The sequence below is a fragment of the Natator depressus genome, chromosome 7 (assembly GCF_965152275.1).
Source record: "Natator depressus isolate rNatDep1 chromosome 7, rNatDep2.hap1, whole genome shotgun sequence".
NCBI classification, from domain to species: domain Eukaryota; kingdom Metazoa; phylum Chordata; order Testudines; family Cheloniidae; genus Natator; species Natator depressus.
Window position 1 is genome coordinate 34,985,105 of NC_134240.1, and position 288,358 is coordinate 35,273,462.

General features: G+C 42.9%; 1 protein-coding gene across 2 annotated transcripts; it reads right to left on the reverse strand.

The window, feature by feature from the left end:
• Positions 1 to 4,888: 4,888 nt before the first annotated feature.
• On the reverse strand, positions 4,889 to 197,033 carry FBLN2 (fibulin 2). 2 transcript variants are annotated; one of them, XM_074958111.1, is made up of 17 exons: positions 196,966 to 197,033; positions 148,670 to 150,125; positions 74,414 to 74,525; positions 66,358 to 66,487; positions 55,539 to 55,725; positions 46,057 to 46,263; positions 41,178 to 41,306; positions 40,659 to 40,760; positions 29,012 to 29,146; positions 25,293 to 25,430; positions 24,812 to 24,955; positions 18,283 to 18,411; positions 17,656 to 17,781; positions 14,640 to 14,756; positions 12,305 to 12,433; positions 8,436 to 8,559; positions 4,889 to 7,045 (listed from the first exon to the last, which is right to left on the reverse strand). In XM_074958111.1, the coding sequence occupies exons 2-17, from the start codon at positions 150,054 to 150,056 to the stop codon at positions 6,688 to 6,690; spliced, it is 3,654 nt and encodes a 1,217-aa protein (XP_074814212.1). In that variant the 5' UTR covers positions 150,057 to 150,125; positions 196,966 to 197,033; the 3' UTR covers positions 4,889 to 6,687. The 2 variants fall into 2 exon arrangements, with proteins under 2 accessions (XP_074814212.1, XP_074814211.1); XM_074958110.1 differs by lacking the exon at positions 196,966 to 197,033 and adding an exon at positions 179,829 to 179,943.
• Positions 197,034 to 288,358: the final 91,325 nt, after the last annotated feature.

Below are 288,358 nucleotides of genomic sequence, written 5' to 3' on the forward strand. Positions count from 1 at the left end.
AAAGCTATCAATGTAATACATCACTTCATATATTAGTCATGAAGGATGATCCAAAACAAACAAACAAAAAGATCCATGGGTTTCATATCAGCTTTTGTCCTGTGGTACTGGGACAGTATATAGCAGGGAGCATTGTTTTACGTCAAAGCCATTTAAATCTCAGATTTTTAATGATGATTTAAATTAGCAATTTAATTTTAGTTGTGGTTTGCATTTGTTCTTTTTATTTATTTTCCTCAAAAAAGATTAAGTCTCATTGGTTGGTAACCATTAAAACATGTTGATTTGCAACTAAATATATTCTTTACACTACATTCAGTAGTTCTTTCTGCTAATAAGAAGGATAAACTATATATATATGCATTTATTTAAGGAAGTGTATAGATTAATTTACATTTATTCTGATTCTTAATTTTAATCTACTACTATTTTAGAAAATGGTGAATTATACATTTCATATTTACCAGACAATTAATTTTTTTACTTATGATTTGTATCAAGCTCTATTTGGATGGAAATTCAAATGTAATTGAAAATGCACAAAAACAGCATTTTTAAAATTTAGTAAATAAATACTTTCAGTGTGATAGAAACAAGGAAAAATGGATCAAGCAGTCTAGAAGAACATGTTTTGCATTTAAATCTAACTTATTCAACAACGGAAGTATTAGTTATACTTAGTGAATTGAACTGATTGTTTCTGATCGCTATGTCTTTCAAGATTTTAGAACTAATAGATCTCATCCTCTCACGCCACCTTTTCACTCATACATTCACAGAGGAAGACAATCTCTCATGCTTTTAAAACTTCCAGCTGGTTTCTTGACATTGAATGAATTATTCATTGAACTCAACTAGTTGAATAAACTGAAATGAATAAAATACTCTCTCTGCACCTGCAGAAGAGCCTATTGCTGTCAAAAGCTGGTTTTGTACTTCAGCAAACTCTTGTTCCTGTTGCTTAGCTTGTAATTTCTACCAGTTCAGTTGTCTGACTTTCTTTAAAACTTGCCACCAAACATATACTGCTTACTATTTTTTGTATTTAATTTAAATGATTTTAATATAAGTTTAGGCCTTAATATAGGTTGTCAATTTCAATTTTAAATGTTTTTTTTAAAAATAAAACTATTTAAATAAAAAAATCAACTAAAAAAATCATTGAGCCTTTTCCACCTTGGTATAGATACAGGGCAAAAAGCAAACAAAACCCCTAGGGGAGAGGGGTTTGTGTGATGGTTGTCATTGTTGTATAACCCTGGGTCTTGAGCCTGAGAAATCTAGAGTTAAAAGGAGAAGGGGCACATTTTGTTACAGTTAAGTCAATAACAAAACTCTCATTGACTTCAATGAGGCCAGGATTTCACCCTGAATCTCTACAACTTGAGATAAAGACACAGGATTTAGCTGGGGACTGGAACTCACTTCCTCTAAGGACCAGGAACAAGGAGGGATGCAAAAATACTAACAATAAGTTAGGTTTGCGAGCGGACAGGGGGAAGCCTATTTCTATCTAATACATTAAATAATTTCATCCACTAGTTAAGCCTAGTAAATCTATTACAATCTATTGTACAATCTACAATCTATTGTAATGTTGGATGGTTGAGAGGTTGGATGCTTTGTCATGTAAATTCCAATCAGACAAAAGACCAAAGAGTTGCCTTCTATCTAACATACTTGAGTTTCCAGAAAACATTAAGATTTTCATTTACAAGTCCGTGTTCTACACACATTCCTGCCAGTTCCAGACCTTTATTTTCCTCATTCTTGGGGCTTATTTTCTCTCTCAACTACGTATTAGATAAATATAATACAGCTAGAAAGTGATGGTCCAATTTCATATATGTAGGGAGAAGTGTTTCACACCAATTTTTAAATGAACAACATGCAGTATATGACTTGCAAGATTGTGTAGGGTATAGCAGTGGTTTTCAACCAGGAGTCCGGGGCCTCCTAAGGGCGGGACCATGAGCAGGTTTCAGGGGGTCCACCAAGCATGGCCAGCATTAGACTCACTGGGGCCCAAGGCAGAAAGCCAAAGCCCCACGATGCATGACTGCAGCCCACCACTGGGGGCTGAAGCCAAAGCCTGAGCAGCTTCGCTTTGCGGTGCCCCCTGTGCAATTGCCCTGCTTGCTACCCCTTAACACCGGCCCTGGCTTTTATATTCAGAAAAACAGTTGTGGCTAGGGTTGCCAACTTTCTATTGGCACAAAACCGAACACCCTAGCCCTGCCCCCTTCCCCAAGACCCCACCCCCTGCCCTGCCCATTCCCAAAGACTCTGCCCCCCACCAACTACATTCACCCTCCCTCCGTGGCTCGCTCTCCCCCACCCTCACTCACTTTCACTGGGAGGGAGTAGGGGGTGGCTCTAAATTGGGGTGTGGTCTATGGGGTGGGGCTAGAAATGAGGGGCTCAGGGTGCAGAAGGGAACTCCAGGCTCAGGATGCGGGATTTGGGGTGCAGGAGGGGGCTCCAGGCTGGGGCTGACGGATTCAGAATGTGGGAGGGGGCTGCAGGTTGAGGCAGGAAGTTAGGGTCTGGGAGGGGTGAGGGCTCTGGGCTGGGGGTGCTGGCCCTGGGGTGGGGCTGGGGATGCAGGAGGGGGCTCCAGGCTGGGGGGTGGGGCCAAGGGATTCAGAATGCGGGAGGGGACTGTGGGTTGAGGCAGGGGGTTGGGGTGCAGGAGGGGTCAGGGCACTAGGGGTTCAGGGTATGGGAGGGGGCTCTGGGCTGGGGCAGGGAGGGTGATGGCTCTGGGCTGGGGGTGTGGGCTCTGAAGTGCAGGAGGGGGCTCCAAGTTTGGGGATGCTCCGGGCTGGGGTGCAGGGCTGGGTATGGGCTCTGGGCTGGAAGCACAGGCTCTGGGGTGGGACCAGGGATGAGGGTGCAGGAAGGAGCTCAGGGCTTGGGCAGGGGACTGGGGCATGGGCTTACCTTGGGCAGCTCCCGGTCAGTGATGCAAAGACAGGATTCCTGCCTGTCCTCAGGCATTGCGCTGTGCCCCAGAAGCGGCCAGCATGTCCAGCTCCTAGGCGGAGCGGGGCCAGGAGGCTACGCAATGCATGCTGCTCGTCTGCAGGCACCGCCCCCCAGCTCCCTTGGCCGTTCCTCGCCAATGGGAGTGCGGAGCCAGTGGTCGGGGCAGGGGCAGCTCACGCCGTGGAGCCTCCTGCCCCAGGACAGGTAGGGATTAGCCTGACTTGGCTCCAAAGCACCGCCAACCAGACTTTTAATGGCCCGGTCGGCAGTGCTGACTGGAGCCGCCAGGGTCCCTTTTCGACCGAGTGTTCTGCCTGAAAACCAGACACCTGGTCAGTGGCACAGCGGGGCCATGGCATTTTTTTTATAGCATGTTGGGAGAGCCTCAGAAAGAGAAAGGTTGTCTGGGATATAGGATGTTCAGAGACGTGTCACATGCAGCCCCTCTCCTTTCTATGGAGGCCTAAGGATATTAGTTAGCTGAGTGGTTTAAATATTTACTTACACATTTGTCCCAAGTCCACTAAGCCAGTTTGATCATTAGGATTGTAACTGCTGTCATCTTCTCCTAATTTAATCAATTTAAATAAAGTTTTGTTACAAATTTTCAATATGCCATAGCCAGGAAAAATGAACACACCTCAATTACCTGCACTCGTTAAAAAAAATTAAAATAGAAAGCTCAGTATTTCAGCAGTGGCTTGATTTGTTCAGAAATAGCTGACACAAGAAGGAAAGTATTGACATCTTGTTTTAAGACCACAAAACTATTTAAGGCCTAGCCCACCCAATGGTTGAATAATGCACAGTTGTAATCACTATGGCCCAGCTCCTCAAAGGTATTTAGGTACTTAACTTCCAATGAAATCAATGGGATTTAAGTGCTGAAATACCTTTGAGGATCTGGCCCTGTGGGCCTGAATCTCATTTACCCTAAGGCCCCTTTACACTTAGCATAAATGAGAATCAGACTCTGTGTCCACTATGTTAACAAACAAGAGAATAAGGACCCAATCCAAAACCCATTAAACTCAATGGGAATATATCCATTGACCTCAACGTGCTTTAGGCCAAACCCTGAGATCATGAGCCTACAACTGAAAATGAAATGAATGGGGCTGTGTGTACGTACAGACATCCATTTGTGCGGAGTCAATTACACCACTGGGGACTGAATGCGAAAGGAGCAAGTGACTCACAATGTGTGTAGTACTAACCCTAACAACACTGTGCCTATTGCTGAGAACTAACAGGGACCATATCCCCCCCCCTCTTCCCCCAAGTCCAGGTAAGTGGCTGTTTAGGTTGCTTGAGAAAAATTAAAATGTGAAGTTATCCAGCAGAGGCCTGTCCTTTTCTCTGATAGGTAGAGTATAATAGCCATTCTCTTTTATCTGGGTGCCCACAGGTTGCAGTGCTGATGAAGACAGTGTTAAACACTATAACATTTTTTTTTATATAAGAGCATGGAAAGTCTTTTCCAGAACTTTGTTCATCAATTACCTGTCCTAGAAAATGAAAAGCCAGTGTTTCAAACTGCCAGAGGCTTAACATAATGATTGACTGTTGTTGCTTTTAGTCAGCAGAAGTAACAAATCGCTTGTCCATTAATTCTCTGACAGGACAGACTGCTGGAGCTTGAATGGCATTTACACTCAATCAAATACTAATGCTGATGGAGAACGTTGGGTTTCAGTGATTCTTGATGTGCCCTACTGGGGCACGGAGAACTCTATCACCTCTTAATGTGCAAGCTGCATAATGAATCTGAAAGACTTTGGTACTCATTGCAGCACTGCCTCTTCATCTTGCCAATCCTAGCACTGCAGATATGCATTTACTTGAAATGATAAATTGCGAAAACACATTGTTTCTGATTGGTACTTTACTGGTAAGTTCTTAAGACCATTAACTATAGAAAACAGAACTCGTGTGGAGAAAAGATCACTTTTACAGAAAGGATTCTGACAGAAGAACAAGAATAAGTTTGATGTATGCAACCTACAGATATTCCAAGAATTTACAACTAAAGAATAAAAATTAATTTTCTATAGTCAAGGTTAGGTACAAAAAGGTTTATATTTTATTATCTGGAAAAAGTCCAAATTTAAAAAATGACTTATTTGAAATGGTAGAATTGGCCATGGGATATAATGAATACAGTACATCTCCCCCTTTACCCATAGATAGTGTTTACATATTCTTAATCCACAGTACAAACAAGTTAATATTTTACAAAAAGAGGATAATCAAATGGTTGATTATTACTGTATAAAAAGACATAAGACTTGGTTTCTCTCTTGTTTTATATACAATGCACACTGGTCAATATATGATCTACTGTAGGATAGAATGGATTATTAAGCTACAGTGCAGTAAATATTTATATATTGTAGTTATGATTTTCATTAAGAACATTTTGCAGAATAATTATAACTAGGTCAAAGAAGGCTCAGAAGATTACAGCACTGGAGCTTTTTAAAAAGATCATCTACAAAAAGAATTCTGACATTCACCTCTAAATTCTAACAAATACTTGGATTACACTACACATACCACACCTGGCCCTCAGCTTTGGGACCTCATCCAGTTTCCTATGAGACAAGAGGAAATCCACTTTGAAACTGAAGTTGTGCATGATAGAATGACAAATGGCGTAATACAAAACCTGCCAATTTAACTAGCAGTTTCCTCTGCATCTTGAAGGTAGCATAACTGAGATACTTTTCTTGAAAAATAAAAGTCACTCCCCTTTTGTTTGGTTTATTTAAACTTTCAGTATATTAATCTAATTGCACATCCAAGCTTTTGAATGAGGTGTGGAAACTGGTTACATGTTTCCTCTTTGGCATTTCTTTTAAGAATTATAACACATCTAATCTATAAGCAGAGCTACTTGAATAGAATGGATTTGTACAGAGATGAGTTCAAATGGTACAAGACAAATGCTACTAACTGCAGTGGGAGTTTGTAATTGGCAGTGCAAGACATTACACTAAGGCCTCAGTCCTGTAAATGCTTGGACACGTACTTAAATTTAAGTACGTGAGTAGTCCCTTTAAAATCAAGCCTATGATTACAGTTTATGTTTGTTTGTTGTTGGGGCGGGTTTGTTTGTATATTTTCTGTATTTATTGTTATAGACAATATACTATGAAAGTTTGGGGAAAAATAAACCTTTTACATGAGGTGCACTGTCTGTCTGTCTGTACTTATATGGCCTTCATCACCATAGCATCTGGGTGCAGACACACCTCAGTGAAATTTTTGGCTAAGCAAAACTTTAGGTTTGTGCAATGTGTGCTAAAGAGAAATTGCTGTTATTTTCCCCCCTAATCAGTGGCACAAACCAAAGCCCCCAAGTGAACTGTTTTTCTTTCTAGTGCAGTGTCTTATAGATGTGATTAAACCAAAGGAATTCACTGGAGCGATTGTAAAAAAAAGTTCCAGTACACAACATATGTACTGCCTTTAAAATCTTTCCTTCACTTACGTACAGTCCAATTAACATCTAAAGAATTACACAAAAGACGAGTCAGTAAAAATTAAGTTAATTTACACAACCAATAAAATAGTTGGAAGCAATGATAGAAAAGTATTATAAAGGCTAGATACAGTAAATACCAGTTCCACCATAATAAGCTTTGGTAGAATATTAAAAGAGCATAGCACCAATAAATTCCAATGTCAATACATGCCTCAGTAGGCATGAGCTGTGATGAATATGTAAATTTTGGCAAGAAAAGTTGTGTATGTTCCTTGACGCCATAATTTCATTTCAACATCTAACAAAAAGTCTTTAGGCTCCTTCACTTGTCGCTGAAGATAGACAATGCCCGTATAGGAGTTAAGCTTTCTAGTGCTGAAGTAGTTTTCTTCATTTCCTTTGTTGATGGTAAGTATTATGTTGTCTCCAGCATAGGCCGGTGAAGGTCCAATACGGAAAATATGAGCTGGGACTACAATGTTGGTTTGGAAGTTGAGCTGATAGTAAGTAATTCGCACAGGGGTGTTTTGGCAATCCACATAATTAAAGCAATTGTTGCGTTCACACCTCCTGAGAGAGTAAAAACAAGAAATGGTTAGTATTACAGTAACCGTGAGTTAGAAGATGTACATTTCAGGCATTTGTAAAGACACAAGAAGCCTTTGGCATGTGTTAGACGGAAATGCAGCAGAGCCCAAAGCTTCAACTGTGTAATTAACAGCTGCTTGTTCTGCTTTTACAGCCCCCATAAAACATTTGTAAATGATGTAATTGTCAGAGTACAACAGCATATCAGAAACATCTTCCACCCAGAGAATCCTGTTTGGAAGCTCCACAATGGCATACAGAGAAAGCTAGACAAAAGTCATACTGTGTGCAGCCTAATGCTTGGAAGAGGAATCTGTGAATCATCAAAGTGCAAGACTGGGATTCTGTTTTATGAAATCCAAAACAGTCGCACTTACAGAGGCAATTGTAGTCTAACTCTTACCAAGTGCCTGTACTAGCCAAAGTGCCCAACCCTAGCTGTTAAAGAAAACAATAAACTATGTTTAAGGCATAAGTGATAGGGATTTTCATTTTGGAAAGGAGAAGAGCATCCTCTGTGATTCCTCCATAGCTCTTGTATTTCCTTCCTGCCTATTCTCCAAGGCCACCCAACACAGCCATCCTCTTTGATTGTGAATGTTTGGACATGGCTGCTTTCTGGGCACAGAGGCACCATTCTGCATGCAGTGCAAACTAATGCAGGGACTGCTGGGGCACTGCCCCACTAAGGTGAATGAGACAGCACAATCAGAACAAAACAGGTGTTCCTTCATTCTAGTTCTGTGTGTGATTCACAGCTTCCACTCTCATGGGATAGTTCCTCCATGTGATCGATCCTTGGGGGGCAGTTGCTCCAGTGCCCCAGACTGTACAGTGAACATATGCATTAGAGCGGAAACTGCAATTCCCGTTCCATAGTAAACTCCAAAATACATATATATATATATACATATATAAAAATATATACAAGAAGGTTCTGAAGTGGAGCAAAACCCAATTTTGAAATGTTCCCAAGGCTCCTTGAGTTGCCTAAGGCCCTGACAGCCCACCAGGTGAAGTGCTGGGCAGTCTGGGGACCCAGGGGTCTCATAACTTCCAGACTGTTGATGAACTGGGAGTCCTGACTCCAAGCCGGGAACCCTGGAAGCCGTCTGCTAGGCTGCTTATGCCAGTTCTGTGGGAGAAAGCAGCATTTTCCAACAGAAAAAGGTCCTGTTCGACAATCTCCAACCAGCCCTAATGTGAATATGGAAGCACAGAGCTCTAAAACAGCAGCAGCAGGAGTTCACTGGACAGCCCAGAAGCCACAGCAGGGTAGCAAGGAGCACTTTACAAATACCATAAGATTAAAACGGTCTGAAAACAATGAGCAGCCAAAGGGAGTTTGTTACGATAATCAGTGAGGACTTACATGTCAGATACTTTTCTGTAGTTCTGAGGGCACTCAAACAACAGGCATCGGTAGCTGCCCTGGATGTTGTAGCAAGACTCTGCAGCTGAGCAATTGTGGGTTCCTATTGCGCATTCATCAATATCTGACAATGGAAAAATGGGGAAAATATGCAGTACATCTACAAATTGCTATGTGCAATCATGAGATAGGAACCTAAACAGATGTACATGTGTGTGATATATACAAAAAGAGAGGCAGGCCTCTGCTTTTGGATCTGAAGGGAAAAGGCTCGCATCCTGACTCTCTGTGGCTGGGAGTTTGCCTACCAATAGTGACTGTTGCCTGCAGGCCTGGATTGTTACAAACACAATGTCAACATGCAGGACTTGAAATCCAGATCCAAATTTTGTAGGTCAAGCTCATCTCTAGTACATATATCCAGATATGTAGCTCTCAGGGTCTTGGAATGGTAGAATAAAGTATGTTCATTTAGGTTATGTTAAAATTCCAGTGCATATTAAAACAGGTTGTGAAAAAAACTGGTTTACCTCCTTCTTGGTATGATCATTTATTATTAGTTAAAAGCTGACAGAATGCTTGGCACTGTACAAGAAACAGGGAAGACAAGGGTTCCTGATCTAAGGAGCTTGAAATCTTTCCCTTGTTATCATTTGACTGCCACGTCTCCCACTGAGGTGACTTGGCAGACTCCAACCATCCTGCCAAGATGTGCCTGCCACTGCTGAGCATTTTGCAAATATTTTCACAGCTTTTGAGATGCTAAATTCTGCTGCTCTTACTCCACAGCAAGCAAATCTGATGGAACCCAGGATTGTTTTAACTTCCAGTGGGGAATAAGCAGCGGAAAGAAATGAACTCTTGAAACCAAAGATCCTACTATCATATCACTGCTCTTCGTAATCAAACAAAACATTCAAAGGTCAAAATTGAAAGACAATGATTTAGGCAGAACTACTTCTGAGTTGGTTGGTCATCTCTGTTGTTCACGAGGTGCCAGCAGATCCATGATATGAACAATACAGTGAATCAGAATTATTTTAGTCTGCTTCCTCGCTGTCACTAGCAATAATCTCATAGGACATAACCAGTTGGTATTTACAACAAGCAGGTCCTTCTCATTGATTTTTTACAGGGTCAGAAAGGTAGATTATATGTTAACGTACGACTCTTTGAAGAGCTCCCTACATGGTTATTTTGAATATGGGAACTTCATGAACAACAGTTTAAAACAATACAATTTGATCCTAAGTATTTAATCTCAAAAAATGTCCTCTACTAATGACAAAAATTGCAGAAAGCATCACAGAATTCTAAGGAAATATGCTTCAAGTCATTGGGCAGAAACACGGCTACTTGAATAATAAAAATGCATAGTACTAAACCATGGTCCTAAAAATGCTGAGAACCAGATGAAATCACAGGGATCCAAGGTGAGCAGAAAAGATTGGCAGACATCTTGCAGTCACACTGTGTTTTCTCAAATGTCTAGACAACACAAGGAGGTTTTAAAATGAAATAAATGTTAACAGACAAACCACGCGGACAGTGTAGTGTTCTGCGATTCTGCCAACTGTCATAGAGGAGACTCTTAAAGGAAAACCACAGCCATCCCCCCTAGAAATGAGACTTGATCTTGCAGGCAGCACTGACTGGTCTAAAAGCCCAGCAAAAATATATATCATATGAAATAAAAGTGAATTAAAGTAAATTAGGCCCCTCATAAATTCTCAGAGCTGGCCCCAGGTGAAAAGGGAAATTTTTTCTATATTGTAGCCAATGTCATGAAAGGCTCACTTCACCAGTTTGGCTCTAGCGTGAAATCTGCACAGCTTTTTAAAAACATTCTATAACTTGAGGGGCCACCTACAACTACTCTGTTTGAATTCACGGTGCAATGAAAATGTCAGCAAAGAAATGATATACTTTAGTGGCTTTCAGTATAAGGATAGAGCAGATGAGGAACACTCAGGCCCAGATCCTCAGCTGGTGTAAACTGACCTAACTTAATTGGATTCAGGCTGATTTACACCAACAGAAGACTTGGCCCTGAATTTAGACTATTCTAGAAAGAAATGCATAAGACCATCTTTTCAAAGAGGCCTCTCTATATGAGCCTGCAAAATTCTGTGTGCACCCACTTGGCATTGCTCAGAAATCTGCATTTGTTCATGCAAACATCACGTGTGCATCTGTGCAAGAAAACAAGCACCTAGTCACCCAGTTACTTCTGCTGCATGGTTAAGTGCCAGTTTACACACACAAAATACATGGTTGCCTCTACACATGTATTTTTTGCAATTATCAATGCAGATATGCGGTTGTACAGCTGCAAATAAAGAGAGTACATTTTTTGCAGAACCTTTAAAAATTTGCCTCACAAGTATCACTATACAGTTCACGCAGTGGGGTAAATCCACACAATGCTGGTCTCCCTCTGTGCAGGTTTAAGATGGCAAGCAATGCACTTGAAAAGAGGGTGAAAACTGCAAGTGTATCTCCCTGGTCAGTGTGTGCTAGGCATCCCCCTCTATGCCTGAACCACAGAGGATATGGGTCTCTTAGAGAGCTCTGAACTACAGAGAGCCTGGCTAGTCAGCTCAGCAGTAGTGACTCAAACTATTAAGTCTGAAGTAACCTGCTTCAAATTCCAGCCTTCACAAAGATAGCAGCTGTCATACAAGCAGCATCGGGTCACGATGTCAGCACATAACAGAAATGGAGAGAGGATCGTTAAAGCTACTGTAGGTGGGCAAAATAAATGTTTCCTCTGACTTCCATGCAAGAGGCATAACACTGAGAGCCTGATTCTGAGGTCATTCATGTTTTTACACATGCTAACTCCACTGAAGTCAGAGGAGTTACTCCTGAGTTTTACTGATAAGAAGAATCAGAGCCCAAGAGTTGAGTTGTGCAACTAAAAAGTCTGAAAAAAGAACAGGAGTACTTGTGGCACCTTAGAGACTAACAAATTTATTTGAGCATAAGCTTTCGTGAGCATTCCGATGAAGTGAGCTGTAGCTCACGAAAGCTTATGCTCAAATACATTTGTTAGTCTCTAAGGTGCCACAAGTACTCTTTTCTTTTTGCGAATACAGACTAACACGGCTGCTCCTCTGAAACCTAAAAAGTCCGAAGATGCCCAGAAAAACTAGGAGCAGAGTAAATGCCTGATAGCTAGTGTAACTGACCACACTAATGCATATAGGGTGATAGGTTATCAGCTCTTCAAACATCATTACATGACAAGTGCATCTTTTCAAAATGGAGGATTTGAACTTCAAACATGTACAGCTGTACAGCAGATGAAAACATTAGCCATCTTAAACACATTTCTGTGATTTTATGGGAGTAGTTAGTCCAGTGTGGTTTATTCTTTACTGTTTACTTAGGCCAACATTTTCAAACTTGTATGCCTTGAAATTAGGCACTTAAATCCATATTTAGTCTCCTGAATTTGGTCTCCTAATTTTCAGGAGTGTTGAGCTCCCACAACTTCCACTGAAGTTAGAGATTTGAGGGTTCATAACCTCTGAAAATCAGCCCATGTACTTAGGTGATGAAATATGGGTTTATCCCACACGTATAACTTTAGGTACCCAAGTGAAAGTTTACCTTAATTTGTATAATACAGTGGTTTCCATTAAAAAGTGGATTAAATAGTTATTACATAGTTATTTCTTACTCCAAATATAGCGCGAAAACTGACACCTCTGATAGGGATATGTGGCAACTATTGCCACGTGTTGACGTTTTTACGGTGATCGTTGTATAAAATAGAGGTTTGAATGGATAACTCTAAAGTTCTAGATTGCGTCCAGAACTGACATCAAGATACAATCTTTCCAGTCCCTGAATCTTATTCTCACCTCGACATGTTCTTCCATTTGCTGCCATAGTATATCCCTGCTCAGGACAAGCACATTGGTAACTACCAGGAACATTCACACAGCGGAAAGTGCAAAGAATACCTGCACTTTGTGTGCACTCATCAATATCTGGAATTAAATTATTACAAAAGCATTAGAGAAGAGACAGATGTAAATGAAGAGAAAATGGAACACAAGGAAATTCCGATGGCTCTGACACAGGTGATGTCAGATGCAATCACTCATCTAATTTATAATAGGTTTTACTTAACAAGAGCCCAACTCTGAAAGTCTGACTTTGCTGTAGGGCCGTTCATGGTGTTTTATGAAGTGTTCAGTGCAAAGCTCCCCCCTTGCTCTCCCCTTGCATGTTTGAATATTACTATCTGACAACTTAAAAGTAATGCAGAGCGGCAATAAACCAAGCATATGTCTGGGTTTATACCCTCCTGTAGCTTTCCAAATTCAGAATTCCTCTAGAACTTTTAGGGGAGCTTTCTCAGATATTAACGGAAGGAATCAGGTGTTTGACTCCTTCATAAACAAACAGAGATTCTCTCCCAAGTATTTGTTAGGTGTCTGTTAAACAGGTGCTAAAAAAGCAAACAAAACCCAAAGGCTCAGATCCTTCATCCCCTCAGACAGCAGAAAGCCAGCCAGAAAGCTGTCCTATAGGCTGCAGCTGGAAACTGCCCAGACATCACCTGCTCCTGACTTCTGGTGCAGTTTGGTGTCAGAGCAAGCTGGGGGAATGACCAAAATATGATGCACTCTGGTGAGCCACAATAGCATAACAGCTCCAAGGGGACCATTACAGCCAGTGAAAGTCAGAGCAGACTTTGAGCTCAGCTATGGTACTGCAGAGGTTTTAGGTCAGTGGTTCTCAACCAGGGGTACGTGTACCCCTGGGGGTACTCAGAGGTCTTCCAGGGGGTACTCAACTCATCTAGATCAGTGTTTCTGAACTTGGAGTTTCAGCTCCTAAGGGAGGTGTCACAGGACAGGTTTAGGGGGCCCGTGATCTGTCCATGACTTTTACCAAAAATACCCCTGACTAAATCTCTACTTCTGGGGCCCCTGCTCCAGTGTGGGGGTTGACTGCCCGCCGGCTGCGGCTCCCAGGGACTGCTCTGTGAACAGCCTCTGAGTGCCCCGGGCCGCTGCTGTTCAGGAGGACCCCAGGGCATCCCCAGGACCGCTGCTTGGGCATTCCCCAGAGCCAGCCACTGTTCTGGCGGTCCCCGGAGCTAGCTGTCCTGGGCTGCTCAAGCAGTGGCCCGTGCAGCTGGCTCCGGGGCAGCTCCCAGGACTGCTGCTTGGGCGCTCCCTGGGGCTGTCCCCAGGACCACTGCTCGGGCGGTCCGTGGGAACAACTGCTAAGATGGCCCTGAAGTCAGCCATGCCAGCCGCTGTCGAAGTCATGGAGGTCGTGGAAAGTCACGGAATCACGGAGTCACTTCTGCAACCTCCGTGAAAGAATCACAGCCTTAGTTATAAGTGCAGGGACGGCATTAGGGGGTGGCAAGCAGGGCAACCGAGTTTCATGCCACAAGGGGCCCCACGAAGCTAAGTTACATGCTTCAGTCCCGCTGCTGAGGCTCGGGCTTCAGACAAGACTTGCAAGTGAAAAACAGGCTCAGGTCTCATGCTGAAATGTAAGTATACAATATTTATACTCTAATCCACTTATTTTATAATTATATGGTAAAAATGAGAACGCAATCAATTTTTCGGTAATAGTGTGCTGTGACACTTCTGTATTTTTATGTCTGATTTTCAAAGCAAGTAGTTTTTAAGTGAAGTGAAACTTGGGCGTATGCAAGACAAATCAGACTCCTGAAAGGGGTACAGTAGTCTGGAAAGGTGGAGAACCACTGTTTATAGAGTTTCAGAAAAACAGTCTGATTAAAACCTCCTACTTGTCTTACTTGCTCAGACTTCAGTCTCTTGCCACTGTGAGGCAATAATCTCACTAGTTCTTCAGTCACACATAGGTTCCTCCAGCAAAGCTAGGCTATACATCCTGGCCCCTGTGAAGTCTGATTTGTATTGCTCTGATGGAGCAAAGCAGACTTAAATCTGGTCTAAGTGGGCAGCTGAGATTTCCCTTTGCACAGGAATTCTCCAATAGCATACATACATTGTTTCTGGCCTTATGCCATCCCCTTTTCACAGCCCCCAGCACTGGAGGCATGCCCAGTGCACTGCTACACTCCAGTAATTGCCAGCGGCTGGAACAACCCTTTGTGGCCACTGCAGCAGGGCATAAATTTCAGAGCCTTAGACACTCCCTGCAACGTACAAAAAGTACAAACGACATGAACAGCATCCATACCTTTACAAGAATGGCCGTCTTCTGCTAGCTGGTACCCTTGCCTGCAGTAACACTGGTAGGAACCATAGACATTGGCACACTCCTGACTGCATGGAGTGCTGTCACATTCATTCACATCTGTATCCAAAAATAAACAAAGGTATTGCTACACTGGAGAAGAACAGTATCTACTACAGTTTCCTGCCCCTGACAGGAGCTAGAACCAGATTCTCCAGGAGAACACGCACAATTATGGAATAATCTGCTCACAGGAGAAATTTTTGTCTAGCCCTCTTTGCTAGTGATTGGCTTATGGCCTGATGCACGAGGAACTATAGCCCTTCCAAAACAATAAATATAATTAATATATTAGAGTTGGTGAAAAATGCCAATTCGTTTCTGCAAAATAAATGAATAAAAATAATTCAAAGAAATTAAACAATTTTAAATGTTTTGTCATTGCATAATTCTTTGTTTTAATCCATTTTGATTTTGATTTAAATCTAAACAAAAAGAGTTAAGTTTTCATTTCTTTTGGTTTTTTTCCTTCTCCTTTTATTCCCCCCTTTCTCCTCTGGAAAAGAGGGATATAGGAAAAGAAATGGGGAGAGGGAAGAGATCAGAAAATGGAAACCAAATGCTTTCTATTTTGATTCAATTTGAAATTTTTTGTTTTGATGAAAATTTGGAAAGTTTCAAATGATCCAAAAAATGTTGGAAGAAAATTTTAATTTTTTTTAAAAGCCATTTTACATTGAAGAAAAACCTCTTCATTGAAGAATTTCAACTAGTTCAAATGTCGATTCTATCTCCTATAACTGGCTGTTCACATCCACTTGAATAACTCAGAAAGAGAAAATGAACAGCAATATGCCAAGTGGAGCGGGGAGAAATTTTTCAGGTGAATTTTTTTTTTTTTAAACCAAAGCAGATTTGGGTCAACCAAAACATTTAGTAAATTTGGGTCAAATTCACTGAATTGTTTAACCTGAAACAGAGAAATCACAACAAGTTGTGAAAAAAATCAAAACATTTCATTCTGATGTTTTCAGAATGAAGCATTTCAATTTTTCTATTTGAAATGGCTTTTCATTTTGAATTCTGCTTCTATGTTATTTTTTAAAAGTTAAAAACCCTGAAAAGAAAACGAAACATTTAGTTTTGTCTCTGTAGCAAAGGATAAAATATATCGGGTATACTTAGGATATAGAGGTGAAATATAAGTATTAATTAATGTTGTAATATGGGGCTTACAAGACTTAGGCCTGTAAGATCTTTTGCTTAGCCCAAACAGGGCCTCACATCAACTAGTTGACTGATGAATAACCTTGTATGGGGAATTGTGCTAAGTGCTGACATTTGGGGAAAAATGTATTGTAATGTATCCGCTAACAGTGTAAGATGCCAGTTAAAGCTGGTTGTAACATTTTGGGGATTTTTGCAGACATGGGGTGACAGCAATGTGCTATTCACAAGTTGTTATGGTGGTTGAGGGACATAAATGTTAATGAGTATAAGGGGAAAGTTAGCCTATGAAAAATGGGGCACCCCAGATTTAGTGGGGAGTGGAAGTACAGATAAGGAAAACAGAGTTAAAATATGTATAAACGCCAGTGGGTGTCAGTATAACACATTATAAAAGTTGTGTCCCAGCCTGCATGCCTTGAGAGTCACCTGGATGACACCCACTGGTGAAGAGGGTGATGATGAGCAGGAGGAAGATGGTTTCAGAGTAACAGCCGTGTTAGTCTGTATTCGCAAAAAGAAAAGGAGTACTTGTGGCACCTTAGAGACTAACTAATTTATTTGAGCATAAGCTTTCATGAGCTACAGCTCACTTCATCGGATGCATACCGTGGAAACTGCAGAAGACGATTACTGACACTCCGGGGTTCCCCAGCAGGAGATGTGAGTGATGCCAGTCACAGGGCTAAACACTTTGTACTCTCTTTCTATCTACAGCTTATTTCAGTGGCTGTGGGATTAGTTATCTGCTAAGTGGATTTGTGATAAATAGCAGTTTCTTGTGTGCTCCCTGGGTCCCCCCTTCCAATAACATTGATAATAATCTTCCTGAGGCTGTACCATTCAGGGGGCTGAACTTTTATCGGCCACTGATGTCTACAAAATGAATCAATAATCAACACATCGATCCATCAGTTAGATGCTACAAGTCGAACAAAATATTTAGTTTGACCTGAAGATAGTTTGGTTTTGTTTTTACTTTTTCAGTTTGATAGAAAAATTTTCTTTCGCATTGACCTGCAACATTTTTTGCAGTTCAGTCACTGAACTGGAAAAAAAAAATCAGTTATTTGCACAACTCTAACCGAAAAGATTAGCTCTAGAAACAGACTGTGTCAAGCTCACGCACAACTACTGGAGATGCTCACTCAGTCTAGAAGAGCTCCTCAGAATGCATTAGAATCCTGATGTTCCTGGTCTCTTGTGCTGCTACGTGTTCCCAGATCATAATCTGAAAGTTACTAAAACTACCTGAAACAGTAGGAAAACCTGCTACTGGGCGGAGAGGAAGCACAGCTGCTAAACAACAAAGACAGATTCACAACTGCAAGTCAGTTTGCTTCTTTACCTGCAAATATTGTAACCACAAAGGTGAGGACAAAACTATGAAAGAAGTTGACAGGGTGGGGGAAAGACAAGAGAGAAAAAGTCCAAAGGCACAAGAAAGAGGCACCCTGTGTTGTCACCTTATAATGGCTTTTCAGCATTTCATTTCTTGTTTAGTAGAAATGACCTGCCTTGCCTACCACCCCTGGTGATAGAGAGTAGGGGATGTAATGATGCCGGAGAAGCTTTACATACATATTGCAAGTTTAATAAATACCTTAACCACATTGCAGTTTGAGAGCCATTCTAAGGATGCTCGGAATGTGAAATTTTAGTGTTTGCATAGCCTCAGAGCATGCATGAATCATGGGTTCTTGTATCAAATGCCACCCAAACTTCCTCCCCTAAAGTTCTTCTTCTTCCAGTGCAAACTTTGTCTTAAAAGGAAAGGAAAGCAGTCCAGTACCTTCACAGTGCTTCCCATCATAGGCCAAGCGGAAACCAGATGAACAAGAGCAATGGTAGGACCCAGGAGTGTTCTCACAGGTGTGCTGACACAGTCGTCCTGGGTAATTCCAGCACTCATTTATATCTGTCAGCAAAACAAGCAAACAATGGGAAAACACAGGATTCGAGAGAGACATGGGAGGATATTTTAAAGATGTCAGAGATCGATCTCTACAGCGTGAAATGCTGCAACCTTGGTTTTCTATATTGTCTGGCTTTGTACTCTAAGTGGCATACAGTGATGATAACATATAAAAAGCTTTATCCCCGTGCATTCCCCAGAACACTGAAGATTTTCAGAAAGATACATTTCTGCAGCAGAAGATATTTAACCCAGAGAAAAATGCTGTGCAGATGACCTCAATCAATAACCTACCATTGAGCTACACTGAGGACATCTGCTCCATAATGATACAGAAGAATGGTGGAGGATGGTCACAATGAAGGAAGGTAGTTGGGGAAGCAATCCTATGACCTCTTCTGAGCTACTGTAGAGAAGAACTAATAACTACACACTAAACAACAGCGCTAAACACTGCGATGGATCATCAATCAGTAGTTTCTGCTTGCTCTGTGCCTTACATACCAATGCAGGCTCTGTTGAATGCATCATACTGATAGCCCATCTTGCAGTCACAGCGATAAGCTCCAGGTAGATTATGACAAATCTGTCCCTCTCCGCAGCGGTGTATGCCTGTCTGACATTCATCAACATCTATAGCAGGAAAAAACATCAATTACTTTAAAATGTGTGTGTGGGGGGGTGAAAGTGGTGGGCATTCTCTAAATGACACAGTTTAAGAAATGCCACACCGCTGAGAGAAGTTTCAAGTAAAAGAATAAAAAGGAACAGAAACACTTAACTTTATCTTTCCTGTGTCACGAAAAATAATCATTTTTTTCTGCTCTGTTATTCTCAGAGATGGCTTCATGTATGGCCGGGCTCCTCTAAATCAAACTTTTGCAAAATAGTACATTGTTTGGAAAAGAAAACAATGCTTTCATACACCATGAATACCTCCCATGTTACCCCACAGTTAGCTCAAAGCAAAATTTCTGGTTACTGAGCTCAAACCATGCCATTTAAAACTGTTTATCAACAGCATTTTATAGTGACATTCTCCGATGTTGTTAGATCAATACATATTGATATTACGAGTCAGCATGTTATAGCAAATCAGATAGAGCAAAATAAGAACCATCTCAAACTTCTGCTCATCTCCTGAGCCAAGCCGGACCTAATTTCTGGTTCAAATAAATTTCCTACCTCTACTTGCATTGTTAACTCAAGTTCCATTTTCTACATTCTTCTCTTTCCCCAACCTGATCCTCTTCTCTGCTATGAACCAAACCAATCCTTGACACTACCCCATTTTCTATCCCCATCTGATCCAAAATCCAATCCTGACACACCTGCCCACCCCTTTCCAATTTACAGGTCACTAATCTCTGTCTCTCCCCTGCTCCCATTCTGTTCCAAGATGAGAATAAAAGTCTATTTAATACAGGCTGGTAGGATCCACAATGCAAGTAAAGATGAAGCCCTATCAAACAAACATCTGTTTGTTCTCCTCTGGATGGACAAGGTTCAGCAATTTGGTTTGGATAACACTCCAGCATTTTAAGAGCTTATTGATCATCTGAACCTTTTGAATTCTGCCTCTTCCCATCCCATCAGATCTTTCCCCCTCCTCCATATCCACCTCTTCAATTCCTCTGGCATCCTAACTCCCTCTCCCCAACGCCAACAGGGCTGGCTTTGCTTAACGTCATCTGGGAGGGCAGTCTAAGACCTGAAACTCTCCTTGCTGTGCTCTGGTTGGCTACTCTATGCAAATTCATAGATTCTGGGACTACTCCAGAGGGACCCAAGAATGGATGGTCCCACTCCACCCTGCTCTATAAAATTTGGAGATAGCAAGTCTGCTCAGGAAAAAAAATGGACATTTTCTGAGCCTCTACATGGATGCTTGCTGAGGTAGGTCTCTTGGGAGCCAGGGACCCACAAGGGTTACTTATACAGACCTCAAATTGATTTGGATGTGGTGAGAGATGTGGCTTCATGTTTGGTTCAGTTCTTATTTGGCACAGATTCACACATTTCTAATGACTACAGGCATTAGATTTGCAGAAAAACCTATCCAGGAAAGAATTCCTGGAAGGGGGAAAGATTTCTGCTGAAATGCTGCCTCTCCGCTTTCTTTCAGATCAGAGCAAGCATTAGGAAAAGGGAGTTTTTAACACAGATTTAAATCAGAAAATTAGCAATTTTATTTGCAGTGAATTCATTTGTGCCATTATTTCATTTGTTTGTTAGAAATTGTATAGTCCAATGTATAAGTCCCTGCCCTTAATTTGGTCTAGGACTTTATTCAGTCTGAGGTGCGTATTTCAATATAGTTACAATACTTTTCTATTAAATGTAAGGGGGTGGTTGCTACTAACTGATCTGGTGAATTAGAAAGAAAGAACACATTCAGGATAAAGTCTCTAAACAGAGGAAGATGACCACACAGGCTCAGTTCTGCTGCAGAGATGTCCAGATGATCTATTTCTATTACTATGAGTTAATCTGAAGTCCAATTAACCATCACAATGCCCTAAAGAAATGGATTTTATCATAGAAAGGGGAAATTGGAACCACATGGTTTTCTTTTTTCTTCTACATACTCTTTCCTTATTTAAAGCAACCATACTAAAACATTTAGACTGAAAACAGAGGCACAGCTCACTTAGCCGGAGGCAGAGAGCTTGCATGTGGCATAGGTCATATTAATATGAAACATTTCTTTCCCCAAACCAAACAGAAAAGCAGATTCCGACACTCTCTAGATGTGGCAAGCTACCCTATGAATTTTGTTGTACCTGGACCTAAAAACTGCGCCAATCATTTAAATTAAATATGTGGAGTAACATCTGTAATTGCAGTATATTACATTATCTCATCCCTATAACCACACAACCCAGCCATGTATGAGTAATGTTTTTTTTTTCTCCTAAAAAAAAGAAAAGAAAAGAAAAGAAAAGAAAAGAAAAGAAAAGAAAAGAAAAGAAAAGAAAATGGCCCATTTTTCTCAGGCCAGCAGTTTGGAAACTCAAACGATAGTGAAGCACTAGCCATCACAAGTCAGCTTTGATACTGGTCTGAAAACAAAGGCCTTTTAAACTAATGCTGGGACTTCGCAGCTGCCTGCCAAAGGCTGTCGCCTTGTAGAAAAGTGACATGTGGTTCTAATCCAGGGTATGAAAAGCCTTTGTCCTGTTTTGATACTAGCTTCACAGTCTCAAAAACTATTGCCAGGCCAGAGCCTCAGCTGGTATAAGTTGAAACAGCTTTGTTGACCTCAGTGAAGCAACACTGATTTACACCAGCTGGGGATCCATCCTAGAGTGTAGATGCTTTCCATTGTGAGGGTCAGGAGCATTTCCTTTTCTCTTCGTGTCCATTGGGGTATCTCCCTGCTTGCTAAATGATAACGGAGGAAAGATGAGTGCATCTCTTGATCAAAATCAGCCAACTCAGCTGCCTCTATAATTGTACCAGCAACCATTCTTAACCTAAACCATCATCTAGTTATTTTTAATAGTTCCAGTCTATAGGCTGAGCCCAAAACTTGACCATCTCCCCACTTGGAGGAGTCAGAGAGATGTAAAAAGAAAAGGAGTACTTGTGGCACCTTAGAGACTAACACATTTATTTGAGCATAAGGTTTCGTGAGCTACAGCTCACTTCATCGGATGCATTCAGTGGAAAATACAGTGGGGAGATTTATATACATAGAGAACATGAAACAATGGGTGTTACCATACACACTGTAACGAGAGTGATCACTTAAGGTGAGCTATTACCAGCAGGAGAGCGGGGGTGAAAAAACCTTTTGTAGTGATAATCAAGGTGGGCCATTTCCAGCAGTTGACAAGAACGTCTGAGGAACAGTGGGGGGTAGAGGGGGAGAAATAAACATGGGGAAATAGTTTTACTTTGTGTAATGACCCATCCACTCCCAGTCTCTATTCAAGCCTAAGTTAATTGTATCCAGTTTGCAAATTAATTCCAATTCAGCAATCTCTCGTTGGAGTCTGTTTTTGAAGTTTTTTGTTGAAGAATTGCAACTTTTAGGTCTGTAATCGAGTGACCAGAGAGATTGAAGTGTTCTCCAACTGGTTTTTGAATGTTATAATTCTTGATATCTGATTTGTGTCCATTTATTCTTTTACGTAGAGACTGTCCAGTTTGATCAATGTACATGGCAGAGGGGCATTGCTGGCACATGATGGCATATATCACATTGGTAGATGTGCAGGTGAACGAGCCTCTGATAGCGTGGCTGATGTGATGAGGCCCTATGATGATGTCCCCTGAATAGATATGGGGACACAGTTGGCAACGGGCTTTGTAGCGTTGGAGAGGTTTTAGTTGGGGGCTGAAGGTGATGGCTAGTGGTGTTCTGTTATTTTCTTTGTTGGGCCTGTCCTGTAGTCGGTGACTTCTGGGTAGTCTTCTGGCTCTGTCAATCTGTTTCTTCACTTCAGCAGGTGGGTATTGTAGTTGTAGGAATGCTTGATAGAGATCTTGTAGATGTTTGTCTCTGTCTGAGGAGTTGGAGCAAATGCGGTTGTATCGTAGAGCTTGGCTGTAGACAATGGATCGTGTGATGTGGTCTAGATGAAAGCTGGAGGCATGTAGGTAGGAATAGCTGTCAGTAGGTTTCCATCTGACAGCTGGAGTTTATGTGACCATCGCTTATTAGCACCGTAGTGGTGTTTATGTGACCATCGCTTATTAGCACCGTAGTGTCCAGGAAGTGGCTCTCTTATGTGGACTGGTCCAGGCTGAGGTTGATGGTGGGATAGAAATTGTTGAAATCATGGGGGAATTCCTCAAGGGCTTCTTTTCTATGGGTCCAGATGATGATGATGATGTCATCAATGTAGCGCAAGTAGAGTAGGGGCATTAGGGGACAAGAGCTGAGGAAGCGTTGTTCTAAGTCAGCCATAAAAATGTTGGCATACTGTGGGGCCATGCGGGTACCCATAGCAGTACCGCTGATTTGAAGGTATACCTTGTCCCCAAATGTGAAATAGTTATGGGTGAGGACAAGCTACCAGGTTTGCCGTGACATTATCGGGGATACTGTTCCTGACGGCTTGTAGTCATCTTTGTGTGGAATGTTGCTGTAGAGGGCTTCTACATCCATAGTGGCCAGGATGGTGTTTTCAGGATGATCATCAATGGATTGTAGTTTCCTCAGGAAGTCAGTGGTGTCTTGAAGATAGCTGGGAGAGCTGGTAGCGTAGGGCCTGAGGAGGGAGTCTACATAGCCAGACAATCCTGCTGTCAGGGTGCCAATGCCTGAGATGATGGGGCGTCCAGGATTTCCAGGTTTATGGATCTTGGGTAGCAGATAGAATACCCCAGGTCGGGGTTTCAGGGGTGCGTCTGTGCGGATTTGTTCTTGTGCTTTTTCAGGGAGTTTCTTGAGCAAATGGTGTAGTTTCTTTTGACGACCCTCAGTGGGACCAGAGGGTAATGGCTTGTAGAAAGTGGTGTTGGAGAGCTGCCTAGCAGCCTCTTGTTCATATTCCGACCTATTCATGATGACAACAGCACCTCCTTTGTCAGCCTTTTTGATTATGATGTCAGAGTTGTTTTCTGAGGCTGTGGATGGCATTGTGTTCTGCACGGCTGAGGTTATGGGGCAAGTGATGCTGCTTTTCCACAATTTCAGCCTGCGCACGTCGGCGGAAGCACTCTATGTAGAAGTCCAGTCTGTTGTTTCGACCTTCAGGAGGAGTCCACCCAGAATCCTTCTTTTTGTAGTCTTGGTAGGAAGATCTCTGTTGTTCAGCGGTGTGTTGGAAATATTCCTTGAGTCGGAGATGTCGAAAATAGGATTCTAGGTCACCACAGAACTGTATCATGTTTGTGGGGGTGGAGGGGCAGAAGGAGAGGCCCTGAGATAGGACTGTGACACTCTGGGGATAGCAGTGCAGAAGTGAGATACGTGGTGGTAATGCAGGGCAACGTGTAATGCTGAAGGTGGGAAGCTCATCTGACATATGTCCTGTACCCACACCACTGCTCTCTGCTAGAGGCCTTTTTCTTTTTTAGCCTCTATCTTTCAGTTTATTAAACCTTGCTATAAGCAAAGTCAGAAAATAAACGAATGGGACTTTACTCTTTCCATCCCTCCCCTAAATTCACGGTAAGGCTGATTTTGTTCTTTTCACATTCTCTGTTCACTGCAAGGATAATTAATGGATATTTGTAGTATTGGTCCTAAACAGCATTCGGATTTATTGGTTCATTTCTTTCCAAATATAGTTTCCTATTTCCTACATTTACAAAATATATTTAATTCATAAAGACACAACTTCACTCTTGTTTGAACGCTGTAGGCCAGTCTTTGCTCTCTTGCATCTCATGTAGTCATTTACACCAGTAACTGAATGCAAAAAGAAGTGTACAATCCTACAAACCTGATTGGATACCACTGTACGCCCACTTTGTAGAGGTGGAAGAGACTGCACAAGGTGCAGCGCAACAGAGAATCTGGCCCTGGGTATATGTGCACTTCTTCTTTAAACAAAGAAGTCAGGACTCGGACTTATTCTGAGAATTTGGACAACAGAAAAATAACTAGGAATTTCATTTGCACTGCTGTAAAGACGATCTGCCCATTTATCTCTTTTGATGAATGCACTCACAGTATCTCTTTTATGCAGTATGTTATTACCCCACACCATATCTGTCCACAGTGAGATACTATGAAATAACAGAGTGTGAAGCTTTTGATGGTCAGGCTGGGACTAACCACTGAGTCAGACAGAATCTAGAATGAAAGCTAGTAGGTACAAGATGGATGCAAGCAAAACCAAGCTCACTCAAGGTCACCAAAAGGAACTAACTACAGTATTCAGGCATTAATAATAACATAACATAGTCAGTACTGACCAACAGGCTGTTTAGACATCATCATCAAGCCAATCTTTAAACTCTCCTACTCCTGGAATGCAGTTATAACAATTGAAAGTTTTCTAAAACTATTTTGGAACTGAGATAAGCTTTTTCCTTTAACAGAGCACCCAATTGCAGACAGGAGTCTGATCCTTACCGATACATCGAGATCCATCCTCACTGGAATGATAGCCTCTGCTGCACATTAACAGGTTTCTCTGACAAGTGTACGATCCAACAGTATTGATACAGTTGAATCCAGGCTTACACGGCTCAGGAAGTGAAGTGCATTCATTAATATCTGTGGAAGAGAAAGTGTGTTAGTAATAGCTATTCATATTAAATCTGCTTCTTTCTGTTCCAGCTGTCACTTTTTTTCCTTCATTTTGATTTTGATTTATTATGTAATCTATGTAGGGGCTGATGAGAATCAGTTATGCCTGCATTTTAAAACTTCACGATATGCAATTCCAATATATAACATTTTTAGAAGAGCAGCAACATTTGGACAAAATTCAGTGAAAATTTAAGGAACATCAAACACGATCAATGTACAGCCACTGAACAGTGTAACAGTAGCAGGAGTCTGTTCAGTGCTACTGCACACATTAGAAATGTATTGCTGTAATCACACTTACCGACACAATTACCCTCCGGGTCTTGTAAAAATCCTTCCATGCATCGCTGCTTTGATTCACAATAAAATGATCCTTTGGTATTCTGACATACAAAGTTTACTTGACAAGTATGAGTTCCTCTCACACATTCATCAATGTCTATTAATAAAGATAAAGAAACAATATGTGATCAATTCTGCCACATTTTTTCTAATCCTGTTAAATAATTTGTAACCCTCGTCCTTCCTCTCCCCCCCCCCCCCCCCCCCAGAAATGCGGTTATGAAGTCTCAGATTTTCAAAAGGCCTCCGAAAACATGCTTATAAAATCAGTGAGTACAGTTGTTTGTTCCTGCCCACAGACAGGCTTCAGAATCTTGCAGCTGCATTTTTTTAGGCACCATTTCTGCAATGGGATCCATGCAGGTAGGCCCCACGATCTCCAGAGTCCCACTGAAGTCACCAGTGTAGATCCTATTGCCGGATTGGGGTCTAAGAAACCCACAGAAACACTGATGTAGTGTATGTTTTGTGTGGACTAGTAGCTCCATTTCTAAAGCAAGATGGACATTTTGCTTCTTACAGAATAAAAACTGTAGCTAAAATCTCTGTGTGTGTGTGTGTGTGTGTGTGTGAGAGAGAGAGAACACTGAACAAAAAAGAAATAGCCAATAATTTATTGATGCCTTTTGCGGTCTATAAGCAGCTAACAATTTTTTCCAATTTATTTCTTACATGACGTTATTTGCCAAATAGCTTCCACGTTTAACTTTTGGTCTGTTTATTAGCAGTTTATTGTGAGATTTCAATCTTCAAAATTCAAGCTGTGCTGGTCAGTTCTGACTGGATAGAGATCGCATGGAATAGTTTCATTTCCCTGACTGGGTGAGTATAATGAGGTTTCTGGTGTAAATACTCACATTCACAAGCTCAAAACTCGTTTTCTGTGAGTATTTTCCAATATTAGCTTATAATTTGCTGTTTCTGTGAACATTCCTGTTGGTGACCTCGTTTGCTAGAATATTGCCAGGAAAGCAAATAAAAAAAAAAGGAGGCACAAACTCAAAATCCATGGTTTAAGTCGGAGAAAGCTTGCAGAACCTTTGGAGGCATTCCCACAGTGGTAAGTATCAGCAAGAGACATATGTTAAAGTTGTTTGCAGTGTTGTTGTAGCTGTGTTTATCCCAGGATATGAGGGTGAGGTAATATCTTTTACTGGACCAACTTCTTTTGGTGGAAGGTACAAGCTTTCAAACTACACAGAGCTATTCTTCAGGTCCTTCCCCAGACCTGAAGAAGGGCTCCGTGTAGCTAGAAATTCTGTACCTTCCACCAACAGAAGTTGGTTCAATAAAAAGCATTACCATACCACCTTGTCTCTCTCATATGTTAAGGCTGTCCATCTTCCAGAAGGTACTATGTTGTCAAATCTTTCTACGACGGAAAGAAGATGAGGTATCAAAAAACAATGGAGACTCAGTATCTCATAGCATAAAACTAACTGCCAAAGCAAAGTAGCTGTAGCGATATCTAGACATTAATTCTTACAGAGATGCTGGAATTTTAGCCCTTGGAGTCACACTTAAAGGGCCACTTAAAAACCTGCTTTATACATTTTATAAACCATTAAGAAGGATTATAAATAAATAGTAACTAATTTATAAGGCTAATAAATGCTAGGACCAAACCATGGAGCTAAGGTTCCCTCGAGGTGAGCAAGGACTCCACAATCTAGCCCTTATTAAGTCTTTTCAAACATACGCTACCTACAGTTAAATATCTGGTTCACTTACAGTGTAGGAATTCAGTTACTACTCACTTAAAATGTTTGCTGTATGCCAAATCCTCAGGGCTACACTAAGGCCAACTGCTATTCAAGTCCTTGGGAAATTGCAGGAGTAAAAATGGAGTGGGGACCAAAATTCCCTTTAAGCCAGACTATTAAGTGCGGTGCAAGCACTCAAGGAACCCACTCGGCCAGGACATGCCATGGCCAAGGGAGAGGTGCCCCTCTCCCAGCCCCAACCTAGCCCCGCCCCCATTGTGCCACTGCCGGAAGAGGGGCACCCCTCCCCTCGCCCAAACCCAGCCCTGGACCTGCTGCATCTGTGGGAGGGGCACCTATCCCGTGGCCCCAACCACAGAGCTGCCACGGCGGGGAGAGGCGCCTCTCCCCCCAAGCCCAGGTGCTGCTGCAGGGAGTTCTCTTTCCCCGCCATAGCCCCAGGGCAGCCTGCACCCCAAATCCCTCATCCCCACCCCAGAGCCTGCACCCCCCGCCAGAGCCCTCACCCCCCACCCCAACCCTCTGCCCCTCATCCCCTGCCCCACCCCAGAGCCCGCACCCCCAGCCGGAGCCCTCACACCCCTGCCCCAGCCCTGAGCCCCCTCCCACACTCCGAACCCCTCGGCCCCACCCCCTGAATTTTGTTATGTGCACCGATATGAAGATGATGTGTCACACATCACCTCCATATTGGTGCACATAACAAAATTCATTCTGCACATGTGTGGGAAAAATTAGAGGGAACACTGGTGGGGACATAACTCCTACCTTCATGCATTGAGGAGAGAGGGATCCCCCACATCTCTCTCTCTCTCTCACACACACACACACACCAGCCACCTGTGCTGCATGGTCTCCACGGACCTGGGCCTGTAGCGGACTCTCCATTGGTCTGGGCTGCCGTATATAGGGTTGGACAAGGAGCAGGAAGGATGAGAAGAACCCGAATCATTCTCACCCCCATGGAAAATGCTCCAAAAAACTGAATACAGCCAGAGGCTGCATTAACCTAGGAATTGCCATATTGGATCATGCTCATGGTCGATCTAGTCCAGTATCCTGTCTCTGACCATGACCAGCACCAGATATATCAGAGGAAGGTGCTGGAACCCCACATTAGGCAGAACTGGGATAATCTTTCCCCATGGAAGACTCATCCTGATCCCTAACAGAGGCTGGCTTAAGCCTTGAACTATGACGTTTTTAAATCCCTTTCACAGTTTTATCAACTCCTCAGTTATGATATTAAGTTTCTTCTGGAGCCCCCTGAGTGTTGGGGACTGCCCTTCTTGGGAGATGCCAGCCAGGGGCAGCCTTCAGCTGAGAAGTCCCTAATAATTTGGCTCTACTGGAGAGCTACAAGGGACTAGCAGTTAGTGCACAGGCACACTATGCATCTCAGGGGATCTGTAAGGTGTGGTCTGACCATCTATGTCTTTGGGGGTGTAATTAACCCTGACCCGTCCCACCCACACCCCTGGAAACATTCCGCTTACTGTGTTTTCCTTCCCCTCCCCCTCCCAGAGGTTTTCCTGTGGGAGGATAAAACAAGGACCCCAGGCTATGGGGCAATGCAGCAATATTTCTATTACAAACCGTGGGATGAACCTGTTTTAGGAACAACAGTTTAAAAAAAAAACCAAAGTGTTGTGGGAAATTGGCTTTACCTGCCTCTTTGGCATAAACAATTCTTTTTGTGGTGACCTCTGCTTTTCTCTCATCTATTTAATATTAAGCAGCAACCATAAAAAATTATTCATACTCCCGCTTTCTCTTCCCTTCGAATAATTACAACTAATTAGATGTTAGCAGCTTGCAAAAGATAAGCAGATGCCAAAAAATAAATATCTACAAGCCAGATTCTGATAACCTTGGTCAGGACATGAAGCCCTGGTCTTACATGAGAAGAGTTTAGCAGCAAACATAATGAAAGACTGAAAAGTGCTTGCCTTACCAACACATTCACCATCCTTAAGTTCATAGCCTGGCTGACAGCTGAGTTCTTGGAGACATGTAAATGATCCAACTGTATTAATACAGTGTTCTCCTCGCTTACAGGTGTGCGCGTCTGTTACGCATTCATTAATATCTACAAGAAGAAGCAGTTAGATAATTCAGAGGCTCACATACACCAAGAAAGCTGCCTCTTCCTGCTCTCTTTAGGAAAGAGTCAAAGGCTCATTTTAAAACTTTCTTCCAAAAGCAAGTTTACGTAGCACTGTGCTTCAGTATTTTGACTGAGGACATTTTATGTTAGGGTTTCTGTTGCCGTAGAGCAGCTGAAGAGAATTAAAGGTAGCTTTTTTATTTCCCTTTTGAATTCACAGTGAGTGATGTGTTCATCAAGGACATGGGATGGACAGAACTGATTAGATACCAAAGCCAGTAGAGGTTAGATAATGAACTTTGCATTTAATGGCTTCTAACAGAACAAAAAGAGGATTCAGACTTCCTACTCATTAAAGGCTTTTCAAAGCTCAGGTTATCAATCCTACTGCTTTATGCCAAATATACCACAGCTGCATGCATGAACTATAGCAGGGACTGTGTTTTGAGGTTATTCACATTGCTAATGGAGTTACATTCAATAGGGAATACCCCCTATTGAAGTTGAACACTTTTTAAAACAACAATCTTGTGAAAATATGGGGCAGGGAAGAGGAGAGTCCAAAAGGCTGAAATAAAGCTTTTAAAATTCAATTCAAGTGATCAGTCTTCATGAGGAGGAAGTACAAAACAGGAAAATTTAATGCTTTCATCTAAACGTTGGATCATTTCAAGTGAAAAAGGTACCTATTTTAGAAAGGAAAATGCAATCTCTGAACAGATAAATTTTGACATATTTTTGATGGAAATCTATTCAGACTGAAAAACAGGCAGTTTGATTTCCGAATATGTTAAAAGTGAAAATTGGAAATTTCATGAAGAAAAAAAAAAATCCTAAGTAACAAAATGGAATGGAAAGACAAAGGAAGAAAATCTTCATGCAGAACTCCCCCTGAGATGTTAAACTTTCACACAGTTCTAGTTAAAACTATGAAGTCAATTAAAAGCTGCACGAAACAGGAATATGAACACATCAACTACAGTCAGTCACCACACTTTCCTGCCCAAAGCTATTTTCACAGCATGCATCAGAACTAGCACTGTGTTAATGAAGCCTCAAAAATTCAGGTGAAAGAGCCTGGTTCCCAGATACGTACAGCCTGGGTCATACCATCATCTTGCAAAGCCCCAAAACCCGAGCAGATATTACAAAATTTATAAAGCTGATTTTTCTGGTCGCAGTGGAAGAGGGCCACAGACAAAAATTTTAGACACCAATCTTGCACGCACTTGTTCGTAACTTTACACCTGTGAACAGCCCCAGTGGAACTGTTCATGTGCATTAGGTTAGTCACCTGTGTAAGTTTGTGCAGGAGCAGGACCTTAGTTTCACTGGACTTTCTCGGTTTATTTCTTATATTTTTATTTCTTATTCTTCACGTGCTTCATGCTGACTTTCCAAAGCGAGGAGATCAGTCCCTAACAATGCATCTGCAGTTAAGTACCATCAACTGGGCACCCTTTTGACAATCCTGCAAGCCCTATGCATGCAGAATTTTCTCTGAGCTCAGTGCAACTTCCCGCATACAATGGGTTTGCAGCATTAGGCTCATGAAGTGTGCATGGTTTACAGTTATTTCCTGTGTGTACTTCATTGATAGGCTTCAAAATTTTCATAAAACTTGATTTAAAAAACCAAAACTGCTTGAATGGATTTGATGTGATTTTTAAATTTTAAACGACTATTCCCACAAATAGCCATTTATGGCATGTAACTTCTAGGGCCAAATCCAGTCAGAGTCTTTCCATTCAATGGGCTCTGGATCTGGGCTCTTAGCTTGCTACAGTTTCTCTGAGACAAAGAAAATGTTCTCATATAAACACATTAGATGATATCATAGTGTATCATGTGAATTTAGCTACTTCTGTACACATTGTTAAAGGACAAAATATCAGCATGGCAGGTGGACAATGTTTGAAACACTCCACACTGTTAGCGGGTGTCACTCCTCTAAGGAAAGGGTTAGGTGGGTTCTGCCAAAAAAGTGTTCTGCAAAACATTATTTCCCCCTCCCCCATTTTTGTCCAAATTATATTTTTTTTTTCAAAAATTCCTCAACCCTGGACAAACAAGTGGAGCTCGCTGGAATATTGTCAATTAAATGAAATTTTGCTGAAGCCAAAACATTTTGCAGAGACGTTTTGGTTTTGATCAAGTCTTCATCAAAAGTTGTTTTGTTTGTTTTAAGAGAGCTACTTATGCTCTACAGCAGAGGGGGGCAAACTATGGCACATCAAGTCCAGCCCGCAGGACCCTTCCCTCTGGCCCCCGAGCTCCAGCCAGGGAGCGGGGTCAGGACAGGCTTGCGGAGGAGCCAGCCCAACTCCACGGCAGTGCAGTGAGCATGGCGGAGGCTAGCCCCTGGCTGCTCCCCTTCTGCTCCTCTCCCACCCTGCCTCCCTCACAGTCACAGTTCCCCCAGCACCTGGGCAGCATGGCTGCAGCTCCGGCTAGGTGGCACGGCTATAACGCTGCCGGACCTGGTGCTCCAAGGAGGCGCAGTCAGGGGGTGGGGATCAGGAGGAGTTCAGGGGGGCGGGGGGGGGGGGTGTTTGCAGGGCAGCGGTCATGGGGCCTGGGCCCTGCTGGTGGGGACAGGGGAAAAGCAAGCCAGGGCCCCCACAGCATGCTTGGCCCCCGTCCCCAGCAGCCAAGCCCAGACAGGGAGCGAGCCCTGCCTGACTGCCAGGGAGAGCAGCCAAATGAGCAGGGGAAACACACAGGGAAAGGACTGAGCCCTCTTACCCTCCCCCCGGTAACATGGGGCAGGAAGAGCAGGGAGGATTGGATGGGGGTGGGGGGGGGCCCAGGGGGGCGGTCAGGGGGGTGGGGAGCCGGAGGGATTGGATAGGGGATGGGTATCCCAGGGGGATGGTCGGGGGGCAGAGAGCAGGGGTGTTTGGATAGGATGCAGGAGTCCCGGGGGGCAGTCAGGGGTGGGCAGCAGGGGGGGCAGGTTGGATGGGGATGGGGGTTCGGGGGGGGCTGGATAGGGCGCCAGGCTACGCCTCACTGTTTGGGAAGGCATAATGTCCCCCAGCCTTCCCTACCCAGCCCTCCATACAATTTCTGTACCCGATGTGGCCCTAGGGCCAAAAAGTTTGCCCACCCCTGCTCTGTAGTCTGGTGGTTCGGGCCCTGGCCTGGGATGTAGGAAACCCAAGGTCAAATCCCCGCTCTGCCTGAATCAGCATGATCTGGCATGAAACACTCTTCTCTGAAGCTGGCGAAGCAGGGTCTTGAACTGGATTTCCCACATGCCAAGGCAGAGTCCTAACCACCAGGTTATAGAGTACCCACAACATTCAGAAAATTCTGTTTTTGCAAAGATGTTTAAAAAGTTGGGTTTTGTTTTGATGTAGAATAAAAAAAATTCAAAACCATGATAAGGGCCCAAAACGAGAATTGTCATCCTCCAGTCTGCTCAACAAACACGGTCCTATCTGTTCATCTCCCTTGCGTGGGAATGGAGAGGGATCAGGCCCCACATACGAACAGGAGTTACAGAAAAATGGCTCAGCTACGCTCCATGCAAATGCAGAGGGGGGAAGGGGTAGTGATGGTTAGTGTGTTTGTTGCTTCTGGATCCTGAGACCAATTTGCACAGGTCCAGAATACTGGCACTAACTAGAGAAGCCTCAGAACTCCCCAGAATTCCCATGGCCATTCTGGCATTTTGGGATTGTTGGCACAGGTATGCCCTGACCATGCACCTACCCTGCTATTCCTGCAGACATGCCCTCTGGCACCAGGGTTAGCAAGAGAGCTGCTATGGTGGTTCTGTACCACCCAAAGATTCACTTACCCTGGGGGAATCCTCCAGGGGACGATTAAGCCAGCTTTAACACTGGTTGCTGCTACCAGAATGATGCAAAGCAGATGGAGTGGTCACAAGGATCTTGCCCAATATATTTTTTAGACCAGGCCAATCTCTCCTCCTTTATGGATTATCTATAAAATTAGGGGTGGTTGATAACCCTGCTCTCCTCAGTACTCTGAGAACCACTCATCACATCTGTAAGGTGCTTGACCTAGCACCGGAAAATCTGAGCCAGGTTTTCACTAATCAAATAAAATTAATTCCTGCTGTTGGACCAAATATTGTCTCAGCTTCAGTCAGAAGCTGTCAGAAAAACAGGAGGAGGGAAAAAACCTCACAGCCACAAGAGTAAGGGAGAAAGAGAGAGTTGCAAAGAAAGCAAGAAAAATACTTTGGAAAGATATCACAGATTAGAATGATAGAGTTATTTATTTGCTCTTTCAGAGATCCAAAGCATTGCTGAAATGTGTTTGTGGGCTAGGAACAGAAAAGTGGTTTGCGCTGCTACCAGTAACAATTCAGTATTCTTGTCATCAGTCAAAACACCCTCGATGAGTAGATTGAAGCTGTATGCTAAGTTGTGTGTGTGATCATAGGACAACACTTATTTTTTCCCCTGGAACTACTGTTTAAAATAGGAAACTTCACATGACATCAGTGTTAGTTTCCTGTGTCTCAGAAGCTGCCTTAGCTGCAAAGGGATATTGGCAAAGACCTGATCGCTGATTTTCTTGGGTTTGTTTGTTCAGTTTAGTTCGGGTTGTTTTTTTGTTTTGTTTTACATAATTGTGCAGTAAATTAGCATTTTTACACAATCTTGTAAATGGTCAGTGCAGGTTTTTTAGTGTTCTATAGTTGCTCAAGAATTCTGTTCTGTCTTTAAATTACAGCAGCTCAAATTTGTTTTATGGAACACATCTGTTTTATTTAGAATGGTTGTTCCTTTTGCAACTGCCCATCCCGCCTCTTCGTAGTTCTGGTTGTGTGCAGCCCCTGTGGTGCATAAATAAAGTGACCACTTACTGTGTACTCAGAGAGGGGGAAAAAGTTTGGATGGGAAATAACAAAGATAATGGCATACTGTGCTCTGCACATGTAAATAGGAGTGAATCACATGGAAAGGAGCCAATGGGTATGTGTGTTTGGGTGTGTGTGAGAGAGAGGGAGAGAGAGAGAGATGAATCAGACTTTAAACTGCCAATAGAAACAACCCCATTAAAAACACACCTCACCACCTGATTCTTATCTTTGGTAAACATGGAGCTTTCAAGAGCAAAGAAATTATAATATGCATTCAAACAAACTTTGCAGAGGAGTTGTTTGCGTGCCGTTTAAACAGCTGGTGGCTCTTCTGTGTGCCTGACTGACTTTCAGGAATTCTGGAAATCTGCTCTTGAATGCACCTGGAATTTTAATCTGCTACAATTTGACTCAAGGAAATTCAAGAGAAAATACATTGGCTGTTCTATGGTAGTGTACGGATAGTCCCTCCCCTCCCTGATATACATACATATTGATATTAAAAAAATTAAAACAATTTGCAGACACAGTATTAAATACACAGTTCATTGGTCCCAAATTGCTCAAGATGGAGCACAAAAGCAGTTAGCTTGCAAAGGATTCTTTAGGGAAACATGGCTGTAGTGAGAGGCTGAAATGGCAGCTCAACAAATTAGAAACCACAATATATTTGTGGCTTTTCTGTTTGACTAGAAAAGTTAGAAAAATGTTAAATATGGCAAATGTTCTCCAAGCACGTATAGTAAAGACATGTGCAAGTACAGGAAGCAGATATTCAGTGTGTACCTATTCCAAGTTTCAGAGTAGCAGCCGTGTTAGTCTGTATCCGCAAAAAGAAAAGGAGTACTTGTGGCACCTTAGTCTCTAAGGTGCCACAAGTACTCCTTTTCTTTTTACCTGTTCCAAGTTACACTAGTCTCAAAACTTCCTTGCCTCTTTAACCAAGGTACTTGTAGCTATCTGAACTGTAGCAGAGAAATACATGACTTCATTATTTAGCCAGGGAACAAGGGAAGTTTTTTTGCTTCACAAAAGAGTTTTTCCTTCCACGTGTGCATCACTTTAATAAAAAACACATTAAGTGTGTTTCAAAACTGCTATTGTATCTTTTACTTATGTCAGCTGGGGGGGAAGTCATAGGATGGTGAAAAGTGAAAATGATTATAGTACCTGGGATACCCTTGCAAAGGGTTATATAAGTCAATGGAAAACATTCATTAATTTAGCTTCGAACCACTCCTGTGTGAAAGGAAAATACTGTTGTCCATTACTTTACAGATGAGGCTATTGAAGCAAAGTGACATAACCAAGATTTCATGTGTAGGAACCTAAAATGAGGCTCCAAAATTTCTTTTAGGCTCCTTAAATAACATACCTGATTTTCAGAAGTGTTGTGTACTCCACAGCTTCCATTAAGGCTCTGGGAGCTGCTGAGTGCTCAGCACTCTGAAAAAAGTGGCCCTGGGCACACAGGAAGAACATGGTGAAGCACAGAATAACATCTGCCTCCCAGTTCTGTGTTTTAACCCTAAAATATCCTTCCCTCCCAGTGATCTTGTGCTAATCATTTCATTGTTTAATCTAAACTATTATATTTAGATGAATAAAAAATCAGTATTTAAAAAAAAATAATCTAGAAAAAAATCCATATCGGAACATTTGAAAAGCCAGAATGGAAGTAGATTTGTTTGCATTCCTGTTTCTGAACTTTGACATGGTTATTACTGGGACATTTTCCTGCCTGCTCCCTCCTGCTTCATGCTGCATGATGCTCAGTAATAAAATGAGATCACAGAGCACTAGAGGAAACGAAAAGAGCAAAGCTGTGGTGCTGCAGGGTTGAACGTGATTCAGTACATGATGCTATAAACAAAATTACAGGACAGTCAAGGAAGGGAAGGGAGAAGGAAAATAATAACATGTCTACAAGTGATATTATCGTCACAGGTGGTAGTGATTTTCAAGTGTCATTAGTGATTTCCAGGGCTTCAATTTTTGGATGCCTAACTCTAGACACCTTAAGAGGGTCTAATTTGCAGAGGGTGAGTGCACAACATTTCTGAAAATTAGGCCTCTGAGATGTCTCTAGTTTGGTATGTGAAAATCAAGTCATTTTTTAAAATGTAGGCCATAGCCTTTCGTAAGCAATGATATTTAAAGACACTATTAAATGACAGGATAGTGGTAAAAACTGATTATTGTCCCACTGAAGGTTATAAACCAGGGATGTTGTAACAAGATGTTGACATACCTGACCTTTATTCTTATAATATCAGTGGGAGACCTGTGGGTTAATCCGAGAATCAAAAATTCCATTGTTTCAGAATGCATTTTCTACAGAAGCTTTGTTACCTGAATTTGCGCACCTTTCATCAGATACATTTATCAAGCTCCTGTGCCAAAGCCCCAAACCTAAAGCAGCAGAATTCACCCTGTCCAGAAAGGTCAAGACCATTCTGTGCTACATTAGTCCAATTTAACTGTCAACTGAATTTCTGCTTTTCATAACTGCATGAACTTTTATGGCTTTCCAGCTGAATAATATGCATCCTGAGAACGTATTGCTAGGGGAAAAGCCAAATAGCAGAAGAACACACAATGGTAAAAATCACGGAGTGAGTGATGCACATGTGTTTTTACTAACTCACATTGAAATGTCATATGCAAAGATGGCCAGAGAGCCTTTTAGCACAAATGGTTTAAATGCATTGCACAGCATGAAGAATTATGATGCTTCAGTGAATGGCTTACACCTATAATCTTACCAATACATTTTCTATGCATGTTGAGTGTAAAGCCCTCTGCACAGATCACCCTGTGGTTGACACAGTAGAATGATCCCAATGTGTTTATACATAACTGGCTTCTGGAACAATTGTGAGCACCTGTAAGGCACTCATCCAGGTCTATATCAACATGTTGCAACCAAAAGGGAAAAACAGAATTCTATTAGCTTTGTTCCTGAAATGATACAATATTTCTTTCACATTGGAGCTATTTAAATACAGTGTGTTGGAGCTACCATGTTAGTATCATATTACAATTTAAGCAGAGCATTATGTTCAGTGCAAAGGATACAATTAACATTCCAAATTTTACCATGGTTGCCTAGAGACAATCATCTCAACACTGATATTGTTGAAACAAGCTGATCTCAATCATGACAAGATTTAAGTAAGGATTCATAGGGAATAATTTATCCCAGGATTTTAACCTCTTGTTTTTGTTCATGGAATTTCTAGGGTTTCCTTGAATTAGGCTGATTCAACTGATATTCAATAGTATTCGAGAATCTATGTTTTAAAAAATATTAACCCTCTGGATTGATTGGGAACAGTTCTCTGTGAGAGTTCAGAAGATGCTATCCAACCTTAGTTGGTTAGTTATGATTGATCAGATCATGATGAAGATGCCATGCGGCACTGCTATGGGTACCGCATGGCCCCAGAGTATGCCAACATTTTTATGGCTGACTTAGAACAACGCTTCCTCAGCTCTCGTCCCCTAACGCCCCTACTCTACTTGCGCTATATTGATGACATCTTCATCATCTGGACCCATGGAAAAGAAGCCCTTGAGGAACTCCACCGTCATTTCAACAATTTCCATCCCACCACCAACCTCAGCCTGGTCCAGTCCACACAAGAGATCCACTTCCTGGACACTACAGTGCTAATAAACGATGGTCACATAAACACCACCCTATACCGGAAACCTACTGACCGTTATTCCTACCTACATGCCTCCAGCTTTCACCCTGATCACACCACACGATCCATTGTCTATAGCCAAGCTCTGCGATACAACCGCATTTGCTCCAACCCCTCAGACAGAGACAAACACCAACAAGATCTCTATCAAGCATTCTTACAACTACAATACCCACCTGCGGAAGTGAAGAAACAGATTGATAGAGCCAGAAGAGTTCCCAGAAGTCACCTACTACAGGACAGGCCTAACAAAGAAAATAACAGAACGCCACTAGCCGTCACCTTCAGCCCCCAACTAAAACCCTTCCAACGCATTATTAAGGATCTACAACCTATCCTGAAGGATGACCCAACACTCTCACAAATCTTGGGAGACAGGCCAGTCCTTGCCTACAGACAGCCCCCCAACCTGAAGCAAATACTCACCAGCAACCACATACCACACAACAGAACCACTAACCCAGAAACCTATCCTTGCAACAAAGCCTGTTGCCAACTGTGCCCACATATCTATTCAGGGGACACCATCACAGGGCCTAATAACATCAGCCACACTATCAGAGGCTTGTTCACCTGCACATCCACCAATGTGATATATGCCATCATGTGCCAGCAATGCCCCTCTGCCATGTACATTGCTCAAACTGGACAGTCTCTACGTAAAAGAATAAATGGACACAAATCAGATGTCAAGAATTATAACATTCATAAACCAGTCGGAGAACACTTCAATCTCTCTGGTCACGCGATTACAGACATGAAAGTTGCAATTCTTCAACAAAAAAACTTCAAATCCAGACTCCAGCGAGAAACTGTTGAATTGGAATTCATTTGCAAATTGGATACAATTAACTTAGGCTTGAATAGAGACTGGGAGTGGCTAAGTCATTATGCAAGGTAACCTATTTCCCCTTGTTTCTTCCCCTCCCCCCCCCCCCCCAGACGTTCTTGTTAAACCCTGGATTTGTGCTGGAAATGGCCCACCTTGATTATCATACACATTGTAAGGAGAGTGACCACTTTAGATAAGCTATTACGAACAGGAGAGTGGGGTTGTGTGGGGAGGGGGGGGAGAAAACCTGGATTTGTGCTGGAAATGGCCCAACTTGATTATCATACACATTGTAAGGAGAGTGATCACTTTAGATAAGCTATTACCAGCAAGAGAGTGGGGTGGGGGGAGAGAAAACCTTTTGTAGTGGTAAACACCCATTTTTTCATGGTCTGTGTGTATAAAAACATCTTCTGTATTTTTCACAGTATGCATCCGATGAAGTGAAGCTGTAGCTCACGAAAGCTTATGCTCAAATAAATTGGTTAGTCTCTAAGGTGCCACAAGTACTCTTTTCTTTTTGCGAATACAGACTAACAGGGCTGTTACTCTGAAACTTAGCATAAGTAGTTAGTACATATTGTAAGGGACCAATCAAGGTAGAATGACCCATTAACACCTCTGCAGTGAGAGGACAAAAAGAGGGCGGTAGTGGGTTACAGATTGTTGTAGTTGTTTGATGATACCCCATATGGGTTCCAGTGTGGGGTGGTAGGTGAGAACTATGAGTATACACCTTAACACACTTAAAACCACCTTCACCAAATAAGGACACTTCACCAGAGAAGTAGATGGCATCATGGAATGGGCCACCCAGATACCCCGAGAGAACCTGTTTCAATCCAGAAATAAAACCCTATCTGCACACCCCTCATCCAGTGCACTAAATGCCCCAATAACACAGTATTGAACTCATACAGGAAAATGATAAAAGACAAAAACACCCTATCACCTATGGATGAACACTTTTCACAAAGCGCTCACTATATTCTGACCTATCAGTCGTCACCCTCAAAAGAAACCTGTGCAACACTTGCAAAAGAGGACCCTGGACAGACCCCTGGTGAAGCTTATGTTGGTCAAGGGTGTGTTTTTTCACACCCATGACCAACAAAAGTTTTATTGACAAAAGGGCTACTGTAGACAAAGTCTAAAAATCATGGACTGGACATAGACACTGGATTTATGGCTTATTACAACAACCTGTAACGCATTATCCCCCTCTTTTTCTCCTATGACTGCAGAGATATTAATGGGCCACTCTACTGCAAACGTTTGTCTCTCTCACCAACAGAGGTTGGTCCAATGAAAGATATTACCTCGCCCATCTTGTCTCTCTAAAACCCATTTCAGTCATTTACAAATGCCTCTTCTACTATATAACTTCCCACAGTGAAAATAACCCACAGTGAAAATAACCCTTCCATACAAACTTGGCTTGAAGGATGGAGTTCACTCCTCCACCTGTAGAGAGAACACAGATTTGCAGCAGAGCCTCTCTTGGTTTCCATGCTAGCTCATAGGCTGGAACGGTAGCCTCTGCCACTTCACAACTTCACTGCAGAATGTCAGGGCCACTGGATTTGTGCTGTTGTAGATCCCATGGCCCAGAACCTCAACTGCTTTTGATTGGAGGCCCCCCTCCAATGTCATGCAAGGCGTGTACAGGCCCCATTCCTCCAATCTGAACAACTCCAATACAAGACTTAGGTAAAGCAAAAGGTGAATTTTACATTTTACATTTAGTGAAAAAGGGATAGTAATAAGGTCTTATGTTTTAACAAGAGGTATGGTCTGACCAATCTTAACTACTTTGCCATGCACACAGTCAGGGAATGCATCTTTAAACACCACAGTGGAAATGGCTAACCAGGCAATTCTTCAAATGACCAGATGGATGTTGTAAGTGATATGTCTGAGGTGCTCAAACACTTTTAGCATCCCTAGTGCGATCTAGTTTTAAGTACAGTAAAGTTAAGCCTCTACTATCACCTGCAGTTAGCAATACCAAAAATAATAGGCCCTTAGAGAAATGCCCATGAGGCTCCCAAGATTAATGGGAACCATATAATGTGTCTTTAGTCTATTATCTCAGTGGAAACACCTACTCACCTTCACAGGAAACGCCATCAGCCATGAGAGCATATCCACTTAAACAAGAGCACACAGCATTTCCTTCCACAATATTACAGATGTGCTTACAGGGGCCATTATCTAGACAAAGCAAAGTTTCAAACATTTTAAAATTCAACACAGAAGTCCTCTAAAGAGCTTTGTTCACCCAGGTATAATCCCATGTATAAAATGTGTAAACGAACAATCTCTTGGTACTTACCATCCTTCTATTATACTCGAATATTCCTACGTGTGTTACTTAAGTTATCCTGCACCGCTCTTCTGTTTAAACTAACCTAAATAGCAAGTGTGTAATAACCTTGAAATTAGAGTCTAACCTCAGATTACCTCAGCACATTCCTCCTGACAATCCTCTAAACTCCTCAGGCTAATACAAGAGGTAACTTATGTATGTATGTGCACGGAAATGAAATCAGCCAAAGGAGCTTTGGAATTTCATTCCAGCCTTGTAAACATTCCTAAACCATCTGTCTCCAGCTTGTCTGTCATACATACCTTTACACTTATTTTGCTCTACTTGTAAAGTCTTAATAGTGGTAGGCTGAATATTAGAGGCTTCTGGAGCAATGGTGGCTTCCACTCCTATGTTTTGTCCATCATCAATGTTTTGTCCATCATCAATATCTGTGAACATGTACAAAAACAAAGAATGTAGAGATGAATATTACATCACATCCCTCAAGTGCCAGAAGCAAAGATTCCAAGTCAGACCTTTCATTCAGTTATGCTACTTTCTGTAATCTATACAAATAGATTTTCAGATGACTCCATAACTTCTCCTGCAAAACTGATGAAGGTGCTGAGTTGATATTTGTGATCTTAAAACATATTGTGTCCAGGCAATTGTCCAAATAGCATAAGCACATGCAGAGGGTTGTATGCATAAATGGATATGCTCCAGAATTAGCAGGCAGGGTAGCCTGCTGTATAATTCCTCCACCAAGTTAAATTTGCCTTGTAAGTGTCAAAATCTAATTCATCACATAACAGTTTATGATTTAAGCCTTAGACTGTTGCCCTGCCATGAAGCCAATCTCCTTGTCTTAATTCCTTGGGTGAATTGCATGGTCAATATATAAAAATATATGTGGTCTTCAAACTTATGCTGTATATTCTACTAAAATGTAATTGAAAATAATACGTCCACTGTTGTAGGCACAGTATGCAAGAGAATAACATCCAAACAGACAAGTAGGACTTTTTGTGACTAACATCTATCATTTCCCTTAAGCGTCTAAAAAAAAAACCTTTACAGGTATGACAACAGGTCTAAACTAGTGCCCTGCTCTGCTATATCAACAGGAGCAATCCAGCTTGTGTGCATCATCTTTTTGTGTCTAAGCTGAACAAGGCCCAGTTCTGCCCTGGGATGTACAACTCCTGCTGGCTTCAGCAGAAGTGGTACACACACATCTGAGCGCACAATATGACCCACAGGGTGTATGACAATGAGAGATGACTGACCAGGATTACTGCATGGAGATTTTCCATGAAAATAACAGGTATTAGAGGCGCAGAGGCATGAGGCAAGGGCAGGAAAACTTCATGTGGTATGTCCCAGTTAGATTTCCCAGTGTCAGAAAATAAGGCAAGAGATACAGATGTGTTTGATCCAGCTAGATTTCCTGCCATGAGGGTAAGCCAACCCAGCTAAGAAAAATAAAAGGCACATTTTGTATGAACTAAGACATCACTGATTAATTCTCTGTAAAAACAGAGATTTTCTTTTTTCAAAATATTAACAGGAAAATGTAAATTAAAAGAAAAAATAATCAGGGTTCTGCAGAAAGTTAAGTGGGGTTACCCATAACTGAGAGTGCATTGGGGGACAGAGGAGACAGACATATAAAACACGATGGGTTTGTTACACACCTCGTCAGGGGGAAATATTAAACAGGAGGAATAAGAAGTCCAGCAGGAGCACTGAGAGCTACAGCAGGAAAGAATGGAGATTAGCCAGACATCCAACTACATGCATGTCTCTTCTTGCTGCATAGCCGGGTGCAATCAAAGGCCCTCTCCTCATGCACTACATCTCTCCCTTGCCCAGCATGAAAACAAGACATGTGTAGTGCTCATGAGGAGATATTCACCAGGTACTATGGCCAGAAGGAGAAAATGGGAAGATGCCATGGCTACTAGATAGCCAACTGCTGGTGCACTGCAACCTGGCAGGGCAACGAAGCATTCTTCCTAAACTCACGCAAAACGTGGAGATGAGCTATGTAATCTTGCTTATAGTGCAGCAGTGTGAATGGAATATTGGTGCAGAAGCCCTGTCCCAGCTCCACCATCGCTGTGTCCCACAGCTTGGGCTCTTTCTGCATGGACCAGCATATGGAACTATTGTTACTGCATGCCGAATGCAGACCCAGCCTTCCCTTAGGAATTTGAAGATTACTTCATCCTGGACTGAGGGTAAAATTTTCAAAAGCCCCTAAGTGACTTAGGAACTTTAGTCTCTTTTTCAGAAGTGATTTAAGACCTTAGGAGCCTAAGTTCCATTGCCATTCAATGAGAATTAGGACCTTAAGGGTCAGATTTTCAAAGGTATTTAGGAACCTAAAAATGCAGGTTGGTGCCTAGTGGAGTTTTCAAAAGTGCCTGGACAACCATCTATATCTTTAGGCACCTAAATACCTTCATGAATCTGGTCCTATTTGCCTAAGTCACTTTTGAAAATAGGATTTGGGCTCCTACATCACACTGGCACTTTTGAAAACGTAAACCTGAATGATTACAGTGCTTTGTAGATTTTACATATCTCAATTTATTTCAAGCCTTCCTTCTAATCATCTAGGAAGTTACTGATGAGGAAATAATGATGTCTGGAAAACGGTATGCCAATATACCACCTCCCACTTCTCATAGGGCATTTTTATTTGTTACGATGAAAACTAAAAGTTAAATAGACACTGACTTTGATCACATATATTTTAAAAAAGAAGAGTCCACTTTAAAACAGAAGTGCCAGAAAAAAAGTTTTGGCAAGGAAGTGGTTTGCATATTAAATGAGTTACTGTTCTTGAATAGATATGGGCAAACTATTTACTGTATAATATAAGGAACCATCCACCAACTTTCACTGAAAGCTCCAAACAAACCTATTTAGAGTACATTAGCAAAGATTCATTCAACTATTTTCAGCATTGAGTCTCATTTATATTCACTAAGTTGTGATCTGAATAACTTCACTCAAAATAGTGGGTGCTCAGCACCTCTCATATTTCCTAATATACCTATGGTCTTCAGCCAGGATTGAAAGCACCAGTGAGATGTTCTCTCTTTACTGGCAGACTGACCAGAAGTAGTGATCACCAAAAATCTTATAAGAACCCATCATCAAATCTCAAAGTGAGACAGCCTCCTTGCAGATCGAGCACCACCTGGATCAATCTCTAGCTCGGTCCTTGAGATGGTCTATCTGGATGACCAGAATGGCCCTTTCACAAGGTTTCATTGGTCATTTTCACACTTCAGTAGCAGAGAAACTCTTGATCATTTCAGCTACCGGGACAACTGAGCACATAGTCACAGGTGGTCAGCTTCAGCATAAACGCCCTCATGAAGTGTATGCACCATTTCTGGAAAGTTCATTCCCAAAAGTTTTCTAATCTAAGTTTACAGACCCAGATGTTACATGTTACAGATGTTTTAAAAAAATAATCAAAATTAAACCCAAAAGTAGAACCCAGCACTAATTCTGCACACAGCAGCACTTATCTGATGTGGCTTTACATACAGCCGTCTTGCAAAACTGCCATGAAAATTTGCTACCAGACACAAAATCTACTACCCCACTACCAGGCTTCTGATGATGTTGGTGGCAGGATCAAACAAACAAACAAATAAATTTGATGTAGGTGAGAGGGTGAACTAAATTTTGCAAGGCTGAAGTACAGAACTGTTTTCATTACCACCTCTGTATCAGGTTCCTTATACAGAATTTAATATAAACAAAAAAGCAGACAACTGACAACTGTAGCAAAAGCATAGTCAAAAAATACCTCACTGATGTAACTTTCTCAAAATCATGGTGAGAAGAATGATATAATAAGAACTTATTATTTGGATTTAGCTTACAGTACCTGGCGTCTAAGGTTTGGCAAAAATTGGATGGCAACATTTCTTTTGCTCATTAAATAAGCAAAGAATGTCTAAATTAAAAGCACTTGTAATTAACCTAAAGTTTTAACTTTTCAGATTAGCTGACTTGAAATCTTGCCATTGGAGAACTTTAGACATCCAAACAATTACAACACAATAGGCTTTCTTTGCAAGCCTTCCACTGTATTCGGGAACATTATATTTTATATCACTGGACAGAAGTCAATGATTGCAAAAAAAATTCAAGTTCAGGAAGCACTACCATGTGTTTGACCTGAATAAATATTATTTTCATTTGGGAAACTAGCCATGACATACAAAATACCTCATGTGACACATGACACACTGCAAATGCAAATCATTACAAATCCTTTACTTTTTTCAAAGGACCCTAAAGGTGCCTTCCTCCTTTAGGATCTATTGAAAATGTCATCCCAACTGCATTTACGTTTACATTTGTCACATTTTTTCTGTAATGTATGCAAATTTCAAAAGTTGCAGGAACATTTTTAAGAGGTTCCTCTTCTTGCTCACACTCCAGCCTTTTCTGCTCCTGTATTCTGATGTGAAGTCATAATGCTAAATTTACAAAATCATATTCATGATAAAAAGATCATTTGAAATATAACTACTAAAGGACACGTGAGTTTGGAAATGAAGAAATTAGTCACATCCTCAGTTTGAACATCAGGCTGGACCTTTTTAGAACGATCAGGTTTGGTTCAGATTATTAGTTTCCCCAATGCAATATAAGTTGCGTTTTACTCCCAAAAACTCCTCCCTTGGAACCTCCAAAGAATTGTTCAGAGTGGTACTAAGGAAATCCAGTACAAGAAAGTATCTTCCATTCTTAATGGATCCTTCAATTCTTAGTGGAAGATACATGTCTAAACCCCATAGATAACTTTGAAAAGCTTCTCAACCAATATCAGGAAAAGATCCCTGACTGAGAACTATCAGACTCAAGAAAAATGGTGGAACCTCCATTGCTTGGGTCATTTAAAAAAAATTGATAAAGACTAGACAACATAGCTGAGGGAATAATCCTGCTGATCTAGTTGCTTTGATTTCCTATTTTCCTCATAAAACCTCTCTCTCTCCCTCTCTCTCTCCAACATTTAATTCACACTCTCTGTTTCAGATAGTACGAGACTAAATAAAAAGTCAGATTAAAACTGGACAGGTCAGTAAAGATGGCAAGGTGGGGACACTACTAGTCATGTGTGGGATGACTTTTCTTTATTTGTTTCCTGTCCATGTTTCTCACCTGGATTACAGCTGAGCCCATCATCTTGCAGAGTAAATCTTGGGAAACATGAACACCTGTAAGACCCCACTGTATTGATGCACAGGTGCTGACAGAGCTCTCCAGGATAGACAAGGCACTCATCCAGGTCATCTCCAGGTAAGTTGTTAGACAGTTCAGCTTCGTTACTGATGGACAAGGCTTCATTGTGATCCTCAATTTCTGAAACTACCAACATTATAGCATCATTAAGCAAGACAAGAACCTAGAGAATACTGCATGTACTGTCATGAGGAAAAAAACACCAGAAGACACAGTGAAACCCACCTTAAGCAGCGATTCAAGGGATAAAAAAAAATATTTGCCCTAAATAGGTGGTTCTTTAACTAAATGGCAATCATAACTGTTGTGTAAGCTTTGAGGATGCAGTTCTTTAAAGTGGCCACCGACTAAAGGACGGTCCTTCATGCACTTTCACTCTGTTTGTAAGGTCCACTATATTATTATTTGTATGGCAGTAGTGCCTAGAGGCTCCAACTGAGACTGGGGACTGACTGTCCTAGGTACAGTACAGAAGTACAGTAAGAGCCAGCCCCTGTCCTAAAAGCTTACAATCTAAAGAGACAAGCCAGACAAAAGATGGGAAGGGAATCAGAAGCTCAGAGAAACACAGTGTTGCTCAAGCAAAAACAGAAGGTCAGTGGGAAAAGCGGAAATAGAATCCAGGTCTCTTGAGTCTCAGTCCAGTGCTCCATGCTGACTATCCCTACCCATTATAATTTCATCTTGGATAAAGTTACTGATATGCTTCTAGGGCAGGTGCTATACCTTGACCCCACTCTCCGTCTCTCTTGTGGGCACTCTTTCTAAGCCCCAGGCCCTTAGCTGTACTTCTCTTAGGCTGGCACTCTGTGGCATATGCCACTTTTCGACTGTATCACCAGGTTACAGTACCCAGTCTCGCCGACGTGTTATCCCAGCAGGCCCACATTTTGCTTTGCTATACATTTCTCTCCAGGAGCTGCGATCAGCTGATGAACATAGTGACTTATGACAGCTTTTTCAAAACACATACGATTTATTTATCCATAGGAACATAGCAAGTACAGTAACCAGGGTTAAAATGACAAAAGCCTAAATGCATTATCCTGCATTGGCCTTTCCTTGCCAGTTCTAGGTAGGTGAGGCAGACTGTCCAGGAAGCTTCTACCTCTCAGTCTGATTTCCCCAGTCAGTGTCTCTCCCGTTAGTTCACTGGATTTTTATCCATTATTTCCTTTCCTTTGTCTGATTTGGGACCCTGCACCTGATTCAAACTGGTCTATATGTTTCTCCATAGGGCATTAGCGGTAGCCACCCATCAAGTATTGTTCCTCTGAGCCCAGGCAATTGAATTAAAAACCTAGGTAGTTGGGAAGAGCTGGACTTAATTCTAAACTGGCCACAAGATAACCTCTAAACCCACAAATATGCACACAGTATTCATAAGAATACTATCAATAATTTCCTATTCTTCACAGTCATCTATCCATATATCTACTAATAATTTGAAGAAGAAATAAACATTGAGAGATGATCAGAGTAATCAGAAAGAAAAGGAGTACTTGTGGCACCTTAGAGACTAACCAATTTATTTGAGCATAAGCTTTCGTGAGCTACAGCATCCGATGAAGTGAGCTGTAGCTCACAAAAGCTTATGCTCAAATAAATTGGTTAGTCTCTAAGGTGCCACAAGTACTCCTTTTCTTTTTGCGAATACAGACTAACGCGGCTGCTACTCTGAAAAGAGTAATCAGAGCAGTTCCTATTCAAGGCATTACTTCTGTAGGCATGCTCTGTATGTATAGAACCAACTGAAAATGACCCACACAATTTTAAAAAATCATGTTATAGTAGTATGCTGAGCATGGGTCAGAGTATTTCTTTGGGATTAATATGCATCTGTGATCAAGGGCCTTCAGCCAAATTTAGGGTCATCTCCTCCCCCCAGCCACGTATCAAATCCTCCAGAAATGTCCTGTGCCTTGATTATATTGCTTGATTTGTCCAGAGATCTCTCTCTATAAAGCTGGAAAGCTCCCGTTTGCTGCCCCTGGAGAGATCATGGTCTAAGCCTTAGCAAACCTGCAGTGGTGTTCCCTTTTGGATCACATAAGTTTCAGTAACTTATTCTGTGGTTTCACAAAAATAAAATTCAGAAAACCTAGAGATTCTAATGCATGTTTGTGTGTGCTCAGATATTCAATGTTGCGTTCCATATCATTTCAGTAGTAAGAAACACTATTGACTATGAAATAAACACCTTGTTTTGTTCCTAGCACCTTATGTTTCAAAATCACTTAATTCCAACTCTTTGAAAACTCTTGGGGTTTTGTTTGTTTGTTTGTTTTTAAATAAAAGCTGTCATCTGTGGGGTATTGTAAGAAGAAGCATTAGTGATTATACTGAATCCTTAGCAACAGAAAAGAAATGTAAGAATGATGCCTAATGGCAACACCATTCATAGTTTTTTTTTTCATAAAAAATCCTCAGCCCACAAAGTTTAACAATAAGACAATTCCCATATTTCACTAAAGCAGGGATGCTTCAAGCCAATCAGAAAGGGGGGGAAATGTGCTTGCTTCAGATATGCCTAGTGTACCTACAGTAGGTGAGCAATCAATGCTCTCTTATCCTTTTTCCTATTCTTTCCTCTTTGTCGCTTACAAACTGCTTTGGCTGGATCAAGTGCCTGAGAGTGAACAGCAAGAGCAAAGGGTCACGCATCTATCCATGTGCAGAGCCAGAGTTTTAAAAAAGGGCCCTGCTAAGAAGCACGAGCAGAAGAGAATTTTCTGAAATCCTGCAGATAGTTTGAACAGATAACCCTAATGCATCAAAACTACTATTTTAACAGGTGTGTCCCTTTAAAGGGGAACTGTTTATGAGCGTTCTGCTTGTGGAAGATATTTTAATTTATTACACAGACAAAATATTTACCTAGCAGATGTTTTCTTTCACCAGGCCACTTCCACTTGTTGACTGAAAGTGCCTCTCTTTCTAATAGGTATAGAGTATAACGTTACTAAGGATTTAAAGGGGTTTTGTTGTATTTCTGTATGAGTTTTGGTTTGGTACTTAGAAAAATAGTTTCCTTTCAATAGGTCTGTTTCTTTACCAAGTATTTGTTTAAGCCAGTGCCACTAAAATACATTACTATGCTTCCCATTATGTAAAAGTTAATTAAATGTCAGAAAAATTGAATGCCACGTTAATTATTTTATGCATTTTAAAAGAGTAATTTAGGAAGGATTAAAGTAAAATACAGTAATTCTTCAGTTGGACTTGTCAGGCCCAAATTAAGACCTTAGAGGAGAGGAAGAAGAGACAGAGCTTGAGCAGACTGAGGGTGGAAGCATTATGCCTACCAAGTACACGTGCAGACATAACAGGTCTAGGAGTGATGGGGCAGCATGCTCACTAGGACCCCATCTACCCCCTCTGAAAAGATGTAACCTGTTATCCCAATGCAGATCTCCAGGACCCCGATTCAACAAACCATCCCTATTTAGCATAGCAGTTCAGCGGGTCCTTAACTTTCACCATTCTTAAATCCCATTAACATCAACAGGACTTACATTTAAGTATGTGCTTAAGTGCTGTGCTGAACTGGGGCACAGATGCTGTCCAGTGCCTGGCAGGGGCTGGACAGGGACAATAGCCATGCCTCCAAACATCTGGCTCTGGGTATTTTGCCCTGCCAATAGCAAGCCCTTGCCAAATCCACATCCATGTGCTTAGGGACAAAGCTGGGAAGCGAAAGCTCCTTGCTCCCGCCCCTCAGCCACACAGTGACCTCTGCTGGGGCAACTGTGAATTACACTATAGTAAAAGTGATTTCCTGCCCCCCCCCAATGAAGTTTATTGTAACAAGCCAAACAACATGTAACTATTTAAAACTGGACTAGTTACAGCAGAGAGGCCTCAAAGGAGTAGTTTTCCCCCCTCATAGCTAGAGGTGCCAAGTCTTGTCAATTCTACTCTACACAAGGGTTGACAGAAGTTGGCATCACACTAGGGTGACCAGATGTCCCATTTTTAAAGGGACAGTCCCGTATTTAAGCCCTCCTGCAGGTGTCCCGATTTTTCTTAAAAAATGGACAAATTGTCCCATATTTTCTGTTCCCCCCCACCAGTACTGGTGGGTCCTGCTGCTGGCCAGATCCCTGCTCGCCAGCCAGCCAGCCACCATTGGTGAGCGTGGGGGTCCAGTAACCGACAATGAGAGTGGGTGTGCAAGCCTGGTGGCGGGGCAAGGCTGCAGCGTGGCGGGCCGGCCACTCCCTCTGCTGGTCTGTCAGTGCAGTCCCCACTGCGTGCCAGCTCTCAGCCAGCAGGGTCTCGCCCCTTGTCCCGTTTCTGGCTGGCACTGACTGCGCTCTGTGGTGGCTGGTGAGTGTGGGTGCCAGGCAGTGGCCGGTTATGTGTCACCTCTGCTGCCCACCCATTGGCCTTTTATGTGCTCTCCCTCTCGCTGTCCTCTCACTGCTTTGCCCCTTCACCCCCCAGCCCTGGTGCTCATCCATAACTACCCCCCCTCCCGCCAGCGGGGCGCGTCTCACTCCCAGCACTGTGCAGAGAACCAGCACCTGGTCAGAATGCTCAGCTTGCCAACAGCCTGGCCGGCAGGATCCTTCCTTCCCACACTGCCTCTGGCTGGGCTAGCACCCCAGGAAAGCCCAAAATCCTCTGGCCCCAAGTGCTGGCCAGGAGAAGCCAAACCCTGCATGTGCCAAAGCCCCGTACAGCATTGGCACAGAGAAGCCTCTCCACCCCTCAGCTAAGCTCTGGAGTCAGGGCCAGCTCTAGGATTTTTGCTGCCCCAAGCAAAAAAATTTTGGGCTGCCCCCGCTTTTTTTTTTCATGCCCCCCTGACGCTGGCTCTGCCCCAACTCCACCCCTTCCCAATCCCTTCCCCAAATCCCTAGCCCTGCCTTCTCCCCCGGGCGTGCTGCATTTCCCCCCCCCATTGCTTCCCGCGGCTCCTCCCTCGCAACCTCCCACCCTAGCTTACCTCCACTCCGCCTGCTCCCCTGAACACGCCATCACTCCGCTTCTCCCCCCTCCCTCTCAGGTGAGGGAGAGGCAGCGCGTTCAGGGGAGCAGGCGGAGCGGAGGTGAGCGAGGGTGGGGGGGAGCACAGGAAGTAATGCCCCCCCCAGTAGAAGAACTGCTCCCCACCCCAGCTCACCTCCGCCGCCTCCCCTGAGCGCGTTGCCGCTCCGCTTCTCCCCCCTCTCTCCCAGGCTTGCAGCGCGAAACAGCTGTTTTGCATGTGGGAAGCCTGGGAGGGAGGGGGAGAAGCGGAGTGGCGGCGGCGCGCTCAGGGGAGCAGGCGGAGGCGGAGCGGAGGCAAGCTGGGGCGGTGGGGGTACATTTCGAGGGGGGCGGCATATTTCTAGGGGTGGCATGGCCGGCGCCGGAATGCTGCCCCTAGAAATGTGCCACCGCCCCAGGCACCTGCTTGTTTTGCTGGTGCCTGGAGCCGGCCCTGTCTGGAGTGGCAGGGGGAGAAGCAATTTCCAGCCTGTTCGTGCCCCAACCCAGTGGCTCCACAACAGCCCCCCTGGGCAGGGGCTTAGCTCCCTCTTCACTCACTCCGCTCTCTACCCGGGTCCTACCCCCAGGGAGCATGGGGCTGCTCCGTCCTCTAGGCACCCTCCGCTGCTGAGCCACCTCTCTGGCCGGGCTTGCTGAAGCTCCTGCAGTCAGGTTCCCTGGGCCCTGGTGCACAATGCATCCTCAGGGCTTAACCCCTTCCTGCCTGCACTGTAGCAGAGTGGAGCGGGGACAGGAGGTGGCTGGGTTCTGTCAGTGGCCAGCAGCAGCCTGGAGTTGTTAGCTGCCTTCTGACACTGTAGGCAGGAAGGGAAGGGAGCTGCTTCAAGCCACGGTGGGTGGAGAGAAAGACACAGGCCAGGTCATCCCTTCCCCTCCCCCTCTGTGGCTGGAAGCAGCTCCTGACCTGTCCCTCCCACACAGTGCCGAAAGGCTGCTGCTGGCCACATTCTGGTATGAACCCTGGCAGAAATCTGGGGAGTGGGGGCATGTGAACATGCATGCCCCTCCCTCCATGTGTTGCCTCAGGAAGACCCGGCACCAGGTACCAGGAGAGGCGGGTCTGTCCCGGAGGCCCAGCCAGGCATGGAGGGCTCAGAGCACCAGGCAGGGAGGGTCGGGTCGGTTGGTCACCTTCCCATGTGAGAGAGATGTACGGGAGTGTGTGTGTGTGTGTGTCGCCACTCCCTGTGTGAACCCTAAAGCTTTGAAGATAAGAAGGTAAATAAAAAGAATCCAACTCTGCAATATTTCTTTTCAACAGGGGCTCAGTCAACTTGATGTTAATTTGAACGTTTGTACTACATAGTTCTGATTGATTACCGTTGAACTTGCTTGAATACGAATAATTTTACCAGGTGTCCCGTATTCAGCATAGGGAAATATGGTCACCCTACATCACACAATCCTGAGAACTCAAAGTGAAGGTGAGGGGTTTACAAGTAACAGGGGACTTTGTGTCAGGTAAAGAGCTTCAGATACAGAACAAACCAAAGCTTCATCCTTCTACCATCCGTCTATTGCTTGCAAGAGCCACGGCTTTTAAAAGAAATGGGCTGGTAATTAGATGTGTGCAAAATTCAAAAGTGTTCATTTGGGGGAACTTATTTGTGCACAAAGGTTTGTTATATTTGTTTTGCCCAGTCCTGCTGTAGAGGATGGCTATTGCCATATAAAAAACCTAATTTTCTTTGCGGTTTAAGATTTGAAGCTCTCTTCACTTGGAAGGGATCCCTTCTTGTTCAAATATGCCCATACCCAGCCAAATTTCACTCCAAAAGATGAGTTCACCAGAATGACTTTTCCTCCTCCAAAACAGCTCAGTTTGAGTACCAAGTGAAATGCAAAAAAACCCAAAGCACAAACTTAGAAAACTAGTACAAATATTTTGCACATCTCTATTAGCAAGATAAAGCTAGCGATACCTTACTACCACCTCAAGGGAAAACAGCTGATCTGATTAGACAGCATGGCACAGGTAAGGACCAAGATCTTCAGCTGCTATAAATTAGTGTAGCTCCATTGATCCTAAAAGAAGATCTGGCCAAAACCCAAATTCTTTAAAAATATGCAATGGATTTCTGCAACTTTTCACATGCTGTACCTATCTGAAGAATCAAACTATTGTTGCATCAGTGTGACTGTTCTGGGCATTCTTAACAAAATATGAAATGATTATTAAAAACATTGGTACACAGAGTTCCTTTTTCACTCTACTTCTGATATGCTGTTCAGCAAACAAGATTCTTTAGGAGAGACTTCCGGAGATTTTTTGGGTTGGAATTTCCAGGAGCTTTGAAAACTTTCACATGAAAGCACTGAGAACATCAGGGTCACATTTTATACCGTCTTACTTTTTAAATTCCCATGTGCATCTTTCGCCTTCCTTTAAAAAACAAACAAAAAAAAAGAAGCGCAGTGTATTTTTTTTACATACTATATGCTAATACTCTGGAAAAAACCGAGTGGAGAAATAACCCCCTGTCCTTTGCCCCAGGTGAAAATGTACACAAATATTGTCATTTCCCCTAGAAATCTTTAAAACATCGTGTCTTTAAAAGCTTTCCACTCTTTAAAAAGAAAATACATAAGAGCCTGTGTGTTCTAGATTTCTGTTTCTTATTGAAGTTCCACAGCTTTTGAACGTCAGAAATGTGTGTGTAACACAGCACTAGCTGCACTACCCAGGCCCTACACTGGTTTAAAACAGAATCATTCCACGTACAAATTGGGAGAAGAGAATGGGCAAGGATTTGAAGCCAGCATGCTAGATGGCTATCCAGAGGGACAATTACTTGTTAGTTATGTGTAACAGGCGCTTGGTACATCATGCTGGAGAAAGTATAATCTAGTGGTTAGAGAAAGGGACGACGAGTCTTGACTCTACCATTCTGTTCCCTGGTTCCACAACTCTCTCACTGTGTGACCTTAGGTAAATTCACTTAACTGCTTGGTGTCAGTATATTCATTTTCAAAATGGATATAACACTATTTGCACACCTTGCAAGGACACTAAGGAGCTGCATTAATGTTTGTAAAAAACCTTGAGTCCCTGACTGACAAGTGTTGTGGTATTTAATGCAAAACAAGGATAGGCCGATATGTGTCCGTTTTGGTTCATCTGCAGTTTGCAAACCTTATTCAAGAGGTTTTGTTTGCGCCATAAACCAGGGGTCAGATTGTTTGGAGCAAACTCAGGGCTTGGCCACACGGAGACTCTAGGGTATAGTCTACAGTGCACAAACCTGCTGCACACTAAGTCACTGTGTGGACCTTGCTACTGTGCACTAAATGTCCTGTAGTGTGCTTTGACCTACTGCAGTCAAAGTGCGCTACGGAGCTTGCAGTGTGTGGTAGCAGAATCCAAAAGGCCAATTAGAACGTGGCCTATGAGTTGCTACCCCTATAAAAGGACACCCACCCCCACCTTTACCTTTGCAGTCTTCCATGGGAATGACCCACTGCCTTTCAGCCAGCCTATTCCAGCACCAGTGACTCTGGGGAGCACTGAGAGGCAGCTCCACCAATCTCCTTTGGTATTTTGGTATGGTTGTACCCGCCAATTTTAAAAGGATCTTTTGAGGGCTCAGAGCTGCCCATCTGCCTATGTCAAAAAGGCAGGAAACAGATTGCCCTGCTGCTACCATTATGTTTACTGAGCCGGAGAGACAGGAACCCCCAGCCTCTTCAACACCATTTGGTAGGGAGCTACTTGCTTCCACTGAAGGTGGACTCAAGGGAGAGGATGGGGAGAAAATGTCGCTAGTGATGCCCTAAGTCTGCATTTTGAAGAGGCAAACGCTTTTTCAGTGAAACTATTCAGCACACCCTGTAGAAACTACTTGGCTTTACATCAGTGTTGTGACAAGCAACAAGGAAACAAGAGGACTGAGACCTTGGTTAAGGCTTTGTGGGCATGGAGAGTTACTCTTGACGAACTCTGTGTAGATGCTCTTATTACAGAATAAGAGTGCCTTACTCCAGATTTGCCTAATACAGTGGAGTTAATCTGCTTTAAATTCATACCCTACCTCATTCCAGATTAACTTTCACGTGTAGACAAGCCCTAAGCATTAGTAAATATTTCCTTTGCACAGAAAGGAACAGTCAGTCCTATTTGGCTCAGTGAAAGCGTTGTGGGTAACCATTCTGGACAATCTAGTAGGTTGCATCATCCAACCTGGCGGCTAATGAAATACCAGCAGATAGGTGGGCACCCCAAGTTCAGAGGCATCTAAAATTTCTGACCCAATTCAGTCCATCTCTGGTCCAAAGGAAGCGCTTTATTTTTGACTGAAAGTGAAACCAATTGTACTTCCACAGTATCAGTTTTGGGGTTTTTTTGGTCTTGAATGAAGAAACTGCTCATCTGTACAACTGCCTGTAATTAAAACCAGGGAACCTACTTCTCTCAGGTGTCACTGTTGGCAGAGGTTCGGGATGCCTTTTTATTTCTGGAGGAATAAGATGATCTTCTCCTTCACAGCAGGACAGCATCACGTGGTTGCAGGGATAGCCGAGATTTGGGTTGGACTCACAAGTTTGCCCCTCACTTTTTACCCTCAGTCCCAGAGTGCAGCAATCACAACATTGCTGTAAAGAAAGGAGACAATTAGCAGACTAGTTTTTTTGTGCCTGTGTTATATATAAATAGAGGTGGGCCCAAGCCCCAGAATTGAGTCGATCTGAACTTCCCCCAGGAGCAAGGATGTCTGAATCAATGGTTAGGATTTAGCCAATTACAGAAATGGGAGCCTCACTCCCTGCTTATTTGGCCTGTCTAGTACAAAGAGGGCAATTGAAGTTGGATGGATATTGAAGTCTAGCTGCAATGTGGACTTCAGTTACTGTTCACATGGAAGCAGAAGGCAAATGCTGTAGGAACAGCTGCTCACAACCGTTGCATACATTAGTCATTGTTTTGGATATATGTTAATACACCACAGACTAGATGTGGAAAATGTGTAGGTTCTTTAAGACAATCTCAAATGAACATACAGAACCTTAGCAAGCAATCAGTTACTGTCTAATAAATTGTCAGATATCTTTTTATAAGTACCATGCTTCATAGAGCAAGTTACCGTTTCATTGGTCTCACATTAGATTTGTCTTTATGTTGGATTTTTGACAAAACTGCAGTAGCAACAGTAAATGAAATAGTGCTCCTTTGACAGCTTGGGCTAATTAGATACATAGGAGGGAAAATGACTGAATGCATATTGGAATCTGCATATTGTGCGATACTTTAGCCTTCGATCGCTAAATATAATACCATTTCACAAACACCCAAATGAAGTGAATTTACCATTATCACATAATTAATATTTCTGTCAACGTACTACCCAGTCTTTTGCAATGAATCCTACACACTAGCCTACACAAGAAGTTAGCCAGCTCTTAATAAGGGCTAAAATAGCCAGTTTGAGATGAGGTTAGAACAGCACTGCTAACATAATCAACTTTTTCTTTCACAATAAGATTGTTAATTTATCATAGGAGGTGATGGTAGTTACCCCATGGCATTCAACTTATGATCCCTTTGCAAAACCCTAAACTTCACTGTGGCACACTGAGCATTATATTTACCAGGTCCACAAATGTAGGAGACTACTGAGGGCTAGATTGTCCCTGGCCCTTACATCAGTTTATAGAAAAGGGAAGAGGGTATAGGACGCTGTCCTCCTTTAGCACTCTGCATAAGCACCAGGAATACTCAGATGAACAGAGACTGCTCCCTCCAGACACCTATTGTCCAGCAAAGGGACTCTGGCTTTTGTATTCCCGGACTCCCCTGAACATGAGCCCACATAGCTGACAGCTGCAGAGACGGGGTTAGGAAACAGACCAGAATGCATTGCTAAGAATTGCACCCGTCCTCCCCTTCCATGGGTCATTTAGAAGGGATAACACAGATTGTGGGCTTTCCCTGCACACTGGGGAGATGGGGGAGGATTCGTTCTGTCCTGGGGCACATCCCTCCTGGAGTTTCCCTTGCGGTGGGGTGATTGTACTGACCTTTACTCAGGGCTATATGCAATTTCCACAATCAGGCCACAAAAGTGCATGAGACAAACACAGAATCCTATACATGTTTAAGAGTCCTTTCTGAGCATCTCTCATGTTTCAGCATAATTAGCAGCTAATCAAGCAAGGAAGTGGAGAAGCTAACTCTCCCTGCTACACAGACTAAAGGGAGATCACATGTAAATGAAGATGCCCACCATGATGTGAATATTAAATAGCTGACCTGACACCTTAATAAGTACATTTAGATGCCCACATTCACAGTGAATGGTTATAAAATGCTTGACAGCACTCAGAATCTCCCTTCCTCTAGATAAGTGATGAGAGTCAATGTGTCCAGTTCTCATTTATACCTCTGGAACCCCACTGAGACTGCCCATATGAACTAAGACCAGGGAATTCAGTTTAGTTCAGCTGCAGACAGCAATCAATGGCATGAAACAGAAGCCACATTTAAACTGGCACCAGCTGACAATGTCAGCAGAAATCCCAAAAACTAAATGAGGTGAAAACTGAACTAAGCTCTCTCTTCCAGAGCTGGTCGTACCAAACCAGTCTCCTATCAAAGGCTGGTTTCCTCCCAGCATCATGCTGTGCCCGTTCACACACCATCCCTGTCAAACTTGGATTTTTCACCAGTACTGCTCCCACTATGGACAGGGCTGTAACAGAGAATCTGGGCTTTAAGGGCTTCCTCCAAAAGACCCACAAAAGGCAGTGCATGGAACTCAGTTTTTCTGCATCTGAAGAATGAAGGGCTGAGTCGCCTCTGTGAAGATTCAAACCTGCAGTTTCAGGGAGCCTACATATTTCATACCTGATGTTCAGGCCACAAAACTATTCCCCCTCCTTGCTCACTTTACTCCCTCGACTTCTCAGCCTTTGCTCTAGCACACCACATGTCCTAATGTGGCTTATACTACTATTTGTAAGAGCTTCAGAAATTTAATAGACGATCAAACACTGTACACAGCCGCACATTTAACAGCCACAGAGAAAAATCCAAAAAGACAGATTGGGCCACCTTTTCTAAAGCAAAGTCTGTTCACACTGGGTTTTTTTGGGTGGGCACCAATCTATAATTGCAGGCCCTACTCCTGCCATTGACAAACTAGCCTTTGGTACTACAGCTGCTTTAAGGTTTTGTCAAAACATTGCTTCCCAACAAAAACGGCTTTTCAACTAAAATGGCTTTTCATTTTGTTAGCCATGTTCTACATTTTGTTTAAAATAAACAAAACCATTATTAATGACTTTGAATGGCCACTGTGAATGACGATGAATAGTTATGGGGCCAGGGAGAGGGAGTGGAAATGACTCTACTGCCAGGTAGGTAGGCCATGCACCTAGGATATGGGAGACCCAAGTCCAAATCTCTGCTCCTATGACTGATTATTTATAAACAGTAGAACCGCTTCAACAGTAGTGACTGAGACAGTCCCATACCAGAATAGCCCAGTGGCAACGTGGGAGACCCAAGTTCAAATCCCTTCTCTACATCAGGCGGGGCCTTCCACATCAGAGGTGAATTCCCTAACCACTGAAGTTGCTGCCTCTCCCCAGGACCATTCAGTAAATCTAGTCCTCATTTGCTTTTTTCATAGCTGCCAAAATCAACACGAAAAATTTGGAGTCAGCCTGAAACAAAGCATTTTGATTTTTTGTTTGGCTGAAACTATTTGGCAAACTTGGTATGAATTTGCAAATACACCTCTACCCCGATATAATGCGGTCCTCGGAAGCCAAAAAATCTTACCGTCTTATAGGTGAGACCGCGGTATATTGGGGTAGGGAGAGGAACCACTCCCCGCCCAGCTCACCTCCGCTCTGGCTCCGCCTCCTCCCCTGAGCGTGCCGCCACTGCTCCGCTTCCCCCCCTCTTCCTTCCTTCCAGGATGCCACACCAACCAGCCGTTGGCGCGGGAAGCCTGGAAGGAAGGGAGGGAGGCGGGGGGAGAAGCAGAGCACCGTGCTCAGGGGAGGAGGTGGAGCAGAGGTGAGCTGGGGCGGGGAGCTGTTCCTCTGTGCCCCCCCCCCCCCGCCCCAGCTCACCTCCGCCTCCTCCCACGAGCGCACCGCAGCTCCGCTTCTCTCCCTCCCAGGCTTACAGCGCCAATCAGCTGATTGTGGTGTGCTCGTGGGAGGAGGCGGAGCGGAGGTGAGCTGGGGTGGGGGGGCCGCAGCAAGTAAGGGGGCGCAGGGCGGGCAGAGGAACCGCTTGTGGTAACACAAATTCAGATATAATGAGGTAAAGCAGCCCCACTCCCCGGAGTGCTGCTTTACCGCATTATATCGCACCGTAGTATATCGGGGTAGAGGTGTAGTTTTGGCTCAACAGAAACTGCATTTGTTGGCAAATAACTATTTGCTGAAAAAAAGTCACCCAGCTCTATTCATCACTTCACATTCTGCTCCTCTCCAGAAATATAGTGTCTTGAAATGTTGGTTAATTGGGTTAGATTGTAAGATCTTTTGAAGCTCTTTTTTATATTCCCTGTAAAGTCTTTACACTTAGAACACTAAAAAAGCAATGGCCATAATGGGGGGGGGGGGGCGAGATATAACTACAGTTAACTCCTCACTTAAAGTCGTCCTGGTTAACGTTGTTTCGTTGTTACGCTGATGATCAATTAGGGAACACGCTAGTTTAAAGTTGCGCAATGCTCCATTATAATGTTGTTTGGCAGCTGCCTGCTTTGTCCACTGCTTGCAGGAAGAGCAGCCTGTTGGAGCTAGCTGGTGGGGGCTTGGAACCAGGGTGGACAGGCAGCCCCCCATCAGCTCCCCGTTCCCCTAAGTTCCCAGTGCGGCAGCCGCCCAGCCAGCTACCAATTGCCAGCTACCAATTGCCGGCAGTTCAGCTGTCCCTCCCCCCACTGCCATGTGCTGCTCCTGCCCTCTGCCTTGGAGTAGCTCCCGGGAGCCTTCTGCTTGCTTTTAGGTCTGTAATGGAGTGACCAGAGAGATAGAAGTGTTCTCCAACTGGTTTTTGAATGTTATAATTCTTGACATCTGATTTGTGTCCATTTATTCTTTTACGTAGAGACTGTCCAGCTTGGCCAATGTACATGGCAGAGGGGCATTGCTGGCACATGATGGCATATATCACATTGGTGGATGTGCAGGTGAACGAGCCTCTGATAGTGTGGCTGATGTGATTAGGCCCTATGATGGTGTCCCCTGAATAGATATGTGGACACAGTTGGCAACGGGCTTTGTTGCAAGGATAGAGGAGTTACTGTATATAGTTTTCCCATTAGCATTTTCTATGACACCGCCAATGAAAGGAGAAGTGTTTGATTATAATACTGTCGAAACATCCTTCTTAATTTTCAAGAGATGTGATTCACTATTACTATTATTGATTTTTCTTTCTCGTACAAGCCACTATATCCTAGGAGCTGCGCAGACAGAATAGAAAGGCAAATTCCCTGCCTTGAAGAGAGTAGAGTTTAAAATCACTTCATTTGAATGAAAGCATTACATTAACATCTGCATAGCATGGAATCACAGTGCTGAGGTTTGCAAGTTTTACGACAACTAAGGGTATGTCTACACTATGAAATTAGATCGATATTATAGAAGTCGATATTTAGAAATCGATTTTATACAGTTGATTGCATATGTCCACACTAAGCGCATTAAGTCAGCAGAGTGCGTCCTCACTACCGTGGCTAGCATCGACTTACGGAGCGGTGCACTTTGGGAAGCTATCCCACAGTTCCCGCAGTCTCCGCCGCCCATTGGAATTCTGGGTTAAGCTCCCAGTGCCTGATGGAGCAAAAACATTGTCGCGGGTGGTTTTGGGTACATGTCATCAGTCGCCCCTCCCGCCGTGAAAGCAACGGCAGACAGTAGTTTTGTGTCTTTTTTCTGTATAGATGCCATACTGCTTTCAGCAGATGGTGCAGTAGGACTGCTAACTGTCGTCATCCACTGCAACTCTGCTCTGCTGCTATTGTCTCAATAGCGAATTTCTCCATGTTGTCTGTCATGGGCTCCCGGGTATGTGTGTTCTTCTTTGGGAAATGTGCGCGGTGCTAACCATCGTCCTCCATCGCTTCTGCTGCAACTCTGCTTTCCTGCTCTCATGAATCCACCTCACAGGTCCTCTCGTCGTTCTCTATAAATATCTATTCTTGTGGCATCCATCGTAAGCCACCACTTCCGCTGCAACTCTGCTCTCCTGCAGACGCCATACCACGGCAAGCATGGAGCCCGCTCAGATCACCGCAGCAGTTATGAGCATTGTAAACACCTCGCGCATTATCCTGCAGTATGTGCAGAACCAGAACCTGCAAAAGCAGGTGAGGAGGCGATGGAAGCGCGGTGACGAAAGTGATGAGGACATGGACGCAGACTTCTCTCAAAGTACGGGCCCTGGCAATTTGTACATCCTGATGGCAATGGGGCAGGCTCGTGCCGTGGAACGCTTATTCTGGGCCTGGGAAATAAGCACAGACTGGTGGGACCGCATAGTGTTGCAGGTCTGGGACGATTCCCAGTGGCTGCGAAACTTTCGCATGCGTAAGGGCACTTTCATTGAACTTTGTGACTTGCTTTCCCCTGCCCTGAAGCGCAAGAATACCAAGATGAGAGCAGCCCTCACAGTTCACAAGAAGTGGCAATAGCCCTCTGGAAGCTTGCAATGCCAGACAGCTACCTGTCAGTTGGGAATCAATTTGGAGTGGGCAAATCTACTGTGGGGGCTGCTGTGATCCAAGTAGCCAACGCAATCACTGAGCTGCTGCTATCAAGGGTAGTGACGCTGGGAAATGTGCAGGTCACAGTGGATGGCTATGTTGCAATGGGATTTCCTAACTGTGGTGGGGCGATAGGCGGAATGCATATCCCTATCTTGCGACTGGACCACCTTGGTAGCCAGTATGTAAACCGCAAGGGGTACTTTTCAATAGTGCTGCAATCACTGGTGGATCACAAGGGACGTTTCACCAACATCAACGCGGGATGGCTGGGAAAGGTACAGGACACTCGCATCTTCAGGAACTCTGGTCTGTTTGAACAGCTGCAGGAAGGGACTTACTTCCCAGACCAGAAAATAACCGTTGGGGATGTTGAAATGCCTCTAGTTATCCTTGGGGACCCAGCCTACCCTTTAATGCCATGGCTCATGAAGCCGTACACAGGCAGCCTGGACAGTAGTCAGGAGCTGTTCAACTATAGGCTGAGCAAGTGCAGAATGGTGGCAGAATGTGCATTTGGACATTTAAAAGCGCGCTGGCTCAGTTTACTGACTCGGTTAGACCTCAGCGAAACCAGTATTCCCATTGTTATTGCTGCTTGCTGTGTGCTCCACAATATCTGTGAGAGTAAGGGGGAGATGTTTATGGCGGGGTGGGAGGCTGAGGCAAATATCCTGGCCACTGATTTACGCATAGCCAGACACCAGGGCAATTAGAAGAGCACAGCAGGGCAACCTGCGCATCAGAGAAGCTTTGAAAACCAGTTTCATGACTGGCCAGGCTACGGTGTGAGAGTCTTGTTTGTTTCTCCTTAATGAAAACCCGCCCCCTTGGTTCACTCTACTTCCCTGTAAGCCAACCGCCCTCCCCCTTTGATCACTGCTTGCAGAAGCAATAAAGTCATTGTTGTTTCAAAATCATGCATTCTTTATTAATTCATCACACACATAGGGGGATAACTGCCAAGGTAGCCCGGGAGGGGTGGGGGAGGAGGGAAGCACCGGGTGGGATGGTGGATGAGGGGAGGAGGGAAGGACAAGGCCATACTACACTTCTAAACTTATTGAATGCCAGCCTTCTGTTGCTTGGACAGTCCTCTGGGGTGGAGTGGTTGGGTGCCTGGAGGCCCCCCCCCCGCGTTCTTGGGCGTCTAGGTGAGGAGACTATGGAACTTGGGGAGGAGGGCGGGCGGTTACACAGGGGCTGCAGGGGTAGTCTGTGCTCCTGCTGCCTTTCCTGCAGCTCCACCAGATGCCAGAGCATATCAGTTTGATCCCCCAGTAGCCTCAGTATTGCATCCTGCCTCCTTTCATCATGCTGTTGCCACCTCTCCTCTTGCTCCCGCAACCTCTCATCTTGCTCGTCCCTCCTATCCTCGCATTCATTTTCTGCTTTCCTGGACTCTGCCATTGTTTGCCTCCACCCATTCTACGGAGCTCTTTCAGCGCGCTAGCCTCTGGGATGGAGACGATGGGGGAATGCTGAAACATTTGCAGCTGTGGGAGGAAAAAAAGGGAGAGTAGTATTTAAAAAGACACATTCTAGAGAACAATGGGTAGACTCTTTCATGGTGAACCAAGCTGTTAACATTCCATAGCACATGTGCTTTCGGTACAAGGTCTCATTTTGCCTCTTATATTGAGGGCTTGCAGGTTTGGTGAGAGATCACACATGCAGGGCTGGGCAACAGAATTCGGCTTGCAGGCAGCCATGTTAAGCCACAGTCTCTCGGCTTCTTCAACCTTCATAACATGTGGGAATGGTTTCAAACAGCAGTGCCCTCCTTTCCCATACCAAGCACCCATTGGGTTGGCCATTTAAAATGAGTGGCTGCGGTTTTCGGGTTAACTACTCCCCCTCCCCACAATTTTCTGGGATGATCGCTTCACCCCTCCTCCCACCACGTGATTAGTATCAGGAAAGATTCCTGCCAGCCAAACGCGAACAGCTCAGCGTGAATGCCGCCCACCCCCCGCTCCCGTGTGGCTAAAAGCGGGGATGATTTCTTTTCAGCCACAGGCAAACAGCCCAGTAGGAACGGCCACCTCTGCATGTCCCTGGAGGATTTCAGCTTCATCTCCAGGCACGTTAACAGACTTTTCCAGTAGCTGTACTGGCCGCGAATGCATTCCAAGTCTTCAGGGCAAATTAATCATTAAACAAGCTTGCTTTTAAGCCATGCATTATATTTAAAAGGTACACTCACCAGAGGTGCCTTCTCCAGCTTCATGGTCCGGGAGCCCACCTTGGGAGGGTACTGGCTCCAGGGTGATAAACAGTTCCTGGCTGTCGGGGAGACCAGTTTCTCCCCTTGCCTGTTGTGTGCTATCCTCCTCCTCATCAGCATCTTCTTCGTCCCCAAAATCCTCATCCCTGTTGTGTGAGACTCCCGCCTTGCAGGTGTTCACAGACAGGGGTCGGGGTAGTAGTAGGGGCACCCCCTAGAATTGCATGCAGCTCATCATAGAAGCAGCATGTCTGGGGCTCTGACCCGGAGCAGCAGTTTGCCTTTTTTGTTTTTTTGGTAGGCTTGCCTGAGCTCCTTAATTTTCATGCGGCACTACTGCAGGTCCCTGTTGTAGCCTCTGTCCATCATGCCCTTGGAGATTTTTTCAAATATTTTGGCATTTCATCTTTTGGAACGGAGTTCTGATAGCACGGCTTTGTCTCCCCATACAGAGATCAGATCCAGTACCTCCCATTCGGTCCATTCTGGAGCTCTTTTGCGATTCTGGGACTGCATGGTCACCTGTGCTGATGAGCGCGCCACACTGGCCAAACAGGAAATGAAATTAAAAAGTTCCTGGTGCTTTTCCTGTGTACCTGGCTAGTGCATCTGAGTTGAAAGTGCTGTCCAGAGCCATCACAATGGAGCACTGTGGGATAGCTCCTGGAGGCCAATACTGTCGAATTGCGTCCAAACTAACCCAAATTCGACCTGGTGATGTCGATTTCAGTGCTAATCCCCTTGTCGGGGAGGAGTACAGAAATCAATTTTAAGAGCCCTTTAAGGTGACAAAAATGGCTTGTTGTGTGGACGAGTGCAGGGTTAAATCGATCTAACGCTGCTAAATTCGACCTAAACTCGTAGTGTAAACCAGGGCTAAGATACAAACCATCGGCAAAATTCTCCTCTTCACTTATATCTACACTAGGAGTGCTCCACTGGCATGGGAATACTATACTGGCAAAGTGGTGAAACCACCCCACCACAAACAAAACAAGCTATACCAGGAAAAGCACAGCTTTGCCATGTAATTGGGTCAACACAAGGGGCTTCTGCTGGCACGACTACGCTGGTCAGGGATCACACCTGACTGACATAGCCATGTTGGCAGAAGTCAACATCAACCTGGCCTTACTCACTGAGAGTTCCTTGTGTGTGAAGCAACCACAGTACAGCAATAGTGCTCTGCACTGCATATATGACACCCCCACAGATCTAAGAGTAGCATATTTGCCTTATTTCTGAAGTAACTAAAGGCCAAAATCTACCAACAAATAGAGTTGTGAAAGTTTCATTGATTTCTCTGCATGTTTCTGAGGGCAGAATTTTGGCTCTAAACAAATATTATTTTGAAGATTAATCATCCCCTAGAAATGATAAGCCTGCATACCTAATTAAACCCTTTACTACACAGTGGATGACCTTCTATTTTCCTTACCAACAAATCAAGTTATTCGCAAGACTCTCGGATGCATTAGAACAGACAGAGCTAATAAGTTTCCTGCTGATACAATGGAATATTACATCTGAGCACACAAACACCTACATAAATTCTGATCAGTGTTTAAGGAATTCTGAAACCTTCACTTCAGGCCCAAACTGGAGAAACGTGCATAACAAATAAGAGGCCAGATCCTTAGCGGGTGTAAACTGGCTTAGCTCCTTTAACTTCAGTAGAGCTAGGCTGATTTAGACTGGCTGAGGTTCTGGCACATGGTTCATTACTCGAATCACCAGTTAATAGCCCTTCTTTATTTATGAGAAAAAGCCTCTATAGTAATCTAAATATTTGTTTCTTGTCAAATTTTTTGTTTAGCTGGTAAATGAAACTGCTATTCAATAAAGTGTCTAAGCTGACAAATTGTTCAGTAATGGGGCTTTCCAATTATATCTTTGATTAGGCTTTTCCCTATCATTTTCTAAAATCTATTACCGCAGATAAAAAAAACTGAAGTAAACTTCTCCCACCCTCTTCCAAATGGAGAAAGCAATAATAATTAAAAAAAACAAAACCCAGCAAGTTTAATCTTAACAATGAGAGAGAAACAATACAAATTACCTCATTACAAAGTTTTACAAATCTCAGGCACAATTAAGCCTGAATGCAAACTACCAAAATATTTAGCTAAGTATGATTTCCATGCCCTATCCATGCAACTTTATAAATAACTAAACTCCATGACACAAATATAAAACACCTTTAAAAAAATTGCACAAAACTCAATACATCTGCATCAGAATAGGACTTGCAAAAGTACCAACGGGTCTTGCCTTGTAAAAAGATCCTTCACAGATATTGCTTTCATCAGGTCCACACGAATCTCCTTCCTTGGCTGCGATCATGCCAGCAACACAGCTGTTTTCTTTTAAGTATGAGACACAACACTGCTTCTGAGCAATTCTGCAAAGACGGAACAGGGTTAAGTGTTAACTGGCATTCAAAAGGTAGTGCCATCAGGTTGCAAGACTATACAGTAAGAATTTGTGTCACTGGACATAGAAATATATTCATTCCTAATATGTCATCACCTTTTTTTTAAAACGTATATTATGGGCGACATCTTGTTGCCATTGAAGTCAATGGGAGTTTTGCCACCGACTTCAATGGAGCCAGGATTTCACCTGTTAAATTCTGTCTTAGATTGGAAAACGTGACTTATAATGAAAGACTTAAGGAGCTCAATCTGTTTATCTTAACAAAGAGAAGGTTTGATCCCAGTCTATAAGTACCGACATGGAGAATAGAAATTTGATAGTAGAAAGCTCTTCAATCTAGCCTGCAAAGATATAAACAAGAGCCAATGGCTGGAAGTTGAAGCTAGACAAATTCAGGCTCAAAATAAAGTGCAAATATTTAACCTTGAGGGTAAATAATCATCAGAATGACTACTCCCATATTGTGGTGAGTTCTCCATCACTAGACGTTTTTAAATCAAGACTGTATACACACACACACACACACTCTCACTCTCTCTCTCTAGTTCAAACAGGAATTAATTCAGGAAAGTCCTGTGGCCTGTGTTATACAGGAGGTCAGACTAGATGATCACAGTGGTCTCTTCTGACTTTATAATCTATCAATCAGCATTCAGATAACATAATGCCGGGCACTATATAAATACTATAGACCAATGGATTAAACCTCATTCAACATATAGCAGTGGTGGGCAACCTGAGGCTCGCAGGTCGCACGCGGACTTTCAGGGTAATCCGCTGGCCGGCTGCAAGACAGTTTGTTTACACTGACCATCCGAAAGCACGGCCGCCTGCAGCTCCCAGTGGCCGTGGTTCGCCATTCCCAGCCAATGGGAGCTGTGGGAAGTGGCAGTGAGCCCCCGCCACTTCCCACAGCTCCCATTGACCAGGACCGGCAAACCACGGCCACTGGGAGCTGTGGGCAGCTGTGCCTGCAGGCGGTCAATGTAAACAAACTGTCTTGCGGCCCACCAGTGGATTACCCCGCACATGCTGTAGGTTGCCCACCACTGACATCTAGTATTATACTCATGTTCTTAACCTTATGTTTTTGTGGTGGACCCATTTTCAGGTGATACAGGGGAAGTAGGGAAAGGATTTACTTTCTCCAGGCAGAACCCTTTATTGCTCATGACGGCCAGTTCCAGTGCCTAACACAAAGTACAAGAATTGTCCAATAGGGGGCATCCTTGTAATCTCTGGCTACCAAGTGCACCCAAAGGGCGTAAACAAGAGGTGGGCAAACTATGGTCCATGGGCCACATCCGGCCCATGGGACCATCCTGCCCGGCCCCTGAGATCCCAGCCCGGGAGGCTAGCCCCTGGCCCCGCCCCTGCTGTCCCTGCTCCACTGGCGCTCTGGCCCGCTGCTCCTGCCTGGCAGTGCAGTGGCGTGGCGGGGGCAGTCAAGGGACGGGGAGCAGGGGGGTTGGACAGGGGGTGGGGTCCCAGGGGGCAGTTAGAGGCAGGGGTGTGGATAAGGGTCGGGCAGTCAGGGGACAGGGAGGTTGGATAGGGGGCAGGGTCCGAGGGGGCAGTTAGAGGCAGGGATCCCAAGAGGGGGCGGTCAGGGGACAAGGAGCGGGGGGGGATTGGATGGGTTGGGGGTTCTCAGGGGCGGGAAGTGGAAGGGGGTGGATAGGGGGCGGGGTCCAAGCTATTTGGGGAGGCACAGCCTTCCCTACCCGGCCTTCCCTAAAGTTTCACAACCCTGATGTGGCCCTCGGGCCAAAAAGTTTGCCCACTCCTGGCGTAAACTCAATCGTCTCCAACCCACAGTCTCACAAACATGCACTGGTTGTAAGGGATCTTGCTTTTTAACAGTCAACGGATAATAGCCAGTTAGCTATCCTTTACTGACAGCAAGTTCCAAGCCAAAAATGGTTGTCAATAAGATATGTATGATTATTACAACAAAGAAACAAGTCTCCCTGGAAGCAAACTCCCCCCTCCTTTTTTTCCCCCCTGAGAAAAAATATTTCCAATTCATTTTTTTTCCTGATGCTTGGGAAAAAAAATGGAAGGAGATGTCTCATATTCCTGTGCAAACTAGCCTGTGACTGCAACTTGGCCATTGGCCATTCACACTTAAAATGTCAGTGGCCAACTGCACCAGGTTTAAGTTAATATTTACATGCTGGACAATGTATGAATAGTGTTATCAGTTAATCAATGGCCTGTGGTTGAATAAAGGAATATGATCTTTTTTTCCCTTTGTGTTTTGTTTTTCCAGTAATGTTTGCTTCTTGTTCCCATGTGAATTGCCAACGAGAAAAAACATAGTGCTTTGTTTGAAATTTTAGTGGCTAATGTCCAACCATATTTGAGCACTGAATCTAATTTTTTACTGCCATCATAGGACATCTGAAATTTTATTGATGGCTATTATGGCTCTTTGAAAGCATCCAAAAGACCAACACTGAATGAAGTAGTTTTTTGGATGTAAAGCACCTACAATCCAAAAATCATTAGCTGCTGTTAAAAGGCCGAAGTCTGCATGGATTAACGGTCCTCAGAAATATAACATTTTGCCTTGAAAAGTTCCTTTCCAATACAAAAAATGGTAAAATGGTGATCCAGTGCTATAGGAAGTGCAACTGGTCATTTTTATACTTGTAACTTCCTTAGGGCTGGTCTTCACTATGGGGAGATTGATGCTGCTGCAATCAACACACCAGAGGTCGATTTAGTGGGTTTAGTGAAGACCGGCTAAATTGACCACAGAGCGCTCTCCAGTTGACCCCGGTACTCCAGCTCCCCAACAAGATTACGGTAAGTCGATGAGAGAGCATCTCCTGCCAATGCAGCACAGTGAAGATACTGGGGTAAACTGACCTAAGCTATGTCGACTCCAGCTGATTAGCCCTCAACTGGAGTATTGTACCCAGTTCTGGGGGCCACACTTCAAGAAGGATGTGGACAAATTGGACAAAGAGCAACAAAAATGATTAAAGGTCTAGAAAACATGACCTATGAGGGAAGATTGAAAAAATTTGGTTTGTTTAGTCTGGAAAAGAGAAGACTGAGAGGGGACATCATAACAGTTTTCAAGTATGTAAAAGGTTGTTACAAGGAGGATGGAGAAAAATGTTTTTTCTTAACCTCTAAGGATAGGACAAGCAGCAATGGGCTTAAATTGCAGCAAGGGAGGTTTAAATTGGACATTAGAAAAAACTTCCTAACTGTTAGGGTGATTAAGCACTGGAATAAATTGCCTAGGGAGGTTGTGGAATCTCCATCGTTAGAGATTTTTAAGAGCAGGTTAGACAAACACCTGTTAGGAATGGTCTAGATAATACTTAGTCCTGCCATGAGGCAGGGGACTGGACTATATGATCTCTCAAGGTCCCTTCCATTCCTATGATTCATGTAGCTGGAGTAGCATACCTTAGGTTGACTTACCCCAGTAGTGAAGACAAGCCCTTAGACATTTCACGATGGTTTAATTTTGGGTACTGTACCACTGAACCATTAGCTGAGCAGATAAAAGCTTTACCTTATGTATTCGTATTTATTTCCTATTCACAAACCCATTCTTAGATGGCTAGGTAGGTGGATTGTTGGACTCTGGGGGCCTTTCTCAAAAATTCACGCTGGTATAACTACATCAATGTATTAAATTGGTGCAAGCCTCCAATATAAACATGCTCCACTGACACAAAGCAGGGCTTGTGCCAGAGCAGTTCAACACGGTAACATATGTCATGGGGTAAGAAAGAAGGTCCTCGGCGATCTGTAACTGGCTAAAAGATAGGAAACAAAGGGTAGGAATAAATGGACAGTTTTCACAGTGGAGAGAGGTAAATAGCAAGGTCCTCCAAGGACCTGTTCTGGGACCAGTGCTGTTCAACATATTCATAAGTGATCTGGAAAAAATTTTAATACAGTAAATTAACCCTTGTTTAAAGTATTTAAGACATTTTAGCTAGATTTGACTTTTCTCATTGACATTATGGATATAGTATTGCATGTACCCCAATAATACCTAGGTCAAAATGGCTGCAAAGTTTGCAGATGATACAAAATTACTCAGAACAGTTAAATCCAAAGTTGATTGCGAAGAGTTATAAAGGGATCTCACAAAACTGGGTAACTGGGCAACAAAGCAGATTAAATTCAATGTTGATAAGTACAAAGCAATGCACATTGAAAAACATGCTCCCAACTATGCATACAAAATGATGGGTACTAAATTAGCCGTTAAAACTCAAGAAAGATCTTGGAGTGATCATGGATAGTTCTCTGAAAACATCTGCTCAATGTGTAGCAGCAGTCAAAAAGCTATCAGAATGTTAGAAACCATTAGCAAAGGGATAGATATTAAGACAGAAAATATAAATACCACTATATAAGTCTATGGTATGCCCACACCTGGAATATTTAGTGCAGTTCTGGTTGTCCCATCTCAAAAATGATACATTAGAATTGGAAAAAGTTCCACGAAGGGCAACAAATATGATTAAGAGTATAGAACTTCCATATGAGGAGAGATTTAAAAGGGACTGTTCAGCTTAAAAAAGAGATGACTGGGGGGATACGATAGAGGTCTATAAAATTATGAATGGGGAGAATAAAGAAATGTTATTTTCCCCTTCAAATAATACAAGAACCAGGGGTCACCCAATGAAATTAATGGACATCAGGTTTGAAGCAAACATAAGGAAGAACTTCTTCACACAAAGCAGAGTCAACCTGGAGATGCTGTGAAGACCAAAAGTCTAACTGGGTTCAAAACAGAATTAGGTAAGTTCATGGAGGATAGGTTCATCAATGGCTATTAGCCACGATGGTTAGGGATGCAACCCCATGCACTGGGTGTTCCTAAACCTCTGTCTGATAGAAGCTGGGACTGGATGACAGGGGATGGATACACTCAACAATTGCCCTGATCTGTTCATTTCCTCTGAAGTATCTGGCACCAGCCACTGTTAGAAAACTGGCTACTGAGCTAGATGGACCATTTTCTGACTCAATATGTCCATTCTTTATGTTCTTATCAATATAAACGGGATGGGTGTAAGCCCTGCTTTATTCTAGTGCAGCTTTATTCTAGTGCAGCGTGTCTATATTAGGAGTTTGTATTGGTTTGACTGCATTGATGTAGTTATCCCAGTGCAAATTTCCTTAATGTTGACAGGTTTTCAGCAGAACTTTTCTGTGCTCTAGCAGTCACTCCTTGTTAATTTATTGCTGTCATTTCCTGGCAGCCAGTTTGACCCACGTATTATTGGGGTATATTCAACACTATATCCATAATGTCAATGAGAAAAGTCAAAACTAGCTAAAAATATCTTACATATTTTAAACAAGGGTTGATTTACTGCTTAAAATGAGGAGGACTGGGGGGAGGGGGAAAGGAAGAAAAAATGTACACCATTATAGTTTTGGGTTGTTTTTAAACTTGTGACTCCTGGACATAGTAAGAAAAATCTCACTGTCTGGCCAAACTAGGGTGACCAGACAGCAAATGTGAAAAATCAGGAGAGGGGGTGGGGAGTAATAAGAGCCTATATAAGAAAAAGACCCCAAAATCGGGACTGTCCCTATAAGATCAGGTTTCAGAGTAGCAGCCGTGTTAGTCTGTAGTCGCAAAAAAAAAAAAAAGGAGTACTTGTGGCACCATAGAGACGAACCAATTTATTTGAGCATAAGCTTTTGTGAGCTACAGCTCACTTCATCGGATGCATGCAGTGGAAAATACAGTGGGGAGATTTATATACACAGAGAACATGAAACAATGGGTGTTACCATACACACTGTAACGAGAGTGATCACTTAAGGTGAGCTATTACCAGAAGGAGAGCGGGGGGTGTGGGGGAGAGAGAGATGGGCGGAATAAACATGGGGAAATAGTTTTACTTTGTGTAATGACCCATCCACTCCCAGTCTTTATTCAAGCCTAAGTTAATTGTATCCAGTCTGCAAATTAATTCCAATTCAGCAGCCTCTCGTTGGGGTCTGTTTTTGAAGTTTTTTTGTTGAAGAATTGCCACTTTTAGGTCTGTAATCGAGTGACCAAAGAGATTAAAGTGTTCTCTGACTAGTTTTTGAATGTTATAATTCTTGACGTCTGATTAGTGTCCATTTATTACCTAGGCCGAGCTAAATACCATGCCTGTATTATCTATACAGAGGGCAGGGCGTGTTATTTCACACATCATTCCCAATGAGTGGCATGAACCCCTAAAAGTTGTGCATACTTTATACTAACCTTAACTTTACATCAATAAAAATAATTTCAATGCATATTTTTTCCATTCCCCACCTAGAGGAATTGTTCCATCATGGAACAAGCAAAAGTTAGGCCTGGTGGGTAGATGAATAGAAAACATCCAAGGAAAACCCAGGTGCTGCAAGAGGCGGTGTGGGTGATTTAGCTAGTAGCACCACAGCCTTTGAATCTGTACTGATCTAATGCACCAGCATAGTGCTACGGGCCACTCATGTTGGGACACTCTAGGCTGTCCTCAACTGGTGTAAATTGGCATAGCTACAAGCCCCACGGGGCTGTGCTCTTTTGCCCCAGTTGAAGATCTGGCCCTTTCATCTTTCAGCTGTGACACAAGATGAGGTGCACTTTTGATCATTTGCAAAAAAGTCTAGTTGTTAATAATTTGCTATCCTGGACATAATAGTAGTTAACCTGTAGAGTCTATGTCATCCTGTATTTTTCTGGATACCAACAGAACTGAGTTAGCTGCTTCTTTGCAGGTACATGGTTGCCCATAGGTACTTACCGCCATTTTGACATACAGATAGAACACCTGTATGTGTATCTGCATGGTGCAGGTGGCACAATGGGTTTTCTGTCCAGGTTTTCATACTGTGCCTATCATCATGGCATTTGACTGACTTATAGGATACCAATTCTAGCATTTGTTATGTGAAGTTTTTGAATCTTTAAAACACATGTACGAGTGCAACTGTTGGAATTTTGCAAGTGCAGAAGCGGAGCTTATGTTTTCCAATTCATATATTTGTTGTGTGTAAATATTGTTATATTACAACCCAATGGACTGGATTTTAATCTCACTTACATTGGTTTTCAACAGTGTAGCATCTCTGACTTCAATAGATTCACTGCTGCTTTCCACCAGCATGAGTTCAGAAATAAGACCAGCACCTTAAAACGCTGAAATCACTTTAAAGAATCCACATGGTTTTCATATTTGACAACCAAATTATTTTGTTTCTACTTCTGTCTCTTTTTCAGACTAGAAAGAGAGAGGGTATGAAATGGAGTTAACATGTTATCCATGTTACCCTGCTCTTTTCTCAACTGCTATCCTTTTCTTCTCCACATTGGGATGAGATCGGATAGCCTCACTCACCTAGAGCAGTACTTTATGTAGCAAGCACTTCCCTTGATTCCAGTGGGATTATGCGATGAGTGGTGTGCTATTACAGGTGAGCAAGAGCATCAGAACCTAGCCTTTGGAACATATTCTCCCATCTACCAGATTAGTTGTCAAATTTACCATTTAATAAAAAGTAAGGAAAATAATTTAATTTAATATTTATCAACAAAAGTGTAAAGAACATTTGGTTGCATTGTCCTAAAAATCTAAAAACTCCACCCATCTGGGTACAACAGGGAAGCTACACACTGGATTTTGTTTTTGAGCAGCAGAAACAAAAAACTTTAAAAGTTTCTGTTTATATTAGGTTCTAGATCTTGGGGAAAACTCTTCTCATTCCGCCCTGACATATTGCCAGGCAGCCAGCAGTATAATCTGGAGGATGGACTTGGTTCTAACTCCCTGGAGATTAGCCAGTTCATGCAATCATTAGGGTTCCTCTAAAGCAGTGCTCACTGAATGACTCTGGATAGCTTTGTTTTTGGTTTACATACCTGCAAATATCACCATCAGTCCCACTGACTGGGATTTCTGTGCATTCTCCGTTGTCTATAGCCCACTGTTGTCCAGCTGCACAGCAAGTTTCAATTAAGTCCTTTGTGGAACCTGAAAAAGAGAGAGACATGGGATGGTTTTGTGAGGAGAGTTTTTGTTTTTAATTGAAAATAAGATTTTAAAAGTCCTCTTATTTGAAACGTCTGTTGGCTAAATGCACAGCTTGAAAATTCATTGATCGGGACACGCAGATGAATGAAGATAGACATAGGGATGGACTTAAGTGGCAGGCTGAAATTTTATTAACTTAACACTCAGGAGTGGCGCTATATGCCCAGCTTCCACCCTCTCTCATGTACCAGGCATATAAATTGGTCTAATGTGTGATTAAAGGACTCCCACCATATAACCCATACTGCAGGTAGACCCTCCCTGACCTAGGACTCAACTAACTTCTGAATTCTTTCACCCTCTTTCCTGTGAGGGGAGTAAAAGGATACCAAAAGGGTCTGTGAACTATGCATCCATGATTCTGTGATGATGGTCTGTCTGTCTGTCTCTCTCTGAGACACACACACACCCCCTCTCTAATTTGGCCCAATGGGAAAAATTCCTTCCTGATCCCAACGTAAGTGATCAGTCAGACTCACAGCATCCCGAACACAGTGTACATACTACTACTATAAGGAAGAGGGAGGGTGGGCAGCTGAAGGGGACAAAAGGCCCCCCCCCAATAGATTTAAATTAATGGGGGAGACCAAGGGGGCCCAATCAGTACTCAAGCACCCCTCTGCATGGCTAATAGGAGATGGTGAACCCTTGGAGAAGGGGCCCAGCCCTACATTCCCAAGCATGCACTCTCCCTCTTCTTTCTGGCTTGTCTATCCTGCTGCTACTCTGACCAATCTTCCTCCCCAGGGAGATGGGGGCAGGCTGGCATTTGGGTTTTCAGCATTTGGAAGACAACACAGAAACCGCAATCTTCATTCTGAAAAAAAACAGTACAAATTTATCTCTCTGGGCTGAATCCTTCTCCCACTGAAGTCAATGGGACTTTGTTTATTGAGTTAAATGGGAGCAGGAGTTGGTCCTATGTTTGTCTTTAAATGGTTTCCATAGATCTGCAATGAATGCCTGCAAAGCATCCAAAGTTTAATCAAAGGTTATACTTAAACCTATCTTTGGAAAATGAATAACTTTACAGAGTGATCATTCCAAAGATATTTAGCAGTACACAAAACAAAGTTCAAACCAAAACTTGCCCTCAACCATTTGAAATGTCTATAAAGATGCATCTCCACTGGTATACTATGTTTCCTAGCTGGTTGTGTGCACTGCACGTACAAACACTATGTGATGGACATTTTGGGAGGACTGAGATTTGTAACCCATAAATAGATCATTTACTCCATACTAATTCAATAGACCTTTCTTTGTATTATACTAACAAGGAATACAGGCAGGATTATGTAGTAACAGCCTCTATTCCTGGTCTGATGAGACAAAGAAAGGGGTGAACATTCCATCATCCAGGATGGTCGGACATATTGGAGCATGCTAAATTTTCTTTTATGGAGACAACTAGAAGATTTAAATGGGAGGAAAGCCATAATTTGTTGGAAGATAAATCCATCTTTGAGACATCCAAAGACCACAATAAAAATCACATTTGATTCAGTTCTCAAATGGGTTTAGTTTGTTACCAAACTGTTTGCACGTAATGGGGACTTCCCCTTCAGTAGTTGGGCTGTCTAATGTGTGGGAGAGGAGATCCATTACAATTTGTGCATAAACACTACATAACAGATATGCATGAGCATTTCCTCCATCTACTGCACATGCACGTCTCAGTGTTGCTAAATTTAACATACAAGCAGTAAAAATGACATAGGGACAACAAACTGTGAACAAATGTTCTTTGTCATGGTCCCTGGAAGCTAACAGGCTTTAGCAAGGGTTTTGGTCTGTAGATTTTGACAGATGAAGTGCTAAGAAATTGTTTCCATAAAGTGGATTAAAGTTTTGTTCATACAACGTTTGCCTGGAATATAATCCGAGGGCTGAATTTGATGCTTTAGTTGGTTTAAGCCACAATAAAAAGGCCCTGAGAGACACAGCGCTGAATCGGCTGATTAGCTGATGCAAAACCCAGGTGTAAGATGTCGTAAAAAACATAGAAGTGTGGAACATTGTGCTATTTCATACATTTTCCCTACTGGATTAACATTTAAACAGTAAACACTCAGGAATAAGTGAAACATAATTTACGCTAGCAAATTTTCAACATATCAAACAAACATATGATTTTATAAAACACAGAGGGAGGACTCTCTTTAGGACAGGCACAGTATTTCATTATGTCTGTACAGCACCAAGCCCATGTCTGGGGTCTTGCTGTGTTACTGTAATGCAAATAACAAACAACAATATTAATACTGGCCATCAAAGTGGTACTAGATTGCAGGGCTTGGAACTTGAGGACTGGCCCCACCCCCAGGCACCTGCTGGCAACTGGCGTCCCACATCTATTAGGAAGGTCCTTGCATTGGCTAGTGGGTAGTGGGATACCACCTTAAAAACAACAACAATGGGTGCAAGCAGGTACCCACCTCCCTACTCAACTCAATGATCCCCAACAAGCCTGCAGCAACAAGTAGCACTTCCGCTCTTGCGCTGGCTATGGGACCTACCTAGGTAAGAAAGTGACCAGCTATGTACTTTTTAGTGGGATTTATAGAGGATCCTGGTTAACAGACATAAGTTTGATTTGGCTGAGCAATGTTTGCAAGTCCGGCTGCCAGCTGAAACATGATTTCATAATAATCAAGCAATATGTATAATTCATGAGATGGTAAATTGAGAAGAAGGCTTGTGTTCATGTGAAAGTCCAAAGCACAGCAGCGCATGAAACAATTCCTAGACACCTGCTTCAGCTCCAAGAAAGTTGCACTTGTTAAAATTTGGTCTTAAATTGAGACAGTAAAACTGGTGCAGAAGGCAAAGAGGGCACTCATACTTTAGCATGAGGGGTTCATTTTGATTTAGCTCGAAGTTCTTTCTAACTGTTATACTGCTACAGTGCTTTATGAGAGTTGTAGTCTGGTTGCATCAAGTTCCAATTCTCCTCTATGGGCCAGGCTTCCCAGGCAGACTTCATCTCACATGCTGCACCACGAGCAAAAGGGGTGGTGTATCCTGGGAAATTTAGTTCAACCATGCACTAAACCAGCCTACAGAGAAGAATGGGAGTTTCAGGGACTCTCACGAGGCAACACAATGACAATTCCAAATTGAATTATTTTGGTTTTCAGCCAAAATATTTTGGCGTTTGACTTTTCACCCAAAAGTTGAAATGTTTTGTAGAAAAATACCCCATTTTCCAGACAGCTCCAATAAATGCCAAGGAAGAAGAGGAATTATTTAGAGTGACATGTGATGTGACTTTCTTATTACAGCGGTGTGTGCCGAGAATAAGACTAATCTTGTGGGCTGGGGCAGAAAGCTTCCTACAACTATCCAACAGGCAACTGAAATCTGCCAGAACTTTTTGTTTCAGCTGATAACCTGTTTTAATAGCATGAATGTCTAAACTATCCTGCGGATCAGTTAGACAGGGCCAGGTCTTCCACTTACTGCGTCTGTGAGTAACTCCAGTGAAGTCATACCAATTTTATACTGATGTAAATAAAAGGGGAATCAGGCTCTAAAGGCCAAATTCTTCCTGGGTATAACCTCATCAGCTTCAGTGGAATCACACACTGATGTGATTTAAATGTATTTACATAAGGAATGAATTTGGCCCTTACTATACGATTTCCTTAGCAATTGACCCTGGTACAGTAAATAATGTTCAGTTCTATTGTAACCCCTATCACTACTGTGCAGAAAAAGAAAGTGGGAGGGAAATTCCTCAAACTGTATTTAATTATGCTTTGTTCCCTTGCAAGGCTTGGGAGGGTGAGACTCCAGAGGACACTAGCTGGCTTCCTGCCCTGCCCCACCCCATCCTGACCCGCATGTGGGGCTGACATGGGGTCAGGGTGAAGAGAAGACATTGAGGTAGAACTTCCCAACTTGCATGGGCCCAGGCTCCCATATTTGTGTAGACACAAAAGAGCATCGGACCCTGAAAAACTACACCAAATTGCATAGTCTACATTATATCTGCAATGTATGCATTATGTTAACTATGTTAAAATATACTTGAGTTTTGATAGCTTTATTATGTATATGAGTTATTATAAGACATGAGAAGGATTGTATGCACAGCAGTTAAAGGACACAGCAGATTAAAGTTAGCACCAGATGATTATTTGACATTGACGTAATACACATTTTTAAGTCTACTTTTTACTTTTTTACTCCCTGACATATATATATATGGAGTTTCTATTACCAACCATGGAAACACATTGTTGGTTAGCATGGTATTTCTAGTTTCAATATATAAGAATACAGTAGAACTCACTAACCTATACTTCAGTCTACAAAATGTATAATTATAAACACAAAAATTAGTAGTCCACACCCATAGCTCAGCAAACACTCAATATCAAATGTGCTGTACTGAGGTGCTGTGTTATTAAGCTGTCATATTTACAAAATACATTAGACTTAATTATGACATGAATAATTAAAAGTAAATTTCAGGTATCAGAATAAATGAACATTTTCCAATGCATTATCCTTGTTTTTTAATGTTGCGTTTGATCTCTTAATCAGAAATTTGCAAAACTGAATAATTCACAATAGCTCCCCCAGTCATTTGTGCGAACTTGTGAGATTCTGACATACATTTTTATCTCTCTCTCTCTCACACACACACACACACACCCCCACCCCGACCCGAGACTAATAAATGAAGATAGCAAAGCTGAACTCTAAACTGGATGGATGGAAAGAGTGTGTTGCATGTGATAGAAGATATCTGAAATTCTTCTAATTTCCAGCAGGCCTTGCCTCCTTTTGTCTTTCATAGCATTAAATGGCTGATTAAAAAACAGTTATGTAAGTATTTATTGCTATGCAATATGCATGCTAACATGCATGTATCATATTTATTATCCTTTGTGCACCTCATCTTTCATGGAGCACTCTGACATAAAGTAACAGCTGAGTCGTTCGCTCAGCCTATACTATGAAATGTCAACGTCTCCTAACTTGTTTTCAGTTTAGTAATTTATGTCCTGCAATTATCAATCTACATCAACCTGAAGTCAGGAACTGGCCTATATTTTGGCCAGCTCTCAAAATTTCATGTATTGTAATTTAGATGCGCTTAGAACCTGATTAAAATATCTAGAGAAACACTTGTTTCCTTCCTGAGAATTTTGACTAGTACTCGATTGTGACTCCCATCTCAAAAGTTGTTACAGCTAACAGTCTGAGCCAAAGTTCATTGAAGTCTACAGGAATCCTTGCATTAATTTGAACAGGCTTTGGGTCAGATCCCAAGTCCTTTTTCTCAAACATTATTTATTTACTACCACCAAATAAGATTGGTCTTTCTGACATGAACTCAGAACTTTTTGTAAGTTGTACATCTTTTAGAACAGTTAAGTTACAACTCAAATATTACAAACAAAAAACAAAACAAAACAAAAAAACTAAGGTAAAGTCTTAATCAATTTTTTGCATTGTTGAATATTCTGATTTGTTCAAATAAAAACTAGACCCTGGTCATGAAACCAGCCAAAATTTTTCAGGGAATTTTTCAAAAAAATTTAAGTGTATTTTTTTAAAAAAAATATTTTGGTCGTTGAAAGCTCTAGAGTTGGTCAAAAGCCTAAAAAATTGACAAAATATTTTGTCAGAAATTAAATTTTTGATGAAAATTTTTTTTCAAACTCAATGTTCAGAAAGTTTTGACGAGTTCTGGTTAATATCCTTGATTTTACAGTAAAGTGGATACATTATTTATTTCACCTGGTCAAATACTGCAAAACGGTGCTTGCAAACATTCATTTGAATACTGAAATGCTGTTTGAGTCAATCAGTTTATTTAGTCTTTGTTTGCAATCTGCAAATATTCATGAAGTTGGTTTTTAATTTACACCTGTATTTACTGAATGGCTGTTATTTACATAAATACATGTATTCACATTGCTATGAACCATATTTTATTTGTTAATTCTTTTGTTTAAGATGTTTCAGCCACCTAAATTAGGAAAACAACATGTGACTTTGATGACTAATCACACAACATGAATAATGAATAGCAAGTAGTGAAACAGAACAGCTTTGAACAACCCATAGGCCGAAACTTGTTTGTTCAAGTTCTGTCCTAGCAATCAGTTATGACTAATGGATTAAATCCTGGCCTTTGACTTCAATGCAGCCAGGACTTAAACCCCCAGTTAATATACGGCCTGATTTTTGTTTATACTAAGGTCCCTTTACACCATTCTGGCAACACAGAGAGGTCTAGAAGTAGGTGTGAATGTAATTTATACCCACTTTAAAGGCCCCCGTACACTGCCAGAGTGGTATAAACGGGCCTTGATAAACATGAGAATCAGCCCCATACATAGTGACAATATGATCAGAAAACAGGCTAAATCACAAATAACATTATGCCCAAAGAATAATTTGGTGTATCTACTTACTATGAAAGCTAGTGAAGAAGCTGCCAGTTTGAAAGTCCTGCAGTTAGCCATTTTGCATGCCGTTGCCTTAGCACATAGTTAAGACTTAGCATAAGGGTAACTCATACCTGCTTGGGTGTGGCACTCTTTCCCCGTCTAGTGGCACGCAGACCACCTAGAGACTGATAAGTCTGCTACAGCCTTCACTAAGTAATATGTGCCTTTTAGCTCATACACTACACTTCAGAGGTCCCAGGTTCGATGCCACCTGCCCATGACTGGGGTCTGTCAGCGTTACATAAGTGCCTCTTGTGAGGTGATTAGTGTCGTCAAGGCCCATTAAAGATACTTGACAGAGTGTGTTGAGCACTTGGCAGGACTATGTCCTTAATTGCTTTGCTTATGTATTGTATCCCTTTCCCAACTCCCACTGCCTGTACTTGCCTTCTACAACTGTATAGTCTTTGGAGCAGGGACTGTGTGTTCTTCTAAATGGAAAGCACCTAGCACAACCATACAATAAAGTGTTACGTTATGCCCAGTCCTTTTGGAAATTCACATTCATAATGCATTGGAGCAAACCCCAATTCTACCACAAGAGTCAATATTAATTTAAATATATACTGGCCAATTATATCCACAGAACAGGACCCAAGTACTGTAAAGGGGCTTTTTATAATTGGGCTAAATGCATTGGATAGAGTTTTACAGGTGATTATACTTGTAAAACCAACCTACATTGGAGCAGGCACTTAATAATTACACTTGAAACCATTTTTATTTTACCCCACAAAATTAAAATTGGGAAGTACATGTCATGGGGTGCACCACTCACCGCTGGTCTGGCACCTCCTCCTGCTCGCTCTGTCTCTCCCTCTGGTCTGCAGCTCCTCTCACCTCCCAGGAACCACAGTGTCCTCTCTGTGACTTAGCCCTTCAGCCAGGTCACTCAGCGTTCCCCCCTTCTCCCTAGCAGTCCTAAGCAGTCTTCCCTCTCACTGACTCGATGCCACTCCCTCAGAGGCTGGTACTGGAACCCGGGCCCATCCTCTATTCTGAGTTCCAGTCCTTGGACCCTGGGCTTTCCTCTCTCAGCCCTCACTGCTCTTTCCCTGGACTGTTTCCTATCATACCTGGTTTCCCTTCTCTCTCTGTGGGTGTACCAGCCCCCAAACCCTCTTCCCAGGGAGTGACTGCTGCCTGTTTTCTTGCAGCCTTCCCCAGCAGCCCCTGCATGTTGCCAGCTACCTGGCTTTATACAGGCCTGGCCTGTTCCTGCATAGCTGAGCTGGCTTTTAGTTAGTTCCCTGCTCCCTGGATCCTCCTCTAGGTATAGCCTGTGGGGTTAATTGGCCTGCCTGGCCGTCTTAACCCCTTCCAGTCCTATGTGGGGTAGAAACCCCATGACAAGGCAACAGAACATTATTTTTAAAAGTGAATAACTTAAGGAGAACAGATAATATGGAATAATTTTTTACTACAGATAAATGACGGATTTCATAGGATGCCTTTACATTTCACGTAAATCAATGTATGGTCAAATCCCAGCTGCAAGGCTGAAACTGCATCTTAGCGTTCTAATGATGCTGTAAAATGTTGATGCTTCACTTACTCATTCATATTTTGGAGTCACTGTTCACAGTTCTGTAGGTAAGGTTGAGCTGAGCTTTATACTTAACGTAAAGAACACTCTATTTCCCCCCAAATTACAGCATTTACTCTGAGTACTGAATCAATTACTTAAGAGTTTGCAAGTAAATCTGTTTGTTTATGAGTTAAAATTACTTTTGATCTGGGTCCTTTAAAAAAATTAGCACTCTGTGTCAGACCCTATTTTGTTATGAGTTATGTCAATGTAGGCATTAGCCATACACAAAAATTGGCAGAGAGGTCAATCCAGAGTTGATTAGGTGCAATCAGTAGTTTCTGAAATGAAATTTTATACCTGGAGCCAGATCCTCAGTTAGCATAAATTATCACCTTCATTCACTTCAATGGAGCTACATTACTTTACACTAGCTCAAGATATGGGTAAAAATATAGGTTAGGTAGGACTAATAAAGCAAGCTTCAAGGGTTTTAGTGAACCTCCCAAATGACAAAGACAGGACAGACAGTGGGTTTCCCAAGTAGCATAACAGAAAACATGGCTTCTGAGCCACAGGGACCAGCCTTAGGCCAGTTCCCTTTCATAACTTTTAAGACGTTACTCGATACAATCGAGTACAAATATCTGACCTAGAAGCCAGATTGCCCTGCACCTTGTGTAGCCATTTAGACCAGCACAAAGAATGGTAGACATTTACACCAAGTGTGCCAGGTGCAGGGCTGCAGAGTGAGGGCTCTTTTTTTCTTTACCCCTTTTTTATCTATTGGCAAATTTTACAGTTTTATATGTGTTCTGTTTTGCAGAAAAACTCTTTATCTGGCTAGTTGTTTTAAAACAAGCACAGTCAGCCATGGGTGCAGCTCAGAAGTCAGGTGCTCTCCGGCCCCAAACAATAAGAACAGTTTGCACACTACAGAGAAAAAATATATTTGATAAGGAAATAAATTGTATGGTTTCATGCTCTGTAGGGTTTATTAGTAATAACAATAAAAAATATTGAACAAAATGACATTTACCTTGGTGGAGTCCTTAAGGTATTGAAAAGGCCTATTTTCAATAAGGTTTGTTGGTCTGCTCTATTCCCGTCCCCATTTAAAGTGTAAATAAACAGGATACTTTGAATATTGTAGCTCTTCCCCATAGTAAACTATTTGTCATTTCTTATCAGTAGTTGGTGAGATTTCATTAAATTCACTCATGGCATAGCACTACTTGGATATGTGGAATAACATGTTCTTTACTTTATCTCAAAAGGCAAGGAACATAGTTTAATTGGCATAGATAAAGAAAAGGGAGGTGAAAGTGATGATCTGACACAGAAACTAGATACCTTCACCTTAAAACTGAATTTACACCTACATACGAGCAACTCTTCTGACATTTTTTCGTGAGGTGCCATCCCAAGGAATAAGCATAAATGAATACACAGCAAAATATTTATTTTGTACAGTGTGTGTGTGTGTGGGCAAGGAAATCATAGTGGAGACTACTGCATAATCCTGGAAGTGTCTCATGTGCTTAACTTTAAACCCCACTGAAGTTAAGATTGTGCTTAAGCACTTTCCTGAATCAATGCTTTAGTTAGCACATTGTTTGTGGACTGACCGCGGTTTACTTCTCATATATTCATACCGTTGCAAAAAAAGCGAACATCATTCTAGGATTCCTAACCATAAGGGTAGTTAAGCACTGGAACAAAATTACCTATGGAGGTTGTGAAATCTGGGTTTTTAAGAGCAGGTTAGACAAACAACTGTCAGGATGGTCTAGATAAATTTAGTCTTTCTCAGTACATGGGAATGGACTAGATGACCTATCAAGGTCCCTCCCAGTCCCACATTCTATGATTCTATTATTTTAAGTATTTCCCTGTCAGGTGAGGAAGTTTCTCCCCCTCCCTCATTTTAGGGATTGGGAACTGAGGATGAAGTAGGTTAAGTGTCTTGCCCCAGGTCACACAAGAAGTCTGTAACTGAGCTGGGGACTGCACCCACATTTCCAGTCCAGTGCCTTAGTCACAAAGCCATAATTCCTCCACTTTTGTATCCTCTCTTCCATTCTTTCTGGACCAGCAACACTCATGTAATTGGTGTGACATATTCTTAGTCATCATACCCAACAATAAAGAAGCAAGGTATTAACAGCACTGAAGAAGGGGATGAATATTTCAAATAACTTTTGTTTTCTTCTGTTCCCTATAATGCATTTGATGCTCTATAAATAAATGAATTAATTTTTTAAAAGTATGAGTTCTTACATTACAATATTGCCCCATGCTCTTTGCTAGGCATCTGCTTCCTATTTCTACCTGATAATGCTGTGTTTGTTTCATAGATTATTCTTTGTTTCATAAATTCCTTAGGCTGGTTTCCCTGGCAAAAATTAAAAACAAAACATTTATGCCTCCCCAAAGGCACACTGAAACACTGGATAAAACAAACGATGTTCTCATTTTGTCATGCACTGTACAATACAGACATACATCAACATGCCCCCAAGCCTGGATTGTCTGGCAGATTTTGCTCTAAGTGTGAATGAACAGCAAACTAATATCCCCTCTGGTCTTTGTGCTGGATAATCGTTCTAAGTAAAAACCTGCATTACCTGTGCCGGAGGTCAACTAATTTAGCCTAACTTTGGTCTTTTCTGATTTCATGACAGCACCATTTATTAGCTCCAGGTTAGAGTGGAAAAAATAACAAAAGTAATTAAGTCAATAAAGAATTTCACCTTTATCACTGACTAAAAACTAAGCAGTTTTTCTTGACTTCTACAGATTTGTCCCATGTCAATCTATCCTTTTGTCAAGCGAGTATATAGTGAAACAGTTCCTGCACAATCACACTTCTATTAGTTACAATGAGAACTCATCTAGGAATAATGTTTAGTGTCCTTTAGCACATTTTCAGTCATATTTATCTACTTGGCTTTCCTTCCCATCCTACTTCACAGATTATATTTATACTGATGATACTGTAAAAATTGTTTCAGACTTGGAGGGTCTAATTCTGATCTGGAGTGACTCCACTGAAGCCAGAGAAGTTACACCCATGGCAGATGAGAATCCAGCCTGAATGTTTAAAAGATATACATATGCCTATTCTGTGGCTAATCAGGTCTTCATCTCCAGAGATACCTATCCAACCCTTTTCACCAGCACTGTATTTAATTTTATTTATCTATTTATTTATTTATTTATTTGAGTAAAGGGTATGGTATATCTATATGCTTAAAAGAGTCAGTCAGTAAGTGACCATCTCATTTAGAAAACCCTTACAGATATGCATTCTCAGACCTGGTCTACACTTAAAAATTAGATCAGCCCACCTACATCACTCAGAGCCATGGAAAATTTTGTGACTGTAGCACTGTAGTTAGGATGACCTAACTTCTGGTGTAGATGTGGCTAGGTAACCATCCAAGCTCATAAATTTCAAATGAATACACTGGAAAGCCATGTTTCTGCTCAAAATAGTCAAGAACCCATCAGTGAAAAGGGTCTAAGTTTTTGAGCTAGTAATGGCAACCAAAACCAGGTGAAGTTCTGTGTGTTTTGGAATTCTACTGCCATCACTTTGCCATGCAAACTGCAAAAAGAAATAATTAGCTATACCTGTAATAGAAACAGCCTTCCCTACCCAGCCCTCCATACAGTTTCGCAACGCCGATGTGGCCCTCAGGCCAAAAAGTTTGCCCACCCCTGTACTGAATCATTCAGTCCATACCCCTGATAGTGTTGGCTTGCTCCCTATAGTATATTTTCCAATACAATTTTTCAAGTTATTTTACCCAGATACATTACAACAAACTACAAAAGAAGCAGTCACCAGGCAATATATCTTGGACAAAACGTTTTAGCAAAAAATTCAGATTCAGCACCACTGAAATGTTTTATGAATTCATGTCAATCTTCCTGAATTGTTCATGTTGAAAAAAACCGCAAAAAGTCAAAATGAAACAAATCGTTGCTTAGAAATTTTCTTCAATCTTAATCAATAAAAGTATTTTAAAATGCTTGACATCCAAATGAGATGTTTTGTTTTGAACAAAATGTTTCATTACACCCCAAAACTATTCCCCTCCTCCAGTTTTTTAGAATTCGCAACTAACAGAATAATTAGTTGCATGGCTCTAGCAACCAGTGCCCAGCAGTCTTGCACAGCACCTAGCAAAGGCAAGAAAATACGGGGCTACAAGATAGCATCAGTTAGCAACGCCCACCCATAATGTGCTATGGAAGCACACTACATTCCAGATAAATATTTGCACTCAGATCTTGTTTTGACAGGATATTTGATTAACAGAACTGAATAGTAGAGGAAGGAAACCATTTAGTTTCTGATTAGTGTGTAGAGATGCTTAAGTATCATAGAATAGACACTCTAGGACTTCAGCATTCTCTATTTGGATTTCATACTGCAGATCATACTGGTCCTTGTCAGTTTTGTAATTATAAATTATGTTGTTTATTTTTATGATGTTCTGAAGAGAACAAATATGAAAAGTCCATGTGAACCCAGTCATTTCCTTTGGCTTTTCCCTCACTTTAATAAATTCTGTAATCAGTGTTCGTGCAAGAATTTCAGCAATAATGATTACCGCTCAAGGCATTTCCTGGATTAATGATAGACTGGACAAGCTGATGGCCCATGGTTTTTGCCTCGATCCATTAACCCCAAGCAGGTTTTAATTCTCCAGGAAGTGCCTGGGTCTGGAGTTGTTACTGCTATTATAATTCACTGGGATGTTTTTAGTCAACAAATAATGAATAAATAAGCTTTCCATATTTTTCCTTTTGTTTCTCACAAGCACAGTGGGAAATATTGTTTTGCTGCTGATGTTCTGAATGCTTCAGGGGAATTTGCAGCAGTTACCAGAAAGCTTAGTCAGAAATGTTAGTTTTGCAGTGAATTACAAGTGTGCAGCTGGGGAATCTGGCCAAAAGAGAGAATGGGGACACGAAGCACCCAAACTCGGCTCTCATTAGGCACAATGGTGGCATTTTTGGATAAAATATTTTTTGTTTTCAGCCAAAACCTGAAACTTTTTGGTTTTCAGGTGTTCCGTTTTTCAATGAAAAGTCAAGTTTTTGTGGACAGCAGACATTTTTGTGAAAAAAAAAATCTATAATTGAAAACCCAGTTGTCTATAAAAAAACAGTTTTGATGGGAAATTTTCAGCCAGCCCTAGTCAGAGTATATTCTGAGGCACTAACAAATCTCCTCAATTTGAGCTGAAAATGAATCAATTTTTTCATGTAGGCCTTAATTCAGCAGAATACTTATGCACATGACTAACTGAATTCCTCTGCAATACTGACAAGTTTAAAGTTTGAACTGAACCTGCCATCAACTTTTGGAAAACTCAAAGTTAAATCTGTATCCAAACCTCAAGCTTTCATGTCTCTGTAATGGGTTAAGAACTTGAACCCCCAAATCCAAAAACCCTTTAGGAAGGAAGGTTAAGACCCCAAATTCATAGCTGAGCTTTATGTTCATCTCCATTTAGAACAAATGGAATTAGCACGTTAATGGAAAGAACCATGGTATGGCAGTTGTAACCATCATCATAAAGAAGTGGTAACATTTCAGCCTCTACATGGAGGTGTCAGTCAATAACTTCTTCCCACATGTCACTAGCAACTGCAGATTGTTTGCAGAAGGCCAACACAATCCTTATGCGTAGTTCAACTCCAATTTAAGACTTATGTAGGACTAAAATGTTTCTTAGACCTTGTGCTGGCCCTCTGTGGCAAAGTTCTGGGGTTAACTGCACATCTGCTCTCCACATGGTCTCCTCAAGGACTCCCTTTTGGGTCTCAGGCCTCTATCTGTCACCTCTCTATGAGCAGGAACCTGCATGCCTTCTGTCTATAGACCAGAGTCTTAGGGTTGCAGTCCTTTTGCAATTCACTGTGCTTATCCCAGCAGCTCTGACTTTAATCCAATGCCTACAGTTTTGTTTTTTCCCAGGGACTCTGACAGCATTTGCAAGTGACCAGCCAGACTCCACAAAGCATAATACATTTATTTAGGACAAAGGTATTATAACAGAGAAAACATATAAAACAATGAACAATTTAATGCATGCTAAGCTTACTAGGTTTCACCCATCTTTCAAATTGAGACCGTAGTAGGTTTTAAAGTCCTTCAAATCCTTCCAGCAGAGTTTTACCCTCTTCATTAAAGTCTCATGGTCAGTTCTTGGATCAAATGAGGGACAACCCCTGAGTCATTCAGGCCGATACTTCATCCAGTTTGGAGCCTTTGTTGTCCACGCCTCCTGAAGCAGATAAACTAATTCATGTCCCTTTCCTCAGGGGACAAAGCTTCAAAGGCAGGGTATCTCCATAACCAGCACTGGGACTTTACGTTAATTACCTCCTAGTGATTCTAGATTCCTCAGAAAACCCACCCCGTGATCCAGGAACACAAAGATGCATATAATATTGACTATGTCATGTCCTCATGTCCACAGCATCTGGCATATCTCAGTAGAACAGTCCCTGAAGTTTTTCATCCTTCTAAAGACTCACACCTGTCACACTTCCCTATCAGAAATGTGGGTAACAATACAAAGGGAGAGGGGAAAGGGAGTCTTTCATAAAAATAAATCAGAGGTTTCTCACTTCTCCACACTCTGTACTGGGTGAATTTCATCCAGCATTAGAAGGGGTCCTGTAGGACCACAGAATACCAGGAATTAAAAACCATTTGCCGTTTTATTCCAGAATTACATTCCCAGAAACAGAAGCAGCTGAGGTTACTAATGCATGTATGTTACCAATGCCTAAAGAACAGCTATCTGAGAAGTCACCTCTCATTTCAAGTCCCACTGAGGAAGTTAAGACCAGCTGAGTTTCTCTTGGCAAGGCTTTCGCCATTGTGTGACTCTGTCTTTGGCATTCGCTCCCCCTAGAAGACTCTCAGAACCCAAGTCAAGTGACTTTCTGAGCACAGTGCAAAACACATTTATTTTTCTTCACTTTGGTGTCCTGATGTGGCAAATCCAAATTCTAAGGTGTCCAGCTGCCAAGGTAACAGGCACAATAGGAAATAGCAATATTTTACACTTTCAATACTAAAAATAATGCCATTTTTGTGCACTGGTACAACTATAACCAGAGAAGCTGACCTATTCAAAATACCTTATTTCATGGTTCTGATCCAATGCCCATGGCAGTCAAGAGAAGGACTCCCCCCTTTGATTTCCAGGGGCTTTGGATCAGGCCCTAAAATCTGCTGCTTCATTGACAATCTTACACTCTAGCCCCTTTCAGCAGAATATGTAAAAACATGCTTAACTTTAAACAAGTGCTTACTTCCCATTGAAGTAAATGAACTTAAGTATGTGCTAAAATACTTGGCTTATAGCGCCATAAAATACACTGTCGCTCCAAGACACCATCTACCAACTTGTGCCTCCTGTAAACTGCAGAGAAAAAACAACACACACACACACACACACACACACAAACCCAACCCAGGAAACATGCAATCCTAAAGTTAATTGTGACTAGATTAATTTTTCATTAGTAAACATCCATTCTCAGGATCTATTTTCTTTCTTCAGTGATTTCAGTATTTGATCCATTCTGTCAATTGGGCAACCATTCAAAAATCCTTCCCCTCTCCATCTCCTGTACCTATACCAATAGAGTTATAAACAGAGAGACAACTATTTGAAAAGAAAAGGCACATATAGTCATGGCTCAGTTTATCCTTGCACTGAAATTGCAGTTAAAAGAGTTTCTCTCCTCCTGATTCTCAATAATGGTCTGAGGGAATAATCACTGACCTGGCTGGTATTGGGGGAGATTACAATGCCTGATATTTAACACCTGAGACATTTGCAAGTAAATCGCCAACTGCAGTTGGTTTCCCTGAAACGGATTCTGGCTGCACTTCCGAATAGGAAACAGCAAGAAACAGCCAATTTTAAAAGAATTCACGACCAGGTATGTATTTTCCTTTAGAAATGGAGAGGGAGAGAAAGAAAAGACTTTTATTTGGTAACAGCTTTAAAAACAGATGTCTTAAAAGTATTTTGAATAGTGATGGGAGACAGAGACAAAGTCTGATGAAATGTGGTGACGTTTGTGTGTATTTCCCACAAAGACCATTGCAGGAATATTGCTGGGGGAAATAAAAGAAAATAACTGGGAAAAAGAAGCTTCACATGCTATTCTACTAATACATTTCAAAAGGAAATATTTTAAGGACTTTTGTATAAGTAAATAAAAAGGCTATAGGTGCTATATAAGATAGATGAACAAGATCAACACAGCATTGTAAGCAAGACACAAGAATTAATCCTTCCACCCTACTCCGTGCTGATTAGACCTGAACTGGAGTATTGTGTCCAGTTCCATGAGCCACATTTCAGGAAAGGTGTGGACAAATTGGAGAAAGTCCAGAGAAAAGCAACAAAAATGATTAAAGGTCTAGAAAACATGCCCTATGAGGGACGATTGGAAAAAAATGGGCTTGTTTACTCTGGAGAAGAGAAGAGAAGACAGAGGGGACGTGATAGCATTTTTCAAGTAGAAAAAAGGTTGTTACAAGGAGGTGGGAGAATAATTATTCTCTTTACATTCCGAGGATAGGACAAGAAGCAATGGGCTTACATTGCAGCAAAGGAGGTTTAGGTTGGATATTAGGAAAAATTTCTTGTCAGGGTGGTTAAGCACTGGAATGAATTGCCCAGGGAGGTTGTGGAATCTCCACCACTGGAGATTTTTAAGAGCTGGTTAGACAAATATCTGTCAGGGATGATCTAGCTAATACTTAGTCCTGCCATGTGTGCAGGGGACAGGTCTAGATGATCTCTTGAGGTCCCTTCCAGTCCCACAATTCTATGCAGTTGAGTAGTCATAGGTGAGTGCCAAGCCCAACTCCCTTAAAGGGCTATCGCACCATAAGATAGGCACCGAGGTGGGGCACTGGTGTTTAGTAAATTTCTACCATTTAAAAATAAGTTTTAAATATTTAAATGCATAACTTATCTTTCACTAAAAGAAAAAAAGTATTTTGGGGCTTGTCTACATTGTGCGTTACTCTGCACTAGAAGGGCGTAAATTCCAACACACACCAGCATGTTGCGCACTAACTGGCCTATGTGGATTCTGCTGGTGTACACGCAAAGTTCCCTACAATTAACACTAAAAGTTCGGGGCGGGGAAGGCCATGAGCATGCAACATGCTGGTACACATTAAACTTTATATCCCAGCAAGTCTGGACTAAGGCACTAAGCCTTTGAGGCTAACAATATTGCCCTTTCCCTGATTACAGACTTAACAATTGCAAATAGATGATCCAATCACGAAGAATGAAAAAGGCAATATTAATATATTACCATACTTCACAGACTATATCAGCAATCAAAATTTTAAAATTCCTTTGCGACAAGAACTATAAAAGAGCAGATAATGACTATATGATTGTATCACTTACAGGATACAGAGTCCTATTCTGTCCCGTAAGTGACAATCTACTTTCATTTTCAGCTACATTAAGGTAACAAACTCAACTGTTTTTATTTTACAAACTATCCTGCAGAACAAGGGCTCCTGATGCATCATACATGGCCTGTTAGGCAGTTTTAAAATATTGGTATAGCTACAGTTTTTAAGTATGCTTTGCATTTATTGATTCAAATTTCAGAGTAACAGCCGTGTTAGTCTGTATTCGCAAAAAGAAAAGGAGTACTTGTGGCACCTTAGAGACTAACCTTAGAATCATAGAATCATAGAATATCAGGGATGGAAGGGACCCCAGAAGGTCATCTAGTCCAACCCCCTGCTCGAAGCAGGACCAATTCCCAGTTAAATCATCCCAGCCAGGGCTTTGTCAAGCCTGACCTTAAAAACCTCTAAGGAAGGAGATTCTACCACCTCCCTAGGTAACGCATTCCAGTGTTTCACCACCCTCTTAGTGAAAAAGTTTTTCCTAACATCCAATCTAAACCTCCCCCATTGCAACTTGAGACCATTACTCCTCGTTCTGTCATCTGCTACCATTGAGAACAGTCTAGAGCCATCCTCTTTGGAACCCCCTTTCAGGTAGTTGAAAGCAGCTATCAAATCCCCCCTCATTCTTCTCTTCTGCAGACTAAACAATCCCAGCTCCCTCAGCCTCTCCTCATAAGTCATGTGCTCTAGACCCCTAATCATTTTTGTTGCCCTTCGCTGGACTCTCTCCAATTTATCCACATCCTTCTTGTAGTGTAGGGCCCAAAACTGGACACAGTACTCCAGATGAGGCCTCACCAGTGTCGAATAGAGGGGAACGATCACGTCCCTCGATCTGCTCGCTATGCCCCTACTTATACATCCCAAAATGCCATTGGCCTTCTTGGCAACAAGGGCACACCGTTGACTCATATCCAGCTTCTCATCCACTGTCACCCCTAGGTCCTTTTCCGCAGAACTGCTGCCTAGCCATTCGGTCCCTAGTCTGTAGCGGTGCATTGGATTCTTCCATCCTAAGTGCAGGACCCTGCACTTATCCTTATTGAACCTCATCAGATTTCTTTTGGCCCAATCCTCCAATTTGTCTAGGTCCTTCTGTATCCTATCCCTCCCCTTCAGCGTATCTACCACTCCTCCCAGTTTAGTATCATCTGCAAATTTGCTGAGAGTGCAATCCACACCATCCTCCAGATCATTTATGAAGTCTCACTTTAGATAAGCTATTACCAGCAGGAGAGTGGGGTGGGGGGAGGTATTTTTTCATGCTTTGTGTGTATAAAAAGATCTTCTACACTTTCCACAGCATGCATCCGATGAAGTGAGCTGTAGCTCACGAAAGCTTATGCTCAAATAAATTGGTTAGTCTCTAAGGTGCCACAAGTACTCCTTTTATTGATTCAAATTTGTCAGTTATGCCTATCTCAAGCTCTAGGGGCATTGCAAATACATTTAAAATGCAGATTTTCAAAATAAAATCTATTGTTACAAGGTATCCATAAGAGGACTGAACTCAGAGATCTGAATAGACAGAACAAAAGTTGGGAGGGAAGTGATATAACTTACAAGCAGAGTGATGCTCAGCAAATGTCATGTTAGTGCCACAATTTTTGCTGGTGGCGCTTTGTTATTTATTTGGCGAGTATTGTTGGGAAGGGAGAAGATGAAAAGGCAGAGAAAGGAAAGGAGAGGGGACATTGAAGGGAGAGGTATGAAAAAAGCCGAGGTCCTTAGCACTAACTTAATACAAATAATAAGAATTAATAATAAATCATAATAATGTAGTAGTTTCTATTGATTTTTTATTCAGGAGGTTCTGAATATATGAGAAGAGAAAATCTGAATAGCCATGCAATTCACTGCTGGCAACAACTACAGCAAAGTATATCTTTAGTACACCACTCAACTGTGCTTTGAAATTACCCATCAGACACAGTGGATAAAAGGGAAGTAACATGATATTTGTACTGTATCTATACGGTTGGAAGATATTTTATTTCTGTGCAGCAGTTAATTGACTTTTATATGATTTTTATTTTCTACTGTCTGGACAAGAACTGATTGGCACTGTAGTTGAATGAGTAATATTTTAAAAAGTTGAGAGAATGTAGAAATCTGAGTTAATGGTTTCATGAATTCATAATGATATTAAGACGACTTTCATTTACAGCATATAAGTATAAAGCAAAAAAACCGCCCTGCGTAGCATAACAATTTGTTATTCAAAACTAATTATTCTTCCACACCAGCATCTGTTAATTAGGGCAGCTGTATGCATTTTATTTGTGCATTAAAGAAATCTGGTGGGGAAGTAAAATTAAACACAAAAACAAAAACCAGGAAAAGAAAAAAAGCTGCAGTCAGAACAAAAACTTGACTTCTATTTTGTCCTCCTTCCCCATAAATACCTCTTCCCTCCACATATTTTTCTGCTTTAATTTGCCTAATTTCTGGATAGCCTAGGGTTGGGCAAACTATTTTGCATTTTCCAACTTCCCAAAGGTTGGCGGCAGTTACATCGTTCCTGGCATCAATGACAAAGAATTCATTTTGCAAACATGTGTACAGTGGATTGGCACTTAACAAACAACTGCAAAAAGAAGAAAATACATTGGAGTTTAAATTTGGGAGATCAGATTAACTCCTGCTCCTCAGCATCTGGCGTCAAACAAACCCAGTCTAAGCTGGAGTCCAAGCAGCCCTATGTCTTGCCAACAAAACAGAGATCCAGCATGAACAAAAACAGTACCGACAGGTAAGTTGTTCTAATGCTATTTCCATGGAAGAGCTCCAAATTACTTCATGCTTTTAAAAAAGAGTCAATTAAATTTGATATGCTTACTTGACTTCCAGTGACATATGTTAAAAAAAACCCTGAACATTTGTAATTGTTGATGTAATATTTTCACAAACCAACCCAGCATGGGAAAACAGGGCTAACACTGAACTTATGAACTACTGTGCCGTACATCAGATTCTGCCACAGGCGTGCAAATGATCTGGATGGTGACAAAGGGCAAAAATCCAGAGAGCTGCTGAGTACTAGCAAGAACTATTGATTACAATTATAGTTGCAGGTCTGTGATTGCTCAATGCTGCTCGGGATTTGCTCCTACATGATTATACCTATTTTCTGCGAGAAAGAATTTCTTAGCTTACTGGTTTTCATAACTCTGAAGGCCAGAGCCTCAGCTGATGCAAATCAGTGCAGAGAATTCATGCTGAGGCTCTGGCCATAAAACACTGGGCACTGCATTCCAAACATATCACTCGTGATAATCTCTCTGTCTATGTACCCTGGAACACTTTCTTCTTTTGGAGACCACAAATCAAATTGCTTAGGCTATCTCTACACTTAAAACGCGACCTCGGCACAGCTGCAGCACTTCACTGAAGGCACCCAGTACAGTGATGGGAGGGGTGCTCCTGTTCCTCTAGTTAATCCACTTCCCTGAGAGTCAGTAGCTAGTCAATTTAGCATGGGTCTATGCAGGGGATTAGGTCATGGTAGCTCACTCGCTCGCTCTCAAGGATGTGGATTTTTCACCCCTCGCCCGGAGAGATGTAGCTATCCCCACGTACGTTTTTGGTGTTGACCAGCCCTTAGAATCTCTGTTGTTCTGGTTACTAAGAAGTTATATTGTTTCACACACAAAGCAGCATGTATCACTGTTGAGATCATCTTCTATTCAGAGAAGACCATGGAATAGGTAAAGGCCCCTCACTCATATGACCGTTTCCTCCCTTTGACACCCCAGAGGGAAATGCACTAACTCGCAAGTGCTGGAAGTTTGTCTTTTGCATAGTGTACATTCCCATTACTTACCAACAATACTTTATAAAGATAATTTTAAAAATGGAACTAGAATTAGCATGAGAGTTTTTCTACCATTATGGTAAGATTCCTCCCCCACCCTCATTAGCAGTGATCTTCACTACCAGTCACTGGGGAAACCACTCTTTCTTCCCACCAGAACTGCTGTTGATGCTGCCTTTTCAGTCAACACATATGAAGGGGAGTTCATTTAGTGGTGAAGCCATAACACCCATAAGCTTCTTAAACTGCATAGTGCATCATCTCCCCAACACATTGGCTCAAAGACTTCCAAGATCGCTATCAAATCCAGGTCTCCCGCAAGACTACACGTTCTGCAGCTCAACAGTACTGGACGAAGGTGTCCGAGTCAAAGGTTTTGAGTAATGCTCCATAGCTCCAGCAATTTTATTTTTCACTTCCTCTTCAAAAGCAATTTTTACTATCTTCCCTCCTTGCCCAACCCCAGGAAGGTTTTCCATTACTGAATTTATGTCCCAAATACAATCTAGGTATCCAATGTTGCTTTTAGTGTGTCTGTGTAGAATACATTTTTCTTCTACTGTGACTGACTGCCAGACCCCTGATGTAATTATGGGACAGAAAACAATCACAATACCGTGTAGTTCTACATTTCCTACACATTGACACATGCTTCTATATAGAGCAATAAGAGGGTGCTTATCACCTTCAATTGTTAATGTTACATGCTTGTGTCAGAGTAGTTTTATATGAAACATCTGATCAGGTGTTAGAACAGCAGGTATTTTATTGCCTCTTGTTGCAGTGAACAATGAAATGTATGTATCTGAATTATTGTTCTGAAATTCTGTGTAAGGGGCTGAATATAGAGAATCTTGGCCAAAGGACCTCATCGTGTCTGATATGAGCTGACTGCTTCATCCTCAAACACAATTATTAATGGTACTCAGGATGGGTCTGAGCACTGTTTTGTCTTATTATTTGGATTAAAATAGCACCCACAAGCCCCAGTCAGAACTGGGGCCCCAGGAAGCCACAGACCTTGCTCCAAAGAGTTTATAAGCTAAAAGGAAACGGAACAGATAAAGGGAAGGGGAACCAAATGCACAACAGAAGCAAAGTTATCTGTGTGATGACAGCCATGTGTGTTAGTCCCACTTCTACCCATCCCCACCAGTGACAAAAATATACAAAGGGTGTGGCAGTGACAATGTAGGTACAAGTCATATATTCTACATTGGTATCACTGATTAAGTTCATTCTATTCCAAAGGACCCTATCAGTTCGGAGATTTATTCCCTATACTTAAAGTGGCAAATACCAGTGGAACTGGGAGTATTTCTAAAAAGAAAGAACCGAAGTACAGTCACTATATACATATTTTTATAGACATAAAAAAAGATCAGGTAACGCGACTATACCAAACTATGTTCAGTATTGACAATAACAGGGGCCAGGCAACGTGAGGAAGATAGGGCTGCGGGTGAGAGGTTTTCATGTGACAATATAGGGGCCAGGGTCCTGAAGGCACAAGTTGGAGCAAAAAGGCTATACATGGGCTTAGATTTAGAGAGGGAAGTTTCTCGCAAAAAGAAGCTGGACAATGCAGTGTCATCTTAGATTGTGCAAATGGAATGACATGAGGGCAGCCTTGCTGTTGTATTTGCTGCCTTTTGTTCAAGGCAAACAGGATGCATGTATATATTGGGTGAATTTCTCCTCTGCAAAGAAGGGCAGAACAAGGTCTACGCACCACCTAAGTCTTCATAGTAAGGCTTCTGTGGACTTGTACTGGCCCTCTGCACAGCAGTGAATTTCACACCTTCTGAATCAAACTAGCTCGAAGGAATATCTGGAATTGAAAGACAAACTGAGCTATTGCAAAGTCCTAAACTCTACCTACTGCTTGGCGACAGTGGTAAGCATTTTCATCCACATTAGAAAATTCATTCAGCACTGAAACGGTTAAGATATGCACAACAGCTTTGTGCATTTAGAAACACTTCCTCACACAGCTTTATAGGAATAGCATCAAATCAGTAGAAGAAATGGAGTTTTTAAAAATGTTAAAAAGTAATTTCCACATCATCAGAAGATAATGCTTTCTTGACGTGGATTATTAATGCCCCAATATTTAATCATACAAATGTTATCACTCAAGAAAAAAAAAATCACTCCTAGAATCCTGGTTTTTGTTTTTATTTTTGAAGTGAAGAGTTCATTTACGTTTTCATGAAATTCTCTGGCAGAGTTTTTAAAACACTGGTTTTCCTAAACAGAAAGAATGTATGCATTGTACCTAGTTCCATTGCCTATTTGACTCACTATTACTCTAAAACTTTTTCCTTCTCAGAGACTTTGACTAAACTAAACTAAACTGTGACAAAGTTCCTGCTCTATCTTGGTGGGTCTTGCGCTTATTGGCGGATTTGCACGCCTTGGAGCTTCACGGCAGCCCTCAGCTTGGCTGTTTTTCTGAACCCACAGTCCAGGTCGACTCCTCCTGTGTCTGACCAGGAGTTGGGAGGATTTGGGGGGAACCCGGGCCTGCCCTCTACTCCGGGTTCCAGCCCAGGACCCTGTGAAATGCAGCTGTCTAGAGTGCCTCCTGGAACAGCTGTGCAACAGCTACAACTCCCTGGGCTACTTCCCCATGGCCTCCTCCCAACACCTTCTTTATCCTCACCATAGGACCTTCCTCCTGGTATCTGATAATGCTTGTACACCTCAGTCCTCCAACAGTCTGAGTTCTCACTCTCAGCTCCTAGTGCCTCTTGCTCCCAGCTCCTCACACACACACCACAAACTAAAGTGAGTTTCTTTTTAAAACCCAGGTGTCCTGATTAGCCTGCCTTAATGGATTCTAGCAGCTTCTTGGTTGGCTGCAGGTGTTCTAATCAGCCTGTCTTAATTGTCTCCAGAAGGTTCCTGATTGTTCTGGAGCCTTCCCTGTTACCTTACCCAGGGAAAAGGGACCTACTTAGCCTGCTCTCCTGCTGCTGCCCTCTGGTCTGGGCTTTCCTTGCTTTTTGCCCCTGCTTTCGGCTTCCCCCGCAACCGGGCCAGATGCTTTCCCCCCTTTCTTTTCCTTTTGTTGTTGTTTTTTTTCTTTCTCTGCTGTTGTTAGAGTGCTGGCCGGCTGCCGGCCGGCTGTTAGCGCCCCCCTCCCCCCCCACCTGCCCGCCGCCTGCCCTCGGACACTGCTGCTGCTCCAGCTGAACCCCCCCCACAAGAGAGGGGGGCCTGCCGGCCCACTTCCCCAGAGGGGGGGAGTGGAAGGACCCAGCCCCCAGACCCAGCCGCTTGCTGTTTGTCTGCGGACCTGTCTCCGGTTGAGAGGACTCTTATCACTTGCTCCGGCATTTCTGGAATGCAAAAAAGAAAGCCCGGAACAGACAGAGAAAAAGCCATCCACCGGAGGAACACAACCCGGGGAATCTACAAATCGCCGTGGGGGGAGCCTAAGATTGAGTAACTTTCGAACTGTGCTCTTGTGTGGGGGGAGGCCTTGACTGTGTCTTAACTGTGTTTGTAGGGACACAGGGGGTGTGGCACGGAGCTGCCCCCCGATCCATCTGTGTTCTCCCAACCCCCACTCTACCATCTTTGCTGGCTGTCCAACAGCTGCCTCTGGACTCAGCTGCTTGCCCTGATTCCACCGTGTGGGCCAGAAGCACCAGCCAACCAAACAGGACTCTCTGGACAAGCGTATGGTTGTTCATGTGCCCCCCCCCGCAATTGTCCACCCCACAGCTTGTCCCTTTCTACCTGACCCCAATTCCTGTTAATCACTGCCACCGCCCCTGCTGGGGCATAGGCAATGGAGGGCACCGGGGTGACCTCTGCCGCTGCCATGCCCATCGCCTCCCCAGACTCTAGGGAAGCCCCCCCAGCCGGCGGGAAAGGCCAGGGCAAGAAGAAGGGGAAGGGCCCCGCTAAAACCACCGGGCCCTCCATGGCAGGGGCCACCCCCACTGCTGCAGCCCTGCCACCGACCACGGCATCCTCCCCCGATGCCCCCTCCACCAACTCTGCGGATGTCCCTCCCTCAGCCCCCAAGACGTATGCCCAGGCGGCGGCAGCCCCCCGCCTGCCGCCTCGTCATCTCTCCCGCCCACCGCCTCCGCCACCATCAATAGAGGCCGGGGCCCCTTTCCCACCATGACAAGGAAGCATGGTGTCCGATGCCTCCTGGTGCCCACCTCGCCCCACGTGGAGACCTACGTGCAGGCATTGGCGAGGGTGGTGGGGCCCTCGGCCATTGTGGCGGCCTCCAAAATGTACGGGAAGGTCGTTTTCTTCTTAGCATCGGAGGCTGCCGCCCAAGAAGCGGTGGAGAGGGGCCTGGTGGTGGGGAGGGTGTTTGTCCCCCTAGAGCCACTAGAGGACCTGGGTGTCCGCCTGGTCCTGACCTCTGTCCCTCCTTTTCTCCCCAATGCTGCCCTGCTACCCGCCCTTTCCACCCTGGGGAAACCTGTTTCTGTTATCAGCCCTCTCCCGTTGGGCTGCAAGGACCCCACCCTCCGTCACATTTTTTCCTTCCACCGGCAAGTGCAACTTTTACTGCCGTCGGTGGAGCGTGACGGAGTGGCGCTCGAAGGGTCCTTCCTAGTTCCCCACCAGGGGCCCCGTTACCGGGTGTACTTTTCCACGGGGGAGGCCCGGTGCTACCTCTGCCGGGCGTCGGGGCATGTCCAGAGGGACTGCCCCTTAGCCCGGCAAGGAGGGGCATCTGGGATCCCCGAGACCCGGCAGGACATCGGCCCCGTCATTGCCGATGCCTCCGGCTGCCCGGTATCCGAACCCATCCCCTCTTCGGACCACCGTTACTCCCGCTCAGGCCCAAGGGGCACCTCCCCTACAACGCCCAGATGAGCGAGAGAGCCCCGCCCTCGCTGCTGACAATCTGGCGGGGCCTATGGAGGAGTGTGTGGCAGAGATACCACCAGGCATGGGAGAGAGCCTGCCCCTGGGAGAATCCTCCCTCCCTTATGCTGTCCCACCATTCACCCCCCGCAAGTCCCTGAGCCATCGCCTTTACCCCCTGACATGACCCCTGATAACCAGCCCCCAGACGATGCCATGGAGGGCTGGGCCCTAGTCCAGGGGAAGCGAGGCAAGCAGAAGCATCTACCCGAGGCGGAGGCCCCCCGGAAGACCAGGAAGGGGGGCACCGATGCCAAACCTTCTGCTTTGCCCACGAGTGCATCCCATCCACTGGTGTCAGCCAGGAAAGACATGGCAGCACCGGAGGGTAGTGTCTCCCCTCCACGGGAGACCCCCCCCTCCGAGACCTTCGAGGAAGCCCCTGCTGTGCTGACGCTACCCAAAGCCCCCGTGAACCCCGAGGCAACCGTCGTGGCGGGTGTCGGCAGGGAGAACCCCGGGGCAGCGGAAAGTGTCCTCTCCTCCATGTTCGAGGAGATCGAGACCTTAGATCTGACCCCGGTCGCCCAGGGGGAGAACGACCTTTTGCCAGCAAATCTCGATCTGGGCGACCTCACTCCACCTCTCTTTTCCCCAGGCTCCCTCCCCTTAACTGCTGCTTCCGCTCCCACCTCCGAGGAGCTCCTGGACTCCTCCACCGACCCAGCCGCTGATGGCATCCCGCTGACGACCACCGAGCCTGCTCAGGTGACAGCCGGCGCCACGCAGCCGGGGCACGAGTCGCCAGGGGCACCCCCCGTTGGTGCGGAGCAGTCGATTTCCTTCCCGGGCGGGGGCCCTACAGAAGATAATCCACCTCCTGATGCTGTGGCCGCTAAATCCACCACAGCGGGTGCGCCCAGTGTCACTGAGAGCTCCCTCCCCACCCTCTTAACCCTTGAGCCTGATCAGGAGGCGCCACCATCCAGCTGCTTGCCTCCCGAAACCCAGAACCTCGCCCCTGCCCCTGCCCCTGCCCCTGCCCCTGCCCCTATCCAATTTACCTCCTGCAATGTCATTGCTGCCCCCGGGGCTGTCTCCTTCCCTTTCCCAACTGATGACCCCCAGGGAGCGGCCTTTGTGTTCTCCTGCCCCAACCCACTAGGAGCTGTTATTTTCCCTCTACCGCCCCCTATCGCCCCAGAGCTTGAGGTGGGGCTAGAAGCTCCAGCCCATCAGGCACCCCGTCGGGGGTCCGCACCCTGCTTGTCCATTTTAGTGGACCACAGGGCTGCACCAAGGGCCCCGTCGGGGAACAACCGGGAAACCGTAACCCCACCCCCCCATGAGCTGCGAGGAGAGCTGCGGAAGTTTTTAGAGGATGTCCGTGGTTCCCGCAGCAAGGTACAACTTGCTCTCCAGTGATGGGGGGACTTTTCTGAAATCCTCCGGGCCACAAGGACCCTCATGGGGGAAGGTAAAGGGATGGGGAAGCAGGATGCCGTGGCCTACTGGCGGGTCCGCGTCTTCCGTGAACAATTACTCACCTACGGTATGGGTCATGGACTGCTGCGCGGCCCGCTGGGAGATGTGAGCATCCCTGCCAGTGAGGACCCCCCCGACCCTCCCCATGACACCTCTCACCATCGCAACGTTGAACACCCGGGGTTGTAGGATGGCTCTCCACAGGTCCCAGGTGCTCTCCTTCCTTTGGGAGGGAGGGTACTCTGTGGTTTTCCTGCAGGAGACCCATATGGACCCAACCGCCGACAGTCGATGGCTGGAGTTGGGGGACAGGGTCTACTTTAGCCATGCCACAATTCGACAGGCTGGAGTGGCAACCCTGTTCTCCCCCGACCTACAGCCCGAGGTGCTAGGGATCGCCGAGGCCGTGCCGGGTCGCCTGCTGCATCTCTGGGTCCGTATGGAGGGGCTCATGGTTAACCTCGTTAATGTCTATGCCACAACATCGGGCCTGGAGAGGCTCCAATTCTACCAGTGGGCATCCGCCTTCCTCGGCACCTTAGATTCTCACGAGTGCCTGGTCCTGGGAGGGGACTTTAATACCACCCTCGAGGAACAGGACCGCTCGGGGACCGAGCACAGCCCGGCCGCAGCAGACACCCTCCGGGAGATAGTCAAACATCACTCCCTAGTGGACATCTGGCATGACCACCACCCAGATGAGACTTCCACTTTCACCTTTGTCCGGGTGGAAACCCATCGGTTGAGCCACTCCCGGTTGGACTGCATTTATTTATCACGCTTCCATCTCTCACGAGCCCACTCCTCCAGCATCCGGCTGGCCCCATTTTCTGACCATCATCTAGCCACCGTGACAGCCTCCCTCTGTGCAGAGAGGCCGGGGCCGACCTACTGGCATTTTAATGACAGCCTGTTGGAGGATGAGGGCTTTGTGACGTCCTTCCGGGAATTCTGGCTGGCCTGGCGAGGGCAGCGGCGTGCCTTTCCCTCAGTGCGGTGATGGTGGGACCTGGGGAAGGTGCACGCCAGGCTTTTCTGCCATGACTACACCGGGGGCACCAGCCGACGGAGAAATGCGGATATAGAGCAGTTGGAACAGGAGGTCTTAGAGCTGGAGAGGCGTCTGGCCACCAGCCCTGAGGACCCACTCCTCTGCGGAGTGTGCCGGGAGAAGCGGGAGGCGCTCCGGGCCCTCAAGGACCATCGGGCCCGGGGCAACTTTGTTCGATCCCGCATCCACCTCCTTCAGAACACTCAGTGCATGGGGCTCTCCAGACCTTGTACCCTCCGGCGCGTACTTCAGGAGGAGAAGGCCGCTTTGCCGCCCGCTGCTAGAGCTTACCTCAATCGGGTCCTGCTCGAGGTCACGCCCCGGCCACCCTCTACCCCAGGCCAGCTGGACCTTTTAATTGGACCCCTGCCCCATAGACCCAATCAACCCCCTCACCCCTTTATGGCGAGCCGGCTGCATGAACTGCAGACGGTATGCTTCCAAACCGCGCCAAGGAAACATCTATACACGCTCGTGCTCCACACCTTTCACGCCCTCACCCTAGTGTCCTGCCCCGACACAAAGTGGCGAGACCTTCTGCCACCTTTGGAGGGTGAGCAGCCCCCGTGGGCCAGCCTATATTCCACCTTGGTTCCGAGGCCCGTCGGGGTCAGCTGTTGGCGGCTCCTTCATGGAGCTGTGAGCACAGGCACATACTAGGCGCGGTTCAACTCCATCACAGACACTTGTCCCTTTCGCGGTGTGAGGGAAACCCTGGCGCACGTATATTTGGAGTGCGCCAGGCTGCAGCCCCTGTTCCGCCTCCTCACAAATCTTTTATTACGTTTTTGGTTGCATTTTTCCCCTCACCTTTTTATTTATGCACTCCGTGGCCTCACAAAGTCGCAGGATCTCCTCGTTAACTTCCTCCTGGCCCTGGCTAAAACGGCCATCTACAAAACCAGAGAGAGGAGGTTGGCCGATGGAGTTTCCTGTGACTGTGGGGCCATTTTCCGATCCTCGGTCCGTTCACATATCCGGGCGGAGTTCCTCTGGGCAGTGTCCACCGACTCCCGTAATGCTTTTGAGGAGCGGTGGGCGCTGTCCGAGGCTCTCTGCTCGGTGTCCCCATCCGGCTCCCTTTGTTTTGATCCTTTGATTGGGGGAGAGAATAAGGGACCCCAGCCCCAGCCATTGCTGCTGCGGACACCACCCCCTTAGAGGGGTCCTTTCACACATGGGTGCACGTGCCCCCCCCCCGGGCTGTCCACCCCACAGCCTGCCCCTTTTGTTGGGTGCTTTCAGAGGAGGGAATTGTTGGTGACACTCGGGCGTGGCGCCAGGTAACTCGAGGGGGTGGCAGACCTTGAGAGTCGATGAAGCCCCCTCGCTCTGGACCACTAGGTAACTCGAAAGGGTGGAAGACCACAAGAGTCGACCCAAGCAAGCTTGAACACTTCCCTCCCCTGAAGCTAATGAGAAAACAACTGTGATTGGTTGCTGTGTTACACATTGCATATGCTGTTGTTTTGTTTTGTAAGTGTGTTATGCAAATAAAAAAAAACACCTTTTTTGCTTCAAAAAAAAAAAATTACTCTCCTATAGCCATCTGGCCTGACCCTGTCATATAACATACAAGCATGAAGATTAAATTAGCTATGATTTACTTCAGTAGGAAAAAAAAGTATATTTTACTTACAATGGGACATGTCCATATGTCCTATTATATAGAAAATATGCACTTTCCATAGCATAAACCTCACTTCAAAAAAAATAAGGGCATATATCTATCTTTGCATACAATATGTAGCATATGAATAATATTCCCAAGAAATATACTTGTAAACTTCAAACTATAATTAGACAAAACTGAAATGTGAAAAAAGGGATGGTTTGGAAATAAACCAACAGGAAAGGACAGACTAATTGTGAAATAAGAAGCTTCTCCCTGGTCTCCTTAAAACTATATGCAAAATACAATAAACCACAATGTCTACTCCTGGGTCAATTCTGCGCCACTGTGCATGTGCAACATTTATGTCCCCCGCAGATTTCTTTGCTTCCCCGCAGAAAACTGACTTTCTGACAGGGAAGCAAAGGAAAGCCACAGGAGTGGTCATGCGACACTCCCCAGGAGTATGTTTCAGGTACCCAGGGCAGCTGGCAGAGAGGTAAATCACTATGAGGCAGGGAGCAGGACTGGGGAAGACCCAGTTAGTGGCTCCTACCCTGTGCCAGGTTCAGCTGTTAGTCCTCACTGGGCTGGGGAGGATAGGACTTCCTCTTGCCCTGCACAGCATCTGGGGCTAGGTCAGATCCACCCTCAGATTTCTCCCCCAGCTGCAGGAAGCTCTGGAAATTCTTGCCTCCCACCCCCCTGCTTTCTGCACCCATTGCTCCTCAGCTGCAGGGGGAGGGATCCCTGTACAGGGAACTGTTCCCCCATCCGCCCAAGCCCTATGCATCCAGAGCCCCTCATACCCAGACCCCCCTGCCAAGCCTCACCCCCCCACACACTCAGAACCCTCCCACCCCCGAAGAGCCCCACTGCCCCGGACCCCCTTGACGAGTTTCCCACACCCAGATCCCCACCCTATGCAGTCCCAACCAGTTGCACCTAGATCCCCACCCCACTGAGCCCCACTCCCTCAGCATCTGGACCCCCCCCCCACCAGTGAGCCCCCCACAACCAGACTCCCCGCCAATCTCTATCCTCCCCCCACACCTAGTCCCCCCCCCGAAACTCCAACCACCTTCACCTGGACACCCCTGCAGAGTCCTATTACTGTTGCACCCAGAACCCCTCCAAAAAACCCTGTGCATCCAGATCCCCCCTACACCCAGATCCCCCAGTGAGCTACCAGCACCCAAATTTCCCCACACAGAACCCTCTCAACCCACACCTGGATCCCCACACGCTAAGCCCCTCCACACTTGGATTCTGCCTTGCTGAGCCTGCCTGTCCACACCTGGTGCACCTAGCACAGAGGGGAAGGCCCTGGGGTGTTTCTGGGGCAGGCCCGGCCCTTGCACTGTGTCAAGGTTGGGTTCAGCCTCACCACTGAGTCCCTGTCCCTCAGGCAACTGCATAGTAATCTCCCACCTCTGTGCAGCCAGTGGCCTGTGCTCCCCAGTGCCATCCTGAAGCCTCCACATTTTGCAGAATTTTAAAATATTGTGCACAGAATTTTTATTTTATTGGTGCAGAATGCCCTCAGGAGTAAATTTCATTCAGTCTTGTTCACTATTCTGTGTGCATCCTGGTTCGAGAGTACAGTGCAGAAACTAGAAAGATATATTTCAAAACCTGTAAAATAAAGATTTACTAGCCATTATTTCCCTACTGTTCTTGGGTACCATTAAGCCATTTTAAGATAGTTCCTCCTCCTGCCCATCTACTCCCCAGAGTTTATGACCTCCAAACCATCAGTTGCCACTGGCCCTTGTCTCCTAGCCACACCAACTATGCCAGGAGGAAGGGAAAGTGATATCATTTCCCCAAAGCCAGGTGTAATCATCCTCTGTCTGGATCCACTAGTCTCAGGACAGCTTTGCCCCAGGAGACCAACACAAACTGCATAGGGGATACAAAGAATGGACTCAGAACTTATAGAAAGAGGAGACTACAGAGAAAAAAAACCCTCTCATTGTTTAACTGTATTTGGAGTTTCTTATGAATTAATTTCCTTTGCAATGCCAAATAAAGCCATAGGTATATTGCATATTCTTCTAGACCACTCTGACTTGTGGAATGCCCTTTCTGTCTACCTTGGGTAGATGCCTAGGGTAAACTGACAAATGATAATGGTTAGGTGGAGGGCCAGTAAGCATTAATAATATGCATCGCTAATCCATGTAACCAGAAGTTCCTGTTACCCTTCTTCTCCTCCACCCATGCCCCCCCTCCCTTCATTTGTTACACTCAATTACTTCATCTCATATTAGCTCAATCATAAACTCTGCAGGGCAGGGGCTACCTCTTATTTAATGCATGTACTGAGTATAGCACTATGGAACCTCTGGCCACTGCTATAAGAAAAATACTAAATTATAACACAATCCGTACTATAGGTGAGGTACGATAGTCATGCATATAAGGCCTAGTCCAGAGCTTATTGAAGTCAGTCACAGCCTTCCCACTGGAATTCAGTGGGCTTTGGATCAGTCTCATGGTGAGTTTCTGTCACAGATATCACAGCAGTGGATGGGCAGTCGAACCTAAATAATACAGAATACTACACAGTCTGATATTTGTATTGCAATTCCAAATATGACAGTTTACACAGCAGATTTATCATTCAGACTCCTTTCATATTGTTGCAGTGGAGACAATAAAAGATCCCAGCAACAAAGGACTCCTGGAGCTACACAGCAGCATGTGCTTTTGCCAGAGTTGAAGTCGATATTGGACTTTGTATTTACAAGCCATGGGTTAATACAATATAGGCCAGAACAGGCCACTGATATAATCTATTCTGACCTCCTGCATAAACACAGGCCATGGGATTTGCCTGAATTAATTTCTGTTTGAACTAGACCATAGCTTTTAGAAAAATATTCAATCTTGATTTAAAAGTCCTAATGATGGAGAATCCCACACAACCGTTAGTAAATTGTTCCAGGGATTAATTGCCCTCACTGTTAAATATTTTTGCCTTATTTCAAATCTAAACCTGTCCAGCTTCAACTTCCAGGCATTGGACCTATTTATACCTTTGTGAGATAGACCGAAGAGCCCTCTTTCAAATTTCTGTTACCCAGGCCGCCCCTAGACATTGAGGAGCCCTACGCAGCCTCACCGCGGGGGTGGGGGCCCAAGGTCTGTGGGGGGCAGGAGCAGGCTTGGAGCTTGGAGGGCAGGGGGGAACCGCCCTCCAGCTCGAGCCGACAGAGCAGAGCGGGGCGGGGCCGGGTCACTCCACTTCCTGCCGCCTGGTGATTGCAGGGCAGGCTCGACCCCGCACTCACGGGGTGGCGGGAAGTGGAGTGATCCAGCCCCATCCCACTCCACTCTGCTCCCTTGGCTTTCAGACTTGGGGGACAGGGGAGAACCACTCCCCAGCCCTCACCAGGGGACCGGAGCGGACTCCACTTCCTGCCACCTGGTGAGTGCAGGGCATGCCCGACCCCTGCTGCAGTCCCCCGAGAACTCAGGGGAAGGGGTGAAGGGGGGGCGGGGCTGGGATGAGAAGAGGTGGGGCGGGGGTGCAGCAGGGGTGGGGGTTATGAGGAAGGGGTGGAGTGGGCATGGAACAGGAGCGGGGGCAGCTTTCCTACCTGGCTCAGCAGGCCGGGGGATTGGGCTAGGCGCTGGAGCAGCACACAGCTGTGTAGGGCACCAGGAAATTTGGTGCCCCAAATTTCCTGGCACCCTACACAGCTGCGTAGTTTGCGTATGGGTAAGGATGGCCCTGCTATCACCCATGTAGGTATTTAAAGACTGTGATCAAGTCACCCCTTAACCTTACCCTTGATAAAGCTAAATAGATTGAGCCCCTGGAATTCATCACTATAAGATCGGTTTTCCAATCCTTTAATCCTTCTCATGGCTCTTCTCTGAACCCTCTCCAATTTATTAACAACTTTCTTGAATTATGGACAAGAGAACTGCACATATACCACTAGCAGTCTCAACAATACCAAATACAAAGTTAATATACAACTTCTCTACTCCTACTCAAGATTCCCCTCTTTATACACCCAAGGTTCGCATTATCTCTTTTGGCCTCAGAATTGAATTGGGAGCTCATGTTCAGCTGATTATCCACTATGACCTGCAAGTCATTTCTTCTGAGGATAGAGTCCTCCACCCTCTAAGTATGGCTTACATTCTTTGTCCTTAGATGTATGATTTTATTTATGGCTGCATTAAAACACATTGTTTTCTTGTGTCCAGTTTTCCAAACAATCCTGATTGCTCTGTATCAGTGACCTGTCCACTTCATTATTTACCATTCCCCCATCTTTGTATCATCTGCAATTTCTCCAGTGATGAAATGATGTTTTCTTCCAGGTAACTGATGAAAAGGTTAAATTGTGTAGGGCCAAGAACAATCTCTGTGGACCTGACTAGTAACACCTGCTTGATGATGATTCCCGGTTTACAATTACATTTTGAAAGCTATCAGTTAGCTAGTTTTTAGCCTCCTTTCTGTGTGTGTTAATTTGTACCATTCTAGTTTCTTAAATCAAAAGGTTGTGCAATACCAAATCAAGAGCCTTATAGAAATCTGTTATATCAACACTATTACCTTTAAAAGCGGCAAAGAGTCCTGTGGTACCTTATAGACTAACAGACATATTGGAGCATAAGCTTTCATGGGTGAATGCCCACTTTGTGACATGCATCCGACAAAGTGGGCATTCACCCATGAAAGCTTATGCTCCAATACGTCTGTTAGTCTATAAGATGCCACAGGACTCTTTGCCACTTTTACAGATCCACACTAACACGGCTACCCCTCTGATACTTGACACTATTACCTTTATCTACCAAACTTGTAATCTCATTGAAAAGAGATATTCAAGTTAGTTTGACAAGAATTTTTTTATAAACCCTTGTTGATTGGCATTAATTATGCTACCCTACTTAAATTCTTTATTAAGCCATTCCATTATTTTGCCTGGGGTGAACTAGTTCAATTAAAATAACACACACCTGCCTGCGTGGTGCCTCTCAAACCTTCCCCAGCGAGTCCTTTGAGCAAGAACTTTCTGAAGATTCACTTAGGCTCTACCCACAGACACACCACCATCACTCTCCATGTCCAGTAGTAGCAGGAATTCTTTAGATAAAGGAAGTGGCTTGGTAGCCCTCTTAACCCTCTCAGACACAGGTTTTATGGCGTGTTCCCTCTGACTGCAGGTCTCTGTGTGAGGCCAAGGGGTCATCTCCCCCCACTCCCCACCGCATACACTTCCATTCTAGATAAAGGCCTTGGATATTCTGGAGAGACTGGATGGCCTTCTTCACCCTATGTCTACCAGTACTGGGTCTTGGGCGGAGTTTGAGTGGACCTTTTCTCTATGGTTGTAGGTTTAAGGTTTTGGAGAGGCCAAGAAATTCTTTCTCCCTGACATTGCGGGTCTTGCTTAGCTAAAATGTATGCATTTATTTCTTTTATACTCTTCTCATCCCGCTTGTTCTTTATGTTTTTTTCCCCTCTGAATTCCCCCCAACTTGTTGACCTCTGACTGGTACGTGGGGCCTCAAACTGTAGGCAGCATTCCCTGTTCGCCCCCTCAGGGCCACACAGGGAGTGACTCCGTAGCAGTAACTCGTTAGAAAATAAAGTGCTAATGACAGTCAAACATTTTTCCTACATGGCTCTCTCTGACACCTAAAATCAATAACAAAAAAAAAAAATCCAGCCTTTTATACAGTTGGAAATTATTTTCAGTTTTAATCTATATGTAACAGTGCAGTGCCAAATATAAAGCAAATTTAAAAAACTCAGCAAAAGCAATACCCATTCTACAAAAGGGTGTTTTATTCTCCTTTCAGTTCATGGGGTGAATTTACACCCAGTTCCTATTTTAGTTAATAGAAGTTAGCTGCAACAATCTGCCTCATATCAAGGGGAGAAAGGATCCATTATGTTTGTAAAAATAGTGACAAGAAGTGACAAATCAAACATTTTTAAGAGTGACATAGAAAAGTACTTAACTGGACACTAAAGGAGGTTCAGATGAAATTCTTCAGTCATTTCTCTTTCTGTCCAGCCACGTTGCCACAAAGTGGATAGGTATTAAATATTCCCAAATAAATCTTTAGAGAACCTCAGACTCTTAATTTCTTGACTGCCTGTGTAATAAATACCAGAAGCTTGAAGTAATACAATAACTAAAGGGACTGAATCACTTTTTGGCCACATGAAAGAGAGATAATTTAAAAGCTGTATACCTCCCAAGAGACTGACAGCTGAGGTAACCACCTCAAATGACAGATTTATCGGAGAACAATCCACATAAAGAAAGGCAGGATCCCAAAACTTTTCTGCAAACCATCGTTCATTAGAGGACACACTGGTAACAGATTCTGCGTAACAACTCTAAGACCTGTCTTTACTTCAATTCTCAGTATGGAAACCAAACCTCTAACTGAATTGATCTAAAAAAAAAAAAAAAAAAAAGGAGTACTTGTGGCACCTTAGAGACTAAAAAATTTATCTGAGCATACGCTTTCGTGAGCTACAGCTCACTTCATCAGATGCATTCCTATTCGGAAAAAGAAAAGGAGTACTTGTGGCAACTTATAGACGACCAAATTTATAACATCGGATTCATCCAATGAAGTGAGCTGTAGCTCACGAAAGCTTATGCTCAAATAAATTTGTTAGTCTCTAAGGTGCCACAAGTACTCCTTTTTTTTCTTTTTGCGAATACAGACTAACACAGCTGCTACTCTGAAACCTGAATTGATCTAGAAAGCTTAACTACCAATAAAATAATAATTAACAATAGGAAAACTGATTAAATAAATTAGGACCTCCTGTTATGTATTGCATATCGTACAGTATGGGACTGGTATTGCACCACTGAAGTCAAGGGGGCCTTTGCTATTGACTTCAATGGGAGCAGGATCAAGGCCTATAAAGACCAACTGAGAGGGTGCATGTCCTGAATATCTGGAGTCAGTAAAATAAAACAGAGCATATGCAGTGCTATGCATCTGTACATTCAGTACAAGTTTCCAGTGTGATCAAAAGAGCATCAGGGTGATCAAAATAAATAACATACTCTATGCTATTAATCAACCTGGAATCATGAACATCCTGACCAGGTAACCCAAGTCTAATAATATTGGGCTGGGGAATTATGGAATAGGGTAGAAACCTGGCTCCCTGTTTTTATGGACATCATTGCCACCCAGAGAAAATTCCTGTCAAAACTCCTTTAGATTACATTGCTGCAGGACCAAACATTTTTATTAGTACCCTCCTATCAATTGCCGGTGCAAGTCTTAAAGATTTGTACTTACATTCAAGTAGTTTGACAAGTAACTATTATGAGCAATACTGAAATTTATTTATTTTTCTACTGGCCCAAATTACATCCCAAAAAATGCAGAGTGAGCATTTAAAAATTTATCTCTAAGTGACACAGGGTAAAACATTCTACCTATGTATCATAGTACAATGTTATTTCGGGTTTTTTACTCTTTAAACAACATGAAAATACCACATGGGCACAGCTGGGTCCCAAATAACCACGTTTACTAGTGATACACAAAAATGCAAGGCCTATCGACAAATAACCCTGCTGTTCTGGTTGGTTCGGAACAGCTTGTAACACACAGAAGGCAGTGAGCACCGCCAGAGGGCTCAAGTATTTAAAGGGATAATATCCTTTTCCTACACACTACAACCAGGCAGGCCAATTAAGCCATTTCTTTAAAATTGGCAAGGCATTGGATACTCAATAGCTTTTCCTCAGAATAAATGCGCTGTTTATCTGCTCTCCCCACTCTGTGATCTAGAAATAAATTGTTAAAAAAATGCAGTAGAAAGCTTGTTTGTTTTTAAGTGGCAGGTCCTTTCCTAAAATACTCACATTATTAACAACACTTTGCCCTTACATATTATCTATGATAAAAGGATCTCTAAGCTGTTACACAGACTAGAATGAAATTCACCCTTGTGCAGAGAGCAAGCATGGGGCCTATGAATCGCTTAAATCCCATTTAATCCCACAAAATAAGGTTTAACTGAAATTATATGATAGACAGACCACATGCTGTCTTATTGCTCAGAGAATAAGTTCACATACTGGCAAATTACTGTAAGCCTCTGTGACATTCTGTTCAGGATGCTCAGATCTGTAAGCCACTGTGTTACACCTTTGCCTCAGCATGAGAGAGCTTTACTGGAGATTAGTCTATGTCAGATCCCTGCCACATCAGTCTGTCGACCTCACCAGCAAACTCCTCAAGACTCCGTCAGTCTAAACCTGGCCATGGAGGTAACAATCAGTGAACCCCAGTTCCGGAGTTCCCCAGAGACGTCTCTCTGCAATGGCCAGTCCATCTCACTAGGACACTCACAGAAATTAATAAATTCACTGCCTCCAAAGAGTGCATACACCAGTGTGCTAGGTGAGGTGAAGACCCAGACCCACATAAGACACAGCCCTGAGATAATATTAATAAATTTATTCTTTTATTACAAAACTAACAGAGATTTAAGTGATACTAAACAACAGAAAAAGAGACAAGTATGGTTAAAACAGAACAAAATAAAACACGCTTTCTAGTGTTTAAAGCTTAATAGATTACAGTCTTGATCTCAGGCAATTTCTCATCTGCAGTCAGTTCCCAGAGACTTCAGTTCACATGGCTGAAGGATCTACCTTTCCCAGATTTCAAGAGCTCTGGCCTCTTGTCCCATAAGTGATGGTAACTAGAATGTCTTTTTTGCTACCCCCTTATATTTTCCAAAGTTCATTGTCCCTGACTCAAGAGCCAGGAGGACATCACGGGACCCCTAGTGAGCTCACTAAGCTCTTTTCTCTGTTATTTGCTAGCTTGATGGCTTTCTTTACCTTATATGTAAATGTACTTTCATTGTCCTCTGCCTGTAATCAAGCTGGGCAGACTGGTGAATCCACATTCCTTTGTCTAGGGCAGGCTGGATTCATGCTCTGCCTCCCAAATACATTTTAAGAACATATTTGTAGCACACATCTATAACTTTTTGTACACAACCCATACACTTATTGTGCAATGATTTTCCAGATCAGCGTGTCACCAATTTACACATGAAACCTGACAAGACACCTTTTAGATACATATTTTGACAACAGAGTGCTAGGGGTAGTGAGTGTGTCAGGTCTGATATGAGTTACAGTATACTGGCCCTGTGTCAGTGGGCACTGAGGGGCTCTGAGGGTCATAACCTCATAAGAAGCCATTGAGAAGGGAAGTATCTCCATTACAGACAGGGAGACTGAGGCACAGGCAAGGCCTATGTGTCTGAAAATGCCTATTAATTTTGGATACCTAAGTTTTGAGGTGTGTAGATTTCTCAAGGGGGGCACTCCCAATAGGAGGTGAACAAAAGTAATGGACATTCAAAAGAAATGTAGAACTATGTGACTTTCCCCGGACTGGGGCTAAATTCTCAACTGCAGCCAGCAAGTGCTGGATGTTTGCAGTGGAGGGAAAAGGGGAGAGAGGTATGGGGGAAATCTGATTGAATATGGAGTTGTAGGGAGCTATGGGAGTAAGCAGGGATGTTGGGGGCACAGAGAAGTGGGGTTTATGAGGCCAGCCTGAGAAAAAGCAGGGCTTGTGCTAAGATGTGCCGGATGGGGAGTGAACAGAGGATCTCTGTGCCAATGAGTCACCTGGGACATAAATAATTGTTCCTGTTTGACGAGGAATTTTCTGTGTCGCATCTACATAATATTGTGTAAAGGGAAATTTTATTTTATTCAGATTGTATTATTTAGCTTTCTATTCTTGAATCTATGCAAGTCTAAAACTCCAGCTCTATCATTCAGACTTTGAATCCAATTCTGTGCTCAGTAAAACAATGAGGTTGCAAGGGTGTAACCGAGAGCAAAATCTGGCCTTTGACCTCTCAGGCTGTTGGATCCTACAGAAAAAATTTATTAGTGCACAGTTCGGAAAGATCTGTCTGTCAAGAAAACCCACTCATGTGTATGTGTCTCTTGGAAACAAACTTTTTTTCTCTCAATATGGTCTAAAAAAACTGCTGTTGTCTCTTTAGCAAGAGCTATAAAGTCATCGATGGAATTTGAGAAATATTTAACCACAAAGAATGTTCAGCTACAGTCTTATCCAGAAATGTAAACAGTTTAAGGGGTTGGTTGTTGTTCATGGCCTGCAATTAATTAAGCAGCAATTCCGTACCACCTACAAAGGAAGAAATTGGAGAGGAAATAAAGACACTAGACTATACACTCCATGGGCCAGATGCTCAGCTAATGTAAATTCTGTGTAGCTCTGCTGGCTTCACAGGAGCCATGCTGATTTATACCAGCTGAGGAGCTGTGTCCCAGACCTCTACATTTTACAGATTTGCTCTCCTTAAGACAACTCCACTTAGAAACCCTTGCAGGCAGAGCCATGCATTGTTATCTCAAAGTGAAGCATTTCAGGAGTTGATTGCACTTGTCATGAGACAATACCACCCACCTACAAAACACAAGGTGCAGCCACATGTTTCCAACTCCCAAAAGTGGGGTAAGTTTGCGTTAACCAAATCCTTCAGGGTAGCCTCATCTCATCATGCTAAAAGCTTTTCATGCAGTGCTTTCTTTTCATATTCTTTATGCTGGAAGAAGATGAAGGCAAAGTTGGCATATTTATTATAATAGACACATATTCTGAATGGAAGACATTATCCAAGAAAATGCTTTTCTCCACTTAAGGAATTTTAATGTCCTGCTGCCTTTTTGCAGCGATACCATTTTAAAATAAAAACTCTCACCCATTCCCTAAGAAAGCAGCACTCCATGGAGTTTCTCCAAGCTCAACAGACCTCCCTGGGGCAGAAGGCAAGAAAACTTTTGAAAAGTGAAGGACATTTCCTTTCCCAGAGACTCTCTGCCAATGTGAACTCTTGCCGTGGCTGCATAGTGACATCAGCTAAATACAGCCACAGCCGCCACAGCAAAGCTGAGTCACTGACTGTGGCAAAACAAGCTTCGTTCAGCATGACTCTTCAAACCTGCTCAGGTTTCACCCAGCGGGTCCAAGTTTTGCTTTGGCGGGTATACTGCGGATTCAATTTGGACTAGAATTTTCAATGGACACGTTTCCACGGCAACCCGGATTATATTTTAAAGCATACTGTTCTGGGACACTTTCACATAAAATTAGGAGATGATGACATTGGTGGAGAAGGGGGAAAAAAGCCCTCCTGTTTCAACTCACCATATACATTGTGAAGCAGGATATTTCCACATGGGTCTTGGCTTCCTTGTCTCTTCCACAACCACTCTTGTCACAAGGGCTGAGGGATTCCCCCACTCCGCTCCCTCCATCAGTTCTACCCTTGGGGACAAGGGAATTTCCTCAGTGGTTCTCCCGCTCTCTGGAGCTCCCTGTCCATTTCCCTTTGGGCTCTTTTTACTCCAGTGACCTTCCTATTTGTGGGATTCATTTTTGTGTTCTCTCGAGTAGGAACAGGGCATTCCAAAGAGAGAGGCTCTCAGAAAGACTGGGCTTGGGCCTTGGAGGGGAGCAGGCCTCAGTACCCCACCCATGCTGAAGCACCCCCTACTGCCTGCACAGTCTTAGGGAGGGCGGAAGAGAACCTCACTACAGATGAGGAGGGAGAAAGGGGCAGGAAGTTGCAAGTAAAGACTGACCATCATTGATCAGACTGAGACCTGGGGGCGGGATTCTTCATGCCAACTCATGCCATTGGAAATCTGGTCAGTTCCAGAGCTGGATGGCAACCAGACCAGCTTTGTAAGGAATCAGAGCTCTGCATCCTAGCCAAACAAGGTAAGGCTCACATTTGCTGATGTCTGTTGTTTCCCTAGCGGGTTATATGCGGCTTCACCTTACACACCTGCCACAGGTCCAGACAATGAATTCCTGCTGCCCACTGAGTGGAAGCTGAGGACAGTGGGACTGACAGTATGTTCAGGGGTACTTCATAACCCAAAGGGGGCTGGCCAGCAGGATTGGGAGCTTGTGACAATGTACCCTTGTGTCTACACCCTACACACTGTTGTAATAATCTTTGAACAGAGCATGCCTTGTCGGGCATCATTTGAAAACTCATAAATTTACAGGTCATTATTGTCCTGATAAAGTGTGTATGGCAACATTGTACGTGAAGTTACAAGATGTCACTGTATGGTGTTATTAACACCTGTTCCAAACAGAGGTTGGCAGACAGGTCTGTCTCAAACAAAGGAATGTGTGCTCTGCTTAATTTGCATTTAAGCAGTAAACAGAGTTATCAAGCAGGAAGGGAAACAAAGGTTGCTCAAACAGGTGAGGAAAAAGCAGTAGGGAACATCCTTCTATATAGCCTCTGCCTCCTGAATCTCAGCTGGAAATGTTTTTCAGAAGGGAGACTGATACTATAACAAGGAGGGACAAACACCCCGATGCACCGCCTCTTTCTTCCTGCCCATCACATTCATGGCTCCAGAAGCAACAAAAGAATCATTTGTTCAACTGGAGAAGAGGTCCTGACCTGAAATTCGGTCAGTAAGACTGCTGAAAGCATCTGGTGAGAAACTTTGCTTGAATCTGATGTAGTTTGTCAAGTTAGGCACCAGGAGTGTTTTAACTTTATTTTCTTGGAAACATTTCTGACTTTTATGCCTCATTACTTCCACTCACTTAAAACCTCTCTCGCTTTGTAGTTAATAAACTTGTTTTATCTAATCCAGTGTGTTTAAATGGAAGTGTCTGGAAAACTCCATTTGGGATGGCAAGTTGTGTGCCTATTATTTCTGTTAAAGCAATAACAGACTTTATGTAAACTTGTATGGTGCAGGAAAGGGCTGGGAAGAACAGGACACACATTGCTGGCGGGGGGGAAGGGTGAGATCTAAGATAGGCAGTGTGTTGGGGTCACCCTGCAGTATACCCAAGGCTGGTAAGAGCCAAGGTGTGGCTGGCTGGCTGCAGCACACAGACAGACATAGCTGGGAGTGACTTGCATGCTGCAGGCAGTTTGTGAGCAGTCCAGACTAAAGACTGCTGCAATATTTTGATGCTAAGGGGCACCCCAGGTTAGAGGGCAGTGGTGAGACAGCTGCTTATTAGTCTGGAGTGTAACCTGGCATATCACAGAGCTAATTGGCGACTACCTCTTCCCATCCCCGGACTGCCAACCTAACCAGTCAAAAATCATGTCAGGCTCAAAACTCATCATGAGATCCTTCAAAAATAATACTCATTGTGTTTTTATTTACATCTTCTGGTTTTTGAGCCTTTAGGGTTCACATTTTCAAGCGGCTCTCTGCAACCCTAAGTGCCAGAAGCTTAATCTTTTACAACAGAAGCTGAGATTCAAATGCAGTTACATGACTCCAAAAGATGAAGCTTTTTGAAAAACATCAAATATTGTGAGACTCACAATAAAATCGTTAAGAGTTGGCAACACTACTCCCTTCACTTCTGGAAGCATATGCAGATGGAGCCCATGCTGTGTATTTCTATAGAAGGGTTAGGGTTAAGCTGGGAGTGACTCGCATGCTGGAGGTTAAGCTGTTAAAAGTCCAGTCAGCAGTGCTGCAGCGCTAAGACAGGCTAGTTCTTACCTGTCCTGGCTCCGGGCTGAGCCCCGGAAGCAGCCAGGAGGCCCGGCTCCTAGGCAGGGGAGGCCACAGGGCTCCACACGCTGCTCCTGCCCCGAGCACCAGCTCTGCACTCCCATTGGCTGGGAACCGTGGCCAATGGGAGCTGCGGGGGCAGTGCCTGCGGGTGAGTGCAGTGCGCAGAGGCACCCGCCATACCTCCGCCTAGGAGCCGGACCTGCTGGCCACTTCCGAGGCACAGTGTGGAGTCAGAACAGGCAGGAAGCCTGCCTTAGCCCCCCCGCTGCACTGCTGACCGGGAGCCACCAGAGATAAGCCCTCACCCCCTCCCAAACCCCAACCCCTGCCCCAGCCCAGTGAAAGTAAGTGAGGGTGTGGGAAAGCAAGCCAACGAGGGAGGGGAAATGTAGTGAGCCGGGGGCAGGGCCTCAGGGAAGGGGCAGTGCAGGGGGCATGGCCTCAGGGAAGGGGTGGGGCTAGGGTATTCGGTTTTGTGCGATTAGAAAGTTGACAGCCCTAGACCAGACCCCGGTTGCCATTTAAGTCACTGGTTTAAGTCATAAGCTGCCCCATAGAAGTCCATGCTCCTCTCTGAACTGAAGGTATCTGAACTCAGAGATGATCTCAGAGACAGCAATTTTTATGGGAAATAAATCAATGCAGTTACTCTAGTGTAATAGAGAAGAATATGTCCCTCTGCCATTTTAATGCCTTAAAAGACAAAACTGCTTAAGTTTGCAAAAACTGACCATGAGATTAAGTATTTATTTGTGCTGTGGGGTCCTGGTCCACGAGTAGGGCTCCTACATGCTATGATAATCCAAATAAATAATAATAATAACCATCTTGATGAATCAGGGTTTTTCTATGCAAGCAGGGGAAACACAAAACTTCCAACTACTGTGTGCCTAGGGAAGTATATTTAACAAACACCACATTTCTTTCTGAGCAAATACTGCTAACTGTGCCTAGCCATAAAGGATCAAATGCTTCAGTTCTTTCATTCTAAAGGGAGCTCAACTCATTAAATTCAGCTCATGTGTTCTCTCTAGAAATGACCATGGGATTAATTCACTGTACACTTAGTCGACATTATCTTCTACCTCTCCATGTAAATTAGCTTTACCTATAACAGACATTTCATTTCTGCAATTCGCAAACACAAGACAAATGGCTATAATAATATTTCTGCATAATTACCCCGAATTTCCATATCTTTATTTATTTATTATAAATTAAACATAAGGCCTGGGAGAACAGAGATATTAATGAGATACTCATTGCTGAAAAGAATACTGTCAAAAATTAGACAAATTGCTTTACATCCAATAATATAAAATGCAGATTATTAATATTTTGCTTTTGAAAGGTTGTATTTAATTTTTATAATTCCAAGCCTATGGCAGGTGCCAGTTAGCATTTTATAATAAAATAGGAGAAAAATGTAGACAGAGGTGTAAATTCTACTTTTCAGTTATACACATGTGGGTTACATGAGGTGCTCAGTAAAAAATTTTATACAAAAAAACTTTTTCAGGCAAAAATGTAGATTCTGTGACACTAAAATTTCATACATTTGTGTTGGTTTTGCCAAATTATTTCAGTTAAAAACCTTTTAAAAATCCATTAAAAACCCTTACATTTCCTTTTGACATTTTTGAAATGAAATGATTTTGTTTCTAAATGTGCTTTAACTTTATTTTAATAAACAAATAAAACATTTTAAATGCTCAGAATTGGACAAACATTGTTTCACCCAAAACAATTTTTTGTTTTTTTGGAATGGCCAACAAACTGGAAAATCCAATATTCAGACAGCTCTAGACACACGGGCATTAAACGTGGATAGAATTTAGCCTACATGATTTATTTCAAGAGAGCTTTGTGTCATTATTTAACCTTGAACAACGGTGAGTGCTGGCTCTTTAGAACATCAGAGCCAAAGTGCAAATTTACACCAAGTCCCTTCAATGAACCAAGCTGTGATCTTCCCAAATTACACAGTAAGGTCCCAATCCTGCAATTAGATGCACACAGGCAGACACTTGTCACCATGCCGTGCCCCACCACGTGGTGTGCCATTGATTCAAGTTCCAAAGTCCCTCGAAGTCAATGGGGCTATGCGCATGCTGAAAGTTAAGCGTGTGCTGGCATTGTTTGTTAGTTCTGCAACATGCTGGTGTGATCTAAGATCAAAAAGCTCAAACTACTGAAGACAATGGCTCTCTGAATTGACACTTGAATGAAAAAGTCGCAACCTAGATTTCTTTAAATTTTGGGGAAGAGGCTAAACAAATAAAATAAACAAACTTTTTTTTAAAAAAAACAGCCCATCTTGAAATTAATAGTTTCAGGAATTTTTAAAAATCTAATAAATATTTGAATTTAAAATGAAAATTTCCACAATTTTGTAAAGGAGGGTAGTGCAAAACAACTAAATTATTGGGAAAATTTAACTGGCACACTCCAACAGTGCAAATTGGCTTAAACTCATTGTAACTGGCTGGTTAAATCAGGTTTATGGCAGCTTTGCATTACTAGGAGCACTATAAAACATGCAGTGGTGAATGTGTCCCCATATGTACGGTACAGTGCTGAGCACACTGTCAGCTAAAGGATCCATTAAGCAAGTACAGTAACTTCTTTCATTTAGTTTTTCACCATCTACATGTAGGGCCTAACCCAAAGTCCACTGAAGCCAATAAGAGTTTTTCCCACTGCCTTCAATGAGTTATAATTCAGGCCCTAATGCATATGGTTATAATTGCATTGACAGCACAGAGTGCAGTGACTAAGAAGGACTGACAAGATAGGCCATCATCACTCCAAAGGACAGAACAGCCCACTGGGTCAATAACCCATATTTTAGTAATTCTTTAATATGCATTAACTTCATAGGAGTTAACAGCTCTCCAGTATGTTGTGTTTGTTTTTTTTAAAAAAAGACTTTGCAAGTCCACCTCTGTCACAAGATTTAGAAATGCAGGGTCTCAAATCAGCGTAAGATTCTCCCATAAGCACTGCAATCGTTAGAGACACAAGGAAGCGTAAAGGATGGACTGACATTCTAACCCTTGTACCTTCCTTGTCATCACCTCATTTTTTAAAACCTAACTTCTATGTCTTTTGATACTACCCAGAGCGTGGGGACACAAGCTAATTACACAGTTTTCAAGAAAGAATGAACATGAATTACCGTGTATTCATTGTAATTACCGTTGCATCCGATGAAGTGAGCTGTCGCTCACGAAAGCTTATGCTCAAATAAATTTGTTAGTCTCTAAGGTGCCACAAGTCCTCCTGTTCTTTTCGTGTATTTATAGAGACTGCTCTGCAGTTGTCTTTTTACCCTCGTAACAAAGCAGTTTTCAGCTTTTTTTGGAGAGAATATTAAGATCCATTGGCCCAAGACGTAAATATTCACCCAGGTCTAAGTCACTAAGACAGCTGCCGCGGCACAGGAGCCAGCAAACAGAGCTGCAAACAGGGGAGTTTGAGTGGAAGTTCTGTCGGAGGAGAAGGTATTTCTAGTTATTATTGTTTGGATTGGAATTTATAGAGGTTGGTAGGGGCAGGGTGCTGGGAGAAAAGCTGAGCCCTGATTAGGGGGCGGCGCTTCCCTGACTAGGGGTCCTATAAAGGTAGCCAGCCAGTCAGGCAGCAGCACAGGAGCCAGCAAACAGAGCTGTAAACAGGGGAGTTTGAGTGGAAGACTAAGAGAGCCAGGCAAAGGAACAGACAGGCAAGTGAAGGGAGTTGTGTGGTGGTCTGGCAGTGTTTTGGTGCTCATTGGGGATTTGTTTTGCTGTGGGTGGTGGTGTTTTGGTTTGGTTTGTGTTTTCTGGACTAACAGGACTTAGGTGAGAAGGCGATGACAGATACAGAGGCAGCAGTGGTAGTGACCCAAGCAGTGGAGGACACAATGAAGATGACTGGATGTAGAAGCTGTGGCATGTACATGATCCTGGAGGGGGTACCTGAAAAGAGTTTTGTCTGCATGAAGTGCCGCCTGATAGAGCGGATGGAAGAGAAGATCCAAGGATTGGAGATGCAGGTGGAAACTCTGGTTGAGTTTAGAAGGGGGTTCGAGCGGATGATGGAGCAAAGACATGAGGAGGCTGAAGGGAAAAGCTCAGACTTGCAGATGGAAGCAGGACCAAAGAACTCTGAGGGGATACTGCTGGGTGAGGAAAGTGGACAGTGGAAGCATGTGACTAAGAGAACCAGGCAGAGGAATAGATGGGCTAGTGAAGGAGAAACAGAGCTCAGGAACAGGTTTGTGGAGTTGAAAAATGAAGAAGGGGCACAGCAGGTGGTCACTGAAGGTGAGAGGGCAAGGAAGAAAAGAAGAGCAGCTAGTCCTATAGGAAGATGGCCAGGGTCAATGGAGATGTCAAGGTTCCTTCCCCACTCTGAACTCTAGGGTACAGATGTGGGGACCTGCATGAAAACCCCCCTAAGCTTATTCTTACCAGCTTAGGTTAAAAACTTCCTCAAGGTACAAACTTTGCCTTGTCCTTGAACCGTATGCTGCCACCACCAAGCATTTTAAACAAAAAACAGGGAAAGAGCCCACTTGGATAGGTCTTCCCCCAAAATATCCCCCCAAGCCCTACACCCCCTTTCCTGGGGAAGGCTTGATAAGAATTCTCACCAATTTGTATAGGTGAACACAGACCCAAACACTTGGATCTTAAGAACAATGAAAAATCAATCAAGTTCTTAAAAGAAGAATTTTAATTAAAGAAAAAGTAAAAGAATCACCTCTGTAAAATCAGGATGGAAAATACCTTACAGGGTAATCAGATTCAAAACAGAGAATCCCTCTAGGCAAAACCTTAAGTTACAAAAAGACACAAAAACAGGAATATACATTCCATCCAGCACAGCTTATTTTACCAGCCATTAAACAAAAGGAAATCTAATGCATTTCTAGCTAGATTACTTACTAACTTAACAGGAGTTCTAAGGCTGCATTCCTGATCTGTTCCCGGCAAAAGCATCACACAGACAGACAGACCCTTTGTTTCCCGCCCCCCCTCCCAGATTTGAAAGTATCTTGTCCCCTCATTGGTCATTTTGGGTCAGGTGCCAGCAAGGTTATCTTAGCTTCTCACCTTTACAGGTGAAAGGGTTTTGCCTCTGGCCAGAAGGGATTTTATAGCACTGTATACAGAAAGGTGGTTACCCTTCCCTTTATATTTATGACAGGAGAGAACACCAAATATGAGCCCCAGGAGGATACGGGATGGGTTACAGAGGATTGCAAGGGACAATAGGAATTGAGAGGACTTGCAGCCAGAGGGAACAGGGGATAGACTGGAGAATCGCACCATCACCAGGAAAAGGCAGGTCTACGTGACTGGGGACTCCTTACTGAGAAGAATAGACAGGCCTGTAACAAGAGCTGATCCAGAGAACAGAAGGGTGTGCCATCTGTTGGGTGCTAAGATACGGGATGTGGACCTAAGGCTGAAGAGGATCCTAACGGGAGCGGGAAAGAATCCACTAATTGTCCTTCATGTGGGAACAAAAGATACGGCTAGATTCTCGCTGGAACGTATCAAGTGAGACTATGCCAGGCTGCGGAAGACACTTAAGGAAATCAAGGCTCAGGTGCTCTTCAGTGGGATTCTGCCTGTTCCTAGAGAACGGCAACGAAGGTGTGACAAGATTATGATGCTCAACAAATGGCTCAGGCACTGGTGCTATAAGGAGGCTTTGGGATGTATGGCCACTGGGAAGCATTCATGAACAGAGGACTGTTCCCTCAGGATGGACTTCACCTGAGTAAGGAGGGAAATAGAATTCTAGGATGGAGGATGGCACAACTGATCAAGAGAGCTTTAAACTAGGAATCTGGGGGAGATGGTTGGGAGACGTCCAGGTAATCTCCATGCCAGATTTTAACATTGAGAGGGAAGAAAACGAAGTAAGAAAGGATACAGCCGTGGGTAGAAGAATGAATATAAGGAGGAAGGGTACCGTACATACCAGTCTAATAGGTGACACTGGCGGTAAAATATCTGTGTCTAATCGAGTAAAGAATGTGAGCGAGGCCAAACAGCAAAAATTAAGATGTTCTTACACTAATGCGAGGAGCCTAGGTAACAAAATAGAGGAACTAGAGCTACTGGTGCAGGAATTGAAACCAGATATTATAGGGATAACAGAAACATGGTGGAATAGTAGTCATGACTGGACTACAGGTATTGAAGAGTATGTGCTGTTTGGAAAAGACAGAAATAAAGGCAAAGGTGGTGGAGTAGCATTGTATATCAATGATGAGGTAGACCATAAAGAAATAAGAAGTGATGGAACGGATAGGCCAGAGTCTGTCTGGGCAAAAATCATATTGGGGAAGAAAGCTACTGGAGCCTCCCCTGGGATAGTGGTTGGGGTGTGCTATAGACCACTGGAATCCAATCTGGATATGGACAGAGACCTCTTTAATGTTTTTAATGAAGTAAATACTAACGGGAATTGTGTGATCATGGGAGGCTTTAACTTCCCAGATATAGACTGGAGGACAAGTGCTAGTAATAATAATAGGGCTCAGATTTTCCTGGATGCAATAGCTGATGGATTCCTTCACCAGGTAGTTGCTGAACCAACAAGAAGGGATGCCATTTTAGATTTGGTTTTGCTGAGTAGTGAGGACCTCAGAGAAGAAATGGTTGTAGGGGACAGCCGTGGTTCGAGCAATCATGAGCTAATTCAGTTCAAACTAAATGGAAGGATAAACAAAAATAGATCTGTGACTAGGGTTTTTGATGTCAAAAAGAGCTAACTTTAAAAAATTAAGGAAATTAGTTAGGGAAGTGGATTGGACTGAAGAACTTGTGGATCTAAAGGTGGAGGAGGCCTGGAATTACTTCAAGTCAAAGTTGCAGAAACTATCAGAAGCCTGCATCCCAAGAAAGGGGAAAAAATCCATAGGCAGGAGTTGTAGACCAAGCTGGATGAACAAGCATCTTAGAGAGGTGATTAAGAAAATGCAGAAAGCCTACAAGGAGTGGAAGATGGGAGGAATTAGCAAGGAAAACTACCTTATTGAGGTCAGAACATGTAGGGATAAAGTGAGAAAGGCCAAAAGCCATGTAGAGTTCAACCTTGCAAAGGGAATTAAAACCAATAGTAAAAGGTTCTATAGCCATATAAATAAGAAAAAACAAAAAGAAGAAGTGGGACCGCTAAACACTGAGGATGGAGTGGAGGTTAAGGATAACCTAGGCATGGCCCAATATCTAAACAAATAAATACTTTGCCTCAGTCTTTAATGAGGCTAATGAGGAGCTTAGGAATGATGGTAGGACGACAAATGGGAAGGAGGATATGGAGGTAGATATTACCACATCTGAGGTAGAAGCCAAACTCGAACAGCTTAATGGGACTAAATCAGGGGGCCCAGATAATCTTCATCCAAGAATATTAAAGGAACTGGCACATGAAATGGCAAGCCCATTAGCAAAAATTTTTAATGAATCTGTAAACTCAGCGGTTGTACCGTATGACTGGAGAATTGCTAACTTAGTTCCTACTTTTAAGAAAGGAAAAAAAAGTGATCCGGGTAACTACAGGCCTGTTAGTTTGACATCTGTAGTATGCAAGGTCTTGGAAAAAATGTTGAAGGAGAAAGTAGTTAAGGACATTGAGGTCAATGGTAACTGGGACAAAAATACAATATGGTTTTACAAAAGGTAGATCGTGTCAAACCAACCTGATCTCCTTCTTTGAAAAGGTAACAGATTTTTTAGACAAAGGAAAAGCAGTGCATCTAATTTACCTCGATTTCAGTAAAGCATTTGATACGGTTCCACATGGGGAATTATTAGCTAAATTGCAAAAGATGCGGATCAATATGAAAATTGAAAGGTGGATAAGGAACTGGTTAAAGGGGAGACTACAACGGGTCACACTGAAAGGTGACCTGTCAGGCTGGAAGGAGGTTACTGGTGGAGTTCCTCAGGGATCAGTTTTGGGACCAATCTCATTTAATCTTTTTATTACTGACCTTGGCACAAAAAGCGGGAATGTGCTAATAAAGTTTGCGGATGACACAAAGCTGGGAGGTATTGCCAATACAGAGAAGGACCGGGATATCATACAGGAAGATCTGGATGACCTTGTAAACTGGAATAATAGTAATAGGATGAAATTTAATAGTGAAAAGTGCAAGGTCATGCATTTAGGGATTAATAACAAGAATTTTTGTTATTAACTGGGGACACATCACTTGGAAGTAACAGACGAGGAGAAGGACCTCGGAGTATTGGTTGATCACAGGATGACTATGAGCCGCCACTGTGATATGGCTGTGAAAAAAGCTAATGCGGTCTTGGGATGCATCAGGCGAGGCCTTTCCAGTAGATATAAGGAGGTGTTAGTACTGTTATACCTCCTCTGGAATAGTGTGTGCAGTTCTGGTCTCCCATGTTTAAGAAAGATGAATTCAAACTGGAACAGGTACAGAGAAGGGCTACTAGGATGATCTGAGGAATGGAAAACCTGTCTTATGAAAGGAGACTCAAAGAACTTGGCTTGTTTAGCCTAACCAAAAGAAGGCTGAGAGGAGATATGATTGTTCTCTATAAATATATGAGAGAGATAAATACCACAGAGGGAGAAGAATTATTTAAGCTCAGTACCAATGTGCACACAAGAACAAATGGATATAAACTGGCCATCAGGAAGTTTAGACTTGAAATTAGATGAAGGTTTCTAACCATCAGAGGAGTGAAGTTGTGGAACAGCCTTCCAAGGGAAGCAGTGGGGGCAAAAGAGATATCTGGCTTCAAGACTAAGCTTGATAAGTTTATGGAAAGGATGATATGATGGGATAGCCTAATTTTGCCAATTAATTGATCTTCAACTATTAGTGGTAGATATGCCCAATGGCCTGTGATGGGATGTTAGATGGGTTGGGATCTGAGTTACTACAGAGAATTCTTTCCTGGGTGTCCGACTGGTGAGTCTTGCCACATGTTCAGGGTTTAGCTGATCGCCATATTTGGGGTCAGGAAGGAATTTTCCTCCAGGGCAGATTGGCAGAGACCCTGGGGTTTTTTTGCCTTCCTCTTCAGCGTGGGGCACGGGTCACTTGCTGGAGGATTTTCTGCACCTCAAAGTCTTCAAACCACGATTTGAGGGCTTCAATAGCTCAGACATAGGTTAGAGGTTTGTTACAGGAGTGGGTGGGTGAGATTCTGTGGCCTGCGTTGTGCAGGAGGTCAGACTAGACGATCATAATGGTCCCTTCTGACCTTAAAGTCTCTGATTCTATGAAATGTTGATGATATCCATTGAAACAAGATATGCATACATGGGTTGTTACATACATTCTTAGGGCTTAATTGCCACTTAGCCCTCAGACAGGGAGGGCAATCAGAGACCACAAGGTCTCTCTCGCTCCCTCATGTAACCTGTTCCAATTGCCAGTCCAGGTGCAGGGAGGACAACAGGCTCCACACAGCTACTGCCCTTACCTGAAGCAAATGGGCAGGGCGTGGACACAGCTGTAGCTCAGACACCATCACCAGCTTGATGAGGTGAACCAGCTCAAGGCAGGGAAGTAAGCCTGTAGAGGGCCCTAGTAAGTAACCGCACTGGTTTTGTGGGCAAGATTAAAACTCCATTATATCATAGCATTGAGACTAGACACAGACAGCTGCATCATGACAAAATCAACCCCCAAAGCTTCATCTTGGCATATACAGACAGCTGTACTTGACACAACTAACTTCTTTTTAAAGACCAGCACAATTCCAGTGTATGTACCCAGCCGCAATGCTGATGGTAGCCACTGCTTCTTTCCTTTCAAATTCATCCTCATCAGCTGCTTAAAATTTAGACTAACCCCTATTAATTACTTAATTAGAGAATTTAGGATCTCTGTCAAACACATGCATGCACACACATGCCACCCCTACCTTAAAGACATATAATTGAGCCTAACTGGAAGACCCTCTCTAAAACGGTCTTTAACACTCATTCCTGGATTACAGCTTTTTTTTTTCTTTTTTTTTTTTTTGCTATTTTCTTTGTTTCCTGTTTGCACTGTCCACTCTGCTGATAGATCTAGAACTCTAGGGGCATAGCATAGATTTTTAGGCTCTTATGTTCTAGATTTCTCTCCCCAACTTCATTTTATATATAAACAATGTGAGACTCAAGCATTTGCGCATTACCGTGGGTTTATGGTGAGGATAAGGTGCAAATTCCTCAGATGCAACAAGCATTTCTTCATGTTGGCATTTCTTAGATGAATGTGGACAGTGGAGGTATCTGAGAGAGAGACACATCATCTGCACAGTATTTACTTTGTGAATGAATCAAGAAAAGTAAAAATCTCTGGTATACAATTTCTTATGTCTGAAAAATATGTTAAAATTCAAATACAATAATGAGGTCCCTTACAAACGTAACTGTTTTAACCAAAGATAAAATCTTTCGATATCTACAGTACTCCCTTGTTCTTCCCCAAATTTACTAACTAAATAATACTGCCGTATCCAAAGTATTTCAGGCAATTGGCAAGTATTAAAAGGGCCACTGCTGCATGACAGCCCTGCTGTACGTACAATATTTTTGTGAGGTATCTTTTTATACACTATACTTTAACACAATCAATACGGCTCCTCTGAAGAATTAGCCATGTGTCTAACAGAAAAGGAGAAATCCTGGAGAGAACATCCACCATTGTGATTTATTCTTACAGCTCTTTCTTTGAAGCCTCAAAGCAACTACTTATAAAGCATGAGGAATCTCTCATATATAATGACAGGTTTCAGAGTAGAAGCCATGTTAGTCTGTATTCGCAAAAAGAAAAGGAGTACTTGTGGCACCTTAGAGACTAAAATTTATTTGAGCATAAGTTTTCGTGAGAGAGAATGGGATAAAAATTAGTTCTGTTCTTAGGTATCAGAGTTCCATTTGGCTCTACACACAGACACCAAGACTACTAGATAATACGGATGCTTAAAAGAAATCTTCTGAAATAGAAAGTTAATCCAGAAAATGATTAATAAAATAGTTTGATATTTAAAATGTGCATACGAAGAAAAACAAAAAAGGGTTGGTAACACAACTAATGTTTTGCAATGGATAAGAGGAAACTCTGTATTATAAAACACTGAAGTAACATCAAGAAACCTGTTGAGATTGCTATTTAAAATGTGATAAAGTTTGTTAGGCACAATTTATTGGCCATATGCTGGGATTTCTACCTCTTTCACCCTGAAAATTTCCCAAGATAAACGACTTGATTATGAACTTGAATAATGTTGTCCTTAAATGAGACAATAAGATTGTGAAATTATTTCTCAAATCTGCCAGTGATTTTAGTCAATCCACGCTAATAACTGTGCACTTACTCCTTTATGTAACTCATGAGTTCAAAACCTGGCAGTAGCCCACATCTGCCATGCTTCTCTTTTTATTTAAACTGCCATGAATTGCACTAAGCCAATGTTTATGTGCTTTGATTCAGAACCAATAAAAGCACAACACTATTATCAACAGATCAGGCATTACCTAGAGTTTAAATTATTTCCAATGGAAAACAGTTCCTTATATAACTCATAACAAACATCTTACAAAATCATTAATCCACAGCATTACAGTTCTGAATCAGAAAATGAAAAGTACTAATAGTTTTGTTGTGCAAGACATGATTCCAAGAGGTTGAAAATGGATGTATATTACAAGGGAGAACTCTGGGAAAGGAGGAAGAACTATGGCATCCTTAGCCTTAAGGTGGGCTATTAATAGTAATATTTGCAATGCACTGTGTCATCTTAACAATGAAGCACCGCAATAGGCCTAGCTGGAAATTAGAGACAGGTTGAAATACCTTCTGTAAATAGATAGCCCAATTTACCTGCTACTGAAAGTGTTTGGAAGAGATAGAAAGCCTTGCATGAAATGTTACCAATCAAATAATGGATTGACTTAACAGTGGTCTCCGAAAAAACTGTTTCCAAAGGCTGCTCAAGGTCATAAGGAGATTCCATAGATGACAATAGAGCAGGATGAAAATTTTCCGCCAAATATTTTTTCCCAATGGAATATGGATTTTCAATTAAATTTTCAAACAAAAACCAATTTTTTTCACAAAATGAAAAAAAAATCATCAAACATTTCCAGGTTTTTGATCCTCTAAACCCAAATATTTATAATTTTTTATGTAAAGCTGAAAAAAGTTTTAAAAACATTTTAGGCAAAACATAACTCATTTATGTAAAAAAAAATTGCAGGAAAAAAATTTGTTTCTGATGGGATCTGGATTCCATTAGTCTTTTTCATTTCAGTATTTGCTTCTCACTGTTAAGTCTTGCGAAGTGTGGGGCCTGGCTTTTATTGTTTTCTGGAATTCATGTGCACATGCACTATCTGCACAATGGGTTCAGTATAAATAGACAATCCCAACTCTTCATTTAAGAGTTTGATACTGATGAGGATATATTCCGATCTCAATGCTGGAATTATCTTCTACATCTCGGTGAGACTGCGCAAATCCAGTACAAATACTGTAAATACATAAAAGAGGCTCCATATACGGTATTCACCACCTTTACTTGTGCTCAGCAAGCAACTGCAGTAAGGAGCAGCTTTTGAGATGTTTAAGCAAATGAGCATATACATTTTTAATATTATAAGCAGGAAACCATTTAACATGGAACTAGTGAGAGGAGAGATGAAAAGGGAACTGAGGCATGTCCAGACGTTAAAGTTGCAAGTGTCAGGAACTATGGGCCTGGGTTCCCTCAGCTGAACCTGCATCTAGCTGGCTCAGCCCTCAGGGCAGTTAATGAGCCTAGCTGGGCTGCAACAGAATCACCTGATTGGGTGGCTGGACCAACTGGCTGCAAGGAGCCTACAGATCTGCATTTAAGTTCAGCAGCAGCAGGCTGCTCAACACTCATGCCTATAGCTGTGATCTCTCCTGTGCCTGCCTTGTTCAGACCAGCTCCTGGCCTTGTTCCTAGCCCTGCTTGGGTCCTGACTCCAGCTCCAACCACTAGGCCTAACTGCCCCTGCTCCAACAAGTAGGCCCAGCTGCTCCTACCCAGTCCATGACAATGAGCACTCATTCGTTTTCCTTTCTGTGGTGTACATTCATACGTCAGTGAATCATCTAGGGCAAGATTCCAATACCCTTACTCACCACAAGTAGCACCTTATTAATGCACAAATAAGGCAAATAATGGGACTTTTTGTGGAGTAAGGTGTTACTTAGCCTCAGGAAGGGTGTCAGACTCTGGTTTTCATTTGGCAGACAGTGCTTGTCAGTTTGCTCACCCAGATAGTACATCAAAAGTGTCTTTGTGAGGCATTAAGTCATGACACACTGGGTAAAGAGGTCAGACATTTCAGAATGTACATGAGGTTCCTAGAAGATGCCAATTCCTTCCATCTGGTACCAATCAATTCTTTTTTCTTGGACTCCCTACCATCACATATTAAAACTTCTCTCTGCATCAGTTACCTCCTTTCTCTTTGTGCTCACTGACTTGTACAAAGAAGTATATTTCTGTATTATGGCCTTATCATTTATCAGCACACTACCATTTACTGTCTCTTTTGATATACCCCCATCATCATCTTACTAGTGGCATTTTCTTTCTTTCTTTTTTTTGCTACCGACAGTCACTGACATCAAATCTAAGGTTCAGGGGTCATGCAGATGGTGCACTGGACCAGTCATAGAAACTGTAACAGAAGGTGGAAAGCGAGCTAACTGGCATTGAGAGAATAGTTAGCTTGCATCTTCAGAGTGAATTCTGAGAAATGTGTAGGCTACACTGGTTTTTTTTTTTTTTTTTAACCTTTAGGGAATGCTCATTCCAGCGCTACTCAAAACCTTAGAAAATCGTTCCTCCAACCCCTGATGCTCTTGAAACATAAGATAAGCAGTGGAGGAAAGGGAACTGCAAATAGGGGCTGGGGGGTGGGGGGGGATCATATATAACAATCTGAAATGAACAAGCTACACACATTCATCTCCTTGAAAACTTTTTTTAAAAAAAACTACCTACAAAATTAAGCTCGCTATGGGCATCTTTAGCTTACCTGTTATCTTTGGGGCACACTGATATCCCCAGTTCAAATCATTTTAATAGAAAGACATACACATTTCTTTGCTAAACTACCCACCCACCGTGGCTCAAGTAGACACAAGTAATGAAGTTCAATCTGCTTGGTACCCTGCAGGCCCAGTGTTTGCAACACCACCAACTTTCATGACATCTCTATAAAAAAAGCATTGATGGAAAACCTTCCCTCTTATGAAACTGTTTATATGTTTTAAGTCCATTGTTATTGGAGCCCTAAACATTTATTTTAGCATTCAGTCATTCAAAACCATGTTGATAAAAAAATATCTGAACCCCTAGATTTACAGTCAGCATCACTTTGGTCTGCAACACATAGTCAAAAGAAGCAACCACTTCACATAACAATGCAGGGGGAAGACTACTGTCATTTATATATTTTCCTTACTACAGAAAGGTTCCTTTCCCAAGGGCAGTACTTAATTTGTGCCAGGGCTTGCCACGGCACCTCTAAGCTTGGCAGTTCATAGCCCCAGCACCTCTGGGCTTGCCGCATCAGTTATGAAAGTAAAAAACAATTGTTTGAGCCCCGGCACCCAATTGCTTGAGCCCTGGCACCCCTTTCATTACAAATTAAGCACTGCTCAAGGGGTAAAGATTTTTAAGACGCCATTCAAGAAAGAAATTATTCCTGTAGGACTAAAGAAATGAACAAAATGTGTCCCACTTATACATTCTAAAGTAACATCCAGTGAATTTTATTTAAAGTTTAGGGGGAATAACCCCCAATCCCAGAGATTCTATGGCATCGCTATTTTCAAGTTCATTTGCTCTCATGCAAAATATGCAGCCAATTTTTTTAACTTTTTTGAATCATTGCCATTTAATACATACTGTAAATCAAACACCAACATCTACTGCTCTGTATTCCACACTGAGAGAATTAATGCCCTATAACAATGGCTCCGAGTACCACTAGACAAAGGCAGGAAAGGGGATACTGTGCAGTGGAGGTTTGCTGTTCCTAATGATAACATAATTACTTTTTCTTTCCCCTAGGGGCTCTGGCTTAGTGCCATGAACGACACCAATGGTTTCTCGAGGTGGCTCTGGAAAGCAACTGGTCATCTCTGGGAGAACACAGACACATTGGGGAGAGTCAATAAAACATAAAACCCGCACACCCTTGAGGACCCTCGTAAAATTCCAATTACTGCTGGCTTGTTATTTAAGAATCCCTAAGAGGTATGATATATTGCTCTCTGACAGGCCCAGGGTAATGGAATTACAGCGCCTTTCATGATTAAACATATTAGGTTTATTTGGCCTACATATCTGAAACTGTTCAAAAAGAGTTATTGTCTCACAAAATTCACATCACAAAATACCAGTTACATTAATGTCTCTCTTGTAAGGAATTCTTCTCAGGGTCATTTTTAATCTCTCAGAGATTGATTTTAATACACCACACCAAATACTACTGTACTGCAGAAAATCATATTTAAATACTATTAAATATATGTATCAAGGTAAATCTCTCTGAGACACACACTGTAGATGGATATTAAAAAGGCAGAATAAAAGGAAACTAGAAACATGATAAGCCCAATACTTTCTTTTTAATTGGCCACTTTGCTCTTGCAACAAAATTTCATTTTCTCATTATTTTCATAGTTTACTTCTATCCATATTTTACCTTCAGCTCAAATTATGCTTCTTTCTTTAGAACCTGAATGCACCTCTTGCAGATTGTGTATTCATTATGGACGAAATCTGCTCTTGTGCAGAAGGCCTAGTTAAGCCCTCAAAATAGGGGCATGGGACCAGATTTCAAGAGCTATTTAGGGTCCTAATGAGATTTACAAAGTGCCTAAAGAGATGGAAGTTAGGCCTCTAAATTGCTTAGGCACTTCTGAAAATCCCACTAGCCACCTGTGTGCATTCTCAGGAACCTAAATGCGATGGGTCCTTTGCACAGGGGTGAATTCCAATCAGCAGCAGCATTTTTAGATGACATCGACAGTCTGCACTGAAGAATGCAGGTTTTTGGTATCACAGAAGTAAGGTTTCCCAGTTCCTTCTGAATATTCCATTCTGTGTCTCATCCACTTTTTCTTTAGACATTCCCTGCGATTACCTATGATACCAAACACATACCACAAAGTGAGTTTCCTTATAAGAAAACTCCCGCCAAATGAATAATATTCACTCCCTGAACTGCAGTGAGGAGAATACACTCTATACAAATGTGTACACATCTACCAATGGATGACAAGTCAGACCACATCATATCATCTTGACAGCTAAGAGAAAAGTTGCTCTTGAGACTAAATTTAACCAAGATAAGGCTACAAAGAATCTGAAAAGGTACAAAGCAAGCATGTGTGTTCCACCTTCTAATTTATACATTAGTTACTTGTAGGATCCTATTGCCATGGTATCTGAATGCCTCAGTCTGTAATGTTTTTATCCTCAATGCCCCTGTGAGACAGGGAAGTTCTATGATCCCTGTTTTACAGAGGACACTGACAGACTGAGGGCCAGATTTTCACAGATCTTTAGGTGCATAAAGATGCAGATAGACACCTAATGGCATTTTCAAAAGCACGTAAGCAGGGGATGCGCCTAACTCCTACTGAAATGCAATGCTTTTGAAAATCCCACTAGACACCTATCTGCATCTTTAGGTACCTACCTTTACAAATACGCCCTAGGTGATTCACCCAACGTTACCCAGTAGTCTGTGGCAAAGCAGGAAGTTGAACCTCGGTCTCCTGATGCCCCGGCTAGGGCCCTAGCCACTAGACCACCCTTATCTCCAGGAGGAAATCCTCCAGTATGTTCTCCATACAGGTTACTGCTCTGGAGACCAGAGGGTGTCTGATAATGTAAGCAACCCCTGGTGAGGGTAGTACACATCACAGTGGGCGAAGCGCATTTTGGTAAAGCTGCGAATGATACATCCTACTCATTTCAAATATTATATACAGAGCCAGGGACGCTGGTTCAGAAAACAGAAAAAGGGCAGCATGGGATGAATGGAACAGAGCCAGTAACAGATGAGAACATTCATAAAAATTGAATTCAAAGATGGAGGAAGGTGTCAAAATATATTGAATGTTATTGTTTTAAAATACATGTTGAAGGTAACTCTGAGGGGAAAGTCTGACCAAGGCCAGTTGGAAAGCAAACAGTCTGCTGGATAATCACCTGGCCTGCTACAGTCACCCAAAATACAGCCAGCCTAGCAGCAAATGACGTAGTGAGATATCCAGACAGCCAAAGATAAGGGCAACACTTTTTGTTGGCAGGAATTGAGTCTTTTTGGATGCTGACAACACTGCATACCTACATTAAGTGGATGGCAGCGTCTGCAGCGGCTGGCTACGTACTCTGGAAAGGTTTCCACCCCCCACATTTAAATTAGACTTTGCCTGCTCTGAACTGGGTGGTTAAAGTTCTACAGCAGGGTTGTCAAAGGCGCCTAGCCTCAGCCACTGAAAGCAGTGGGAGTTTAGCCATTCGCTTCAGTGGGAGCAGTGTTAGGCCAATGGTGAGCTCTTTTGAAAAATCCCACCCTTAGCATCTTTCATGCCTTTTGGTGCTGCCTGCTTTAGCTTCCACAAATGATCGCTGTTCAGAGAGCATGCCTGATCCTGGCATAGGCCAAGCCTGCTTTGCACCACCCCTAACAGGACAGCTGGAGATTGCCCCGTGTCAGAACCAACAGGTGGGATAAAGCTTGCTCGGTCACCCTGCTTCCCAGACAAAAGCATGGCTGGTGCACACTGCACTGGAGTTCTGCCATCACAATGGGCCTTTGTGACCTGTTCGAAGCCATTGCAATTGAAAGCAGCCCTAAAGCTTTTCTCACTTGCACTAGGGGTTTACCCAGCTCCTAGCATCCTCCAGAATCAGGTGTGGTATGTGGCAGATCTAGCCCATTGACTGTAGAGAAACTTTATCATTCTTTGTGCTGTCACAGTGCCTCTCCCAATGAGGACATTCACTTTAGGAAATGGAGGTTTTAGTTCCAATATATATATATATATATATATATGCATGAATTCAATACTACACATTTCATTTTAGATATATTTTGCTTTGCTTTCATTCTACGCCATCTTTTCGTGTGCACAGACACTTTAAAATACTTGGCTTATTAATAGGAGTACTTATGGCACCTTAGAGACTAACCAATTTGGTTAGTCTCTAAGGTGCCACAAGTACTCCTTTTCTTTTTGCGAATACAGACTAACACGGCCGTTACTCTGAAACTTGGCTTATTAATGTGTGCCACTATGCAGAGGGTTGTTTCATTCCAGGGCAGGCCGTTTCTTTTACTCTCCTGCCACTGGCAGGTTATCAACCATCATCCCCTGCTCACATTCTTGGACAGTTTTCAGATATTGCAGGGAAGGCAAGTGAGGGGAAAGGGGAGAAGTGATCGTGACACTTGCATTCTAGGTCTTACTGCCTCCAAAAATACAAAGAAGCAGGGTCAGATTCTCTGTTGCACTCTGCTTCTTGATTCTCTGCCCTAGCACAGTCTACAGCAGCCTGGGAATTGCTCTAATTTTGCCACCTGGCAGTAGTCCCTAAATGACCATCAGCCAATTGAGTGTAGCCAGAGCACAATGAGCTCTGGCTACTCCTCCTCCTCATGAAAGTCATGACTGTCCAAAGAGGAGTCAGCAATGATGGTGCTTATGTGACCAAAAGTGAAAAATATGGCCTGGGTAATAAGTTTGTATAGCCTGAAAGCACAATTAGTGCCAATGGCAAACTCCATAAGGCAGTGGAAGCAAGAATGGAGAAGGGAAGTAGAGCTTTTACTATACTGGCAAATAGCTGGAAAAATAAATTTGCACAAGAACCAAGATAAAGTTACGAATGCATCCTAGAATACTCAAGGAGCTGTCTGAGGAGATATCTGAACCATTAGCAATGATCTTTGAAAAGTCATGGAAGACAGGAGAGATTCCAGAAGACTGGAAAAGGGCAAATATAGTGCTCATCTATAAAAAGGGAAATAAGGACAACCCAGAAAATTACAGACCAGTCAGCTTAACTTCTGAACCCGGAAAGATAATGGAGCAAATAATTAAGCAATCAATTTGCAAACATCCAGAAGATAATAAAGTGATAAGTAACAGTCAGCCTGGATCTGTCAAGAACAAATCATGTCAAACCATCCTGATAGCTTTCTTTGACAGGGTAACAAGTCTTACGGATGGAGGCGAAGGGGGGGAAGCAGTAGACTTGGTATATCTTGACTTTAGTAAACCTTTTGATATGGTCTTGCATGACCTTCTCATAAACAAACTAGGGAAATGCAACCTAGATGGAGCTACTATAAGGTGGGTACAAAACTGGTCAGAAAACCATTCCTAAAGAGTAATTATCAATGGTTCACAGTCATGCTGGAAGGACATAATGAGTGGGGTCCCAAAGGGATTAGTTCTGGGTCCGGCTCTGTTCAATATCTTCATCAATGATTTAGATAATGGCTTAGAGAGTACACCTATAAAGTTAGCAGATCATAGAATATCAGGGTTGGAAGGGACCTCAAGAGGTCATCTAGTCCAACCCCCCTGCTCAAAGCAGGGCCAATCCCCAATTTTTGCCCAAATCCATAAATGGCCCCCTCAAGGATTGAACAACCCTGGGTTTAGCAGGCCAATGCTCAAACCACTGAGCTATCCCTCCCCCAGTGATGATACCAAGCTTGGAGGGGTTGCAAGTGCTTTGGAGGATAGGATTAAAATTCAAAATGATTTGGACAAACTGGAGAAATGGTCTGCAGTAAATAGTATGAAATTCAATAAAGACAAATGCAAAGTACTCCATTTAGGAAGGAACAATAGTTGCACACATACAAAATCAGAAATGACTGCCTAGGATGGAGTACTGCGGAAAGGGATATGGGGGGTCATAGTGGACCACAAGCTAAATATGAGTTAAGAGCATAACACTATTGCAAAAAAAGCAAACATCATTCTGGGATGTATTAGCAGGAGTGTTGTAAGCAAGACATGAGAAGTAATTCTTCTGCTCTATTCTGCACTTATTAGGCCTCAACTGGAGTATTATGTCCAGGTCTGGGCGCCACATTTCAGGAAGGATGTGGACAAATTGGAGAAGAACAACAAAAATGATTAAAGGTCTAGAAAACATGACCCATGAGGGAAGATTGAAAAACATGGGTTTGTTTAGTCTGGAAAAGAGAAGACTGAGAGGGTGACATGATAATAGTTTTCAAGTATGTAAAAGGTTGTTACAAGGAGGGAAAAAATGGTTCTTTTTAAACCTCTGAGGATATGACAAGAAGCAATGGGCTTAAATTGCAGCAAGGGAGGTTTTAGTTGGACATTAGGAAAAAAATTCCTAATTGTCAGAGTGGTTAAGCACTGGAATAAATTTCCTAGGAAGGTTGTGGAATCTTCTTCACTGGAGATTTTTAAGAGCAGGTTAGACAAACACCTGTCAGCAATGGTCTAGATAATACTTAGTCCTGCCATGAGTGCAGGGGACTGAACTAGATGACCTCTCAAGGTCCCTTCCAGTCCTATAATTCTATGATTATACAATGCTATTGTGATACCCACATTGTTATATGCTTCTGAAACTTGGCAAATGCTATAAACCCACAACAGGAAACTAAATGCATTCCATCAGAGATGCTTGCAAAGAACACTTAGTATCCATTGGTAACCGATCCTGCTGTGTTACAAAGGACTGGCCAGCAGACAGTAGAGACAAGAGAGTAGAGTGGTTTGGACACATTGTACGGATGCCAAAAAACTCTATTCCTAGACAAGTTCTTGATTAGATACTACCTGGCGGAAGAGGGAAAAGAGGAGGACAACAGATGACATTAAAAAAACCATTGAGAAAGAGGCCTCTGTCATTGAAACAGACTATAACAGAGCAGGAAACGTGGCATTAGAGAGATGGAGGTGGAAAGACTGGTTCATCTCATGGGTCACAAGGCAAAAGAGCATCTAACAAAAAGAAATTAAAATCATCTGCTCCACCTCAACTCCTGTGCTGTGGAGAGGGTTTGTGTAGAAGTTCGCTATACTTTATACTCCCTGGGCACTCCTCTACATTGGGGTATCTGTAGTAGAAGAACTAAGGCAAGATTCTAAGGAGAGGTGCAGGAAAAATAGAACTATGCACTAACTGAAACCATAGGAACAGCTAATAGTTACAGTATATGGCATTTTTGCATCGGAAAATGTGTTTCCTTTTGCCCTGCTAACTGCATCCAGTTCTCTCTTAAATCATCAGCATACATTTTTGACCACCACTTAGACCAACGTGCCTGCCCTCCTTTTAGTCCTCCTCTAATTTTATAGTATCTCAATCTAATTTCCTCTCTATAAATATGTCGACCTGTCTCTTAAACGCATTGATGATATTTTCTTCAATGACCTTACTTGGCAACTCATCTCAAAATCCTAACTAGTCTGAGAAATAACTGTTTGAAATCACAGCCCCATGGAGTTATATTGATTTATACCAGTTGAAGATCTAGCCTGCAGATTTTGATTCTTTTTATAAGAAGTTGTGTTCCTTAGTTTTCACAATTAAGAGCTCAACCTTGAAGTCCTCCTAATCATTGAGAATTTTGAGTGATCAAAGATTGTAGAATTAGGCCCAAAGTAGTTAATGTAAATGCTAAAGTTTCATTCCCTAAGTATGATCTGGTATTCAGTGAAGCAAATTGGTTACAATATTAGATTTCATATTTGCAGAACCTTTTCTGTAGTATTCACTCACTTCTGCTCAATCTTATTAACTGCTAGTTCTATGCATTAGCACTATAAATGTTAGGTTTGTATTTTTATAAAAAACTTTCATGAAGGTTTTGTTGCAGACTTTATTTTATATCATCTACTTCTCCTCCCCCAACCCTACCCTCTTTAGCTATGAATAGAACCCTGCACAGATACAAAATTTGTATCTGCATTCAATCCCCGATCCGCAGAAATGATCCACGGGTTAGCCACAGATTGGCAGGGCTCTAACTATGAAGGCCTAATCCGTCTTTCTTCTTGATTTTTAACATCTTCTCCACCAGCCCCTCTCTTCCACCTTTTCTATCCCAGTATTATCCTGAAGGCACTTGCTAGTATTTCATAACTGGCCAAAATTTGTGTACAATGCATGCTGTTTTCATCCCAAGATCTTGCCTTACAAATATTTACCTTGTGCAGTTTTCTACAGATGGACATCAACTATTTTTGTTCCTAGCCTCTGTTTGCCAGAAGCTGGGAATGGGCGACAGGGGATGATGGGTCACTTGATGAGTACCTATTCTGTTTATTCCATCTGAAGCACGCTGCATTGGCCACTGTTGGAAGACAGGATACTGGGCTAGATGGACCATTGGTCTGACCTAGAACGGTCGTTCTTACGTTCGATCGTTAAATTTTTAGGAATGACAATAAATTCATCCATAATTAGGTGGGGAGAGGTTAAAATGGAGACATGCACATGGTCTGAAAGATCCTGGTTCCAGCTGGATGCAAAGTTGCTATGCAGACTGTCAAAACAAAAAAGAATACTGTAAAACATTCACAACAAGGGTGTTTGCTACCTGAGCTACATTTATTCAAAAACCAGCACTCTAATGGCAGAAAGCAGGCAAATGGACATGACTGGGAAAATAGTAATAAAACTTGACAGCAATAGCTTTTAAGATGGTTTATCCCTCTTTTCCGCATACATAACTTTTGAAGGAAGAGGAAACAGGAAATGTGGCAAGAAGAGGAGACAGTTAACACTTTTGGGGGGGGGCCCCCGCGGGGGTTACTATCACAGTAACTTACAGCACTAGATCAGTGTTAAATGTTTTGTGCAGGATACAGGCTAAAGAAAATCTGTTTTCCTCCTCCCCGCTATTTGTAAAAGTGATTGAGTAATTAATTTATAGTTTTTGAGCTGAGTAGTTACTTGTATTTTAGTCTCAATGTTCCCAAGAAAGCCTTCCGGAATGCACTAATTAGCATTTGATGTGAGAACTTCAGAAGGTCTAACAGACTGCTGAAGAAAGAATGGATTATGAATATAGACTAAGGAGACACAACGTACGCAGAGATGAGTAAAAAAAAAAATCCAGGAGAGAAGCGGCAGCAGCATAGACAAGAATTTAAAGAAACAACAGGATAGAAAGCAAAACAGTAACAGACTCTTTGAAGGTGGGCAAGTAGTAATAATATTTTGCACTTTCAGAAAGTTTTTCACCTCAGGCTATCAAAGTATTTGCACCACTCCAAACGTGGTGTCATTATGATTGCTTTGCAAATGGGAAAACTGAGGTACAGAGAATTGCCTAAGATCATGTAGTAAGTTAATGACTGAGCTAGAAATAGGGCCCCTGACTACCAGACTCCTAAAGCACATTTCTTCTCCATTGGTTGAGGCTAGTATAATATCCTGGAATTATCTCCTGACTAGGATTTTGGTTTCACCCTCACAAAAACAGATGATATCCCCCTATAAACACAAGTGTATGTCTACTGCTGCCCTCTAGTGAGCAAAAAGAGCTACAAAGGATTAAAAACCCTATGACTTACAACAGCTAAAAGACCTTATTTAGCTCAAGCATTCCAGGCCTGTGTTTATGGAACCAAAGGTTCTGGGTTCTCCACTAGTACCACGTGGTTCTCAATGAATGAGTCTACAGATGCATTATACAGTGTCAGGATATTTTGAAAGTTATGATACCTTTCCTGGTGGATTACTGGCAATGCTGTATATATGCAGTGTTGTTGTAGCCATGTTGGTCCCAGGATATTAGAGAGACAAGGTGGGTGAGATAACCTCTTTTATTAGACCAGCCTCTGTTGGTGAGAGAAACAAACTTTTGACCTTCCACAGAAGAAGAGCTCTGTGTAGGCTCGAAAGCTTGTCTCTCTCACGAACCGAAGTTGGTCCAATAAAAGATATTACCTCACCCACATTGTCTCACTAATGCTGTATGGTACTCAATAAACCTCTTTGTTCTTTACAATGATCTTTAGTTTACTAACCAAAATCTCCCAGTAACATGGAACCAGTATACCAATAAATTAGCATACAGAGTTAAATGACAACCACATGGATAAAAATCCCATCAATTACATGCAGTAACTTATCTCCTAAAAGATGCCGGCTAACGAATCACAGATGTAATGCAATGTTACATCTTATATTATTATATACGTTTGCAGTTGGTTTGTCTGCATGCTACAGTTAGTACTTTAGGCCAATCGATATCACTGTGGTCTTACCACAGAAAATTAGGACAGGAATGCTTTTGAAATAGGATACAAAATGGCTCAAGTATGAAGCTACAGAGAGCTAGGACCATGCACTTCCACCCTGTGGCCAAATACTATTCATCGTGCAGAAGGGACACTGTGTTCTCAAACCAAAATTTCAGACTAAAAGAAAGATGAACAACGGAAGTGTGAAAAAAGAACACGCATCAAACCAAAAACAGAATGTTTCTGACCAGCAAATTACAAGATAGGCCACATTATTTCCACCAATGGTACTTACTGAGATTACATTTGAGGCTGCAGTGATTCAGGACATGAAAAGTAAACTACATATAAAACCAAACTGAGACCTAAAAAATGTAAGTAGTGAAGCCAAAATTTTAACCAAAGGCATCAGGAAACCAACCATCACTGAATTCTGTTATTTGGAGCCTGTTAATAGGAAGAACAGAAAGATCACCAAATGCTTTCAACTTGTGAAGACTTATTTCCATCATCTTTACACACTGTCCTGCAACTGATAGAAACATTTGTATCTGTGAAGCCTCCTTTAAATTTCTGGGCTCTTGGAAAAAGCCCCAAGAATATATTTGTATCAGGACTTGCTTGTAAGCATGAGAATTTTTTTAATGTAAACTTCGGTGGCTCAGGGATGTAAGTAAATAAATATTATTCCCAGAAAAAAAAGTAAATCAGTTGACATTAAGGTTACACCTTTGAACAAACAAATATGTAGATTGTGAAGATGGGATATTTTAGTTAAGAACAAACTTGAAAAAAAATACATACTACACATTCATATATACACCCAAGTCTGACCAACTTCTATCCCACCGTCTTAATACAAGACACAATTCATCGTTAACCTTCACCTTGAGTAATCGTTTACACAGTGCAAGGTGGATATATAATATTACAAAATCAGAATAATAGGATTTTACACTAACTTTGTTTCAGAGTAAATAAATATCCCGAGTATAGGGTATTAGTGATTCAGGCCTCTGCTATCCAGTCTCCATCCCATGTTCCTAATTTAGGATTTCCTTTCCTCCCATGATAGACAATGGGTATTTATATGTCAGTGCAGTATTTTGTTATTTGGTTCATCAGGGCTCCCTGTGATGGATGGAGATCTTGAACTGTGAGTAACTTGCTATGTAAAATGATTGGGACTTTGGTAACAATGTTCACAATGTCTTTAAATACATAGGCAAACCATATAGAGAATTGAGATGTTCCCAGCCACTAAGATATGTTGTATTTAAGATGCCAACCAGCTGTAATACTTGTTCTAGACATAACTCTACCTTTTGTAGGTGGCAGACTAAAGGTTAAATTTATCTGGTGTTTCCTTAATAATATTTCCATATTTTTCTATTTTTTTGTTAAAAATTCTATACATTTTCTGAGTTTTCTAGGTCTATTGCTTCTTTTAAAAAATTCTCTTTAAGTGGTTAACACAAATTTTAAAAACTTTAACTTGACCCTCAAGTTTCTCATCTAGGAATTTCCGTAGTTTCTGTGGTGCTGTCAAGGGAAAGTACTGGCATTCCTGCCATATGGAACCATTTACTCTCCACCAGTGGTGTAGTGATTAAAAGAAGTGGATAAATTAACCTAATTCCCCAAATGAAAAGTGGGTAAACTCAGCTGTGTTAATCAGCATATCTCAATCTCCTTCTCATAGGACACCAAAATTTCTTCAGTGTTTGATAAAGCACACAGCCATCTTAAAATCTTTCAGCCCAGCAGATTCAATTCCAGTAGGTCTACGAAAACAAAGCCTCCTTAAAAAGTTCTTTAACTAAGGTGATTCTAAGGATTTCAAAGGAGTCCCCACTGGGGCATTAGATGTTTCAGAAGAGTCCCTGTGCAGTGTAGAAGTGCCCAGGAGGAAGTATAGCTTTCTGTAGGTGGTGTGGTTTGGGGAGGGATTATATCTGAAGAGAGTTGTGACGTGGTGTTGGTGAAACATTTGCATATGTGCTGGAAGAGATATGGAAGGACTCTGCTATCAATAAATCCAGTGATTTCTAAACTCCTCAAGAGTCTATGGGCCACATCCTCACCTCAGTGGAACTAGGCCAATTTACACCAGCTGAGAATCTGGCCCTATCTATGGGAGGCTTAGAAATTTCAGAGAAATCCATATAGGGCTCAGGTTCCATAAAAATCCACGTGGGAATCAGAATCTCTCCAGAAGTGAGTGTATTTGTTGCACTGCTTTATTCATGGATTTCAATGGCAGCTAATTTGGAATCAGCTAATCTGTCTCCCTAGTTTTTAAATTGACCCTTCAAAACAAGATTATCTGATTGGTGCAGTCAGCATAATATATTTTGATTTCTGGGAAAAGGCAAAGATTAGCTGACAGTTCTGGCAGATTATACTAAATTTACAATTTAGAAGTCTACCTAACAAATTCAAGTTTCCATTCTATACCCACATGCAAAATTCAATTTTCTTTCAAGCTCTGGCTAAGTTCTTTACCAGTCTAGCTCAAGAATCATCAAAAATATAGGACTAATGTATTTTATTAATCAAAACACATTGCTATATTCATGAGTCACAACCCATCCAAATTAAAACAAAAAACAGAAACAAAAGAAACCCACACAAAAAACCCAGTTCCCAGGCAATAACATTGGTCCTAACCATGACGAATGACATTCCCAGTTGTGGACAGTGTCAGCTTTATAATAGGTCTTTAGAAATATGTTACTGTCACCTAGTATCATGGGAAAACATGAAACAGCTGGCCTTCTGTGCCTTGCCCAACACTGGTCTTAGGAAATGTCTTCGGTTATTGACGCAAACATGGGGTCTGTGCAACTTCTTCAACTCCATGAGCCAAATTCAGTACCGCTGACCACAATGAAGGTGCATCATTTATATCTGAACAAAAAGGGCTGTGAACAAAGACTACTGGTTTTCATATTTCTACTACAAAATCTTGACAGGAATACTAATTTATTTAAGGGCCAAGGTATCCATCCACCTCCCCATTGAACATAATATTCAAGGCCTACTAGGATGTACTTTACTTTGGTTAGAAAATTCTCTGCTGACATAATACCATATTGTCCATGTCATGCAAATTAACTATTTCCCCCATCAGCCACATCCAGGCTTCAAATTCAGCCAATTCTATTGAAACGTGTTTAAATAAAATCACCTGAGGAAGTAGTTAGCCACACTGGCCTCCTGAGAGTTATGGTCCACAGGCAGTTATGGTCCACAGTTATGGTCCACAACCCCTCCACAGGCAGCTGACAACCATACAGCTATGATACCAGATACATACATATGTACGTACGTGTGTGTGTGCATTGAGACTTCTCTCAAGACAGCAACAAGGACGAAAGGAGAATGATGTTCTGGTGGGAGTGGACACAAGACTCTTTATGGAATGTTGTGGAGAGGTTCAAACCTAAATTTGTAAGGCTCTTGGCTCTCCAGGGACTTTGAAAGATTGAAGGCAGGGCTTGGGGTTGGCAAAACATCACTTTGTGGTGGAGCAAGACTTGCTGCTGAAGTTTTAGTTTGAGCCTGCCTTATGCTACAAGTAACTTTGATAATAGATGAAGTTTTATTACTAGGATTCACATTCAGGTTTTCTTCAGAAAGGATTTGTACCAGGGACAAAATATCAAATGGCTCCAATGTTCATTCAGAACCATAAAAATGGGGCATTTGTATTCAGATCCAAGGATAAAGCATAACACGAATACTAAAGTCATCAATCCATTACAACTCCTTTGAGTGAGATGGAAGAAATGCAGTGGCTGGGTTTTAAACCTAGATCCTGTAGCTGTGCACAAAAGTATGACACTAAATTGTCAAAGAAACTTGAGCGGGAGTTGGGATTATGTCCCCTGTTTATTATCAGAAATCTCTGAACAGTAGGGTCTGATTTCTAATGGCCTTGCACCTTGTACGATCATTTACATCTGTTCACAGAGGATACCATTAAGATGAGATAGTGTGTTACACCACTTTACACAGATAGACCTGGCTACACAAGGTAGAAGAACATTGGAGATTCAGACCCATAATATCTGGGATGTGTTGGCAAGACGACGGAGAGGAAGAGGAAAAAAAATGTATTATACTGATGAACATTATCAAAAGAATACATGATAGTGTGGGGTCGTGTGTGAGTTTTACTGGCATGAATTTTTGGATGGCTACATTGGCTGGGAGTGACTTATACAGTTCATCCCAAACTAATAAATAATTAATGTTTTTTTTCTTTCTCCACTTTGCGCTCCACTTCCCCAATCTTTAATTTGCAAAGTGGCCAGTACTTCTTGTACAGGCAGTTTCTCGCTTCCCCCAGAGGGTCACATCTAGTTTCCCATGTGCGTTCTGATCTTTCAGAAAAATGTTTAAAAGAAAAGAAAAAGACAATGAGATTGTAAATCCAAAGCACTGGGAGGTAGGCCCAGGATCAGTACCTGAAGTGACTTTCAAAATCATTTTTTAAAGTCAGAAGTTAATGATGTGCCTTTAAAAATTTGCATATTACCCTGCTGCTGTGTACTAAGCATTCACTTCTGTAGGTGTTATGTTTACTTAGCCACTTGAAGTGTTTATCCATGGTGTCAATGTATAGATTTTTATACAGAACAAGACCTTTGGCCTACTGCTGTTGTTCAGGATATTATTCTAAGTTTGAAAACACAAGGTCCCACTCTGATTAAGCCAATTAAATCAGCATTTGCAATAAAAACAAAGGAAAAATGCAAGTACTTGGGTTCTCAGATTGGCAGGAAAGGGAGAGGCTACCATGCCCATTCATGTATCGTGTATATAGTTTATTTTGGACAGGTGCCATAATGTCTGTTTCAACCCAGGATCTAGATCTGAACTCAGTTCCCCTCTTATCAGAGTGGGACCAGGTGGTTCAGCATGTTACCTGGATGACATGTGAAGAAAACCATGGCCCACATTAATGAGCATTCTCTATATGAACTGCAGATATTTTACAAGAAAAAGAAATGTAACATTAAAAACCATCATGAGAATATTTGGTGCCACACCATGAAAAAAATGATGTTACGTTTGATTTGATGAAAAATTAATCAGAAATGTGAGATGCACTCATACTGATCTGCAGCAGTGGAGTCTGCATTCATTACTGTAATGAGCACTGCATAAAGGTTATAATCAATGTTTATTACAGATGTCAAAAGGAACCCAAAGGCAAAGAGGAAATACGTGCTCTTGCCAGCCCTGATCAAAAATATAAAACTTCTAGCCCAAAAATGACAAGAAAGATGCAGTATTTCTTTTGCTTCCAACTACTTCCTTCCGTGGCAATATATTCTAGAGTATTTATGAAGTTCTTGCATTAATAGGTTTAGACAACATTTAAAAATTTAGCATCACATACAGCAACTACTGTAAATACTTCTTTGTATTAATACCTACTTTGTCTTTTAGAAACACTAGAACAATTGATTTTTGTCAATATAGTCAAAGCTAAGATTTTGTTTAGGTGGATAATCAAATCAGGCAAATAGCCAGCTATGTCTGATTCCTTCTCTGCATAGTAAGTCATTTCAACATCAGTAATGAGTGGGGTAAGGGAAAGGGCTGTATATGAACAATGCCTAATCTGAAATGCAGTTGAAATACCAGAAAACATTGTCCACAGTCTCTGAAATTAAAGTAAGGCAAACAACAGTAGAAGTCTACCTATTCTGCCAAATTAAAAAGGTAACAATCCTTGCTTCTTTTAGAAAGACAAAAGAAGAGTGGAGGTTTATTTGATTTCATGCACGTGTGTATCAGTGAGAAGGACAGAACAATGTTTCTGGGCCATTTTTATATAATAATTCAATATCAACAAAACATCTATACTGTAAATAAAAAGAGGCCTTACCTTCTGGTAACCTGGAAGCAGCATGAATAGAATTGGGGTCTCTGTCTTCTTCAGGTTGGTAATGATAAAGCGTCTGTGACTGCTTTTGGGATGCCTGACTACGGTCTTCTTTCAGAGCAATGGGAGGGGATGTTGTGGGACTAAATTTGACCTTGGGGAAAGTATTTCCTCCATGCTTTTCATGGGAAGGTCTGTGACCATGTGACACTGTTACATTTGTCTCTTTCAGAGCTGGAGACATACTGCCCCCCTGCTCTTTATAATCTTTTCTCATGTGTTTTCTTGGTTTAGGGCGAGCATATCCTTCTTGTTCATGTCTCCCTCTCTCCCCTTGTTTCCCCTTTGATTTTCTCTCCAATTCTACCACTTGCGTGGGCATCTCCGTCATAGCTGTTGTTTGCTCCTCAGGAGCACTGCTAGTCACAGTTGTTTTTTCACTCAGAACCTGCACTGTGGGTGCCATTGTGGTGCTTAGGTCTCGGTTTTCCTCTTCTTGTTCCTTTGCACTGTTAAGTTCAGGGTGGGAAGTAGGAGTGTGCACGCTGACTGCTACAGCAGCTTCTTTAGTGTGTGTAACAGGTTGAGTCAATGGTGGGGAAGTAACGCTTATTCCACGGTACTCATAATCCTCACTTTGTTCTTGGCCAATGCTGTCTTCTTCTGTATGGGCTGCAGAGTTCCTGTGTTTTTTAGGAGGTTCCACCTGAGTGGCATCTCCTTCGGGTGCCTCTTGATCATAGCTGTACGGATCGTCGTAGTGCCTCTCTGGTTCATTCTCTTCAGTATCCGTTGGGCTCTGAGGATTTAATGTGGATGCCCCACAGTCTGGGAGCTGGTAGCACATCAGTTCACCTCCAGAATTTGGGCAATGGCAAACCTTGCACGGAGGAATATGGAACGTGTGGCCTGCTACATACTTCTGACCTTCATGGAGGCAGCCTATTCTTCCACACTGAGGGCAGCCATCAGCTGGTAGCACAGCATCAATACAGTTTGGGGGCAACTCAGGGCAAAGCATAAACTGGCAGCTGATCTTGCCTCCTCCCTTGGGACACGAGCATTCAGTGCTTCCAAAGTCCACAAAATAAGATTGCCCTTCGGGTACTTTGCCATTCATAAATCCCACGTTGACACAGTCATAGTACTGGTAGCCTTCACAAGTACAACCATGTTGCAAACAAGAGGCACAGCATTCACCAGGCTCAAGCACCTCTTCAATACAGTTCTCCAGTTGCTGGCACTCCACTCCTGTACAATCCTTCTGGGCGTGTGAGATGCCAGTCCAGACGAGCACCAAAAGGACAGTGCACAAACAGCTCAAATGAGGGACTTTGTGCCTATCCATAGTCTTCCTAAACAAATATGGCACCAATTCAGTTTTGCTCATCCTATTTTTTCTGGAAGAACTGTATCCCAGTCTGCAATATTTTCCTGAATTCTCCTTTTCTCCTAGATCCTAGGTTTATGAAAGAAAACTCTGTTAAATGCTATACTCAGCATATATCCTGTTAAACATTAGAAATCCTTAAAAGTTGGGATACAATCCAACATCTGGAAACCCAAGTATAAAATTAATCATAATGTCTTCCAAGCATTGCAGGCACTAGGCTTCAAGTTGCATGTTTTTCTTTCTCTCTCTCTCTCTTTTATTTAAGAAAAATCCAAGATTGCTTTTTTTTTTGTATCTATTCATAAAAAACAGAGTAACATTAAAAATTAGCCCTTTATACTTCAGTGGGCTTTAAGTCAAGTCATTTCTTCTGGCTAAACAAAGACAAGATACTTTTGGCAGATAATAAGCAAATACACAGCTCTTCCTTTGCAGATGTCAGTTTCAGATATTGACTCGTTATGTTTTAATTACAAAGGATCAAATCCTGGAGATGTAACTCAGGCAAAACTTTGCCTGATTAGGGACTTTTGGATTTGTCCCTGTATATGTAAACACTTAATGTGAGGGGGTTTTTCCATTAACTAAATACAATGACATTTTGCTGACAATGATATTTTTGCCTCTGTAATGCTTGTAAACTCAAGACATAAAACTTGCATTACATGTCACTGCAGTTATGTGTAAACATCACATTATCAATTGTGCATACAGGAAGCCCTGTTCTACTACCACATTGGGGCCAGATCCTCAGCTGGTGTAAACTGGTATAGCTCCACTGAAAGCCTAAGACTCAACAGCAAATCCTCAGCTGGTGTAAATACCCATCCACCACTGAATTCAGTGAAGCTATGGCAATTTACACAAGCTGAGGCTCTGCTACAATGTGTAGCAATGTAGTTTATTTGTGACAGCGCCCAAGTGGCTTTGGCTCAGCTCCTCAATGGTTTGAAATCAATGGGAGTTAGTTACTGAAATACTTTTGAGGATCTGGACTCTTGTGACTTTAAAACCAAACATTCTAGAGTAATCAGCATGTGAAGCATTTGAATCTAAGACATTAATACCTATTAATGATTAGTAAAATAAACATGTGTGCATTGGAAATTTTTAGTAATTTTGACACTGTGTACTGCAGAATGATTAATATCGAAGTCAAAGCAAATCAACTGCTGTCAAGTCACAAAACACACAAATTATTTATGGTTAACATGGAAATGTACATGCAGAATAAATCTGACTTTAGTTTGATAAAATAAAAAAACACTTTGAACCACTAATTCTAAAAGTTGTCTGATGGGGGAAAAGTTTTCACTCACAGCATCACCAGGAACAATAAACCAAGCAGAAAACAGGAATTTTGCCAAAAAACCCATTCCAAAGATTACTTCTTCCCCTTATACTGGGTTTCCAACAAGTCAGCTCAGAGGTACTCCTGGAAATTGGCCAAAATGTGGGAAAAGACTGCCTGTCCTGATAAGATATGAACCTTTTATTACATTTAGAGTTTTCTGTCATTCTGTATTACAATTTGAATTGCTAGACAACATTACTCATTAATATGATAATTCTGAGTCAAATTAGTGAAAACTCCAGGACTATGATATGAATTCAGTAATGGTACTAAGGATGTTACTGTGATTCAATGAAAAATAAAAATACAAAGGAAGTTTACCATTGTGTCATAAGAGATCCATTTACTGAGAACCACTTTCATCCTTGGACACATAGGAATAAGGGGTAGAGTATTCACTATGCAGCTCCTGAATGAATTCAAACTGGGTTCATAAGATTTAACCATTTCATTGTTTATATACAAAGCCTGCTCTGCTCTTTCAGCAGCTTTCAGGTAATATGAATTTGTAATTGATTATCTGGATTAGACTGTGGAGTAATACATGGAAGGAGAATTAAAGATAAGCCACTACTGAGAGGCTTTAAGGACAGGACTTTACCAGATTCTTACAGTGGAATATCCAGGTTATAACACCTCAGCACATTTAAGTCATCAGGCCAAATTTTTTGCTGGTGGCCAGTACACTCACTCCACTATGGTCCATTTTCCCCTCCCTAACATAAGGTTAACTTTACAGATGGTCTCAAGCACACTGCTGAACTGTGGGGCAGCTGGGAGTCAAGTCATAACTTCTCAACTTAAACCAATCTACTGAAAGCAGGGTGACTATGTTCAAATGTTTCTTGGTCCAGAGAAGGCAAATCATGCAATGCCATAGAATCATAGAATATCAGGGTTGGAAGGGACCTCAGGAGGTCATCTAGTCCAACCCCCTGTTCAAAGTGGGACCAATCCCCAATTTTTGCCCCAGATCCCTAAATGGCCCCCTCAAGGATTGAACTCACAACCCTGGGTTTAGTAGGCCAATGCTCAAACCACTGAGCTATCCCTCTCCCCATAGTACCCATATTGATACCAACGTGAGCATGGGATGTCCTATCATGCTACAGTAAGGCCGGTTAGTCAGGAGGTTAATAAGGGAATAGAGAGCCTCTCACCTCTAGGTTATCAGTTTGAAAATCAGTGCAGCTGTGTGGTGACTGAGAGTTGTTACCATCTACACTGACCTACGTGAAATTGGAATTTCCACTTCCCTCTGGAACGGTTTCCCTTTCCAGTTCCCTTCGGGGGGAGTGTCCTACATTCCTTATTTCCTCCAAACTCAATAAAAACAATAAGCACTAACGAGCACTTCTGTTGATAATCTCAGTAAAGCAATCAAGCACTAAATCCTAAAGCTGGTCTCTCCAAGTCAGAGTTGAAGCAGGTTGGTGAGAGCAGTGTCAAGAGAGACACACTGCAATCATCTGTCCTTCAGAGTATCTAAAACAGTTTACTCAGTAAGGCTGTCAGTCTGACCCATCACAGCACTAAAATTCACCCCAGCTTCCACAATACCCCTCAGGCTGCATTAAAAGATGTATTGTGCTTATATATTTTCAGTCTTATATTAAAATGACTAATGACACTCGTGTAGCAACCACATATTTATAGTTGTTGCACCAACATATTAAACATGACAAATGGAGCGGGATAGTTCAGTGAATATCACACAGTGATACTTGTCAGTGCAGTATAACGTTCGTCATATGCTGTCCATTGTTTCTTGCCTCTCAAATGTAGCATATGAGCAGGCTCACTTCTCAGGCAAAACTTGACGTTTCAACGAAAGGCCACAAAGTTTGTTTTTTGAAGTGAACACCACAAAATTAGCTGTACTTTATATCTAGCATGCCTAATAAATCCTTTAGTGGTGCATTAACTATTAGTGGATCTAGAAACTGCAGCTTCTCTATCTCTTCCTGCATGGTCATCTTTACTTACCTGGCTCCTTTCTATAGCTTTCAAAATCACTCCAGTTTCCCTGAAAAGAAAACCTCTTAACTCCACTTGTCTCCATCTCCAACCTCCCTTTACTGTCTACTTTCCCCTTAATCTCCTTTGATCCTACCTGGAATCCCTGTAGTCCCATTTTAGCCTAAGATGATCTTCTGTCTCTTTTGCTATCTGCTGTGACACAGCTGTTCTCTCTTTGCCTTGGTCTTTCCTGGCTTTAGTGCTTTCTTGGTTCTCTTCCTCACTCTTCAGCCACTTCAGAAGATAGTTCAGTTTCCCTTCCCATTAACGATTCCTCTTCCCCCTCTGTTGGGTCCCTCAGAGTTCTATCCCTAGTTCTCTTCTCCATTTACACCTTATCTCTTGAGTGCAACCTCTTATCTCTTATCCAATCACAGCATTTTGTCCATGATCACTCTGACTCCTCCCCCTCTAGTCACTTTCACATCTCTAACTGATTTCTCATCCAACACACTCATATCAAGCTGGTTAAAGCCAAATTTATCTACCCCTTTGAAATCCTTTGTTAGTAACCACATTATCTTCTCAGTCACCCATGCCCAATCTCTCTTTGATGCCTGTGTCTTTCTGGAGAAAATGCTTTCAAATGAAATATCTCATTTCACTCTTTTAAACTGCTAAATCTTCTTTATATTTTCCCTTTGTTGACTACCAGTTTCCCCCACCCCAATTAAGCTTCCTTCTGCACCGGGTTGGGGGGGTGGTGGAACCCAAGCATTGAATGAAACACAGAGTCATGTCTATTTTGTTCAGCTGGGGAAAATGTGTCTTACACTTGTTCCAAAGAATGGGTGCATATCCTGTATAGTCGTAAGGAGTTTGTGTATAACTGCTTTGGGAACTCAGCCCTTTCTGGAGACAAACTGTGTTGTGGAGACACCAACTAGTTTAAATACAACTCATGTTATTATAGATAAGGTGACCAGATGTCCCGATTTTATAGGGACAGTCCCGATATGCAGGGCTGTCTTATATAGGTGCCTCTTCCCTCCCCCCCCGCCCCAATTTTTCACACTTACTATCTGGTCACTCTAATTGTAGAAGAAGGGTGTCATGACTGACTGGAGAAGTTGCATCATCTCATTGGGTGTGAGGCTTTTGGAATTTTTACAACTACTTTATGATTTCAATAATTTATTCTCCACAACTGTGATTGTATTTACATTCACTTAAATGCCCCTTTTTGCAGCCAGTGCACTAGAGAGAGGCCTTAGTGAGAGGGAATCAGGCTCATTTATATCTTTCACTGCGTCTTATTAACTTCATTGACATTTGCTACTCAGAGTTTGGATGGGATGTCACAACAAATAGAACCCCACACACATGAACGAAAATCCCTCCAACAACTGTATTTGAGCTTCACACAACTCTGCAGCAAAACCACCCAAATCTCACCCACAGGCTTGTACACCACTTCATTACCCAGAAAGTTTGGGTGTTGTTTGTTTGTTTAAATATATCTTTTGTGAAATTTATTAAATTTACAGATCCAGATTCTGCACTGATTTTTATTCCATGTAGTCCCATTGGCTTCAATGGGATTGCACTGGGCAAAAGGCAGAACAGAACCTCTGTTGCCATGCTAATGTGCACAGTGTACCACATAAAGGAGGTCCCAGTTAATATGGGCACCAAAGGCCTGATTCTCCTCTTACACTGGTGAGAATCTGGAGTAACTCCACTATGAGACAGAATGAAACCTCAAGGTGTTGAGTTGCCCATCAAAAGCAGCCTAGCCTCATAATAATGCCCACAATAAGCCAACATTCCAAAGGTGGCCATTTTTGCAAAAAGAATGAGCTCATGCGAGCAGCAGGGATATAATCTTTCTCGGAGATTAATCCCCCACCATCCCAACTAAAACAAAGGACTATTCATGAGGTCTCTGATTTTAAAATGACATTCAAGTATATTACCAATTTAAGCACTAAAAGAATAACTTAGATTCATTTCCATTATTTTAAAATCAACCTTAAGGAAAATATTTTTTTTGGCAGGAGAATGTTATTCATGTTGGTAACATTTTTTCTCCCCAAATTCATAACAAAGGAAGAAAGACGACATTCTATGGAACACTGGGATGGGGGTGGGTGGGAAGGAGGCAAGTGCACACGTGGGATACATGGGCATTAGACAATGGAGAGAAGGACAGAAGAGCCTTTTGAGTTAGCAAACGAGATGGACGAATTTCCAAGATAGGACATTCAAGGCTATTGTCAGTATGCAGTAGAAACTATAACTAGAGTTGGTCAAAACACAAAATTTCCATCATGTGGGGAGATCAGAGAGTTCAAAATGTTTCCTCCTGAATCACGACAAAAAGTCAAAATCTCAAACTTTTTCATCCCATTAAATATTCTAAACATATTTCATTTCAACAAGGCAAAAGTGTTTCATTCTGACAATAATATAAACAAGTTGAAAATGTCTTGTCAAAAATTTGTAGATCAGCTCCAGTTGTCACCCTGAGCCCATCAGTTTATTTCAGGTGCCCACAAATGACAGGAGGCCCATTCCTTACAAGGCTTCCTTATACGAGTAATTTTTACTTATGCTTGTAGTCCCATGGACTGCAATATGGCGACACACAAAAGGATTACTCGAGTGTATATGGTGTTGCAGGATCAAGGGCTTGCTTTTAAATGTTTTTATTGGAAAGAAGTATAGCCAGCATATAGATACAGTATAAAAAAATTGTATGATATACATGCACTAAAGGTGAAATTCACCTGCGCCAGCACAAAGCTTATGCATCCCTTAATTCCCACTTGAGCCCTACTTTCAGGGTTTAAGAGGTGTTTAAGTGGCAGACAGCCCTTTTCATCCTAAAGGAACGTACGAAATTATCTATTATCTATGGCAGGTTTAGAAATAATTGTCCTTCCCTCATGTGCTCTGTTGACTGGGCGGCATATAAAAACTTGTACTGCCATGGCCCATGGTCTGTGAATAAACAGAGCATCCAACCAGGATATTACATTTTTGAAGAGCATTCAAAAAGGTGCAGTAATCTGGAAAGCACACACTATACAAGAAGTTTAAATGTGTTTTTATATGCTATATACTTTTATACCTCTTACTTCAACTTCTGGCAGTCAAATTGGTAGCTGTCAGAATCACAAACGGCAGGAGAAAATGAGGAGGGAAAGATCAGTCTAAGAACACTACCCCTTAAATGCAAGAGAGGATGAAAAAATAATTTGGGGGGGGAAATCTTTTCTTTTCTTTTCTTTTTTATTTTTTGCTGGGGGAGAACAACCCTGAACCCAGTTGCTCCTGAGTAGATTGTGCCAGCTAATAGATTAGTTCGTCCTTTCACACCCTCGCCCGCCAGAAACTTGTGATCTCACCAAAAGCTGCAAGAGAGAATTCATGGCTTACTCCACCCCATCTCACACTAGGTGTAACTGAAGGGCTACTCAGTACATGAAAGAATGACAGGAGAAATGTTTGTTGCAGTTCTCTTATATAATATACAGTCTACAAAAACACTAGCCCTTTCCTTCTGGAACTACTGAAACTTGAGATGGACCTGATGAACCCCAACAAAAACCTGGATCCAATTGTTGTAGCTTTGTCCTGTCTCTTATTAAAAATAACACGTCTTGTACTTAACAATTACACTGTCACCAATTCATGAGTTTATCATAAAAGTCTTGTGATATTTGGCATTATTCTCAAAGCCCCCTCTCCTGGGGACCTGTGATTAGGTGAGAAGCTCAGATTTCTTTAAAAAAAAAGACAGATGTTTCTAGCCCTGGTGGTTGCAGAGAAAAGCTTGAAATTGTGACCCAACTGAAACCTAACGGCTCCAAAATTAGCATCCCAAAATCTCTTTTTTTAAAACAAGGAAAAATCTCGTGATTTTTTAAGCCACTTACAATTTTGGGGGGCCTGACTCATGATATTTAAATGCATGGGCTTGGCAGTACTGCAGTTAACCCACACAGGAAGAACATTTGAGAGCCTTATGGAGCTTCAAATAAGGATATGTTTATAGTGCAATTGGGAGGTATGACTGCAGCATGTGTAGATATACCCAGGCTAGCCTGAGTAACAATAGAAGTGAAGCTATACCAGTATGTACCCAGGGTCCTGGGAAGACGGGGCCTGTGTTGCCATGGCTTCACTGCTATTAGTACTTGAGTCAGGCAGATTGAGGCTAGCTTGGCTATAACTACACATGCTGAAGTCTCACCTCCTGATTGAAGTGTAGACATAACTTAGGTCACTGGAGACATTAAAAGCGGGAGGAAAGTTAAGGCACAAGACATGCAAGGCAGAAATGATAGCAGATTCAAAGAAAGAGAACCAATCAGACAACACACCATCTACTGTAATTATTTACCCACTTTGTACCGATGTTATGGTGCTTATTTAATGTTTTTATAGTGCTTTGATATGCTCAGAGGAATTTGTGGTAAGATCAGCATTACTATCTGCCTGTCAACCAAATGTGGGCCAAATTATTTCAGAGGAAGGTGGGTCCCTCAAACCAAGTTTTTGGAAACCTGTAGCTAACTATTACAACTAATCAACCAATTGCTAAACTATACTATTATGCTTCTCCGGGAAGTGCAGCTTTGGAAGCAGTGTTTGCAGTCACGTAGTAAAAAGCAGCCCAGCCCCAAATATACCATAGGAGAGGGTGGGGTGGGGGAGGCGGAGGGGTTGTGAGCCACAGTTTAGGTGTAATGTTTCATTCAGTACTCTCCCCTCTCTGCAGCTCAACCCAAATTAACGTAATGTGTATTTGCCTCACATATGGAGAAATTCACCTGTCACTGATTTTATTGGAAAATCCCCAGCGCAGCAAATCCAAAAAGGGACTCAACGGGATGATGAGCAGCTGCAAAAAAAAAAAAAAAGAGAGAGAGAGACCTGCATATGAGTGTGTACATGTGTGATGGGGATGGGGGGACAAATGCTCACCCCACCCCCAGTGCAGCTGGACTCTGCCTCAACTCCCCGACACCCAGCACATCAGGGTGATTTGTGGGGCAGCGAAGGTGTCATAAATATAAAGGGAAGGGTAAACCCCTTTAAAATCCCTCCTGGCCAGAGGAAATCTCCTCTCACCTGTAAAGGGTTAAGAAGCTAAAGGTAACCTCGCTGGCACCTGACCAAAATGACCAATGAGGAGACAAGATACTTTCAAAAGCTGGGAGGAGGGAGAGAAACAAAGGGTCTGTGTGTCTGTCTATATTCTGTCTTTGCCGGGGATAGACCAGGAATGGAGTCTTAGAACTTTTAGTAAGTAATCTAGCTAGGTACGTTTTAGATTATGATTTCTTTAAATGGCTGAGAAAAGAACTGTGCTGAATAGAATAACTATTTCTGTCTGTGTAACTTTTTTGTAACTTAAGGTTTTGCCTAGAGGGGTTCTCTATGTTTTGAATCTAATTACCCTGTAAGGTATCTACCATCCTGATTTTACAGGGGGGATTTCTTTATTTCTATTTACTTCTATTTTTATTAAAAGTCTTCTTGTAAGAAAACTGAATGCTTTTTCATTGTTCTCAGATCCAAGGGTTTGGGTCTGTGGTCACCTATGCAAATTGGTGAGGCTTTTTATCCAACATTTCCCAGGAAAGGGGGGGTGCAAGTGTTGGGAGGATTGTTCATTGTTCTTAAGATCCAAGGGTCTGGGTCTGTAGTCACCTAGGCAAATTGGTGAGGCTTTTTACCAAACCTTGTCCAGGAAGTGGGGTGCAAGGTTTTGGGAAGTATTTTGGGGGGAAAGACGTGTCCAAACAGCTCTTCCCCAGTAACCAGTATTAGTTTGGTGGTGGTAGCGGCCAATCCAAGGACAAAAGGTGGAATATCTTGTACCTTGGGGAAGTTTTGACCTAAGCTGGTAAAGATAAGCTTAGGAGGTTTTTCATGCAGGTCCCCACATCTGTACCCTAGAGTTCAGAGTGGGGGAGGAACCTTGACAGAAGGGGTTGTTGTTGGGCTAATGGGTGCTGCGGAACCACACTAATTCCAATGCCATGGGGACCTCTCCAACAAAACAACTGGGGGGAAAGGAGGGGCTGGAATTTCGTCAGTCACATAAAGGCACATGAGCCTTGACTCAGGAAAACATCCCTGTTCCGGATAGCACTAAAACACATGCCCTTCTGAAATGGGGCTATTGTGCTTTACAAAACCAATGAAACACAAGGTGCCTAACAAGATGATCAAGATTCAGATTCCCACAAATGCATCCCAAATACAACCCACTGTATACGTCATATCAGTGGTCCCCAAACTGTGGGGTGTGGAGGAACATTTGGGGGAAGGGAGGAAGCACCACGCAGTCCTGGTCTGCCATCAGCTCTGCTCCAGCCACAGTTCCCTGCCATGGCTCCACTTCCAGTCCTGGTCCCAGGTCTGGCTCCTAGCCATGGCTCCACTTCTGGCCCCGCCACCAGGTGAAGCCCCAGCTTCGGCCCCAGCTCCAGCCGTGCCCCAGCCTCAGGCCCCAACCACAGCCGGGCTGTGGCTCTGCTCCCAATCCCTCTCCGGGCCACAGACCCACCCCTAGCTGTAGCGCCGTCCTCAGCCAATGGCTCCCAGCCCAGCCCCCAACCGCAGCTGAGGGAGACAGGGGTAAGAAGGGGTGCAAGGTGAAAAGTTTGGGGACCACTGTATTATATCCTGGAACATAACTGCATAACTGGCCAGGTACTTAGTCAGCTCTGTTATGTAGGAAATCTGCTTCATTATTCATCTTTGAAATTAAAATAAATTGGTTTAATTTATAAGAAAGAAATTATCCACTCCAGAAAGTTGAAGACCACTCTATTTGCACCTAAAAACCCCTCTAATTCCACAACACTCAAAAATCTGGAAGACATAAAAACCAGTGTGACAAGATGCAGCCAACAAAAACTTCTCTGTGCTCACAACGTCCCAGTACAGTTTCCACAAGCAAACAGAACTACTGTGCTTTCACAGTGCACATGAAATGCAAGAGAAGCTCCTGACCACACAGACTCCGACTGCTCAACACATGTGCAGAATATTCTACTATATGTAGGCACTGAAAATTTGGCAACACTTATTATACAGATGCTATAACAAGCATGCAAAATTAGTTCAACACCATGCACGTAGGGGTGTATGCAACCAAGATGATACTCACATAGCACTGTGATGAGTGTAGTATAAAAATGCATATAGATTAAGTAAAATAGGTTAGAACGCTCAGGAAACTATGGGCCAAATTTTCCAGAGTTTTGCCTAAGAAACAATGGCAGCAGGATTGGACCATATAGGAAAAAATTTTGGTAGGCAAAATTAAGTTATTCAATTTGGCCAGGACACAGGTGCTTGTACCCCTGTTCATGTAGGAAGTGGTTTGGGATTTTGCACTTCTAAAGTCCTTTGTGGTGCTCATCCTTTGCTCCCCTCTCAATCTCCAAACTTCCTCTGATACATTCACGTCTTTGTCTCCTTCCCTCTCTCTTCCTTCAGCTGGCATACAAAGAGTTTCTATTCACTCTCTCCATCAGAAATTTGAGAGAAAAAGCAGCAGTGATCTCATGGACTGTGGCATGCAAGTTTTCAGAGTTTCCCCCGTAGCAATTAAATTACTACAGTGCTAATTAAAACTTGCTCTTTGAAAAATACTTAGATGAAAGCATTTAAAATGGCAACAGTACAGTACTCCTAAGGCGCTTTGAACCTAACCACCCTAAGCATGGGGGGATCTATGATGCAGGAGACCACCTCCATTCACTAGGGAACATGTTGTTTTAAAACTAACTATAAGCATCAGATGGAAACCTATCTAGTTACTTTCTAGCTATATTGGGCAGTCCTGCTGGAACAGTTTTTACTTTATTGAGGGAAAATAAGCTAAGTGAATGGGGAAAATACGGTAAGTGACTGTTCAGCGGAGTTCTGGGGTCCCCTGCCTCATGGATTATATAGGAAGTGTTTCAACATCATTAACAACTGGGTAAAAACGGAAGCAGAACAGCTATGTATTCTATCCCAGATTTATGCCCCGCTCCCCAAGCAAAAATGCTTCAAAGTCAGTTACAGTAGTGCGTCTCTCTCTTGGCTCATCTCATCTTCAAGTTAGAATTCAGAGTCTTGTATATTTTATTAGCATTAGGTCCCCAAAGTAACCAACACAATTTGGTTTCATTCTGACAATGGACTCCTAAAGAGTGAGGAGTCATTTGTGTCAAAATAAATCTTGCCGCTATAGTCTAATGTTTATTGGGGTAAATAAATCAGTCAAACTTGTCTAGACATTGTCATTTTCATAATGAATGTTGAATTTCCATTGCAATACATTGTAACATGTTAACTGCATGGTAAGTTTTATTTTATCTACATCAATCTCTTTCTTGTTTGGGTTTTCTCCATAACTTTCCATACTTTGAGAGAGACAGATTCCAGTAAACAGAGCTAGGCACACAGAACTCTGTGAATGTACCTCTATGTCCATCTGCAACATGTGTGCCTGCAGACTGCAATCTTGGGTTCTCCTGGGAATACACTGCCAATCACAAAAGTTTTTCTCCCATATTACATGGTGGTTTTGTAATGTAGCAAACACCAACTAGAATCTAAGATAAAACTCTGTTTCTCAACAGGATTCAAACCTAGTTCTCCAGAGAATAAATGCTGCTTTCAAGAATCAACTGTAGCAGCAAACTGATATATTTTCTCAGCTATGTGTAGGAGAGTGCAGCTGAAGAAAGACAACTTTCTACTCTCTCAGCTGCCAGAACGAGCTTGGCTAAGAGTTAAGAATGCCATGCCCAGGAGCAAACTTCTGTATGTGTAAAGCCAAAACGTGGGCATGGCAATATGTCATTCTTACAAATATCAGACCAGATCATGAGCTTCTCAGTTCCATAAGTAGAGGGGAGTCTACGCCTGCGCATTGGCTGGGAGAACAATGAAAGAGGGGAAAGCCAGCTTCACAGCCTAATCTCCCTTCCACTGTGGGGTTGGGAGTAGGTGAGCCGGCAGGTCTTTGCTGGCTTCTGAGACAAGACAGTGTAAGTTACTGCAACAGAGTTCACAGTAATTTGTGCTGCTTTCCTTTCCATAGTGTGGAACCCTTCCCCCTTTAGAGTTGGTTATGACAGGTAGGGAGCTGCAATCAAGCAAGACCCTAGTATGAAGTCTTCTGTGAGAGCCATGCTCTCAAGGGGCTGCATGGATTCTGTCCCTGCTGGGAGAATTCAAGGGAATCTCTGCAAGGAGTAATACCCAAGAAAGGATGACTGGGTCCTCATTCAAGAAAACTTCCACTAAGTCAATGAAAGTTTGCCTGAGTATCTACTGCAGTTCTTGTTCCATCATTTGCTTATTATTGCCCCAAAGTCATATTCTCCAATCACCTGCATGGCACAGACATAGCATCAGTATATAGTGAGCTACCACCATCGCCTCCACAAGAAGAGAGACCGCACACCCAGTGTGTGAAGGTGTTAGGTATAAAGCTTAGGGGCCAGATTCTGATATCCTTACACATGCTGAGTGGCACCTTACTCTACAAGTGCTCTCATTGACTTCCATGGGACCATTCATTGAGTGAGTTAACTATTCAGCATGGTATCAGAATCCGGACCAGAATCAAAGTCAGCTTGATCTGATCAGGAAATTTGCTACAGTGAGACAAAAGTACATGACATGAGTACTGCATGGTGATGTGATATGGGGCAGAAGCAAGGTGGGGGAAGAGAGTCAGCAACCATGAGCCTGGCATCAGAGGATGTCCTAGGAACAATCTGAACAACATGGGATAAATACTATCGCACGTTAATTCTTCTTATAGCACTGGTAACTTCTAGTGCACGTGACAGGAACACAACAGAAACTGTAAAAAGCACAGAGTAGCATGTGAACTGATCATGCCACATCAGTGAAGGTAGCCATGAAGATAGTCCTCTAAAAGACATGTTTTGAAGACCCATAGTGTTCATCAGGCCCTCAGAGAATGGACTGGACACAGGATTTCCATAGGTTTTTCTGCCTTATTTCATCTCCCTTGTCTCTTTCTTCCTCTGCTACTTGCTCCACTTGGAACCAAGTGCTATATGTTCTGTCAAGAGTATACTATGGTGCAACTGTTCATTACTTGCTCCAACAGAATTTGGCACATCTTTTCCCCTTCACATGGATGTACAAGGAAGGGAGCAGGAGGCTCTTTATACCACCTCCTCTACCCAGTCTAATTAATAAAAAAATATTTATGCACCATGGCTGTAGAAAAAACAACTAAATATGATGAACAAGTTTAGACAATTGCTCTAGTGCAGCACACACACACGAAAGTGAATCTAATGCTGTACAAATTTGCTAGAGGATGACAACCACCACCACCACCGGTAATACAGATCAGGCTAAATCCTACAGTCCCTATCAGGCAAGGCTCCCATTGACTTAATAAATGTAGATAAATGAAGCATATTCCAAACTTGTGTACCAGCTAATAGCTCATCACTCTCTCTCATTGTTATATCTTCCCACTAATCAACAGTCTGTTGTAATTCACCTTCCAATTCTTCTGGCTATTGCACATGGCAGCTGATTGTCTGTTTGGTTTTTTCCAGGGTCTTCCAGAGGTGCTTTACATTGGCTTGCTCTCTTACTTGTTGCTTTATTCTGTCTTTCCATTTGGTATAAGGCATGTCTCCAAGCTTTCAGATGCAGATTTCAGAGATTGCTGCAGGGCTCTATTCGATTGCCTGAACAAGTTAGGTGCCAATATAAATGGTATTTTAAACTTTTAGCTCTGCATATTTAACAGGAGCAAATTTGCAATAGCATACAAAATTGTTCAGTTTTCCAAAGCCTTTCTCCATCTAGCCTTGCAACCTTCTTCATCTCATCTCCCTGGTTTGGGCTAGCACCCTCTTCTCAATCATTATGATTGCTGTCTTTCCTTTATTTACAGGGCATTTTTAAGCAGTTTTCATTTTCTGGATATTCTTGGCTCCACACAACATACTGAATGCACGCTCATCATGGGGCAGGTTTTTCCACTGGTTTCAAAAAAAAGAGCCAGTCACTGCAATTTTCTTAGGATTCGGGTACTCTCTTGATCCTGGAAGTAATCTGGGTTGATTTTTGTGATCTAATTTCAATACAGGCTTTTCTTACAAGGGAAGGGGGAAGAGTAGCTGGCATTATGGAAGAAACAGCCTCATGGCCAGAAAAAGCTCACAGAAGTGGTATCAGAGAAGAGGAGCATTCTGGGAGATTTTTCTGCATGGTCTTCCCCCTAGTGAGAGAAAGCAGGGAGGGATGTAGATTTGCAGGCTGAGCCTTCTCCAACCTCACTCATCTCTGTTTCTGTGTGTGGAAAGGGGACTCCCTTCAGCAAAGAATGAGAGGCCTATTGACCCCACTGATAGTGTAGACTCTGTAGGAGCTGCCTTCCCTTCGACTGGACTGTTCCTTATGACCGCACAGGGCAACCCTGGATGGGCTCTAAAGGAAGGTTATAGAGCTCCCTAGCTGTGTAATCTCTGGCTCTCCACATGGAAAGCTGAGCACAACACAGGTGATGGAGTTGGATAGTCTCCTCCCTTGCTCCACCCTCTTGCATCCCCAGCTCTCTCCTCAAATCTCCATGGCCATCCACATCAGACCAGGAAGAGCAAGATGGGCTAGAGTCCTGACACCCACCCCTTCCTCATGGAAAGGGTAAGATGACCCAGCCTTGCCACCTAACATCCACAACCTCCTTAATCTAGGAGTCAGTTTGTCGTCTCTTCTCCCAAATATGTTTACTAGACTGGGCAGGGAGGCAAGGAAATTATTTCATTATTCCCATGCACAACCCTCCCCCCCTCCAAGAAAACAAACTACAAGTACACAAGGACTGAAGACAAAGCATTATCCACAGCAGATGAAACAGATCTATCAGGACGTATTATGTTAATTATAAGTTTTCCATGTCTTTCGTGAGTCTCCAATTGCACCCAAACAACCTGTTCCCCCTCTCAGACTGCTGACAATAATGCTTCCACAACGGGATTATTATAAACACTAATTAACATCTTTTAGCTAAGAGCAAAAATTATTATTTTAATGGAGGACAAAACTAGAACATTTGGTTAGAATGTTCTCAAAGAAATGTTAATTACCACTGACGTTAAACAAGTGGAAATCAAAGCCCACCATTTGTGGAGTGCTTTGAAAAGTTCTAATGCCAAAATAAAATGTGCTGGAAAGAAATCTTCAGTTTTCTTCATGAATGAAAAGTGAAATCCCTGTAACTGAAGCCTGAATCTACCATCCCTTACTCAGTCTCCAACTGCAGATGTAATCCACCAATCAAAATGGCTCCTACACAAGCTTTCCATAAAAGACAATAGAATTAATTTTGTTTGCTGGATACAGAAATGTGAGAAGATGCATGCCTTGCTATTTCGTCTAAATTTCTATCATTCACAAACAATATTACCAGATGTAGCTACTAGAAGTTACTCTCACAGTTCCTCCCCATCTTCTATCTGGTGTTTATTTTTCAGTGAACTGCAGTGATTGTCAAAAGCTGTCAACGAGAAGTTGAAGAGTTGCTACATGGCTCGCTGTGCTGGAAATTAATTTGTTCTTGAGCTAATGGATTGAGCATGGGGACAAGAGACAAGTTCTCTCTGTTTCCTGCTGTGCTATAGATCAGTTGGGTAAAGATGGGCAAGTTATCTAGGCCCAAATCTTCAAAAGGCATTTAGATGCCTAACTCCCATTTTAATCAATCAATGGCAGTTAGTTCCCTAAATGCCTTGGAGGATCTGGGCCCTAACCTCTCTGTGTCTCAATAGCCCCATTTTAGAGGTGGAGGAACGAATCCTTAGTGGCAACAATTTTCACGTTGTTTGATTTGAAATGCTTTAAGAGGTCCTGATTTTCAGAGAACACTGAGCACCTGTTCTCTGAAAACCAGGCCCCTTTAAAATGTCTCAAGTTAGTTACCCACAATTGTGGCATCCAAAGTTACATGTCCATTTTGAAAATCTTGGCCATTGATCTTTGTGAAGTGCTTTGACATCTTTAGGTGAAAATATTTCATATGGGAAATACTTCATATGGGAAAATATTTCATGTTATTTATATACTAATTATCTTTACCTCAGACCCTAATCTTTGGAGATAAACAGCCATTTCCCACCCCCACCGCCTCAGAACTCAATATCCTGCTGTATGCCTTACATCTAGGTTACTCTATGTATTGTAGATTTGTATTATCGACCATTCACCTTCTTAGTTGTATAAATCTAGCTGCTTGTTCCATTCCTATTGATCTCAGTCAAATCTACTGCACTGCCCAACTCACTGAGTTCCCCAATGAATCACCATTATTACTCATGGGCAGCCATTAATCACCCATGGCTCTCACCACATCCCTTCTCTGCATCATAGTCTGTTCCTTCAACCTCTTGCACCATCTCTTGTTCCCTTGAACCTTCCCCTTCTGTTCCCACCACGTCTGTCTTTTCCTCTCCCCCTTCCCTTCTCAGTCTCCCACACTCACAAATCCATAACCCACATGCACACTACTCTCCCTGCTTCTCATCTCCAGTGACATCTGCTCCAGTTCCAGCTCTCCCTTTATCCCAGCCTTTCCACCTCCCACACTCTTCCTTGTCACCACCTTTGTTCCACTGGACCCTCTGACGCACATCTATCCCCCCTGTCCCTCCTCCATTTCTTCTACTCTCTCTGGAATGTGTGCTCCATGTATGAAAAGACCACTACTATCTGTGACCCCTTCATCTTCTCACACGCACGGAAGCCTGGCTCCTGGTCTCTTTCCACTGACCTCAGTGGGTTTTGGACAAGGCCCAAAATGTCTGAGATGTATCCTCAATTTGGATGATTAATTCCTCTGGACAAGGACAGTGTCTTTTCCTGTCTATTATTCAGCATCAGCTACTAACACACAGTAATTACAAATATAGGGTTTGTTCTCGTCTTCAATATTTATGGACAAATTCTGCCCTTGGATGCATGCGGCTCCAAGTTTTATAATGAGTTTGCGGTTTCGTACCATGTTTACCCTACAAACCAGAATGGTGTTAGAAGATCTAGGCTCGTTTCCTTTTCAAGTTATACATTACATTTTTTTCATTACCACATGAAGCTGTTGTGGTCTTTTTCATAAATAATATGTGATTTATAATCATGCATGGAATTTTGCTTTGAAGTTTGTTTATTAACAAGTACAAGTGAACCACACGAACACAGCTAAGAGTCTGATCTCATTAACAGCTATTACCAGGCATAGGTGAACTCACTGGACTTCAATGGGACTGTTCACATGCTTAAAGTTAGTCATGTTGTTAAGTACCTTGGTGAATTAGGGCCAGGGCAGCAAGTAAGCATATACAATGATAGAAATGTAGGGCTAGAAGGGACTCGAGATCATCTAGACCATTCCCCCATTCTGAGACAGGACCAAGCATACCTAGACCATCCCTGACAGGTGTTTGTCCAACCTGTTCTTAAAAACCTCCAGTGATGGGTACAGCACAACCTCCCTTGGAAGCCTGCTCCAGAGATTAAACTACCCTTATAGTTAGTCTTTTCTCAAGACTAAACATGCCCACATTATTTAACCTTTCCTCATAGCTCAGGTTTCGAAGTCTTTTATTACTTTTGTTGCTCTCCTCTGGACTCTCTAATTTGTCCACATCTTTCTTAAAGTATCGTGCCCAAACTGGACACAGCTCTCCAGCAGAGGACTCAACAGTGCTGAGTAGAGCAAGGACAATTACGATCTGTGTCTTACATATGACACTCCTGTTTATATTTTTTGCAACTGCATAGAAATTGTTAGCTCATATTCAATTTGCAATCCACTATACCCCCAGATCCTCTTCAGCAGTACTACTGCCTAGCCAGCTATTCCCCATTTTATAGTTAGGAAGGAAAAATCAAATGCACAAGTGGAGCACTTTGTACTTGTCTTTATTGAATTTCATCGTGACAAATTGGAGAACTGATCTGAAATCAACAAGATTATTTTGAATTCTAATCCTGTCTTCCAAAGTGCTTGCAACCCCTCCCAGCTTGGTGTCACCTGCAAGTGTTATAAGCATACTCTCTACTCCACCATCCAAGTTATTAATGAAAATATGCACTAGTACCGGACCTAGGACAGACACCAGTGGGAACCCTAAAGATATATCCCTCCAGTTTGACAGTGAGCCATTGATAACTACACTTAGAGTATGGTCTGTCAACCAGTTGTGCACCCACTGTAACATACCAGGGTACAATCCAGTCTAATGAGCAGTTGTGTCACCCCACCCTACAACTTTGGGTGCCTTACAATGCTTTGCTGAAGTAACTCCCACCTGGGCTGCTCACAAACAAACAGCCTTCCAGCATGTAAGCCAGCTACACTCTGAATGTCTGTGTGTGACTGCAGCCTGCCAGCCACGCTTGGGGTAACCAAGTATAACCAAGGCTGGTGAGAGCCAGAGTGTAACCCAACACACCCCACACTGAGATTTTCCTCCAGAAATGTATGTCCTGTATGGCCCAGTCCCCTCCTGAACAGTACAAAATACTTTAAGTCTATTAGCCCTTAAAGGGAATAATCTCAAATAGTTATTCAGACACTTCAATTTAAACACATTGGATTTGATAAAATCGTAAAACAAGTTTTAACTACCAAGAGATAGATTTTAAGTGAGTACAAATAAGGAGGCATAAAACTCAGAAATGGTTACAAGAAAAATGAAGATAAAAAACATTTACTAATGCCTAATTTAATAACCTATATCAGATTCAAGCCAAGTTTTTCACCACCTGCTTTTAGCAGTCCTACTGACCAAACTCGCTCAGTCAGGGCCCCTCCTTCAAAGTCCCAAGGATTATTCCCTTTTTCTCTTCAAGGGCAGTGAATGCAACAGGCTGGGAGAGGGAGGGGGTGCCTTGTGGGGTTTTTCCCTCCTTTTTATAGTTTCAGTCCCACTCTTGAAAACCATTTCCAGCTGGGCACTAGGTGTCAAAGAGTCTATGTGGAAGGATATTTTCTGCTGGATTTTTCACCTGTTTGAACTTCCTTTGTCTTCCCTTCCTGCTTGAAGACTCTGTTTACTGCTTAAATACAAATTAAGCAGAGCATGCATACCTTTGTTTAGGACAGACCTAGCTTCTATTTGGGCAGGGCTGTGGAGTTTGGAACATGTGTTAGTAACATCATACAGGGAACTCTTATAACTTTACATACAATGTTGCCATACATATTTTATCAGGATAATACTGACTAGCAAATTATGAGTTTTCAAATTATACCATACAAGACATGCCTTGTACAAAAATTATTACAGTAGTGTCTAGGGTGTGAACACAGGGTTGTATTCTGTCACACCCACCTTACAGCAATTTCCTCTAGACCACATTTCGTTACTTTGCTTATGAGAATGTCATGTGGCAGTGCCAAAGTCTTACTAAAATCAAGATCTATCACGTGCTTATGTCTTTCCCTAGTCAGAACACCACATAGCACATGTTTAACTTTAAGCACATGCTTAAGTCCCACTGACTTCAGTGGGCCTTAAACATGTGGATAAGGGCTGTCCTGAATGGGGATACTTTCCTGAATCAGAATCTTATGCCAAGTAGTAAGTGTCATCAGATCTGACCCCAAGTTTGTAACAAACTTAAAATTCATAATCAAAGGGCAGTGTTAAGATAGCCATTTATTTTATCTTTTTTCTTAAATTGCTCACATAACACCAAGATCATCAAAAGTCAGAATTAGAGAACAGTAAAGGAAGGGTCTATTTACCTTTTGCCTTTCACAAGTAAACTTGATTCTCCCCCCCTCTTCCCCCCCCCCTTATTTTTACTGTTGACTTTTACTTTCTGGTTCTTATACACTAGCATAATGCTATTCTGCCTGAGTTTCCCAGCACAGTATGAACAAGACAGTTACCTTTTCCATAACTGGTGTTCTTCGAGATGTGTTGCTCATGTCTATTCCACAATAGGTGTGCGTGCTCGCCACATGCACCAGTGCCGGAAGTTTTTCCCCTAGCAGTACCCGTAGGGGGGGGAGCGCCCCTGCGACCCCTGGAGTGGCACCTGCCTGGCACGGTATAAGGGATGCTGCGTGCTCCCCCCACCCTCAGTGCCTTCTTGCCAGACAACTCCGACAGAGGGGAAGGAGGGCAGGATGTGGAATGGACATGAGCAACACATCTTGAAGAACACCAGTTACGGAAAGGTAACTATCTTTTCTTCTTCGAGTGATTACTCATGTGTATTCCACAATAGGTGATTCCAAGCTATATCTGTTGGAGGTGGGCAGGAGTTCACAAGTTCCCAGGACAGAGGACAGCCATGCCGAACCCGTGTCATCTCTGGTTTAGGGGACGATCACATAGTGCGAGGTGAACGTGTGAACCAAAGACCACGTAGCGGCCCTACAAATGTCCTGGATGGGGATGTGGGACACGAAGGCAGCCGACGAGGCCTACACCCGAGTCAAGTGTGCCCTCACAATGGGTGACGGGGGGACACCCAATAGCTCATAGCAGGAGCGGATGCACGAAGTGATCCAATTGGAAAGCCTCTGAGTGGAAATCGGCTGGCCCCTCGCGTGTTCAGCCAAGGCGACGAACAGTTGCAAGGACTTTCTGAATGGCTTGGTCCGCTTGAGGTAGAAAGCCAGAGCCCGCCGCACATCAAGCATGTGGAGATGGCGCTCCTCACTGGACGCGTGAGGCTTGGGGCAGAGGACCGGTAGAAAAATGTCCTGACCCATGTGGTAGGCGGAGACCACCTTCGGGAGGAACGCTGGGCATGGGTGAAGCTGGACCTTGTCCTTATGAAAGACTTTGTATGGCGGCTTAGGTCCCACTGTGGGACCAGCGGTCCAGAATACGGAAAAAGACGGTCCAAACCCTTAAGGAACCGGCCAGTCATAGCATGGGAAAATACCATGTGCCTTTGCACCGGCGGATTGAAGGCTGATATGGCTGCCAGGTGCACCTTGACTGACAAGGGCGCCAGGCCCTGAACCCTCAGGTGGAGGAGGTAATCAAGGATAAGCTGGATCAGGGTGGCCACCGGGGAGACACCCTGGTCTACCACCCACCTAGAGAACCGGGACCACTTCGCCAAATAAGCGTGGTGAGTGGAGGGCCGTCTACTTTCGAGGAGGACGCGCTGAACCTGTTCTGAGCACGTCCTTTCCTCTCCGCCTAACCACTGAGCAGCCACGCTGTGAGGTGAAATGCTGCTAGGTTGGGATGGAGGAGGCGGCCCTGGTCCTGAGAGAACAGGTCTGGGCGGAGAGGCAACAGCCGAGCTACTGCCAGGCCTGTGAGGGTCCCATACCAATGCTGCCTGGGCCACGCCGGGGCAATCAGGAGGACCCAGGCCTTGTCCGTCTTTATCTTCTCCAGGACCCTGCTGATTAAAGAGAATGGGGAAAGGTGTAGAAAAGCCAGCCTGACCAGGACAGGAGAAAGGCATCGGAGATACCGCCCCTCCCCAGGTCCCCCCTGGAGCAGAACTGGGGGTATCACTGGTTTTGCCGAGTCGTGAATAGGTCCACCTGGGGAGTTCCCCACCTTCGGAAGAGCCGGTGGGCCACTTCCGAGTTAAGGGAACCACTCATGTTGCGAGGAAAAGTCCCTGCTCAAGCCATCTGCCCTCTCATTCCAGGTGGAAGGCCTTCAGGTGGATGTTGTGGGCTATACAGAAGTTCCACAGCCTGAGGGCTTCGTGGCAAAGGGTAGAGGATCGGGCCCCACCTTGCCTGTTGATATAGAACATCGAGGCCGTGTTGTCCGTGAGGTCCCTGACTACCTTGACCTCCAGGTGCGAGCGGAAGGCCATGCACGCCAACTGCACCGCCCTGAGCTCCTTGACGTTTATATGTAGGGTCAAATCTTGAGCCAACCCAGGCCTTGGGTCTGAAAGTTCCCCACATGGGCCCCCCAACCCAGGTCCGATGCATCGGACACCAGGTCCCATGACGGGGCCCTGTCCCTGAATGGGACCCCTTGGAGCATGTTGTTTGGGCGGACCACCACCGTAGGGAGGTGATCACAGAGTCCGGCATGGTGAGGACCTTGTCCATCCCGTCCAGGGCCTGGGAGAACTTCAGGGCAAACCACTGAGGGGCCTCATCCTGGATCTGGCATGATGGATCACATACGTGCACACTGACATGTGACCCAAGAGTTGCAGGCAAACCTTGGCTGTTGTCACCAGGAACCTTGTGACCGAGTCGATGAGACCTTTCAGGATCTTGAATCTGTCTGACAACACTGCGTCCAGGAGCGCCCCGATAAATTCTATGCATCGGACCCGGACTAACGTGGACTTGGTGTTGTTTACCAACAGGCCCAAGACGGTGCACATGGACAGGAGGAGCACCATGTGATCCCTCACCTGTGACCGGGAGGTGCCCTTGAGAAGCCAATCATCCAGATAGGGAAATATCTGGACCCTGCACCGTCTGAGGTAGGCCGCTACCACTTACATGCATTTTGTAAACACCCTGGGGGCAATGGACAGACCAAACAGGAGGACCATGAATTGGTAATGATTCTGTCCCACCACAAAACAGAGGAAGCGCCTGTGCCCCTCGAATATGTGGATGTTCTGTAGATCGAGGGCAGCGTACCAGTCCCCAGGATCCAGGGAGGGGATGATGGAGGCCAGGGAGACCATGCAGAACTTGAGTTTCACAATGTACTGGTTCAGACCTTGCAGGTCCAGGATGGGCCTGAGCCCCCCTTTGGCCTTCAGGATAACAATATAACAGGAGTAATACCTCTTGCCCATGAACTCCTTGGGCACCGCCTCTATCGCTCCTAGTCCTGGGAGCCGCCCCACCTCCTGCTCGAGCAGAGCTTTGTGTGAGAGGTCCCCCAAGAAGGATGGGGGTGGGGGATGGTTAGGTGAGGAGGAAGTAAACTGGGCAGGGTAACCGCAGGAGATGGTGTTGAGGACCCATCGGTCCGAGGTTAGCCGCGACCATTCCAGGAGGAAAGCACACAACCGGTTGGAGAAGGGTAGCTTTATTGGGGATGGATCCCTGGTGAGGATTGGCAGGGTGCCCCAAGCATCCCATCAAAAATGCCTTTTCCCTGCCTGATTGCCCTTGGAGGACCCAGGCTGGGGGGCAGGCTGAGACTGCCTCTGAGGGCGTCTCTTATAGTCCAGCTGCTTCTTACGGGTGACCTCATACTTCGGGAGGGCGGCCTGAGTGGGAGTCTGCTGCGGCTTGAACTTAGGTTTTGCCGGAGCAGGGACATAGAGGCCCAGAGTCTGGAGGGTCGTGCGGGAGTCTTTCATGCCATGCAGCCTTGTATCTGTTTCCTCTGCAAACAGAGCCTTCCCAAACAGGAGATCCTGCATGGAAGACTGCACCTCACTGGACAGCCCAGAGAGCAGGAGCCATGACGCCTGTCTCATGGACACCATGGAGGCCATTGATCATGCGGCCGTGTCTGCAGCATCCGACGCTGCCTGCAGGGACGCCCTAGCGGCCGCTGCCCCTTCCTTCACTAGTGCCCTGAACTCCTTCCTATCATGCTCCTGGAGGGAGGCCTCAAACTTGGGCATGGAGCCCCACAGATTGAATTCATACCGGCACAGGAGAGCCTGATGGTTTGACACTCGTAACTGGAAGCTCGAAGACGAATAAATTTTTCTTCCGAAAGAGTCCAGTCTCCGAGAGTCTGTGTTCTTTGGGGTCGGGGCTGGCTGACCCTGCCATTTCCTGTGGTTGCCCAACTCGACCACCAGGGAGTTGGGCACCAAGTGGGTATACAGGTACTCTTCAGTGGGTACAAAGTACTTGCGTTCGGCCTCATTGGCCCCCTTCTCTATAAAAGCGGGTGTTTGCCACAGGGCATTTCAAATGTTAGCCAGCCCTTCATGGAGAGGCAAGGCCACCCTACCCGGTGCCGACGGGGACAACACATTAAACAGGGAGTCTGAGGGCTCCTCCATCTCCTCTGCTTGGAGATGGAGGCTTGGTGCCACTCTCTTTAAGAGCTCTTGGTGGGCCCTGAAGTCCTCCTGCGGGGCAGAGAGGTCGGGGCCGCAATCGCTTCCTCCGGGCAGGGCGAGGAGACCGGTGCAGTGCTCTGGGATTGTGGAATACGCATGAGCAATCACTCGAAGAAGAAAGGTGAGTGAAGGAACGGACCTAAAATAAACTAAATAAAAATAGTTGGGTTTTATGGAATTTTTTGGAAAAAATGCAATAAAAACCTTCTCTTTTTATACTAGGCCAAATACAGATGCTGGTGCAGAGCCAGAATCTTAGATCTTGCCATGATAATTAGATACTTCAAAGCTTTACTCCTTCTGTAAATATATATACAGACTGACTCCCACTAACCTCAAATGAAAAAGATCATTTCAATAAATATTTTACTTTATGGAGGAATATATGTAGCTAAATAATGAGAATGCTCCTTTCTCTTTGTCCACATCTTGTTTTTGTTGAACGAATAAGCCATATAGTAAATTAAGGCTGATTTTCATTAAAATTAACAATACTCCAAGCGTGCTATGGACTAGTGAAGGCAAATTGTTTGAATTTGATAGTCTCCATATAAAATGTTCAAACTTTTTGACAGTGTTTTTTCCCTTTGATCAGAGGTAGCTTTCCTTCTATTTTCCAGTAAAAGAAAATTATAAACATAAGAGGAATTAAGCAAGAGAAAATAAACCATTAATACAAGAAACCGAGAAAGAATATACAGTGCATCCACACTAATTCCACATAGTGATGCTGAACCAGACTATAGAGGAAATAAAATGAATATGACAGAAATAAATTATGTGCAGGAGTCCCTGGAGAGAGAAATTGCCCTATCTATTAAAAAAGAAAAATGCAGTTGGACGGGAAACAGAGTCAGATCTCGATAGAAATAAACCTGAGTGATTATGGCTAAAATGCATCTTTCATTATGTCACAGAAATGCCACCTCAGGACATTATAGTTAAATTCTGTGTGTCCCCTGCCTTTTCAGCTTGCAATTTCCCTGGAATTTTCCCCACTGAAGAGGCAAGATTTGCCCTCCAGCCGCCTAAACTGGAAGATCTCCTAAAATCTGCCAGTAGGAAGGGACACCCCTGTGCACAACCCTTCTGCTACTGAGCCACACCCTCTGGTTCCCTCCCCTACCCCACAAGATTTTTCACACTTATGTAGTGCAGCCACAGGTTCAGATCCAGTGGGCACAATGTTCAAGGGGGGAGGAGGGGAGAAAGGAGGTTTACAAAACTTTAAATGAACATGAAACATACATTCTTTCCACAATCATATCTAAAAAACAACTAACTGAGACAAGAGTTTAGACATTGTGACCTTAAATAATCCAAGTACAGAGAGGATGATACACTGGACCAAACTGTGGACAGAGACATGCTCAGGGAAGTTGTGGAATCTCCATCACTGGAGATTTTTAAAAGCGGGGTTAGACAAACACCTGTCAGTGATGGTCTAGATAATCCTTAGTCCTGCCATGAGTGCAGGGGACTGGACTAGATGACCTCTCCAGATCCCTTTCAGTCCTGTGATTCTAGAACACACTCTGGCTCTGGAAACACAGCAGGTTTAAGGGAAAAATTGTGGTGACAAAGTTGTGCCATTGTACCTACCCGCCATTTGAGGAATAAACCCCAAACCAAGTGCCCTCAACCACCCAAGAAGTGTTGGCTGTCTACTAGATCAGCACTCAGTGAAGTGGATTGTTGAACCTGCAGCTGGGAGCATGCCTCCCAGCCCGGGTAGAAAGACTTACATGAGCTTGCTCACGCTAGTGTGCTAAAAATAGCAGTGTGGATGTCACAGCACCAGCCTGCCCAGACCCCATGGGTCCACGCTTGGGTGGCTAGCCCATTCCATTACCTGTCCTGCAACCACCACACTGCTGCTTTTTGTGCGCTAGCATAAGCAGAGATAGAGCATCTTGTTCTACCCGGGCTGGGAAGCATGCTCCCAGCTGCAGTGTAGACATACCCATAGGTGCGTCTGAAAATCCAGGTCAGTCCTGAATTGGGTAGAGATATCAGAAAGGGAAGAAGGATGGTCCAGTAGTGAAGGGCAATAGCTCAAGATTCAGGAGATCCAAGATTCAATTCCCTGTGCCACCAGACACTTTCTGTGTAACCTTGAGCAACTCAGTCTTTCTGCACCTCAGTCCCCATATGCAACATGGGGACAGCAGTACTTCCCTACTTCACAGGGTTATTATAAGGATACTTCAGTCATGGAAACCATAAGATCAGGAACCACCATATTCTTTTTTGGGACTTATGCTCCCCACAGCTGAGTAGGTAAGAGGGAGACCAATGTACATGGAATGTAATCGGGGTACAAGGAAAGGAAAAGCAGCCACACAGCAGCCCTACAACTATGCCCCCATCTAGCCCTTCGGTGGCTCCAATGTAGATGACCCGCTCTGTTCAGCCAGAGAGGCATAAGTTGAGGGAAGGGTGGGAAATCTAGGGCATCCTACAAAGTACATGCCCCTCAGAAGGCCGTTTAAGTTACGGTACCAAAAAGGGTTATAGAAGAACAGCCTCTCAACATTAGTTCCCCATCCTAAGCTTTTCCCAAACTGTGGAGGGGTCTGTGGAAGGTAGTTGGTGGGGCAGTGACAAAAAGCTATACTCGTACTGCAGAGGAGGAAGAACCAGGGGCACTATCCCAGGGGCAAGCGGTAGGAGCATGGACAGACTGAGACCATCAGAAACTGCCCTCATCTATGCAACTCTCCTCCTTCCACTCAACCTACTGCCCAAGCCCTCTCTTCTGATGTTAGTCCCACCTTCTGGTCAAAAATAGCTGCGTGGCTGCGAGGACTGATACTTCCCTCTTCCACATGCTTTTATGGCCAAAGAGGACCACGGCCCCTTAATACCTATTTTATAATAAATGTTCTTATTTTCTAGGAACTATGTTGTTATAGGCTGAGCACCGTCTTCCATGTCCTAGTCTTCCATTTCTTAAAAACACACCCATTTGGGATCCACCTGACAAAAATGCACTTATGTTTAAAATGACGACACCCCATTCTGAAGAACATAAATAGCACCTGGGACCAGGGACCATCTTTTTGTTCTGTGTTTGTACAGGACCTAGCACAGTGAGATCCTTGCCCATAGTTAGGGCTCCTAGATGCTATGGTAGCACAAATAATATGTGTCACCTGGTCAAATACAGCAATGTGCTTCCACCACAGCAGTGCACAAAACCTGTTTTTCCTTCTGAGGCGGATTTCAAATCATTTGAATCTACCCTGTTTACTTTACACAAATCCTGTTTCTTCCTTACAGATGGATACGATCTGTCAGAGACCTGGAACATTTTATCCCATAGCAAAACTTGTTTAAAGTACCATCTGTTCTTCCTGCAAGGACACACTAATGCCAGAAATTATTTACCATTCCATATATTCAGAGTATATATTGGCTAGTTTATTGTGAAAGTGGAGTAAGGATAATTTGGAGCCTAACAATAGACATTTTACTGGCATTTTCCTTAAAAAACAAATAGTATCCAATATGTATTAACACACAACGTTAAGCAGCAAAAATACACCATGATCTGGACCATCTTCCGTCATAATGGGCTTGACCCTGTTGCCATCAAAGTCAATGGAAAGGCTTTCCACTAACTCCAGTGGGATTTACACTATCCCACTCCACTGGCACAGATTTATTGGGCCAAATTCAGCTCTCATATATACCTTGGTGTTTATCTAGAGTAACTCCTCTGACAAAGTCACCCTGTTGTAACAGAGCAGAACTTGGCCCTGTAGATTAAGCTGATCAATTTTTTTTTACTACATTCTAATGTACGCTACTTGTTATATTAATTTCACACACACCGTTTTATACACACACACACAATAAATATCAGAACACACCATTCACAACATCTGAAAGAAAGCACTAGCCTGTAATTCAGAAATGGACCTTAACTTGTATTCATTGCTGAAATGTTTAGATTGCAAAATGATCAGCTACCTTCACAAATGTTAGGAGATACAGAGATTTACCAGTAATAGGATTAAATCAGCAATTCTGTTACTAACCCAAATATTTCGAGTTAGAATTAAAACTGCCTTTCATTTGCCATCTATACAACAGTGATACATTATACAAATACAGAAGAAATATCAAAAGAAGAAAAAAATAGATGACCCTTTAAAAAAAACAAAAACAAAAACAAAAACCACACCCACCAAAAAGTAAGACTAGTTATGGAAATCTGCCTCATGTTGCAGGATTCCTAGGGACAAACAGTGATCTCGATGAACATGCAAACTCCAGTTAGTGGCATTAATGAGAGTGGAGTGAGCTACGCTCCACATGCCACAGTGAAAATGTAATCCTCAACAACCAAAGACTGCCATGTATTATATCACTGCATGTAAAAAAGCTAGTCAAGGAAACTACTGACAGATCACCAGCTAATAGCCTGATCTAGTGATAACTATTAGTATCAGAGGTTGATTCACTTCAAGGTTTCTATAAAGTCATTTTTAAGTAAAGCAGGACAAGTACATATACTACTGGATTACTCCATTCCCATTATATTTTAGAGAAAATTCCATGTTCCTATGAGAAATTCATTGTAGCAGAGAAAATTTAACCAAACACTTACTATTCCCACAAAAAATACAGACATTTTTCATCACATCAGATACTTGGTTCTGGGGGCGGGGGGGGGAGCGTGGAGGAGAGAAAAACACAACTTGTGAAGTGGTAAATGTGTCAAAAATCTAAAATTTCTTGGAGGTATTCTGCAGTACAATCATCCTTTATGCTTATATAGCTCAGCTCATATGGCTTACATTCAGCCTGTCACACTGAATCATGACTACTTCTTGACTTGCATTAAACAAAAACAAACTTAATTTTCACTTCAGTATGTGAGATAAAATCCTCTCTGAATTCACAGTCAAAAAGGCCAGAAGCAGTGTTAGAAATAATTGTTTTTCTGAGACACTCACTTGTGAGGAACGGAAAAAAATAGCTCACTTGAGTTCTGACTAAAATACAAAACACACACATTTTGTTTATGAAGTATTTTGCAGAAAACTCTACTGCAGAGAGCTTTGTTCATGTGCAGTGCACCCATAGCTTTTAGTTAATACACTGCTAAAAGAACACATAGTAAACACTTCTAAGTCTGCTGAAGTCTTTACTGTATCAAACAGAGGACATTTAACAAGAGCTTTAAAACTGTGATTAACATTTAGAAAGTAAATTTGGAGAACAAAGTCAGTACAAAGTTAAGGGATAACACAGTAAGGTATAATCTCTACTACAAGCAAAACAGATAACATAAAGCAAAACTAAAGCTTAAAGCCAAGTTATTTCATACCAGTCACAATAAATTCACTACAAGCATCTAGTTAACCATGATTTCTGCTAACCTGTAGATGTGCAGGACTGTAGATGCAGTTAAATTTTCCTATAACCTTTTGTCTGCAGTCATGTTACTAGTGCTCTGTTTCCAAGTGTTTCTTACACTCACAAGTTCCCTTTCCCAGCTCTATCCTAGGAACTGCCCAGATTTTGTGGTGTAATCTGAGCAGGGAAGTACCATGTGCCTATGATATGGTTAATTCACTTCTTACCCCCTGTGATGTGTAAGGAAACAGCTTAGAGTTTCAAAGGACTGTTCTCTGTCCTGTCAATCCAGGTATAATGAAAGGCAGGACTTTTGTATCTGGCAGTTTAGACTTTCATTTGGCATCTTGAAGTCAGAAACCGATATTACGACTAACTACAATCATTTGAATATAAAACTTCCCCAGGGCCTGATTCTTCAATCTTGCCATATGCAAAACTCCCACTGACTTCTCTAGGAGGTCCACATACAGGGACTTGCAGGATCAGTCTGGAAGAAACCAACCCTTATTAGCAGCTATCTTATTGCTCCAGGGGAGAGTAAATGTGACAATTATCAACTTGGCCAACACCAAGGACTGAACTGGGGACCCTAAATTACCAGCACAAGCCTTTACAGCTTGAGATAAAAATCTAGGCTCTATAGGAGGGAGCTTAAACAGACTCAAATCCATTGCGTATGGGACAGATAGGAAGACATTCAACACACACTGACAAGTTGGTTACACCAGGGCAGGAGTGCCCCAGTGCTGGAAGCGTTATGCCTGTGGATGCTGGATGGAGCATGCTGAGCAAGGCAGCAGTGCTCTTCCCAGTGCTGCCCAGTGCAGTGTGCGCCCAAAAGCACTCTTTGGTGGTGTGTACAGTGGAGGAAGAACAGCACATTTCCCCTCTCTCCTCCCCACCCAGTGTTCTATCTTAGGGTTTTGAACTTGTGCCCATCACCTTAGTATCTGAATGCCTGGAGTGCAAGCCGCCAGGTTGCCAACGTAAAGACAGTGATAATTTCACCCTCAATAGTGAACTTTGGCCTTTTGACTCCAACAGCACCCTTAGCCCTTCGGTGGCACTGTAATTCCTTTTGCATCAGTTGACCAAAAGCCTGTGCATTTTGGAAGTAAAAGCAAAATGGAGCCATACCGCCAATGGACTCCTCAAACGCTGGCAACATTCTAGCTGAGAAATTGGGTCACCTTCTGCTGGCTGTTGACATTTTTCTATTACATTTCTTTTTTGTATTTGATTCTCTTTGTATTAAAATAGTCAAAAATCAAGTATAAATGATTCAGTACCTGTAGAGCAGCATTACGGAGAGGTGGAAGTAGCTCTTTCTGACCGTGTACCTCTTTAAGGGTGAGACCGTACCTCGGTATATAGGTACACCTATATACGTTGGGAAGATAGCATACCTCAGTATATAGGCAACTATGAGGAGGGAAGAACTACATGAGAAATGGCTCAAGGAAAAAAATCTGCTTCATCAGCCCCATCTACACGAAGAAGAAGGTGCCTGGGACTATCCCAGCCACAAATGACATATGTTGCAAATCACACATTGTTTATCCCCTGGTACCACCACCAAGTACGCAGGAGGGAAAGTGGGAGCATGCTGTGCAGTAGCTTTACCCCTCTTCAGTGTCTCTAGAAAACTCCATGTTGATGCATTTGCTTACCACTTTGTCACTGAGTGGGAGGATACAGTCGTAAGACATCCTTTTGTCTCTTAAAATTAAAAATTAAAAATTTTTTAATGAAAAAAATTAAAAATCTGGGACCACATTCACTGCTATGTTCCAGTAGTTTTGTTCCACTCCAGCAATGTAAAGGAGTCCTAAACCCAATTTAACTGGTCAGATGAACTGGATTGATGGCTGCTTCACATTGCCCGTGGGGCACAAAGCAGGAACAGCAGATCAGTGAAACTGGTCCTCCAGAATAACTCCTCCTTGCCATCTAATCCCACCAACAACGACGGTCATAATCGACACACACCTAAAGCCCATATAATTTTAAGAAAAATGCTCATTTGATGCCGCTGTGCGTTTAGATACATAATCTAGATTTCTTGAAAAGAGTAAGAACTAGAAACAGATGATCTCGTTGCTCCAGACAGACTTTTGCAAGAAAACAGCATGTAAAGTAATCCACTGTCAATATCACTTGGACCCTGCCACTCCCCAATTGCTCATACATTTTCAAGTAAATTACACAAGCAAAGCAAAGAGGATACAACCCTATCTGGCAATAATTCATGAGCAAAGGGGTGGAGGCTTCCATTTGCTTCCCAGCCAGGCTAAGATCGTGAGATATGGAGGGAAAGCTATATCATCTTTGAAATGCTCACCAAGGAACAGCTGCAACAGAAGATTAAAGGAGAGCAACAGTTAGGAATCATGTAGGAAGGAGAATCTGAGACATCAAGGCGACAGAACAAACAGGAAATATAAACACTCTAAGAACAATAACTCTTGGCCAGAATAGTGCAAAGCAAAGCAATTTATGACAAGGGATTTGCTTGCTTTTAATTTTTTTGTCATTAATTTTTTAATGGACCTTGGTGGTAACACCTGCTTTTTATAAGATATTTTGAAGCTCCATATAAGTAACATATGAACTCACTTACCTTCTGCCCAGATCCTCATACTATAGCCTACTGGGAGAAACCAATTTGTTCTAAAGTGAAGGCGCTAGTTCTGTGTGACTGGAGATCCTCCAGTTGATTAATTAACCAGCTTATTTGTGCTGTTCAGAAACAGTTGCGTAAGCTTAACTGGAACAATTTTTTTTTTTTAAATAAAACCTCAATTGTAGAAACCCTTCATAATGGATTTAAAAGTTATATTACCATTCAAGAATTCTTATCTTGCTCAGTCATAATAATTATACACTACAAAGCAACAAAAAAAAAAGGGAGCAGACAGAGGGATTTCAGTGCTTAGGAATAATTACAAATAGACATCTCTAAAAACAAAAGTCCATTTTTAATCTACATTTCAGGAAAAGCAACTTGCTACTCTACCAACAAGCCTAAGTCTTGCTTAGAAGTGACCAGCAAGGCGCAAGGAAATCAATGATTTCTGTGATGTAAATGCTTGTTTAAGAACTTAACTGAAGCCACCAGTATATGTCTCAAATTGCCAAGCAGCCATCACACAATAATCACTTTTAGCCACTGGATTGCTCTGCGTCTCAACCAGTGCTCTAGAAGGATCCAGATTTTGTAACCAATAACCTAAACTGTGGAGTGCCCCAGTGTCAAGGAGTTCACTGTTTACTTGGAGAGCCACATCCTCTCTGACACAGAAAGAATTTAATTTCTTCTGTGCTAGATAATGTTAATGGCACAATACTCCCTTTCACTGCTGCACATACCAGGTACATCTTCCTTTACCATTTATTTACATAGCAGTTCTCTATTATACTGTTGCTGGAGCACACATCTCTTCTGGCAGCAGAGGGGATTAAATACATTTATTATGATTATTTATATACATCTTGATATTACCTGAAGGCCCCAGTCAGGATCAGGACCCACCATTCTAAGCACTCGACAAACTGAAATAGACGTGATCCCTGCTCTGAATGGCTGAAAGTTAAATAGATTCTTAGAGCCAATTTCAGACTTGGTATTTGTGAGTACAACTCCCTGGGGACTTTTGCTGGCCTACAGCATTAAGAGCCAAGTTCAGACATGGTGAAGACCTTACAGCTTGTTCCCTGCTAACCTCAGGTTACATTTTTGCTGTAGTTCCAGGACAGAGTTTAAATCAATAAGCTGTTGAGCATGAGATAGTCTGATCACCATCCTATCTAGAAAACTCACACTTAAGAATTCAAAAATGCTTAATTTTATTAGCCATTTGAGCCAGGCTAGAATTTGGTGAAATTATGATTCATACCTTGTACTTCTGTAGTACCTCTCATCTAACAACCTCAAAGCAGTGTATGAACAACTGATGAATTTTCACATTAACTCTGTGAGTAACTAAGAGATACTTAGGGATTCACCAAAATGAAGTCAGTTCTTGGGTAAAAATCAGCAGCTATTTAACTAATTTCACAGAAGTAAAAAACAAAACACAATGAGCTGAAAGTGCCAGAAAAATTTAGTTGGAAAGTAATTGCCTGGGCCCATATCATGCCAACACACTATGACCCATACTTGGAACTTGGCCATCATATTGGAGTTAACACACGATCAGACAAACGACTTGTGAGGCCCTTCATGGACTTACCCATTTTCCATTACCCAATGGGGACATTGACTATCATCCTCCATCCTGCCAATGATGCCAGTCTTCATTGCCTATTTGTCAAATTTCCCCAAACACACACCTTCAAGGCTCCATCTCATGCCATTCCTCATGCCTGAGAGGAGTTCTCAATAAAAATCCACAAAGCCACTATATAGTCCTCCTTCAAATCCCACCTCTGCTCTGATCCCTACATTAGACCCAACGACTTGACAACAGTCTGGTGTCTAGTGTGCTGTGACCACTGCTTATCACACTGACCTGAATTGCCTCATTCTTATCTTGTTCTCCCCACTCTGTTTGCTGTATCCCCTCGTTGTCTCACTTTATAAGATCTTTGGGACAGGGACCATCTTTTTGTGTTCGATGTTTGTTCAGTGCCTGGTACAATTGGACTGGGGCCTCCAGGCACTACTGCAATGCAAATAAATAAATCTTTAAGGAAAGACCCATTGGAGCTTTAATGGAACAATTAAAAATCCATTTTACATCTGACCCCAAATATACCACAGTAAAATAAAATATATAGATAACCTTAGGACAGTATTTAACACCATGCAATGGCATTTTAAAAAGGAAAGCATAATATTGCTTTCCCAAACATTGCTTCAGCAGGAGCTTTGCTGACGAATGTAAAGTCAGACCCTTGACATCTTCCAAACTAGGGCTGTGGGAAATCATCAGTTTTCACAAATTTCAAAATAACTGACATTTTGCCTTTGAGTGCACAGTTCTGCCAGCAGACGATATTTCATTGCCAAAATAGGCACAACTTCACCATGGAACAATTTGCAATGTTCTTCCTTTGCCTCGGGTAAAAGGGCCATTTTTCAGCACAAAAGCAACAATCTGTGATGACATGGCAGAATTTCACAATGGGCTAAAGAAAAACAAAGAATACCCTTTGTTTTAGGGAGAAAACAGAATTTGAGGAGAAACCACAAAATGTTCAAGAAAAAACATCCAACTTTTGATTTTCCAGTCTTGTGTGGCCAGCAGTGAGACTGTTCTCACAGCTCTAATATCCATGTCAATAGGAAGGGGAAAAGTAGCTTTATGCTGATTACAATCACTCCTGAAAATTAAAATTCTAGATAATAAAAAAAGAGAATAAAACAGGAGTCCACCTAGAGAAGTCATTTTTCTAGAACTCAGTTCCCTTTAATGGAAGCGTCAAGAATTTAGTAATCAGGAAGCAGAGCGTAGAGACCTGGGTGGGGGACGAGAGGGGACAACAAAAACAAAAGAACCACCTAATACACCACGCTCCAACCCTGCAAATGATAAAACATGGGCAAACTGCTACACTCACCAGAATTTCATTGACCAAAATGGCATCCCCACTGAAGCACGGCAGTCCACTTACATCGTATCAATTGTAGGACTGGAGTCCAGTAGTTTCCTATCATGAGGATGTTATGGATAGCAGCATATTTGATTCAGATCAACATGTTTTGACAGAACTAAAAGACAAATTAAAACCCATGGAAATATTTTATTTTAAAATTTCAGTAGAGGCTATTTTCTTTTTAATGAAAAAATATTCCCCAGCAATGTTTGCAACCGAATCACCAAAATATTATTTTAGTGCATAAGAACCTGCCAAAGTTGATGATGATTGTAGTAGTAGCTAAGGACCCCAATCATAGTCCAAGACCCCAGTGTGCTAGGCATTACACAAAACACATGACAGTCCCAGCCCCTGGGAACTTGTTATCTAAGTAAGAAACAAAGTAACCAGAAATTATAAACAAAAGTGAAACTGACTTGGGTTTTTGTTGTTGTTTTGGGTGGGGGGCTGGTCTAAGTTGAAAGATCTGTACGAAACAGAGTGAAAAGTAAAGTAGATATTTTAAAAGAACACATTTTAACAATTCAAGCTGTTATCAGTAAAATAGCTAAGGAAACGTATTGGTATATAGTTGTGTTTAACTTGACAGTGCTGTTTTATTCCTAAATTTCTAAACAAGCAACTGACAGCCCAGAGCCAAGAAAAGAAGCTGTAAATATAATTGCTCATGTACCTTAACACATCTTATATATTTGAGACTCTTAAAAGTTCCCTGTTGAACAGAATAGAGATTTCGAACACTCAGCTCATCCTCTGTCACGCTGTTCTATGAGGAAGAAATCAAAGTGATCCTAAACAATATGAAATGAATGTAGAATCCCAAAAGGACGTATCCCTCTCTCGTGATGTGCTCAAGATATTAATCTCGACATTTTACAAAAAAAACAAAAGATTAAACATGCTTTTTCCTCAGGGCAAATTCTTCCAGCATCAAAGCAGAATGTCATGTCAGTAACCCAAGAGCATGCCAGAAAGCAAAATGTATTTACAGCATTGCCTCCCAAGTTTAAAGGCAAATTGCAACATATTATAATGTACTACAATTCATATTAGAGAATGAATCCATTGACACTTACTTATCAATGCAGGATCCAGAGGTAATCCCCAAAGCTTTCTGCATAGGAAAATCCACTGCTGTTTCAAGTGATTTCCCTTTCAAGTTTCCAGCATTGTTTAAAATATGACTCACATTACCCCTAGTTTTCTATTTCTGTAAAGTTTTTGGGCTGGTAGATCATGTTGATTACAAAGGGTTTTTTAGAAGGAGGGAGCCACCTAAGGCCAAATCTCTTTGCCTTCTTTATAGCCACTGAATCCAACTCAGTTATTGTGGCAATTCTCCTCAGTACAGAAAGTGTGATTTGGGCCTTGGATTAGTGACTTCACTAGAAGGGCAGTTATCTATGCTGGCATACACCCTGTGCAACCCCCAAATCAATGGCATTGCACAGGGTATAAAAACCAGGGCAGAATGTGACTCTACACAATATAACTAGAACTAGTCGCCTCCCATCTCCAACAAAGCCAATAGTGTATGTTGTAAAGGAAATTTTGAAAGAATAACTTTAAAAATAAATAAATAAAAGAAAATAAATGGAAGGTTTTGTATCTAAACTAAGATCTAGTATTCCTTTTGCATGCAAAATTCAGTGGCGTTATGCATGCATGCAAGTCAGCTGGAACGAGTCCATTACAATTAACGATACAGTAAAAAGCAAACCTTAAACTAAATAAACAAATGCAATCATTTGTAATATCACTGTAAGCAGACAAGCTTCTTAAACTTTTAAAATATTCAATTCTTTTCTAAACAAAGCCGAATGAATTATATGGTTATTTTTAGTTTCTTAAATCAGTATGTGTAAAAGGAATGCATTTTTTCCAGGCCCTGACATATATTTAGTGTGTGGTTCTTCTCAGAAAAGGTACTGGGTAATAACAGCAGTGAAGGTTCTGTACTTATCGGATCTCGCTGATTTCCATATTAAAGGTACTCAGACAAAAAACCAAAAAGATGTTTTTTCTAACTGCCAGGACTGCCTTTCGCAGGTTTCATAACTGGTTAAACACTAACTAGTTCAGTCTGCATTGGTTTATTGCTACTGGGCATTGCACTCACTGGTCCCACCCCCCAGCCCACAGTATACCAATGATCTTTTGAAATCTCCCAGAACGCACGGTGAATGAAAGCTGAGCCAAGAACTCAGCTTGGATACTGGGATAGGTATCTGGTTGAAATGCTTTAGCACAGCACCAATGTGGATGCAAGGTGTATCTTAAACCAATCCAGCTCGGTGAACATGGATGCACTGAAACAATTGAGCTGATATTGGTACAGGACAAACAGTTCTATAACTAAGGCTTCAGTTCTCCAGTGTAGACAAAACCTAAGAGTCAAGCAGCATTTTTTTCCTTCTCACACCGTGGTATACAGGTATTTGTCAAATTAGGCCCTGGCTGACACCAGTGCAGCCCTGTCTCCTTGAGTGTAACCAGTTAGGCCCTACTAAATATTTCTGTTGATGCACAAACAGGGATCGAATCCAGCTCGTTCCATCTGAGTTATGTTGCTCCAAAGGGCTAACAGGAGTAAAAAGAAATAAAAGTTTCACTTTAATGACCTAAAGAGGACTCTGAGTACACACGGGGAACAGGTCTCAAGTCAGAAGGTACACATTTTTACCTAGTCACTTTGCAGAGAAGAAGTACACCTCAAAAGATTTTCAGCTTATGACTTTCGGAATATTTAGGCTATGTCTACTACCCTAGGCAGCTTTTAGCAATACGGCTGTGTCATAAATATAAAGGGAAGGGTAAACACCTTTAAATCCCTCCTGGCCAAAGGAAAAACCCTTTCACCTGTAAAGGGTTAAGAAGCTAGGATAACCTCGCTGGCACCTGACCAAAATGATCAATGAGGAAACAAGATACTTTCAAAGCTGGACGGGGGGAGAAACAAAGGTTCTCTCGGTCTGGGTGTTGCTTTTGCTGGGACTAGAGCAGGAATGCAGGTCAGAACTCCTGTAAAGGGCTAATAAGCAATCTAGTTAGATATGCGTTAGATTCTGTTTTGTTTAAATGGCTGATAAAATCAGTTGTGCTGAACGGAATGTATATTCCAGTTTTTGTGTCTTTTTGTAACTTAAGGTTTTGCCTAGAAGGATTCTCTAGGTTTTGAATCTGATTACCCTGTAAGGTATTTACTATCCTGATTTTACAGAGGTGATTCTTTTACTTTTTCTTCAATTAAAATTCTTCTTTTAGGAACCTGATTGCTTTTTCATTGTTCTTAAGATCCAGGGGTTTGGGTCTGTGTTCACCTATGCAAATGGGTGAGGATTTTTACCAAGCCTTTCCCAGGAAAGGGGGTGTAGGGTTTGGGAGGATTCTGGGGGGAAAGGTGTTTCCAAGCGGGCTCTTTCCCAGTTATATATCTGTTAGACGTTTGGTGGTGGCAGCAATGAAGTCCAACGGCAAAAGGTAAAATAGTTTGTACCTTGGGGAAGTTTTAACCTAAGCTGGTAAAAATAAGCTTCGGGGGGTTTTCATGCAGGTCCCCACATCTGTACCCTAGAGTTCAGAGCGGGGAAGGAACTTTGACAGGCTGTACCGCTACAGCCGTGCCACTAAAAGGCAGGCAGCGTAGCCGCTATTTGTCAGCGGGAGAGAGCTCTCCTGACAACAAGAAACTTCCACCCCCAATGATCGGTGGTAGCTTTGTCGGCAGGAAAATGCTCCTGCTGACAAAGCGCTGTTCACACCGGCGCTTTTCCTCAGCAAAACGTTTGTCTTTCGGGGTGTAAGCTGTTTTAACATCTCTGAACAACAAAAGTTTTGTCATTCAGTTGCCAGCATAGACAAAGCCTTACTGTCCTACTACCCCTTTACCCTTCGAGATCTGTTTAAGTATGAACAGCAGAGTAAGCGGGCACACAGGGAGTTATAGTAGTTTGCTATTCAACTGTTCTATTGTCCATAATGGAAATGTTTCTCAAGCTTACATTTCAGCCCGTATCCCTTGCATGCTGTATTCTTGGCACACATTTGGACAGCTCAGCTGTCATTGCCTATACCCATTCATAAAATGTGACCACACTGCTGAAAGCCACTGCTTCTTGTGCACCCAGAAATAATGTCATATCTCAGTCAAAAACATACTTCCATAAATTGCCTCTACTTGGAAAGCCCGAAGGCCACATCTGGACTCTGAAGTCAATGGGAGTTGTGTACATGGATCAAGGGCAATATTTAAACTTCTGTCTGATTTTGGAAGCAATCCATGTAGAGAGTTCATTAGCAAGTCAGTCAGATAGGAATGTATAAAACTCTTAAAGCAGAATGGAAGATGAAGTTAAATTAGCACAGCTTTATTTTGATGAATAATAAATAGGATAGGTTTGTAACACACAATTTCAAAAGATATTAGAACTTAATGGCTCATTGACTGCGGTGGGAGAAGATGCAGACCTAGCCCTCCCCCCATACATCCCAAAAAATCATCACACCATATTCTTAGCAGGACATCATTATATTTGTTTGTTTCAGCAGTTCACTTTCTTATATGGAGAACACAATGGTGTAATCAGGCGCAAACAATTCAATCCCTGGCAGACCAGCCCCTGACTCATTTTTGGGCTCAAACCAGCCAAAAAAAAATAGTTTAATATTGTGCCCCAGAGCTAGCAGGAAATCCAAACTTCCGCAAGGGCAAGAGAACCAGGGGAAGAACTACACAAAAGCAAACAGGGGAGACCATATCACTATATCAAGGCCTTGGTCTAAACACATGGATTGTTGGTGTGTGCAAGATGAGATAAGAGTTGGACTAAATAAGACTCAGGGTTCTTTTCTCTTCTTCTTGTATGCACATAACTTACTGAAGATACATTCCCACCCAGAGGGTTGAATACACTTTGTGGAAGGGGAGGGGTATGAGGAGGTTTAGGTATCAAAGTAAACTAAGAATTGAGGAAAGTGTCAGCTATGTAGCATGCTGCCTGCCTCTTGGGCAGGGGTGGCCAATCTGAGCCTGAGATGGAGCCAGAATTTACCAATGTACATTGCCAAAGAGCCACAGTAATACATCAGCAGCCCCCCATCAGCTCCACCCCCACCCCACCGCCAGCCCTGCCGATCAGCAGCTCCCCCCTCTCTCCCCACACCTCCCAATTAGCTATTTCGTGGTGTGCAGGAGTGGAGTGAAACCCTGCTTATTCCTTGGGGAAGAGTTCAACCCCAGTCCCAGCCCCCCTCCCCCAAGGAGATGGACATTCCACAAGCTGAAACTCTTCTTTCCCCTGCACAGGAAAATCCCCAAGAGAGGGTTTGACACAGAGAAAGTTCAAAAGGCATTTTTATCTCACAATCCCCAAAACAGCCCCAGAGAGAGACAATGAAAAAGAAAACAGCCACACCAGGGCAAGTTTTAGCAGAGTATTGTCCCGGGGTGTATAAACCCCAGGCTACTCCAGCCACTAAAAAGTTAACAGGGAAACTCCTGGTCTCATCAGCTGAGGCTAGTTGCTAGAATTGTAACAGCTGGGGGAATAAAAAGACTGCAGGTGCTCCCTGCCTCCATTTCCTCCTCCAAGGGCGGGTCCCTACAGCTTTCCCCACCCAGGCTGGAGCTGTTGCCATAGCTTTGTCCTCCAGCCAAGTCAGTCACTAAAACATAACCCTTTCCAGGGCAACACTAAAATACACACACACAGCTTTCCCACCCCGCTCGGGCGCCTCTTCCGAGCTACCTTTGAGTCTCTCTATTCTTGGATAGAGCACTGACTTCCAGGCTGCTTCCCCAGAGTCCCACACATAGCCTCAGCCCCTATAGACTACCTTTCAGCCTTCCCTATACTGGGATAGGACAGGGACTCCCAGCCTGCTTCCCTGGAGTCCCCAGCTTCTTCCACACCTGACTTCAGTGCCTTCCACAAGACTCCCTGTGACTCAATTCTCTTCTCCTCCTGCTACCCGAGTTCTCTCCACTGTTTGGATAAGGCCGAGGTGATACTCAGGCTGTCCCCTGACCCCAAACAGCCCTGCCCCCTTAGGCTGGGAGGCAGCTAATTACGGCACAGGTGAGGCTGATTGAACAGGGCTGGCTAGCCCCAGGCCTCTTGGCCCTTAAGGGCAGGCCACCCTGCTACAGTTTTTTTTTTTTTTGGACATGAAAACTAGAGATATGTAGAGGGGGCCCTGAACCAGCCCTTTGGTCCCAAACTAGTCCAGTTAGAAGGTCTTAAAATAAAACATCAAGGACAGTTGGGTATACATTTGACTTCCGTCGGAGCATTCCCGGTGTAGGAACTACAAGATCAGGCCCCGACTCAGAACTACAAGATGGCGCCCAATTGCTTACTTGTTTATTTAATTATTTTCAGGGAAGCAGAAAGGCCCCTAACCAGGCAGTCAATGCTTTGATTAAAGCAGTATAGCCAAGCTAAATACTCAATATCCACAAGACAAAGACAGTGAGCGGAAAAGTGTATTCTTCCTATGCACATATACGTTTCTTAGATACTTCTTTTAAAAATCTGGGAGAAGATACTCTCGTGATGAGAACTGTATAAACACCTCAACAAACAGAAAAATAAATGCAAAATGCATTTAACTGTAAATCTGGAAAGGAGTCAGTGATTTGAGAGACAAAGTGAGGTAAGCTGTAAGAGAAAGTGGCTTATACCCACAAGCTAGGAACTGAATGCTCTTTTCCTCCTGTGCAAACAGAGGGGAGCTGAAATCCATGGATCCTGCCTGGAAAAGCTGGTTCCACAGCAGAATCCCCCAGACCTGATGGAAGCCCCCCCTTCCGCTTGCCAGGAACTGTCCAGCAAAACAAAAATAAACTCTGAAAAAAGCATACTTCCAGTGCTGAATGACAACTAGTCTACAACAAGTGACAGACCATATTAAACTTCTGTATGGCTTTTGACTTGGTACTGTACAACATTTTGATTGAAAAACTAGAACAAAATAAAATTAACACGGCACACGTTAAATGGATGAAAAACTGGCTAACTGATAGGTCTCAAAATATAACAGTAAACAGGGAATCATCATCAAGTAGATGGGTTTCCGGTGGGATCGCGTAGGGATAGATTCTTGGCCCTAGGCTACTTAAATTCTTATCCATGACTTGGAAGAAAACATAAAATCATCATTGATAAAGTTTGCAGAGGATACAAAAATTGTGGGAGAGGTAAATAATGAAGAGCACAGGTCACTGATTCAGAGCAATCTAGATCACTTGGTAAACTGGGTGCACGCAAACATGTGTGTTTTAATACACATAAATGTAAATGTATACATCTGAGAACAAAGAAATGTAGACTATACTTACACAGTTGGGGACTCTATCCTGGGAAGTGGTAACTCTGAAAAAGATTTGGGCATTGTGGTGGCTGAATATGAGCCCCCAGTGTGATACTGTGGTGAAAAGAGCTAATATGATCCTAAGATGCATGAATAGGGGAATCTCGAATAGGAGCAGAGAGGTTGTTTTACCTCTGTATTTGGAACTGGCGCAACTGCAGTTGGAATTTTGGGTCCAGCTCTAGCACCCTCAATCCAAGAAGCATGCTGATAAATTGGAGCGGGTTCAGAGAAGAGTCACGAGAATGATTAAAGGATTAGAAAATCTGTCTTACAGTGATAGACTCAATGAGTTCAATCAATTTAGCTTAACAAAGAGAAGGTTAACAAGTGCCTTGGTTACAGCCTATCAGTATCTACATGAGGAACAAATATTTAATAATGGCCTGTTCAATCTAGCAGAGAAAGGTCTAACATGACCCAATGGCTGGAAGTTGAAGCTAGACAAATTCTAACTGGAAATAAATGTGTAAATTTTTAACAGTGAAGGTAATTAACCACTGGAACCATTTACCAAGGGTGATGGTGGATTCTCCATCACTGACCATTTTTAAATCAAGATAGGGTGTATTTCTAAAAGATCTGGTCTAGGAATTATTTTTGAGAAGTTCAATGGCCTATGTTATCCAGGAGATCAGGCTAGATCAGTGGTCCCCAAACTGTGGCACACCGCCCCCCTTGTCCCCCGGAGGAATGTTCAGGGGGGCACGGCAGGGCCCAGATCAGCCTCCATGGGGGCAGAGAGGGAGTGTGGGCCACCCAGCCCCGCTCTGCTCCCAGCCCTTCCCCCAGTAGCGGCCCCGGCTCCCGGCCCCACCCCCAATCTTGGCCCCCAGCTGCAGCTCTGCTCCCGGCCCCAGACCTGCCCCCAGTTGCAGCCCCAGCCTTGGCCCCCTTACTGCTGTCCACGCTCCCCCTCCCTCAGAGCCGCAGCCCCAACTCCTGGGGGGGGGGCATAGACAGGAGTAAAGTGGGGCATGACGTGAAAGTTTGGGGACCACTGTGCTAGATGATCACAGTGGTCCCTTCTGGCCTTGGAATCAATGAGTCTCCTTCCTTCCTCCCTGATTTTACCTAGCTATGTCAAAAGCCAATGTCAGATGTCTAGAAGCTGTGACTAGTCCAGTGCATTTACTCATGTGTGCATTTGCAAAACTTTCTCAACACATTCATTAAATGTGACAGGCCAAATTCTACTCTGACATATATGCAGCAAGGTTAAAATTCAGCTTCCCCTCCACATACATCTGGCAGATACATATTCTCATATAATGGATGGAAAATGGGGCTGTGCACACGAAACAGAATTGAATTTGGCTGCATGTACCCAGGAATGTACTATGACAAGTCTAGAACTCACATCACTTTAGTGACCCCTTAAAAGCAGTGAACATGCTGCAATATGCCAAAGTTAGCAACCCAAGACAAATGCCACCATGGAACGAACACAAACGCCCTGTCTAGGTAACAAAAGAATGCTTTTTTCAATCCATTTAGCTCTGTCTGAGCTTCCTTAGGTGGGAGTCTTAACTGTTAACCTGTTTCTAAAGGGGTGTTAAGGCAGTGGAGGGTTCCGCTAACCTGAAAGAAAAAAGCTCACAAACACATTCCTCCATCATCTAGACATGCTCCCAGACTGCAGTGTCCATTTCTGCTCTACTTCAGCCAGGTAAGTTTGCAGTAGTACTTGTCGCGGCAACCCTAGAGACATTCTAGGGCTTGTTTACATACAAAAGTTGGACTGCTTAAATATACTGCTATAATTAAACTGTGCAAACACTGAAGCCAAGTCTGCTCTAGAAACGTTTGCTATTCTACCAATGTCAGTTCAGGGTGCAATATGGATTTTGAGGGTTGTTTTGTGGTGAGGTGTTTTGTTTTGTTTTTTTTAACCAAACAAAAGCCCTAGTGTAGAAACATTTATAATGACATGAAAGTGCTTTTGCCTGTCTAGCTCATTTTGTCCAGCACTTTTTTGCAGGTGTCAACTGCATCTACACTAGGAGGGTTTGATGGTATAACTATAACAGTATAATTAAGCAATACAAAACGTTTCTGGTGTAGACTAGCCCTTAGTGAGGATGCAGATACAGTGGCCCAAGTATGCTTTCCAGCCTTACAACCAGTCTTACACAAGAAAGGAAATAAGCTGTACTAGTATAATGCACCTTTATACCTGTAGTAATGTGTCCACATTATGGGTTGTACTGGAATAACTATTTCAGTTAAAACAAAATCACACACCTGATATAATACTGATCCAGAATTGATCATACCTGGAATCTCTCTCCTTCTCTGGAACCCAGAAAGACATTCGGGAATACAGAATATCTAACTGAGCCCTCCAAAGGGAGAATGCAGATTTCACAACATAGAAAAGTTAGATGCTGCTGATCTATCAGAAGCCACACTGACAGATATACTCTCAAATACCATCTCGCTAGCTGCTGAGTGACTGAATAACATCTTTTCCTTCTGTGCTGAAGAATTTGAGAAAGGCCAATTGCTATCACAGAGCCAAAAAGAACAAAAGAACTTGCCGCAGGTGGTACAAATGTGCATGTCTAATTACACCCTCCACTCACCTGTCAGATTCCTCAACTCTGGACATGGCTAGAGGGAGAGTCCAGCAAAGTATCTGAGTTGTAAAGAGGAAGAGATAAGAGGGAAGGAGAGGAGGGGGTGGGTGGGCAGGAGAAAAGGAGCGATTGGCTGATTCAAGTACTGAGCATGTCATGGAGGAGTCTTATATTATTCCAGTCAGTGGACTGAACCTCTCCCTCCACTGCCCCATTCCTCTTCCCTTCCTCTCCCCGCAAATATCTGTCACACATCTCTCTCCTCAAGAATCTGGATGTTTCTCACTACTGCAGTGTATCTGCTGAGCATGTCACATAGCACTGTTTAGACAAAAAGAAAAGGAGGACTTGTGGCACCTTAGAGACGAACACATTTATTTGAGCATAAGCTTTCGTGAGCTACAGCCGATGAAGTGAGCTGTAGCTCACGAAAGCTTATGCTCAAATAAATGTGTTCGTCTCTAAGGTGCCACAAGTCCTCCTTTTCTTTTTGCGGATACAGACTAACACGGCTGCTACTCTGAAAACTGTTGAGATAGTAGATTTATACCAAGAAAGTCCACAGCAAAATTAAGAAGCCCATAGTATTCCCCTAGCTGTCCTATATATACACATAGTCTTCCTTTCAAACTCCTCCTTCGGTCTCATTAAGCTCACACTAGGCTAGCAAGTCTGCACAACTTGAAGAACAATTTCATGAAAAAGTGAGTTTATCTGCCAATTTCCCCCGTGTTCCACATGTAATTTGATTTGCAAACCCCCACCACTCCACAAACTGTTCTCCGTTCTCCCTCTCCACCCCGAGAGTTGTTTTCAGTAAAGCAAGAGTTTTGAAACATTTCAAGTATTATTTTTTTGGGGGGGTGGGGGACGGGCAATTTGCCACTTTCAGAACAACAAACCACCACCACCAGGTAAGCAAATATTTGCATATTTGCCCGGGTGGGCAGGAAACAGGTTTTGGATCATATCGCTTATTCTGACGGACCGCAGAGTTCTGTATGCCATTACACCTCCCGCGCACGCAGTCCGTCACTTAGGAGGACCGCATGCTGGTTAATTACTTCAACGTTGCAGCCGCTTGAGCCTCTGCAACTGGGCTAGGGTTTGTTCCGTGCACGTTCCCGGGGGGGAGGACGAAAACAGGATTTCTGAACGGAGTAGCGCGATGCCTGCTGGTTGTTTTGACTTCTTAGGGGAGCCAGAAACGTCCACGCAAGGCGGTGGCTCTACCATCCGCGCAAACGGGGAGGGTCCGGGGCGCCGGGGCTTTTGCGAAGCCGCGGTACCGTGCCCAGGCCGGTGACCCTGCCCGCGCCGTGCCTGGGAGCGCTGCTGCTGCGCTCAGGAGCTCAGTGGCTGTGGAGAGGGGGGACTCCCAGGTGAGCAGGAGGCAGCGGCGGGGCGAGTGGCCCGGGGACCTGGCCCAGAGCTACATCTTGAAGTTCCCTGCAGAGGGCGGAACTCCCACGGGGCGGGGGGGGCCCGATCCCCCGGCCCGCAGCACTGACTGACACTCCCGTCAATTGCGGAGGGCTGCTGCTCGCCCGGCTCCCTCCCGCAAGCCATCCCTCCCTCGCTCGCTCCTGCCGGCGGACACACTTACCCTCCTCTGCCGGGCCGGCGGGCGCCGCTGCTGCTGCTGGAGCCGTTTCGTACCGGGGGGATCCCGGAGCACCCGAGGGGAGGGACCAAAAGTTTCTGTGAAACTGACCAACTGCGCGAAGTGTTTGTCTAACCTGAAACCCAGGGGCGATGGCCCATCAATCATTGTTAATTACCAGGCCCTTGAGACCCCCCCCCCCTTCCCCCTGCAGGAGAGGGCCGGGCTGCCCTGCTGTTGAACTATCTGGGGATAAAGCCGAGCTTCAGTTCCACCTCGCCAGTTAAACGTCTTTAGGGGGGAAAGGGCTTGTAGACCCCACAGGTGCTTTGCAGAGCCACTGAGACCTAACCAGAGATGGAACCAACTAGGCCATTTTCTACAGCAGGGCATTTCCCCCTCTCTTATACCAGTGGGGGGAGGAGGGGAGGGGAGGGGAAAGGGGAAAACCTGGAAATATTTACTCTCTAATAGGAACGAGGTGGGTCCCCAGCAGCCTCCCGGGACCCTCTGCCTGTAGCGCCCTCCACTCAAAAAGCCAGGGGAAAGCTGCACATATTGAAACAATGAAACAGCCTGTTTTATAACATTCTCCTGGAGAAGGAGAAAATCTGCATCATATTTCCTGGTGGAAAAAGAAGAAAGTTAAACAACGTCAATGTCCCCGTCCCCCACCTTGGTCGCCATGCCATGCAAAACTGCTTGGCTGTATTGGTTTTCAGAGGTTAGAAGCTTAGTCAGTTACATCAAAGCCTGTTTAAAAGTTCTGCTAAGGATTGATTTTATTATGTTTATTTGTTAATTTTCCACTGCTGACTGCAGAGATCCAGGCTGCTGTTTGCTTTCCTTGCAGTAACTCTTGACTGCAGCATTGGATGATTTTGACCTTAACATCAGATCTTCCACTTGGCATATTGATGTGAAAATACAGACTCTTTGGAGAAATGTATGCTGCTATAAAGTAAAGACAAGGTTTAGGCAAAGAACAAAATCCTTATAGTGCTGTGTCCCATCAAGAAAATGTCTTTGATAGCCTTTAAAGCAGGATAACTCAGCCACCCCTCTCTCCCTGCAAGCTAAAACCAGCTTTCTAGAGGCATCCAGGGGAGGCTGGCTGTTGGCTCCCCTACTCAATTGATAGCCATTTCCTGTCTCCCCTTGACCAAATCAATGTAATCTCTGTGGCCCTGATCCACAAAGGTACTTAGGTACCTAAACCCCCATTTTAGGCTCCACTGTGATCCACAAAACTCTCACCAAACCCAGTAGGTCCCTAAATTCACTTGCTGCTTAAAGTTTCAGGGTAAAAGTTCCCTCTGTGATTAAGCTTCTGCCTCTGGACATGTGCTCTGTTCCCTCACTCTAAGGGGACAGCTATAGTGCACACTCCTTACAGCGAGGTGTAGAGTGCATACACGGCACGCCCCCAGCTCAAATATAAATAACGGTTTGGACGGCGAGGCACTGCTTAGGTAAGCAGAGTGCAGACATGCCAGAACACCAGGGTATGTACCCTACACACCCAAACAGGGCTCCTTGCATCTACACTGCTGTTTTTAGCAGCATAGTGTCCCACTGTTTCCAGGCTGCCAGAGCTTTTCCCCACCGCAGGAAAAGACTCCAGCAGCTCCCCACTGCCTGCCTCTCTAAACAATGGAAGAGTGATTGGAGAAGGGGACTGGACCCTAGATCTCCTGCCTCCCAGGTGGGTGGCCCTAACCATTGGACTACAGAGTTAGTCTCACTTTTGTGTAGCCTGGTGGTTCGGGCATCCACATGGAAGCTGGGAGACTCTTGTGCCGGTCCCTCCTGCTCTAATCGTTCTTTCATTATTCAGTCACAGTGGAACTGTTTCAACAGGAGAGACGGAGGGAGCCCCACATCAGAATATCCCAGAGCTTGGGGGTTAGCGCCCTTGCCTGAGCTCTGGGAGGCCCCTCTTCAAATACTTTCTCTGTCTCAGGTAGAGGGGGGATTGCAGCTGGGTCCACCACATCCGCAGTGAGTGATCTCAGGGCTGGATTTAAAGTTTTAAGGTGAGTGTGTCATGATCAGGGGAAATGGAGTCAAAGGGCCCCTGTGCCCTGTGGGAGCTGTTCTTGACAGGGAGCAGGGAACATGGGGAGTTAAGCTGGAAGCAATTCAGCCAGGTAGACAGAACAACAGTGCACAGGCTTTAATAAAGTTCCACTTGTTCAACTTAACATGCATTCTGCTTCACTCTTGGCAAATGAAATAGTGGCACCACCACCTCCTTCTCCAGCCCTTTTGTGGGGAGTGAGGCAAGTGCCTGATTCATTCCTGCAGGAAACCGCTTAGGTGCCTAAGCTGCCTGACTCCAGGAGTTGGTTCCCCAGTTGTGGCTCACTGTGCGGAGATAGGCGCCTGTCTCTGAGGGGGTTAGCACAACCTCCTCTCAACAGCATCTCCCACTGGCTAGCTGAGGCAGCTCCCTGCCTAAGGTGCTGGCTTTTGTGGATCCCATTCTAAGTCACCCGTGTCTCCCCATTCATTGTATAGGGAGCCGAGGTGCCTCACTCAGCCTTTGTGGCTCTCAGTGTTGTTCCTGTGATTCTCTAGGTGCTGCAAGGCTGAGCGCTGCAATGCTTAAATCCCTGTGTGGCTCTGGGCCTCTGGGCTTACCTCACAGGGGTGTTAATACCTGTGAGGTGCTCTGATGATAAGCACCCTAGAAAAACCTGCACACCAGCGTGGCTGGACTCTTTCAGACCATAAAGGTCCTGCTGGTGTTTGCCACTATGGAGGTGATGGGCAGAACAAAGACATAGAATGAGCCCGGTCTCCAGTGTGATGATCTGATCCAAGCGTCCAATCAGACCACCAGGCAGTTAGGCCATGCTCCTACTGCCCGGATAGTACAAACTACAGGCCAGACAAATTCCTTCTAATCGAGTTTTCAGGTGCTCGGCCCCCACACATGGGATGCGCTTTTCAAAATGGTCTGTTCTCATGCAGGCACCTACCTAAGTGCCAGATTTTCAGTGTGTTCTGCGCCCTACAACTCCCACGCTGACACTTACAGCATGCAGTATGCTGGGCTCTTCAAAAACTGCCCACTTAACCTGGTGTCTAACTGGGAGCTGAGCTCTTTTGAACAATCTGACCGTAACTGAATGGGAAATGTTTATACAACTATAAAAGACTAAGAGTTTCCATCTCTGAATAATGCCTGTCTCTGACAGGCCAATGGGAGAGGAAGGCATTTAACTGCCTTATTGTGCAATATTACACTGCCCCCTCCCACCCCGCCCTCCTGGATGCTTTCTGACCCTGCTTGGTAATCACTTTATACCCTTGAGGTTTGAGTAATTACATGAAATGATTGTGTAACTTTAACCCAAAAAATTCCTGTTGAGGTGAGGAAACAATCAAGCCCCCTTCCCAAATGATAATTTCTTAGGTGAAAAGAACAGAGCTTAGAAAAGAGCAGGGGAATTGTTGGCCTCAGGACTCAGATTGCTTTCTAGCTACAAAGTGATGTGCCTCAAGCACTTCAGGAGTGAGCGCAGCATTTATGTTATCGCCAATCCCTGGTTTACATACATCACTAAATGTCAAGTGCTGTCAACCAATTACAAACCTAACTGCTTGGGCACACAAAAGAGAGGCAATGGTATAAGCCTAGCAGAAAGAGATCGGAACAAAATTAAATGCAAAGTCCAAGAAAGCACGAGATGTACCTGGGGATTTTATCATAGTGATAGCATCTTGCTAATAGTGGGCCCAATTCTGAAGTCCTTGTTCAGCCCAAACTCTTATTTACTTCTTTGGGAGATTTGCCTGGACTAAGTCACGTCTGAATAAGTAGTTCAGGATTTAGTGCAATGGAAAGTTGATTTGAGCCAGTGCTAAGGCTGGCTCCTGCTTGATCCTGCTCCCTTTAAAATCAGTGGCCAGACTCCCGTTGACCAATTAGTTCCTGAGCAGGAACAGATGTCTTGTTCCGAAGACCTCAGGCTCAGGCCCGCTGCTGTAATTCAATAGCAGCAGGCACAATAACTGATAAATACATGCATCCGATGAAGTGAGCTGTAGCTCACGAAAGCTTATGCTCACATAAATGTGTTCGTCTCTAAGGTGCCACAAGTCCTCTTCTTCTTTTTGCGGATACAGACTAACACGGCTGCTACTCTGAAATCTGATAAATATATGTTTCAAAGTTTGGTAATTCTCAGATGCTTCAGTCACATGCTGCTGCTAATAGCGTAGAAGTATTCTCTGGATGTAAGTTACTGATGCTTGTTTTGATGTTGATATTCAGGTGTTAACCTACACTACACACACTTTACTTAAACTAAGAATAGTGCTTTCTAGGCAAAATTTGCTTATCTGGTTTGTAATATTTTGGTGTATTTGTTGCTCTTAGAGAAGACAGACAGATCCCATGCACCATCCCTCAGTGCTGGATCACAGCACCCTCTTTGTTCCAGTCCTGAGCCAAGCTTGTCAGGAAAACTATTTGTTTGTATTTAATTATGTATAAATGACCCACCCACTGGGGAGCAGGGAGAGTCATCTCACCTAATCACCAAAATAATTTTCCTTATGATCTAAGCAGAGCTTGGACCATGATTTCCAGAGATCAGAGACCGTTGCTTGAGTGTAACTCATTCTGTTATTGGTTTGTATTATGGTAGCACCTGGAGACCGCAGCCAAAACCATGGGCCCTGCATGCTGGGTAATCGACAACGACATAGAAGGCAACAGTCCCTGCTCTGAAGAATTTAGGGCTTGTATAAACAGGGAAATTTAACTCATAAACTAAACTGAATTAAGGCCACTTTAATTCTAAATGAGAGAATCCACACAGGAGTTTAGTGCACTTTATCAAATCCATTTTAAATTCACACCTTTAGTTAATTCAGATTAAATTTTCCTGGGTGTCCCTGTGTAGACAAGCCCTTTGAGTATAAAGAGACAAAAAACAGGAGGAAAAACAGAGGCCTTGAAATGCCTTGCCTAGGGTCACCCAATAGGTTAGCAGCAGAGCTGAGAAAGAACTGGTCCATGGTACTCTTAAGCTAGGATAGCAACTGCATATTGGACTACATTAGGCTTTCCCTACAATAGGTTCTCCCCTCTTCCCCTCCCCCCCCCCCGACCTCCCCCCGCACAGTTTTCTATAGTTGCCTCCACAAGTGGTAGCCCTGGTTTGAACTTTAGTGCAGTAGACAAGATACCAGCGGCTGCCAGAATTTTAACTCTCATGCCATCTAGATCTGCTCTAAAGCAGGTGGTTAAAATGTATCTTGCACCTTTTGCACAGTAGCATGCCCACTGTGGCTACTACAGGTAGAGCTGAAGTGATGGGAGCTGTGATACATGAAGCGGGGTGGCAGTAGCTCCCTTTGATGGACACCCAGCCAGCCAGTTAGTGGTAAAATCCCTCTTGGTCTGTTCTCTGCTTGCTTTACCTGAAAAGGGCTAACAAGCCCACAGGTAAACGAAAAGGAGTGGGCACCTGACCAAAAGAGCCAATGGGAAGGTAGAACTTGGGAAAGAAACTTTCCCTTTGTCTGTTGTAGGCTGGGCTGCCGGGATGGAGCAGCAATGCTGTGTAAGGCTTGAACCAGGTATGAAAATTCATCTTCCATACCTAGAAGACATTATTTGGATAGGGAATGTTTAGCTAGACACAATCAGGTTTATTTTTTATTTTGGCTTGTGGATCTCCTCTGTGCTAACCCCAGATGATTTTGTTTGCTTGTAACCTTTAAGCTGATCCCGCAAGAAAGCTATTTTGGGTGCTTGATTTTTGGAATTGCTCTTTTAAAATCTAGCAAAAGCCTAAGTTCCAGATGTAACTTTTTCCTTTTTGTTTTTAATAAATTTTTCTTTTTTTAAGAACAGGATTGGATTTTTGGTGTCCTAAGAGGTTTGTGCATGTTGTTTGATTAGCTGGTAGCCACAGCTAATTTCCTTTGTTTTCTTTCTCAGCTCTTTCCCAGGAGTGGGGGGTGAAAGGGATTAAGGGTACCCCACAGGGAGGAATTCCCAAGTGTTCCTTCCTGGGTTTAAAGGGTTGGGGTTTTTTGCATTTGGGTGGTGGCAGTGTTTACCAAGCCAAGGTCAGAGAAAAGCTGTAACCTTGGGAGTGTAATACAAACCTGGAGTGGCAAGTATTAATTTTTAAAATCCTTGCGGGCCCCCACCTTCTGCACTCGGAGTGACAGAGTGAGGATTCAGCCTTGACAGTAGCCCTGTGTCCTGGGGGGAAAAAATTAATGCACACAACCCTTCTGGAAGATAGTAAGCCAAGTCTCACAGTCTCAGTCTGCATCTAGTGGCCCATACCAAACAGGATATTGCCCCTCTCTAAACCACTTTTCTGTTCTTGTCATTAAAGCACAGTGCAGGGATACAGATGACCTGGTTCTGTCCCCTGCTCTGCCAATAGTTTCCTGTAAGACCTTGGGGGGGGTGGGCATCACTTTAGTTTTCTGTGCCTCAGTTTCCCCATCTATAAAATGCATAGTAGTACATAGCTCCCTCAGCAAGGCCTTTTCGTAAAGCACATGAAGTCTTCAGAATAGCACCACAACGTAGTATTTGTTAATGAAGGACTGTCTTGTCTATGTCCTACGAAAGGAATATGCTATTGAGCCGACAAACCGTGGGAAACCTACTCTCAAAAATGGAGGATCCAGACCTGCAGTACTTCCACTCACTTAGTGGGACTTTTGCCTGAATAAGAATCAGCCTCAGCAATAGTTGCTCCAACAGGAGAGAGGGAGGGAGAAAGAGAGAGCGTGCACAAGATACAAGGGGCCCCAAAATAAAAATCTCAAGGTCCAATGGACTTGAGTACATCTAGAGGTCTCCAGTCGCCTACATTGTATAAGTGCACGCTGTACTATTTTGCTTTCATTCCAAAATGCATTGTACAGCACTAGGCTTTTATAAAGTCAAAAAAGAAGGAAATATCCGTCATTCCTGAAAAGGAAAACAAAACAAACAGAAAAAAATTGCCCATTTGGGACTGAATGGCAAGACAGATCATGTGATTCTGCACAGAATATGCAACTGCACTAGTCTCTTGTGTGGATCACTCCCTACTCTGTTAAGAAGCTCGTTTTGGAGGCCCAAAAGGCCAATTCTTTAGATATTTGACTATTTCCTAGAGGATAAATATGTCAACAAGTATGTTCTATTGGGACTCTGAGTCATGGGCTCTGTGCAACCCCTAAGCCCCCTGAAATCCTGCTCCCTCATTACCAACACCTCATTACAGTAAAAGCTGTGTTATCCGGCACTTTAAACTTCCCCACAGGGCTTGGGGATTAAAAGAATGTGCATTCCCAGACTCTCCCTAGTTCCAGACCCCTGCCCTCCCCTCCAGGGCTGTAGATCCCCAGATCCCATAGAGAGGGCTACAGATTCTCTGACCTCCCCTTCCACATGGTCCAGAGTAGATCTGCATGGAGAAGAGGGCTCTCTATGCATCACCCTCGAAAGTATGATCTGGCCTATGCTACTAAGCAGCTGGAGGTTTTCCAAACAAAATTTCTAGGAGGAGAGAGCGATTTAGCAAAGTCTCTGCCCTTGTACAAGAAGCAGCAAGACAAATTCATAATCAAGGATTCACTAGTTGCAAAACAGCGATGATGTCTAGCTCTACCATCAAGTGCCCATTGCTGCTGTTTTGTGTCTCTGAGCTCTACATTCTTGGTAAAGCTGGGTGTGTTGCCACATCTATTGCGTGTGATCCACATAGCTCCCTCCCAGGCTCTCCTAGCATTCCTTCTGTTGACTCACCACTGAGCAGCGCTGAACATTTGTCACATGTGGGTGGACCCAGAATGAAATCTAGTCTCACATTTTTGCATCTGACTGCAGCTTTAGACCTTTGGGAGAAGTCACAAAGCAAACAAAACGTCTGTTTGGACAAATATTCAGAAAGATCATCTGACAGATGGAATTCTGCATTTTGTTGCTGCAGAATTACAAATGGGGCGGGGGGGACCTCTAGATGGTATTCGAAGGTATGCTAACAACACCACCTGCTTTGAAATGCCAATCTTTATTCTAACATTTTAAATGGGAGGAAAATGACAAGATCTAAAGATGAACCTTCTCCACACCCCCACCCACGCTAATCAATTTTAAAAGTCTATTCCAAGCACCCCGGCAGAAGGAGGCTCTGCTAGGAAGTGGGTGTTTCCCAATTTCTGATAGCTCAGTGCGTGCTAAGATTTGCTGTGACCTAAATGGTTGAACTCTAACAGCAGAGAGTTAAAGAAACAGCTTACAAGAGAGGATTCCCACTGTGCTGAGTGAGTACACTATGAGAATTATGTACTTGGACATTTTAGAGGAAAACAGCACCGCCCTTCCTTTGTTAGCAAGCCACTTTTTCCACAGGTAGTGGGCCAAATTTGTCTGTTACACCCTTGCAATCCATTGAAAGGAAATGAGGTTGCATAGATGAACAGAGCAGAGGTTAGTCTATTGTATAGCTAATGAGTGCACCCTACAGCAATTTTGCAGCTCCTGTTAATTTAATGTATTGCCAAAGGAAGGCCAATTATAAACAACAATATATAGTGATCTATGTTCCTTGAACTTCTGAAAGCCTGGCAAAAATATCAAACCAAGAGCAAGAGGCTTTAGTGTACAAATTGCAGGAAAATAATACTGATATTAGACTAACTGGAGACTGTTCTTTGTTTTGGAGTTTTTTTCAAAATCAGTAAATCTGCAATACAAGGCTGGTGAACTTTGGCATGGTGAGGATACTCGGGCAGCCAATGTGCCCTTTTTTTTGTGAGTGGGAGAGGGAATATCTCAGCGATGATTCAACAGCAAGAAAATGCAGAATTCCATCTGTCAAATTACCTTTTTGATGTTAGGAAAAGTTAATTATCCAGTGAACTTTCAGCCAGCCGATCCCTCTGAGGTAATGCTTCTAACATGGTCTGCAGTCTGCCTTTCACTTCCCCAGTCTCATCCGCTGATATTACATGACCCTCCTGCAGATCAGCTGCCTAACATTTAGCATCTGTGAAGTAAGTTTCGAGGAAGTAGTTTGCCTGCATGGGGGAACATGTCAAATGCGCCTTAGCTAGAATGGACCTGTCATTATGGAACAGTGGTTTAAATCTGACATCGGGGCAAGCATTCAGCCTGCAGACATTGCATTTTCCCAGCCATCCACTATTGAAATTTCCTCTTGCCTCTTTATCATCACAATTTCTCTCATAGAAACTCCTGTATCTCTGAATTATGGCCATGAGCGAGGAGAAGGATGAAGGCAATCTAAGCTATATATATTTTTTTTAAATGTTCCAGTCTTGACCTTGCAAGTTTGCAGAGAACATACAAAGCTCTCTCTCTTTTGGAAGTGAGTTGAGTAACACAGCTTGTTAAATTCCACTTGAGGTTTGCTGCAGCAAATTATATGCAGGTTGTAACAAAAGTACATACATATATATCCACCCAAGATAAAAGTGACCATTGATATGCTTCACTGCACTGAGTTATGCTCTGAGTAATAGTTGCATTAAGATTCTCAAATATGCTTTTCATTTAAAATGAATAAAAATGACTGAAATGTCAGCTGTATCATTAAAAAAATACCAAGGAGTACCAGCTCAGGGCCTGATCCTGCAAGTTGCTCTGAACAAGTGTGCTTCTGCACTCCCTGAAATCAGTGGGGCTTTCTGTGGGCACGGGAGTCAGCCAACACAGAGCAACTTGCAGGATCTAGGCCTAAGTAAAAGGGACATGGGCATCAGTAAATAGTAAGTAGTGTAGTAAACTGCATCAGGGGAGCTGGAACAATTTTTATAGTGGGGGTGCTGAGAGCCATTGAACCGAACTGTAAACCCTGTATATAATGGAAACCACTTCAAGCGAGGGGGTGCAGCAGCACCCCTGGCGCCCCTAGTTCCAGCACCTATGAACTGCATGGAACTTAGAGGGAGCAGCACAGGTTGCAGGACACTACAGGAAGCCTCTCTATGTGCACATGGGTTGAATGCTAGCCACAGTTGTGTCACCTCTGTAAATAGTTTTCGGTAATGATCTGGAGGATGGTGTGGATTGCACCCTCAGCAAGTTTGCAGATGACACTAAACTGGGAGGAGAGGTAGATACGCTGGAGGGTAGGGATAGGATACAGAGGGCCCTAGACAAATTAGAGGATTGGGCCAAAGAAATCTGATGAGGTCCAACAAAGACAAATGCAGAGTCCTACACTTAGGAAGGAAGAATCACATGCACCAGTACAGACTAGGGACCAAGTGGCTCGGCAGCAGTTCTGCAGAAAAGGACCTAGGGGTTACGGTGGACGAGAAGCTGGATATGAGTCAACAGTGTGCCCTTGTTGCCAAAAAGGCTAACAGCATTTTGGGCTGTATAAGTAGGAGCATTCCCAGCAGACCGAGGGACATGATCATTTCCCTCTATTCGGCATTGGTGAGGCCTCATCTGGAGTACTGTGTCCAGTTTTGGGCCTCACACTACAAGAAGGATGTGGAAAAATTGGAAGGAGTCCAGCAGAGGACAACAAAAATTATTAGGGGGCTGGAGCACATGACTTATGAGGAGAGGCTGAGGAACTGGGATTATTTAGTCTGCAGAAGAGAAGAATGAGGGGGGATTTGATAGCTGCTTTCTACTACCTGAAAGGGGGTTCCAAAGAGGATGGATCTTGACTGTTCTCAGTGATACCAGATTATAGAACAAGGAGTAATGGTCTCAAGTTGCAGTGGGGGAGGTTTAGGTTGGATATTAGGAAAAACTTTTTCACTAGGAGGGTGGTGAAGCACTGGAATGGATTACCTAGGGAGGTGGTGGAATCTCCTTCCTTAGAGGTTTTTAAGGTCAGGCTTGATAAAGCCCTGGCTGGGATGATTTAGTTGGGGATTGGTCCTGCTTTGAGCAGGGGGTTGGACTAGATGACCTCCTGAGGTCCCTTTAACCCTGATATTCTATGATTCTGAAGAGCCAGTTTAGTTGTACGAATACTGAGTTCTTTCATGTTACTACCCAGAACATAGTACATGAAACAGGGTGGCAGCGGTCAGGCTAGTAAGACACACGGCAAGGAAGAGTGTGATGAACAGGCAAACAAAGCAGCACCTAGAGATAGCGCAAACAAGCAGCATGGAGGGCCTCAGACCACTGGGAATGCTGGATTTCCAGACAAAAAACCTTGCACAAGCCTGGATAGGTGTTTGATGAGTGCAGACAGAATGAGACTATAGAAAGATATGTTGGGTTTTTAAAAAAAACAACCCAAAACCAAAACCACAAAACAGAAGAAGGAATAGATGCTTACATTACAGAACTGAGAGTTCTGGCTTCCACGTGTAACTCTGCAGACATAAAAGATTCACTACATAGAGATGGGATCATTTGTGAGACATGCAGTTCCAGCTCAAACGAGAGATTGTGAGAAACAGATCTAATCCTAGAGAAATGCCTCCAAATAGTCTGCGCAGCTGAACTGCCCCGGGAAAGGATCCCCGCCCTCTCGCCCTCGCCACACACACACACACACACCCACACACAAGAGCCCCTAGTGGAAAACAAGTACACAGGCTCAAGCTAAAGGAACCTGGGAGGCAGGCAGAAACAGCTCTGTTACAAATGCAGGCACTGTGGTCCAGTGGACATAATATGGTCGGATCACAGCTTATGTTAAGAGGCCTGATCTTCTAACAGAAGCAGTGAAAGTCCATGCTTTTAGATCCCAATACTCCACATTCTACCCCTGCAGTCCAGGGTATTGGAACTGCTGCAGTTTTGTGGTGCTTAGGATGAGCTTCCATGGCAAGGGAGAACCCTCATTAACCCAGTGTGAGTCTTCGTGCCTTTCTAGTGGCTGGAGTCTGCTACTGCGGCCAAGCTAATAGATTCAGTCCCTCATTTCAGGATGTAGATGCTCCTGTTTTAGATCCTGAGGTCCCAGTTCCAGGCCCCACAGATGGCCGATTCAGGAGCATTGTTACAAAAGTCAGGACATGAAGTTTTCCTTTGATATATACCACAGATTGCCATTGTCCCAAACTGTGATAGAAAGGACTGGGTCAGAGTTAAGGCTTGCAGAGAGACCTTAACAGATAACTCCTTACCTTGTGTGTATAACTGAATTATTCTAATAATGTGCTTGAGAATAATGTATAGTTATTTATACACTGAATTATCTAAGGAAGGCTTCTGTGAATGCCCTTAGATTTTTAAAATGGATAGTATTAATTTTAAAAAACCCATCTGAAATATTAACATATGGTTCCCTAGCAGCTGCTGCAGAGCAAAGAAGGCCTGGAGTTACCCTTACAGATCACAGAAGTTACACAATGACTGATAAATTACTTAGAGACGTCATAGTGGTCCATCCAGAGTTTAGGAAATCCACAGTCATCTCTCTGGGGCTTCTGGGCTCTGTAGCAGTCACACTGGAACTAAGACTCTCAACCAGACACAGACAGTGACTTTGGGTATTTTCATCTCTGTGGCAACTATCAGGGAGCTTTAAAAAGTCTACAGGCAGCACTTCTGGGCCTTTAAATTATGTAGCAGTAACCATGGAGATTACAAACATCAGATGGCGTTTATAATAGCAATAAAAAATAACTAAAGAATTAGAAAACCCTAAAGCTAAAAGTAGGCCTGTGCTCTGCTTTACATTGAGTATAGGTAAATAGGTAAAACAAGCGGGAAGGGCCAGACTCTGTCCCACACGGTTTGGTCTTTGCATCACCATAGCAACACAAAGGGGATATAAAGCTTCTAAGCTCTTTGGGGCAGGGAGTGTCTCTTTGTTCTGTGTTTGTACAGTCCCTCACACAATGGGGTCCTGATCTACAATGAGGGTCCTAGGCCCCACCACAATACAAATAATATTAAAATAAAAAATGCCCTAAATGGACAGCTGGATATTGTCCCAGCATGAGGGAAATCTTCCAGTGACATAAAGCTGGTTTAGCTGGCTCCATGCCACCCCTTTCAGCATCAGGGGCATGATAGCCCTACTGGGCTATTACAAGCCATCATAAATTAGAACAGCCCTGATGCTGCTCTAGTTTACACCAGGGCCAAACTATTTCCAGCAGCCCAGGGCACCAAGGGAGTGCTGACCCTCAACCTTTTTCAAAAAATATTCTTTGGCAGAAAAAGCAGCAACGGACTTTTCAGATGGAGGGCAGCTTTTAAAAGAAAAATAGACTGAGTTTTTGTTTGTTTGTTTGTTTGTTTTTAGATCAGTCTTTGAGTAGAAACTGCTCTGCTGAGGATTCTTAAGCTCTTTCTATTTGCTTTCCAATACCTTTAAAATACATTCTGATTCAGAGCAGCATGTAACAGCCTAGATCTCTTAAACAAAATAGGGGCCACTGCTGTGGAGAGATAGGTGATGGGTACTGAGTAATGCTGGAGGATTTACAGTCCCTGATCCAGACAGGAGCTGCTGCCAGGGTCCTTTCCCAGTTGATAAGGCATGGGGTTAGGAATAGCCAGAGTGAACATGGGCACCCGAAGGGCAAATCCTGCAGGGAAGCTGGGGTGCTGCTAGTTTGCATTGAGTGGGTTGGTACTGGGTGCTGCTTGGCAGCAGCTACTTTGACAGCAACTACATCGTCTATGGAGATGAACTATCCCTGTTGGGGAGCCCCATATTTGCAGCTAGCCAAGTCACTAGCAAGAAATCCATTCTCTTAAACTCCACCCAGGGTACTTGGAGATATCTGTCACTGCCAGAACAATACAGTTTGAGAGTTCAAACTAGGTGATTCTGTTTTTAGCTATTACACAGCACAGACAGTGTGAACAGCTTCCTTCATCTTTTTCCCCCCAACCTGGCTGAGACTACAGTTTTGGATATGAATCTGCTTAATTGGCATCCCTGTTCCAATGTATTCTCTTTTGCTGACATTCACAAACCCTGAGTGTATAAGGAAGTAACAAGATTATAGCTATTATGGTTCCTTGGCTCGTTCCTACTCAAAAGCCAACTGTGCCGAAATACTATTGCCTTGGATGCAGTTCTCACTTTTCTAGCAAAGGGAGTGGATGACTCTTGCAAAATAGACTTTGAGCCGCACCCCCTTACCAGCTGTCGGCAATTTTTTTCTGAAAGCTGGCTGGATATTTTCCCTAAGATCCAGAACACGGATGTGAACTGTTTGGTTTTATTCTTATTTCTTAATAACACCAGAGAGAAGGGAAATGTGGCCCTTAGTTTTATAGCTGTCATTTAAAAAACAAAAAAACCTACCATGAAGAGCTAAACTGCAGCAATGTGGTCCTTTTCCCTCAGCACTTCAGTTTCTGGGAAAAGTGTTTATGTAAATCAGGAGTTTTCAGACTGTGGCCTGTGGATCACCAATTATCCATGTAGCTTTCTCTGGTGGTCTAGAGCAGAAACAATACACCGGGGGCTCGGGGGGGAGGGGAAATTGGGAATTTGGGAAAGGAGATGCGCCACAAAGGGATCTTTCTTTTGAGATATTTCTTTTGCTAGAACCTGGGACGGGACAACAGGGATGGATCACTTGAGAAGTTACCCTATTCTGTTCACTCCTATTGAAGCATCTGGCATCCACCACTGTCAGCAGACAGGATATTGGGCTGGGTGGACCATTGATCTGATCCAGTATGGCCGTTCTTATGTGATCTGTAAAAAAATCAATCCCTGGATTACTACAGTGCTGACATAATGCCTCAGCAGACAGGCTACATTTACCATATGCTGCCTACTAAACCTCTGGCTTTTCCCTGAATTTTTAAGTCCAGATTGTACTCAGCTCCTACGTAGGTGAACAAGGGAGGGAGAGAATAAGCCTTTTCCTCTTGGATCTGTGTCTGTTCTAGATTCTGGAAAGAGAGCAAGGAGGATGCACTGCCCGCTGTCTCCCCCACACCTCCTTCCCCCACATGTTAGCCAGCCATGGAGAGGAGTACTTTACCCGTAACAGTGGTAAAGAGCCTGTACTTCTCAGAAGGCGTTTCATCTCAGGCACAGAGCCTTCTCCAGGAACTCCTGCTGCGGGGTGCCCTTCCACAACATCTTTAACATAGGTCTGTGGCTATACGCCAAAATTGAGCCTCTTTAGCCATTAGATGCATTCTAACAACCTAGTCTGCTGCCTTGTCTGTGCAGTTGCACTGCAACCTGCAATGAGAAAACCTGGGAGGTACAGCAAGCACTAGCAACGAAGACAGAGCAACAATACAAAGGGACCTAGAGGGAGTAGAAATGTGGGCAGAAAATGATAGAAAGATGAAACTTGGAATAAATGCAAGAAAATACCCCTGGAGAAAAATCCTCTGGAACACAAATACTTCTTGGAAAGCAAATAGGCTTTAACTGAAGCAGAGAACCTGGAAAGCAGTAACGGTGAAAGGAGCCTTGGAGTGGTAGTGAAAAACAAGTGAGACATGTATTGGCTTGGATGTTTTGGGCTACACATAGAGAGACCGCACATCATGGAGAGGGAGGTTATAATCCCTCTGAATGGGCCTCTAATAGGACAACACCTGGAACATTTGTGTTCAGTCTGATACAGAGGTGCCCACTAAATACACTGATAACTTGGAAGGGGTTTAGAGAAGAGCAACAAAAATAAATAGGAGGCTAGAGGGGTTGCCTTATGGTGGAAGATTAAAAGAGCTGAAAATATTTAGTTTAGTTAAGGAAAAGTTAAGGGGGCAGAATTACAGAACACAGATATCTGCAGGGAAGAGAGAAATAATCTAGGGCAGTACTAGGGGCTGAGACTGGGAGTAAAGGTTACATTTTCTAGCCGGGAGAAAGTATAGGCTGGGCAAGTCTCCCAAGAGACGTGAGAGACACTTCAAACCAGGCTGTACAAAACAATAGGAAGCAGAGCGGGGCGCAATTCTGCACTGACTCTGGGTGATGGGGGAAGGGGAGGGGATGGACTGAGTAACAAGATCAGTCTTTTCCACATTTAAAATACTTCTGAAACAGCTCCATGGCGTTAGTTTCTTATGAGTCATGTGTGAACCCACCCCTTTCTTTGCTTCTCCGGCAGTTTGATCACCAGGGGTTTGCCAGTGGAAAAGCCCAAACCTGCGGTGGGAGGGGCAGTTCTATGACTTGCCCTGCAATTGAGCTCATTCTGTGGGGCTCGTCTAGGAATTCTAAGCCAAGGTTCTTCCTTTGCTAAAGCCAGGCTGAGTCTGTTGTACTGACACACACATTAAAGAGAGAAGTAAGGGAATTCATAGTTCAGACTTTCACTTAATGTCCTCCAATAGCCTGACAGAGTGCAATACTGAAAGCTTCCTTAATACAACTTATAGTTCCCGTTGCAGAGCTGTTCTCTGAGACTTGCTGCTGTGGGATCCTGCTTGCTGTGTAGAAATAAAGGACCCAGGGCACTTGGTGCCAGATATTCACTGTAAAAGGAAAAGGAGTACTTGTGGCACCTCAGAGACTAACCAATTTATTTGAGCATAAGCTTTTGTGAGCTACAGCTCACTTCATCGGATGCATTCAGTGGAAAATACAGTGGGGAGATTTATGTACACACAGAACATGAAACAATGGGTGTTATCATACACACTGTAAGGAGAGTGATCACTTAAGATGAGCTATTACCAGCAGGAGAGCCGGCGGGGGGTCGGGGGGGACCTTTTGTAGTGATAATCAAGGTGGGCCATTTCCAGCAGTGTCCTAATCTAATTCCAGTTTAAATAACTCCATTCTGGCTTCCTAAAGTCTCCTTTCCATCTCTGCTTGATGCACTATTAGTGTTAATATCCTGTCCTAAATTGCTCTGTCATGTTTCTATGCAGACTACTGTTGAATTTCACCTTAGGGGTGGCTGTATTTCAAAAGCGGGTGACCCTTTATTTATCTCTCGGGGGATCTGTAATGTTTAATTAGTGTTATATCGTGCTTTGGGATGCTACAATGAAAGGCCCTGTGTAAGTGCAAACTAATAATTTCATTCGCATAAGTGTGAACTTCTTCACCTTTAGAGTTATCTTTCAGAACTTCAATCTTTCAGTGCAATTCTTAGATGCTAGAATTGATGTTAAATTTGGGCTTGCAAGCTATTATTTACCAGCTGGTTTCTCAAGAGATTTAGCTGTGTTCCAAGCATTTTGTACAACTTGTGTGCGCGTGTTTGGGGACAGGAGAGGGTTGTGTTTGAGTTCCTTGCTATTTGCTGTAAGCCTATTTGAGATGCAAATTCTTGTTTTAGTTCTACTACTGGGACCTTCATAACATGTGGGGACCTGAATCAGAATTGCCCAAAATAGCTTGCATCTTCCTTAGTTGGTGTAGAGGCTTAAAGATAAAAGGGATGCTCTGGTGTTGTGTGGTATTTACATGGCATTGGATAAGAGACACCCTGCTATAATAATAGTTTTAAAAGCTTGTTATCTGAACTGAGCTGTTGTCTTCAGACAGTTATGTTCTTTCATGATTCTCCTTTGCACTTCAGATAAACCAGCAGAAAGAGATAAAAAGATCCTGTGGAACATGAAGGAGAGATTTGCGCTAATTGTAAAACAATGCACATTGCAAATTAACCCTTCATTTCACCTTTATTTGCCAGCTGAGACTGGAAAGGTTACACTAACTTTAAAAAAGATTAACCAACATGTTTCACATAATTAGAACATTTTATAGGATTTCCAAGCACTTAAGCTTCATAGGGTGTCTAGGGAGAAATACACCAATATAGATTTTTATAAAGTCAAATAATATGAAGTGAATGTACACTTTAAGTTATGATGATTTAGGAATGGGAACTAGGGATTTTCATCTGAGTTCAGTCAAATCGTATTCTTGTTTTTAGTCGGTGGTAAAATGCATATAGGTCAGTTTATCACTTGAGACAGCGACCCCTCTTCCCCCCAACCCCCCACAGCTCCACACTTCACTGTGATAGGAGCAATTCTCACATAACTGGCTGTATGTTTACACTAGGGTTAGCATGGTCTCTCAACTAGCATGCTGGCTGTTAGTCCTGCATGAGGTTTGCATACCATTGATGTACATTAGTGTTTCTAGTGAACACAAAATCATTCCAAAAGGAAGAGTTTGTCAGCTGCTGACTGACAGGGTTACAAACTTTTCAAATGAAGCTGTCATACTGCAGCTGGTATGACAAAGATCATGTTGATTTGGAGTTGTAAAACGTGTGTAATCAGGTAACGTTTAGAAGTTAAAGGTCAGATCCTCAGCTGTTGTAAGTTGGCCCAGTTCCATTAAAGTGTGTGGAGATACACTGATTTTCACCAGCTGTGGCCCTTACTCTCTTAATATCATAGGGTCAGCTTTATACAAGGGTTTTAGTCTCTTCAAGAGAGTGGGATTTTCAAGAGGAAAATCCCTAATTCCCACTGAAATCAATGGGTGTTAGGTGCCTGGGGACCTTTGAAAAATCCTATTTGGCACTTATCTGCATCTCTAGGATCCTAAATATGGTGGAAAATAGTTTTTAAACTTACTTTCTCCACTCCGGGGGGAAGGGAAAACGTCTGTAAGCTTTATGCGGCAAGTTTGAGGCTGCATGCAGAGGCAGTCTACAATTTGTTAAAAACCATTAGCAGAGATTCCAAACCAAACACATCTTATGCTCCTGTTCACTGATTTGGGGGAGCGGGGAGCTTTAGTTTGTAAAGTGAAAATTCCTGAAGGAAAGACACACATTAGTTTTTCCATCTGCTGGCTATTTATATTTTCCATTCGGGAGGCCAACATTAATTAAACTAAGCATGATGAATATTCAGCGTTTTCCCAGTTACCAAAAGAGATCATTTAGAAACCAAGCTAGGTTCAAGAGATCTAGGGCAGAGGGGGTAGGGGAGATGCAGCTCTGGACTGAGATGCATTTGAGCTTCACAGGAAGCTCTAATAATTCCTTGTATCTCCCTTCCCTAGCTACAGAGACCAGAAAATATTGGCTGCCTTTGGAACAGGCCTCAGATCAGTTACCCAACCCAGTAACCCAACCATCCAACCCTTAATCATTTGCTTCAGTGCTCAAGAGCAGCCCTATGCTATTATAGGCACAACCACTACAGTCAGCAAGAGAGTCACATCTTCTACACCTGTGCCTCATCCAAGGTAGCCGTGAGCCAGTAGTCTATGAAGATTCTTTCCAGAAGAGGATGTATTTGGGGCAAGGGCCAGGGAGCCCAGTCAACCTGACCCAAGCATGTAGAGCAAACAGTTCAAACTGGCACCTTCTGAGGGAATGTGAGTACCACTGGTGTTTCTGTTCCTGGAGCAAAGCCTGATATTGCTAGTCCTCAGCAAACAAAAATTTGCAAGTCATTTCCAAATGACATCTTTGGTAAAGAAAGATGTGCTAATCACTTAGTCTAGTAATGGACAGAATACAGTCACTCACTGTCAGCACCAGAAAAGCTAATTCAAGACATCAAGAAGTGACCCAGCTCGTAGGCGAAAGCTAGGGAAATCTCTTCCCATATGCAAACCCTCCAAACAAGGAACAAGATACGTGTATGTTTTTTTTAAAGTGAAATGGGGGGAAGAAAAAGAGAGAGAGAGAGAGAGAGAGAGAGAGAAGGAAATATATCATTTCCGTGGCATTAAAATGCTGTCAGATTGCAACTATTTTTCAAAACGTTTTTGTGAGAGGAGGGCTCTGTAGCTTCCCAAATCTAGATTTGTGATTCCACATTCAGCTGCTTAGGCTTTAAGAGAAAGTTTAACAGATGAGTTTGTGCAGATTTTTGTATAAATTGCTTTTCAGCTCAATTTCCGTCATGATGACAAACTAGTTTGTAACTAGCCGATTGCCTGCAATTTTGAGTAATTGTCACAGCCTGTAGGTACTCTCTCAAGTCGGTTTTGTTTCATTAATTTGAGAGTGAGCTCAAAGGCAGAAATACGTTTTCTTCCACCAGATGCCTTATTTAGCAATGATTTACATGAGAAAAAAGTGTGACAAATATCAATATTTGCATTTTTAAGCATTATTTCAGGATGTATGCAGTGGCTCATTCATCTGCTTCTTGCGCTTTCATTGCATTTAGCTCACTTTTATTTTACCATATGAGCATATGGTCTCATTAGCTTCATGATGTGATTATTTATTCTTCATCAAATTGCTAGCAGAATGATTTCTAACTTTTAATTGCAGTAAGGGCCTAGATATTGCAATCATATACAAAATCGTCCATACCCAGAATTACTGATTTTGTGAGTAATTGATGCTGCTTAAATAATCAAGAATATGTCAATTGATGATCTGACCCATATGTTTTACTTTTGATATAAGCGAGAAGTGATAAAAACCCTTATTTAGGAAAAAAGTTAAATGTGAATCTAGGGTGGAGTAGATGGAATTGTTTCCTGAAAGTGGTTTCAATAACCATAGCAGTCAAGCCTGTAGCACCCCAGAAGCTATCCTGCACCATGAGGTCAAGTGCAAAGTAGGTATAAAACACTTGTTCCAATCTAATGGATTATATTGGCTCTGCACAGGTGTAAGTGACTAGACAAAAGGCCAGGCAGTGGAGAAGCAGGCCTTCTAGCTAACCTCACCTTGCCCTAACCTGGCACGTACCGCGGTGAGAGACAGACCTTGTGTACAGTCTATGAGCTGGTCACTGCTCTATAGGTGACAGAGTAACAGAACAGTGACACCCATTGATGTAATAAGCCTTATTTGGGAAGAGGGCAAGGCAGTATTTCATAGCCTCCACATTTGGCAGCAGAGAGAGAAAGGATGGCCTTATGGTTCATACATTGGCCTGTGGGGTGGAAGGCTCAGGCTCTATTCTAGACTCTGCCATTTGCAAGAAAATAGTGGCCCAATCTTTCAATATATTGCTTGCACTTCTTATTTTCTGTATTAAACTCTTCAATTCTCCCATGTTATGTTTTTTCCTTATTGCCAATTTTATAAAGGACCACTCAGTGCAAGAAAAGTAAGCTCACAGGGCTGCAGACTGGAAACTTGCTGCTTTATTTAAATACTTCAAAACAGAGCATGGGAGGGGGGGACTGCCACCAACTAAAACAGGAAGTAAGGGAGGGGTGGAGAACGGCTACATCACATAATACTCTGCATCACCCATTTAAGCCAATCATAAGCACTTCACACAGTGAGACTTTGGGCCATTCCCCTAATATTTCTGGGTGAAATTCTGGCTCTACTGAAGTCAACAGTAGCTTTGCCATCAATTTAAATGAGGTTCTCTTTGTCAGTTTCCTCCTCTCTAAAAGAGAAATTCTATTACTAATCTACCTCACAGAGGTGTTGTGAAAGTGAATTCATTAACGTTTGAGATCCTCACACAGAAAGGGCTATAGAGAGTCAAAGTAAGAGAATGCCAATTGAAAACCATGTTGCAGAAAAATCGAAGTTATCTTCTTTACTAAACGGGTTCTGTGAAAGTGATTTGAAGATCTAAGCTCAGGCCAGGGCATACTTACCATATATCAACCATCCGAGTTGCATGGAGACTAGCAGTACACAGCTACGGACTTGCTGTATTTCTGCAGATATAGTCAAAGCATATCTGAGTTTTCACTGCTAATTCAGTTGATAAAAATAATGCAGTATTGACCTCTCTGATGTCAAGTGCTTTCATTATTGCCTCCTATTCTATTTGTGTTTCTCCCTTTCCTTTGTGCCACCACTGGTGGTGATAGACTGCTGCAAGATTCCAGGCTTCCTTATGACAGAGATCCTTGTACCAGTTGCTACCTGTGGTCCCTCACAGCTGAGAAGTACCTCCCGTGGTTAATATGTTGCGTATAATTTTCTTCCCTTAGTAGTGACTCCATAGGGTTGTCACAACTTGAAGGCATTAATACCCCCATGGCATATCATAGACTAGAAGCTTCCTGCGAACATTAATTAGCCGTTTGATTCCCCCCCCCACCATCCCGAACACATACACCGCTCAAATCAATAGGTCTCTAGAAGTCACATCAAATTCCACTGAAGATTTATCTACTGTATATTATGTATTATCCATGCACTCTTTAAAAATCCTTTTTTATTACTATAGAAAAAAGTCTCACCCAATTTCTGTAAGAGACATATTTATGCAAAGGCACAAGAGGGAAACCCGTTATGTAGACCACAAATGATCAGTCATTTAGTACCATGAACAAGAGAATGATAAACCACCAAACAGTTATATATTGCAGATAAAAATTTCCAGTTGCAAAAGAAAAAAAAAAGGAAGCTGTATAACCAATGAAAACATCTAAACATTTTCCACTAAGACAGAGGAAAATACGAGTTTCCAGCTGTTCTAAATCACTGTCAGCCTCTCAATTCTCTGGGCAAATGTAAGTGAAGCAACTGAACTCTTGGGATGAAATTTACTGCTTAAATCCTATTAATAGGGTACTTCTAGCCCTCTAGAGAGGTGAATTTCACTCTTGAACAGCATGAAGTTACATGGTTTGTCCAAATCAGCAATTGCCGTCTTCAATTACCCATGCATGTTAAATACAGAAGGCGAAAACTTGGCCCCATTGACTTCAATGGAGTCAGGATTTCACCCAGAGTGCACTGGGCTAAGTGTATTTGCAGTGAATGATACACAAGGGACCAGCTTCTGAGTAGTTATGTTTCCTCAATGGGTTACTTGCAGAGTAGCACAAGCTGAGTGGTAACTAAAGAGACAAAATCTGGCCTGTGTTTCTTTAAAAGGACCTTTGGCTTTTCACTACAGATTGTCAGTTTCATCTTAAAATGACCTTCAAAGACGAGAATGCTCCATTCAAGATGCAAGTGCTATGGAAGAGTAGAAAGTACATTACTGAAAGTTTCCTATGTGGTCCTCAGACTAGCGTTGTTCATTTATTTCTACCATAGCGCACGCACGCACAAAGAAAAGAATATATATTCAAAAGGGTTTTCCATAGCCATTAGATTTCTGCTGAGAGTACAGTACAGCAAATGTCTTTCCACATTAGTAGGGCCCTACCAAATTCACGGCTGTGAAAAACGCACCACGAACCATGAAATCTGATCTCCCCTGTGAAATCTGGCTATCGTAGGGAGGACCAGATTTCACAGAGTTGGGTGGCCGGAGAGTGGCAGCTGCTGGCTGGGAGCCCAGCTCTGAAGGCAGCAGCACTGCCAGGAGCAGCGCAGAAGTGAGTGTGGCATGACATGGTACGGTATTGCCACCCTTATTTCTGTGCTGCTGGGGCAGGTGGCGCTGCCTTCGGAGCTGGGTGCCTGGCCAGCAGCTGCCCTCCGGCCACCCAGCTCTGAAGGCAGCAGCACAGAAGTAAGGGTGGCAATATTGCAACCCCCCCACAATAGCCTTGCGACCCCCCCATCTCATGACCCCATTTTGGGTTGGGACCCCCACGATTACAATCCCGTGAAATTTCAGATGTAAATATCTGAAACCGTGACATTTACAAATTTTAAAAATCCTGATAGTGAAATTGACCAAAATGGACCGTGAATTTGGTAGGGCCCTACACATTAGATAGATCAGACCTAAAATGGATTTGACATTGTAATCTTTCTCGTTAATATCTAATAAAAATAGTAATATTATTGCCGAAAAGATTTGTATAGATAATCCTTGTATGTTAGACCATGTAATGAACAACAGACCATTTAAAGCCAGATTCTTAGCTTAGTGAATTCAATGGACCTATGCTGATTTACACCAGCTGTTGAGGTTGATCCTGTGCAATTGAAATCGGTATCAAAACTCTCATTGACTTTTGTGATGCAGGATAAAGCCCTTTTTTATGATTAAGGCTTGGCAAATAGAGACCCAACATAGGGGAGGGGAAGAAAGTACATGCCAAAAATATAAATTGGTATTGGCAAAGTCAGAAATACTTAGTAAAACAGAGAGATTGTACATAAAGGGGAACAGATCTTCAGCTGGTGTTAATCAGCATAGTTCTGTGACATCAATGGAGCTATGCCAATTTACACCAAGATACCTTGAGGATTTGCCCCAAGATGTAAACAAGGAAGGAGAGAGTTATTTCCTATATAAGCTGGGTGATCTCCAAAGGACAGGATGTCTGAGGGAAAGAGCTAACTGATGTGGTTACATTTGTTGTAAAATTGCTCATTCTGTGGGATTGATTGATTTGAATAATAATGAGGATACTGATGCAAGAGTACTGAGACTGAAATGATCCGCTACTTTTGAGTTTTTCGGATTCCCAAATGCGGCACCTTAAGGACTCAGGCCTAGATGTACAAAGGTATTTTGGTGTCTCTATCCCACTGAAATCAATGGAAGTTAGGTGCCTAGATACCTTTCAGGATCTGGGATCCAGTCTTGTCCTCGCAATACATTACATGTGTCACTAAGTACATAAGAAGGAATATCGGCTACTGATAGTTTTCAAAGAATTAGGTACATTTAGTGTATATGACAACATCCACATTGACAGCGGGGAGGCTGAAGTCCTTTGTTTATTTTTAGACAGGTTTATCACAGGCAGCAGCAATGTGGATCAACTTTGCCATAGAGGGATAGTTACCATTTGCCCACAGAAATTCAGTCTCCATCTACTTCAGCTGTTTGCTATTATGTTGAGACTAACAAAAATGCCCAGTTTCTATGTTTAAGTATTCGGTGTGGTTTCCATAAATTAAGCATTCTACTTTAACAGGTTACCTTCCTGTATGGGATGGCAGCATCCACCTTAAATTTGTCTCTCTAGAAAAATAACTCACTAAAGGAGTTTGTTGCTGATCAGCAGCTGGTGTAACACCTGAGAGTAAGTCTATTTCATTCCAAACTTTATTCCAACTAGTGTGTCTTATACACAGTAGTCAGTTTCACAGGAGCCGCAATTGGATCTATAAAGCAGAGGGCAAGATAAACCCTAATAAGTGCGTTTCAGTATACATCAAGTGGAAAAACAGGGTTTGGTTTTAATTCCCCGTTTCTTGCTTCACAATAATGAACATGATGAAAGTGACAAGACAGTGACAGGCCTGCAAAACAAGCAAATCAATACTGCAAAATTTTATTATTATTATATATATATATATATATATATATATATATATATATATATATACACACACACACACACCCCTACATACACACATACATATACACATACGTACACACACACATATACCCATCAGAAACTAAGACAAGTTCAATAAGGTAGCTATGGTCCCAGTACATGAAGGGCTTGTCTAAAAGGTGAGGCAATATGCTCGCCGGGCGAGTGATTTCTAAAGCATGCTAACATGCTGCACACTAACTGGCCCATGTAGACCCTGCTGGTGCATAGTAAAAGTTTCCTAGTGCATTTTGCATGGGCCAATTACACAATAGGTTAGCACACTTAAGAAATCACATCTCCATTGAGCACACTGCTGCACCATGTAGACAAGCTCTTACTTTATGAGCATGATTCTGCTTTCCTTGCATACCCAATAGTCCAACTGAAGTTAATGGGAGATTTAGGTGCACAAGGGATGCAGCACGGAACCTGAACTTTATAGAGTGCTGTGAATATGAAAAGCCCTATATAAGTGTTAAAACGTATTAGTATTTACTAGGAGATGTAATTATGGGACCAATACATCATGGAGCTATACACTACACTGTATATAGTCTAAATGAAAGAGAATCCAATGCTCAGACTTTATTGCAATTCCAAATAAATCTTTTCTGCGCCAATGCGCCATGGTAATCTGCTGACTAATATGCAGATTAGTAACATTTTACTAAACATTCCTGAAATGCACATGCTAAATCATGGTTTAAACAAGAGGAAAACAACCCAATTTGCTTAATGTCTCTTTAAGGAATAGGGCCCCATGTTAAGAAATGTTCCCTTAATACTTTAAGGGATTTGTGATGCATGAGTAATAGAGTAGGCTGGTCCAAGAAATGTTCCAGTATACTTTCAAATTAATTTTTTCCAAACATCTAAATTTCACTAACTATCCACAGAATATTGGAAGTGAATATTAGCCATCTGAAGTAATGCTGAGTACATGATCAGACTTACCCTTCATGCCTTAGATCTTGATCAAAATTCATCACTGCTAAATCAGTGGAGTTACACCAGGGATGAATTTGGTCCACCATCTAATACTAAGTGAATTCATTTTGTCTGGACATCATCCATCATTCACAGCCTTACGTCTTTTGAAACTTAGATAATTCTAAAATGTATGAAAGAATCTCACATAGACACACACTTCACATGCTTAACACAGCATAGAAGGTTATAAAGTAACTTGCCCAGAGCTGTCATTCACTATCATCTAAACTAACATATCGGCATGTTGGCAGCATTTCTGAATTATCTCCTGTAACCTTGTCTTCTACTTTCCCTTCTCTGTGTTTGCTGAAGAAGTTACATCCCCATGAACAATATCTTCCTGTATTTAACTATGAAATGTTGCCCATCAGGATCTATTTTCTATTAGCTTAAAACATTTTCAAAACTCAAGAGACAGTGTACAGTCATTTAATGAGTGGCATGTTTTGTCTTTTTTTTTTTGTACCACTTCACTAACTTGACTTATTCTCCTCATCCATTATTTGTTGTCTCAATAGCTGTTCATATACTCCTGCAAAGCCACTTCACAACATTTAATTTTATCAGACAGTATACAGATTCTACAATATCTAATGTTTCTTACCTGCAGAATGGGAACAAAGTGCTTTAATCTGAATTTTAAAAATCTCACATCCTTTCTCCATTATGTCAGTGGTAAATAACTGTTTCTTTCCATACTCTTTTGGGCAAGGTTCTATCCATGCCACACAGTCATACTGTTAGGGATGGGGACATGGGCAGTCATGTCTAGTGGTCAGAGCAGGAGTCAGGCACTGGGAAATGGAGCTGAGAGTCAGAACCAGATTTAGAGGCCAAATGCTAGGGCCTAGGGTTGGAGCTGAAACCAGAGTCAGAGAACAATGGCATGAATTAGGAACATGGCAGGAAGACAGGACCCACGGACAAGGCAGGGAAGCAGGGCTCAGGAGCCAGGTGAGAAGATTGGGCCCAGCGTAGCAGCTAGCCAGGAACTTACCTAGCTGCATAAACAATTACCTGTGCCTCTTTCTGGCTTACTAGTGCAGCCAGACCACTTGGTGGGGGCAGATACTCCTCCAGTCAGGACTCCCGTAGGCAGTGCCTCTGGTGGGGCTAAGGTTCCATTAGCCACCCAGCCCACCCACCACAAGCAGCTACTGGTTGGTGGCTGGGCTACAAGAGTTACCTGGAGACCCACGGACCCGGGTGCAAGACCCGTGGATCCTCACACATAACTTACTGCCCCAGCCACCTGCCCTGTGTGGTAACACCACAATCTGTCTCATGCTAAAGGATTTTATAGAAATCACCTGCTGACTTCAATCACATGCAAAAAATGTTACAACATAGTAAGGAGGCTTATGTGGTCTAGTAGTTACAGCGAAAGAATAGGAGTGAGGAGAAGAATGGATCTCAAGCTAATGGAGCCATTGATTCATGGTGCTACTCTCTGATCCGTGGCAAATCTTTTTACTTCCCTAGGGCAAAATCCGGGTCCTAGTGAAATCAATGTCAAAGCTCCCATTGAAGGTAATGGGAGTAGGATTTGACTCTTGAGCATTCTTACTCATTCTTATTGTTAAAGTGGGTAAAGGAAAGAACCTCTTTGAAAAACAACTCGGATTTTTCATCCAAACTGAGTTTTCCTGGTTAAAAAAAAAAGTAACAGAACAGAAGAGACGTTCTCAGTCTCCAGCAACAAAAGTCTTCCTGTCTCACAGTACTGTTTCCATACACATGCATTATTGGCAGCAGCTAAAAATCGGTGATGAGAGAATTTGAAATGTCCATGTGACCTTGCAGGCATTATACACACACACACACACACAGTATATCTATGAAGATTTGGGGTTTTTTTGAAGACCCTCAACAATTTTCTAGCAAGGTTTGGCTTTTTCTAGAAATAGAGCTGTATTGACTTAGTTTAAAAACAATGCAGTAAGTGAAGATTGGGATTTTACCATAATTTGAAATCCCACTGTATATGTACCAAGAGAAAAATAAGCAGCACTATAAATAAAGAAAAACAAACAAGAAGCTTTCAGCAATGAAAAATCCATGTCTGATCACAAGATCAGAAGATTTTGCTAAATTTTGTATATCCCTGTCAAATTCTCTGAAATTAGATGAATTTGCAATGCAAAATGCACAAAGACTTCCCATGGTAGAACCAGAAGCTTCACCTGCCTCTCCTCTATCTTCCACCTTGTTTCCCTCCCATGTACCTCATTTTCCAGCCTATATTCTGGCCCCCCAAGATGCCTTTTTTCACTCACTTTTGTGGATTTTCTTTCTTTGCTCTCTCTTTCTGCATCCACTTTACTTCTAATCAAGTTCCATCAAATAAATCTCTCAGCCATTTATCATCCTGATCCCCTGCTCTCCCTTTGCAACTATTCAATCTGTCTCTGCCTGATTGTGAAGCATTTTTAACATCTATAATGCTCTTTCAAATCCCTAGTATTTCCAAGGTAAATTCTGTGGGTCTGAAACCATTGAGCCTGTTCCAAGTGCCAAACTGCTAGATCAGTAAATAGACAAACATTTTATTTGGCAGAATTGGTTGCAATAGGGACAGTGTTTTGCAAATTGATGTCTGAAGGAATGAATTTTTTTCTGTGATGCGACATAAAGTGGGTAGGAAAGTCTTCTCAGTCAGTTTGTTGACCTTATTAAGGAAAAAAGTAACCAGGAAAACCATAAAACTATTAAACCAATAGATCTCTTGGACGCATCATTTCCATAGGATGAGGGTTACACTGACAGGCCATCTCTTCAAGGCAGGGTCTTCATACATATTCAAAACCATGAACTTTGAAGAGATGTGAATGCTTAAAAAAAGTGGAAAATAAAATCAACTTCCTAATACATCGACTAAGATGACAAACCTGTAAAGGAAGCCTAAAATGGACTTTTAAAGAGATTTTTCTGAAAGGTGTTGAGGCTGCTGTTAATCACAAAAGAACTGAATGACAATGTCAACATATCCTTCCAATCCTCATGCAGTGTCAAAAATTCATGTGTCAGCCCATTCCTATGTAGTTAAAAGGGAAATCACCCCACTCTTTGTTCAGTGCATGGCTCTGAAACACAGAAAGAGCTTCTAGCCAAGTGTAAACTTGGAAATGGATTTAAAAACATCTTTTTCCTGTTGGACTTCATAACTGCCCCTGTTACAAATAATACGGCATTCGGCCATACCTATAGGTACAGGCCTTCGTGGCTATGCATGGAGCAAGGAAAGATGGCATTTCTTCTGAGTCCAAGGACTGCTGCAGGTGAGTGTTGACAGTGATGGTAGCTTGTCCAAAGCCAAAGAGAAGGGGCAAGGAAGCCTTATTCAGGGAAAACAGAGCCTGTCATTGCAAGAGGGTGGTCAAAGAACCTGTAGTATAGTCCCTGGGGTTGTAGGGCTGACAAAGTGGGTCACACACTGCAAATGGCTTCCTCTGACTACTCTTTACATCAGCTCTCCATACATGGCGTTACACCCGGCCCAAGGGTGGCAAGCAGCAAAGCTTCCCAGGAGGCTCTCTGCCTGTCTCTCACTGCAGTAATGCAACTCTGCACAGCCCGTGCCATGGCCTATGTCTTAAAGGCACAATCCACTCCTTGTAGTAATGTACTCGGGTTCCTTCCCGGACCGGAAGGAGAGCTCTGTGTGGTTCGAAAGCTTGTATTTTGCACCAACAGAAGTTGACCCAATAAAAGATGTTACCACATCTACCTTTTCTCTCTCATATCCTAGGACCCACAGGCTATAACAGCTACAGTGGTTTGGCCATTACTATAAGTACCGGGCAACTTTCCTTAAGATATCAGTGGTTAAATTGCTTACAAGTTTATCCATCTGTGACTCCAGCAATGGTAACAGAGGCCCAATTACTGCCCTTTCTGAGTCAGACACGCTGATGCGCTGATCCGCCGGAGCACACAGCCCCACCCTCCAGAGCGCTGCTTTACTGCGTTATAGCCGAATTCATGTTATATCCAGTCGCATTATATCGGGGTAGAGGTGTAATTGCAAGACTTAGCATGCAGTAATCTCTTGAAATTGTTCTCCATCATATGTGGTTTCTGCACTAACAATAGGAATATTTGACACTGAAACTGCCAATCCACAAACACATTCAGAGATCAAACAGTTCCCCAGTAGCTCCATAGCTCTCAAGTGAAAAGCTTGGAGGTCAGACCTGTATTTTGTGCTATGAGCCCTCTGATTCTCATGAACTCACCAAAAATAGTTTGGTCCATCTATGCATCTGTAAATTCTGCAAAGAGCAAGACACAGAATTACCAGCTCTTCCTCTTTTTAAGATATTTTCCCTCCCCACTTATCTTGGGGGGGGGGGAAGGAAGGGGGGAGGGAATGAAGAATCCATTCTCTCCAGCAGGTTTCAATAGGGGCTAACACTCTGTCCCTAATTTCCCTTCCAAGTGTCCCTATTAATAGTTTTCTAGTGTTGGCATCTATACAAAGATTAATCCACTGTATAATCTACAGAGGATATGAGATTAATTGGTTTTTAAAAATATCATCTAACAGACATTTTAGCAAATCAAAAACCATGTCTCAGACAGGCAAATAATTCACCATTTCAACTCAGGTATGTGGTATAATTGTCCAATCAAATCTATTTGTTCCTCTGCACCAGTGAAAGATTATTTCTCTTATGGAAGGACTACAGGTACCAGGGAAGGGTGTTTACTACACCAGGAACAAGAAAATTGGCTGTGCTTAGCCTTGGTGAAAGTTATTCTCTGACAGAGCCACTTACTTAATGTCTACTTACATTCAGTGCTTCCTAGTGACACTGAAAGAAAAGGGGGGAGAGGGGAAGTGAGGTGGAAGTTAGTGAAGCACTCTGCACTGAGTGTCTGTGCAGAACAGGAAAAGATTCTCCTTAAGGAACAGTGGGGGAAGGCTTGCTGTTTAACTATGTGAAAGCGGAACTACCTGTGTGCCCGCTAACTTTTCATAGTTGCACCATAGGCAGCTGCATAGACTTGTGATTTATACGTTGGTTGCAACACTTCCGTATTAAATCATTAACCTAACCTGGTCTGTAGTCAATATATATCTCATTTCACTGATCTAAATTATCTCAGTTGGGTAGCTTGGATTAGATATCATAGCTCTAGAGATGGAAAAGGCACAGCATGCCAGCTCATCCATCTCCCTGTCCATGCACAGTTGTTCCTGACTGTACATTGATACTAATTTGTCCAGTCCCAGTTTTAAGTGTACCCAGCAACGGGGTTTCCACCACTTCCCTTGTCACAGGCCAATCAACAGCACCATGGGGACATTTTTTCTTGATACAAAAATGTAAATTTTCCCTTCCTTAGCTTCACGTTACATCCCCTTTTTACGCTGTTAGGCTCTCTCTCTCTGGTATTTGCACACCTGCTCCACTTCTGTTTCAGTGAAGTATCTTGTTACTTTTTGGTGAGTGGGAAAATCAGCGTTACTGGTGGCCTGAGAAACTCATCTAGGAGGGATCACTAGATTAACATGTCAGCAAGGGCCAGTTTTAGACATTACTTGAGACTAGTTGAGGATTTTAACAGACTAACAGTGTTTGCCTAGAACACACCACCCTGCTAGCAGATGTTGATTGTCTGAGACGAGTTAAATAGGTTCTACTGACTCACTGAAACAAGTGACTCTCTCTCTCACTGGATAGAAACAACAAGGTAGGTAATCTCTTTTATTGGACCAGCTGGAAGGTACAAGCTTTCAAGCTACACAGAGAAGAAAGGAAGAAATGATGCTTTGAAGAGTTTCTAGAACTGCTCATCCCACTCCTAAAGGGGTGAATTTCCTTCTCTAATAAGAGCGTAGCCAAGAGCCTACATGGGGGAAGGGAGAGCCTGCTCCTACAACATTAATTCACATAAGTGACCGCACTGAGAAAGAACTACGTGCATGAACAGATGTTGATGGAGCAGGCCTACAGGTTATATTTTCTTATATCAGATATGAAAGCTTGAGTCCACATTTTGAGTTGCGTCCAAAGAGCACTCAGAAGGGAAGGAGGTGCACAGCTGCTGATGCAGTGCTGGATAAGTCCCACAACACAATTTAGAGTAGCCTTTTATGTCTTTCAGTGGCTGCCCAAGGGCCATAGCAAACCCTGACCATGCTTCCTTTCCTTTGGCCCTGCCCCTGCTTCAAGGGATGAAGAAGTGGTTGTGGTCTTTCTATACCACCCACAAGTTCCTCTGTGTGGTGTGGAACCCTCAAGTGACCTGCTAAGCCAGTCTAAAAGGCAATGCAGCAGGGGTTCTGACCCCCTCTCTTCTCAGAGACTTTCTACCATTTTAGGGTTGTTCAGTGTTCCTGGATCCAGTAGAGTTCAAGTGATTTTTCATTCTCTTGTAATCAGGTGTTTTTCTTAATATCTTCTATATATTTTCACACAACTATTAGTTGTTTTTTTCAACTCTCATTTCCCAAGCATTCAGAAACTCTCTGCTTGTACCCCAGTAGCTAATGCCCTCAAAGGTCATCTATAACTCAGAACAGGGTCTCCTTTCTCCCAAGAAAATCGGATTTTAAAATTTTGCCTCAACTAATTTGGCAAATCAGAGTCAACACAAACACTTGCCAATCTTAATTTGCTAAGTCTTGACTAATAATAAACTATCCTAATTGATAATCTAATACTAGCAGCCCTTCATCAATCACCAATTAAAATATACCCTCTAGAATAGTCTTGGGGCAGTAAAGGAGATAGTGATCCGCTGTTTCTGAATAGCAGCATGGTCTTCACTTTTGTTTGTTGACACTTGCCTTAGGAGTGCAGCAACCCAAGGTAAACTTGTTATCGGGGCTGCTCTCCGTTTAATAAAATGTTATTTGATATTCCTGAGATATTTGTGGAGGCTGACACTGTAGCCTTCTTTTTACTATAATTCCACTGATTTTGCCACTAATGATTTTTGTACAGTGATAGGATTTTTTTTAAATCTTATTTACAGATCCTAACACTTCATTAATGTAAAGGCTATAAATCCTATCAAGACTACAATAAAGAGAATCTCATTCGTATGTTCAAATAGTGATATAAAGAATCCAAATGGGATTGAATTACATTTAAGGAATTAGATAGTGATTGTGTCCAATATCCCCAATTTAACTCCGTCTGTATTATTACATACACTACAGTACAGCACAAGAACTCCCTAGTACCCAACCAAACTTACAGGTAACTGGAGTAAAAAGATAAGCAGCTGTCCAGCTTGACCCTGAATCTACCGAAATAAAGAGTAGTTCATGGGTCATCTGTAGCCATTGCACTAGGGGTGAGATCTTGTCAGGTCTTAGAACATAAGACAGTCATACTGGCTCAGACCAGTGGTCCATCTAGGCCAGTATCCTGTCTTCTGACAGTGGCCAATGCCAGATGCTTCAACAAGAATGAACAGAACAGGGCAGTTATCAAGTGATCTATCCCCTGTTGTCCACTCCCAGCCTCTGGCGCTCAGAGGCTTACGGATACCCACAGCATGGGATTATATGCCTGACCATCTTGGCTGATAACCATAGATGGCCCTATGCTCCATGAATTTATCTAATTCTTTTTTTAATCTAGTTATAGCTTTTGCCTTCTCAGCATTCTCTGGTAATGACTCCCACAGGTTGACTGAGTTGTATGAAGTACTTCCTTTTGTTAGTTTTAAACCTGCTACCTATGCATTTCATTGGGTGAGCCCTGGTTTGTGTGTTATGGGAAGGGGTAAATAACACTTCCTTACTCGCTTTCTCAATCTCATTCACGATTTTATAGACCTCTCTCCTATCCCCTCTTAGAGGTCTCTTTTCCAAGATGAACAGTCCCAGTCTTTTTAATCTCTCCTTGTAGGGAAGCCGTTCCATCCCCCTCATCATTTTCATTGCCCTTTTCTGCACCTTTTCCAATTCCAGTATACCTTGTTTGAGATGGCACAATAAGAACTGCCCATTGTATTCAAGGTGTGGATTTATACAGCGGTGTAAGGATTTTTACTGTCTTATTATCTATCTTTTTTCTAATGGTTCCCGAACCTTTCTGACACTTTTTTTTTTTGACTGCCACTGCGCATTAAGCAGATGTTTTCAAAGAACTCTCCACAACGACTCCAAGATCTCTTTCTTGAGTGGTAGTAGCTAATTTAGACCCCATCATTTTGTATGTATAGTAGAGAGGTTTTCCCAATATGCATTGTTTTGAATTTATCAACATTGAATTTCATCTGCCATTTTATTGCTTGGTCACCCAGTTTTGTGAGATCCCTTTGTAACTCTTCACAGTCAGCTTTGGATTTAACTAGCTTGAGTAATTTTGTATCATCTGCAAACTTTGCCACCTCACTGTTTACCCCTTTTTCCAGATCTTTTATGAATATGTTGAACAGCACTGGTCCCCGTACAGATCCCTGGGGAACACTGCTATTTACTGTAGCCCATAGGGCAAGCTTGCCTATTGAAGGCAAGCCAATGAATACATTATATTTAGCTGCTTTCATTATATTCAGCCATAACAAAAGAAATCTACAGGCCTATATCCCGTAAGATGCTAACTTACACTTCAGCTAATATAAAAGTGTGGTTAAGTAGATCATAACCCTTGGCACAGATTAACAGTTACCTTTAGATTTTGGGAACTAAGAAGAGCTTGCACACTGGTATGAGTTAGAATGTTCCTGTATGTGCTACTGCAAGGAACATGGAAGTCATAACTTCAAATCCACTTGAGCAAGGGGTGACAGGTATGATCATGAGCTGAAATGGTAGTTACACGTATTAATATACTAACATATACAGGAAGGACACCTCAACATTAGTAAATTGAGGCAATACAAATAAGGAAGAGAGGAAATACCCCTACTGAATCTGCATTAGATATAATGGCATCAGCGTAACGTATAAAAGTTACATCCCAACCTGTGAGCAGTAGGACAGAGATGTAGCCCTTGGGAGGAGCCAGAATGATGGCCACTGGTGATGATGAAGGAGATGGTGATGAGGAAGATGATGGCTAACATTTCAGTTTGTCCTGCAAGGGATGATGTGAGTATATAGATGTTCAGGTGTACAGTCTGTATTATCTCTATCTACCTTACTGAGTTAGAGCGTTTGACTTTGCTAGCTATATTAATAAACTATATATAAATATAGAAGAGTTCCTAGAGTGTGAGAGTGTTGCAACTGTGCACATCAGGGTACACAATTATATAGTAATTTTAATAATACTGGGCCTGATCTTGGGACAAGAACTATCGACCCTCAAAGTGATAACTGGGAATTTTTAAGTAATCAATAAAATTAATACATAGTCTATAGATCAGGCTACATTATCTCCCTCCATTCTGATACTTGCCCATTTATTCCTACCTTTTGTTTCCCGCCTGTTTATTCCTACCCTTCCTTTTTGGTCTTTAAACTGGTTACCCATCCATAGGAGGATCTTCCCTCTTAACCCATGACTGCTTAGTTTGCTTAAGAGCCTCTGGTGAGGGACATTAGACTTTCAGAAAGCCTTTGACAAATACACTATATCCATCAGAACACCTTTGTTTACATGTTTGTTGACCTGCTCAAAGAATTCTAATAGAGCGGTGAGGCATGATTTCCTTTTGCAAAAGCTGTGTTGACTTTTCCCCAACAAATTGGGTATGTGTCTGATAAGTCTGTTCTGAGTTTTTTGCTAGTTGCACTTCAAATTATTTTTTGGACTGCCTAGTTATACTTTTACACTTGACTTGCCAGAGTTTATGGTTCATTCTATTTCATCAGTAGGATTTGAATTCCAATTTTTAAAGGATGCTTTTTTGCCTCTACCCACTTTTTACTCTGTTTAGCCATGGCAGCATTTTTTGGTGGTATTACTTTTTTATTTTATTGGGGGGTATACATTTAATTTGAGCCTCTATTATGGTACCTTTAAAAAAAGTTTCCGTGGATCTTGCAGGCATTTCTCCCTTATATGTTTGTTCCTTTCAATTTCTGTATTAGTTCACCACACATACTGCAGAATGGATAGCTGTACTGAAAGTCTTTGTAAGTGTAAAGCACCACAGAACTCGAAGATTCAAGAATAACACCCAGTCATTTGTTTAAATGTACTGCATGCACCACATAACTTCTAGTGTCAATGGAAAACAGTGGAATAGTTATAAGTGTATAGCAACACAATAATTCATAGGTTCATTATAAGAGTGTTACATGCATAAGAGTGTTAAATGCATAAATGTATACTACAAACCTTCAGGGCCAGAGCACAGCCAAGCCCAGCACATTAATGTGGATGACCATGAAAATGCTCTTTCAGAGCCTCCCGCAACCACATAGCTCCATGCTGAGCTCTTGTAATGGCCTCTGTGTCTGGCTTTTCAAACTCAAACAGCTGCTCCACCTCTGCCCTCCAGCCCCACAATAACTTTTCCCCTTTGTTTCACATTTATTATGCAGCACACAACAGGCAGCTATAACCAGTGGGATATATGTTCTCACTGAGATCAAATTTTTGTAGTAAACAATGCCAGCATCCCTTCAATCTACCAAAAGCACATTCAACTGTCATTCTGCACCTGCTGAGCTGGTAGTTGAACCTTTCCTTGATGCTGTCCAGGTGGTCAGCATACAGCTTTGTGAGCCAGGGATCGGCTGGGTCTCCCAGGATCTCTTTTGACATTTCAACATTGCCAATTGTAATCTGCCTGTCAGGAAAGTAGATCCCTGCTTGCAGCTTTCGGAACAGTCCTGTTCAGAACCTTCCTTGACCAGCCCACACGGATATTAATGATCCACCAAAGTTGGCATAATCACAGAGAAGTAGCCCTTTCAGTTGATGTACTCTGTGGCAAAGTGGGCTGGTGCCAAAATAGGGAAATGTCTATCAGCCACTACAACTCAGGAATCCCATTGCTACAAATCTATCCTGTACATTGCTGAGAGTCACAGTCCTGCATAGCAGGGCAGGATTAATGGCCCTACACACTTGCATGACGATGGCCCCCACTGTAGATTTTCCAACTGCAAAATATAGTTTCCCACTGACCCATAGCAATCCAGGGTTACAAGCTTCCAGCGTGTAATTGCCACTCACTTCTCCGCTGTCCATGCAGCTCTCATTCTGCTGTGCATGCCCTGAAGGGCTGGCGTGAGCTCAGCACACAGATTCAGGACCGTGGCCTTTCACATCTGAAAGTTCTGCAGCTACTGCTTATCATCCCAAACCTGCATTATGGTGCAATCTCACCAGGCAGTGCTCATTTCTCCGGCCCACAAACAGTGCTTCACCATCTGCAGCTGCTCCATGATCCAATCACCTTGATTTGTTTTCTGCTATGTCCTTCACAAACTGTCCTCAAAGAAATCATCATGACCCCCATTGTTGCAGTTCTTCCCCAGCCCTGACAGGACCAGAGAATCATATATCCTGCATTCACAACATTCATGAGAACGGCACAGAACTTTGTAGGCTCCATGCTTCTGAGGGCCAACAGTACCACACAGGTCTGTGGGATCTTAAATTCCATGATTTTTTTAAAATGGGGTCTGGATGGTATTATGGGATGTAGAAAGTTGCATGCTGGGAACTTGACCCCTAGCTCCCAGAGATCCCCGGGCAAGCTATTTCTTTCCCAGAGCACACTGCAAAAAGCTTCCAAGACAGCACCGAGCCAGACTGCAGCATGTGACACACAAGGATACCACACTGGTACACTGCCCTTTGCACTGACACAAGCACTCCTGGCGAGTATGCAGTGACTGCGCAAGCAGCCACGTTTGCATGCGCACCAGCAATACATTGGTATACAGCTGCTTAAAGGGACCCATGGGATCTGGGACCCATTGTGATAGGCACAGTATTCCCCCCCACAAAAAAAAAAAACCACACACACACACACACACCCCACCAGAAAAACACACACACATAGTAAGAGACAGTCCCTGCCCTGAAGAGCTTTCAAGCTCAATAGACAAGAGAGGAAAAAATTGGGCAAAAAGTTGTTGTGATAGGGGGCTCAGAGGGCCAGATGACTTAGTGGTTAGAGCACCCGACTTCCAGCCCCTTGCCTCTGACAGCAGTGGAGGTACCTGTTCCTGACCTTAAGCTGGGGATCTTCAGCGGCCCCTCCTCCACAAAATCTGGGTCTAGGCCCTTAAGGGGGTGTGATGGGGGACCTGGGCCCTCCCTTTCCACCCTGTCCCAGCCTATGGCCCTGTGGGAAGCAACACTGGCAGGGTCCTTCCGGCAATGAGCCTAAGTTGCTTCCTTGAGCTACTTCCGACCTATAGATCCATGCAGTTTGGGGCATGGCCCATATGGCCTAAACCGTCCATCGATTTACAACCAAAAGAGTAGGGCCCTGCTGGACTTGCAAGTTTTCAAAGGGAGTGATGATTAGAGGAGGCTCTGCCTGAGGCCTTTATCCACTCTGTGGTCCCATTTCAGGCTCACCCTTCTGGCTTGAGAAGGATTCCTCTGTCCTGCAGCCTGACCATCACCCTTTGCCTGGGCTTCTGAGCAACCTTTGACCTGCTCCTCCAGTTGGAACATGCTGCACCTGCCCAGAGGGGCAGGGCTACCTGGACCCAGTATTGCCTTTTAAACCTTTTGGGCCTAGTATGGTGTTTGTGTACCCCATCACAGTGGTATTATCATCCCCATTGGACAGATGAGGCACAAAGACTAAGGGTATGTCTACACAGCAATTATAACACCAACAGCTGGGCCAGGCTCACAAGGCTCAGGCTGTGGGGCTGTAAAATTGGGGTGTAGACATTTGGGCTTGGGCTGGAGCCAGCCGCAGACATGTAATTGCTATGTAGACATACTGTGGGACCTTGGGAAGGGCATGTCAGGTAAGTCTGGGGCAGTGCCAGGGACTGAATCCACATCTCCCAATTCTCTGTACAGTGTCTCATCCACAAGCCACCTTTACATATAGGGGACTATGGGAAAGAATAGTGAGCACTACAGACTTTTCTTAAAAAAAAATATCAAGTTCATGGAGTTAGCTTTATAAATAAATTCCTTCACAAGGCTACTAGGAACACTGCCCAATGAGTTGCTACCTATTAATAGGAAGGCACCTCTGCTCTGTAAGAACATGAAACATTAGATGAATCATGTTTTTAATCTACAAACAGGAAGGAGGTTACCCATCACACTTGCAGCATTCCCAGGAGCACCACCTCTAGCAAAGACATGAAACTGTTTCATGCCCATAGGTACGCACTCTAGAGGCAGATACAGAATCAAAATACTCTCTCTCAAGATGTGTAAATGTGGGTATGCTACCCAGGTTCGAGATACTAGGGGGTTTCTTTTTATTAGTCATTTAAAAAGCAAAGAAAAACAGTTAGCTGCAAACCTGACCCTCAGTGAATCAGGATGCCATTCAGCTGATAAGAGCCCCGTTTCTTTGATGGAATGCTGCGGACAGCATTTGTACTTCAAGCAAAGCAATTGGAGGAAAAAGTCTTATCATGCAGTTACTCGTAGAAAGTATTTCTCAACATTCCCTAAATCCAGGCCTGGGCCTCCAGGTACCAAGCGTGGCATTCAAGAGTCTGAAAAGTTCAGTTCCCAGACAATATTTTTTTTTAAAAGATTCAGCATACAAGTAGTAGAGGAACATATGTTAGACCCAAATGAGCACTCAGGTCACTTTTTAAAAAAAAAATCATAAAATGATTTTAAATTTGCTATAATGCAAATGCAGAGATACTTTGTAACTACATGACCTCCGAGGCATATCTCATAGTGTTCTACTTGACTTACTGTTAGGAATCAAATGAAAATCTCTATGAAGATTTCATGGACTGTCAGATGCCAAAGGCAGCTGCAAGATGTGAATTATACATTTGGGAGATGAGAAGGGAAAAATATGTTACAGATTTTCTGGAGGTGAAACAATGAAGCATTGGCTACGCCAAATGGCCAGGTTGTTGTATTAACCAGCGGTGGCTCCAGTCCCACAATTGGTTCCATACAGGCAGAGCCTGGTGCCTACATGGAGAATGACTGAGTGATCAAGGCCTATTTATTACAGAATACTCCACTGCAGGCATCAGTGGAAGAAAGTCAATGAATAGGGAAATGTAAGCTACATGTACAGAGAGAAGATTGGATCTATTTTTAGGTGTGAGGTTTGGCTCTTCTTACCTATTGTCACTAAAGGGTCAACCCCATGTTCAAAATTCACAAGGCGTTATTCTTCAATTGAACATCACATAACTAAGGCCCTATCCCATTCTCAGTGACACCTGTGTGTATTTGGAATTACTCAACTGAATTCAATAGTTAGTTTCTTTGAATTTATGCCTGTGTAATTGAAAGCACAATTTAGACCAGAATTAGCCATACAATTTCAACTTGGGACCATTCATTCTGATATTGGGGCCAGCGAGAGGGGAACTCTAAGAATGATTTGCATCTTTGTAAAATAGTTTTCAAATTTTCTATTTTACCTCAAAGTTTCCTTGCACACTGCTCTGATCATAATCTTTTGAACACACCGTTGTATTACCTCATTTGCCATCTTTGATCAAGTTACACAATCAAAACAGCTTTAGATATCTTTGAGGCATTTGAGTTTCACTTCTTTTTTATAGTCTTTGGCTCTTTTCCTTCTCACTTAGCTGTTGAAATCACTCTGGAATTTCTTATTGCAGCATGGCCTATCTCCTCTTCTAGATTAGCCAACTGTAATGGTATTCTGAGGTGTAGGAGACGAATTGTGCATACTATCCATGTTTACCCCAAATACGTCTTTGAAGTACATGTGGCACTCAGACTGCATGCAGAACAAAGAAATTCTCATCTCCTGACACACTGCATTTAAGAACTGCCTTCTAGCAGATGGATCAGAAAGGCAGGCAACAGGCAGGAAGCCATTGATTTACAGTGTGTTTCCATTAATCCTACCCATCAACATTTGATTTTTTTCTTACATTGAGTGACTTGTTAGTGTGAAACTGATGCACATTTAGGAGTATGCAGCAATTAGGGGGATGATCCTTAAGAGAAAAATGAGATTAACAACAATTAAAAATCTAATGGCTCTCAGAGGCCAACTGTTCAAAAGTAGCAATGGGCCAAACTCCCTTAAAATTTCAGGGGACATAGGAGAGAGATTTGAATTGCACGATCTGAAGCTGCTTCCATAGCTGTGGGTTAAATTCAAAATTAGAATGGGCCTATTTGGACACAACCAAACACTCCTCCGAAAAGCCATTCTGAGATTTAGCCAATTTATTAGACGAGACCAATCTCTACCCAGACACCGATTTGAGAAACTATTTAGCATTGTTTCAATCATTACTGAAGAAAAGTTATTCACTTGTACACTTAACAGCAATCTTAATTTTATACAGTTCATCCTTTGCTCCTGGCTTCTAAAAAGCAGAGATCATTGTACTGGAGTCAAAAAATTATAGCTAAAAATATTCGAGGTCACTGAAGACCATCTCTTAGCCAGTGCAAGATTCTTCCTTAGAAGATGGGCTCTACCCCCATCCTTTGGGCACCCGAAATTCCCTCTGACTTCCTAGGAGCTTGGGTGTTGAAGGAATACAGGCTCAGGCTCTCTTTCACTGTTCCTGCCAACACAAGTATGGCCCCAGTTCATCAAGGCACTCAAGCACATGGCTAATTATAGGCACTAGTAGCCCCATTGATGTCAAAAGGGCTACTCAGAGCCTTAAAGTCAGGCATTTGCTTCAAGCACCTTGCAGGACTGGGATCCAGACAAACAGACAAATTCACTCATGTGAAAAGAACAGGAGGACTCGTGGCACCTTAGAGACTAACAAATGTATTTGAGCATAAGCTTTCGTGAGCTACAGCTACAGTACGCCTTTTCTTTTTGCAGATACAGACTAACACGGCTGCTACTCTGAAACCTGTCACTCATGTGAGTAACTCCATTGACTTCAATAAATTAGACACATGCAAAAGGATTTACAGGTTAGGGGACTAAATTTGTAAATGATTGGCTATGAAAGAAGTAGCCCTCATGGATTTTAAAGGAGTTACTGATTTTTTTCTTGGACTGCTATATTTCACTTTATCCAGGCAGAATAGATCTGGCTCAATAATAATAAAAAACAAAAAACAAAAACCGAGGAAAAAAATCCCAAACCATCTATTTATAATCCATGAAGCTGTCTACTAATGAAGACATTTACTCAAAATTAAGTTATTCAACTTTGATGGGGAAAAAGTTCATCGGACACATTATATGAACTTACTATTCCACCTCATGTAATAGAAAGCTAGATCTTCCTTTAGCTATAGCTTTTATACAAAGTGCACAGTGAACTAATTCGTCGAGTACTCAAACTGGGACTCTTAGCAGATTGCAAAGGCAATGGATGCGTCAGTCAATTAAAACCCATATTAACTAAGGAATGCATTGTCCCCTTTGGGGCTTCTACCCTTTTCTAGTTATTATTTTGGTTTATTAATTATGAATACTATTTACATAGAATGCCAGTGGGAATCTAATAAGAAATTAATGCATTGACTCCCACCAGAGATTTTATATGTTTCTAAGCATATTTTCATTACCTAGAATTAAATGAATAATCTAATTGGCAGTACTTCCTGTGATACACACCTGCTCTCACTGGTTGCCAATGAATATGAAAAAAAGTCAGGTAAACATAAAACAGCAGGGGATTTAGCTAGAGACATTTAGAGAGTAAACATCCTCAAAAGCAATGAGTCATTGCATGCTTTAAACACTCAGGAAAAAACAAACATCTAGTATAGCTAGGAAAAAAGCTTTAAACAATTGTAACATTCATTTTAATAAATGTTTCACAGCTTCCCCCATATAAAAATACTATCCCCAAATGGCTTGTAAAACCAGTTCATTATACTTAGATTGTAAGTTCTTTGTTCTGTGTTTGTACAGTGCCTAACACCCTGGGATCCCAATCCATGAGTAGGGCTCCTAAGTGCTATGGTAATAGAAATACATTACATTTCAAGCCCATCTTTTAACACTGGCATTAATTGTTTTTTCCCCTCAAGTAGTCACATGGATTTCTTCCCTATACACTTTTCTTATATTTTATCTCTTGCTTTACACCTTCGGAGTAGAATGCTCATTCTGGACATTTTTTTTCAGTGGGACTTCTGTTTAACGTTGACTACACTGTAGGACAGTCTCAGGGGAGGAGATTTAGTTTCTGTGAGAGGCTTGATAACGTAAGACCCCTAAAAGCATAACTCCCTTCAGAAAAGTAACTGATAGAATTCCATGCTTATTGTGAGTCACTGCTTACCATGTCAAATGGCCTGCTCACTTTGCAGAATTAGCCTGAGCTCTGAGACACCCATTGGGTTTCTTTCCTTTTCACGTTTCTTTCCTTATCATATATGTGTAAGCAGGGGAATAGTCACGCTACTGTGGGGAACTTTCCTGGCTTCTGAACTACCCCGGTGAAGTGGGCTAGCGAAAGGATCCGAGTCCTCGCTCCCACTTCCTTTACCCAGTGGCCTCCCTGCCCTTGAGGACTCCCCTTCCACTCTCCTGTCTGGCAGAGTCCTCGTAACCCCAACAAGGCTGGGCCCAGGATTCTTGGGGGGCTCGACCCCCAACCCTGCTGTGGTCACCTAGGACAGGGGCTAGGGTGTCCCCACTCCGGGTACTCTCTCTGCACTGGGCACTTCTCTGACCCACTGACCATTACATATAATTTGAAGCAAATGCAAGTTATTTAATCAACAATTAATTTTAAAAAGAATAAGGGGAAATGGGAAAGGTTAAAGGAAACACATCAACCCGCTCTGTGTCAGGGAACATCACAGTGTCTCTGGAATGTCAGGGCAGTTCACAGGCTGTTCCTTGTAAGTCCCAGGCCTTCTTCTCAGGCCCTGGCTGTGCTGCAGGGATGCTGTGGGTTGGACACTCGCTGTGTGGTGGCCACAGGCTCTAGGTGGCAGGGCCCTTCTTCCCAGCGTTGCCCCCGCCCTGTCGGGATTACCAATCCCCCTTCGAGTGTGGCCTGCAGAGCCTCCTGGCTGAGGCATCTCCCTGTGCTGGGCCCACTGCCCAGGGTCCCCCCTCACTCTCCCCAGCTGCTCACGACACCCGGCTCCAGACTGCTCCAGCCCCAGCCCCAGCTCCAGCTCCAGCTCCACTCTGTCTTAGCTCCAGCTCCACTCTGCCTCAGCACGGCTGCTGCTCTGCCTTCAGCTCCCTAGGCTGCTTCTCTGGCCTCTCTGGCTCTGGTTGCTACAGCTCTCCTTCCAGGACAAGTCTGCTCTCTCTGGGCTGCTTTTCTGGTCCCTTTGGATCTGGCACAGCTCTGCTCCCCAGCTCAGCTTGGGCCCCTGCTTTCTCCTTAGCTCGGCCCCACTCTGTCTGACCCAGGCAAGTCCAGCTCACATGGAGGACGGGACCTCCCTGGCTTCCTGACTCCCTGATTAGCCTGCCCGCCCTGTCATTCAGACTGACCTGGAGCCGTGGCCTCTCCCCAGTCCCCAGGAACAATATCAGTCTCAAGGTCCTGATTTCCCATAGACCCTTCCCCTTTTAGTACTGGGAGCTAGCCAACCAAAACACCCCCACTGAATGTTAGTAAGGGGGCAACAGTCCCCTTACATATGGAGCATCACAAGTAAAAAGCTTCTTCAGGCCAAATTATGCTCTCAGTGACACCTGTACAGTTCTATTTCTTGCATTACTTTCTGATCACTCAGACCTGTGTTAATACATAACTCCATTAAGGAGATACAAGGAGGAACTGAATCCAGCTCACTGGCTCTTGGTTCCATTGGCTTTACAGCTAGAGTAAAAACAAAAGTAAGACCCAAATCAAAGGTATTTGGGTGCCTAACTCCAGATGCCTTTGAGGATCTGGGCCTAAGTCCTTTCAGAAGAGTCAACAGATCTGCACCCAGGGAGTAGGTACTTACCATCTTTTCAGAGTGGAACCACGCTACTTTGCAGTGGTAGCTTAGATGGTCAGTCAGTGATGTATTTGGTCAAGTTCTTTTTCCTTGAAAAATTTCACCGGTAGCTTCAGTGTACTCCCTTCGTACATTTATGGGCATAAGAATCATGTAGCTCTGATGCAGCCCCCTAATCATGTTGCTCCTTTGCATAATTTTGTTATTGATAAATTGCTTTGTTATTTGTTTACCTAACTGATGTCAAGTGAGGCACTTGGGGCCATCGTTTGTTAAGCACTGGAATTTCAATAGGGACTTCTGATTAATAGCCAATGTCAAAACATCACTCGGATTCCAAACAAGTGTAGTTAGCATATTTGTGAGGTTTTGTCCATATAATATTTTTCTAAACAATTATTGCATGTGCTAAAATAGCATGAAGCTATTATTAAAAACATGGCTGAGACACAAAAACCTTCACTGTAAATGGAAAGAAGACAATGCCAAACATAAAATTTAATGGAAAGAGCATAGAGGAAAAAACATGACCAGGAGTCTTCCAGATACCGAACTTTGGGTAATTGCATACTCCACCTATGTACATATTCACAAGAGGGGTGTGTGTATGTGGGTTGGGGTGTTCATAGCTATAAACAAAGCACTTTCCATTTTAGAAAAATCAAAGCATACAGTAAATAGCCATTAAACTAAAATACAATAATATTAGACATTACAGTTTTCAGGAATGTTCATTTCAAACACATCCCTTTTTCTGATCGCATAACACTGAGCTCCACCACCAGGCTGGACCAATAGTTAGATTTGACTTCTCTGCAGCTGACCCTAAAGGTCTCCTTAACTCTTCTAAAACCCTGTTAGTTTTAGTTGGGCTCTGATAAATTCTGACCTTTTCAGTACTTTGACTCTTACAAAAGCTTCAGGGTGAAAGATCCTCCTTAAACTACCATCTTAGTTCGTAGCAAATGAAATGTTGTTAAGTCTGTAGATCTGATCAAGGAAGAATTTTGAGCTTCATCTTAAAGATAATTATTACCTATTGTAAATATGAAGTTATTCCCCACACAGGTCTCTGCAGATGCCCTGATTAGCTGCACACTAGAACTAAGTTCTATATGCTGCAAAGTAGATTGTACTCTTACATACTGTATTATAGACCTGCTTGAATTAGACATACTTAAATCCATGGTACAGAAGAATTCTGGTTTAAATACACCATACAAATAAAAGAGACCTTCTTAAATGATCAAAATCATTTTCAAATGACTTTCCACAGAAAGAGGTACAAAAATGACTATGAACTGTAAAGGATTTAAGAGAAGTTTCATATGATCCATTGCAATTCCTATAAGTTATTACACAGGATAGGACATATGGTAAAAATCTTAACAACCTTTGTAGTTTTTAAAGCCACAACAAGGGAAGCTGTATTAAGGAAACTGTTAAAAACAATAGGCCCAATCAAGGCAGTCTCTATAGTATATGTCACTATCCACACACGACAATGGGGCATAGTCCAAATTACTGAGACTAACCAAGAAACTCTTGCAGCAGGAATTAGCAAATAGCATTAATAGCAAATAGCAAACATTCAGTCGTGTAGACAAGGCACAAGAAAACACATGGGCAGTTCGTAATATGGGCCTTGATCCTGAAAATATTTATGCATGTGTATAATTTTACTCATGTAAGCAGTGTCACAATGGGACAGCTCACAGGAATTAGTTTTTACTCACGGGCATAGGTGTTTGCAAGATCAGGGCCCAACCCACTGAGGACTTACAGCAATACGATTCAAGTAGCTTAAGCAGACTCAGTACACTCAAGTGGCAATTTAGACCTGTAATTAAGGCCCTAAGTTTTTCAGTGCCAAGAAAAAACAAAACCAAAAAATAGATTACCAGACCTCTCCCAGCATTTCTTTCACATTATAAATGGGGGTGTTTACCATGTATTTTTCAGTATATTCCAGAGTTGTTCTTTGCTAAACATTTTAGATTAAAAAGCATTCAGATAAGGCCCTTCTGATCCAGTCTGTCTCTACTGACAGCTAGCTTGTCATGAAATCCTCCATTAGAGACTGCTCCTGTGACAGTCACACATGCAAACTCCCTTTCACTCCAACATAAGGAAACAGCAAGGCCATAGTCCTCCAAAGACTTAATTCATAAGCATGCTTAATTTGATGGCACTGTGGAACAGATCCTCAGCTGGTGTAAATTAACATCGCTCCATTGACTTCAATGGATCTGTCATAAATATAAAGGGAAGGGTAAACCCCTTTAAAATCCCTCCTAGCCAGAGGAAAAATCCTCTCACCTGTAAAGGGTTAAGAAGCTAAAGGTAACCTCGCTGGCACCTGACCAAAATGACCAATGAGGAGACAAGATACTTTCAAAAGCTGGGAGGAGGGAGAGAAACAAAGGGTCTGTGTCTGTTGGTATGCTGCTTTTGCTGGGGATAGAACAGGAATGGAGTCTTAGAACTTTTAGTAAGTAATCTAGCTAGGTATGCGTTAGATTATGATTTCTTTAAATGGCTGAGAAAAGAATTGTGCTGAATAGAATGACTATTTCTGTCTGTGTGTCTTTTTTGTAACTTAAGGTTTTTCCTAGAGGGATTCTCTGTTTTGAATCTAATTACCCTGTAAGGTATCTACCATCCTGATTTTACAGGGGTGATTCCTTTACCTCTATTTACTTCTATTTCTATTAAAAGTCTTCTTGTAAGAAAACTGAATGCTTTTTCATTGTTCTCAGATCCAAGGGTTTGGGTCTGTGGTCACCTATGCAAATTGGTGAGGATTTTTACCAAACCTTTCCCAGGAAGTGGGGTGCAAGGGTTGGGAGGATTTGGGGGGGAAAGATGTGTCCAAACTACGTTTCCCAGTACACCCAGTTAGAGTTTGGTGGTGGCAGTGGATATTCCAAGGACAAAGGATAAAATTAATTTGTACCTTGGGGAAGTTTTAACGTAAGCTGGTAAAAGTAAGCTTAGGAGGTTTTCAGGCAGGTCCCCACATCTGTACCCTAGAGTTCAGAGTGGGGGAGGAACCTTGACAGGAGCCAGGTTAATTCACCCACTGAGGATCTGACTCTACAAATAGTCCCACTCTGCTATCACTCACACAAAGTTAAGCACATGCAGAAATCTTTGCAAGATCAGGATCTAAATACTATATGCTCTTATTTCATATATCGTTTCTGGGCTCCCTTCCCCTTCCCCCACTGAAGGATTATCCCTGTTCTGTCTCACACACTACTCTGCCTCAGAACTGAGGTGGTTACCACCGCTTCCTCATGCTGTTGGGCTTTCTACTGAGAATAAGGCTGGGTGTGGATTAGGAGGCCTATGCCAGTATAGCAATACCAGTATACCGTACCAGCAAAATGCTCCTAGTGTGGGGACACCTTGTGCCACAAAGCTCCGCTTTTGCTGGCAGAGTTTACTCTAGCCCTCCTGAGTGAAGTCATTTTGCAGGTATCGTAGTTATACTTGGGGCTTTTACTGGCACTAGGTATATCAGTCACAGATCATACCTTTCCACACCCCGACTGACAGAGCAAGACTGGCAAAATTTTGTAGTGAGATCTGGCCTAAGACACTTGCTTTTTGTAAAACATCCAACTGCATTACAGACTTACAGTATTTGCCTGTAAGCAGGTGGATTTTTCACCTGGCTTGAAAAAAGAGCAAACCCCTCCACCTGCAGTCCACTCATGCCCCTTTCCTGAGGTTTGGCTGTATTAACAATTTAAATAGTAAAAATATCAACCTAAGATTTGGCTCTTCCTGTTGTCAAACCCTAATTCCTCTTACCTAGAAGGTCACTCCCACTTGCTTATATCCAGGGCGAAGCATACCTGCCACAGCTTAATTGGAGTGCTATGAAGTTCCAGTTTTGATTTTGTTTTGTAATTAAGAAGTAAAAGGGAGCACAGGTCAGTACTGCTAAAAGCCTGTCACGGTGCCAGGGAGGGGGTAAACAGAACGTAAACAGACTCACAGAGAAAGGGCAGAGTGGAAAACATTTAAACAACAGGAAGAGAGGTGAGAGGGGAGCACTGCTGGGCATTGTACTAAGAAAAAACATGAAACTGAGACCAAGGGTTACACTATCTAAGGGTTCTGATACATTACAAGTCATGCAGCCGCCACTCTCAGTGTATTTGGATAGCACCAGAACCCTTTGACATGTTGCAGCTTTGTCCATATCACAGTTGCCATAACAATTCCTTACATTTTTAGTTGTGAATTATTGTAACATATTAAGTGAAGCTATTAATGGAAGCAGAGCAGTCAAGTGGAGGGGACACCAGACTAGGAGTCAGCATACCTGGCGTGTGACCTTGGGCAAGTCACTGCAACTCGGTGCCTCAGTTTCCCCACCAGTAATTTGAGGATAAATGATTCTTACCCCCTTTGTAAAGTGCTTTGAGATGTATAGATGAAACGTGCTACAGATGAGCTAAATAATATTATCGTAATAGTAAATAGTGAATAACGAATAATTAATGTTCTTGTTCAAATATCCTTGCTTGCATGTGAACATGGATATTTGTACAATACAAAGATCAGTCTTCTCTATTTAGATTAACACTGTTTTCCTTTCAGAAACAACCAAATGGGAAATGCACCAAAGAATCTAGATTATCCAAAGATCTTGGGGCACCCAAAAGATCTGGGGGAGTTGGCTCAGCAAATTTTTATATTTGTGTTCAGGATCTGCCATAGATGTATGCAGACTTTGGATTCTGCTGAGCTAGTTTCTTTAGTGATAGTCAGTTTGAGATTATGCATTGCACTTGTACAATGCATTCCATTGTGCATCTCAAAGTGCCTTACAAACACTAACGAACGTAGGGTACATTTATACTGCAATCATGGGGTGGAACGGCAGCTTCCATAGGCATTCCTGAACTAGGTTGAATTTAGTTAGCTTGGATACCAGAGCAGTGAAGCTGTGGTAGTACATGCTTCATTATAGGCAACCCCTACAAGTAATTACCCAGGGCTCGGGATGGGCTTGTACAGCCTATGCTGAAGTGCATGCTGCTGCAGCTTCACTGCTCCAGTACCCAAGCTAGCTAGATTAAAGGTAGCTCAGATATATCTACTTGAGCTGCAATCACACCCCAGGATAGCAGTGTAGGCATACAATAGTGCTGGGAGACAGGGTCATGTACATAAGATGAGGAAATGGAGGCTATGTCTACACTGCACACCACTGGTGGCGATATGTAGCGTGTATGTCATGTTGTGTTGATCTCAAGGGTCAAAAGAGTTAAAGGTATTATAAACTCTTTCACTGCCCGAACATTAAAGTAGTGATACATGGGTTTGGGTTATTTTCTCACAGAGGCCCTGGTTTACTCAATTTGTTGGCAAACACTCAAAAGCATTCATTCTAAAGTTGAAAGTTTATTGATCAAACACAAGAAGGAAAAAGAAACTAAAACAAGCATGTATATTGAAACTGAAATTGAATGATTATGCAAAGCAATCAGAATCTATTAATGTCTCTCCTTTTGGAGGCAAAATATCAGTCTCTCATTTTCATTAACAACCTTTCTTTGATGAAAAGGAAAGGGTTAATTTTACTTTCAGTGATGATGTGTGTAGGGTATTCACTTCACCTGTTTGTCACAAATGGGAAGACACAAGCTGGAGGAGAGAGAGGATAGAAAAGGTGGGGGAAATACAGCTTTTGTTGATGTTTTTGGAGCACTAGATGGTTGTTCAGTTATGAATGAATACTTTGGCTGGCAGGTCGACCACAAGACTGGATGCTTGGACTCTGGTTCACATTCGGTCCAGAACATCATCTGGTTGGGTCCTTTCTCCTTAGACAGGGCAGGGTTGTGGCCATCTCATCTCGCTGTGCTGATGCAGTGAAACTGATTTCAGGATTTGATGAAGAGCTGAGAGAGAAGATAGGAGGAAAGAACTAGCGGGACAGAAAGGAACATAAAAAAGAAGGGAGACAGAACACGATTTTACATGCCTCTGCAGTGCTGGCATCCCCACAAAAGGCCGAGGAATGGGTGTCATAATGATGACTTTCAGGACTCACAGGTAAAAAAACCAAAGTTCTTTCAGCCGGAGCCTCCCTCTTGGGAAAGTCTTTTGGATTAATTCAGTCTCTCTGATTTTCTTGCACTTGTTCATTATTAATAACAACCTGACCTATTTTCCATGGTTAATTCCCAAGCAGGCAGGGGTGCAAGTATGGCGGTACAGGCCAGTACAGCATACCAATAAAAAGTGGCCACCGGTACCAGCCCCGACCGCCTTACTTTAAAGCACTGCTGTGGCAGCGCTTTAACGTTGCTGCCGCTTTTGCGCCCCCCGTCGGCAGCCCTGCCGGTCCCTTTATCATCACTGCCCCCCCAACAAGGCGGGGCAAAAGGAGCAGCTGCTCCAGGGCCAGTGATTTAAAAGGGCCTGGGGCTCCAGCTGAATCCCCAGGTGGCGCAGGCCAGGCAGCATGGAAGGGCTGCCTGGGGGACACTGACCCCTCCCCAGCCCCGCCCCTTCTGCTCGAGGCCCTGCCCTTTCCCGGGGGGCAGAGCCAGCTCCCGTACCGGTTACTGGTAAGTTTTCAATTTTACTTTCACCCCTGCAAGCAGGCAAAAAGTTATAGGTCATTGTGACATCTTATGAACTTTCACATACTTTTTACAGTTGATCGTAAAATTACGTAATTTTTTAGGCCGGATAATCACAACAGTAGCTACATGCTGCAGGGAAAAGCAGGCTGTGTCCACACTGCGGCATGTAGCTACACGTCAGGGAAAATCAGGGAGCTGCTGGAGTTGTTACCTGTCTCCTCCATCCTGCCCGAGTCTTTCCCTGCTGCTGGAGCCCTTCCCTGCAATGGGGAAAGACCCCAGCAGCTCCCTGCAGCAGGGAAAGGGCAGCGGGACTCTGTAATGCTAAAAGCAGCAGTGTAGGCAGCACTGCTTGGGTGAATAGGGACGGGTACCCACAGGCTTCAGGCAGTGTCCTTATTATACTCGCCTAAGCAGTGACTCGCTGTCTACACTGCCTTTTATACCTGTGCTGGGTGTAGCGTAGGTACTCAACGTGCTGCCATAAGGAGTGTGCAGCGTAGACATACCTTGAGGTGCAGGTTAAGTGACTTGCTCAAGATCACACAGGAAGTCTGTAACGAAGCTGGAAGTATAATCCAGATCTCTTGGCTCCTGTTGTTGGAGCAGCAGTGATCTGTATGCTCTGTATGACTATGCTATGTATAACCTCTATACTCCAAAAGGTCTGTTACACTCCCCCCTTTTGTCTCCTCTCCCTCTTTGAATACCTGTGAAGTGGCTTTCCCTCTCCTCCTCCCTCCTGGAATGCTTGTGGGATGAATGGGCTGCTTCAGAAGAGCTCCAAGGTAGACAAGGTGTCTGGGACTCTAATTAGGCAGCGATCACACACCCAATGCATGGACACTGCTTGAGGTGGAGTGTGACCAACCAGATGTGGCCAAGTCATCTCTAGTCGCAGGCCATGAGGAGCAGGTCTTTAAAAGGGGAAGGGGCCATGTGCTCAAGAGTGAACTCACAAGCTTGTACCTCCCAAAAAGGCCCTTTGCCCAGACCACCTGGCCAGGGGTTGGCTGAGTTGCATTCCATCGTGCCTCGAGAAGACTTGCCTCCATCACACCATCCATTGCTGCGCTGTGGGACACTTACCCTGAAGGATCCTGACATCTCCAGTGCCGTGCCTGTCCTGGGAGTGTGAGTATGCAGATGTGAGTGTGACCTGACCCCCCCCCCCCACCACCTTTTCTTCTTTGGAGCTTAGATATCAGTGTAATAAACGTGCTGCTCTTTGCCAAACTCTGGTGGGTCATTAATCCTCCCTAAGCTTACTAGCTGGCCCAATTTCAGGTAACAGCTCCCAATCCTGTACCTTAACCTCAAGTCCATCTCTCCTTCCTGTAAGAGAGAAAGATTCCCCCTTAAAATATATAGGGTCAGGGACTGGAGAAGAATGTGGGGATTCAACTAACCTGTCCAAGGCACTTTTTCAGGACTGATGCTTTCCTGCAGTGGGAAGCCAGCTGGCCACCCACATGCTCCTCTGGTGCCTACTGGGAGAAGAACTAAACCTATCAATAGCCATCCCACCTACAAAAGCAGGAGAGAATGAGATTCCAAACTTTACTGAGGGATATGAGCCTATTTCTGGTAGGAGGGAGTTATAATAAGAAAGGAAAAGGAGTACTTGTGGCACCTTAGAGACTAACCAATTTATTTGAGCATAAGCTTTCGTGAGCTACAGCTCACTTCATCCGATGAAGTGAGCTGTAGCTCACGAAAGCTTATGCTCAGATAAATTGGTTAGTCTCTAAGGTGCCACAAGTACTCCTTTTCTTTTTGCGAATACAGACTAACACGGCTGTTACCCTGAAACCTATAATAAGAAAGGGTCTTCTTACTGAAGTATTTTGTAACCCACTGGTCACTTTCTTCAGATTCTTTCTATTCTGCCATTATCAGGTCAAGCAATCAGAAGGATTAGAGCAATCAGAAATCAGGGCAGGACTGTATTTTCCTGTGGGCACTTGACCATGTGAACCTGGAGTATTTCATTTTGGTTCCTTTGAAAATTCAAATATCTCGAGCAACAGTAACATACCTTGACAGTTCCCTGGGTCTTCCACACTCACACCTGCCAGCCCAGCAAATGGGGACTTTGGTAAAAGCATTTGCCCTTAATTACATAAGAAGGGTGCCAGGGAGGTGGGGGAGCATGGGAAAAAACAGATGGCGTATGTAATACAATTCTTGTAGTGATTAATTGGTACACTACAGGATATTGTTCTAATAGCACAAAGAAAAGAAATAATGATCAGTTTAACTCATTATTAATGTTCATTTTCCTTTCCAAAATTGCCTGTGGGCTAAGTCACTTATTAAGCATGACAGTGGAGCTTTAATATATCAGCTATAGATTCCAATCACAGCAGTCTATTTCAATAATTGGGTTTCTTTTGGCTTCATTTTGACTAATAGCATACTTACAGCAATTATTAAAATCTGTCTTAGCACAAAAATAGGCCATTTGAAACCTCACCAAAAATGGCAGTTCCACGGACCTCCCTTAACTATTTAACACTAAATTTCAAAGGAGCTACTCAGAAAACACCAAGCAGTTTGAATGACTAGCTCAGAAATGTCAGCAACATTAACGAGGGTTTTTTTAGGTATATTTTGATGGTGCTCCATTCTGGCTGTACAGTACACATCAGGATCCTGTCAAAGCTAAGAACAGATGTACACAACATTTTGGAGAAATAAACTTCAAAATTCCCTCTAGAGAAAAGAAATCCACATAACATTGTTTAGACTTGGGTAGACAATCTATATTTCACCAAGCATTGGATGCTATTGATAGTGGTGTCTGCTGCTGCAGATACACGAGGGAGCCATCAGTGTTCTGTCCTGATTATATTCAAAGAGTCTTACAATTCACCCTTTGGATGACCAGAGTTGAGGCAGTTATGTCTAGTGCTATGCAAATCCTAGGGTTTGGTTCACAGGGTTATAAGCAAAGCAACCTCTGCAGGCAGGTTCACTTGGAGTTTTGAGCATGACCATCTGGAACACCAGAGGAGGCACCCCTGTCCCCTTAGATATCACTGAGCTTGTGCAGTTAGAAAGGAATGGCTCTTTGTAGGTGTTTGGTTCTCAAATATGTAAAATACAAAACTCAAAGCTCAGCTCAAGTGGTTTGGAGGTTGATCAGGTATATCACATGCACTTCTAGCTAAGTCTTTTTTTTAAAGTTTGTGTTTTGGTATCCCCAATTAATTCGATTCAGTTGTATGTGGCTGCTATATTAATTAATAGTTTATTATTGACTTTATTTGGTAAGTATGGACAGTTCTTAGTTCTTGTACAAGTCACAAAGAGAGGACTGGCCTTTGCCAGGAGGAATTTACAGTTTGAGTTCTTAATCCTGCCAACTCTTACGCACAAGGTTAATTTTTAGCAAGGAAGTGCTCACACTGAGTTCAGTGACTGAAAGTTAGGCATGTGCATGAGTGTTTGCAGGACTGGGGCTTAGGGTCCTTGGGACAGCAGAATCCTTTGCTGTGATCATTTTCACAGTAAACAGTACCTCTTAATTGATATCAGGCTTTATCATGAAACAGAAACAACACTATACAAGAGTTGCCAGCATTCCCATAAAAATAATTCATGATTTACCCTTGCATTCCAAACACCTGTAAAAAGAAGATATGAGGACAGATGAATAAAGATTGTCCTGTTTTCACACTTCTGGTTTGCCCTTAAAGACTTAAAGGAAGGACATTTATATTGGGTAATTTGTCATTTAGTTGCATAAGGGTCAAGATTAAAACACTGGAAGCAGGGATCTTATTTTTGCTTTGTTGTTGTGTTCAGCTGTGATCAATTAATGGGGCAATCCACCAGGGTTCTGGGTAGTCACTTTTGAGAGGGTACCTAATACATCAAAAGATCAACCCCTATAACATTAGCATGACCTAGCATTATCCAAATAGCAAACTTTCTCTAGTTTGTGACTGCATTAGGGATGGATGCGCGGTAAAGTCAGCATTGGTGTTAAGACACAGAAACACAGATTGATTTCTTGAGTTGTGTACAATGAAAATAGATCTTCTACCTTGAAGTAGTTAACTATAGGGGCGTAAAATGCAACAGAGGAAGCACTGAAGAAAAATATAATATAAATCCACCATGAAGTGGATTAAAGGAAGACTACAAATTTATATGGTCACAGCCTAGGTGTGCAAGTCCAATCAGTAACTTGGATATAAGACTTGGAGTGGATACACACCGTGTTTTATGGGCTAAAGCTATTACAGATGTTGAGCCAGTAAACAGACAGAAATGGAGAACAAGATGACAGACTAGCCAATTGCCCTGAAAGTTTATGAAAACTTCATTCCTGTTGTAGGCTCCAATACATTTACCATTAAGATTCAGCGTAATGAACTGTTAGCTTCCCTACACACACAGAGCCTGGCGTCCACTCAGGTAGCAGCACTGGAAACAATTACAGTGCCTGCTCCAACTATCGGGGTGAAATTGGAGTAAGGGCCTGTGCAAAACAATTACATTCTATTCAGTCAAATTAATGCAAGGAGGCTGCATTCTCCTTGTTACAATGTGTTACAGCTTATGAATTAAGATGCTGGAATATGTGACCTTAGAGCAGTATGTGAACAAGTAAGAGAAGTATTGTTCTTTGTGCCTTAAAGTCAGAAAAAGATCACTTGACATTTAGTTAGTTAGATAAGAAATTACTAACGGTGTAAGTCTTTCTGTTCACATCTCAAATAATCAGGCCACCCACAGCTTATTGTCAGGGAAAATGAAAGGCTAGAAAAACACTGGAGACTAGTTTCATGTTAATTTTTACTTTAAGAAGATTGTTTACTAATTTATTATTGATATGAGTCTGAGAGAGTCTAAAACAGTACACAAGCCGGATGGTGGATCCTTTGAATGCCATTAATCAATTGGCAAAAAGAGTGGGAGGGGCAAATAATGGAAATATTAGAACCCACTTTTGGGGGTGAAATCTTGGCCCCACTGAAATCAGCGGCAAAATGCCCACGGACTTCAATGGGGCCAGGATTTCATCCAGGGTGAGTTACCGCATCATTATTTTGTTAAACACTTTTTCTGTCTTGTGAGTTTAGTTGTTGCATAAAACATGATTAGGCAAAGCTTTAGAACACAGTCAAACTTATTATGAAAAACAGAAGAAATTATGTTATAATTGTTGGTTTGCATAGTTATCTAGTTAAATAACCTTCTGGGGAAAGATTTGCTATGTAAGTATAATTAATTGAGCTAGATTTTTATAAAGGAATCATATCTAATGAGAAAAGTATTCCCTATTTTGGAAACAAAATAATTCCTGAATATTTTGATTTATCTAACTTTTAGCCCTAATGTAAATAACCAGTCAGAACCTGGCATCTGTAGAACATTCTCTATTATACTATTTTTTATACCGTTGCCAAAAAACTGCTAAGTATATCGACGCTAAGTTCCCTGCCCTGAAGACTTTATAATCTGGAGTTGAAAACCCATAAAGATGCATGTACATGAGTAATACCATAGTGTTGAATGAGCCTAAATCACATGCATAAAGTTACTCACATCCAATAGGTTCTGCAGGATGAGGGGTCTATCTAACGTGTGGGGGGAGCACAAGCTATAGGAAGGTCAAGGATACATTAATATGATGATGTGGAGACCCAGTTGGCTCTTGTGCAGCCTTTAGTGAAGTTTTGTTTCTCCCTCTCTATTTTAAAGTGCAAGTTTTATTTTGCAGATAGCTCACTGCTGGGAAGCTTTGTGGAAGAGGTGAGTCTAGCCTGGATTTGAAGGAGGTGAGAGTGGTGGTTGAGTTGATAGGCTCTGGAAGAATATTTCAGACCTACAGAGTGGCATAGAAAGTGGTACAGAGCTGAGGTATGTCTACTCTGCAGTCAGAGGTGTGTCTGCAGTATGTGTAGACATACCACTAACTCGCTTTGATCTAGGCAGCTCGAATAACAATAGCAGTGAAGTCCTGGCAGCATGGGCTAGCTACTCAAGTACATATCCAGTGTCCCTGATGCAGCCTCGGCTGCTGCAGCTTCACTGCTATGTTATTCCAGCTAGCAAGATCAAAGCAAGCTCCCATGTGTCTACCCATGCTGCGATCACACCTCTGACTGAAGTGTAGACAAACCTTGAGAAGAAGATGAAGGGAGTAGAGGAAGGAACTTAAAAGACCAGGTTGGAATTGTGAGTGGAATCAAAGAGATGGTGGCATGAGTCATGTCTGGTGAAACTGGCCTCAGTGTCATTTTGGACAGACCAGATAGGGGCAAGATGAATGTCAAGAGACCAAAGAAGAGGAGACTGCAAGAGTCAAGGAGGGGAAGGATTATAGATAGGTAATTTAACCATGGGGACAGAGAGGAAAGGATGGAACATAGAAATGATATGAAAAATCAACAGGATTTGGTTATAGATAGTCTGTCCTGGGACCAGGCTGGGGTGGAAAATCAGGGAGCTTTAACCAGCTCCCTGTTAGCAGCCTGTCTCTGGTGTGACTGTTTTATAGTGTGTGGAGAATGTTATTCAAGTTTTCACGGCAGTTAAAGGCTAGGGATACCTTAGATTATTGCCTGGTGTTCGGGGACCACTCTATCAGCCTACACCATAGAAAGACACAGCAAAGGAAAGTAGTGAGGCAATGGTGCTTGTCACCTTCTGCATTTGTATCTGACCTGGAAGAAATATTCTGCTGAAGTGAGTTTAGGTTTAGGAGGACTTACGGCATCATTGTAATGTATAAATATTTATACAAGCATATTACAATTTGTAAGTATTTATGTATTATCAAACACACAACAATGCTCATTCTCACTTCTGTTCTCCTCCTACCTTTCCTCTGCTTCCATACATATCGAATTCATTTTTTCTTACAGAAATGAATCCAAGAAATACCAGAACTAAAGCTACCAGATTCATATACTGCACCTTCTTCAGACATTCTGGTCTTTTTTTTTTAATAAAAAAATGTATTAGAAGAGTATCTGAACATCATTTCAATGAAAATGTTTGAGCCTTTAAGTGCCGTAGTGAGACAGACTCCTGAGAGAAATACAATTATTTGTAACACCCCAGCTGATATGTACAGTACTTTGCTTTACCCTTATGGTGAGATTTAAGTAAACAAAATCCTAGGATCTGAAGTAAAAGGTGCAAAGCTTGTTTCAAATATAAGAGCTTTTAATTACAGTGCTTTGTGCCAATACATGTGTGAAAACATGGTTCAAACAAAGTTATAGCAATTTACATGGCTTATAGATTTTCTATAGCAAAGCAAATATCTTAGAAATCTCTGTATCTTTACTAAAAAACACACAATTCTAGGTGAAAAACCATATACAGGGCATACATTTGATTTCTTCCAAATTTTAGACAGTAGCTTTCTACTACATATTATTCCTGGCTGTACAGCTCACCTGATTTGAGTCTTTGTTTGAGAAGCAATCCTTGCATATTTTATCCAGTTCACATCAGGGCTGCATATAACTTTTGAATCCTCTGAACACACTATTTTAAAGTCTGCTTAAATCTCAGAACTCAGTAATTCATGAGCATTCAAGTTTATAGTAATATTACAGAAGAGGTGAGGGCTGTTGTAAAGGGAAGCAGTGCTATCAATGAATTAGTGCAATAGACAGGACCCTTAGGTGCTATTCCCCACTCTGCCTGATTCTGTAGATATGACCTTGGCAAGACACTTCATCTCTGTACCTCAGCATCCCCATTATAAAATGGGGATAATATTACTTACCCACCTTTAAAAAGTGCTGTAGCTCCTCCAATGAAAGGCCCTAAATAAGTACAAACTATTATTGTCTATTATTGATCAGTTAATCTCAGGAGCAACAATCTGTCTGTTTTACTTGGAGTAGCACCAAGGGATTTGTCACAGGATAACGGATCTTCTCTGTGATATTCAGTCAGACATTTTTTTTATACATGAATAATTAGTCATTGGTCTTATTCCACTAGCCAAAGGGAGTCAGATGTGAATCCTGTGGGCTTGATGTAGGGATCTGCTCTCTGTGTTCATTTACGACTGCCTTTTAGTCAGGCACATTGCCATCATAAAAAAGGCTGCAGCAAAAAAGTGCCTGTCACCTGATACTGTCTGCCAAGCAAAACTAACACCCTGGGTGAAATCCTGGCCCTACTGGAGTCACTGGCAAAGCTCCTATTTTCTTCAGTGGGGCCAAGATTTTGCCCAGGATGCCTCAGTATTTTTTACTTTTTAGTCATTTCTGGATGAAAAGAACTCGATGCAGTGGGAAAACGACTATTTGAAATGACTTCTGTGCATGAAACACACAAGCGCTTCCAATAAGGAAAGGGATTGCAGAGCAACATCTGGTTAGATTGCCCAGGGATCTTCCCTGAACTTTATACCCTGGCCCATGGACCTCAGTTGAAAATATCATTCGGCCTTCACTTCACAATTTCACATTTCTGTGTTAAACGTTATGGTAAGTGCTTTTCTTATTTCTTGTATTAAAAGGGTAAATAAAACTTTTGTTTAAAAAGGGCCATTTTCACTAGTGACATGAGATTTTTCTTAAACTTTTTAGAAAGCTGATCTCCTCTAGTCACTTTAATTGAATTATGTCATGCAACCAGCTGCTGTAAAAACATTCATTTTCTTCAAAGGCTTTATTGAAAGCTCACTAGCCAAAGAGCTTTTCCCAAATCAAAGTCTGTGTTTTCATTCATGACAGTGGAGATACAGCACCAAAATAGGAGCTGGAGTCATTGTCAGGAGAAATCCATCACAAAAAGTATCTTTTGGATTGTTTATTGGGAACTTGGATTTTCCAAGCAAACAGAAGCCCTTGATTTAGCAGTGGATACATATGTTTGAGTGCAGAGCTACAAACTCCTCCCAAAAGATCCAAACCGCCAGATTTTTATTTGTGACACAACCTGTTAGCAGTTCTATTGTCCCTATGGAGTACAGAAACACATGTTCACTTTAAACAACTTCTTCCAAAGAATGATCTGTACCCAGTGGTGAGCTGGAGCCGGTTCTCACCGCTTCGCTAGAACCAGTTGTTAAATTTAGGTTTCAGAGTAACAGCCGTGTTAGTCTGTATTCACAAAAAGAAAAGGAGTACTTGTGGCACTTTAGAGACTAACCAATTTATTTGAGCATAAGCTTTTGTGAGCTACAGCTCACTTCATCGGATGCATACTGTGAAAAATACAGAAGATGCTCTTATACATACAAACCATGGAAAAAATGGGTGTTTACCACTACAAAAGGTTTTCTCTCCCGCCACCCCACTCTCCTGCTGGTAATAGCTTATCTAAAGTGATCACTCTCCTTACAATGTGTATGATAATCAAGGTGGGCCATTTCCAGCACAAATCCAGGGTTTAACAAGAACGTCTGAGGAACGGGAGGGGGGCGGTAGGAAAAAACAAGGGGAAATAGGTTGCCTTGCATAATGACTTAGCCACTCCCAATCTCTATTCAAGCCTAAGTTAATTGTATCCAATTTGCAAATGAATTCCAATTCAACAGTCTCTCGCTGGAGTCTGGTTTTGAAGTTTTTCTGTTGTAATATCGCAACTTTCATGTCTGTAATTGCGTGACCAGAGAGATTGAAGTGTTCTCCGCATGGTTTATGAATGTTATAATTCTTGACATCTGATTTGTGTCCATTTATTCTTTTATGTAGAGACTGTCCAGTTTGACCAATGTACATGGCAGAGGGGCATTGCTGGCGCATGATGGCATATATCACATTGGTAGATGTGCAGGTGAATGAGCCTCTGATAGTGTGGCTGATGTTATTAGGCCCTGTGATGGTGTCCCCTGAATAGATATGTGGGCACAGTTGGCAACGGACTTTGTTGCAAGGAGAGGTTCCTGGGTTAGTGGTTCTGTTGTGTGGTGTGTGGTTGCTGGTGAGTATTCGCTTCAGGTTGGGGGGCTGTCTGTAGGCAAGGACTGGCCTGTCTCCCAAGATTTGTGAGAGTGTTGGGTCATCCTTCAGGATAGGTTGTAGATCCTTAATAATGCATTGGAGGGGTTTTAGTTGGGGGCTGAAGGTGACGGCTAGTGGCGTTCTGTTATTTTCATACACATTGTAAGGAGAGTGATCACTTTAGATAAGCTATTACCAGCAGGAGAGTGGGGTGGGGGGAGAGAAAACCTTTTGTAGTGGTAAACACCCATTTTTTCACGGTTTGTATGTATAAGAACATCTTCTGTATTTTCCACAGTATGCATCCGATGAAGTGAGCTGTAGCTCACGAAAGCTTATGCTCAAATAAATTGGTTAGTCTCTAAAGTGCCACAAGTACTCCTTTTCTTTTTGTTAAATTTAGAAGCCCTTTTAGAACCGGTTGTTCCGCGAGGGAAACCGGTTCTAAAAGGGCTTCTAAATTTAACTGGCCAAAAGTGGCACCGACTCCATGGGTGCTGCAGCCCTGGAGCACCCAAGGGGAAAATTTGGTGGGTGCAGAGCACCCATCGGCAGCTCCCTGCCCTAACCCCGGCCCCAGCTAACCTCCGCTCCGCCTCCTCCCCTGAACGCACCGCCCTGCTTTTCCGCCCCCCCCCCCAGGCTTCCCGTGAATCAGCTGTTCGCGCGGGAAGCTGGGGCAGGCTGAGAAGCAAGACTCGGCTTCCTGCTCAGGCCCAGGGAGGTGGAGGTGAGCTAGGGCCGGGGGGCGCGAGGAGGGCCACCCGCGCCGCAGCAGGTAACCTGGGGGCGCAGGGAAACCGCTCCCTGCCCCAGCTCACCTCCGCCACCCTCGGCCTGAGCGGGAAGCTGCCACCTGCTTCTCAGCCCTCCCCAGCTTCCCGCCGAACAGCTGATTCGCAGGAAGCCGGGGGAGGGGGCGGAGAAGCAGTGCGTTCAGCAGAGGCGGAGCAGAGGTGAGCTGGGGCCGGGCACGGGGCGGGGAGCTGCCAGTGGGTGCTCTGCACCCACCAAATTTTCCCCGTGGGTGTTCCAGCCCCGGAGCACCCAGGGAGTTGGCACCTAAGGCGCCACTTTTGATGTGATCAGTGGGGGAGCAGCCACTCCCCCTGCTCCCCCCCCAGCTACGCTCCCCCGCCCCTAGGAGCCAGAGGGACCTGCCAGATGCTTCCTGGGAGCTGCCCCAGGTAAGCACCTCTGGGACTCCCCACCTCGCCCCCTGGCAGGTGCCTCTGGCTCTTAGGGGTGGGTACCCACTACGGTGGCCCACAAGACCCTCCTGCCTGGTTCTGGGGGCAGTCAGGGGACAGGGGAGGGGGCAGGGGTCTTGGGGGGGGGCATCAAGGAACGCGGGGGGGTTGGATGGGGCAGGAGTCCTGGAGGGTGGGGGTAGGGAACGACCCCCTCGTGGGGTGAGGAAGGAACCCATTGTTAAGATTTTGGCAGCTCATCACTATCTGTACCCCTAAAAAATTAAAGCTGTGTTTAGCAATGTTCTTCTAGTCACGTTGAGAGACTGTAAAGCATTTAAAAGGGACATATGGGGGTGCTAGCCATGTTTCCTTTCAACCTTTCTATGGCTCTGTTATAGAATACGAGAGCTCTACAAGAGGGCTGTTTTCACTTTTAATCCCTCGCAGCTGTACCACTGGCCTCTGAATTCTGATTGCAAGCCTTAGGAGTTGAGATAAGCATGAATTCTTCCCAAAAGATTTTTCACACTATTTGTCTAAAATGTTTTCTTGCTCCTTAACCAATGTTTATATTTATTTTATTTGGATGGTCTTCAAAAGAAAAACATTCTCCTTTCTTAGGTTAAATTACTTGCCACAAATTTTCTCTGTCTTTTAGATAATATGTACAGATCTGAATCTTTTTGCTGTTTTTGCAATACAAGACAGCCAGACCTAACCACTAACTAAATGACTGGTTCAGCAAGTTCACAGCTACCCTGCATTGCCAAAGCAAAACATAGCAGCCAGAGCATACCAGTGAATCTAAAGTGATTTTACAGTGTAGGATAAAGTTCTACTCACCTACTCTATGCACAAGTTCTACCAACTTGCCAGGACTGTACTGTGAATACTAATAAGAAAAAAACTCGTAGGAGTACTCGGATTAATCATTCTTGATTGATCATCCTTGGCTAACAAGTGCCCCCATCATGATCCCTATTCAAAATTCAGTTCCACGCATAAAGGAACTATTAAGCATGAAAACAGGTGTATCTTTTTAAAAGACCAATCAGAATGTTTGTTGTTGCAGGCACCTTTGTATAATTAGCAGCTTTATATTCCCTTGGCAACCTTTCCTCATGAAAATAAGTTTATTGACGTTAAAAGAAAGCAATAAATCATTCATGAATTTAGTCAGGAATTTTTACACCTTGCCACTCTAATTAACAATGCATACTAAAAAAAACCCAACAAATTGTATTAGTACAGTGTGCCATGCCTGTCCAGGAAAAACGTAACTATAATACAAAGTCTATAGGTTTTGTTATCAGTCTTTACCATCAGAATAAAGTAAGACTATTAGAATAGCTAATGTAGACAAGATAGAATATCCATTTTAAGTACTTAAATTCTCATTTTAGCACCCAAATGCTGAGTTGGACACAAGTTTGGAAACTGGACCCTCTTCTCTATTTTTTCCATACATGCTGTATTATGTGTCTGTCAAAGTGACCATGTATTCTGGTTTTCCCAGGACAGTAGTGGTGGTGTTTTTTTCCACAAGATAGCTCATCTGCTCAGGAATTTGTTTTGGGACACCTGGGGTTTTTTTTTTGCTTTTTGTGTTGTTGTTTTTTCTTTCCATTTCATCAGTCTCATTCTTTTTTTTATATACATAATTTAGAAAATGTTCATTCCAGATGTCCTGCTATATTGAGTAGCATTCTCTGCATGTTCACTAGGAACAAACAGTCCAGTGGAATGAGCGTTCAATGTGATGACCTGTATTTGGAGTGAAGAGAAAAGTTAAATGACCATAGATGCTATTGAAACTATTTTTGCTCAAAGTGACTGTTAATGACTCTTAAGTGTTTCAGGATAAACTCCTTAAGAACACCGAGTAACTAGAAAAAACTCTCACTCTGAGAAACAGGCTCATGTCACCATAGTGTCAGAAGCTGGCACTAATGACAATAGCACATGCTTGTTTTTAAAGAAAGCATGTGTTTATGACAATGCATGACAAAAGTGTTACCACAAGATATTCCATTTTTTCATTTTGAAAATATGGCCACTTTATTGTTATGTTTTCTGATATGCCAACTAAACAGCTCTATACCAGACGACTTATGACTCATTGCAACCACAGTATTAGCCTACAATGAACCACTTCCTCGCCTCCAATCTCACTTTAGCTATCTCTCGGGGCATGTGACACAAAGATTTTTCTCTCTTAGTAGCAATGACCCAGAATGAACAACAAATGTACCATTTTCACTTTCTCAGCATAGCCCAAGGATCACAGGATACATCCCACAGCTATCTGATTGTTTAAATAGGTTTCGCTGAACATGAATGAACCAGCTCAGGAACATTTTGTAAAATGACTGATGGTCGTAGGGATTCTAGTATTTCTTTGGACTTTGTACAGAGCTGAAATTCCAGGCTGGCAAACAGGTCAGATTTTCTTCCATGCCCCTTCTTTGCCAAACTGTGTCATTTAAAATTCAGCTGTCTGAGAAATAAGAGGCTCGTCCATTTTATGCAGTAGGCTGTTTTTCTTCTAAAAGAAATTAGAACAAGTTTGTAGTGATAAACACCCATTTTTTCATGATTTGTGTGTATAAAAACAAACATCTTCTGTATTTTCCACAGTACGCATCCGATGAAGTGAGCTGTAGCTCACGAAAGCTCATGCTCAAATAAATTGGTTAGTCTCTAAGGTGCCACAAGTACTCCTGTTCTTTCTAGAACAAGTTGTGTAGCTTTTGAGCTTTTTTAGAGGTTGAGTTCCAGGCAACAGAGGCATCTATGGAATGGTTCTGCCATTTTTAAATTTCAGTGCTGAAGAGGGAAAATGACTTTTTGGGTCAAATTCTGTTCTCAGATGCACGTGCATTCCATTGAATTCACTAGGAGCTCCCCCTTCACACCACATGCAGAATTTGATCACTGATTCTATTAATCTATTTCAGTATACTTCATTTTCCCTTCTAGGACAGCACATCACAAGTCTATTATTTAAGAACACGCTCAATGCAATTCTTCTGCCATTCGGCGCAGTTTGTGGTGAGCTGGCTGTCCACTGGAAATGTACAAGTGATTTACCTTAGGTTCCGCTTGCATGTAGATGTCACATCATATACACACACACACACACACACACACACACACACACACACACACACACACACACACACACACACACACACCCCTCATAAAAAAAGCTCTAAAGCAGTTGTATTCTAGTGGTGTATTTGCATTGCTATAAAAGTTATGTCACGCTTCCGTAATAAAACCCCATTTCAGCTGCCTATAAGTCAGGTGTAAAAATTCACTTTGGGCTGAAACTTGGGGCAAAGACAGAGTGATTTCAGGAATGGTCAGAACTGGTCAGAACTTTTGCATTATTTTGTGAATTATGTGTGAGTATCTGGGATTTTTTGGTCTGCTGTTATGAAAGTAGGGCAGAAGCCACAGAGTTATTGAAGGGTCATGAGCGGGGGTGGGGACCTACTGGAGAATAATGACCTGCATGGAATCTTCCATGCTACTCCCAGCCCCCAGCTTCTTAACACCCAGCTGTAGGAGCTGAGGAAATGGGAGGAAATAGGGAGGTTTTAGCTGATTTTTTTTCTTGCTTACCTTGTGGTTTGTATGCTTTCTCAGTAGGATGATCAATGTCTTTCACGTTCAGTCTGACAGTCTTATGTAAGCGGGGGCTTTGTCCACATTATGGTTTCAACAATACTAATAACTGTTTAAACACATCTTTACCATAAAAAAGGGCTTGCTGCAATGCAGAGGCTACTGTAGAAAAATAAGATCCTGGTCCACATTAGCCCATGAAACCATGCTAGCAGCAACCATGTGTCACCATGATAGTGGGTGGCATGGTTTCAACATAGACACTTCAAGGTCCTATCCACTCTAATAAGTATAATGGAAATGGCGATCCTGGTGGTTTCTTTTGTATTTCACTCAACTCTTCATTGCAGTTAGATCTGTCTACCTACCTGAAAGGAATAGAGAGCCTACATTAATTTTAGCTGCAGTACACATTAGATATGCAATTTCAGATGTTTAGTACACTTGACCTTTTATAATGACACAGTAAGTGTGTCTCCTTATTAACACCTACTTCACAGTCTGCAAAATTATTAATAAATTAGACCTAACCTGCTGCAACCCTTTGACATGACATTTTGTTTTCGTGCTATGCATCCCCAAAATAACACAATGCCGTCACTAATGTCGTACTTCCTGTGGCTCGGTTGGTTGAAAATCCAGTGCTAGCCCATGGGAGGTGAGTCATTTCCCCATACACTTCCACTCCTGCTGCAGCTGCAACCTTTCCTGCCTCCAGTTGCACGTATTTAAGGGAGGAATATTTACAGATAACTATATTCATATCATTCCTTTTTGTTTATTTATTACGAGATATGGTTGATAATAGGGGTATTCTTACTCAATCTCTCAGGACCCTACTTAATGAAATTAGTGGTTTACACATTAACAGCCAAGGATGAAACTGGAAATTATTTGAGTCTCTGGTTACACACTTTGTCTGAGTTCAGGAACTGATCACAACTACTTCCTTTAATGGTATATACAGCACTAGAATCTTGGCAACTAATAATCTCACTTAGAGCCTCAACCGTCTCCAAGGTCCTCTTAAAACAATGTGATCCCTACCTAAAATTATCCTGAAGAATAAATTATTAAGAATGACATTACAAGAGGGACTTGTGTGATTATCAATCATGAGATAATCGTCACACATCTGCAGAGACACCAAGCATAGCCTGACATTTCACAGTCTCAGAAGACATGAACTCACAATAACCACACGCCCCCCTGGAGTTGCACTACTGATGTGAAGAAAATTCTTTGTTGTGGGGAAATCATGCATTTCTGTGGTAGAACACCACAAATTTGGCAGCTCAGTGCTGTAGTTTCAGCAAAGCTGTTCAGCCCTTTGAAATAGATCTCTCCATTTTCAATGCTTAGGAGCCAATATGAATGTAAAAAAAATGGAGTACTTGTGGCACCTTAGAGACTAACAAATTTAAAAGCTTATGCTCAAATAAATTTGTTCGTCTCTAAGGTGCCACAAGTTCTCCTGTTCTTTTTGCGGATACAGACTAACACAGCTGCTACTCTGAAACCTGTCAATATGAATGTACTGTCACAGCAATCAGCTGTGTAACAGTGTATCCCTCATGCTCCAGCAGTAGCACTGGGACCGGTGGGACCTTCTGAGGGGGAGGACTCCTCAAGTTATGATGTAAAAAAAATAAAGGGACGTATTCAATTTGCACTGCTAGAAAGGTCAAAAAGTCTTTCCCAGCACATGTGAGAACTCCTTTTATATTGCAGTAGCACCTGGAGGCCACAGTCAGAGATTGATGCCCCATTGTGCTAGGCACTGTAGACAAATCAGGGATGACGTCGTCTCATTTCTTAATAATAATTTTTAAAATGCTTGACATCCCCGATTTGCTACATCTTGGACCCAGTTGTCCTGTCTGGTGCACCCTGCACAGCAGTGAGAAAGGTCAAAAATGCCCATACCCCCAATCCCTCGAAGGACAGTCAATTGTGCCTAATTATTAGTGTTGATAGATGTAGCCAGGTGAGCACTTTGCTTAAAGGGGGAAAATGTAAACAGGGGTGACTACCAGATCCAAAGCTACAATGCACAACTTGTGTAATATGCTGCCGGGGAGACCCAGAGCTGTGAGCCAGCGTGTTACCTCTTTGTCTTAGAGAGACCAAGTTTTGCTGGCAATTAAATTTTGTTTCAGCTCCCTGCCACACCAGTCTATCCTCACCAGCAAACTCCTCAAGGCTCTCCTGGCCCCGACCTTTCCTAGCAGATAACACTCAGTGAACTCCAGCCCCCAAGCTCCTAAGAGATGTCTCCCTACAATGCATAGCCCCTCCCACTGTGCAGTCACAGGAGGGATTAAGTTCACTGCTATCTTAAAGAGTCGGTTTATCACAGTTTATTAATTTAACTGGGGTAAATACGCCCTTCCCTTCAAACACAGCAATGAGTTAGTTTATAGGAAAAATAAAACAAGTTTATTACAAAAGAGCATGGATTAAGTTGATGCCAATGAAAACAGATAAAGGTAGTGATGGTTTGTAACGATGCTAGCTTTGGTGGGACCCAAATGAGCGTGCCAATTCAGGACAAATTACTTAAAGCAGGGCACTTACAGCCCAAGGCTGGGGTTCTTTTGCACACCAAGGCAAACCAAACCAGCCACATAGACAAAACTTTGGTTTTATCCCACTGGCTAACCATAAGTCACAAAAGCAATTCCCTTAGACACTCCAGTTTCCAAGTATCACCACCAGTGCCACTCATTATGGGGATGAATGGTTATGAAAACCAATACCCCAGTAAAAGAAAAAAGGTTCTCCCGATCCTAAAGGAACAAGCCCCAGACCCAGGCCAATAAACAAATCAGATCTTACCACAAATCACATTGTTGCCAATCCTTTAGAATCTAAAATCTAAAGGTTTATTCATAAAAGGAAAAAAGATATAGATGAGAGCTAGAATTGGTTTAATGGAATCAATTACATACAGTAATGGCAAAGTTCTCGGTTCAGGCTTGAAGCAGTGATAGAATGAACTGCAGGTTCAAATCAAGTCTTTGGAGTACATCCACTGCTGGAATGGGTCATTCAGTCCTTTGTTCAAAACTTCAGTTTGTAGCAAAGTTCCTCCAGAGGCAAGAAGCAGGACTGAAGACCAGATGGAGATGAGGCAGCTGCCTTTTATAGTCTTTTCCGGGTGTAAGGACACCTCTTTGTTCTTACTGTGGAAAATTACAGCAAGATGGAGTTTGGAGTCACATGGGCAAGTCACATGTCCATGCATGATTCAGTTCTTTACAGGTGGCAGCCATTGCTCACATGCTATCTTGAACGTTCCCAGGAAGACTTCTTATGTGGATTGGAGTCTCCCAAGGTCCATTGTCCATTACGTGTTTCTTGATTGGGCACTTAACTTGCAAATTTCTTTCTCAAGAAGCTGACCAAATGCTTTACTAAGGCTTCTTAGAATCAAAACACATTGATATACAAGTACATAGCCAATATTCATACCTTTAACTACAAAAACTACAAAAACACATACAGACAGCATAATCATAATCAGCAAATCATAATCTTTCCATAGACACCTTACACGACAACCTTTGTACAATATTTGCTGCAAATATATAACAGTGATTGCAACCATGCTTTATACGGTCACAGGTTATGTCAGTAACATCACATGGTTACAAGGAAATAAAAGTGAAGTCTTAAAGTCTAAAACTTAATCTAGCAAGCTACGGTCTTTGTTCAAGATGATTTCTCATCCACAGTCTCCTTTCCAGCTTTTACTGGCCAGCCTGGCCAGGACCCATCACAGAGATCCTCCTGAAGTGAAGGCTAATGATGGACTCTCTCTCTGTTCCCTTTGTCTTCCAAATCAGGATCAGGAAGGCTTCCTGGGGATTCAGTCTGGCAACTGTAAGCATGGTGGGCAGATAAAGTGCTTCAAAAAGACACTCTGAAACAAAATCTGCAAACACAAACCTGTGACTCGACCTTTGACCAACTGGTGATTGATCATATTGCATGGCACTATACCATAGGGGAGGGTGTCCGTGACTTTGAGAAAAATCACGTAAAGCAGCTGGAAGCTCAGCACTGGGCACAGAAACAACACACAGCTGAAATCGACACAACTAAGTGTATAGCTCTGTGGCCAGTGAGGTAAATATTTTTCTCAAATTGGTCTATGGAGTAATGCGAAGACCCATTAGTACAAACTATGATTGTCAACATCGTCCTCGAAATTGAGGTGACCAGCATCAACATCATGGGTGCCCTTTTACTGTAGTCATAAAAATCCAAAAGAAAAATTCTGCAGTGCAACACGATGCATCTCTCTAAAAAGGGCATGGGTTCCACATTTAAGTTCTATAGATGCAAGTACCTGTTTTTATCTGGGAAAGTTGCTGTCAATTCATTTTGCTACTGTCACAGCTTAAGTATGCAGACCTGTGTGAACCAAATGTTCACAATCAGCACATGCTTTCTCCTACTACCTCCAAACAAAAATCAAATGCAAACACTAAGGCATTAGGTTAGCCCATGTCTGCTGATGAATGGCAGCATGAGAACGTCAGCAGTGTCCCAACCAGCTCCATTTTGGTGCATTGAGTTGAGGCTGCCCAGGAGTGGAGCAGGAAACCTTTGTGTTTATAAAATATTCACATACTTTTTTTCAAATACATATGCTATGGAAAGGACATACTTTTTAAATCCTGACTCTGTTTTTTATTTAATCTTCCACATCTTATAAATACCAAACTACACTGTTAAAGTCTGTGAAAATCTGGTTTAAAACCCTCTGCAATGAATCATTCTGTCAACAAGAAGACATGAGGCTTAGGCATCAATTACTTCATGACTTGCACTATTACTCACCACAATTGCCTCATCTCTGAAGTGTCTCATTCTCCTTCTGCCTTTGCACCTCTGTTGTTTATTACCTCTCTCTACACCCCTCAAGCTAAACAGACCACGCACCCTTCAGCAGCTTAGAGAACACTAATAACAGGTAGGTGGACTCTAGGAAATCACCATTTTATCTCATACACTGGAACATTGACAAATTTCGAACAGTATTTATTTTGTTATTTATTATCTATATTAACAACAAGGGGGAAGGAGCACAAGTATGAATAAGGAAAGAACAGGTTGAAGAATATTTAGATAAGTTAGATGTATTTCCAGTCAGCAGTGGCTGACAAAATTCACCCTAGCATACTTAAGGAACTAGCTGAAGCAATCTCAGAAACATCAGCAAATATCTTTGAGAACTCATGGTGAGGTCCCTGAGGTCCAGAGAAAGGCAAACATAGTACCTATCTTTAAAAAGGGGAACAAAGAGGACCCAGGGAATTATATACTTGTCAGCCTAACTTTGATACCTGGAAAGACACTGGAACAAATTATTAAACAATCAGTTTATAAGCACCTAAGGATAATAGAGTGATAAGTAAGGATATGATTTTTTCATGGAAAATCTCAATAAATTTCACAGCAGAGATGTTGGAAAACAAAGATATGTCATGGAAATTGGGGAAAGGGGCCCAGTGGTGGGACTTGGACAGCTAGCCCACCTTGCAATCATGTCACAATGGCAGGTCCTGTCCTGTGGGGCTGGGCTCCCCAGTCTAGGCATTGCAACTTTGTCCACATGTTTGCAATGCCACTCAGGTTTGGCAAGCCCCTCCGTAGACGGGGGCAGAGGGCCAAATGTGATTGGGGTTGTGACCTAGTGCATGGGGTCATTGCTCAAAGCCGGTTTGGCAAACCTGCCCCTCCATCTCCAGAAAAATGGATGCACCATATCTGAGTGGTGCTGCGACCACATGGACCAGATTGCAATACCAAGAGGGGAAAGGAGTCACTGCTTTGGGGGTCACAGATTTTATTAAATTCAAGGTTATCGTGAACACTGTGACCTCCACACCAAAATCGTGACCTTCATGGTAAGTAATAGCAAACATGGATTTACCAAGAAGAAATCATGTCAAGCCAGCCTAATTTCTTTCTTTGACAGGGTTACTAGCCTAGTGGATGGGGTGGGAGGATGCAACAGAAGTGATATATTTTGAGACACAATTGCAAATGACATTCTTATAAACAATCTAAGGAAATGTGGTCTAAATGAAATTACTACAAGGTGGGTGCAGAACTGGTTGAAAGACCATCATCAAAATGTATTTATCAATGGTTCACTGTCAAATTGGGGGGATATATCTGGTGGGTTCCCGCAAGGGGTCTGTCCAGCGTCCAGTAGTATTCAATATTTTTATTCATGAGTTAAATAATGGAGTTGCTTATAAAATGTGCAGATGGCACCAAGCTGGGAGGGATTGCAAGCACTTTGGAGGACAAGGATAGGAATTCAAAAAGACCCTGACAAATTGGAGAACTGGTCTGAAATCTACCATATGAAGGTCAATAAAGACAAAGGCAAAGTACTGCACTGAGGAAGGAAAAATCAAATGCACAACTACAAAATGGGGAATAACTGGCCTCTGTAGTATTGCTGAAAAGGATCTGGGGGTTATAGTAGATCACAAACTGTATATAAGCCAACAGTGTAATGCTGCTGCAAAAAAAGACTAGTATTCTGGGGTGCATTAGCAGGTGTATCATATGTAAGACCTGAGAGGTAATTGTCATTCTCTACTCAGCACTGGGGAGTCCTCAGCTGGAACTGGGTCCAGCTTTGGGCAACATACTTTAAGAAAGAGATGGATACTTTGGAGAGGGTCCAGAGGAGAGCAACAAAAATAAAAAAAAGTTTTGAAAACCTCATCTGTGTGGAAAGATTAAAAAAACTGAGCATAATTAATCCTGAGAAAAGAAGACTGAAAGGGGACCTGATAGCAGGCTTTAAATACGATAAGGACTGTTATAAAGAGGACTGTGATCAACTGTTCTTCATGTCCACTGAAGGTAGGACAAGACATAATCAGTTTAATTGGCAGCCAGGGAGATTTAGAGTAGATATTAGGACAATATTTCGAACTATAAGGGTAGAGAAGCTCTGGAATAGGCTTTTGAATCCCTGTAATTGAAGGTTTTTGAGAACAGGTTAGTCAATAACTTATCAGGGATAATCTAAGTATACATCTTCCTGTCTTAGCACAATGGGATGGACTAGATGATCTCTCAAGGTCTCTTCCAGCCCACCATTTCTAGGATTCACGTATACGCGTGATGTAATCACCTCTCAGATTGCAGTGTAGACATACTCTACGGCAGCGGTTCCCAACCAGGGGCCCAGGGCACCCTGGGGGGCTGTGAGCAGATCTCAGGGGGGCCGCCAAGCAGGGCCAGCGGTAGACTCACTGGGGCAAAGGATAGAAAGCTGAAGCCCCATTGCATGGGGCTGAAGCCCAGGGCCCTGAGCCCCGCCACCCAGGACTGAAGCTGAAGCCTGATCAATGTACCTTCATGGGAGCACCTGTGGCATGAGACCCCAGGCAACTGCCCTGTTTGCTACCCCCTAACATCAGCCCTGGCTTTTATATGCAGAAAATCAGTTACTGTGGCACAAGTGGGCCGTGGAGTTTTTATAGCGTATGGGGGGGGGCCTCAGAAAGAAAAAGGTTGAGACCCCCTGGTCTACGGTATTGGCCTGCGTTTAGGGCAAGGCAGTTGTGCACTGGGAGCTCAGGAAGCCACAGCGCCACACGTATACAGAGAAAGGCAGTCGTTGTTGCACCTACTAAAGAAGGTGCAGCATGCGCTCCCTTCCAGGCCAGCCAGCTCCCCAGGCTGGTGCCCCTTTAATGAGCATTGAAAAAAATGTATATTGATGAATTAACACCCTCAGTGGAACCTCTATCAGACAGACTGTGCTGACTCAGACAGAAAGCACATTCACTCACACAATCATGATGCTATGGAAAAGCGATAACAATATAATATTTGATATGAAACTCTATAAGGCTGAATGCAGAGTGTCTTGCTCAAGAGACCCCATGAGGACTGTCTACACTCACCGTTACCAAAATGGTCATTGTGGGGGATATGTAGTTTAAGCACTTGTAACATGTTTGTACTGAATGTGTTGCATCCCTCTCCACTAGCTAGTCCACAGTGGACAATAGCCTGCTACTGGTGCTGGTGAATAGAATCACTCCTTTTACTCAAGAGAGAGATATTTGTGCTTTGGTCTTTTGGGTCCCCAGTTCAAACCCTGCTAATGGCATTTGCCTAGAAGGAAATTAGCAGGCCAAAAGCTACAGTGTGCATTGGGCTTAGCCAAACCTATCTGAGAAAAATCCCTCTCTGTCAGAGCAGCTGGACAAAAGAAAGGTCAATGTCCAGGCCACTCAGCTCATTCATGCTTATGGAGAAAATATGGAGAAAACAACTCTATGAAGCAAAGGGCTAGTGACTTTGGGCTGAAGGTTTCCCAGGTAAACAAAGGGCACAGGCAGGACCCAGGAAAGCAGAGACAGAAAAAGGGAACTGATTCTTGCATACAGATGTTAGACGTTAGCTGGGGTTTCAGTTAGTGGAACTGCGTGTGCGCCATTCTGTTGCTGCTTGACCACATCTTTCCAAAGTAGTAAGGACTGTAGATGTTTGATTAATTACATTAGAAAATATCCTGAATCTATGTCACCAGTTGTTCTCCCAACAGGGAACTAACCCATTGCAAAGACCTGAAATCTGCTTCTGCTCAGGAAAAGGGCAGTAAGATATAGAGACTCTGAAGTCACTAAAGTGAAGCCAGTTTTTCACATCTTTATGTTTTAATAAAGAATCAGGCACACCCACTCTAAGTAGTGAAGCCTGCAGGAAGAAAGGGGAGCAAATTCATAAGATTTGTGATAGCTGGAGTTGAGAAAGGTATTGATCTAATTAAGCCTTAAAGAGTCATTTTTTAATCTGCATGCATTATTATCTGTAAAAAAGAGTATTGTTTCTTGATTCAGCAATGGGATAGCAAAGAATCTGGCAATAATTCTATATGAAACATAATGTAAACCATAAATTTCCACAACTTATTCATGAATACGGAGAGTGGGATATAGACTTTTCAAGCTACTTCTAGATGGAGCATGAAACATTTTAAAACCTTAGGAAAACATTGTTTTTTCATGGATTATTAATCAAGTTTAAAAGTGTGCTTTCCCCCCTAAGAATATGTATCAGTTGACTTCTTGTAGGAGAAATAGAACAGCACTGGGAGCTAGATGAAATATTAATATTACAATACATTTATCTGGAGATGTAAATTTACATGGCATTGGTACAAACACAAAGACGTGCTCCAGGCCCCCCAAAAGCCCAGATGCTGCTCCTGGGCTCTATTTGTTTACTTCAAGGCTCCTTTTTTTTTTTTTTTTTTGCTCTCGTGTCCATGTTCAGCTCTGTGTTTATGCTCAGATTTGAACCTGTGTTAGCAGTGGAAGCCTTAGGACTGTCACCTTCTCCCACTGAAGTCAGTGGCAAAAATCCCATTGACTTAACTGGTGCAGGGTGATGCCCTCGTTGACAATACAGGTGGAATTTTTCCAAAGCATCTCAGTGAGTCAATGGGACTTGTGCCCCTGTGCCACCTCGGGTGGAATTTTTCAAAAGCACCTACAGTGGTAAGCACTATATAAATGCCAGTATCTATCTAAATTAGATCAATTGACCTTTCTAGAGAACCCTGCATAAGCTTGCTATAAAGGCACTTCCATCTTTTCAAATGCCAGTGCAAACAGGGTATAACTGTCATGTAAAACAGTTTTACAAATGCTACAAAAGTGCAGGGTCCCATTCCCTAGACATGGCACAGACAGTCTGTGCCTGGGAAGTATGCCCAAGAGCCCAAAGCCAGGACTTGTGGCTAGAGCCTATCCAGACCCAGGGGAACTTAGAAGCACATGGATCCAGTGCATAGGTCCCAATAAAGGTGCTTGGTGAGCATCCACCAGGGGGAACTCAGCCAGGACCATGACACAATTAGCCAAACATTCTGATGTTCCTCACAAGGAAACCCAAAAAACTCACATACTGCTAAACAAAATCTCCACAGCCACATTAACATTTCACTAGCCCATGATCAAGCACCAATATTCTGTCACTTATGCATCATTATGGCCGCTATGGAATTCTGTGTTTTATTTTTATCACACAAAATTGAAGAGTGTTTGCTAAAAAGATTAGCCCACCCCTCTCCCAGTTTCAGGCACCCTTAAAGGAGAATATTTCTATCTGAATTCCAGCTTCCTGGGTGTCAGCCCTGGACATGAGCTTGCTGTGGGATTCCTAACCTACTAAACTGTGCACACATGACTCAAAAATATTCAGATAAACATAGTGCCTCACGGAGTGTGAAAACATCCACCAATCAATGTAACTAATGCAGCAGCATCCCCCCACCCCAGGGTTCATGTTCTCTCTTCAGGTCCATTACGAATTTCTGAAGCCATGATATGCAAGTTATTTTAACATGTTCCAAGGCACTCTACTCTCATCTTGAGAGGCATCTGCAAGGAGGAGAGGAATGAAAAATTGCTTCCCATAACACACTGCTGGGAATACCCAGACTACTGTGAGCCACTGTATTATCTTTCTGCCTCAGCAAAAGTGAGTTTTGCTAGTAATTGGACTGTATGTCAGCTCCCTGCCATACCAGACTGTCTTCTGTACCAGCAAACTCCTCAAGACTCCCCCAACTCAGACCTCGCCTAGCACAGAACAATCAGTGAACTCCAACCCCTGAGCTCCTCAGAGATGTTTCTCCTCAATGCACTGCCCCCACCACTGTGCATTCACAGTGGGAATTAAGTCTGTCACTCTGTTAAAGCGTCAGTACATCACAGTTTATTAATTTAACCCTCCCCTTCAAACACAGCACTGAACTGCTTTATAGTAAAAGTAAAACAAATATATTAAACAAAAGAGTATGGATTAAGTGATACTAAGGAAGAGAACTAAAGGTAGTGATGGTTACAAGCAAATAACAGTGAAAATGTACATAAAAGTCTAAAATATAATCTGGCAAGATAACGTCTTTGTTCAAGATGGTGTCTCTCACCCACAGTCTCCTTTCCAGCTTTTTACTGACCAGCTGGGCCAGGATCCATCACAGAGATCAAATTGCTTGGTTTCTTTGTCTCCTGAGGTAAAGGATAAAGATGGAGTCTCTCTAAAATCATAGGACTGGAAGGGACCTCAAGAGGTCATCTTGTCCAGTCCCCTGCACTCATGGCAGGACTATATTATCTAGACCATCCCTGACAAGTGTTTGTCTAACCTGCTCTTAAAAATCTCCAATGATGGAGATTCCACAACCTCCCTAGGCAATTTATTCCCGTGCTTAACCACTCTGACAGTTAGGAACCTCCATTGTTGCAACCTAAACCTCCCTTGCTGCAATTTAAGCCCATTGCTTCTTGTCCTATCCTCAGAGGTTAAGGAGAATAATTCTTCTCTCTCCTCCTTGTAACACCCTTTTATGTACTTGAAAAAGCTGTAATCATGTCCTATCTCCGTCTTCTCTTCTCCAGACTAAACAAACCCAATTTTTTCAATCTTCCCTCATAGGTCATGTTTTCTAATCCTTTAATAATTTTTGTTGCTATTCTCTGGACTTTCTTCAATTTGTCCACATCTTTCCTCAAATGTGGTGCCTAGAACTGGACACAGTACTCCAGTTGAGGCCTAATTAGTGTGGGAGTAGAGCGGAAGAATTACTTCTCATGTATTGTTTACAACACTCCTGCTAATACATCCCAGAATGATGCTCACTTTTTTTTGCAACAGTGTCACACTGTTAACTCATATTTAGCTTGTGGTCCACGATGACCCCCAGATCCCTTTCTGCAGTACTCCTTCCAAGGCAGTCATTTCCCATTTTGTATGTGTGCAACTGATTGTTCCCTCCTAAATGGAGTACTTTGCATTTGTCCTTAGTGAATTTCATCCTATTTACTTCAGACCATTTCTCCAGTTTGTCCAGATCATTTTGTATTATAATCCTATCCTCCAAAGCACTTGCAACCCTTCCCAGCTTGGTATTGCCCGCAAACTTTATAAGTGTACTCTCTATACCATTATCTAAATCATTGATGAAGATATTGAACAGAACCAGACCCAGAACTGATCCCTGTGGGACCCCACTCGTTATGTCCTTCCAGTATGACTGTAAACCACTGATAACTACTCTTTGGGAACAGTATTCCAACCAGTTTTGCACCCACCTTATAGAAGCTCCACCTAGGTTGCATTTCCCTAGTTTGTTTATGAGAAGGTCATGCGAAACAGTATCAAAAGCTTTACTAAAGATCTACCAGGTCTACCACTTCCCCGCATCCACAAGGCTTGTTACCCTGTCGAAGAAAGCTATCAGTTTAGTTTGACATTATTTGTTCTTGACAAATCCAGGCTGACTGTTACTTATCACCTTATTATCTTCTGGATGTTTGCAAATTGATTGCTTAATAATTTGCTCCATTATCTTTCCGGGTACAGAAGTTACCTGTAATTTCCCGGATTGTCCGTATTTCCCTTTTTATAGATGGGCACTATATTTGCCCTTTTCCAGTCTTCTGGTATGTCTCCCGTCTTCTATGACCTTTCAAAGATAATGGCTCAGATATCTCCTCAATCAGCTCCTTGAGGATTTTAGGATGCATTTCAGCAGGCCCTCGTGACTTGAAGACATCAAACTTGTCTAAGTAATTTTTAACTTGTTCTTTTCCTATTTTAGCCTCTGATCCCAACTCATTTTCCCTGACATTCACTATGTTAGACGTCCAATAGCCACCAACCTTCTTGGTGAAAACCGAAACAAAGAAGTCATTAAGCACCTCTGCCATTTCCACATTTTCTGTTATTATTTTCCCTCCCTCATTGAGTAATGGGCCTACTCTGTCCTTGGCCTTCCTCTTGCTTCTAATGTATTTGTAGAATGCTTTCTTGTTACCCTTTACGTCTCTAGCTAGTTTGATCTTGTTTTGTGCCTTGGCCTTTCTAATTTTCTCCCTACATACTTGTGTTATTTGTTTATATTCATCCTTTGTAATTTGACCTAGTTTCCACTTTTTGTAGGACTCTTTTGATTTTTAGACATTGAAGATCTCCTAGTTAAGCCTGGGTGGTCTCCTGCCATACTTCTTATCTTTCCTACGCAGTGGGATAGTTTACTCGTGTGCCCTTAATAATGTCTATTTGAAAAACTGCCAACTATCTTCAGTTGTTTTTCCCCTTAGACTTGCTTCCCATGGGATCTTAACTACCAACTCCCTGAGTTTGCTAAAGTCTGCCTTCTTGAAATCCATTGTCTTTATTTTGCTGTTCCTCCTCCTACCATTCCTTGGAATAATGAATTCTACCATTTTATGGTCACTTTCACCCACGCTGCCTTCCACTTTGAAATTCTCAACCAGTTCCTCCCTATTTGTCAAAATCAAATCTAGAACAGCCTCTCCCCTAGTAGCTTTCTCCACCTTCTGAAATAAAAAAATGTCTACAATACATTCCAAGAACTTGTTGAATAATCTGTGCCTTGCTGTGTTGTTTTCCCAACAGATGTCTGGGTAGTTGAAGTCTCCCATCACCACCAAGTCCTGTGCTTTTGATGATTTTATTAGTTGTTTTAAAAAAGCCTCATCCACCTCTTCTTCCTGGTTAGGCGATCTGTAGTAGACCCCTACCATGACATCACCCTTGTATTTTACTCCTTTTATTCTTACCCAGAGACTTTCAACAAGTCTGTCTCCTATTTCCATCTCAACCTCAGTCCAAGTTTAAACATTTTTAATATATAAGGCAATACCCCCTTCCTTTTTTCCCTGCCTGTCCTTCTTGAGCAAGTTGTACCTTTTTATGCCAATATTCCAGTCATGCGTATTATCCCACCAAGTCTCTGTGATGCCAACTGTCATAAATATAAAGGGAAGGGTAAACCCCTTTAAAATCCCTCCTGGCCAGAGGAAATCTCCTCTCACCTGTAAAGGGTTAAGAAGCTAAAGGTAACCTCGCTGGCACCTGACCAAAATGACCAATGAGGAGACAAGATACTTTCAAAAGCTGGGAGGAGGGAGAGAAACAAAGGGTATGTGGGTCTGTCTATATTTGTCTTTGCCGGGGATAGACCAGGAATGAAGCCTTAGAAATTTTAGTAAGTAATCTAGCTAGGTACGTGTTAGATTATGATTTCTTTAAATGGCTGAGAAAAGAATTGTGCTGAATAGAATAACTATTTCTGTCTGTGTATCTTTTTTGTAACTTAAGGTTTTTGCCTAGAGGGGTTCTCTATGTTTTGAATCTAATTACCCTGTAAGGTATCTACCATCCTGATTTTACAGGGGGGATTTTTTTTTATTTCTATTTACTTCTATTTCTATTAAAAGTCTTTTTGTAAGAAAACTGAATGCTTTTTCATTGTTCTCAGATCCAAGGGTTTGGGTCTGTGGTCACCTATGCAAATTGGTGAGGCTTTTTATCCAACATTTCCCTGGAAAGGGGGGTGCAAGTGTTGGGAGGATTGTTCATCGTTCTTAAGATCCAAGGATCTGGGTCTGTAGTCACCTAGGCAAATTGGTGAGGCTTTTTACCAAACCTTGTCCAGGAAGTGGGGTGCAAGGTTTTGGGAAGTATTTTGGGGGGAAAGACATGTCCAAACAGCTCTTCCCCAGTAACCAGTATTTGTTTGGTGGTGGTAGCGGCCAATCCAAGGACAAAAGGGTGGAATATTTTGTACCTTGGGGAAGTTTTGACCTAAGCTGGTAAAGATAAGCTTAGGAGGTTTTCATGCAGGTCCCCACATCTGTACCCTAGAGTTCAGAGTGGGGGAGGAACCTTGACACCAACTATGTCATGGTTGTGTTTATTTACTAGCATTTCGAGTTCTTCCTGCTTATTCCCCATTCTTCTCTCATTAGTATACAGACATCTAAGATACCTATAAGATGTCTATGCTCCTTATGTGACCAAAGGGATGTCTGTCTTCCAAGTCAGGATCAAGAAGACCTCCTGAGGATTCAGTCTCCTGTGTCTCTCTGGGGTACAGGAGCCAGGTTAATTCTGTCTCTCAAATTCAGGCTCAGGATAAACCTTGCTGATTTAGCTTGATAGCTTTGTTTATGGCTAATATGTAGAGTGAGGTAAACCCAGATTCCTTTGTCTAGGACAGGCCTGTTCATCACCTTTATCTAGGTTAGGGTGGCTGGTCTTATACATGTTCTAGTAATGTACAGAAGAAATTCATAACTTCACATATAAGGTTACCATACATTTTACAATTGTATTAATAACCGGTGTGTTATTAGCGTTCAGATGATACTTTACAAGACATATTGTACACAACTATTGCTGCAGTAGTGTGCAGGGTGTGAATACAGGGGTTCCTAGGGTCACAATTCCCTAAAATCACCACTGGAAAGGAAACAGGAAAGCACAAGGCAGATATAGCAGTAAGCAGATAGATTATAGCTGCTGCCGTATCCTTCTGACTGCTATATGTGCACCTCATCCCTTAGGGAGGCTGCATTTCTCATCTTTGTGTTAGTAAGCAATAGTGAAGAAAGAGAAACAAGGCAGACACATGGAGAAATAAAGACTGCAGAATAATGGCCAGAGAAAGCATCTGCCAGCAGGAGCAGGAGAGAGTTGCAAGCCCTCACGCACCACTGCTGCCAAGTACCATTAAAAGAAAGCAAATAGGATTGGAGCTGGATATTTTCTTTCCATTAGAAGGCCAGCAGGATTGCAATGTGTTGTTTATGTTTAAAAACATGTCAGTACAGAGAAGGAAGAGTAAACTGATGGTAACATCTGCTCTAAGAAGCCATTTGCAAATAACTATGTAATATCTGGAGAGAAACATTTGCAAGAGGAGAATACAGGGTTGGAGAAAGGTAGGAAGTAGGCGACACAAATTTTCTCTCTCCTAGCCAGGTCCTCTCATAAAGGCCTTTGCAGCATTAGCAAGGAAGTGGGGTGAGAGAGGCTGCAGAAAAGGCAAATGGTCCTTCATAAAGTAATATCCACTCAAAAAGGAACAGCAAAAGCAATCCATAGCGTCCATCCAAAATGCTAAAACAGTGAAAAGGTGACAGTGTGTGAGATAGTCTCTTCATTCGCTAAGTCTTAGAACAAGTATGGAATCTGCACTCCCTAGCTGGCAAGTCACTTGGTGTTTTTCATCACGAGAACTGTTTTGGTCTCCAGACAATGTGTAGGCTAAACATAGATCTCTGGCTAAATATCAGTAAGGATGAGTAAGAAAGAAAGAGGAAACACCTCCATTTACATTAGGAGATACTTGGAGTGCATCAAGCAGGTATTGGTCCTGAAATCAGCCAGCACTGTGCTAACAATTCCCACTTTTTACAACCTGCTTTTTCACAGGAATCATATTTCTCTACCAGTATACTCCTTAGGATTTGGAGGTGGACGAAGATACCAGAGCAAGAGTAACTTATTATTTATTCTTTGTGTTACCAGAGCTCATAGGCGCTCTAGTCATGGACTAGGATTCCATTGCGCTAAATGCTGTACAAGCACAGAAAAAACAGATGGTCCCTGCCCCAGGGTTTTTTAACTGCTCTTGAGAAGCAGGGATAAGTCATCTCCAACAGGGTGATTTATGAGTATCCAGAAAGAGGTTTTAAATCCATCAGAAAGTATTCCAACCTGCTTGTCAGGTTGGTGGTGGCATAACTTTATGAAGAGTCCTAGCCAGCACATCACTATCCCATCAGCAAGTCAAATGCCCAAGTTCTAAGGATAGTTCATCATTAATTTCTACTTTATCATGAATGTTTGACAGTCTCAGGCCTGTTTCTGGGGTTACCCTGTCAACATTTCACTTGGTAAGGCTCAGGTTGTGAATATGACTTTGCTTTTATGTAAACTCATTCTGCTGCTTCTCTAAAATCTCAGAGGGGAATTTTTTCAACTCACTGTCTCTCTGTTTTGTTTCAGGATTGTCATAGTCCTATAATTCTTATTTCTGATGTCTATATAGACAGGCCTCTGAGTGCTTTTTAAAGGATAGTATAGCATCCTTCTAGCCACTCTCTTTTCAGTGGAATTTATGCTCCTGCTGTAAAAGGCATTACTCTTGTACAAACAGCTCAGCAGGCTTTGAGCAGTTTTGTGTCCTTGATTATATTATCTTGTGGGATTCACCAAATACGAGTTTAAGTAGCTTTTGTTGAATTATGTATTTCACCTGGCAAAAATACTGATGCTCTGATCCTCACAGAGACCAAACTCCCATTGACTTCAACAGCAGTCCAGCCAGCATAAAGCATGGAACACCATTCAGTGCATTGCATTTCTACTGAAAAATGGTCATATATATATATATATATATATATATATATATGAAAAGAAGTGTGTTTAAATATTGGTGCCAATTCGCGTATTCCTTAAATTAGTCAATGGCAAATCTCTTATTCCCTCCTTCCTCTCCATAACTTAAGAAAAGCAGACTTGCCATATTTTCCTTCCTCAGGAAGAAAACTATATGCTTCTACTTGAAGAAAAGAGCAACTGACCATGTGCTCTAATCACTAAAATGAGTTACCTGACAAACATGATACCTGCAAGCTTTTTTACACTCATCTCAACCTATGAGTTATTGTATACTTGGAACTATTAAAAAAAAAAAAAACCTCTCTCATGGTATTCTAGCTTGGATTGCAAGCAGAATTTAATCAGGCACCAATACGCAAAAGAAAATGAAATATTATACTGAGAAGACCCCTGTTGTAAAGCTCATAAAATATCTCTAATGGGTTTCAAGTACAGAATACAGTGTACTTTATGCAGTGACATACAGTAGCTCAGTGATTCCCAAGCTTTTTCCCCCACAAGGACTCCTTTGGCATCTGTCCCTTTTTCATTTCTGGTACTACCAGAACACCCCCGCTAGCACTGCCTCTCACACAACGTGGCATCCTCCATGCAGCAAAAGTACCAGAATGCTATTCCGGCACATTTTGGCCCTGGCTCAAGGGACAGACCCTTGCATAACCCTTTGTGGACCCCACTTTGGGAACCACTATCTACCTCGTTGCCAGAAATCTTTTAGATTCATATACACTGTTAAGCCCCGAGGAAATAATTCTAATATCAACTTAAAGCCATGCCAAAATAATTTCATTTTTAATAATGTTGTCCAGTGCTAAACATATACATTCATCTGACCCACATTCGGAGCATGCTAGTGTCAGAACACAGGAGACCTGATAGCGTCAACTGTTTCAGGGAAGGAGAAGAACATAGCATAGAGATTACTGCAGGTAACTCTGGAACTGGTTTTGGACTTTGGCCAGGAATAAGATTATATTATTATGAAGATGGAAACAAGGCAACAGAGATCCCAGGAGTCCTCATTCAAGCTGAATTAGGAGGTCCCTCCCTCCACACAAGTGTATTAGGGCAGAGTTCAAATCAGAGGGTCCACCCAGAATGACTGGCTGGATATCTTCTGAGTCCCCCCCATTTGGAAGCTGCTCTGTTTTTTAATGAATACAGAGATTCAGTTTGCTCCAAGAGCTGATAGAGATATTGAAATCTGTAGCAGAGAGTCAATTATAATTAATAAACAAACAAACTTGTAATTCAACCATTTAGAACAGGCCAACTTGAACTACCATGTAATCTCTTATTGCTAAAGCCAAGGTCCTGCCTCTCCCTACTGTACTACTCCTGCTCATCTAGTCACACTTAAAACTCTTTGGGCCAGAGAACTTGTCTTTTTATTAAATGTGACAAAGGAAGGATAGAAAAAAAATTACATTTCATAACAAGCTGTGTGTATTCTACTCATATTTGTTGGGGCCAAGCAACTGGAACCTGAGAAGTGAGTCAGTTATACCGGAGTACAGTAGTCCAATTCCAACAAAACAAAAACAAACGAGGAAGCTGGTCTCCAAACATTTCTCCTTACCTGAGTTATAAACCCAAAGCACTGCCTATAAAGCAGTTTGGGTCATGGGGGCAAGGAAGGCCTGCCTCTCAAACTCCTTTAAGCAAAGCATGCTGGGAAGGGGAGGAGGCTGAGACCCTTTATGATGCAGCCTGTTCTACCTCTGGGAATACCTTCTACCTTGAAGGCTGGATACACTAACTGAAATGCTCCTGCTTGAAAGGCTCTTAACTATATAATAAAAAGATTTGGGGGGAAGTGAACTATGTGTAAGTTATTGACAGGTTTCAGAGTAACAGCCGTGTTAGTCTGTATTCGCAAAAAGAAAAGGAGTACTTGTGGCACCTTAGAGACTAACCAATTTATTTGAGCGTAAGCTTTCGTGAGCTACAGCTCACTTCACGAAAGCTTATGCTCAAATAAATTGGTTAGTCTCTAAGGTGCCACAAGTACTCCTTTTCTTTATGTGTAAGTTATTGTGTCAGTTGGTAGAACAAATGCTCTAACCTTTAAGACACTGCTTATTTTCTGTTCTCAAGTTTCACCACTTCTGTGGTGAGTAAGGTACCTTTACCCACTGCTCTGGCTGCTATACTTTTGGATGCTATTAAAGCTGAGAAACAGAACGGATGCATTATGGATACATTATAAAGTATACCACTCTGCTTTGGGATCCAGGATGCAGAATTAGATGTGAACTTTCTAGATGAATATCCAACAGAATAGTGGAATAGAGATCTACACTGCAAATCTAAGAGTGATATTTTTGCTTGAGGTGCTGGATTTTTTTGTTTGGTTGGTTTTTTTTGTATTCTCAGTAACATTGTCTGTGTATTCTTGCAGTGAACCCTCCGCTTTCTCACTCCTCTTTCTTGTCGTAACAGACACAAAAATGAAGGGGTTGAAGTGATAATTGCTCAGCACAGGAGTTTGGGGATCCAGCAGCAGTTACTGCAGCCTTGTTGTGATGAAAACCATAATTTCCCCCCACCACAGTGAAGTGCTTTCTGACCCAGGCTGGGGTTTAGTTTCTGGACTCAAAGAGAGAAATATAATAAATATTATGATATACCCCCAGAAAACCAAAAACAAAAAAACCCTGATAAAAGGCCAATTTCACTTCTGGTAGAGCTAAAAGGAGAAATGGAACATTGTTAGGTTTCTATTGTAGTTGGTATGACCACAATTACTTGAAAATTAATCTACTACAGTTTCTATGGGCATTTAAAATAAACGTAACATTGAAATGAGTCATGAAAAACGTCTCCCTTGCTAAAAAGACAGCTATATTGTTGTGTAATGAAGAGCAGATGGCAAAGTGTATTTCAAAAGACTTTTTTTAAAGATAGCAAAATAGCGTACATGCCACACTCCATAACTTTGTCTGAGTTGCCATAGAATCAGTTACAAACATTTCATGCTACATGTGTTGGCACTTTGGGTTAAGTTAAGCGCAAGGCCCCTAGGAGTTAAGGCCTGTACAACATACGTATAAACTTACCTCTTTTGTATCGTGCGCACGTCAGGAAGGGTTAGACTTTTCAAAATCTTAGGGAATTCCTTTTAGTGCCCCTAACAATATAAAGCATGGCCTTCTTGAGAGGAAATTAAAAGTCAGCTGTGATGTGAATCTTGTCTTTAGAAAGATAAATAGAAAGGGGGAAACTTGCGGCCCAGGCTGGTGGTGGGGAAAGGCAGCTTTAAGGTACCTGTCCACCCTCTCTATCTTGAGCCCTTCTGGAGATAGGTACTGCTCAGGCAGTCTCCTGGGGAGCCCTGTCAGGCACAGCATTGCCTGGAATGTCCTATAGCACTGTGCTGTGACCAGGGGTGAAAGTAACTTAAAGGATTTACCAGTACTCCAGAGTCCTTGGGAGGGGGAGGGGCCTCAACCGGAAGAGGCGCGGCCTCTACTGGAAGAGGCGGGGTCTTTACAGCCCCGGGCCCTTTAAATCAAGATTTAAAGGGCCCTGGGCTGGGACTGTGGTAGCAGCGGCTGGGAGCCCTGGGCCCTTTAAATCACCCCGGAGCTACCAGCTGCAGAGGCGGCTGGGAGCCCCGGGGCTCAGGGGTGATTTAAAGGGCCCGGGCCTCCAACTGCCACTACGGCTGCCACTGCTACCCCGGGGCCCTGGGCTCTGGTGGAGCTTTAAAGGGCCCGGGGCTCCGCTGCAGTAGCAGCAGCCGGTAGCCCTGGCCCTTTAAATCACCACCAGAGCCCCGCTGCCGCTACCCCAGGGCTCCAGCAGCAGGGCTCAGGTGAGGATTTAAAGGGCTCCGGAGGGGAGCAGCAGTGGGAGCCCCGGGCCCTTTAAATCGCCACCCGAGCCCTGCTGCTGGAGCCCCGGGGTAGCAGTGGCAGCTGGGGGCTCCAGCAGTGATTTAAAAGGCCCGGGGCTCCCAGCCGCCACTACTGAAGTGGAGCCCTGGGCCCTTTAAATTGCCGCCGCTACCCCCGGGGCTCCAGCAGCAGGGCTCAGGCGGCGATTTAAAGGGTCCGGGGCTCCGGTTGCCGCTACCACCCTGGGTCCTTTAAATCATCCCTGGAGCCTGCTGGAGCCCTGGGGTAGTGGTGGAGGGGCTCTGGTGGCTATTTAAAGGGCCTAGGGCGGTAACGGTGGCCGGAGCCCCGGGCCCTTTAAATCATCCCCAGAGCCCTGCTGCCAGAGCCCTGGGGAGGCGGCGGTGGGGCTCCGGTGGCGATTTAAAGGGCCCGGGGCTCAGGCCATGGTTACTGCACCGGGCCCTTTAAATAGCCGCCAGAGCCCCACCGCCGCTACCCCCGGCCTCTGGCAGGCTCCGGGGACAATGTAAAGGACCCGGGGCGGTAGCGGCTACTGGCTACTTTCACCTCTGGCTGTGACTCCACCCCTGTGTGTCCCTCCAGCCTCACCCCTGGCAGTCTCCCTATGGCAGGGCTTGGGAAGGAAACCTCAGAAGGCAGCTTTATGGCTTCCTTCCATAGTTCCTGGCTGGGGAGAATCCTGTCCCAGTCAGAACAAAGGCTAGGTCCTTTTATGTCATGTAAAAGGACCAGAGTGGGGGGTAAAGCTCTTGCCACTAATGCTCCTTAAGAAAACAATGCCATGTCCTGAGCTGATGTAAATCAATGTTGCTCCATTGACTTTATTAACGGAGTGCTGCCAGTTTTCTGCAGCTCAACATAGTTTAAATACGCATTTCACTGCAAAATTAAATTCACATTTCACGTAAAACTTTACTAGAGGCCAGAAGTATGGTCAACTTTTTGTCTGGAGTCTGGCAGGAGAGCTGATAACGATTTGGCTCAACTGTTATGATCTGTCATTAATAAACATAACTTACGATAGTCTCTCAAAAGATAGATCATCACTTCTGGCTCTCTTGTTGGAATTCTCAGCAGAAGCCAAGGACTTAGTATGTATGGCGAAGAGGCTTAGCCCTCCTCTTATCGTGACATGTTTCCCTCCAGGTCAGGCCTGAGGCAAAAGCATACATAAATCCAAAAAACACTCAGGGCTCCATGATAACATTGCCGGGATTTTTCAATATGAGGTAGTGTATTTAAAATAAAAGGGTGTGAGCTAACTATCCAACCACTTACCATCCATCATAACATCAACTATCTACCACAGCATCAACCTAGAGAAAAACTAGTAGCTCTAATATATAAGCTTGTATCCAGTTAGTCACAGGCCCCAGTCCTGCATAGATGTATGCAACTGATTAACTTTACACACTGTAAATTGCTGCATTGTAGCCAAAGGAGACAAGTCGCAGTTCATAAAGTTAGGTCTGTGCCTAAGTCTTTGCAGGACTGGGAGTCATAGACATTAGAGATTGATCTACTAGATATTTTCTCTTTATCTATTCCCTGCCAGTGCAGGATTATTCCTTACAGCGTATATTCTTATTCTAGTGCCTTTTCAAGTTGAGTGTAAGATTTTTGGAGCAGGGATTGGCTTTTTGTTAGGCATTTGTACAGTGCCTAACCCAGTGGGGCCACGGTCCCTGACTAAGGCTCCTTGGAGCTACTATAATACAAATAATAAATGTCAAACACTATGGGGAAAACACGTGCAAGATGACAAAAATCTGACTATTGTATCCTGAAAAGACATTGCCTGCCATTCATGAACTTTGAAGATGGGGAGAAATAATCCAAGCCAGTGGCTTTCAACCTTTCCGGACTACTGTACCCCTTTCAGGAGTCTGATTTGTCTTGCCTACCCCCAAATTTCACTTCACTTAAAACAACTTGCTTACAAAATCAGATATAAAAATACAAAAGGTGTTACAACACACTATTACTGAAAAATTGCTTATTTTCACATTTTACCATATAATTATAAAATAAATCCATTGGAATATAAATATTGTACTTACATTTCAGTGTATAGTATATAGAGCAGTATAAACAAGCCAATGTCTGTGTGGAATTTTAGTTTGTACTGATTTTGCTAGTGCTTTTTATGTAGCCTGTTGTAAAGCTAGGCAAATATCTAGATGAGCTGTACCCCCTGGAAGACCTGTGCATACCCCCAGGGGTACATATACCCCTGGTTGAGAACCACTGAGCCAAGGAAACCAAAAACTTTGACTTTATTCAGTGACTGTCTTGTTTAAACCCAATCAAATGTAAAGCAGGGGTACATGCTACAGTGTCTTTAATACATTAAAATTAACACTTTTTGGTAAAAAAGGCATGTAAATCTGATATTATAAGATTTTTGTATGTTTTATTTAAGGTTATATAATGTGCATATTCCTTATAGGTTTAATTTTATTAAAAAATCCATCACAACCTCCAAAAGATTAAATGAATATTTTTCTTGAATGTCATAGAATATCAGGGTTGGAAGTCCTTGATGAGTGAGCTCCAGATACAGGATAATTTCAAATAAATTGTTGTCAGTGCCAAAATCTTCATCCAAAGAAAAATTCCAAGAACAGTTAGGAAGATCTTAATAGCAAATGCCAACTTCTTCTGTATTTAAAGTATTCCAAGCTTAAAAAAAAAATCCACATGTATATTGATAAATCACTCAAAAGTTCATGTCAGGCATATTAATGGGGCATGCCTAAAAAAATCCTTAGTTTTAAAACTACCCAATAGATAATTGTGGGATTGCTTTTCTTCAGTGTCTGATACAACATGACTGTGATTTAGAATTAGAGAATCCCAACCTTTTACTCACTTTATTAGTGTACTATTTAATACTCAGTTTTTAATGCCTGTAGAAGTTTTTGCTGCACATATGCATATGAGTCAAAGTAAGGATCTCTGCTATGCAGATAGATGATGTTAAAATGATGGAAAATTTCAGTGAGTTGAGGTCGAATTTAGCAGCGTTTTAACCCGTCCACACGACGAAGCCCTTTTTTTTTTTGACTTAAAGGGCTCCTACTCCACCCCCGACGAGGGGATTAGTGCTGAAATCAGCCTTGCCGGGTCAAATTTGGGGTACTGTGGATGGAATTAGATGGTATTGGCCTCCAGGAGCTATCCCAGAGTGCTCCATTTTGACCGCTCTGGACAGCACTCTCAACTCAGATGCACTGGCCAGGTAGACAGGAAAAGGCCCGCAAACTTTTGAATTTCATTTCCTGTTTGGCCAGCGTGGCAAGCTGCATGTGAGTGCAGAGCTCATCAGCAGAGGTGACCATGATGGAGTCCCAGAATCGCAAAAGAGCTCCAGCATGGACCGAAGGGGAGGTACGGGATCTGATCGCTGTATGGGGAGAGGAATCCGTGCTATCAGAACTCCGTTCCAGTTTTCGAAATGCCAAAACATTTGTCAAAATCTCCCAGGGCACGAAGGACAGAGGCCATAACAGGGACCTGAAGCAGTGCCGCGTGAAACTGAAGGAGCTGAGGCAAGCCTACCAGAAAACCAGAGAGGCGAACGACCACTCTGGGTCAGAGCCCAAAACATGCCGCTTCTATGATGAGCTGCATGCCATTTTAGGGGGTTCAGCCACCACTACCCCAGCCGTATTGTTTGACTGCTTCAATGGAGATGGAGGCAACATGGAAGCAGGTTTTGGGGATGAGGAAGATGATGATGATGAAGTTGTAGATAGCTCACAGCAAGCAAGCGGAGAAACTGGTTTTCCTGATAGCCAGGAACAGTTTCTCACCCTGGACCTGGAGCCAGTACCTCCCGAACCCACCCAAGGCTGCCTCCCGGACCCGCCAGGCAGAGAAGGGACCTCTGGTGAGTATACCTTTTAAAATAGTATACATGGTTTAAAAGCAAACATGTTTAATGATTAATTTGCTCTGGCATTCGCAGCTCTCCTGGATG

Excerpts from the sequence above, each read along its gene's own strand:
- FBLN2 (XM_074958111.1), bottom strand. The coding sequence starts at position 150,056 with ATGAGCAAAACTGAATTGGTGCCATATTTGTTTAGGAAGACTATGGAT. Across the intron at positions 74,526-148,669 it reads TGCTTCCAGGTTACCAGAAG|GTTCCACAAAGGACTTAATT; the intron begins GTAAGGCCTCTT and ends TCTCTTTTTCAG. Across the intron at positions 40,761-41,177 it reads AGAGCAAAATAAGTGTAAAG|ATAATGGCCCCTGTAAGCAC; the intron begins GTATGTATGACA and ends TGCTTTGTCTAG.